This window comes from Marmota flaviventris, chromosome 2, assembly GCF_047511675.1.
Source record: "Marmota flaviventris isolate mMarFla1 chromosome 2, mMarFla1.hap1, whole genome shotgun sequence".
Classification (NCBI taxonomy): Eukaryota; Metazoa; Chordata; class Mammalia; order Rodentia; family Sciuridae; genus Marmota; species Marmota flaviventris.
This window is the reverse complement of record NC_092499.1, coordinates 72,736,298-72,985,944: the sequence shown is the minus strand read 5'-3', so window position 1 is coordinate 72,985,944 and position 249,647 is coordinate 72,736,298. Positions and strand designations below refer to the sequence as shown.

Here is a 249,647-nt window from a genome sequence, read left to right as displayed (position 1 = left end):
CAAGCCACCCTGTAGTTTGGAGCATGGATCCTGGTGGATTTAAATGAGGTCAGCCACTTACCCGTGGAGGGTCTCTTGAGACCGCCTCTCCTCTAGTTTTGTTCTTACCCAGTTCTGAAAGAGTACAGTTGGTAATAGTAGCTCTTCCTTCATAGAATTTTTGTAAAGGTTAAATTACTTGAGATCTTAATGCTATGCCCAACACATGGGGTGTACAAAATCTCTAATTCAATGGTAAAGTAATAACCTGGTAACTTAAACATAATGGGTAGACTTTACAGGTACATACACACACAGAGACACCTTGTGTAAGAATATATTCATTAGTTTCATTTTAATGATCACTTTATTGGTATTTATATATGTCAGACCTCACCAAATCAGAACTTATCATGTCCAATTTATTGTATGTGTTTCAATTATTCCTCAAAGAAATTCTAAAAAAGAAAAAAAAATGCACGTTATTGTTCACTTATAAGGGCCCTTCTCAGCACAACCTTATGAAAATTCTTCCAAATTCTCATGTGTTAGTCAGCTTTGCATAGTTGTAATAAAATACCCAAGATAATCAACTTAAAAAGAGGAAAGATTTATTTTGGCTCACGGTTTCAATACATGGTCAGTTGACTACTTTTGGAGGGCCTGTGGAGAGACAGACAATCACGCATCAAGCTGGCTATGGAGTGAAACTGCTCACCTCGTGGCAGCTATGAAGCAGAGAGAGGGAAGGCAGGGTCACAGTATCCCCTTCAAAGGCACGGTACCAGTGATTAATTTCCTGCCACTAGGTCTCACATCAGAAAGATCCCACCCCATCTCAGTAGTGCTATGGGCTGGGAACCAAACTTTGAAAACAAGGGACATTTCAGATCCAACCACCTCATAATCTAGCCGCTCCTAAACTCATAATTCAGTGAGCAAGACTTATGGTTTCCAAGAAGCTGTCAAGCTTCATGCCATAAGTTGTGGACAGGGCAGAGGACCTCCTGATGCTTCTGAAGTTGTAAAACAAAGAGAAAATTGCTTTGTTCTCATAAGAACCCACTTTTAATTCATTTTCAATTTCAGTCTTCATCAAAGAAATCCACATGTATGCAAATACATATGAAATAGGAAAAACAAGTAACAAGAGAACAGTGTAATAGTCAATCTTTAAAATACATATATGAGTGTGCATATATATATATATATATATATATATATATATATATATATATATTCCTCTCTTTAAAAACACAACACACACACACACACACACACAGAGAGAGAGAGAGAGAGAGAAAATGGCCTGGGAAGAATTGTTTACTAAAATGTTAAGTGCAGTTTTTCCTGGTTAGTGAAAATTATGTGTAAAGTAGGAAAATAAGGTTATAGATGGCACTACAGTTATTATCTGTGGAGGACTCTGAGATGGGGAAATAGGCTAGGTTACCTATGTGGACCTCATCTAACCTCAGCAGTCCTTAGAAGTGAATTGGGGAGGAAGGAGGGTCAGTGTTCCAGTCATAGAGCTATTTGAAGTGGACCCTGCTGTGTTTGAAGATGGAGGAAAAATATGACAAACCAAGGAATGCAGTGGGCTCTGGGAACGGACAATGCCAAGGAGACAGATTCTCCCGTAGGCCCTCCAGGGGGACACAGCTGACAACATTCTGACTTTAGCCCCATGAGTCCCATTTCAGACTTCCTGCTCCACAACAGTAACATGATAAATTTGTGTTGTTTTAGGCCACCAATTGGTGGCAATTTGTCATAGCAGCCATGAGAAACCAGTAGAACGGGCAATGTGAACTTTATAATATTTCTGTATTTGAATGTTTATTCATAACCATGTTTTCCTTTATATTTGTAAAAAAAAAAGTAGTAAAACTCTTCATTTATAGAATCAGGAAAGTAAACAAAGAAGATACACAAATCTAAAATGGTTGAACATTAAAAAAAAAAAAGCCCTCTGATTTTTCCATACCTAGAGATGATGGTATTGGGCTCAAAGCCATTTCCTTTCCTCTTGTGTATCTGTTTACTTTGTTAACACAGACAGACATAGTCCTCTGCCAATAAAGCTTTCAAGGCAAACATTTGCTAGGAAGCCAGGATGACATATTAGAATTCCCCAACTCCTGCTGATGTTTATTTTTAGTGATCACAAGCAAATTTGTTTCTGTTGGATCCTTGCTGCTGACAGAGCCAGGAGGAGTACCCAGCTGCTTCCTGGAGTTGGACCCCTAACTGGCTCAGGAATGTGGGTGCCCATGCATTCAGGCATGTTTGTAATGCATGTGAGGTCTACAAGGAATCTGATGATGCCCTTGATCTTACAGGTGCTTCTTTGCATAAATCTAGTACCTCTAGGGAGGAAGGAGAGTCAGTGTCCCAGTCTAGGGAAAAACTAAACTTTTTGGATGTGTTTGCAGACCATGGGTTAGACCAGTGTTCTGTTCTTGTTGGACATGTTGGACATCTCACGTGTAGAAAATGGATGTATGTTTTTTAGTGCTTTGTGCTATCAGTATCCATGCTGGTTTAGTATTAGGATTGAAATCCTTCTGGAAGTAGGAATGCTAGAAAACTAAGTCTCTGTCCTTTTCACTCCAGTCCTATGTGTCTGTCACATGGCCCTGCCTCCCCATCAGTGTTTAACCAATAGGATCTTTTATCTTTCTGCTCTACTGTCTTTAGCATGTCCTTGTCTCATCCTTAGGCCTATTGCTTCATGGTGACTGGTGGCTACTGCAGCCCCAGACATCCTGCTGTTACAATGAAACAGGGAAAGTGGAAAGGAGTCACACACGGAAGCCCCTCTTCTCTTTTTATGGAGAAGGAAATCTGCCCAAAGTCCCATATGTTTCCTTTCTGTCTCAATAGCCAGAGTGTGATCACAAGGCTGACCAGAAAGGGAGGTCAGGATATTTGAGTGTCTGGATTCTAGCTTTGCTGTGGGGTTGGTAGGAGACAAGAGTTGGAGGATTTCCCACAGAATGCCAGCCGTATGTACTTTCCATAGACTAATCCTTTTCAACCTCAATATCAGCCCCAAACCAGCAGGCTTTGCAGGTCTTTCCTAGGGACCGTGAAGGAATCAGTGAAGCTTCTAGCATGGAGTAGAAAGGGTCTCTTGGTCCTTTCTTATTGCTTACTAGGAGGATCTCCCCAGTTAAAGCCTTCAAGTTGGCTTGACTGTCCACACATTAAAGATCCTTCACTAGTTGGGCTTCGAACAACATCTAAAGTACCTGTTTTGTGGTTAAATTATAGTTCTCCACTACAGTGACTCTAGCACAAGGTTATTTGTGGTAAACTGGCAGGAAGATCATGTCCTGTAGGTAGTGCCAGATTGTGAGGGGAGCAAACAGATGAGTTAGTGCCCCTGATGGAGTTAACACCAAACAAGGAAAGCAAAACATCTCTGAGGAAGGGCAGAGCATGTCAGTGTTTGTACTGCATCCAATTAAGAGGCCTTCTTTCAACTTTCTCTCTTGACAACCTATTTTATTCATCATCAGACATTTCTTGGGGCTAAACAGATTTGGAATAAAAAAGTGTTCCATCAATTGCAGGTAGTTTTAGCCTGTCTTTGGTAGTTAACCTCTTAGTCCTCATTCTTCATCTATGTGGTGGGATCTTACATTCTGGGATAAAGACTAAGCAGGATGAAGAAGTGCTTACCCTAGAGCACGTGCCAAATATATATGATCTTTTCCTTCCACTCATGGAAAATTAGCATAAATTAGCATTTCCTCTAAGACAAATGCTACTGTCCTTTCTGCCATCCTTAGCTTTCCTAAACTTCTCTGTCATTAACCCTTAGTGAAAATTCCTGTAGTGAAATCAACAGTTGCCATCCCAGCATGGGGAATGGGTTTTATTTTCATGCCATTCCTATAGATGACAGTGAATGCTAAGGAAGTTTCCAAAGCACAGAAGGAAAGAAAGCTCCCAGGACACCAGAGAAAGTCACAGTCACATGAGTGGGCACCAGACTCCCTGGCTCAAGTATTTGTTGTGTGCCTACTAGGTGCTGGGCATTGTGCTAATACAAATGACTTATAGGTGTTACAAGGAAATAGCTCTCCTAGGAAGAGAGCAGAGTGTTGAGGAGCTAGGACACTTCTGTTGTACTCTTAGAGAAAAAAAAAAGAGTAAGAGAGAGGCAAGGCAAAAAAAGAAAGTAGAAGCCACCTGTGGGATCCTCCATTCACAGAGGACTGTCTCCCCTTCCCCCCATTCCAGGGACTAAGGGCTCTGGCAGTTTGATTTTTCCCTAAAATGTCACTTTTTCTAATTCAGTCAACATGTGTTTGGCTTTATTATATACCAAATACTCTAATCAGCCCTTCTCCTAAACACATGGATGAGATTTGTTCCGTGTTCTCAAGAACAGGCCTTAAAGGTGGGGAAAGAAAGGAGAGTTTTGAAACACAGCTTACAGCCAGGTGTACTTCCCTGTGAGGGGCATGGTACCCTAACCACTGTACATGCCTCCAAGACATCATCACAACTTTTTGAGGTGATTAATATTATTATCTTATTTTTCAGAAAATCATTCCAAAATGAAAGATTCAATGGCCTTTGGTTAACCTTTGGCCTCAGAGTTGGAGAGTGACACTCTAGAACTTCTGGGGCACAGCCTACTCTGCCTTTTGTGGAGCAAGCAGAGCAGGAAGTTGGCTGGGTGACCTGGGGAAACTCCAGCAGGGTGTCAGCAGAGCTAGTGGGGTGTGGCCAATGAGCGCGAGGTGCAGAGAGGTAAAGCTGGAACTCAGGCAGAATTCTGGGTCATCACTTCATTGTCAAGGACCTTGAATTCCAAACCAAGGATCTGGATTTGTGTTGCAGGCAATGGGGCAGTGAGAAGGTTAATAGAGAGCAGATCAACCTGCTTCCTGCTGTCAGCTGTTTACTTCTGACTGAGCTAATATTTTATGATAGGATGGAAGATCAATTACAGGCATTATGATGGTTTTAAATGAGCATTTGCACAGCAATCAAAAACTAAACTGGGCCAGAAATAACCAATGCCATAGTTAGCAAAAATCTCTCTTTTCATTTGATTATAATTATTTTAAATCACTCGTGTTCCAGGTAGCATCCTCATTTAGATAGGTAGCAATGATGATGTTTTAAATGCTCACTTAGCATCTTAATAGACATTTCCAATACTCCTGATCCTTAAGTAGCAATATTTTTAAATCACCTTATTTTTTTTTCTTACTTTAATTCTTATTTGTACAAAGTATATTAGATTATATGATTCATCTGAAGATAACTCAGTAAAGATTTCTGGAGTAGGTAAACTTCCCACTTGATTTTAAAAAATCTTCCCTTTCTTTGTCTTCTTTTAATTTACAGAATGTCAGAAAACACCAGATAATGTCCAAATAGAGGTGTAGCTGAACATATCTGAAGCTCTTAGGGAAAGTAAAAACACAAATTATTGCAGCACTGGCTCCTCTATTCCTTCCCACTCCTCAGGGACCTCTCTCAATCAGCTCCCTGCTCCCTGTGTCTTCCATGTATCCCTTGGACTTTATCTCCCATTTTCTCTTACTAAATCTATGTCTTGCCTAAACCCTTCTGCCACGGTACCTCTGTTTCCTCTTGTTACCAAATGCTATGGTTTGAATGTGTTTTTTTTCCTCCAGGGGTTCATATGTCAGACTCGGTCCTTTGTGTGGTGGTGTAGAGGTGGTGGGTCTTCAAGAACAAGGGCCTCTGTGAAGGTTGCAAGACCGGCCCCTCCCCTATCTCTGGCTTCCTGGTGATATGATCTCTCCCAGTTTCATTGTGGTTACCTCTGTCATATGGATGCACCTAAGGGGACCTTCCAAAGAACTAGCTGTTTGTATTCTTAGTCTCCAAGACTGTGGGCTAAATAGGCCTTATGTGTGTGTGTGGGGGGGGGGGGGGGGCGGGGCAGGGATGCTGGGGATTGAACCCAGGGCCTTGTGCATGCAAGACATGCACTCTACCAACTGAGCTATATCCCCTTTTGATCATAAATGTTCAGGCTCAGTTATTTCATCATAGTAATGAAAAATGGCCTAATACAGTACACTTCTTAAAAGCATGATCTACACCTTGGCTATAACACATTCTTTTACCCTGAACACTAAATTGCCTCTTCCTCATCTTCTAGTGGCCTTTTTTCAAGTCCCATTCCCCCATCCCCTTTCTTGAAGAATTTGGCACCATTGCCCAGAAACCCCAAACCTTGTTTTAGAAATGCCCTCATTGGTTCCCAAGATACTTACATCATTCTATTTTTCTCTCTTTGGTTCTTCCTTCTTTACATCCATCACGGGTTCCCTTGTCTTCTTCCTCCTGTTTGCTAAAAGGGGGCATCCGTCCTAGGTCTCATGCTCTTTATGTTCTCCAAACTCTTCCCTTACACAGATAACTCCCATGTTATCTCTCCTTCCCACTTCCCTAATCTTGTAGACCAGATGAACTCAACATTCTCACTTGGTATTATGATTTAGATATGAGGTATCCCCCAAAGCTCATGTGAAAGACAATTCAAGAAAGTTTAGGGGTGAAATGATTGGGTTATGACAGCCTTAAACTCACAGTGAATTAATCCACTTGAATGAATTGACTGGGTGATATCTGTAGGCAGACAGGGTGTGGCTGAAGGAGGTGGGTCTCTGGGGGGTGAGCCTTCTAGGTACATATTTTGTCCCTGGTGAGCTGAGCTTAGTCTCTCTCTGCTTCCTGGCAGCCATGTCCTGAGCCACTTTCCTCCTCCACATCATTCTGCCCTTATGTTCTGCCTCACATGGGCTCAGAGCAATGGAGTCAGCCAACTATGGACTGAGACCTCTGAAACTGTGAGCCTCAAATAAACTTGTCCTCTTCTAAAATTGTTTTTGTCAAGTCTTTTGATCACAGCAGTGAAAAAGCTGACCAAAACACTTGGCCATGCACATCAAATTTCAACCAAACTTCTTTCAAAACCAGAGTCTACACTGCAGGTGGTTTCATGGCAGATTGAAATTAGGCTGGTACTGTCAGCCCATCTCAAAAACTGACTCATCCATAATATTTGTTTTCTTTATCCCACTAATCTCTGAGCCTCCAAAGCGCTTTGTTCAAACTTTCATTGGATGGCAGTTACCATAGGCTGAGAGGCTCATAGTGTTTTGTGTCATAATCTTATTACTTAATAACTTTGTAACCTTTGTGCCTTACTCATCTGTAAAATTGAAACTTCATTTTAGGATGATCATGAGAATTAAATCAATTTATATAGTTAAAGTGTTTAAAACAGTGTCTGGAACAAAATAACCAATTCCATAAATGTGGTGGTATCTCTATACTGTGAAACCCCTAAAAGTGAAGACAGCATTTCACTCCTCTTGGAATCTCCTGCAGCACCTACCATGGCAATTTCCATGTAATAGATGCTTAAGTTATTGTTGAAAAGGATAACAGAAAAGATGCATGTGTTCAGAATTTTTTCTAAAAAGTCTTCTGCAGTTTAGGCTTTATTAGGGGAACACACTCACACACATACACACACACACACACACACACACACACACATATTCCAGGGAAAAATTTACCTTCTTCAGGATCTGCTGCACAACTTTTATATCTAAGCTAGTGTGACAAGAGTCAATCCACCCCATTTTTTAAAATCCTGAAGGACACTTTGAATCATCAGATTAAATTATACATAATGTTTGGTTTAAGTGTGAATTTTATTACACCAGAATTATTGTTTAATTACTATTTTTAAAAGGGTAACTCTTGATTAACTGTGATTTCCATTCATGAGAGCTCCTGATCCTCAGCTCTGCTGGTAAATGAACTTCTGGAGTAAAGGAATGAATTGGCACATGGATTCACTGTTAGGGTTTCTTTTCTGTTGCAGTGTGGATATGTGTTCTGGGTCAGGAGGAATGTCTATATAAAAGTAAGCCATTACATAAAGCTCTTTAAGATTTATGCATTTTCTTTTATGCCTCTATCATAGCAGGATTGTTATGTAATGCCTGGATTTAAGCACTTCTGCCTCTAACCACAAAGGTCAAAGCAACAAAATTGTGTTTAGAAAGATACTTCATCCCCTGTAGTTAAGCCCTTGGACTTCTTTGTGTTCTTTCAATAAATGTTCACTGGCAGTTAATATGCTTTAGTGGGTTTCTATTACCAGTAATCAAATAGTCTTGTTGAGGTAGCATTGTTCTTGAGCTACAGAGACTACAGCGGAGGGGCAAAGAAACACTGGAAAGGCAGTGTTGCTCAGTGGAAAGAGCCCAGGCTTCGAAATCAAACAGGGATCCAAGTCCTTGTTTTATCATTTACTAGCTGTGTAAACATGTTGAGATTGAGACTTTTCATGTGGACAACAAAAGTATTAATCCCGTAGGATTTTGAAATTCTGATTAGAAATAATGTTTATAAAAAGAACACAGTACTTTCTGTTTGGCTCAAAGATGCTATATTATTCCTAAGAGTTCTCATTTCAATAGCCTAAAAATAACCTTATTGATTAATAAATCCAGTCGCTGAATCAAGAATTAATCAATTGGTTGGATGCATCTCATATATCACCTAATTTAGGATTTAAAGAACAATATTTAAAAACAAGACAATTTTTTGTAAACATGGGGGGAAAGTAGGTACATTTTATCCACAAAAAGCTTTAAGAGGCCTGGAGAAAATTCCTCTAGTATAGTGTCATTCTTACCCATGGAGTTTAAAGATTCAACCATAAATGGAAAGCTCAGATGGATTCATGCAGATAACCTAACAGAATGTAATAGAATCTGGGGAGAAAGCTCTATCTATTCTATTGGGAATGCATTTTGTGGTATCAAGCATTTGATGTTCTTTTTTAACTACAGGAAGCAAAGAAAAAAACACAAGTTATATTCTATCAAGCAAAAAGTAAGACAGGATCTGCTACTGAGAGATTATAGTGTGGTAAATTCTCTTGTAATTTTAGAGCATTTTAAACATATTTATTGAACAGAATGAGTACAGCAGAATTTCTAAGTATTTTGATGAATTCCACATAAAACAAAAATTATAATACTACCTATCTGATAGTGACCTCAGTCTAGGTGCATCATATTCATTGGACAATTTGTCCTTCTATGACACTGAGTTACGTGCTGAGGTGCTATATTTGCCCTGTGTATCAGAAAGAAAATATAGATCAATTAGTAGTTTCTAAATATATGCCCTGGTGGAGAAAAAAAATAACCATATTAATTTCAATGGAAACATTTCATTTTTAGTGTTGTAAGTGACCTTTTGAATATGGTGCCTGCAACAATTTTCTGTGATAGTTGAGAGGACATGAAGAAGCTATTTATTACCTGGGATTTCTCCCCTCCCTCACACAGTGCTGTCTGCCTCCTTTCTCTGGGAAGGAATTACCATTGGGTACCAGTGGGAAAAAAATCACAGGAGGCCCCCCTACACAATGCTCCCTCCTCTATCAAACAGGGATCTATACACACTCCTTCCTCTTGTCCCCTTACCATCTCTAGCGAGGGTAGAGATTCCTATTCTTGATAGGTCATAGGCATTGGGTCATTTCTGGTTAGTTTTCCTAAACACTGCTACACTTTAAAATTAAACTCTCCTTAATTACCCTTTTGAGGCTGCTGTTTCCTGCTGGGCTCTGATTGAGAGAATGCGTTCACAAAATTATTAATGGAAAAAAAAATTTTGTTGCTTTTTAAGGATAGTACCTAAAACAAACTCTATTTTAAAAGTGTAGTCTAATAGAATTATTATAGGTGGTAGGTTTTGATGAATAAACAGGTCTTATCACTGTTTGCTGCTGTAAATAAGGTCCATTGGCTTTAGAATTTAAAAGAACTGAATTGAAATTCACTCCTCATCACTCTCCTGTCCTGCATGGAACAGAGGGTTATTTGGTCCAAACCAGATGACAGCAAAACGTGGATCTTCTCTGTGCTCTTTCTTAAGTTTTCTTTAGGGAAGAAGAATGTGTTAGGACAGGGGACTGAGAAGGCCTGTCCTAACCCCAGACCACCACTACTCTGATTCCTGTGTTGAAAGCTATGTCCAGTGCAGGGATAAGGTGGGTAACATCTTTGGGTGCCAGTTGGGTAGAAATCATAGGAAACCTCTTTTAATCTAGTTAGCATTGACACACAGCCATCATCCCTCTACCCCAAAACCAAGATGGGAATTCATTGGTGTAACCTTCACACTACTTTGTGTGAAAGATTAACTCCATAAATGCTGATTAAGCCCAAGTATTCAATTGGTACAGAGACAGCTTTTTACAAGGGATTATTACTTTTTTTCTTCCAATACTTTTCCCCTTCCTATGTCTACTGCCTTCATTCACTTCTACCTCTTTGTCTTTGACTTTCATTTTTTACACTGAGACAAAATACACAACCAGACTTTTACAAAAAGCAGAGAACAACCATTAGAAGACTTAGCATGATGAGGGTAGGAACTGTCATCTCTTGACTCACAGCCCTATTCTTAGTGGTTGGTACACAGTAGGTGCTCAATCACTAATTACCAAAAGAGTGAGTTTTTAACAATTATCATTGTTTTATGCCAGTGTTGGGCTGCATACAATTATAAAGAGTTCAAGTAAGGATTTATATCATTTTCAAGTTTTGAAAAACGAAACTATCTTTACCAACCTCACAGATTTCTAATGCAAGATGAAGAGTGTTCCTTGCTACTCCTTATATATTAATAACCTAAGAGGCACATAAACTAGGCTAGGGTTGGATCCTGTAGCCCTGGGGGAAGGAGCAAGGTGAGTACTTGATCTCAGTCCTCCTGGCACATTTTCAGGTAACCCCATCTCTTACCACTTTTGCATTTCCTGGTAAAATCATGACAAGACAGGGAACGTTTTCTACATTTAGTAACATTTATTTATGCATTCAGTATCAAGTACATAAGTGCAAATATCCAGAGTCCATAATTAAGTCCATTAGGAACTACAGAGAAAGTAATACAAATTGTAATAAATTTAACATGCTGGTACTTTTAGTTACCATACATGTAAATCAGCCCATCAATCCCAGACAACAAAAGTACTGCATGTTCATTTTGGATTTATTCATTTATTTAATTATTTTAAGTTATACAAAACTGATTACCATAAGTACAGTCAACTGTTTTTTTTTTTATTTTTATGTAGTGTGTGTGTGTGTGTTGGAAAAATGCTAAAACATCAGTCTACAATTCTATATAATGTTATTAAAGATTAATCCAACCAGCAACCCAAGGACATATAAGCAATTTCCACTATTGCGTCAATGCACTCGGCAGGAAAGGCCTAGCCACAGGGGGACTTTAGAAGCTACAGAAGCATGGCAGAGAAGAGGAGAACACTGAAGAAGGAAGGAGAACGTGGGCTCTCACCATCATGCACTTTTTTTTTTTTTTTAGCAACACAAAATTAAAAACCACATCTAATACACTTTTTTTCTATACTTTAGTGCTTGACACAAGTGACTCAAATATCCTAAGAGTAAAGGAACAGCCTAAAAACAGCTGTTTTAAAGTTTGCCTCTAAGAGTATGGTATTGGGTGGGGGGAACAATCAATTTGCAGTAACGAGTAAGAAGAGAGCTGTCGCCTCTCCAGACATCCCTGTTTGTGTCCAGTCCCTGCTGGGATACCTGTCTACTCAGCATGTCTTTTGGCGCCGGGGATTTTAGCTTGAATCCTAAAAACAAAACAAAACAAAAACTAAAGGGTTAAATTGTAAATGTTATTCATGAAATCATTTTATGTATCCATTCTGTTCCTTTAATTAGCATAATATTAATTAGTATAAGATGCTGGAAGATATTATGGTTTGTATGTGTGTGTCTATAAACACTCTTCTTTATAAAAAGCAATAAGAAGGAAATAAAAATTGGATACTGAGTGACCCAAGGAAGCTACCTTCTTTACAGTATACATTTTTAGGTGGATGAACATGTCGACTTATTTCAGGACTATAGAAATGGAGCTGTGAAACAATGACAATAGCCATTGATCCCCTAATTGGGGGCACTTCCGAAAGAGAAAGGATGGTGCAGTTACTACCTGTGCCAGGAGGATGATAAACAGAGATGGTTCCAGGTGAAGGAACCTGTATGTCTCTTCAGTGTGGCCAAACTACTCAGAACTGGATTTCAGAAACCTGGATCCCCACCGAAGCTGGCCCTAGAGATTCATCTTTAATATGTGGAGTACCGAGCAGACCGTCACCAAGGCTCCCATGATTCTGTGATGCTCACAGTGTGGTTGTGTCATTTTAAGATAGGTTTACACCAGAAGAGTTTTGTTTCATAAATTGAAGCTTAATGAGTTTACCATGCAGAGTTTAATTGAGACCTTCCTCTCTAACCCTTCCACATTCTGGAATTCAGTGGTCAACAAAAAGAAGAAGGTACCTGCTCTCATGGAGTTTTCATTCTTGTAGGGGTTGAGAAGAGAGAAACAAGTAGACAAGAGAAAGTGACAAACGCTATAAAACAAAACAAGGTGGTATGAAAGGAAGTGAGAGGGCAAAGTAGGTGGTGCCCATCTTCAACCCACAGAGTTGAGAAATAGATGCCCAGATGATAGGAAGGAGTCAACACAGTCACGCAAAGATCTGGAAGTTTCTGGTAGAAGCAGCAGCAACTGCGGGTCCCTAAAGGAAGGATAAGCTTAGGGATCAAGAAAGGTACAGCCCAGTGAACTGAGGCGTGGAGTAGGGAAATCTGAGAGGCAGGCAGTACCCAGATGGTGTTGGAACTTGTGGGCCACGTTAGGGGATTTCTGTGTGATGAGAGGCTGTTGACAAATTTTATGAAGGGGAGTGATATGATAGGATTTATAATATAATTTATGATGTGATTTATATGTTATGGCCATATAAATGTGAAATGTCTATTGGACACAGAATAGAAAATATCAGATAAGCAGGTGAGTAGACCTGATGGTGGCTATGTGCAAAAACTGGGGAAATTAGAGTAGAAGCAATAATGGAGGAAGGGAAACCTATAGAAGTCCAGGTGCCAGAAGGCAATGTCCAGAGTTTTATGGCAGATGTGGAAACAGGCAGGTGACCAGCCTGGGGATCTAGTTTGGAAATGAAGCTGACAGGACCCACCTAACCTGTTGATGGGTTGAATGCATGGGCAAGGGGGGGAAGAAGGAAAATGAAGGAAGATTCTTTAGTTCTGGGCCTGAGAACTAAATGATAATTTAGGTGAATGATAACGCAATCTAATTACCAAGATGGAAAGGACTGAAAGAAAAATGGGTTCTGATGTGGAATTGCAAGATGTTTGGCCATATAAATATAAAATGTCTATTGAACACAGAATAGAAAATATCAGATAAGCAGGGGAGTAGACCTGATGCTCAGCAGAGAAAGTCTGACTGGAAACACAAGTATGAACCCTTGACATTTGAAGCTATAGGACCAGAAGAGAGGTGGATGAGAGGAGGAGAAGTCAGGAAAGATAGGACATAGTGACAGTGGCCACCTAGTTTCTACATAGATACTTGAATAAATGTCCAGGTTCACAGCTCCATGAGGCAAAGGCTTGCATTGTTGAAAAACTCCAAATTTTACTGTTTTATCACATATTTCATTCAAATCTCAGAACTTCTGAAATTTCTGCTCTAAAGAGGAAAAGAGAAAGCCTACTACTTCTTTGACAATGTCAGACCTCCAAATATTTGAGGACAGTCATTGTGTTCATTTAAAGTTGTCTCTTTTCCAGGGTCATTTAGTGAAATTTGATCTTTACTAGTCATTACTATGAGATTTCTAGTCCCTCAGTACTGGAATTACTGCAGTGGCATTACTTTAGTATATTAATGTATCTTTTTAAATGCCCAACCCTGAAATAAACTGAACACACATGTGAGATGACCAAAATGGAATATAGTGACTGTGCCCTCTTTTTTTTTCTTAAAGCATTTTTATATTTATTTTTTAGGTATAGATGGACATAACACAATGCCTTTATTTTTATGTGGTGCTGAGGATGGAACCCGGGTCCTGCCCATGCTAGGCGAGCACTCTACCGCTGAGCCACAATCCCAGCCCTGACTGTGCCTTCTTTTGATTTAGACTTTATACTTCCATTTGTAACTTCTAAACTTGCATTGATTTTTAAAATTTCTTCTAATTAGTTATACATGACAGCAGAATGCATTTTGACTCATTGCACACAAATGGAGCATAACTTTTCATTTCTCTGGCTGTTTACGATGCAGAGTCACACCATTTGTGTGGTCATACATGCACTGATTTTTTTAAAAAGATGCCTCAGCATACCATGAATCATAATTGGCTGTGACCAATTAATCAATTCAAAAATCTTAGGTATTTTTTATACCCACTACTGTTATAGGTTATCCACTCTCCTTCATTCTTTTTTTAAATATTTTTTATATTGTTGATGGACTTTTATTTTCACTTATTTGTATGTGGTGCTGAGAATTGAACCAGTGTCTCACGCATGCTAGGCAAGCACGCTACCACTGAGCCACAACCCCAGCCCTCCTTTATTCTTTTGCCAAGTTGACTTTTTAAAAATCTAAATATAGAAATTGCTCTATTAATTTCATTTTCTTGATTCCAATTCAGCATTCTAGATTCCTCAAAATCCTTTGATTCATCTTGAATCTTGCCCTCTTTGAATTTGCTTTTGCTCCACCTAACATTTTGGAAATTATATTTGATTTTTCTTCATGTTGCCACGAGAAGTAATGGTGTTGAAAGGGATAGGCTCAAAGGCAGGATGTTGTAGCACATTACTATGCCTTGCCCCAGACAGATACCTGGCGGATTAAGGAACATCTTTTGGGTCTACTAGAACTCTACAGACTGTGCTATCATCTCTGGTTTTCTACTCAAGGACAACAGGAGGATTTGTTGAGTACTTCACTAAAATGAGAATACTCACTGGCTAGAACAGTATAGAATCTCTCTTTTTGGTGAACACACAGCTGTCTATTCTGAGTACTGATTTTTAGTTTTACTAATTCATTCTAGAATTTTTCTTGAAATTAGGCATTCAGCTCACCCAAACATAAGTTCTAGAATCGATGCTTTCTTCCTATTTGAAAATTGGAACAGTTCCAGTTCAATTTCAGGGAAGTCTTTCATTCTCTGAGATTTATTGGCGATCACCAAGAAGGCTTCTACATAAAATTGCAGGCAATTTCACCATCCCAGACTAGAACTCACCTAGATATAGGCAGCTGTAGTCACTTATGGCAGATTTCTTTCTTTTGTTCTTACTTATAGCTTTAATTCCCTCTACAATACTTATTTTGCCTTTTCTAATTTGAGGCCCTTTTACAAAACTCTAAGAAATGTTATTAAGTATCACCCCCATCTTACAGCTGGAAAACTGATACAAAGAAAGGTTAAATGACCTGGACAGGGTAGCTCAGTATGCAGAGGGTGGCAAGAGGAGTCCCTGACTCAGTCTGGAACTGTCCTTAAGATCCTTAGAATGATCTCTACCCAGCAATACGATGATGAGGAGGAGGAAGTGAAGGAGAAAGATATATAATAGTTCTTGTTTCCTATGTCCAAGTAAGAATACTTTCTAGGTGCTATCTTATTTAATACCCAACAACCCTGTGAGGTAAGTACTGACATTTCCAACTTACCGATAAGGAAACAGGTTCACAGAGACAACATTTATGATGAACTCATATTGCATAAATGCCAGAAATGGACTCAAACAAGTCTCTCTGATTAACCATCAAGTTCTTAACTAAAATGGTATAAATTCTTTTGTTAGAATTATTCTAGCACTAAATCAAAATTTTAGAAGTCAAAGAGATCTGAGAGATAAGAGCTCATCAAGAATTTTCTTTTAGACTTTAATGTCAGACAAAAACAGATTACCTACCTAGTTTCTCTTTTTTGGTCTAACTACCAGGAAGCTCAGAGCCAAGTCAGAGTGAAAGTCAACCACAGAAGCCCTATCATTCCTCATGGATGACATGTTTTCTCTCTGTTCCTTTATATAATCCTGATTTCCAAGTGTAATTTAACAACTACATTTTGTGTGTGTGAGTTTGTGTGTTTGTGTGTGCGATTTTCTTTGCCATCTGCTTTCCCTTCATTTTAACAGCCTATGCCCTTACCACTTTGGTTGGAATTATGATAGCTCCTAGCTGATTGCCACATCTCCTCCTGTCTCTCTCCTCCTCAGTTGTTCTCTCACTAGATTATTGTGGCTGATCTTCACAAGATACAGTTCTGACTACACCAATCTCCTCGTTAGAAACATCAAGAGCTGGCCATTTCCTATTGAGTCAGGGTCAAAACTGCTCAGAGCAGTCAGGACCTGGTCTCAGCCTCTCCTCCTACATTTCTTCTAACTGATCTTTCCACATATTAAGCTTTGGACACACTGTCTGATTCACTGCTTCCCCACCCACATTTTTCAGGCTCCTCTGTTTTTGTTTACATGGCTTCTTCTTCTTGCAGTCTTTTATCCTATCAACCTTGGGGCGGGGGTGGGGGGTGGTGTTTACCCATTCTTCAGTGCCCAGGCCAAATGCCACTTTCTCTTAGTGACTTTCCATTATTCACTCTAGGAAGGATCAATTGTATTCTCAGTACTCTGACTTTAGTATTTTATGCAACTTTACTGGTATTTCTTAAATTGACTTACAGTTGTTTCTTTATAATTTTGACTACACCGATAGGCTGAGATGGATTTGTTTCATTATCTTTATACCCTCTGTGCTTATTATATGAAGTACCCAGAACAAAATAGGTACTCCTCTTTTAGAACCAATCAACCAGCACCACCTACTCCCTATTCATTAATAGATGTGATTTTCCTGAGATCCCCAAACTGAGGATTGTACAAGTTAGGTCTAGAACATCTGTCTTCCAGTATCCAAACTCCTATCCTGATGTTCTGTACCATAGTGCCCATAGCACTAACTGCCAAAAAGTTATCTGGGGAAGTCACTGAAATATACATTTCAGGTCACCAACCCTAGAAATTCTAATTCTATAGGTCCATGATTTTATTTTATTTGATTTTATTAAATCAAAATAATGACTTTTGTCCTTCATTTGTTTATTAGCATTAGATGTTGGTTACACTGGGGTTCAAGCTGATAATTTCAGACATTTTGAAATGTGCTGAAGATCTGTTACAGATCCATATTCACCATACACCTGAGTTTCTTAAGAGTATAAGAGGATGAATGTAAATGATACAGAGTAAAAATAATTTTTTATATACTTCAGGAGGGAACTATTGTTGATGATATGTAACCTAATAGCAGAAGAACTTTAAAGTTGTTACATTTCAATTTGTTTATTTTGCTTTTATACATCTTTGCCTAAAATGCTGCCCTCTAAATCTGATCATCACCTAGGTCCAACTACATAGTTTCAATTACTAGAGGGAGTCCATGTTGACAAAGACTCATTCTCTGGTGACATTGACTTGTAGCTAATGATTAGTTTAACTTTCCATTAAAATCTTGACTAGTAATGACAACACAAAAACTATCTTTGTAGATGGCAACAAACCTATAAATATTAATGTAAGAATTAGGAAAAGCTACTCAGTTAAATGGTCATGTTAGCTTCCAATATGTAAAATTGAAATCTTTATCCCCCAATAGAGTAGGTAGCCTATAAAGTAGGGTCTGACCAAGACTCCAGTTTAAAAAAGGAATGGTGTTAATCAAACACACTTATAAAGTAAAGTAATTAAAATATTTAGGTGACAAAAACTTTACCCATTTTAAAGTTTAAAAGATAACTTTAGTAGTTTAAAAATTAGTGCTGTTCATTGTTTAAAAGATTGAAAATATTTGTTAACTTAAGTGTTTCTATTTCACTTTAACCATTAATTTTCTGAATCAGGATTCCTTCCTTTCTCCATATTGCTCTTGAACATGGGCCAGCCCTTAGTTATACCTTTAAATCATTCATTATTAAAACTCATTCATTATGACACTTAAAATAAATCCCTGGAAATTTTATTTAATTGTAAGTTTTGAAATTTATACTTATTTTCTGAAATAATGTAATTGAGAAGGGAATGAACATATGACTTGAACAAGTCAAAGATCATACCTTCACCTATTATTTTACTATCATTTTATTACACCTATCTAATCCATTCAAAGGCCTGCTTAAGACAGTGACTCCTCTTTATGAATCTTGCTGGACAACTTACTTTGCCACGACAGCATTTATGTGAGTCCTCACAAGTCCCAGATATTGGTCAATCTGTGCCTACAAAGAGAGAAATAATGAGCATACCCAAAGACCCCATGTAGTCAAAATTTAACATGAATGTCTGACACCACAGAGAACTTACCTGGTGTTTGACATACACTACAGGTAGAGTAAACATTGAAACCACAGCTGGGATGAAAAACAAATGCAGTGTTAAAATTCTGAGAGTTATCAATAGTAATAAGTTCATAGATACATATTACATAGTCATGTGATATTGCAAAATTATTTGGAATAACTAGGATAACAGGGCAGTTATAAGGAAAGCAAAAGGATGCTGAGCCCTTCACACAGATGTGAAGGGCTGAATGAGGGTAGGCTGTGCCCTCTGAAGATGAAAATGCATCTCTATCCATAACTAGAACTTTAGAAATCAAATATAACCCATTATGGATGAAAGGGGGGAAAGCCCTTCAGACTTAGAAATTCACTGCTGATATATAATATGTAATAGATTCTTTAATTGCACTGTGATAGTAAGGAAAATGCTCTGTACTCAGGGATCTGGAATTTGTCTCTGGGGACTTATCAGAACAAGTTAAATGCTAACAGCCTAGGAAGCCCCCTATTCTCAGGGGGTGTGAAGGAAGTCACGATGCCCTCTTGTCCATCCTTACCCATGAGTAGCAGGGTCAGGCCATTGAAGAGGGCGCCAACGTAAGTCAGGAGCCACATCAGGACAGCAAACTGAAGAAAGAAAGGATGATCAGAGCTCCCGAAGCTGTCCCTGACAGACTGGAACCTCATATTGTTAATGTTTAGATTAGCATCAATTTTTCTAATTAGCATTTCAATTTTTTCTCCTAATTAGGATTTCTGATTAAAATTTTTGGGATTACAGTTATAGGTAATGGGAAATGAATGTCAATAGAATGATTTCAATAGGAAATGAGAGAGCGATAGGGGTTTTAAAGTCCGTCATGGGATCACCAAAAGAAGGTTGTCATTAGCTTCTTTGGAGACCTTTGGATAACGCTGTTATAACATTTGAGGGAAATGGTCTAACACCTGCTTCTGTATGGACCCATGATTTAAAAATGGTTTTTATATTTCTCAATGGTTAAATAAAATCAAAAAAAGAGAAAAAAATGATATGTTAAATGATATTAAATTCAATTTTAAGTGTCCATCAGTACAGTTTTACTGGTGCACAGTCACAATCTTCCACTGCTGTATTGTCTTTTCCTACTTTTGTGCCACAATGACAAAACTGGGTGGCAGAGCATTGCCTGCAAAGCCCCAAATATTTACTATCTAGTTCTTTGGAGAGAAGGATTGCTGACCCCTGCTGTAGCCCCATTTTTACATAGCAAATGGGAATATTACCTGAGAAGCTCTAGGACAGGTAATTATCATCTCCTGGTTTCTGCCTTTAGTAACTCCTAAAAGTCACCATTCCTTTCAATTACCTCAAGGATCAAGAACACATCTCTCACTTTTCCTCTGCCCTTCCTTGAGCAGTTACCAGGCCACCCCTAGTGCAAGACCCCTGCCAGGGTGTGTACAGAGTGCACATGGAGGACAGAGAACTCAGAGACCTTGTCCTGGCTACCTTGACTCTGCTCACAGCCTTGCTGAATCATGATGAGTTATCACCAGAGTATAAAGCCCAGGACCCAGGTCCTCACACACACTATTTAGAGCCTACTTCTGCCCTTCAGATGGCTCTGCCTCAGGACACTCAGAGATCTATCATTAGTAGAGTCCAGAGTTTTTTTCAATGAAGAAGTATGTGTGTATTTTTACATTCCCGAAACTAGATTTTTATTTTAAAATTAATTTTAGAAAAATGGGAGAGGAGTCAAAAATGGTTTAAGGACAGACATTCTGATATACTAAAAAGAACAGAATTAGTTGTATGATCTTGAGTTCATCCTAGCTCTGCCAGACGAGTGGGCCACCTTGGATAAGTGTCTTAACCTCTCAGAGACAGTTATGTTTTCTGTAAAATGAAGGGATGGAGTCCATGATTCCATGGATTAGGAGATTTTCTGACTCTAGAACTACGTAATCTTCCCCATAATGTGGCAGTTTTAATATTTCACTTCTAGAGGAAAACAAAAACTTAAGATCATAAAGCAAAGGGCTTAAGGCAACATACTTTTAAGGAATCCACCAGGTCCTGGACCAGGAAGAGCCTCCGGAGCTCTTTCAGTGTGCTGTTCACATAGAGTTGCAGGCAGTCCGTGTACTTCTGAATCTGTTCCTGGGACAGGGTGATCTCAAGCTCCAGGTAGGCCCTGTCAACAGACCATAGCATCAGAGAACCCCATCAGAGGGACGGCACACAGGCAGGTACATCCCGGGGCCAGGTGAGTGTTCCTTCTCTCATCTGAGGCAGTGGGTCGCCAACTCTAAGGGTCATGTCAGTGGCTAAAGGGCACCATACTCTCTGGCTTCCTGTGCATAGGGAACACACGAACAGGGGTGGGAGAGCATTATGACTGTTTCTGTCACTGAAGATAGCATTACAGCCTGAGCTGATAATTCACAGAAACTGGCTGGGACTGGAGGGAAAAAACCAATGCAAAACAGCTCATTTGCTAAATTCTACATGACTGCATGGAAAGCATAGTCTTCTTTAAATAATTGAGCTATTTGAAAATCCTAGCTGCCAATTATTTTTCCTCATTAAAACTCTGAAGAATGCATGTTTAAATTCTGTAATTTATTTCCAAGTTTATCTAGGGAGCACTGGAAACTGAAGAGACCTGGATCATATTAAAATGCTCATTGGTTCTAGTGAATGGTACTTTTAGAAATGGGATTTTTAATTTGTTAAATTTAACTCATGGGTTGCTAAAATATATCAAATGCAATATATTTACTTATAAAATAAAAATATATTAAAAACTCAACCTAAGGTTCCTCTGCTTGGCCATGCTTCTGTGCAGAGGTCCAGCTGCCCTCTCATTTCCTGCCTCTGCTCTTTCAAGAGGGCACTTTGCCTTCTTAGAGGGAAACTGTTGGAGTTCTTAAAGGCCTGCTTAACTCTGGGACTGGAGAAGAAAAGGGCAAAGCAACACTTGGCCTGAGATGTAAGGAATGTTGTGGACTGAATGCTGTGTCCCCTCAAAATTCATATGCTGAAATTCTCACCTCCAGTGATGGATGGAATTATGATGTGGGGTCTTTGGTAGGTGCTTAGGTTAAGAGGAAGAAGCTCTCATCAAAGGGACCCCTGAGAGCTCTTTTACCCTCTTTCTGCCTTGTGAGGACGCAATCAGAAGACAGCAGTCTGCAACCCAACCATGTGGGCTTCTGGTTTTGGACTTCACAGCCTCCACAACTGTGAGAAATAAATTTCTGTGTTTAAGCCACCCAATTTATAGTAGCCTGAACTAATTCAGGGAGTTTACATTTAAATGCGATGGCTCTTCTTTCCTTTAGAAAAAAGAAAGAAGGAAAATGAAAAATAGTGATCTGTATAGCTACTGTGTTCTGATTCAAAATATTCTGAGTCAGATGTAACCTTTTAATGATCAAAATAACTCATCCAAAGGAAATTTTAATATTTTAAATCTGTCCTCTGAAGGAAGCATAACCAGGTATGAGAGGAAATAAGTCAAATGAGAGCTAAACCCCCCCATGTGATAGCCTGGGGGCCAAGAATGTGGTGGGAACAGCGTGGTTGAACACACTGAATGTTGGATGATGAAGGGAGAGACTGGGACAGAGAGAAGGATGAAGTTGTGGATTGGTCATCAGTGAGGTCCACTCAAGTAGGTGTTGTGTATGCCAATTGTGTGGCCAGGCTATAGCCCCAAAGACCCTCTAACTCAGCATTAGAAGGACAATAACGCTGTAACCCACGTGGTAACACTGTCTGACACTGAGTCAGGAGAGGCTGGGAAGAAATGTCTGAGAGCAGCCTTTTCCCTTTGTCCACAGCACCTGCAAACAGGCATCGTTTTCCCTGTGAAGACCCCAGTGCCACTGAAGCCTTGGTGAGGGAGAGCCAGGACAGATACAGAGATGACATCAGTGAATACCCAGGGCCATTCAGAAGCCATTCTGCAGTAGCAGCTACACATCTCATTTAGGACTCAGAACTGTCCCTTGGTTGGTTACAGAGGTGAGGACAACCTTGGTGAACTTGCATTCTGGGGCCAGCCAGCAGGTAAGGGGGTGGTACTGATGGCCAATGCTCTGAGTGTCCTGGTTTACAAGTCGGAGGACAAACTTTGGTGGAGCTTGGTGGATGCTGCTGGCCGGGCTAACACTGCCCTCTGCCCCCTTGCATGTGTCCTCTTTCTTAATAGATCGCCTCCCTTTAAAAAAATTTCCTTCTTTTTGATATTCATTCCAATTATATTTCCCCAGTAGAAAAATTCAGAGGAGGACATATGATAAGATGTTCGTGAGCCTTGGACCCCTCAGATGGTTGGCCCTTTGGTCTTAAATTTCCGGAGACAGCATGGAAATAAAAACCAAACACCCTAGCTCTGGTTCTGTGATATTTACTGGACATGTGACCTTGAGAGTGTCATTTTGCTTCTTAGAACTTCAGTTTTTCCACCTGTAAATAGAGATTATAATGTCTGCCCAGCCTTCTTTATAGAGTGGGGAGAATTAGTAATTGATGGAGTACTCTTTCAATGATAAATTATTATACACATATAATGGATTATGATTACTATTGGTAATTAAAGTATAAAAACTCAACAGCCACAAGTATTAGAATAAGAATAAGGAAGTTTGTTTCAGAAATCCACCAACAGTGTTAGATAGTAAAGCCAGGGTATTAGGTGAAACTCTAGAAGGTCTGTTGGGTCTCAGAGAAACATGCCCCAGTGCACCTGTGGGTTGGAGTGGGGGCAGAGAAGGAGCCTGGGAAGGCAGGGTTTGCTGGGCAGGTGGGGACACTCACTTGAAAGGGTGGCCCTCGTCGGTTTTCTGCACAGCTTGTAAGACAGACTTGTAGATGCGGAAACTGATGGTGGCTGAGAGCGCAGCCAAGGCCAGGTAGGCCACAACGCTCACCACGCTGAACTGGGTCAGGGAGAAGAGCAGCAGCAGGAAGCTCCCAAACACGATCCCAGTCTGCTTGATGTCCCGCCAGTACAGCAGGTCGATAGCTGTGGGGAGGGGACACAAACACACACACACCACTGAACTCTAGCAGTGCCAGAAGTAAGCTGCTGGTTCTGTCTACCCAGCTGCCAGTACAGCAGGTTCCCAATGGGCATTTGGATTCCTAAATGCAAGCCAGTGGACAGATGGCTGCACCAAAGGGCACTTACTGACACTCCATTATTTCAGTTTGGAATACTCTTTTCTATTGCTGGGAATAGTTCACAAATTCACAGAGAAGACTCCAGTCACCATCTCTCTATGGGTATATTTCTGTGGGCTACAGCATCTATTCAGAGGCTTGAATTATCTGGCTTTCAAATAGAGGATTCTGTGAAGTACCTGACATCCTGTGGACGTCATTGATTATGTGCACATCTTCATGACCTGCTGACAATTTTATGTCTCAGTGACAGCCTGTAGATATATGCATCAGTCATACAAAAAGGTCAATGCTGATCATAAAGGGCAGCAATTATGAAAATAGAGGTTTGGAGGGAGTGGTATTTTTGGAACACAGAGAGAGGTGTGCAAGACCTTGGCCTCTAAACACAGGCAAAACTGCAGGGCTAGTGGCTGTCTTGACAAACCCTGGAGCTGATATTTGGATTGAGCTTTTGCACATGATTTGTTTGCTTACATTCTATGATTTGAAAAGCCAGGAATGCAAGCTTTAAAATCTATATCATATCTATCATTCAGTTATCATTATCTTTCAATGTATAAACAAAAAACTAAGTTCAAAAGGATAGAGCTAACCAGGTGTGGCGGCACATGCCTCTAATCTCAGCAACTCGGTGGGCTGAGGCAGGAAGATTGCAAGTTCAAAGCCAGCCTCAGCAATTAGTGAGTTCTTAAGCAACTTGGCAGGATCCTGTCTCCAAATAAAAAAGGAAAAAACAAGGTCTGGGGATGTGACTTAGTAGTAAAGAACCCCTGGGTTCAATTCCAGTACCAAAAATAAATAAATAAATCCATGCTTCAAATTTGTAATACAAATGGAAATATTTTGAATATTTGAGTTACCAGGATATGAAAAAAGCATGCAAGCCTTACTGAAGAATCTCTGCAAGTTCATTATCCTATTAGGCAAGTAGCAAATGGTCTTTATAGAATGTCATATCAATTCTCCAGATGAGAAAATAAGACACAATTTTCCCATATGACAGTCAGATGTAAGCTGTAGTGGCTTAGACTGTCAGCTTCCCATGCACTGTACCTGGAAATACCTGGTTTGGATTTAGATTCCAGTCATTTGCTCAAAGGAAAACAGAGAGATAACCATGTTGAAGAAAGCAGGGAGCACAGTGGCACATACCTGTCCCATTATTCATGAGTGTGCAGTTAGCTGAAAGAGCCATACAGGTTGAATATTCTTTGTCCAAAATGCCTGGGACCAGAAGTATTTTGGATAATTTTTGGATTTGGAAACAGTTGAATATACATGATGAGATATCTTGGGGATGTGATCCAAGTCTAAACATGAAATTCATTTATGTTTTATGTACCCCTTATACCCATAGTCTTGAAGGATAACATTAGATGCTATTTTTAATATTCTGTGCATGAAATAGTGTCATGGTGTGGAATTTTTCACTTGTGTGGTTGCATTGACACTCAAAAAGTTTTGGATTTTGTATTTTTCATTTAGGGTTGTTCAATCTGTATTGTTGTCACAAGGCTTAGTGACAGTCCAAGGCTAAAGACATACCCTTCACATAGAAACCCCTTGCTCACAGCAGTCTTGCCTCTGGCTGGTTGGGTGCAGAAATGAGAGGCTGTTTATAATAGGCTGAGGACATCTCTGGCAGTATGAAGCTGGGAAGAGAATTTATTCCCTATCCACCACCAACTGTGTTCCACCAAAGACATTAACTCAAAGATTCTAGTAGGCAGCCATTGTTGGGCAAAAACATGGTTTCTTTTCTCCTATAGCACTTCTGCAATGTATAACATAGAGGAGAGGACAGGCTTGCAAGCATGTTTTGGAGTGGGAAAAAAATATATATATACACATAAATATATATAATATATGTAAATATATTAATATAAATATATATGTAAATATATAAATATAAATATATATATATATATATTTATAATTTTTTTCTCTTTTGAGGAAGACCAGTCTTACATATAGGTTTCCAGAGACCAAGGAGAGTATTGCTTCTCTAAAGCTTCTCTCTTCTGCCTGCCCCAATTACCAGTCACACTGACTACTAGAAATTCATTCCTTTGAATAACCCCTTTTCTATCTTCAAAGTGGCTGTCATCATCATGATCTTTATTTAATGCAAAAGATGCAGGAATAAGACAATATTAAAGATTTGCTTGTCAACAATACAGTTCAAATGAGTTCACCAAAATAATTCTCCTTTTAAAAGAGTTTATGAGGACAAAACATCAAAATATAATCGTTTTGGCTGGGTGCGGTAGCACACGCCTGTAATCCCAGCGCTCTGGAGGCTGAGGCAGGAGGATCACGAGTTCAAAGCCAGCCTCAGCAATGGTGAGGTGCTAAGCAACTCAGGGAGACCCTGTTTTTAAATAAAATAGAAAATAGGGCAGGGGATGTGGCTTAGTGGTTGAGTGCCCCTGGATTCAATCCCCAGTACCAAATAATAATAATAATTTTCAGGCAGATGAGAGGATCTTTTGGAAGATATACCTGCAGTAAACTGCCGCAGTCTGGCTGGGCAAAATTCAGGAGCCACTTGTCAAAAAAAACGAACTTTATTTTTAGAACCACACGCCAAACAAAACAGCTCCTCAGGAAAAACCTTCAGAGCCCAACTGCCACCACCGGCTTCCCACAAGTCTCTCCACCTACCCCACTCCTCCTGCTCTTGAGGCCGATTGGCTGGGTCGCGTGGGCGGAGCCAAAAAAAAGTCCCCCAATGAGCAGCTCTGTAGTGTGAAAGGGTGGGGAAACAGCCCAATGAGCATCACCGCAGAGGAGCCAATCAGCTAGAAGTTGCTGGGGCCGCTGTTAGCCAATCATCAGCTGGCAGTCTGAAAGTTTGCTGGGGCCCCTTGGCTGTGGCTCTCAACAGTAAACCTCTGGACCCCTGAGGAGAAAGGATAGAAGGGAAGAAGAGGGATTTCCACAGAAGCCTGGGGTTGAGTAGGTCCAGAGGCAGAGGTGAAAATGGGCCTCGGCCTAGGTTTAGACCAGCAACGCTAAAGGACTTTGGGAACCTGGAGTCTCTAGTATTTACTCTGTTTGGTGCAAGAGGAGAGGCAAATGGGAATAAATAAGAGAATGAAACACCACTGTTTAGAGGTATCACTGAACTGTGTCTTCCTATACACTTACTTACTGAACCAGTATTCACTGATCAAGAACTAAGTGCCTGGTTTTGTGCCAGTGTTAAGGACATAAAAATAAATGAATTCCAAAAAGCAAAACAATACATGCAAATAAATAAGAAATAAATTGTAATCTGTTTTACAATGCCCACAGACTCAGATGGCAAGCATATCTGGAAGTCAATGCATGAGAAGGCAGCATGATTTTTGCTGAAGGGGGTACTCTTAGTGCTGGGGGAGGTGGCTTACCCACCTGTGATACATGTAGGGGGATAGGAAACCATACAAATAGTTTTCAGACAAAGAGGAGACAGAATTAGCTGTTTTCAAGCTAATTCCCACTGAATGGATTGCCTAACACCTGCCAACAATGGCATAACTTCTAGAAAAGCCTTCTACAACTCTAGTCACCTGTTCAAAGAGCTGAGAAGGTGGGCACCCAGTTTGGGCTCTCCTGGAAGACTCTGTGGGCAGAGAGGTTAGCCAAATCACATTAGTTTGGTGAAGAGTCATCATCTATCTCCCAGCGAGGCTTCCAAACAATTTGTGAAGTTCAAAGAGTCTTTTACTTAGGAGCTTAACAGAAGAATTACCTTAAGGCAATGGGCAGTGGATTCTGGGTACTCTGTGACAAGATTATCTATTTACACAAACTCTGAAATGTTCAAAGCATTTGCATATATGGCCTCATTTAAACTCCATGATGAACTTCATTAGACTGGTAATCTATCAAGCCAGGAAGTTAAAAGTTAAAAAACTTGTATACTGACTAGGTAATACAAGAAGCCCAACCAACTCCTAAATTTTATGCTTCTCTCCTACTGTATGTTAAATGTCCCCAAAAGTTATGCAAAATTGATTTTGGACAACTTGATTATATTTAAAACTGCCTTCGGAACTAGCTATTTAAAGGGAAATTCTTTTAAGTGAAAACTAGTCATTACCCATAGTTATTGATCATCCATGATCTAGGAAGCATAAGAATCAAGCAATCATAAAATGATGCTCCTTTTTAAGGGAACTTAAGGTAAAAACTGGAATCATCGAACACTTATTCAAAGAAAGCTTGACTTGAGGCCAATATGTTTTGTCTTGTCAATGGTGGCAAAAGTTGAATTTGGATGGAGTGTGCTGAAATTGATGAGGGAAGAGGGCATGGGATGGTTTATAAACATGAGGAATAATTGGTAAAGGAGATGGGGTGGATAAAAGGAAATATTATAAAGGATTAGTTGACAAGAATGGTGACTAATTAGCTGGGGAAAAAAGGAATCAGATCTCATTAAGGGTGAAAGCAGCATTTCAAAGCCTGGTGACTGAGAGATTAGCATCACCGGAAAAATTAGGGAATTTGAGAGTGAACTGATTTGGAGGAAAGATGACACTTGTTTTTAAACCAGATTCTGACATGATGACGTGGAAGCCAGGCATTTTTACACAACCTGGGGCAGAGATGAGATAGCAATTACGGATGCATTAAGGCTGATAATTACACACCATGCTAACTAATTTTTTAAAAGCCTGGAACTTAAATGATGTTTTTTTTTTTTGGCTTTATCACAGTATCCCAGAGTTAAGATGGTCCTTAATGTCACAAATCTATTAAAATTCAGATGAATTTGTACACTAGGCAACTGGAAATGTAGGACTGAGATTTGGTAAATGGGGTAGAATGTTTCCATTTGGATGTATTTGGGGTAGAAATGATTGCAGCCACAAGTGTGGAGGAAATCTCCAATGGGAGGCTACAGATGCAATTTAGGATGAAACCATAGAAAGTCCTTAGTGTTAGAAAGGGCAACCACAGTAAGTAGGTTAGAGCAGCCAGGAAGAAGAAATTTTCTAAAGGGTTAGCAAGGAACACTGAATTTAGAGCCAGCAGAGAGCAGTGTTAGGAGGAGTGGGCGTGGGAGCCCACTGTAAGGGGTTGCGAAAGTGGTGGGAGTTAATTCACAATAATAAAGAAGATCTGGTGAGTAGCAGCAACAGGTAATCCTTCAGTTTGAGCAAAATCTGGGAATGTTGGTGCAAAGGGAGGGGTGAGGATTCTGGAAAGAGAAGATATTTGATTAAAGCAAAGTCTCAGAGGGCAGGAAAGGATGGAATTAATTAGTCACAACTCTTTTCAAAGAAGGGAGAAGAAAGAAGGGATGGGAGAGACATTCAGGGAAGGGATGGGTGTGGCTACATTGTGTTAAGAAGGACAGGAAGTAAACTTTACCTAAAGTGGCTTCAGGTAAATTAACTCAAATTCTCCCTGGAAAATGAGTCATAAGGCTTTCCTGAGACTGAGGAGGTTAGGTAGTATGGCTTCACAAGGGTAAGATCTGTGTTGAACAGTACAATTGGGTAAAGCACTTGACTCTGGCTGGTCCCAAAGGAGGTGTTCTGAAAATATAGACTACATACTGGGTTTCATACTAATTACATATTGAAAGGATAACACTTTTGAACATGTTGGACTAAACAAAATATATCAGCAAAGTTAACTTTACTTATTTAATTTTTTATGTGGCTACTAGAAAGTTTAAAGTTATCTATGTGTCTCACATTATATTTCCATTGGATGATGCTGCTACAAAGAGATATAGTAAGGATATAAAAGAAAGAAATAGAAAGACTACCCAAAAGCAGAGAGAGTGTAGTTAAAATAAAGGATTTCTAGTGGATAAGGTCTACAGGTTAGATGCTGGGAGCTCTGATCAGTGAGTGGTGGGGCTGACTCAGGTTAGTTGACCTAAGGCACAGGGTTGGAGAAGACTAAAAATCCAAGAGGACAGAATTGATACAAACAACCCTGGACTCAGGCTAGCACAGTGGCAATAGCTATGTGTGATCAGGTGGCAGGCAAATGGCTCGAAGCTCTGATGTTGGAGTGAGAAGAGTAGGAGGCGACTAAGTTGTGATCAGAGAGGTTCTATGCACTGAATCTGCTGTGTAAATGCCGGTTTTTCACATTTTATTTTTGCTTAGAATGATGTAAATTTGTGTAGGAAGCTTTATTGTACCTGCTATGGCTTGAATACAGTCTGTCCCAGCTGAAATTCACTTTGAATTTTAATGTTTATTGTGAAGAATTACAAAGGTGGAAACTTAATCTGACCATGGTATTTTTAGAATGGGGGCTTTTGGGAGGGGATTAGAATTATATAAGGTCATTAGACTGAAGCTCCCATGATTGAAAACTGGTGCCTTTAGAAGAAGAGAGGGAGAGACCAGGATACACAGACACAAATGTGTGTGCTCCTGTCTCTTGCCATGGGATACCCTGCACTGCCTGGGGACTTTGTCAGCAAAAAGGTCATCACCAGATGCAGGCCCTCAACCTTGGACCTCTAGAACCATGTGCCCAAATAAACCTCTTTTCTTTAAATCTTACCCATTTTGTTGTGATATTAGCAACAGAAAATGGACTAAGACACTACCTGATGTAGGAGAGTAGGTATTTCAATAAAGTTTACTTAGAACTCAAGAAAGAAAAATGCAAGCAATTCTGTAACTGCAACAAATTATTCTCAAGTGGTCTTTGAGTACAATGAAATATAAATAGGTTTTCTTTTCTTTTAAAAAATGTCCTCCTAACACAGAAAATCCAGGTGAGAATTTAAACATCTGAGCACACAGTCACTAAGCCCACTCACTAGGACAGGTATATTACTGTATGTTACTTTGACAATTATAAAAAAATCAAAGCTACTTTGCCAAAAACCGAGAGGCAACACTTTGGCTTTGAAATGATGCATCATTGAGTCCTGTGAACTTGATAAATGGACTCTAGAAATGTCATTTTGCTCCCCAAACACAGATAAGAGCATATATGGAAGCCAACTTGGGACAATCTTAGAACAAATGCAGTGAAGGCTGAACTGACAGATTTGAAGAATCCCAATACCAAAAACCCAAAATACCAAAACCAGTTCTCCCCTCATTTTCCAGAATCTAGTTAACAACAAAAAAGAAAAAATAAGAGAAGCAATCCAAGATTAGAATTAATAGCTAAATAGAAATTAACTCCTATGTCAAATTTCTAGGAAGTCCTTTAGTGCAGTCTGAAGTTTTGGTTTGGGAAACTATTTTAGACACATTCAATTACATGACCCAATAGTGGCTGCAGTATTCATAAATTTATTAAAAATGCAAGAACTGAAAAGACAGTGTTGCAGCTATTCATAAATTATTTACAAGACAAAATGTGCTATAAGTAGATAATATGAAATGGCAATAAATTGTGCACAATAGTCCGCATTATGGCATTAGATTGTATATTTATATTACATCTTGGTCCAGAAAAGATCAAGAAAATGACAAGTTAACTTGTCATTTTAAAAAGGCTACTTTTAAAAAGGCAAAGTGAGAACTGTAAGAAATTCCTGCTTGTAGAAATATCAGCATTCCAACAAAAGAATTATTGACACATCATGTGCTATTGACTTTTATTTACTTTTTAGCAAACTTTAAATTATCTGACTATGATATCTGACTACCCTATGAACAGAATGAGGAGACTCACAAACCTCATCTCTCTCCAACCCAGTGTTGGAAGCCAGTTTCTGAGTGACTTTCATGAAGCAAACAAAATATGTGAACAAGAAGAAACAGAAGTAACTTTCCCTACTTTAATCTTCCCTTATTTTACATGAAAAGAGAAATATAATGGAAGTAAATGTAATAAAGTACTTGAAACGTACACAGAGACCTTCAAAGTTGACATTTTCTACTCAAGTAATGTATGAATTTCATTTATCAAGATTCTTACACAAAAATTGAAAATTTAAAGGCTAATTTAGGAGCACTAAACCAGAGGGGAAGCTGCTGGCAAGGACTTTTGCTAGGAAGACAGCTACATGGATTCCATTTTCCCAGCCCTTCCCTCACACCTCTTAAATACAGCCAATATGACTGTGGAGAGAAAAATGCCAACACTATTTCTAGATGTTTCAATAACTCTGTGGATGTTTTGAAAGAGAAGACACACAAAGGCTGTATTTCCTATCCACAATAAAAGAGCATAGCATTCAATTCACTACCCTAAATGGAGCTTTGGTGGAACTAAAAGGAAATGAAGAATTTGATTGTCAAAGGCTCAGCCAACAGCAATCTCTAGTACTTTTGTCTCATGACAGACAAAAGCCAGTGCACTGTTTTCCAATGGCTATTCCTCAGGTTAGACCAAAGGCAAGACCTTATTCACATAGGCCTTACCTGTGTGAAAGCGAATAGGATTTCTGTTTGCTAGTTCTCATGGTTAGGATGGTATCATTCCCAGTATCTCCCTGCTGTGATATTAACATAATGATACCTAGGCCCCAGGGTTGCCATGCTGGAGGGTCTGATCAAGAGGTGAAATGGGCAGGGCCACATATTTCAGACAGTTGACCAGCGTGGTCTGCAAAAGCTCTAGCAAAGCTAGGAGGTTCATTTACAGTTTGCCCTGAGATCTAAGGAAGAAATAACCATACAGAGGGAAGAAGAGGCTTTGTAAACAAGGTGGATGAGACATAAAGAAAGAGTGTCTTGATTTATTTTTCCTTTCTTCAAGCTTTCTGACCAGATCAAAATATAAAACTGTTCATTTGGTCTTTTGGTCAGCAGTTCTAATTACCAAAGTATTTTAAGTCTGTGTCCACTTTCTGAAAATCTATCATAGTAGTGGAAGAGAAAAGAACCATGAAGGAAGACAGCAATTTTTTTCAAAAAAGAATATATTTAATTTTTTGATCAAGATTGTAATGGTAAAAATTTTTTAAACTATAGATATAAGAAAAGCAATGATCTCTCATCATACCTCTGTCCCAATTATTAAAATGCTCTTCCTGATGTTGGTTATTACTAGAGTTAAGGTTTGCTCATCTGCAATTTGGTGAACAGTCTCTTGAAGGAAGGAGATAAAATATGACCACATTTGAAACCTGTCCACTCTGAAATGGATTTAATTGTGATAAAGTCACAATTGGGATAAAGAGTAGAATCTGTCACATTTGCACTTTTCATTTGTTCAAAATTAATACTAGTTTTGGCAAAGAACTTGTAAGTAATGTTAGAATTTCCTCCTCCCCTTTGGCAATATAGGAAATAAGGAAGAGTTCTATTTCATGAAACAACAATACAACCTGTCTCAGATTCAACTTAAAAGATACAGCTCAAACATATTTTGGGAAATTAGAACTATATACTTCTAAGTTTTAAAACTAACAATTTTCTTATTTGAAATATATGTTATAAATTTAGAATATAATTATCAAGCCTTTAAAGTCATTTTTATAGCTGTTGCCCAGGCAGAAGATGATTTTTCAAGACTCATGTCAAATTCTTAGCTTTCATATTGTGAACTTAATTACAAAGCAGCCATGTTTCTTCAAATGGCTGAGTATACTTCCATAAAACTGGAAAAGTGAAATTTGTAAATAATATATGGGGTCAAATATGCACACAATTTAGAGATCAGGTTGAGAAAGATGGGAAATTTGGTTGTGAGATATACTTAATTATTTTCAGAAATAAAAGTTAGATATCCTGAAGACTGTACCTCCAACAGACAGGTCCATTGTGGATTCTGCCACTGCTTGGCTCTTTAATGTTTCAAATGAGTACCTTTCAGAACAGATTGCCCTCAAGTGTTCCCACAAGGCATTGTAAGCCAGCATTGAATTTCTACAAGATTTGATTATCTTCTCCAGAAAGAATTTCATCCTCCTCAGTAACCCACATGCTAGAGTGGCTGTGACAAACTGCCACACACAGTCCACTAGGAGGTGAGGCCCACCCTTAGCCCCAAGCACAACAGGTATCAGCCTCCATTCCTAAGCATCCTACTAGGTGAATCTGTTAGCATAGGGAAATCTGGGAGGAAAATTATCTTTAGAGTACAGATGGAACCACATGGATGGATAGTTCTGATGAAATTTTGCTCCCTGGCATAGTATCATTTGTGTAGAAAAAAAAAATGTAGGCTTTAGGATCAGAGGGCCCTGTTTAGGACCCAGTTATGTCCTGGGGTGAATCACTGATCCTCTCAGCCTTAAAACCCTCCATTTCCTCCTCTATACAGAAGAGTGATGTCATGGAAGCCAAGAGAAGAGAAGGCATGCCACAGGAGCTTAGGACAGCAACTGAATTCAGGATGATGAAGTGAGGACCAAAACAACCATGGTGGAAACTGGGCAAGATCCCTGCCCCATGCTGCTAAGGTTTGTTTTATTTAAACAAAAAAGAACCTACGTGAAAATGTCTCAGAGGAGGTAGAGAGGAGTTCATTATCTGTAACGCAGCATTAGTAACACAGGTGGCCTGTGTTGGTATGGGGCGCATGCTGGATTGGAAGCCAAAGGAGTCAGCTTTTACTACTTCATTTGCTACTTATCACAAAATACTGGGCAAGTCACTCAACTCCTCCAACCCTCATGATGTCCAAGAGTAAACTGGAAACATCAAGTGACATGTTTGATAAAATGAAAACTGAGTTTTTCATTTGGCAACAATGAAAACAAGGAGTTGTTAAGCCCGCACAATTGCCATTGCACAGAAACTTCATATCTCTAGAAAGGCATTAGGGGAAAAGCCATCTATTTCAGGGGCAGATGGCAGAACAGTGAGAAGTGAAGGCCTCTGGCATCACTAGCTGTGTCCCTGAGAGAGGCCTGTCATCACCTGTGAATGAGGATAATGAAACCTACATGTCAGGATCTGAGAGGATTAAGCACAACAATTTAAGTAAAGCAAGTGGCAAATGTACCCTATAAATATTAGTATTGTTGGGCCCTGTAAGATATTATCTATCTATCTATCTATTGCATTAGATTATTGTTTTAGCTCATTTTGTTTTCACGGAGTAGAATATGCTTTGATTTATTAACCCCTTTTTGGTCAATAAATCTTAAGCTAGAAGTGGAATCTGTAACAATATAATGTAGACTTTTAGCATTTAAACAGTTTTGTCCATAGATGAAAAGATTTTATCAAGATTATATAAACAGATACATAGAGAGACCCTTTGCACCTGTATTTTAGTTTTTATGATACATTGTAATTAATTTCAGTGGAATCTTCATGGAATATTCAATCTGCTGCAATTTTCCCCTGAAATCAGATATCTAAAGTTCATATTATGTATTTCCTCTCCAAAAAAAAAAAAAAAAAAGCTCACTTCCTAATACTTCCTGAGGACATTTTCAATGATGTTACACCGATTTTTTTTTTAACTGTATTCTCAGCTTTTCCTAGATCACACCCTTGCCATCATTGGTACCCTGGACCTCTGCTGTCCCATGGATTATTACCCACCAGTGGCTGCAACCCTCGTTGCATATTAAACTCACTTGAGGACTGTTTAAAAAATACTGCCAATGCTTGGCTCAAATAAATGAGGATCTCTAGGGTGGGACCCAGGCATCCTTTGGCTTTTAAAGCTCCCTAGGTGATTCTAATGTGTAGCAGGCGTTAAGAACAACTGTTTTTGATGAGGAGGAAATTAAAGTGAAGAAGATACATTGAAATTGTTAAAGAAAAACATCTTGTAGGTTTAGTTTAGATAAAAGTTTTCACATTGGGGATAAAAAAAGTCATAATTAATTTCTTACTATTTCTTTTTTGTGCCAATAAACCCACCCACCCAGTCAGTTATTATATCTAGATAATGGCTTTGTTCTATCTGACACAAGGAAATCAATGATACTAAAGATGACCAAAGGTCACTGAGTGTAAAAGATCCTAAAGGATCTTGAATTAATCTTCATAAACAGCTACACATCGGAAATGAACATGAATGCCTTCAATGTATGAATTATGGCATTTGATGTGAATTTCTGATTATAAATGTCCATGTTTTTTTTTTTTTTAATATTCCCCCAACCCCCAGAGAAAGTCAACACAAAACACATAGGACTGTGATGAAATAATGTCCTATATCTTGTACACATAAAACAGAAAGCTGCCATCTTTTGGTATCTACTTTTGTTAAGAATAGAAGAAACTCATAGTCTAATAACCAGTCTTTATGTCCAACGAAACTTGATATTCTATGGAGCCCAGATTGTCAAGTGTGTATATGAAATAAACTGATGGGTCTAAACATGTAGGGAGGAAATGTTACAAGGAATTTTCACGGCTGCCTTCTCTATTAAACATATGCTATTCTATGTAGTTGTCATCATTTTCCAAATATATGACCCTTGATTGCTGTACATTTCTTATTTATTGGCTTTTAAATTTATGGTCCATCTATTTACTTTTGACAATTTTATTTCCAACAGACACACACAATGTGAAGTAAACTACTATATTTTATGTCGATGCCGCCCAATCCAACAAACAAGAGGCTGAGCAAGCATGCTTTCAATTCTGAAATATCTTTACTTTTTCTTAAAAAATATACTAAAGAAAAACTCCCCAAAGGTATTAAAGATGAAAAGGAAACCTATTCTTTCAGTGATATAAAATTACTAGGGGAAGATGCGAAGTTTAAAAAAAAAAAATCAGCTGCTGCTCCAGAGTATTCTTGGTCCCCTGAGGGCTGCTGCAAAACCCTGCAGGTTACATCCAAACGCCTTATTCAGAACCATATTTGTTAAACATCAAAAAACACTTCACCTTATAGACACCCAAGTTTGCGACACACAATTCATTCTTGCAAATTATCTTTCTCCTTATCATCTTTCATTGAGCTAAGTGAGGGGCAGAATTTTAATGTAACAAAGGAGAGATGGATGTGTGAAGTATGAGGCTGAATAAAAATGGCTGAAAAGCAATCCAAGCGAGGCTGGAGGGTGGCCACACCCAGTGCTAATATGGACTGTTTCAAAATAAATCTGTTATACCAGAGGGCAGCCGCCACTGTTTTGTTATTTCCCTCCATTTATTCTATAGAATCCAATTATTAATAAATGGTAGTTAAGGGTTACTCGGATGACAGACAAAAACACCGAAATATTTCAAAGTGAGCCTTTCTAATATGTGGCTACGCCATCATATTTTCAGGATTTGGAGAACTAGTCTACATTTCCGGTCTCCTTTGTGTGACCACAAATAAGACCCTGAAATGGGTGTGTCCCTCTTAAAAGGATGTACTAAAGCCCTCAGTTAATGGTTCTGCTAGGAGATTGCAACCTTTAGGCAGAAATAAATGCACTGGGATGCACGAAACAATAAGAAGCACTTTAACTCCTGGGGTCAGAAAAGATTAAACAAGTACTGAATGATAACGCCAAAGGAGCTCCCTAAGGAGGCAAATGATGCATTATTTAAAATATCAGCATTGCCACAAGACAACAAAAGGTAAAGGTTAAAAAAAAAAAAAAAAAGGAAGAAGAAGAAAAAGAAAAAAAAAAAACAAACACCATTCATTTTGATTTTTGAAATAACAGGTTTACTCCCCCCAACAGAAAGCTCTTGAGTGTAAAGCATGCATAAGTCCCACAGGTGAAATGATGCACAATGGACGAGTCCGGATCCCGGGATTCGCGTGCGCCGCAGGCATGCACTACTGAAATAAAGAGAATACCCTGACTTTTCCAGTTGCTCCACACACAGTCCATCTTGGTGGAATCGGCAGTGGCCTGCATCGTGCGGGCTTTGGGGGCTCGCAGTTCCTCTCCTCGGGGGCACTGAGCTTGCACTCAGGCGTGGTGCCCCGGCTGCAGCAGCTGGGCTCGCGGCGGCCGCGCGGCTGCAGACAGACTGAGGCTGCACCAGGCGCGCGCGGCTAGGGGCGGGCGGGCGCGGCGCGGCGCCGCAGTCTGAGCGGTAGCGAATCAGCCAGGCGCGGCCCCGGAGCCGCCTGCGCGCGCGGGGATGCGGCCGCCGCTCGACGCCAACGGGTAGGCTGGGCGGTCTTTGAAGGGGGAGCTGCCCCCGGAGAGTGTTAAGCCGCTTATGAACGCAAGGACACGTAGGCTGGCTGGATGTAGGAGAATTGAGAGAAGGGGACTGAAAAAGGGCCAAGGATGAGGGTGGTTGTTAGGAGAACCTGGGCTCTTCTGACTGGTGTAGGGCATGTTCTGGAAATTTCTAAGACACCAGTCGGCAAGTACATTTGTAGTACAAATGCCAGGCTTGCAATAGAATGCCCCCTAATCATCCTACCGTTCACTCACCTCTCCCTAATTCTAATAGTGGGGCCATGATAAATTTTAATTGCCTGGACTCTTCCAAAGAAGTACCAAAATCTCTCCCTCTTTTGGAATATTGCACAAAACCTTTGTTGTCAAGCTGCAGTCATTGGAGTGAAAGCCCAGTTGCTCAGGGCTGTGTATTTCTCGCGTTGCTCCTCTACTCTTGATGTGTTTAGGCATTGGATAAATAAATATCAGAATGTTTTAACTTTAGGCTCAAGGTCAGAGTCCTTGGTCACTGCAGTGACAATCCAGGGGTGTCCCAGGGACATTCAGAAAAACTCAGGGAAGCAAAGGACATTTTGTGTAAACAGTGTCATCTTTGGGATTGGACACTCACTAGGGATGATGGAGGTGGGTGGTGCGCATTTGGGAGATAAGGTTGGTTACCAAGAGTAGTTAAAGATTTCAGGAATCCCTAATTAAAATGCAAATGTCAAAGGAAGGATTAATGACCTGTATTCAAATCTTAGCCTAAAATATCAGAATACACACCAAGACCTTGGGAGACTGGATGGGGGGGGGGTGTTTTCATGGGGGAAGGGTAGATTCAGCAAACAGAAAAGGCCTGGCATGTGGGCATTTTCTGGAAGAGGGTCTTTTCAGTAGATAAGACACAGCGAGATGGCCTTGGGGACCACGGGAAATTTCAAAGAGTTCCTTGGCACTAAAACAAACTTCCTGTGTTTTGTTGTGGCACAGGATCTCTCTGCCTGGTGGAGATGTGGAACCTTCATGATTCCTCCCTAGTTCGCAGAAGGGTTCTTTTTCAGACCCAAATCTACATTTACATATTCTATGCCAGCAAAGGCCTAGGGACGGTAATCTCAAATTATACTTGTAGACATGACTTATCTTTCATTTTTATGAAGCATACAGACTTTAAAATATGATCTTGGGAATCATGCATATTTTATTCAAAAAGCTTCCGGAGAAACCAGCTGGACCCCTCTGCATATCTTTGTAACATATCTGAAATTATTTTTGAGGAAGCTTCATAAGTATGACTGCAGGAAGATTATAGGACTATTGGGCAGCTGATGTCTCCTATGTGGTGTGGGGTGTGTGTTGGAGCACTGACAGAACTGATGAGGTAGAAAAACAGTGACCACATTATTACAAAGCACTTTTCAAAATAGCCACCTCTAGAGACATTAGTGACTTTCAAAATTTGTGTTTCCTGGCCCCAGTCCAATTGTTTTTTTGTCGTTGTTGTCATTGTCATTTTGGGGAATTTAGTTGGCCAATTTCTCAAAAAGACTGGTAGATAATGATGAACTAACTGATCAGCAGCGAATTCTTACTGCATTATGCAGGACAAGACTCAAAAGGAAGGAGAAGGAAGCACAGGAGTTTGTCAGGTGAGCTGTTATTGCCAAGGCTACTTTTCAGTTATGAATCTTTGGACCCTTAGCCACTAGGAGGCACTGCCAGTTCATTGATATCACCAGTCTTCAGTCCTAAGTTCAGAAGGTGCCAGTAGGTAGAGGGGCAACAGTGAAATGCACAAGCCCTTAGCCAGGCATGGTGGACATGGCTGCAATCTCAGCAACTTGAGAGGCTGAGATAGGAGGATTTCTAATTTGAGGCCATACTGGACATTTTAGTGAGATCCTAAGCAACTTAGCGAGTAACTGTCTAAAATAAAAAGGGCTGGGGTTGTGATTCAGTGATAGAATGTCCCTGGGTTAAATCCTTAGTAACCCACCCATCCACACACACAACACACAGAGAGCTACACACACCCTAGGAGTCTACTCTATTACCATGCATTGCTAATCGGACAGTCTGCACAGTGTGCATTGCTTATCTCAGCAGCAAGCTGACTGTTACACATCCCTAAAAAGAACCACAGGCAGAGGTAAGTTCTCCTTCAAGTAGAGGATAGATTATGTCAGACCTCTTGGGCTATGCATTTTCATTGACCACAAAGTCGACCTTGGAATGTCAGCCTAGCTTTGAAAGGCCAGATTATTTTCAATCATGGAGAAAAATCTTGACAGCACATGAAAAACCAATAGAGTAGCCTGATAGAAGGTTGAGGAATAAGACAACAGACAGCACAAACAAGATTCCCACTAGTGGGACACAAATTGAGGGGCTTTTGGTTAATGCACAGGTAGCAAGTGAAACATTAATGAACTTATTAAGGCAAAGGTATCAGTGAACGAAGATCACTTGACTGGAAATCACTGAATGTGTGTGTGGCAGAAGTTAGTTATATGGCCTTCAGCAAGTCATTTGTCATCCCTCTCTCATAATGTACAAATAAGTTATAGCTTTGGGTGTTTGTTTCTATGTAATAATAAGAATTTATTTCCCATAAACGTTATAAATAGGTGCTTTCTTTGCACAAATGCCCACTCTGTTAATTGAGAGCTCTTGCCAAGGTCAAAATGATCAAATGGGTAGAAAAGATATGTAAATTTTCCTAAAGCAGTGAAAGAAAACAAAAAGCAAAAGAAAGCTTACTAAAAGCAGGCAGGAACTGTCACTATCTTTAAACCAGTGGAGAACAGACGGGCTTTGTATACAGCCACCTCCGAACTTGGTTTAGGTGCCTGCCAGGAAAGGAAGTGATTTCTTTAGTTTTCAGGATGAAATCATGCATTAGGCAGTCTGTTTGAAGGAAAAGCAAAACAGTCAAGTTTTATTATCTCATCCCACATCAAGATGAGTGTAGAAGGCTGGCATGCCCAGAGTGACTGTATGGTGTCTGTCTGCTGTAGCCTCAGGATTTTATTGTTGAGAAGCAGTGGCACCTCCACAGATACATTTAGTCAACAGATATTTATTGAACACCTAGTATGTGCTATACACTGTTGCAGGCATGGAGCAAAGTTCCTTGGTTTAAGAAGTTTATTTGCTAGAGTGTGTGGGGGGGAGCAAATAATAAAAGTGTTAAATACTATTTCCTTGGAGACAAATATGGAAAAATAAAGCAGGTAAAAGGGAATAGAGAGTGGAAGTAGGTGGAAATTTTGTTATTTGTTATTTTATTATTTTATAAAAATGTTTAGTAAAAGCTCATGAGGAAAAATTGGAGTAGACACCTAAAGAAAGACCAGAACATCATTAAGAGGTAGGGAAGAAGAGCATCCAGAAATGAACTTTTTTGTGATAGACTGTAATAACTGTCAGACTACATCAAGCTTTCTCATAGAATGTCTTGATTTTTTTGAATGCTCTGAGAAGTGTAGCAATTGGAAGTAAAGGCACAGAGCTAAAAATATACTTCATTATGATCAAAGAACACTAAGAACTCTTTTTATGCCATATGGAATAAGGAAATTTAAAGAGACAACCAATTTGGTACATAACCTGCTGTGTACCAAGATAATGGATGAATTGTAGAGATTAAGACAATGGATTAGCACTTGTCATTTGCAAAGTGCTTTTCACATATGGTATACAGTTAGTGTTTATAAGATCCTTATCAAGTAGATAGTATTTATCCTTAGTTCTGGACCCATTCAGTCATGCCACCTCAAAACGTCTATACAACCCATACCAAGTGTTTGTCTCTGTAAATACATAGAGAGCTACTGACTGGGAACTTTAGTGTGGAGAGATTTACATATAAATAGATATAAGCAAGCAACTGATACCTGAATGAACAGGAAACACTGTACACAAAACAGCAATGGTTAGGGAGAAGAGGCTTCAGGTAAGGCATCGGAGTAGGTGATAATTAAACTGAGTTATGAACAAGAAATGGCATCACCAGTTTCAGTGACAGAGCTTTCGTGGCAGACAATTATGGAATGGGAAACTTAATTACAGACAATAGCAGGGGCCAGATTGTGACAGGCCTAAATAGTAATATTGTCAATGAATGAGGGAGGCACTGACAAGTTTCAGGGAGTGGACTAACATGAGAAGTTGAACAATTTATCCAAATTTGAAGTTTTCCAGAATTGATAAAGGGACATAAATTATAGGGTTTATGGCAGTCCGCCAGCCCTTAACAAGATGAATAAGAAATCAATACCCCAATCCATAGCACAGTGAAACTGTAAGGTTTCAAAGACAAGAAGAAAATCTTAGAAGTGAACATAAACAAAAGACAGATAAACACCAGACAAACTGCTAGACCAATAGCAGTCTTTAACAGAAGGAGAAGAGAAAAGAAAATTTCAGACAGCTAGAATTCTGTATCCAGCAAGACGGATACAGACATCTTCAGATTCGTGAGGAATGAGAGAATTTACTAACTGCATAACCTGAAGAAAAATTCAGTGAAGGTGAAAAAAGAAAGAAGAAAAATGAACCTAGAAGGAAAAAGTGATATGCATGAAAGAATGCTGAGCATAAAAATTGTTTCATTTGGAGTTGTTAAAAAAGAAAGAACTACAACAGGAGACAAAAGATACCATAGGTAGGGGGAGTGATAGGAGAAACAGCATTACAGTTAATATAATCATTTATGGAGCTGGATACAGCACCATCATCTTATTTCCTTCCTATTCATTAAATCTAGTTTTGTGCCTTTACTCCTCCTTTTTTAACATTTTAAAATTGATCAAGCATGTTTTTTTATTAATCAATCCATTTATTTCCTCTAATAGTTATATAGCTGTACCTTTTCAACATTTTAGTGATCATTCTGAAAGCTACAATGTTCATCCTTAATTTATTCCAACCAGACTCCACTTTATCTTAAATTAGTAAGTTTATAATTTCCTGTACAATACAAGAATTTTATAACAGTAAACTCCCTTTATTCCCTGCCCTGTTTGTTGTGGGGTTGTTCTATATGTTACAAACACCAAAGGACATAATTTTTGTTGTTTTAAAGTCAATAGTATTTCATATTACTCTTTCCCAGGGTTTTTCACCTCCCTTTACACTATCATATCTCCATCTGGGATTCTTTTCTTTCAAGTCAAAGAATTTTCTTTACTATTTTATAATTGAGGTCATAGCATTCAATTATATCAGCTTTTGTCTCTCTGACAAAACCTTTATTTATCTTTCATATATGGTAGTTTCATGGGCAAAGAACTCTAATTTGGCAGGTTTTTCTTCCAGCAATTTAAAGATTTCATTCCACCAATTCCTGGTGTTTATAGTTTCAGCTGAAAAATTAAAAAAAAAAACTCATTTTCTTGTATCTTCTTGCAAAGGAATTTTTATATTTTTAAAAAATCTTTTGCTTTTAGCTCTGATTTTATGAGGTTTGATTATAATAGTCTGATGTTTGCTTTGGGATCTGTTGAGCTTCTTGAATCTGTTGATGATTCCTTTTAGTGAGTTTGAATAAAAGTATTTCTGTTTTCTTCAAATATTCCTTCTGACCCATTTTCTCCTTTTCTTCTGGGAATGCAATTATTCATATGTTAGGCCTTCTAAAGATGGCTCAGATGTCTCTTGTGCTCTGCTTTGTTCTTTCCATGTTTCATCTACCATTTTGGATATTTGCTGTTGATCTCTGGGTTCACTAGTTTTGATTTTTTTGTGTGTGTTTAAACCTCTATAAAATGCAGCCAAATAAGTCTTATATTCAGAAATTTTACTTCTTTACTTCTAGGAATTTCACTTAAAAATAGATTCAACTTATCTGTTGAAGTTCTCTATTTTCTTTAACATATTTATGAGTTATTTTAAAATCATTTATATGCTATGCATATCTGTGAGTTTACTTCTATTATTTTGTATGTGTTTGCTTCTATTGTTTCCTGTTTCACTTGATTATTGGCTGCCTCTTACTTGTCTAATTATATTTGTGCTATAATAGATATCATATACAAAAACCATAAAGACTGACATTTGATGCTATTTTCTTTCAAAAAGGCTTCCCCCCATCCTCTATTAACTAAGATAAAGGGTTGATTAGTTGATTAGAAACTGAGTCACAGTAGGTTTCAGTTTTAGTTAGACTCAGTCCACCTCTGGTTTCCATTTTCTTGTGACATTTATAATGTAATTGTTTTATGTCCTTTTTCCAGTAGATTTACAATCAACACAACCCCTCAGTCTCAGCACATAGTCATATATTTGGTGCTCCTCAAGATTCCTGTGCATCATGTCAAGCCATACAACTGTCAAAAGTTTCATAGGTTTTCTGTCACCCAGTAGAATTCCTCTACCTAGGCCACATCTGATATTCAGCTAGTGCCTAATTTTGGTAAATGCTCCTGCAGAAGAAAATGATCAGTGATGTCTGCTTACCTAAAGTAGCTCTCTTCTCATTTCTTGAATTTTAGTTTATCTCATCTTTATTACTCCCCAAATTATCTAATGTCTTTGCAAATGAAATTATGATTTCTATAATTTGTTCATATTTTTCTAGTGGTTGCAATAGGGATAGTGGCTTACAACTATTTACTCCATTCTACTTTGAATTAGGATATTTGCATTTAGAAATTTTAAATTTTAATTAATAAATACTCTAATTAATGGATCAAAGAGAAAACATATTGGAAAGTAAAAACTCTTAGAAACACTGAAAATGTCACATATCCATTGTGTAGAATAAGCTAAAGTTGTATTTACTGGGATATTATACTTTTAAATGTATAAATATATAAAAGAAAAACAGAAAAGTAATGAGCTAGATGCTCAACATAAGAAGTCAGAAAAAAATGAATACACAATACACACAAAGAATATGTAAAGAAATAATAAATATAACATCAGAAATTAATGAAATAAAAACATGACAAAATGACTTCTGATTTCTCGTCTAGCATGTAGGAAGTTTGGAAGTCGACACTCTGTCCTAACAAATAGCAAAAAGCTGAAGGCACTGAAAAAGCAACAGTTCTTCTTAGGTTGGTAATAAGAGTGAGGCAGATGCTGTTCCCTAAATGGGAGAGGCTGACAGGCGAATAGAGAATCACCTTACTGGAGTGGACACTCATGATTTGAAAATCCCATGGGGACCAGTGCCTGGATAGAAAAACCTAAGCTGTAATAGACAAATTTCTGAAGAGAACAAGTGAGACAGATGGAAACTCTAAGAAGACCCCATCAGTGGGAGTGGGTGAGCATAATTTTGTTTTATCTCCAAAAGCTCTGCCAGGTTTTCACAGTAATTACTGGAGGAAAAAATCCCTTCCTTATTCTACCAAGGAAAAGGGAAAATGTAGAATAATTTTATAGCAGTTTGATTCATAACTGCCAACACTTAGTACAAACCAAGATATCACTTACTAGATGAATGGAAAAATGAACTGTGGTACATCTATACTGTGGAGTATTAGCACTAAAAAGAAATGAGTTACCAAGCCACTATAATGGCACAGAGATTTAGATGCATATTACCAAGTGAAAGGAGTCAATCTGGAAAATTCATACATTGTATTACTCCAAATAATACAATGAATAAGGCAAAACTGTGGGGACAGTAAAAAGATCCGAAGTTGACAGAGGTTAGGAGAGGAGGGAGGAATGAATAGTTGGTGCACAGAGGATTTTTAGGTAGTAAAAGTACTCTGCATGGGTACTTTAATGATAGGCACATGTTACTCTTGATTTGTCCAAAACCATAGAATGAACACCACCAAGAGTGAACCCCAATGTAAATTGTAGACTCTGGGCAATAAAAATTTGTCAATGCACATTCATCAATTATAACAAATATATCACTCTGGTGGGTGATGCTGATAATGGGTAAGCCTATGTATCTGTCAGGCAGGAGGAATATGTGAAGTTTCTGTACTTTATTCTCAATTTTGTTGTGGACTTAAAACTACTTTGAAAAAATAAAGCCTAGTAATAAAAAATAACAAAACATAATGAATCAATTAAATCATTTACTAGTTCTTGAAAAGGCAATAAAATATGCAAACCTTTGATATCTGGCCATAAAAAATGGACAGAAATAAACACTTTTAGGATAAAAAGGGTAATATGGTTACATATTTTTTAATTAGAGGAGAATATCATTATATACTTACGACAATATTAAACATCTGCACAAATAGATGTTTTGATAAAAATATAACTTATCAAAACTGACTCAGGAAGAAGTATAAAAATATGACCATTGCTATAACTATTAAAGGAAAGGATGTCACTGTTAAAAGTCTATTTCTCCATTTCCACTCTTTCCTCCCTTGCTCATCACTGAAGTTCAATGGCTTTACAAGCATATTTTAAATGGCCTTCATAGTGTTATAAACATATTCTAAATGACTTTCAAACAGATACTCCTTATTTTATACAAGTTATTCCATAGAAGAAAAGACAGGAAAGACACCCCAACTTATTTGAAAGGTGAGATTATCTTTTATTCCTGAATCAGGCAATGAGACTACCTCACTTAGGGACAAAATAAAAATCCTTAAAGATATATAAGCAAAGTATTTCAACAATGAATCAATTAAACACAACTTTATCACAGAAGTTCAACACGATTTTTTAAGATTCTATTTGTATGATTTACTGTGACCACAGATATAAAGGAAAAAAGTCTAAGTGATCAATTTGGTATGCTAAAAAAATATAAAATTCAACACCCATTAATAAAAATTCTATCTAGAAATACATAAAAACTACTAAAATCTCTCAAAAGAGCTCTACCAAAACGTAGTACAAACATGACAGAAAAAAATATAGCAAAACCTTTAGAAGCATTCTCTTGAAAATCAGTATTGAGACAAGGTAGCTCACTCATAACAACTCACATTTTACTGAAGATATTAACTGGTACACAAGAAAAATAAATCAAAAGTTAACAAAATTTCAACAAAAGTAAACTGTAATATTATCTACACAGAAAATTGATTTGGTGGACAGACTTCTAGAACTAAGAAGTATTTAAGAGTGTCCCTGAACACAGTTCAATGGTTAAAAAAAAAAAAGACATTCCTATAGAACAGTGAAGTCTTTTGGAAAATATTAATATTTAAGCTACCTATGGTAAGGGTAATAAATCTATGATGTTAATAGGAATAAACATAGACAAGATTATTCAGAAACTTAAGGGAAGATTATAAAACTTTTTAAAGATATACAAGAAATCTTGAGAAGACATCCCATGCTAGATGACCATTGTAGTAGAGATGGAAATGCTCTCAGATATGCGTCATTCTGTAAATTCATGGCAATATCAATAGACTTACAATATGCTTTTTCATGGTGTTAGACAGACTTATCCTAAAATTCATATGGAGATATGAAATGCTGAAAATATTCAGTAAAATTTTGAAAGAGAAAAAGAAGCAAGGAGGAAGAAAAAAAGGAATAAGTTTCTTGTTGTTCTTATTTTTATTTATTTATTTATTTTTTTGAGACAACTCCTGATCCTCCTTCCTTAGCCTCCTGAGTACCTGGGATTACAGATTACAGTCACCCGCCACCATGCCCTGTGAAGAAGGTTCTTATCTTCTAGTTGTAAATGCTTATAGCATAATATTGCTGCATCAATAGATAAATATACCTATGGAACCAACTAAATAATCTAGAAATGGATCCATGCATATATAGGATTTGGGTACTACTACTAATGTCATAGTTTGTTTTAAATGTTTCATATATGTTAATGTGAATGGCATGACATTAATCAGTGAGAAAGGAAGGGCTAGTCAATCAAAAGTGCTGAAATAATTGGCTAGTCATCTGGGAAAAGAAAAATTAAATCTCACACTATATCTATAATCATCGATAATAAATTGTTTAAGACTAAGTATAAAAAACTTTAAGAAAAAACATAAGAGCATAGCTTTATGATAGCAAGGTAGAAAAAGATTTAGTAATAAAATTTAAAAGGAAAATTATGATAATTTTGATTAACAAAAGAAAGTATAGAAAAATCAAGGCCTAGGAAAACTCTACAAATTAATAACAAAAAGAAATTTTGACAGAAAAATGAGGAGACATGCAGTAGGCAATTTATACAACTGGAAATACTTCGAGCCAATAAACAGAGTGAAGGTATGGGTTTTTTCCATTCTAGGGAAGTGAAAATGAGAACCAGAAAAAAAAAAAAAAAAAAAAAACATTTGATGTTATCAAGTGAGAATGCAAAAGCAGCAACCTATACATTGCTAGTTCTGTGCAGTAGTTTGGCAATTTCTATGAAAGTTTAAATGCATGCTTTGTGACCCAGAAACTCCAGAGAATTACCTACCCTAGAGGAACTCTTAAACTTGTGCATAAGAAGTTATGAAAATAATTGTCCACTGCAGCCATGTCTATAACACTTTCAGTAGGGAAATGGATAGATCATGGTTTATTCATGTAATGGAAGCCAATATAGCAGTTAAAAGAAACGAATGAAGGTTTCAACATAACTAAATCTGAAAACATGATGTTTAGTTAAAAAAAAAAACACAACATGAAAAAGATTCGTACAGCACAAAATCTGGAGATGGTGGAGTAAACGGGATGGCAAATAGTCTTCCTCAAACCAAGTATGAAATTGGATAAACTTTTTCAAAATAGCTACTTCCCAGTTCTGGGAACCAACTAATCACTATTAACTAGTTTAGAGGCATTTATTCATACAATTTTGAAAAATGTGTGATCCTGTTGGTTTTGACTAAGGCTTCTCCTATTCTTATTGCTAGCTGAGTTGCTGCAACAATATTACCAGGATGAGGGACTCTCTGGACGCTGTGCAGCTTCACTCTTCCAGAGAAGTGACTTGATTAGGACTGGGAGTTCAAAAACCCAAACCTGGTGGTGTAGTCGACAAAGAGAACAAACTCGGTAGAGAATCGGAAATAGCTCAATTTCTGGAACCCTACAGTTGTGAGCTTGAGGATGAGCAGCAGACCAGTGGATTAGCCAGAAATGTAAAAGGAGTTCTGGGACATTAGAAAAGGATGGAGGGGCTGCATGTCCTTCACAAATTCTTTGGTATCTGGGAGATTATGAGCATGTGCAAGGAAGAACCAGGAAGAACCAAGCTCTCCATAATCTCTGGTTGACTGGGAGGCCATGAGCATTCACAGGGAAGACGCCAGAGGGGCCAAGATCTCCCATATCTATGGTTTCTGGTAGTCTGGGTGCACATGGTAGGCAGGATTGGGATGGCCCAGGGGGGAGTAAAAGCTAGAAAAGACTCAAAAACTTCCTAAACTTATAATGTGTTCCAAAGTCCATATGCAGATGTACTGGTTGAATCTTTGTAGATTTGAGATGTTTGAGTGCAGCTATCATTAGCTGTCCACTAAACTTTGCAGACAAGGAGGATGCTTGGGAAGTCATAATAAAACACAAAACAATACTAAGCAGAGACATTAGTGTCCATATACCACGGAGATTCACTCTGATTAAGTCCAGGAAAGTTACTAAAACCAAAAGCAAAACAAAAAAAAATCTAAACAAAGCAAACACTCTCAGTAAAAAATATGTCAGAATCAGCTGGTCACAGTGGTGAATGCCTGAAATCTCAGCTACTCAGGAAACTGAGGAAGAAAGATCACTAACTTGAAGCCAACGTGCACAATTTAGCAAGACCTTTCTCAAAATAGAAAATAAAAAGGGCTGGTGATATAGCTTGGTAGTAGAACATTCCTGGGTTCTGTCCCCAGTACCAAAAAAAGAAAAGAAAAGAATCTAGAGTAGTTACAATGTATAAACCAAGTTTCAATTGTCCTCAAAAAATTTATTAGATGTAAAGAAACAGGAAATTGTGACCCAAACTCAGGGAAAAAAAAAAAAGCTCAATAAAAACAAGCTCTGAATAGGTTCAGATATTGATTAAACAGAGAAAGTCTTCAAAGTAGTCATTATGAATATGTTCAAGTAATGAAAGCAAACCATGTTTAAAGAATTTGTGGAAGATGGGATGAAAATGACTGAACAAATAGGACATACTGATGCAGACACAGAAGCTAAAAAAGGAAGCAATTGGAAATTTAAGCAATGAAAGCACAATAAATAGAAAGTAAAATTCACTGGATAGTGTCAACATCAGATTTAATAAATACAGTATTGTTGAATTTAAAAGTAGATGAATAGAAATGATCTAACATGATGTACACAAGAAAAAATGGTTGAAGACACATGTACTCAGACACAAAGACTTGTGGTGCAACATCAAGTCCACCAATATAGGTGTAAAAGGAGTTCCAGAAAGAGAGAAGAGAAAGGGATAGAAAAAAATGTTTTTAAGAAATGATCCTGTAAAAATCCCAATTAAAATTGATTAATAACAGATATAAGAAACTCAAGTAACTTAAGTACAAGGAGATTCACATCTAGATACACCTTTATTAAAAAATTGAAATAAAAGACAAGTGGAAAACTTAATATACTGCCAAACAAAAATGGGTCAAAGAATAAATCACAAGGCCAAGTAGAAAAAGCTTTGAGGGCACAGTAAAGCATATCTTAGAACTGTAATGCTGTAAAAACCTATGTCAAACAAGAAGACATAAGTAACTTGATCTTGTCTCAAGAAACTGGAAGAACAATTTAAACCCAAAGCACACAGACTGAAATAATAAAGATTAGAGTGGAAGTTGATAAAACAGAGAAAACAAAACAGAAAAAAAAAAATCAGCGATACCAAAAGATGACTCTTTGAAAGAATCCATAAAATTGACAAACCTTTATTTAGCTAGAATTGCCAAGAAAAACAAACAGGATTCAAATTACTAACATTAGGAATGAGGGGAAATTGCTACTGATCCTGAAGAAATTAAAAGAATTTTTGGGAAATACTACAAATAACTGCAGATCAACAAATTAGATAACTGAAATGAAATGGACAAGTTTTTAGAAAAACAATTAAAACTGACTCAAAAAAATGTGAATTGATTGAGATTAAAAGAGAATTAATCATTTAAAAAATTCCCACCAAGAAAGTCTCAGTTTCAGATGCCTTCACTGATGAATTCTATCAAAGAAAAGTCAGCATCAATGCTTCACAAACTCTTCCAAAAGGAGGAAGAGAGGGCAAGGACTTCCCATCTCATTTTATAATGTCAGTAATACCCTGATGCCCAAACTAGACAAAGGCATTTGAGCAAAGAAAATTATAGACAAATATCCCTTATGGACACAGATACAGAAATCCTCCAGAAAATTCTAGCAAGTTAAATGCAACAATATACAAAAAAAACCCCCAAAAACATCATGACTCAGTGAGACTTATCCCAGGGTAGAACAGTCAATGTAATAAACCACATCAATAGAATAAAGGAAAAAATCCATATAATTATTTTAATTAATGAAGAGAGGCCATTTGAAAACTGTAACATGCCATCATGATAAAAAAAGGAAAGAAAACCTCCCAAAACTGGAAATGGATGGGGGATAGTAGAGGATAGGAAAGGCAGCAGAATACAACAGACACTAGTATAGCAATATGTAAAACAGTGGATGTGTAACCGTTGTGATGCCGCAATCTGTATACGGGGTAAAAATGGGAGTTCATAACCCACTTGAATCAAAGTGTGAAATATGATTTGTCAAGAACTATCTAATGTTTTGAACAATCAACAATAAAAATTAAAGAAAAAAAAGAAACTTTTTTAACCTGATAAAGGGAATCTCATAAAACCTTATGGCTAGCTTGGTATGTAATGGTGAAAGGTTGAGAGCTTTTTCCCACAGATATGGAGCAAGATGAGGATTGTCAGTTCTTCTAACTTCTGTACTGTACTGGAGAATCTAGCTAGGGCAGTGAAATAATACAAAGAAATAGAAGCCGTTCACACTGAAAATGAAGAAGTCAGCCATCTCTACCTGCTGACAAAACAATCTTTTATATAAAAAAATTTTAGGAAATTCACACACTATAATTGAGGTAATAAGTCCAGCAATTTGTACGATACAAGAGCACCACACAAAAATCAACTCTATCTCTATATACTAGCAGTGAACAATCCAAAAATTAAGAAAAAAAAATTGCACTTGCTATAGCATAAGAAAGAAAAAAAAATTAGGAATCAATTTAACAAATGATGTGTAAAATTTATCTCTGGAAAATTACAAAACACTAAAAGAAATTAAGGATCAAATAAAATGGAAGGACATTTTTAGTTATAGATTGCAAGATTTAATACTGTTAAGATGTCAGTATCTCTCAAATTAAAATATAGGCTCAACACAATCCCTGCTAAAATTCCATCCAGTTTTTGTTCTCTTGTTTGATTTTATTTTCAGAAGTTGACCACCTGATCCTAAAATATGGGGACCCAAGGGGCCCAGAATAGACAAAACAATCTTGAAAAAAAAAGAACAAAGTTATTCTGGTATAAAAATTTACTGCAAAGCTATAATGATTAGGACAGTGAGATACTGGATAAGGCTATACTATAGATGATTAATGGAATAGAACTAACATCCAGAATTGAACACTTTCATGTGTGGTCAGTTGATTTTTGACAAGTGCACCAAGAGCATTCAATGGGGGAAAGAATAGTATTTTTAACTTTGGTGCTGGAACAATTGGATATGCAAGAGAACAAAGTTGGAATACTACATTATGCTGTACACAAACATGAACTGAAAATAAGTAAAATATCAATGAGAATAAAAACAAGAAAAATATTAAAAGAAAATACAGACATAAATCTTTACAACCTTGAATTAGACGAAGATTTCTTAGATGATACATCAAATGCAAAGGAACAAAAGAAAAAAATAGACAAATTGGACCTCATCAAAATTAAAAAGTTTTGTGCACCAAAGGACATTATCAAGAAAGTGCAAAGATAATCCTTGAAATGTGAGAAAATATATAAACTATGTATATGAAAAGGGACATGTATCCAAATAAACAAATAATTCTTACAAGTCATCAACTAAAACAATCCAATTAAAAAATGGACAATGGATTTGAAGTGACATTTCTCCAAGGAAGATATACAAGTGACTAATCATCACATGAAAAGATGCTATCATTAGGAAAATGCAGAACTGCAATGATATAGCCCTGCACATTCATTTCAATGCACATAATAAAAAGATGGAAAGTAACAAGTGTTGGCCAGGATATGGAGCGATTGGAACCCTCATACATTACTGGTGGGAACATAGTGATACAGACACTTTAGAAAACAGTTTGGCAGTTCCTCAAAAAGTTAAGTTACAGTGTGACCCAGAATTTTCACTGCTAGATTTACACCCAAGGGAACTGAAAACATTCCCACACAAAAGACTTGTACATAAATATTCATAGCAGTATTAATATTCATGACAGTGGAAACAAAATATCCATCCATCAATGAAAGGACAAACAAAACAGTACTATAATTCACCATATCATCCTTGCCACCAGGAACATTGCACCCTGTTTTTTCAGCCCTCAAATTGGTTTATAACCTTTCATCACTAATTGTCACATGCTATAATTCTGTTCATCACACTCTTTAACAGGTAAACAGAGCAACAATATATTCACCAGTGTACATGGATTCCCATGGAACTGATTGGCAAAGTCCCATGATGGAAAAAAAGACATAGAGTGGCGCCAAAGGGCCTCAAGGTCATAGGACCCATAACAATTACAGCGGTAGTGTAGATGAACACAATTGGTGGTCTCCAAATACTCTGCTTCTATTAGAGGTAAAATATGGTATTGGCCTTTGTTCACTTGAATACTTGATCTCTGTGTTGGAAATGCATGGATTAAGGATCTCATAGATTTATTGAATTTCAAAAGAGACATTGCTTAGCACATCTAAAATGATGCAACAAGTAGCCATGAGGAGAAAAGAGCACAATACTCCTGGAGCTACTACTGTCCAAGGTAGTATCAGATCTAACATGAGAACATTATTCTCAAATAGTAAGAACAATACTGATGTCAAGACAAGCTGTCCTGTGAAACTGACAACATTGTCAAAAATGTAATTAACTCTTAGAAGTGTTTTGAAGTGTTTTACACTAAAAATAATTGTGGAACAGATGATGAAAGTCACTCCTTTGTATATTGTTTAATGTATGAAAGGATATGATGTTTATCTATCATCCTAGTATATACAAAAAATACTATATATGTAAAAGATACAATATTGTTCTGTTGTATTATTTATAGGACAATCTGTATTTTCTGTGTAAAAGATACTATATTGTTCCAGTGTCCTATTTATAGGACACTCTGTATTTACATTCTTAATGTAAAAACAGTATCTGATAAGAAAGGACTTCTAAGATCTAGACTGATTTCCAACCTATTTTAATGCACCTATGTCAATTTCATTGAAATATTCACAGAATTGAAAACTTGAGAGTTAAAAAATAAGCGATATTGTTAGTATAAGATCCCTCTGGCAGGTGGCCGTAATGTGGCATCTCTGAGTGAGGCTCGGGAACAGAGTGGGAGCTGCGATCAAGCTTCACTTGCCATCTTGGCCAGCCACTCTTGCAAAGGGCACAACGGGGCAACCTTACATGGCAACTTGGATTGCTTCTCAGCCTACCCTTGTTTTCAGGCCAGGCTTGCTTTCCATCTCAGCCTCTGACAACAGCACAACTCCTTGGCTCAGGCCCAGATTCCTCTCTGGAACCCCTTGGCAACCTGAGTTTATTGTCGTCCCCCTCCTGGTCCTCTCTTCCCATGTAGCTCTCAGAATTTCCCTGGCCGGGCTTCCTAAGCTCATCATTTGGATGGTTTCTGCAGTCAGCAGTTCCCATCAAACATAAGAATGATTGCATTATTTGTTTATTTTTTACTTGCTAGGGATTTGATTCTTCGGATATTTGCTTGTCACACATCTCTGCTTTCTACCCAGGGGTATCTCTAGATTTTCTGCTTCTTGTCTTGCCATCTGTCAGTCAAAGCCTGATTGACAGGAATTAGCATGATCCCCACATGCTAATTTTATAAGCACACACAAAGCATTTCACATTTACAGAAGAAAGAAGCAAAGAAAAACAGAAGGAAAGGTACCTAATCCACAAATTGATGGAAAGAGGGAAGATTGAGAGTAGTTTACTAAATAGTAAGAAATATGTGAAAAGTCATAAAACAATCATGATATAATAAAATTAAATGCATCTGAGGCTAACATTAATTTTGATGTTGATTGAGACTTGAGAAATAATGATCTGATAAAGAAATCAGTAATAAAGAATATCAAGACCTATGTACCATGTTTTTTATTTTACCTTATGATGTTTGAAATCTTTTCATACTGTAAATTTTCTTCATATGTCTATTAGACATTTGTTATTTCTTCCAACAATCATATCTATTTATATCTCTACTCACTTTTAAAAATTTTATGTTTTTATTAACATTTATTAATTGTACACTATAATGGGATTTGGTATGATATTTCAATATAAGCATACAGATTTTCAGGGATCAAATCTAACCTCTCCCTCCCACCCCAGCCTTTAGTAATCACTATTCTTCATTCAGGTTGACTTTTTGTTTGTTGTTTAAATTCCACATGTGAGGAGAAAACCTGTGGTCTCGTCTTTCTCTATCTGGCTTTTTTATAAAATGTTCTCTAGTTCTATCCATTTTGCTGCAAATGTCAGGATTTCATTCTTCTTTAGGGCTGAATAGTATACCATTGTGTAAGTATTCCACATTTTTTTAAAAAAATCTGTTCATCCATTGATGGATACCCAGGTTGATTCCATATCTTAACTACTGTGGATGGTACAGCAACAAACACAGGTGTGCAGTATCTGTTTGGTATGCTGAGTTCAATTCCCTTGTATATATACTCATAAGTGGTAAGCTACTTTTAATTCTTTAACATTTACATTTCCACCAATAGTGTAGGATAGTTTGTTTTTCTCCCCATCCTCTTCAGCATTTGTTATTTTTTGTTCTTTTATTAATAGTCATTCTAACTGGTGAGATGACCCAGGGAGAAACTGTCCCTTCTGATGGCTTTCTAAGTCCTCAAGATAGTAAACTACTTTCTTGGGAGAAAACCTATTAAATGTTACCAGCTACCATGCTATGTATCTCTCACACGCCAAGCCAATATTCCCTCTGCCTTAAACTGCCCCCAAAGTTAGGTAACCGGCAACTAGATAATGCTTCTATTGCCCAGAGCCCCTCAGAATTATCTAAACCAGTCAGTCCCAAACTGTTTACTCTGCCTTGTCTCACCTTTCCTGTAGAAACCCCTCCAAAAAGCTCTGACCTATGCTTTTTCCTTCTGTCTCCTGACCAAAACATAATCCTTTTCCTGTGGCCCTACATGGCAAGGCATGACCCCTTCTCTTGGGAAATTTAATAAAACTCTTCTTTCAATGGCATTGACCTCTGTGTGTCAGCACTCAGTCACCTCTGTAATTGAAATCCTCAGGCACAAATGGGACATCATGCTTGCAGAGTTTCCAAAGCCATACATGTGACAAAACAACCTATGTCAATTACTGTTCAATCAACTCCATCTGCATATTAGAATCAATAAGAGATTTTAAAAAATACCCTTAGCTAATTTATTGTTAAGCTCTTGCAATTTGTAATGTTTAATTTTTTCAAGATGAAAAAAGTTAATATGAAAAGTCCTGGGCTGAGAGTTCCAGTGACAGAATGTGCTATATCTGGACCATGGGTGGGGTTGCTCAGGGGTATTCACTTACATTCACCAAGCCGAGTGCTTAAAATTGGCATATGTCACTATAAGGATGTCACACTTTTTGATAAGCACTTATTAATAAAAAATAAGAATATATGCATACTTTATGGGAGTACAAGTAAATCTAAATCAGATAAATCTAAAGCATCAGCAGGGGTGTCAGAAGGAAGCAGCCTGGTGGGAAGGGTGGAGATAAGTTGGCAGAAAGTCTTGCCCAACTTTTTTTAAATAAAGTGCAATATTATTAAATGAAGTGCAATATTATTTTAATTGAAATTCCAAAAATTTAATTATTCCATCAAAATGAAGAATGAAGCATATCAGAAGACACAAAAGAAACCAAAAACAATGAATTACTCATAATCTCATTAATAATAAAGACCACTAAAATTTGCTGTATTTTTCATTCATTGCTTTTATTAATTAAAATATTTCTTGAGATGACTGTAGATTCACATGAATTTGTAAGAGATAATATAGAGTGATCCTTTGTATACCTAGCTCGGTTCCTCCAGTGGGAAACAATTTATAAAACTGTAGTATAAAAACAACAGTCAAGATATTAATATTGGTTCAATAAGATTAGTGAAGCTTCTTCAAATTTCTTCAGTTTTACCTGTATTTACTTTTATGTGATCTTTATCACCTGTGGTTCCACAGTCATGCTACTGACTAGTTCTTATCATAAACACCTCTTATTGCCCTTGGGTAATAATGCCCGCCTCCCTCCACCAACACTCTCATCGGACCTAATCTCTGGGACAATTAACATGTCCTCTACTTCTAGAAACCTGTCATTTCAAAATGTTGTGTTATGAATCTAATAGTTTGTTATCTTTTGTGATTTTTTTTCCTTTGACAAAAATATTCCTGGGAATTCATTCAAGTTGTTACATGTATCAATAGGTGTTTTTTTTTCCTTTTTATTTATTTATTTTTTTCTGACTAACATTCCATGGTATGGATGGATTATAAATTGTTCTATCAGTCACTTGTTGAAGGAAGTTTCTGACTATTAAAAATAAAACTTCTAGGGCTGGGATTGTGGCTCCGTGGTAAAGTGGGTTGCCTAGCAAGCAGGAGGCACTGGGTTCTATCCTCAGCACCACATACAAAAATAAATAAAGTTATTATGTCCATCTACAACTAAAAATATTCTTAAAAAAATAAAAATAAAAAAAATAAAACTTCTATGACTTTGGGTACAAAGTTTTTGAGTAAGCACAAGTTTTTATATAGAACAAATGTCAAAGAGTGAAACTACTGGGTCATATGATAACCGTATGTCTAATTTTATAGAAATTATGATTTTTTTTTTTTTTTGCAGAGTGGCTGTGCAATTTTACATTCTGCTAGCAGTGTCTCAGTGATCCAGTGCCTCTACATTCTTTTTTTTTTTTTTTTTTTTTTTTTTTTTGTGTGTGTGTGTGTGGTACTGGGGATTGAACCCAGGGCCTTTGCATGCTAGGCAAGCACTTTACCAACTGAGCTGTATCTCCAGCGCTACCCCTGTGCCTCTAGATTCTTGCTAGCATTTGGTGTTGCCACACTTATTATTTTAGCTATTCTATGGATAGAGTACTATCTTACTGTGGTTTTCATTTACATTTCCCTAAAGGTTAGGGTTGTTATTTTATGTGCTAATTGAACATCTGTATCCTCTTTGATGAAATGTCTGCTCATGTCTTCTGCTCATTTTCTAATTGCATTATTTTTGATTTTCACTATTGAGTTTTGAAAGTTCTTTATAGATTCTAGACACTAAATCTTCATCAGCTACATGGTTTACAAATATTTTCTTCCAGCCTGTAATTTGTGTTTTCATGGGCTCTCATAAAGTAAAAGTCTTTAATTATTCCAGGTGTTCAAGGCTAGTTCAACATTCAGAAATCCATGATAATCTACCCTATCAATAAACTAAAAGAGAAAAATCATAATATCAATTGATGTATGAAAAGTATTTGACAAAATCCAATACTCATTTGTGACAAAAAAAATCTTTAAGAATACTAGGAATAGAGGGTAATTTCCTAAACATAATAAAGAATACATGAAAATTCCTAGAGCTGACATTATGGATATTGGTAAAAGATTGCATGCTTTCCTGAATGTTTGCTTCTAAGGTCAGAAAGCAAGGTCACAAAGCAAGGATGACTGCTTTCACCACCCTTACTCAGCAGAGCACTGGCAGTGCTGGCTTAGCCATGCCACATAATTCCTTCATTTTGGTATGAATTGTTACATTTATTCAGAATGAGAATAGAAATAGTGATGGGCACCAGTATTGTGTATAATTATAATGCACCCAATAAAATAATTAATCCCTCAAGAATAAAATATAAATATAAATATAAATAGTATCTAAAAATGGTAATTCTTTAAGAAGGCAAAATGCATGCCCTACAATGTGGCTGGCCCATTTAGCAGATGCTATGGTCATTGCAAGTCCTCTTCTCTTCATGGCCAAATCACTATGGACCCTGTAAGAAATATGTAGTTGCTTTTCCAAAATACTGTGCAGGTAGGAGCAGTAATAGAGCCAGGTTTTAGCTAGTAAAAAATAAAAGAAAGTATACTAGAAAGCTTCTGGGATATTGTTTTCTTTTTCCCCCAGGTAGAAACAGGGAGAACACTTCACTCCCTGGTGACCCCAGCCTTGTATGAGGAAATGATGCTTGGAACTGTTACAGTCGTCTCATGATCCTGAAGAGAAGGTCATGATAGCTATGTGAGGCTAATGCCCTAACACCGTGGGTCTGGTGAGTCACCTGTGTTTCTGGAATTTCTTACCTCTAAACTTAGTAAGTAAGCAGTGAATGATGTTATGGTTCACACTGATATTGGTTGGGTTTTCTGTTACTTGCAGCTAAAGCACTCCTACTGATAAACTCACTGACCAGGTTAGCACTGCTGTACATTTTTTCTTGTCCCTTCTTTATTATACAAACTCCTTGTTTCAGTGAAGAGCAAAAACACTTTCTGTTTTCCTGCTAATCTTCTTACCATTAATGAGGTAGACATTTTCATTGAAGGTCAGTGTTGACCACTTAGACAGAATGCAATAGCAAATAGAATAATTGAAAGAATGGGTTGCTATTGCAAAAATTCGCCTTGTACAGCCACGTAAAATAAGTATTCTCAATAAATTGCCATAGAAGAGATTTTGCAACAGTACCTCGTTAGTATAAAGTCACCAGTTTCTTTTGCTGAATGTGCATTAACGAACAAAGACCAGAAACTAGATTTGAAATAATGGATCTCATTAAATGTTTACAGCACAACAGTACATTTTTGCAAACAGTTGCAATTTTGGAAACCACTCCTAATATATCTAGGAGGAAAAATTTTAAAATACTAATCTGAATGCCCAGGAAGCTGCTGAAGCAGCACAATTTTTTTTTTCTTTCTCAGCAAGAGGCAACCCAAATCCACAAAATCAGTCTCACCATTTAAGGTTTGGAATTTCAGAGGAGCGCTTTTGTGTTAGGAAAGAAGTAAGCAGATAAAGCAAAGAATAGTCGATTATTGTGGGGGAAATGCTCTAGGGCAAACCCGCTCTAAAATTCTGTAGCAAATAACTTCAGGAACAAAAACACTAAGATTGAATCAAAGTGCTTCCTAGAATATGAACATCTCTCCACCCTTAGTTAGCAATCATCAAACATCTTCTTTTTTAAAAAAAATATGCAGGGTGACATCTTTTTTATAGTGAATCTAGAAGGTTCAGGGACCAGAAAGTTATCTGTTCTTTCATGATAATATTTATAGCAAGTCCCAGGCTAAAACTCAAGTGAGACGAATCCAAAATGATGCTTATAATGACTCTACTGTTGCCCACTGATCCCGTAGGAATGCTTTTGAAGTTGTTAGCTGAAGAACTAGACAGATTACTCAATTGTTGTGTCTGCTGCTCTCTGTAACAATAGAGTTAGGTTCACTCTTTGATTCAGCCTCAGTGTTCTTAGCACAGATCTGTTCTGTTAAGCTCAAAATATAGAGATCTGCTCCAAATATATTCTGATTGCTTTTTAAATCTAATTCTAGATTTTTTTTAAGTCTTAAAGGTTAGAGACACTGATCTAGCAATATTCAGTGAAATTCACATCTGATATTAAACTTGAAGTGAAAAAGAACTTTGGCTCATCTTTGATCAATCTTCCACTTTCATTATCTCTGCAGAATATAGCAGGTTTTCATTTGCTTGATATGAAAACTATGTGCTGGTATAGTCTAAATTAGTATTTATTTGCCAAAGTATTATGCTCCAAGAAGTATGTGAATCCAATTGTCATAATGCATGTTATATTTTTGCTTATGTATTATAAGCCATTTCAGAAGGTGTTTACTCTAACCATGAAGTGGTCTTCTTGGAATGCTTCTACAATATCAACATGGGTGGTTTTGTAACCAACTCTTCTTATGTAATTCCCATGTAAATATAGGCAAACTGGGAAAGTTATACACGTTCAATATCCCTTTGAGAATTTTCTAATCTGAGGTATGTACCACACAAGACTGACCCCAGTGCCCTTACTGACACCACCAGCAGTATACATCACCCCATCTTCTCACTTTCTAAGTAATTCAAGACTCTACACAGATATGTACTGGCCCAGTTGATGTGTGGGTACATATAGAGGTGTACTGAAAGGAGAGGGTTACTATTCAAGGTTTTAAAAGAAATTTTTATCTTGCAAAGACACATATCAAAATGCTACACTTCTGAAAAGAAAAGTAGAAAACATCAAGAGTCAACATCTTCCTTCTCTAAAAACCTTTCTTTATTACAGTTTTACCATGTGAAGGATTCTTACTTCCTATTTCTAACCACAGTTAGGGACCAACCATCAGGAGTTCATGGAAAAAGTCCTCCTCATTCTTTGCAACTGTCAGATAATATGAAATGACAATTATTTATTTAAAAGTCATATATAAATCTAAGAGCAGAGAAAACCATTCCACACTTGAAAAAAATATATGAGTAATGCCTATAATAGCACACACTTGTCAACATGTCTCAAGTGACAGATACTGGGCTCAGTAGTTCACAGGATTATCTTGTTTAGTCCTTGTGAGTCTGTCACAAGGTTTGCTAGTATTCCCACATTACAGAAAGGGCAACTGAGGTTCAGACTGAGTGATTGACTGCTCCCAGAGCCCTGGTGGTAGAGTCAGGTTTCAAAGCTTCAGCTGTGACCCAGGCCACTTTAAGCCTATCTACACTTCCTAAAAGCCATCTATAGTCTCTAGCAGAAAAGCCAGGGCCTGGACAGCAAGGGTCTCAAGTTCTGACCTGGAAAGGCCAGGCTGAGGGTTTCCCTGGTGTGTCTACTCCATGGAGCTGGGCCTGGGCTCTGAATTCAATGCAAAGACAGGATTAGTATGCATTTAATCATTGACTGCTGCCTACAAAATGAAAATGAGAACGCTTCCATGTTGTATTGCTAACATTGGTTCCTGCTTTTCCGTTTCTCGAAATGGACACTGTATAATCCACTGCCACAGTGACTGGGAAGTGATTATTTCAAAAGCATAAATATTGGAAGTTTCTGGCGTCAGCCTCATTCTTTCTCTGGGCTTTGGGAGGCAAATCTAGACTGGAAAAACTATACCAACAGGTAGGAAAAACCATCCTGGCTCTGCCATTTACTGGCATGACTATTTTAGATGCTGTTCAACTTCTCTAAGATCAGGTTCATCAACTCGAAAAAGGAGATGCCACTCACCACACTGGTGAAAACAGGCCAGCACTCATGGTATTCAGCAAGTAGCAGCTGTGTCAGTTCAGCAGAGTGCAACCTAAGAGGGCATTCCATAGCTGCCAGTAAGGCACTATCACTGTAGCTCAGCCTGAGCTAAACCAGTTTGGGACCTCCACTATCTTTCTGTATGGTGTTTGAACTTCATATCATCCACATAAAGGGCACACCATGTGGGAATTATAATTAATATTCAAGGAAGGTATTGCCTCTTTCAAATAAATAATGTTTTATTAGATGATGGTGTTTATTGTATTGATTATTTATTGAATGAATGAATTATTTGTTGAATAAATTAATTCAAAACATTTCTTTTTGCCTAGACTTCTTGCCCAAGCAGGGAGTCAAAGCCAAATTTAATATAAAACCAGATGAACTATACTAACTAGTTGTAGCACATTTTCTATACCCCTTTTTCTTTATGGCTTTGATTTTCTTTCTCTTTCTCTTTTTTTCTCTCTCTGTCTCTTAATTTTCTTTTTAAATTGAAACTTTTATTGAGATACTTATAGATTCACTTGTAGGAGTAAGAAAAGCACAGACAGATCCTATATACTTTGAGCAACTTCCTTCAATGGTAACATTTTGTAAAACTAGTAAAATACAACCAGCCTATGGACCAGCCTTCAATCCCTAATCTTATTCAGATTTCCTTAGTTGTGTGTGTGTGTGTGTGTGTGTGTGTGTGTGCAAGCTCACGTGTGCACATGTGTGTGTATTAGGTTCCTTACAATTTTATCATCTGTGTAGGTTCCCGCATCCACCACCACAGTAAAGTTTCTGAATGTGGTTCCAACACCACAAAAATCCCTGTGTTGCCCATTGGTAACCACACCCATCTCTTCCTAGTTCTCCTCCTTCTCATTCTACTTCCAAGACCTATTTTCTACATTTCTTTTAAGTCTACAGGAGCTAAACAGAAATAAATACTTAAAAACCAAAGTCATAACTCCATCATGGCCTTATTGGCTACGTCAACTAAACCAGCTAGAGAACTACCAACATAAGACTTTCCCCAGCAATGGAAAAACATTTGCATTATTTTCATTTCCAAATTTAATTTAAGCAAGAGAAACTGAGTGTCCAGTGCTCCAGGCTTGTGCCAGGTACCGGAAAAACAAAGATGAATAAATACAGGTGTTCGTCAACAATTGGGAGCCAGAAAGGCAAAGAAGCAATGCAATTTGTTTTAAATACGTGCATGCTAGTACAGATTAAGGAGCAGGGTTGGAGGGAGGAAGACATGTTTTAGAAACAGCTAAACATTGACAATTTCTAAAAATGCCTTGTACAATGGCTTTACCTAAAGTTAGGGAGGGGTTACTGCCAAGGGCAATATTTAACAAATTCTATCAAAAGAAACATAAAAATAAAGGCTGTGTGTGAAAGAGAAAGAGAGGGAGGGTGGGAGGAAGGAAAGGAGAGAGGAAGAGAGATTCAACCTACTGAAAGATCATCCAGGAGTTCAGAGCTTCGTATTATATAAAGAAAGACAGTGCACATGAATAATTCTGAACTGAAAGATATAAACAACAAGGGAAAAGGCAAAGAGAGGTAAATAAGTACTTTAAAAATTGCTAGGTGAAAAGATGAGTGAGTGATCTGTAAAATATCACAATGGGGAGTCTCCTAAGGCTAGTATATATGAATTGCACACATTCCTGACCTGAAATTAGGGAGAAGTTGATATATTCATTCATTCATTCATTTATCCAAAAATGCTTATTGAAAACACAATATGGGGCCAAACCTCTCTTCTAGGCACCGGGCAAAGAAAGGAAACCAAGTCATACATGAAGACCATATATAGCCCAGTGGGTATTCAGATAAGCACACACACAGTTATCACAGGGTGTGGGAGGCACCATGATGGAGGAAGCTCAGTGAGTTATGGAAACATATTTATGCTGGCTCTTCAAGATCTGGTGGAGAGGATCACAGAAGATTTCTTGGAGAAGTGGTATCTAAGCTGAGTCTTGGTGGATGAGTAATGAGTGGGGGGTGGGGTGGGAAAGAGAGAAAGAAGAAAATGGAAGCAACACATGGAGAATCTTTGAGGCCAGGGAGTCTGGAGAAAAAAGAGTGCTGAGCAGGAGAACAGAATGCTAATTCGGGGGACAAGAAACTAATTAAATGAAAAATTTAATTATTTGATACTTACAGTAGTGAGGAGGCACTTAGTATATTCCAGATAGTGAACTAGATGTTTTTCATATTTTTGCATTTAATTCTCACAGCAACTTTGTGATTTAGGGATTATTATTTCCGTTGTACAGATGAGGAGCCCAAGATTTGGAAAGATTAAGTAACTTGTCCAAAGTCATAATGTATATAAGTGACAAGAGCTCAGATTTAATTCAGAGGGGTCTCGTTTTAATAACCAAGGAGACTGTAAAGATTCTTTAATCTTTAAATGTTAAACTTAACCAGGTTACTTTTGTTATCTATTTTCTAATTTTATTATTAAGATACAAACTACAAAAAATTCTGATATGGCTAGAATTTTGTTTTAAAGGAAACCAACCATCAAGTACAAGATCTGGGTTCAACATATTCAGCCAGTTGGTCCTATTCAACTTTCAGCTTCAACCCTGATATCCACCCCTATATCCATGCAATACTGGACCAGGTGACACTATACATATTCTGTTTTCTTTATTTTTCCAACTAGACTATATGATTCATGAGGACATAATCATCAGTGTATCATGAGAACCTAGCTCAGTGACCAACATATAGAAGATAGTATATAAATATTCATTTAAGGAACCTTCTAGATTAGTTATCAGGAAAAAAAACCCCACTAAAGTTGAAATGTGCACTTAGTCCATTTGCCTTCAGCTGGAAAGTGAAGGGGTTATTCTAGCTCATTTTAGCAGAGACTGTAAAGATTCCTTAATATTTAAATGTTAATTCTTCTTCATATACCAGGTATTCAGAAGGTACTATGTATGTAGACCATGCCCCTGTTTATTTCCTGTGGTGTATAGATGACCTTGAGAATACCATCACCGTCATTTGCAATGCAATGCAGCAACCGAGGAAAAGATTCAATTAATTATCAATAGTTTTATGGCCTGAGAGATAAGTCAGAGTCTGAAGCGAAGAAGCATTAATGGGATTCTGCAAGAAGCCCAAGAGGGACATCAAAGCTGAAGTGATGCCTACCTAATTGATACTTAGAAAAGACTTTTGAAGGCAAAGGGCACATGCACAAACACACTGTGTACTGGGAGAGCATCAAAGAGGAAGCAGGACAGTATGAAGAGTAGAGGTCAAAAAGAAGCCAAGAGCAGAGGGCAATGTAGCCTTGTTAACTCTCTGCTTTAAAATCACTGGGTGCACTGATTAAAAATAAATTATTCTGCGTCCATCCTTCATTCCCCAAATCCGAATTGCTAGGGGTGAAGCCAGTGATTTTGCATTTTAACAGGTTTCTTAGGTCATTCTCAGGCACTGAAAAAGTAAACCACTAGTTATTAAATCCATGAAACATGATAAATAACCACAGCATTGCAAATGATGAGACTTGGATATACTTTTTCTCTAAAAGGTAAGATGGTAGCTCAACCCAGTTTGGGGAGAAAGTATTGCAAATTCAGGTGATGAGAACAGATTTGTCATATTCATTGTGCCACACTAGGAGAGCAGAATGTATGGTATGAGTGGACATGTGTGCCCTTGCTCTGATGCTGTCCATTGGGTGCCCCACTCTACCTTTCCTGGGCAGCCAGCTGGCCCCTACCACAGAGTTGTCCACAGGTTTTGCTATTTCTTCCTTCTGATGGGCTACTGCCTTCCTCCAGAATCTGAGACTTTGAGTTCTTCTGTACTCCTAGGTGCTGATATTTGTGTTATATTAATTTGCTATATGTATGATTGTTTTATCTTTCAACTTTTCCCCCTTTTTTTCCTCTTTGCAATACTGGGGATTAAACCCAGTGTCTCATGTGTGCATAGCTCTACCAATGAGCCACACCCTCAGCTCACATCTCTGAATTTAAAAAGCAGTCAATTAGATTTTTCAGATTTGGAGCTTGTAATAGGCAGAGCTCTCTCCACCTGGTTTTCATTGTAGGTTATATAAGGCATCTTTTCCCAGGGATGATGGCACAACTTTACTTGGGTCAGTGAGGAAATAGTGCTTACAATTTGGGGAGAACAACAATAAGTAGGACACAAGAAAAAATCGTGTTTTTTTTCCTTCAGAAATGATGAGGAAAGATTTGTGATTTGAAATGTAACACAGGGAGTCAAATACTGAGTTAAGTAGGCAGAATATGAGCAAAAAGAAAGCAAAACAACAACAACAAAAGTATTGATACCAATACTGGGGATTTTTAATCACTAAACAAAGCTGGCAAACAAAAACCTGGCCCTGAGGAAGAAGATAATGAAACACCAGTCATAGTCCCTCTGGCAAAGGAAGTCATGGACCTGGACTCTCCTGGAAAATGCAAAAGGTGAAATCTATGTTGGCTTTCTCTTGACCACTTCAAAGCCCTTAGCTGAATTCACTTATCTTTCTGGCTTTGAGAGGTGGTCGAAACTCAGAAATCGTGACCCCATTTAAGAGAAAGTGAAAAAAATGACCAACTACCCTGCTTGGGATGGGCAATAACATGGATTTCATCTTTGCAAGGAAATTTCCTAGCAACCCGTATGGCCCATTTCTGTCTTTCAATGTTAGAAATACCCCCTAAAATAGTATTTCTTACAAAAATAACATTCTTTTCCCACTCCAAGTTTCTTGGCATCTAAATGCTATTCTAAGCATTTTAGAAAGATAAATTAGTCCATGCTATTTACAACAATGAATACCATGCTGTGGACTGAGATAGTCTCCTTTGAATTGCCAAGAAAGGAACAAGGGTGTCACATAAACCCTGGAAAACAAGCTCAGGGAACAAGTCCTGCTTTGGACTCTGGGAGGATTTGGAAGACTGCCAATACTGAAGCAGTAGTGGGGGGAGTGTATGGGGCATGTGAAAGGGGTCTTTTCTCCAAAGTTTTATTTGAGGACTGAATGCTAATGACAAAGTGGCCCAGCTCACTTATTTTAGCTACTCTGCTCTGGTCTTCCTAATAGTAAGCAAGAAGTTATCAGCTACTTTGGAAACTTCTCATTTCTCATAAAAGCTTGGGACTGCTCTTTGTTTAATGTGTGTTTTGATTTCTACTATCTGGGAGAAGAGAATTGATTTAAACACTTAGGTAATTACAGATAACTCCCACTGACTCAGAGGCCAATTTACTTTAAGGCAGATTTCAGATTTCTGCATCCCTGTTTTTCTACCTTGTGCCTCATCAATACTGAAGTCCTGTTGCTTTTCCCCACACAGACAATTCTGGTGGTGGCGATAGCCCATGCTAGGACCTCAAGAGATTTCTTGCTGGGCTCCCAGGCCCAGAGGAAGAGGCCTCCCCTCTCACCTCAGTCCTCCTCCATAGCACTGTCCCTACTATGTGCAGGGTCACAGGTGTGGAAGAGATTCAGACTGACATGCAGCTCTTGCGTTTCTTAGAGTGTAACCTACAGACTACCTGCTTCAGGAGCAAAAGAGGACCTTGTTAAAAATGCTGTAGAATAGGGAGATGGGATCTATAATTCCGATAGGCTTTGCAGATAGTTCTTTGCACACATACGTTTCAGAACTACATAGATAGACTTCAGGTCTCATTATCTAGATGTATTTTCTTCTTGTGTTCAATAGTGAATTCCAGAATCAAGGGACGGCATCTGAAACTTGTTTGCTCCTGGAATTTGGAAAGCATGAAAGGGAGAATGGTATTTGAAAAAGATGGAACAGGTAGAAAAAGGCCAACATGATCCATAACTTCGCTATTAGTAAAGAGAATTAACATGTTTTAGTGAAACATTAGGGTAGTTTGAGTAGGATCTGGAGAAGTATTCTGGGTTTTCCATAAGTTGTGGAGGTGCTTCATAATGAAGCAATAGTATGGCCCTCTCTGGTCACTTGCATCATCTATTAAACAGTGCCATGGATAATAAATCATATACCCTTTGATTTAGGTTTCATTTTTTGCTATTTTATCAACGTTTATAAAATAAGGCTGTGGGCTTGGGCTCTGTTACCAATTCAAACTCTAATCCTCCCCAACTGAGAACAAGAGGTCTCTTTCTTAATTTCCTCTGCTGTGAAATGTGCATGCTTATGGTGCCAGTCACATGTACCTTCAGGGTTATTAAGGAGAGTTAAGCAATGAAAAAGCAGGGCACACGATAAGTATTAATATGAGTAATCACTGTTAATAATTTCTCATTATCCTATAAAATGTAACACTGGTTTGACCAATGAAGATAAGCTGAGCTGCTTAGTCTGAAGTCTGGGGATTACTTATGGATTTAAATTATTCACACTCTTGCCTATCACCTATTGCCATAGACATTTCCAGGTTCACAGTTCTCTGTAATACCATGTAATTTTTTGAAGCTTCTTCACAGACCTGCTTAAAATGACTGTGAGATTTAAAATTTTTTTCTCATTTTTTTCCTTAGGTTCAATAGGTTGAGATAGGTAGACAGACATAAATACAGATTTTTAAATAGAATGTTTCCTTTTAATCTAGGTCCACAGGTTCTAAATAAGATTTGGTATGTTATACAATCTCTACAACTGTAACAACAATGAATTCTCGCTGCAACTGCTGCATACTCACAAGTATTTACAATACATGTGACAAAGTGTGTCTATTTCCATGGTACCTGTCACCATGGTAGCAGAGCAGCACTCCTACTGGAACAAACAAGTCAGTAATATAGCCCTTGGTTACTGCCTCCTAAAAGCTTTGCTCTTGAATAATGGGGACACTTTCTGTTTGTTTTAGAGAAGTCATAAAATTTCTCCAAAATAGATAATTGTTGCTAAATACTGTTTAATTGTACTAAAAACCAAATAACCAACTCTTTTAACCCTTCATATCAACTCAAGAAGCATTCCTCTTTTCTTTCTTTTTAGAGAAGTATTTCCAAGGGAAACCATGCAAAACATGCAGAAATACACTGTACTTTGAATTTTATTTGAAGGTTTTTTTGGCATAAAGATTAAATAAGAAATCAGACAGTAGTGACTGTTTATAGCAAGGCCACATTTACACTAATTTCAACTAATTCATCTATTCATTGGACAATAAAATATAGAGTTAGTTCCAATTCCCAGTGAGTCCAAATTCAGGCTTCATAACATGCTTTGCACTGGGTGTTGAAAATATGGACAGAAAAAGTAAGGGAAAATGTATTGAAATTTGGGTGGTGATTGGCCCAGGTGATTGCATTGTGGATGACAGTTTTTCTGTCCTTTGTACATTTCTGTATTCATAGTATGTGTATGCCTAACTTTCTCTTCCTCTCTTTCCTTTCATCCTATGTATTCATAACTAAGACTGGAATATATTTATTTTCTGTAAGTTTATTAAAATTTAGAATTCTACATGCATCCATCCATCAAATACTTATTAAGCATTATGTGCTAGGGACAATTCTTAATTTGGACATATGAACAGATATATAGCCTCTAAATAAAACTCAAGTACTTTGATTTTAATTTATGTGGTTCTTTATAATGACTTTTTTCTCTCCATGCATTACTATTCCTTAATAGAATAAAAATTCTAAAACTAAAAACTGGTAATTTAGCCAGACACGGTGGCGCACATCTGTAATCCCAGTGGCTCAAGAGGCTAAGGCAGGAATCGTAAGTTCAAAGCCAGCCTCAGCAATTTAGCAAGGCCCAAAGCAATTTAGCAAAGACCCTGTATCAAAATAAAAAAATAAAATCAGCTGGGGATGTGGCTCAGTGACTCAGCACCTCCGGATCAATCCTTGGTGCCAAAAAAAAAAAAAAAAAAAAAAAAAGTGGTAATTTGATAAAATCAACATTTCTTTCATCCTACATTTTTCTAGCTCCAATTACAGTATACTTTCCTAAAAGTATACTTTCCAATATCAATTCCAATCTCAAAGGATGACTATTCCCTGCAATAAGCACTGGGAAGTAATGAATCTGGGTCACTCTATGTTCTCCTCCCACACTCCCACTGATGCTCCTGGTTACCATTAGACATGGGTCCCATTAACCCTATCTCCAACCTGGATCTAGCTCTAGTTCCAGATGTACAGTTTCCTAAACATCTCACAGGCATCTATGAACTCATCTTTCCTGTATCATCTTCTCCTTGGATTGTGTTCCACTAAGGAGCCCTCCCTTTTATACAGCCAATCAAATTAAAACAAAAGGATCATCCTAGATTCTTTGTTCTCTCCCAAGATCATCTTCATGCCCACCCTCACAACTGGATTTGTACTTCCCAAATCGTGCAAACTCATCCTCTCAGGTGCTACTAACTACTGCTTTAGTTTAGACTTCAGATGCTCATCACCACTCACCAGATTTTTGTGATGATAAATTTTAACTATTCTGTTGGTTGCCAATATATCCTTCACATGGAGAATTCCTTAAAAAAAAAAAAGTCAATCTGATTGGAATTCTCTCCTTTAAGAAGCTAGACTTAACATGCTGTACCTGATCTGGTTCCTTCCCATATCCTCAGCTTCATCTCCCAAGGCTTTACCGCAGGCACCTTATTTTCCAGGATAAGAAAATATCCTAGTTCCTTGAACCCACATGCTATTTCACCCTTCAACCCCTTGCACGAATTTTCCTCTTCAGCTGGAATCCTCTCACCTGTTCCACTTTCAGCAAACCACACAGTTTCAGACTTGGCTTAAGGTTCGTCTCCACTTGCCTCTCCTCATTTGTGGCATCACTACTTCTTGTACATATTCTCATGATAGTTTATTTAATCAACCAAAATTTATTCTGCACCCAATAAATGCCATGCACTATGCTGGCTCCTGAGTATGCAGATCTCTGCCCCAACAGAGGGATTCCCATCACCTTTACTGCCCTTTGGCTATGTGTACCTCTGCCTCCTCTCCATTGCTAAATGGCAGGGACTGGTTCATAATCATCTGTGCACTTCTGCACTCCCATCTTCAGGTAAATGTCAGGACTCAATAAATTTGTTAAACCAACTGAAGCAAATGGAACTTATTGGCTAAACCAACAGAGCGATGAGACTGGATGAGTATAAAAGTCACTTAAAATTTCCAATGAGTAGTGTTTGATTCTTGGTAACAAAGAAACACAAGAATCTATGTTTTTCATGGAATCAGATCAAAAGTACTCACACAGCACATGACTCAGCAGTCCTTAAAAATGTTTGGGGGGATATGAATGGATAATTTCTCAGTTCCCTGATAGTCCTATGATTAAAATGACTGAGCAGAGGCAATACTTAGCTCTATTTTAGTCTATTTCAGACACTGATTTTTAACCCACAGTGTAGTTATTTGCGTAACAGAAATCTTACTTGTGGAGGTATTCATCATTGAAGGGCATAGAGGTAGCAACTTGATTTGTAGCTATAGGAGTGATATTTTGGTTCTTAATTAATATTAAAGAGCCAACTGACACAAAATATTTTGTGACACTCTATAGTTGATACATGAATCTGCCAACCTATTCTTCCTGACTAAGGTATTCTTTTGGTTTTATACTGAAGCTTATTTCAAACTTATTCTCTTTCTATAGGAAATCACTAATTGGCATCCACCTTCTGCTTTTTTTTTTCACTGAATAAATACATCACTTAATCAGCTTCAATACGTAGAAGGGTGGCATTAATTTCCATAAATTAACAACCATGCCCTATTTTCTGACTTAAGTATTTTCAAATCATCCTTGGGTAAGTAAAGTGAAAAACATCACATTGGAAATGTGGTTAACATGGAAAATATATTTTGCAGATTTGAAATGATATGGATTCAGTATAAATTGTTATCTTTAAATTTAATAAGTATTTAAAACTAGGATTTTTTTTCTTTTTTTTTAACTTTCTTTTAGAAAATTAAGAGAAGCTTAATTGGAGTGTTTCCAGCCAGTCCCCAAACACTTTACAGTATACTTTTCCCAAGATCCATTCACTGTAGGGATTAAATGCCACAAACGATGGCTTTTAACCACAACTTCTGAAAACTTTCTTTGTTCCTCAACCAGGTGAGCCAAGTTACAAATCTGTTTATTCATTTCTATTTCCTGAAAGATTAGATACCCTAGCTCAATAGCAAGTCCCTTGAAGGGTGCCTTTTTCTTGCTTTAGAAAAAAACTCTCTTAATTCCTTCATCTCTTTGGTTTCAGGTAGTTGCTCTTACTAGTCAGAGAGTGCTTTTGGCTTTTGTCTGCGATGATGGAAAACTGATGACCCATCTAATTTGCTCTTCTCTGGTTTTCTATTCTTGTCAAAGCCAACTCTTCGTTATGAAGAGTAGCCTAGTGTTTTGATAGTCTTTGTGTGGTTCTTGCTACCAAGGATTAGGCTTTGAGTCAATTTCTTACAAGTAACAATTTAGTGGTCAACTTTCAAGAAGCTCCAAAGCCTCTGCACTTAAAGTTTTGCAATTACCAAGCAAATTACATACAGCGCACATTTACTTTGCAATGGAAGATGTGAATTTTAATTAGAACAAGGCTTCTGTTTCTTTTCTTTCTTTTCTTTTCCTTTTCCTCCTCCTCTTCTTTCTCATTCTACTTCTAGTTAAAATCTTCCTTATTTTATCTCACTATTCTTCTTTAGTTTCTGTTTTTAACTTATGGTGGTGCCTGTGGTTTCATTATCCATTTTGCAACTGGTTCTAAACTCATTGATTTTAGATGGCACTTGTTACATTAAAAATAAAAATTTTGTGCACTTTCACCACCACTCATTTTCTTTCCAGTTACTGATTTTTCACAATATTTTTAGTGCCAAGATTTATAAAATTTAAATTTCAAGAGTTATAATAAGGATTGCTCTACTTTATCCATAGGATGATTTAAAAATTTGTGGCATTTATAGAGTTATGGCAAAATATTTAAATAACAATCCATAGAATTACAGTATATTGTATATAGTAGTGCCATAACAAGATCATATAGTACTGGTGTTTAATAAACATTATAGAATTATAGCATCATAGCTATTTAAATAATATTTACAAAATAAGTAATGTTTAGACTCAAAGAAAGAAAGAATAATGTCATGTTATTATATCCCTTGCTGCTCAACAGAAAAAAACTGTAAGCATTCAGATCCAACAAATTATCTACTAATTTCTTTTCCTTTTTTTTTTTTTTTTTTTTTGCTTTTAATGGGTCATATTCAGCTACCACTATTTCTTATATTTAATCTATCCCTTTGCTTTAATTTACTTTTGTTTTGTTAAGGTAACCTTCTTGAAATTATACATATATATGTAGTGCTTGAGTAGTAAACTTTCAGAGTTAGCCTCTCAGAAAATACCTTGATTTTGCCCTTTTACCTAAATGTTTGGGTAGGTTTAGAAGTCTAGGTTCAAGGAACTGGGGTTGTAGCTCAGTGATGGGGCACTTGCCTCTTACATGTGAGGCACTGGGTTCTATCTTCAGCACCACACTAAAATAAATAAATAAATAAAATAATGGTTTCGTGTCCATCTACAACGAAGAGAGAGAGAGAGAGAGAGAGAGAGAGAGAGAGAGAGAGAGAGAGAGAGAGAGAAAGTCTAAGTTCAAAATAATTTCTCCACATGAATCTTAGATTGTTGTTCCCCTGTTTTCTCATGTATAATGCTACTGATAAAAACACATATTATCTGACCAACTCTCATTTCTACATTTTCTCCCCACTCAAGAATCTCTAAACTTAACTTTTTTCTTTTAGTCCTGAAGCTTCACAGATCATGTCTGGCTGTGTATGTCTCCTTACATCTACTTAATATTTAATAGATACATTAAGCCTGGAAATTCACATCTTTCTAAAACTTGAAGAAACGTATTCTGATTATTATTATTTCTTTCCACCCATTGTTCCCGGATTCTGAAGCTCTGGTTCAATGATGAGCCTCCTGGTGCAGCCTTTAATCGTTTTTTTTTTTTTGGCCACTTTTTTTCTTATTTTAACTAATATTTCTTATTTTAACAAAAGTTTTATCCTTCTTGGAGAGTTGCCAAATTTTAAATTCAGTGCACTAGCTTGTCTTCAGCCTTACCTATCAGTCTTTTATTTAGTCTGAACTACTGGATTTTTTTTTTTCAGTCATACTTACAATTTCTAAGAACTAATTCTCCTCTGACCCTCATTCATAGCAGATTGTTTTCATTTTGCAGTTGAAAACACTTTTCTCTAATCAATATGTGGATACCAGTTATAGCTTTTTAAAAAAATTCTCCCTCTAACAATTTTCTCTGATTTATCTGGTTCCTTTTGGCCAATATTGAGTGTCCCTTTTAAAATTAGTTGTTTAAACCCATCTTGGTCTATTTTTTCATTTTTTATTATTTAAATTTAAAAAAACTAACACATAAAACCATAAAAATTGTACATACAGGGCTGGGTTTGTGGCTCTGTGGTAGAGGGCTCGCCTAGTATTCATGAGGCACTGGGTTCGATCCTCAGCAGCACATAAGAATAAATAAATAAAATAAAGGTGTTGTGTCCATCTACAACTAAAAAAACATTTAAATTTTTTTAAAAAATTATACATACATATGGGGTACCATGTAATGTTTCAATACATGTATACATTCTGTGATGTTTAAGTCAGGCAAAACATTTATTTCCTCAAATATTTATCATTCTTTATTGTGAAAACTTTCAAAATATTCTCTTCTAGCTTTTTGAAATATACACTTCGTTATAATTATCTGGCCATCCTACAGTGCAATAGGATAGCACTGCTCCTCTCCATCCATAATCAGACCCCATTGACCTTTCCCCATCCCTCTCCATCCCCCTCACTGCTATCCCCACCCTAGGGTAACATCATTCTACACTCAACTTCTGTGAGACCTGGTTTTATTTTATATGGCTGGTTTACCGAAAAGTGAAGTGTTTTCTTTTTGCTTTCAATCAGCTTTATTGAGGTGATTAATTACATGAAATTAAGTTTATGTAAAATATGGTGACCTTGATTGTTACTCTAAAGAACGAAGGACATCGTTGATAAGATAGATTGGATACTATTAAACAGGTATGTTTTTCTAACAAGCAAGCTTCCCCAGTAAGGAAGTGGTTTTCAACTTTGATTACATCTTAGCATCATTAATATATTTTTTTAACAATGCAACATCCAGGTCCTATCCTAGACCAATTAAATCAGGGGTAGAGCCTTGGAGTTGGCACAGATGCTCCTTGACATAATCTAATAAACCCATTATAAGTTGAAATATAGTGCATCAAAAGTTCATTCAAAACTATTAACCTCCTGAACATTCTAGCTTAGCAACACAGTACAGTGTGGATTAGAGGTTGCTCTCCCATTCGATTGTGTGACCAGGAGCTACAACTCTCTGATATTGCCCAGCATACCCAGAGAGGATAGTATCAAATATTACTGGCCCAGTAAGGGAAACAGATTCAAAATTCAAAGTATGATTTCTAGAAAAATGTGTATTGTCTTTGCACCACCCTGAAGTTGAAAAATTGTTAAGTCAAACCATTGTGAGTCGGGGCCCATCTGTTTTTTTTTAAAGCTCCCCAGGTGGCTAACACACTAGATGAGAGTGTGGCTATGTGTACGTGTGTGGGGAATGTTTCCCCATTGCCAGGGTAAAGCAGGATGTAGGCTGGGGGTGCAAGTGTTTAGAATATTCTCTTCCTGGTGAGAAATGCCTATCCTATTTTTTCTCCTTCCTCCTACATCTGATGTGGAGGTCAGATTCCACTCTCCCTCTCTGGAACCACCACTAGGTGTACTGCTAGGTAGGATACCAACACAAAGATGTTGGTTTCCTTCATTTTAGAAGCAAAGAGTTCTGATCAGAATTTTCTAGATTTCTACCCAGCATTATAGTGAAGGATGCTAAAAAATTTTTTTAGTATCATAAGATTCTGTCACTCTTTGAAAATCATAGTGTCCTGCATAAATTGTTCACCCATCTCTTAAACATGGAACAGCAGGCTGCACATGAATCATCCAGTTAGAACCCTGGTGACTCCCTGCCTTTTTGCTCACACAAAAGTTTTGTGAGGATAAGAAAAACATTAATAAAGTCACAGCCTTTGTAGTTCTTCAGTCACTGAATGTTTATTGATAGGCTTTATCTGAAGCAGAAAAGAGTGCTGCTCTCTCCTGGTCAAGCAATAAGCAGTTTACTTATCTACTTTACAGAAATAACTAAAATAGGGTCACAGAAGACCCCTTTGAGATGATGGAGGGTGAGAAGAGAATAACAAGAGAGGGATAGTTGTAAAAAGATCAGGAAAAGACAGAATGCTGGGCAAAGAGAAGAACTAGAGCAAATGTCCTGGGGCAGGAACAACTTGGTGTGCTAGAGAAACATGGAGAAGGTCAGTGTGATTGGGAAATGCTGTCTGAGGAAGCAAATAGTAAAAAATGAGGTCAGAGAGTGAGGCAAAACTATAGTAAGGGGCTCAAATAATGAGTGATTTTCAAATGGTCACTGATGTCTGATTCATGCTTTTGTAGCCATCATGTGAAGAACATCCTATAAGGGGCAAGACTGGAAGCAGCCTTCAACAATGAGGTGTTTGCTATTGACTGAGTGTTTACTTCTCTGCTCATATGTTGACATCTTAACCCCCAATGTGATGATATTAGGAGGGGGCACTTGGTATGTAATTAAGTCCCAAGGGTAGAGGCCTCATGAATGGGATTTATGTCCTTATAAAAAACACAAGAGAGTGCAGCGCACCTCCTCTTTCTCTACTCCCCACTATGTGAGGATACAACAAGAAGATGGCTATCTTCAAACAAGGAAATGACTCTCACCAGACACCAGATTGCTGGCAACTTGATCTTGGCTTTCCCAGCCTGAAGAGCCGTGAAAAATAAATTTTTGTTGCTTAAGGCACCAGGCCTATGATACTTTATTACAGCAACTCTAAATGACCAAGAGAGTACTGTTAAAGACAAAGGTCCGTTTTTGCACAATTCACCTTTTAAAGCATTGGTTAGTACATTTGTGGATATTCTATGTTTATGTAATTGATTTGGCTCCTGGTTTTTACTTATTTTATATAATATATTCTGTAACTCTGGACTCCAGGTCTAATTTGATATGAGTATGACTATCCACAGCTATTGTTCTCATTATGGCTTACTTTTGCCTATAATCCTTTCAGACAATGCTACCACAGGAAAACGCACACAATAAAAGAATCCTGAGAATTGAATCAAAGCTGTCTCTACCACAGCTGATGAGTTCAGCCATAAAGGAAGTTGGCATGCTCCAAGACAATGCACTCAAAATGGTTTTGCTGGACTCAAGATCTTTTCAGAACCAGGCTGACTTTTTCAGTTGCCTTCACCTTTGCCCAAGCCTCAGTTTGGTTGAAAGGAGGTGCATCTCAAAGGAAAGGGTCCGTTTGAATTCTGAAACCTTTCAGGGTAGGCCCTTCACTGCCTCTCCTTCTTCAGCCAGTCTTGCAACCAAGTTGGTTACTCAGCGCTCATACCTCAGTTGGTCATTTACTGTTTTCTAATTTAAGACTGGATTTTTTTTATGTCAATAAAATATTGATCACAGTCAAATTTTAGTGAAAGTAACAGTGGCATGACAATTAAAAGCAGCAGATCAATTTATCCAGAAAAAAGAAGCATTACAGTTTAGGTGGGAGCAAGGGAGAAATCAATCCCAAAGGGGAAAAACCATTGACAAATACCAGAAGAACGGAAGGAAGAAATAACATATGTAAGTGTGTTTACTTACACATATATAGCACTCTTCTCTTGAACGTCTAAGTCTCATATAACTCATACGACAAAGGATAATTAGATATCTTTTTCAAGAAACTGTAATTGCTAGCTTCTGAAAATAATTCTGAAAATTTGCATGATGCAAAAAAACTTAAAGCACATCAATTAAAACCGAGAAAATGCCATATGGTGTCTTGAGTCTCAAAACTTCAGGTTGCAAAGAAAATTTCTATAATCGTCTTATAGCTTCCATGCCATTTAAAATTGACCACTAAACTTCAAACATGATGGATCAACTTATATTTAGGATGTGCAATTTACTAGCCATGCAGCTCAGAGTAGCCTGACAAGATTGTAAACATCCACCAAGAACTCATTCCCTCATGTAAACCCAACCACGGAGGTGCCACAGAAGGGAAAAGGGGGCGGGCAGATCTCAGAAACCCATGAATAAACTGGGAGACCCATCATGGTAGAGTAGTTGGGTTCCAGTCCAGACTCAGAAAGGGTGGGCATCCATAGACAGAGGAAAGACTGACATGGAGCTTTCTATTTTCTTTTCCCTTTGTTGCCCTGGAGTAGGTCATTAGAGGTGTACCAGCTTCTCAGGATAGCAAAGAGCATCCCCTTCTCCTTTGAGGTGAAGACAGAGAGAGTTCTCAGAAAGGCCAGAATATTTGATGTTTCCACGGTTGAGAGATAAGTGAGGGTGGTAGGTAGTGGGTGGTGGAAGGAGGGAAGGTCAAGTGCAGACCATGAAACTGGAGCCTTTCCTTTCTGAGGAACATTTTCTGTACCACTCCACAGGCATGTCATATTGGGTACAAGTTAGAATCTTAAAATCTGGAAAGCACTAATTAATCAAACAATGGCATGAAGTAGATGAATCAAATATTAAAACTAGAAAGTTTAAAAAAAGAAACCCTGCACAGAAACTCATAGATGAAGCACTACAAAATCAGGAAAGAGATGTAAGATTTAAACATAATTAATAGGTTTAAAGTAAGAGAAAACTTTATGCCCAACAGAAAGTATATATTTTATTTTCTTTGGGCATACATGCAATATTCATGAAGTCAGCTACTTGCTAGAGTACAGTCAAAACCTTAATAAACAAATCCCAGAGAAACCAATATTATACTCAACTAACCAAAACATAATAAAATTAATAACTATAAAGGAAAATTATACAACCTTAGACCTGAATGATAATGAAAATGTCAAATTTTGTGTTTTAAATACATTTGTCAGAAAGTAAGAAAAGATAGAAAATGAACTGCATTTTCAATTCAACAGTTACAAAAGTGGAGTAAATTAAAAAAAAAAAAGAAGGAAATAACACTACAAAGAGAAATCAATGAACTAGAAAAGACAGCTAGAGCAAAATAGGAAAACTAAAAATTAAAAGTTGCTTATTTGAAGATTAAAAAGACAGGACTGATCAAGAAAAGGAGAAGGAACTGGCAAAAAATGCGTCATAAAAAAGGTACATCAGCTACAGATATAAAAGAAATTATGAGCAACTATACATCAATAATCTAAAAACTAGAAAAAATGAATATATTTGAAAAAATACAAAAACCATTAAAATTGGTACAAAAAGGAATCAAAGTCCTACACTAAACGATAATCTTCACAATCATCTGAATGGTAATTAAAGTTTTCCTCCATGAAAGAAACCCATGGACTCCAAGTAGTCTCATGTTTCAGTTCCAACATACTTTCAAAGATCAGATAATGCATACTGTATACAGGCTGTTCCAGAAACAAAGAGGGAAAGCTACTCACATCAGTTTATTCTGTAGGTATAATCTTGATTCCAAAACAAATTGAGATGTGCGTGAAACATAATTATGGTTCCATTTATTTATGAGAGGCAGTAAAGCACCCAGGAACACAGATTCCAGAGCCAGTCCATCTGGGTTAAAATTGCTACATCACCATGTCCTAGCTATGTAACATTGAGAATGTTACTTAACTTCTCAGTGCCTCAGTTTCTTTATCATTAAAATATGCATGATAACTCTTACTCTATGTGTTGTAGGTTGTTAAAAGGTTTAGTAGAGTTGAAGTTCTTGGTCACTATCTGATATGAAGCCAATGTTTTACAAGTATTAGTTCTATAAAAATTGGTAACTAATATCAATATGAATATTAAAGTTAAAAAGAAATATGAACTTACCAACAGACATTGGAATGCTACATAAAATAGCAATTAATGATATCAAGGCTTTATTTTAAAATTACAAGATGGCTTAATGTTGGAAAATTCATCAGTTTCATTCATTACATTAATTAAATATAGTTATCTTAACAGATGCAGATAAAGTGTTTAAAATTAAATATGTATTTATGACTAAAAAATGAGAAGTAGAAATATAAGGAAACTTCTTTGATAAAAGCTATGTATCAAAATCAAATTATAATACCAACTGAAGTTTAAATACATTTCTTTTATTATCAGAAATAAGACAACTATACAACTATAACTACCAGATTTAATATAACACCGAAGATACTAGTCAATGCAGTAAGAGAAAGAAACAAGTTGTACTAAGATTGTAAGGAAAGAGACAAAGCTGTATTATTTTCTATGTTTCTATGTGATGATCATTTCTCTAGAAACTCCAAAAGTTCAAAAGGCAAGTTTATATTTACATATATAAATATATGTATATATATGTATATATACATCTATATATATTTACCTACTAACAGTTTCTCTCCCCCCTCTCTCTTTCTCTCTCTCTTTCCCTTCCCCCACAGCATTATTATAAACACACAGCATTATTCTTTATCAACAGTAACCAACAAGAATATGTTGCTGCATTTACAACAATAATGGAAAGGCACAGGCTTTTAAATAAAGAAATTTTGAACTCCAGTAAATGGCAAAAAATCAGATCAAATCAAAGACTCAAGGGTAGTTATATACTACATATATAAATGAGATACTTAACATTATAACAATGCCAATTCTATTCAGTAATATATACAAATTCAATGCAATTCTAATAAAAATTTCAGGGTTTTTTTTGGGGGGGCGGTCTGAAAATTTATATTCAAGAACAAAGAACTATGTAAAACTAAGCTAATTTTGAATATAAAAAGGTAGACTTTCTCTAGCAAATGTAAAACAAGTATAACAATATCTGACATGGAGACAGAAAAAATAAACAAATGGAAGATAATTTGGAGCTCATAAGTGAGACCAGAGAGCTTGAAACTTGATTGATTATAATGGTGGTACAACAGTTCGATGGAGGAAAGGTTAAATTATTTAATAAGTTAAGAAAACTGACTTAGCGTATGAAGAAAATGCCAGATTCTTAACTTACAGTATATTCAAAGGTAAACTACAAATGGATTAAAAGGTTAAATGCAAAGGGGAATTTTAGATAGTAAAAGAAAAAGAAAGGAAATAACTTTATGATTTTGAAATTTAAAAAAAAAGACCAAAAACTGTGCACGCGCGCGCACACGCGCACGCGTACACACACACATCTGTATATCTAGATCTAGGCAAAGTACAAACTATAAAGTCCTGGGAACTTCCTGATATATATCAGTTCCCAGGACTTTATAGTTTGTACTCTGTAATATCCATGGAAAAATACTCAAATGATTTGTTGACTTTGTCCTAAAATTTTAGTTTTTTAGGGCCCTCACTTTATTCCTTGCTTCCCTGAAGATTCTGACAGGGACTTGGTCAAAGTCAGAACGACTATTCAGCTAGGTTTAAACTTCACTAATGTCAACAGCAATTTAATGCCTCCATTTATCTGCCCAAGAAGACAAGGTCATATACCTTTATGCTGAGGCAGCAGGCAGAAGGACTTTGCTTTGAAAAGCTGCAGGGTCATTGCTAAATGGCGTGGATAGTCCCAACTAAATGAATGACTTGGCCCACAGCAGAATTACCTTGGTGTCTGCAGATGGCTTCCTGCCCAAGGCACTCATCCTTCCCAGGGCTGACACCACTTTAAAGGTCAATAACATAACTTAATAAACGGACAAGTACTTTTATATTCTCAGGTCTTTGTTGGGTCTTTGAGTTTTTTTCTAAAACATAAAATATCTTGCTGAATTGATTGTCCTTGTAGAGATATGAAATGGAAAATGCCATTCACTCCAGCTGCATGAGCTGATCCTGAGGTCAGGACAGGCAGGCCTGGTGACAAATCCATTTGTTGTGAGAAAAAAATTCCTAATCTCTATGAAGATCTGAAGTACCCTGTGATTCTCAGGTCCCAATCAAATCTGGACAAGAGTTGTTCTCTAAGATGGATGAGTCTCTCACAAAGCAGATTTGGGTCAATAAAGATAGGTTATCAAGGAACAAGTTTTCGGGATTTTCAATTTGAACCTGTAAATCTGGGAACATTGGAAAGAGCTTCCTAATCACTCTCAAGAGACAAAGAACAGGAAAATACTAGATATGGAAAAATTTTAAATGGAATTATTATTTCTATAAGAATAAGATAATCATCACATTGTGAAGTATCTACTGAATGCTCCAAGTGTAGATTTGATTGACTAACATTGTTTATAGTGGCAGAGTCTCAATTTTTTATTTATCAACTTGTTCCTTAAAAGAAGAACCATTAGGCAAACAAAACTTTGTTTTCCTACTAATACATGCTGATTAATGAATGGCAGATTCTTTTCCCATTTTTCTTACAAATGCTTACTTCTCTTTCAAGATTCTCTCTGTAGAGTGATGTGTGCTTCAGAGTACAATCCTAGCTTGTTCACCATTGCATTCCCAATTCTGAGTATAGTCCTTTAAAGAGTACATGCTAAATCAATGCCTACAGAGTTGAATTTAAATCTGGGAGAAGTTCCTCATAGCCCATTGCAAGATTTGAGCTCTGAAATCTTTCATCAATGTTAGGTAGTAAGCAAGTAATCACTCCTATAAATAATGCAAAAGTGTCAAAAGGCAGCAAATGCATTAAATGACAGAATCCTCCCAAATCTTTCAAGAACAATGGGGTTAAACTAATAGATAAAGTTTAACAGGGCTAAAATGCAAGGCTTCGTACTTCCATCCAAAATACCAACAATAATAATATGAGATAGAAGAATGTAGCTTATTACTAGCACATATGAATAAGAGCTTACGGGTCTCAAATGTAAGCTTAACAGAAGTTAACAGTGTGATATGGCTAGAAAACAGGTGCTATGCCCACAGGTTGAGTCAGGAGAAATAGGTGTCCTTACGAAGGAAGTCAATGTCTTGCTGTAAAGTCAACTATCCCTCTCACATACTTCTCAGAAAGATTTTCTGTTTGGGATACAATTGTTAGAAAGGGGGTTTGAGGAAATTAGATGACATGAAAAAAGAAGACAAACTGTACATGGACTTGAACCTAGTCTGAAACAGTTGATAGCAATGGTAATGTAGGGTATAGAAAAGTAAAGATTCAAAATTAGTATAATAGTTATATTTTTACTTTATAGACCTATAGGACAAATAAATTTCTTGTAGCCTGAATTGACCAAAGATGGAAAGTCAGTTTAGAAGGCAGTGAATTTCCTATACTGAGTGTTCTTAAGACCAATTAATATTGGTTCCTTCCAAATCTGAAAGCCTCCAATTCTCGGCTCTTTTATCAGTCAGGTAAAAAATAAAAGGACTTTCTTTGACTTCTAAAGACAGGTAACATCATCTCAACACTTGATCTTTTCTAATATTATATCCCACTGGAATCCAATAGCCATAATAACCTGCCATTGTATCAACAGATTGAAATAGATAATTTTTTGGGTAAAGTATTAAGAATCAAGCTTTTAAAAAGTGATTGAAAGATGCCTCTATCTTGCTGTAAGACTAGACTTGAGGTTTGTGTGCCAGATAATCCTGTCATGTGGTTACACTTCCGAAGCATTTCTCAACTTTGTTGTAGGTGGAAGTCTGCATTTTTATTTTATTTTATTTTTTTATTGGTTGTTCAAAACATTACAAAGCTCATGACATATCATCTTTCATACATTTGATTCAAGTGGGTTATGAACTCCCATTTTTACCCCAAATACAAATCTGCTGAGTCATATCTTATTAATTTTGTTCTAGCCGTTGTTCTTCTGGGGTAGATTCAACTATGGAACGAGAGGAAATCCATCTGAATCTGTTCCAGCTGGAAGCCTGCTGTCATCGACATCAACAAAGTAGATGCTGCTGGAGACATGCTTTTGGTGGCAGAAACTGCTGCAGTATAACTATGTCCTGCAAGTTTATGAGTCACTAGGAAATAGAGATTTATTTTTCCTTAAGGGGAAAAGAAAAACCAATAAAAAGAATTTATTCTAGTATCGTTACTATTGAGTAACCAACAGATCTTTCTGCACAATTTAAATGTTCATGAAAAGGAAGCAAACGGCACAACAAAGGCATATCTAGTGAGCTGATTTAAGAACTCCCTGGGATGGATGAGGAAAGAGCAATGTTTGGACTGTGTCTCTTGGCCAGAGAGTTTACTCCTAAGCAGTGGAAGGAGCAATGAATAAAAAGGAAGAATTTTTGAGTTTTCAACTCAATTCTTCCATTAGCTCTTATGTACAACATTAGTTACTTTCTTCCCTCATAAGAAGACGAATGTGTCAAGGAGAGCAAACAGAATTTCAGAGAGATCAATTAGAATGGAATGATCCAGGATTTGGATCTGACTCATTAACTCCAAAACCCATCCTGTCTAATCTTATTTTTATCTCTCAATATCAAATAACATGACTCTTATTTTCTCTTTCATCTTACCACACAGAATCTCTAGATGATAAAAGAAGAGGATTAGCTTTTATACAGATAATGTTCTAGAACAGATATCAGCAAACTCTTTTTGTCAAGGACCAAATACTAAATATTTTTATGCTTTGTTGTCCATACGGTCTCAACTTTGTCCTTCTAGCATAAACCAAACCAGACAATATGTAAATAAGAGAGTGTGGCTACATTCCAATAAAACTATACAGTTTTAAAAATGATGATAGTATAATAACATCAGAAGTAGTAAAATGATCAGGAGTAATAAATTCAGTTTTTAAAAGTATAAGATTTGTACAATGACACCTACAAAACTAAATGGAAAGAAATTCCATGTTCATATATTGGAAGACAAAATTGTTGCTATGGAAATACTCTCAGATTCAATTCAATTCCTATCAAAATTCAAGCTAGTTCTTTTTCAGAAATTAATGAGATTATTTCAAAGTTCACAGGAAAATCCAAGGAACGCAGAATAGACAAAATATATTGAAAAAAGAGAACAAAGTTGGAAAACCCCACTTTTAAATTTCACTTACTACAAATCTATAGTAATCAGATGGAATGATACTAGCATAAGGGGAAAGAATAGACTTTTTAACAAATGTTGCTGAGACAAATGGTTATCCACATACAAAAGAATAAAGTTGGGTTCCTCTCTTGCACCATACATAAAAAATTAACTCAAAATCCTAAATCAAAAAACCTAAGTCAAAAACCTACATGTAAGAGCTAACACTATGAAACATTTAGAATAAAGAATAGGCATGAATCTTTTCTTACTTGGACTAGGCAATATATCTTAGAAATTATACTAAAACATAAGCAGCAAGATAAAAATAGGTAAATTTGGATTTCATAAAAATTAAAAATTTTTGTGTATCAAAGGACACTAGCAAGAAAATGAAAACAATATGTAGTAGATTGAAATTGAACCCCTATAGCTCACCCTGCACAAAACTCAACTCAAAGTGGATCAAGGACCTTGGCATTATACCAGAGGCCCTGCACATACTAGAAGAAATGTCATCATGTCAGCTCAGGAACAGACTTCCTCAGTAAGACTCCAAAAGCACAAGAAGTAAAATCAAGAATCAATAAATGGGATAGCATCAAACCAAAAAGCTTCTTCATAGCAAAGGAAGCAATCAAGAACATGAACAGAGAGCCTATAGAATGGGAGAAAATCTTTACCACCTGCACCTCAGAACATTAATCTCCAGGATATATAAAAAATTCAAAAAACTTAACACACACACACACACCTCAATCAATAAATGGGAAAGGGAGCTGAACAGATACTTCACAGAAGAAGAAATATGAATGGTCAAAAAATATATGAAGATTACTTGGAATGGAACCACCATGTGACCCAGCTATCCCACTTCTCAGTTAATACCCAAATGACTTAAAATCAGCATATTGAAGTGACACAGCCACATCAATGTTTATAGCAGCTCAATTCACAATAGCTAAACTATGTAACCAACCTATATGCCCTTCAACAGATGAATGGATAAAGGAAATGTGGTATTTATACACAATGGAATTATACTCAGCCATAAGGAAGAATAAAATTATGGCATTTGCAGATAAATGAAAGGAGTTGTAGAATGTCATGCTAAGTGAAATAAGCCAATCCTCAAAAAACCAAAGGCCAAATGTTTTCTCTGATATGCATATGCTGATCTATAATTAGGGTGAGGGGTGCTAGGGAAGAATGGAGGAACTTTGGATTGGGCAGAGGGGAAAGGGGGTATGGAGAGGGTGTGGGCGTGGGAAGGATATTGGAATGAGATGGACATTATTACCCTATGTACTTGTATGATTGCACAAATGGTGTGACACTGCTGCATGTGCAGCCAGAGAAATGAGAAGTTGTGCTCCATTTATGTACAATGAGTTGAAATGCATTCTGCTGTCATGTATAACTAATTAGAACAACAACAACAAAAGAAACAAAATATTAATGCATTTATACCTGTCAAAAATACGAAAAAATGTTTAACATCTCCAGCAATTTGAGAAATGCAAATTAAAACTATACTGAGATTCCATCTCATTCCAGTCAGAATGATAATTATCTAGTATCAATAAATGTTGGCAAGGGAAAAAGATACACTCCTACGTTGCTGGTGGGACTGCAAATTGGTGCAACCACTCTGGAAAGCTGTATGGAGATTCCTTAGAAAATTCTGAGTGGAACTACCATGTGACCCAGCTATACCACTCCTCAGTATATACCCAAAGGACTTAAAATCAGCATACTACAGCGACACAGCCACATCAATGTTTATAGCAGCTCAATTCACAATAGCCAAGCTATGGAACCAACCTAGATGCCCTTCAACAGATGAATGGTATTATGGTTTGGATGTGAGGTGTCCCCCAAAAGCTCACATGTGAGATAATTAAAAAAAAAAATATATATATATATATATATATATTTCAAAAAACTTAACACACACACACACACACCTCAATCAATAAATGGGAAAGGGAACTGAACAGATACTCCACAGATTCAGAGGGGAAATGATTGCTTGTGAAAGCCTTAACCCAATCAGTGAATTAATTACCTGATGGGTTTAACTGAATGGTAACTGAAGGCTGGTGGGGTGTGGCTGAAGGAGGTGGGGCATGGCTATGGGGTATACATTTTGTATCTGGAGAATGGAGTCTCTCTCTTTCTGATTCTTGATTACCATGTGAACTGCCTCCCTTTGCCACACTCTTCTACCATGATGTTCTGCCTCACCTCAAGCCCCAGGGAATGGAGCCAGCCTTCTATGGACTATGACCTCCAAAACTGTGAGCCCTCAAATGAAATTTTCCTTCTCTATAAAGTTGTTCTGGTTAGGTACTTTTAGTCACATTAGCAAAAAAGCTGATTAAAACAAATGGATAAAGAAAATGTGGTATATATAGACAATGGAACATTATTCAGCCAAGAAGAAGAATGAAATTATGGCATTTGCCGATAAATGGATGGAACTGAAAATATCATGGTAAGTGAAATAAGCCAGTTCCAAAAGAACAAAGGTTTTGAATGTTCTTTCTGATATGAGGATGCTAACCCATACAAGGGAGGGGAGGGAGGGGAAGTACAGAAATTCATTGGATTAGACAAAGTGGAATGAAGGGAAGGGGAGTTTGAATGGGAAAGTAGAATGAATCAGATATAAATTTCCTATGCTCATATATGAATACACAGTCAGTGTAACTCCACATCATGTTCAATGACAAGAATGGGATCAAAATTGTAGTGGGTTGTAACCCATCTATGTATAATATGTCAAAATACACTCTACTATCATATATAATCTAAAAACAACAAATAATTTTTAAAAAGAGAGTTAAAACATGATCCATAAGAGAATTATTTGCAAACCATCTATCTGGTGAGAAACACACATTCAGAACATAGTAAAAAAAAAAAAAAAAAAACCTCTTACAACTCAGCAGCAAAATGAAAATCAAGCCAATTTTAAAATGCACAAATATTTGAATAAATATTTCTACAGAGGAGATATGTCATGGCTGATAAAGCACATAAAAATATGTTCAACACTATGAGTCATCATCAAAATGCAATTGAAACCTTTAGGATGGCCAAAACTAAAGTGTGTTTGTGAAACACAAAGAAATTGGAATCATACATTGCTGTTGGGATTGTAAACTTGTGCAGCTGGTTTGGAAAATAATTTGGTAGTTACTCAAAATGTTAAATGTAGTTATCTCATGTCTACTTAGTTGCAGACATACCCAAGAGAATTAAAAGCATGTATCCTCACAAAAACATGTACAAGAATGTTCCCAGCACCATTACTTGTAATGGTTAAAAAAAAGTGGAGACAACTCAAATGTCCATCAAATGATGAATGGATAAGTAAAAGTTGGTGTAACTTAAGAATAGAATATTATTTGGCTCTAAAAATGACTGCTGTAGTGATATCTGCTACAACACCAATGATCTTGAATACAACATGCTAAGTGAAAGAAGCCAGGCACAAAATGCCAAACACTTTATGACTCTACTTATATGAAATATAAAATATGTCCGGAGTAGGCAAATATATGGAAATATAAAGTAGATTAGCGGTTGTTAAAGGCTGAAGGAAAGGAGTGAGAGAAATGGAGAATAAACACTAATAGGCATGGGGTTTATTTGGAGGTGATGAAACATTCTGAAGTCAATGGTGATCATGGCACAACTCTATTAAAAATAATAAAAACTACTGAATTATACACTTTAGATGGATGAATTTTATGGTATATGAAATTTATCTCCATAAATCTGTCATAAAAATAAATATCTACTGGTGATTCTTACATATTTATCTATACTTCACTCCATCTATAAAATTATTGAATTAAATCAAATATTTTCTCCAAGATGGCTTTTGAAAAAAAATTATCCTCTTTTAAAAAAAAGTATTATTATATCCAGAATGGAGATCTTGAGGTTCTAGAAGATTTTCTGCCACCAACCATATAATTTAACACTTTTGCTATGATAGATGAAAATATCACCAAATTTTAGGAAATAATTAACAAAGTTATAAAAAATTATTTGTGATAAGACATTATTAATCAATATGCAAAGAAGAGGCTTTCTTTCCCCAAGTGCTGTGCTGTCCTAGAGAGACTGTGTAGGAAGGGGCTCCAAGTCTTACAACATGATGAGGTTGCTTCGGAACTTATCATCTCCAGCTACTGTAAATAGCTGAAGTTAAATGTTCTGAGGCTAAGTTGTTTAACTAAAATTATTTAAGTTCATGTTAACATATCTTATTATTCATAATTCTGTCAAAACTAGTCCATGGTCTCCTTACTTCATCTATACTTATGGTGATTTTAATCAGTCTCAAAGCTTTTCTCTTTTTTTTTAACATTCTTTTTTAAAAAAAAAAAAAACTTTATTTTATTTATTTATTTTTATGTGGTGCTGAGGATCGAACCCAGTGCCTCACACATGCTAGGCAAGTGCTCCACCACTGAGCCACAACCCCAGCTCTCAGTCTCAAAGCTTTAAACATCATTTTCCCTGGAGGCCCTCAAACCAAAATCCAGGGAGTCATTCCCATCTCTTCTCCCAACATACAGTCAATTGGTCAATAAATCTTGTTAGTTCTAACATAAAAAATATTTTTTAAAATCTGGCTTTTTTTTTTTTTTTTAACGATCTCCACCATTAGCACCCTGGACCACCATCATCTCACCAGATTTCTAGAAGTCTCCCTGCTTCTGCCCTGTCCCTCTATAGACTGCTGACTACTGCGAGCTCCTCAAGCATGGTAGACCCAGTCACTCTTCTACTTAAAATCCTGTGGGGGTCCCATTACACTCTCAGGAAGAATTCTCACAATGGTCTAGGAGATCGGTGGTCTGCCTGCCCCTTACTTCACTGGTCTTCTTTCCCATGCATGATTCCTCTCCAGATACCCTGACCTCCTTTCTGCTCTGGGAACACTTAGAACTGCCACAGTGGGGCCACTGCCACAGCTGCTCCTTCTGCTTGGACAGAAAATTCAGGCTGATTACCTATTTGGAGATTATACAAATTGGGGAGTATTTTAACTTGGAATATTAAGACATCCTCATATAATCCTAAATGAAGACATACCATTTATGGGTGTGTCCACCTGGCTAAATGGTTCACCTATTTAAATCTCTGCTCCTCAGTGATACTGTCTCCCCTGAGTACCCTGCTTCATGTTGTGCCCTGGCCCTCCTCCCCCACACTCCCACCCCACTAATCCTGCACTGCTTTGGTCTTTTATCCCAAGACATATCATATCATTTCCTAGCACCCAATAGCACTTACACTATGTTTTTTGTTTTTGTTTTTATTTCATATGTAAGTTCCATGAGGGCAGAAATCTTTGCTTCATTCATGGAAGCATCTCAAGTACCTCACATGATCCTGAACTACGAGAGGCAACAAAAAAAAATGTCTGTCAAATATATAAACCAGCCATCCATCCATATGGAAGGTCTTAACTAAAATTCCTGCTATTTGACGACACTCGCCTGATTATTACCTAAAATATCACACTGCTTGACCAGCTATAGTGCTGTAACAGTGGGCACCCAGTCAAAGATTTGATTCCATAGGGTTTGAAGCTCTTGGAAAAACAGAAATGACCATATCATACTCCTTTTTCTCGTGAGTGGGAAGAGAATAATCCTGCATGAAATCACAGATTCAAATTTGCTTACAGCATGGAGCTACAGGAAGATAATCTAGTCTAGTGTTTTTTCTTTTTTTTTTTAATTTAAACCTTTAAAAAATTTTTTCAGTCATAGATCCCATTGAAAATGTGATGATCTCTGAATCTTTGCCTAACAAAATGGTCCTGTGAATTTTTTTTAAAATTTTAGTTGTAGATGGACACAAGAGCTTTATTTTATTTATTTCTGTGGTGCTGAGAATGGAACCCAGTGCCCCACACATGTGAGGCCAGCACTCTACCACTGAGCCAAAGCCCCAGCCCAGTCCTGTGAATTTTTGTGTGCAATTTCAGGCCCTCCAGGGATTTATGGTCCCAGCCCAAGAATCCTTGAAAGTTAATCCATTTAGGAACATCCCCAAGAAGGGACAAATCTCTGCAAAGTTCAAAGATCTCCTGAACAGATTATGCAAGACTGTTCAAAAATCTCACCCAATATTGAACAAGGCTCCCTCTTGGCAAACTCCTCCCTCTGTCTTTGCGAGGATGGAGTGAAAGAGCAGTAGGTACATATGGTCCACCACCAGGAGAAGGGGAAACAGAAATGCTCAGAGCTTTGGAAAATCCGCTGGCATGGAAAAGAGTGAGCTGTGAAGCTTCAGAGGTCCAGAGTCACTAGAACCTACACACTGGCTCATGTCCCCATTGACAGGCTGTCCCCATTACAGGGAAGTGATGGCCAGTGGCTGGCTTCCTCTTTTTTGAATTCAGTTCTGTCCTGTGAAGACAGAACAGACATTAAGGACATTGAAGAAACAATCAAACTGCCAGTCACAGAGAAAGAGAGGAGAGAAGGCTGTGGAAATGGCTGTGGACGCACATGGGAGAGCCAGTGCTGGCCCTGGAGTCTAACTTGCTGCTGCTGCTGTTGATTTTCCCCAAAACTGTGATCAGTAGGAAAGTCACCCCTGCCCCATGAAGGCTGTGCTACAGACCGCAGACATAGCATTTTGATGCCCACTGAGCATATTGGGTTGGGGGGAAGGGAGAAGTGGGTAGTCAGAAAGCTGGATCATCAATACAAACACCCAGCAACAAGCAGCTTTTACAGCTTTTATTAGCCCAACAAATATTTTTCCTGGTTTAGAAAGTGGTACTCAAATGAATGAAAATGCTACATATAGCCTGGGGAAAATAATGGGCTTAGTTGTTCTCTTCTTTGTGTTCAGAGTTACCTTATTAAATGCACTCCAGAGAGCAGAAGATAAATAGGACATTTAACAGCTTCTCCCTATTCCCAAACTCAATTTCACTGTTGTTTCCATGCAGGCTAGTATAGGCTGCCCAGAAGAGGGACAAGGGAGCCTGCAAGTACCTAGAAGAAAGTACAGTGAGGCTCAGATCTCAATCCAGCTTTGCAGCCACCCATGACCACCAGCCTCTGTGGAGGTGAGCATGTACAATTAATCACAGAGAGGGCTACCATGTCTTTCAGGTCCTGCAGTAACTCCCAAGCACATTGAATAAACAGGGAACAGGGAGAAACTGCATGCTTTCCACTTGTTTCTCTCCTGCTGGTGTACTCAGTACAGCAATGGATAATGGGACTCCAGCTATTAGAACAATGATTCTTTTTACGTGTCTCATGTTCCAGTAAGACAAATTCAGTCATTACTTCAGGACAACCCAGCCTTTCTTCCCAAAGGAAAAAAGGGGTATGAATCATTATGCTGCTAATAATTCTCCCTGCCCCAGATTTTTGGAAGATACAGGAAAATAATCACAGAAAGATCAGAATAATCATGCATCTCAACCCCTGCAACGTGAGTCAGTAACACAGACATGGCTGTGATTGCTTTCATTGCTCCTGACACCTATTGCACTAACTTGTTCATATGTATGTTCCTACAAATGTCTTGTGGGCAGTAGGTGCTTACAACTTGATTCTTGAATACATGAACATGTGCACATGGGAATGGTGCATGCATGTTGGTAAACAGAAAGAGGAATCCACATGGGTTGTTTAGGATTCTAATGACCCGACTTCAGAATCTTCTAATAACAGGCCCATTAGTCATCTCCATGGTGTCCAATGTGCAGCACAAACTGGCCGTTAAAGATAGTAGGACAAGAGAAAGGTGATGGACATCTTAGTACTTTTCCTCTCTCTGAAATCCAATAGTATTTAAGATTGAAAGAATTTATGGGGAGAATATATCATAATGGTACCTGGTGCTATTATTTAAATGTTCTACATACATTTATTCTATCCCCTCGATGTGTTGAGGGTTGGTGAAGCATCCAATTAAAAGCAACTCCAGGAGAACAGGTTCTTTGGTGTTCCTCCCAGAACCCAATAAAGAGCTAGACACATGTGGGTTCCCTGAACGCCTGCTGAATTGAAGAACTGCCAGGCTGAGTGGAGCCCAAGGTCCATCCAGTTCCAGAGGAAAGCAGAACTCTGTTGGCTTTCAAAGACCAGATTTGTTTCTCATCTGTGTAATGTTTCTGGCTCATGTTGAAATATAATTATTTAACTAATAATGAGATGAGTCTATATTTAACAAGAGCCTCAAAGCACAGATTTGGAAAGCACATTCATTGTTTGTTTTAGTAAACTTAGCACATTAGAGGTGCCCATTCCAATATTTAAATTGTATCATCAGGCCGCCATTGACAATCTTGGTTAACATAGCTCCCCTTGGTCTATTTTTTTTTTTTAATTCATAGCACTTATCCTTAACTGGTACCAACCATATTATATGTATTTACTTGTATATTGTTCTCTTCTCCAATGATAGAGCATCATGAAGGCAGGGAGCCTGACTGGTCTCCACTGACCACTCCCCAGTGTCTAGGAAAAAACCCAATATGGATTTGGTTCTCAATAATTATTTATACAGTAGTCTTACTGAACTGGCAAATGTTCACTCACTGGGAGTCTGGTTGTTATTTGAAATAAAGCAGAGAGGCCTAGGAATGAGTTAACTGCTCCATAATTACTACACGTGCACGTGCACACACACACACACACACACACACACACCACTCAGATGACACACAAGTCTTCAGGAAATGAACACGGAGAATGGAGGGAACGTATTCCTTTGACAACAGCCTCATCCAGTGATCAGTAGGAAGAAACAGGGGCAGTCAGTATGAAAAATTTGCACAGATTTGATGCATTCTACTAAGACTAAAAAGCAGCGGGGATAGCTGCAAGTAAGCCAGATGGGGAGAACGCCATGCAACCTACAGCAGATGGCACTAAAATATTAAACTAACATTTCCTTATGCTCCAAGCTGAGCTCTACGTTAACGCTGATTTCAGGATGTCTATTTAAAAACATGCAGATGAAAAATGAATCCTGCATTGTTAAATCCGTCTGCTAAAAATGACTCCAAGCATGAGCACCTAATGTGCTTTCACACAAAGGATATGTTAATATTATTCAGGCAAGGTTATGGCTAACAAAACCACCCAGAATATAAGGGGAGGGGGAAGCCCAGTGTCTCAGGAATTGTTTCAAAAAACAGTCTCAGTGTGATCAAGCCGTGAAAATCTGCTTCTCTGATTTCCATAGCAACGGCAGCAACTCTCAGACACTTTAAAAAACAGATTTGTTTTCCTCCTTTCTAAATACCTTTGCATGATATTTTTAGATAATGTTGAAATACAACTGACATTGCATAAGGTGTAAACACACTGCTTTTTCCAATTGCTTCAGTATCAGGGTGGCTTGTCATTTTCTTACTAAACCTACAATGGTGCTTCCAGTGGAAACAGTGCAGCACCTGGCTCTCCGGGGATATCCCAGAAAAGTACTGTCAACTGAAAGACACGCTTAATAATGTTTATAGGCTGGCAGGGTGTACCTGGTTGGAGGAGAAGATATTCTCAAGATTTCTAAGCCATGTAAAGTATAATTAGTATATTAACCACCCACACTACAAATATTATTTAAGGCTTCTGCCAACAAGAAAACACACAATATTCATTTACTTTCTTCTTAAATGGCAAGTGGAGAGACCATGTCCTGGTCAGCAAGAAGTTGAAGAGAATGAAAAACAGAACCAGGTGAACAGGTGGGCAGTAAAGGATCCTGCCAACTATTCTATATGTTTGAAAACTTTAATAAGAAGATATGTGGAATAAAAGACACATGCTGATCATTGTATGACCTACAAACAGAGAGTTTTCCCTTGTTTCCTGTGCTTTTTATAATTAATAGAGTGGAAAAATAAAATTGAGAGAAATTTGGTCATTGACTAATTAAAACCAAACATCTGGAGAAAAAACTATTTGAAGGGATTTTAGGGGCATTAGATGACATTAAGTTATCTATTAAATGAAATAATGGTGCCATGGTTATGTAAGATAAACATTTCTATTTTTAGAGATGTACACTGAAACCTTGAGGGGTGAAGTATCTCAATGGTTCTGACTTAAATTTAAAATGCTTCCCCCAAAAGTAGACAAAACAAATATGACAAAGTGATAATTGTTAAATTTTGATGATGTATATTTGGAAGTTCATTATACTATTCTCTAATCCAAGAATATAGTTTTGTATAATGATCTACTTTAAATATCTTGAAAAAAAAATAAAATCATGAGGACTCATTTCAAATCATAGGTTAAGTATAGATATGAAAGGCCAATCTTTATCTCAGCTTCTTTCAAGAATGATTAAAACACATATTATTTCATGGATGACAATTCCTTGACAATGCTTAGTGAGATATCTTGTGTGGGCTTTTGGAGTGAGCTGATACACAATTATTTTTGAAAACAAATAAACAGTAGACAAAGTCAATGAAGCAAAAGGCACCAAACCCACAAGTCATTACAAGAAACCTCTCTAGATGGAGATAGAAATTCTGTATAAATCCGACCCCCTTCCTGGTACCAGTCTGCCTGCCCTTATAGGGGCCTGGGGAGAAAAGACCTGAATCAGAGGCACACTAAAGCTCATTTTCCACTTGGGTAACTGAACTTGTAACAAGATGGGAATTTTTTGAGTGAAAAGGCAGTCATCTGAGGCATTTTGTGTAAGAAACAAACCCTCAAGGATGGGCCTATGTACTCCAAGGGGTGATCCTGGGTTTATCACTGTGAAAACACAACTAAACCTTGCTCCCAATATTAATTCAAATGTTCCCAAATAATCTGGTTGTTCAGCAGGTAGTTTTCCATAAAAAGAATCACAGAGATGAAATTTCTTTGGAAGTAATATTTCACTTTGGGAAATGATTCTCTCTTTAACATTTCCAGTTTGCCCAAAATTCAGTCCCTTCCCAAAGGAAGGGACCTTATTGTTTGTTACTGCCTGAGCAGTCTTCTGGGTTGAGAGAAATCCATCCTACCAGCCTTGCCACAACTGAAAGGACCAGAGTTGGGGCTTGAGCTCAGCGTTAGGCATGAGGAAGAATGATGTCCTTGAGGTGGGCTGTGACAGGTAAGCTCCATACCAGATGGTGAGGAGGCAGCCCACTCAGCTTCTCTGCATCCTGGGGAACATGAATGTTGAAGTATCAAAGGCGGGTGGGCTGCTGATGGAGCTCAGGTGCAGGGCACGGCTGCTTTGGCTGTGCTCCACAGCCCACCCATTGAGCCAGCCTTGGAAGCCTCAGGCCAGGGGTCTGAGCCATCCTTGTTGTCTACCAACCAAAGCACCTAAAAGCCTTACTGAACCTCACTACATTTCTAGGAAGTAAAAATCATTAGCCACATTTCACAGATGATGCTTGAGAAGTTTTAGAACAGGAAGTGGTGGACCAAATCTTTCTTATTCCAGGACTCATGCCTTAATCACTATGTAAGTACTGCCTGCCTCTGTGCCAACCTTAAAAACAAAGCTTGTTTTTAATCTGGTTGTGTGTATTCAAAATAACAAGAAGCATTCACTGAGAAAATTTTCCATTTTATAGGGGTTATAATGTTTCAAGGGACTAGTCTTGTGTGAATTTGATAGGCTTGGCTCAGCAAAGAAAAGGCTGAACACAGGCCTACAGTGATGTCACCTTCTGCTTGGTCAACTCACATCCATTCTGGACTATGTCAGCGGAACCTCAGAAAGCATTTGCCTCTGCTGACTACATTTGCCCTTTCCTGGGTCATCACTCCAGGAGTGCCCAAACTCGAGGTAAATGCTCTTTGTGAGTAACAGTAGGTGATCCACACACAATGTTCTCTTCTTAATTGGTCCATTATTCTTTAAATCTGTCATTGGATTTAATAACATTTAAATGAGCTTTTGGAAAAGAGCACAAGCTGTAAAACACAGACAAACAATAAAAGTCCATAATATACTTCAGCAACTTCACCTGCAACTGGAGTCACTGTTCATTTACTTATCAAGTGTTTATTAAGTCTCTACTATTTATTATGCATCATGGTAGGCAGTAGAGACACAAAAATGAATAAAAATCTGTAATCTGCCGAGCTTAAAATCTAGCTGGAAGACACAAGCAATAAACAGACAAATGCACATATCACATATTGGGTGACGATAAGTGCTAGGTCAAACAAGAGATCACTGTGCAAGAATAAGGACTTTATGCACATTGAATTTCCAGTGTGCCCATGTGTCAGGATGGGTAGAGTTATGTTATTAATTTCAGTCAACAGACCATAAGCAAAAGCAATGTGTGTCATTTCTGGGAGATGTTTTAAAGACTAGTGTGTACCTCCAACTGTCTGTTCTCCTGGCATGGCAATCCAAGAAGCCATATGCTGCTATTCAGTGGCATGAGGGCATGGAGCTTATAACTGGATGAAGGGAAGCCCCCACCACAAGCATCAGATTTTTAAAAATGTTTTTATTAGTGCATTATAGTTACATGCAATAGTGAGGTTCACTTTGACATAATCATACATGCATGAAATATTCTTTGCTTCATTTCAGTCCCTAGTACTTCCTCTTTTCCTCCCTTCCTTTACTGTACTGGTTTTCCTTCTGTCCCATAATATGCTTGGGAAAGAACATATTGGTAAGATCAAATAAACTCCATATAAATTTCCAGAAAACAACCTAACTGTGACATATGAAAAAAAAAACCTAAAATTTTTATTTAAAATAAAATAAAATTTTTATTTAAAATTTTATGAAAAAAAAGGTTGCAGAAAGCAGACATATATGTATTTAGACAGAAACTGTGTTAGATTCTTCCAAAGCCCCATCTCAATGTAAAACTATGATTGTCATAAACATTTAAGTAGTGATCAAATGAGAGAGTTAGCACTTAACCTAAATTATCTCAGTTAACCCTTATAAGAAACCTGTGATGTAGATAAATTACCCCCTTTGACCAGATTTAAAATATTAAAACTCAGACAGGTTAACTTATCTAAGGTTGGAGAAATAGCAGTAAGTGGTAAAGGTCAGACCCAGATCCAGGTGGCTGTGCTTCTTTGCACCAGTGAGAAGGGGGATGGGCAACCAAAAGGACAGTCTAGAGAAAGGGAATCTAGACAGGGGGCACTGGTGGAGGGGAAGAAACAGAGCAGCTATTCTGCATGGAGTTGAGGATCCTAGTCCTTTGAGAACAAAACAGTTCACAGGCCACCAAAGCACAATGGAAATTTCCAACAGTTTCACACTTCTTGCTCCAATTCATGCTCACCAGGCAACAATGAGCTCATCTCCCCCACTAGAATGCAGTCTGCATAGACATCTCCAGTGTAAATTTATAACTGGGCATTCTGGGTTAGACCAGATTCAGGTAAATCTACAGCTGAAAAGGAGTTTTGGATGAGGAAGTACTACTTCAGAGCTCTCTGGAGATCTGGGCACCCTCCAAGTTTAGAGTCTGTTGTAGGAGCAAGTATATACTAGCAAACTAATGCATTAAATCAAATTGACTTATTAAATGAAACCTGTGTACCACACTCTAAAAAATGAAATGCATGAAGAACTTTGGAGGAAATAAGACACAGGGAATGCATATTTTGAAAAAATAAATAAATAAATAACCAGGAAGAGCTTGGGCGTATTGGATTCCAAAGTGGGTGCTTTGAGTAGCTGAGGGATAACATGGAGGCTGGGGACCACCCTGGTGTGGAAAGGAGGAGGCCCTAAGATACTGTGCTTATTTCCCAATTTTGTCTGGGGCTGGCCTTAGACAGGGACTTTCCCAGTTCTCTTGGAAGTCTCTCAGAAGCTTTTTGTGCTTCTGCTCTCCAGAGGGCACTAGTTACTCACTGTGGTTATTAAAGATTGGTACAGTTATTATAGCAACATTTCAGGAAGTAGCAATAAAATGCCCTGAGGCTGTATTTTTAAAAATATGCTTAGAATGACCATACCAGTAATTCTAGCAGTGGGGTTGGTTAGCACCAGCAAAGGAAAGTACAAAGGAGAAAGGTATAGGGAAAGAGAAGGAAGACTTGTAAAATTATGCAACTATGGGACATATGCTCCAACATATTTTCTAACTATAGATCTTCTTCCTCAACTTCACATTATATCATAGGTTATCCTATGAGTCAGGAAGATGCTGGCTACAGTAACAAATAACATAGGAGGGAATTATTTTTGGCTAACTTAATAGATTTTCATGAGTGTTCATTAGAAGGCAGATTTCCAGCTGGTACTCACTCAGGGACCCAGGTTCCTTCCTCTCTGCCATCTCCTTCTACAGCCTTGAAGGAGGATAGGGCACAACTACATCTCAGATGTGGCCTAATCCCCAGTGTGAACCACCTCACTACCACTTACCTTCTGTGGATAAGTATTAGGTTCATAGCTTCATCCAGTGCAAGGAAGGCTGGTAAATGGGCTGTTACTGAGAAGCCACTTCCCAGCCATAACCCTATCCTGTGGAAGAGCAAGTATCAATCTGGTGGAGAATTACTCATCTTTTACCAGTTACAGAATGGGCATCATATAAATTACAAGGACAAACAGTATATAAAGCAGGAGAGAGAAAACTTATAGTTCAGGTGAATGACCTTACATCTCATCCCAGAGGCAAGCCAGTCAAGATTCAACAGACTAACTCCTGAAAGGTGATTTTCAGAACTTTGCCCTCAGGATCTAGAGTTTAGCTCTATGACTTCCTTATCAAAGAGTCCATTTCAGTTTTTAGCCATGTTACTAGGCTCTGAGGAAAAGATGTGGCCTCCACAGAAACTAGAATATAAATCATGAGAGGCTTTCTAAATCGGAGTTAAAGCAAATAATTTTGGCTTTGGAGTGACATGACATTTTGGTAGAATATATAAAATCTACCCCAAATGTCAGGATTTTGTTTTCAGAGGAGTAAGAAAGGGCATAAAAATGTAGACTTCATCAGCGAGAAAGAAAAGTAACAACAGACACTGAGAATATTTTACTTATATCAAAACTATCTAGAATCAATTTATTTATAGTTTTGTTTCCAGTATTCAAGAAAAATATGATTCTATGTAAAACTGATTCAATTGCCTAGGCTAAATTTTTTTTTTTAAACTAGATGCTTTTCAGGTGATTGGACTGAATTTCCAGCCAACTGGCCATGCCAACACTTGAACTAGTTGTACATAATGTATACCATTATAAAAATCTGATTTGCATTAATATAGTTTCATGATATTAAATCTTAAATTTCTAAATTCTAAAGCAACTTGTCATAGAAAAGCACTTAGGTTTTCTTGAAGACATGTCTACTACTTGGAAATCAACTTAGTTGGAAAAAAAACACTGGATGAGAATTGGGAGATCTTTTTTCAAATTATGGTTCTTCTACTATAATATTACCCAAAGCAAATGACTACACCTCAACCTTTGAATTCAATCTGAGATGAGATGTTGATCCAAAAACTTCAATTAGTAGGAACCTGGCCACATATATTCTTTGTAGCATTATGTTTTATGTTTTAATAGGGGCCAAATGATGTAATTTAAAATTAATTCTGATAAAAACTAAGTTAGTCACTTAGGAATAGTTTTCAAAACTCTGCCTTTAGACTTGTTTTAGGGAAAATACAGATGATTGGTAAATAAACAGTCCAATCACAAGGTCATGGTGAAAATAATTCAAAGACCTTCTCTTAAATCATAATCCAAGATATCTGATTACAAATTTCAAATCATGGTGGTCTGAAATGAGGATAAAAATCATAGGCTAGATATTTTCAACACAACCACTGGATGGCAATAGACATTATCAGTGAGTGGAAATATCAGTTCAAAACATACTTTTTGCTTTAGTTGCTTTCCTCTGAATTTTTAGATGAAGAATCAAATAAATCTCCTTGAGAAATTAGGGAGAGGTAAACAAGCATGGGTTTGGAAGTCAAAGGGTTAGGTTTTGAAACATATATTCCTCTTTTGCAAATGATTTGTAATCAGATGAACTCAAGATTTCGGTACTTGGCTCAGAGTACCAAAAATGAAGTGCCTACCACAAGGAAAATGTTTAGCCAGAACGCTATATTTACCAGTATCTGAACTCAAGTATTTACTAATGGTGTGAAACTTTTCATTTTGTATAACAAAATCACACCTGCTGCTTTCCATTTGTGACTGGGAGCTATAGCTCAATCCCACTCTCAAGCCTTCTCCCTGTACCATGACTTTTCTAAGCCAAGGACAGAGGCCAATAGCAAGATTCCTCTAAATCAGAAGACCTCAAACCCCCTGGACAGTGAATGATTAGCTCCTCCATGTCTCCACCATACAGTTTTGGAGTGTTTGTTCTGGAGGTATTGATGGGTGGGGAGATATTAGGAAGCACCCTCCAGAGGGGGCCACCAAGGCCAGGGTATGCTTTACATGATATCCCCACCACTCTCCCATGAGGAGGTGCCAGTCTCAGAATAAACAGTATACCTCTCCTTCTAAATCTCATTTACCCACAAGCACCATTATTAACCAACACAAAGTTCAAACAGAAAACCCAACTTTCACGAACCTGGTGTAGGCCCTGAAGAAAGGTGGGGCACTAGAGCGAAAATCTGGCCAAAGATTACTCTTAGGACCTTGAGAGATCAACCTCCACACAGTCCCTAGAAGAGTAATTCTCAAATGGTGGTGAGCCTACAATTCACAGGAACTACTTAATGAAGCAGATTCCTCAGTCCTCCTAGGAGATCCTGGGGCATGGCTATGAAGTTGTATCTTAACAAAGTGCTTCTGACACAAATGGCTCACAATCACTCTTTGAGGAATGCTACAAATGGTCCTAATCCACTCTTGCTACCACTCACCCCAAATTTCCACAAGAAAAAAAGAAAAGTCCTACATCCATGGTTCACTTGACAGAAGAGGACCATTCTGTAGAGCCCAGATCACTTAAAACCCAGAGGGGACATTACAGTGACAGAGTGGACCCAGGAAGCACTGAATAAAACCAAGGTCAACTGCAAGCAAGAGCTGTAGAAGCAGATCCTGTGTTGTGCCTGTGGCCCCTTCACACCCAGTTTGAGGGTCTGCTTTTTGTTTTGTTTTTAAATTGTTTTTAGTTATTGATGGACCTTTATTTAATTTATTTATATGCAGTGCTGAAAATCAAACCCAGTGCATGGCACATGCTAGGCAAGCACTCTACCACTGAGCTGCAGTCCCAGCCCTGAGGCTCTGCTTTAAAGCTACCACTGATTTAACCTCTGCTCTCTGGAAGGCTGCTGACCCTTCTTTGTCTGTTAGTATAATTTTGATTCCTACCTGGAATTCCTACCTGTACTTAAGACATTCTGAAGCTTTTGTGATTTCCTGCCCCTAGCCAAGTTTATAACTCATTTGCTTGTCCATCATGTCTGCCTATTTCATAAGTCTGATTTAACCTCCTCAGGTATCACAACTGAACCTAATTCCAGCTCCAGTTTTAGCCATCCAGATATCACTTGTCACCTAAACACAGGAAAGCCCCAGATGTTCAGCTATAAGAAGTTGTGCTCCAATGGAGAAGGCACTTAGGTGCCATCATAACCTTCATGGATGATTCTACCACACAGACACACACAAGAAATGGGTTCAATGACTAATGAAGCAGCATCAAACTTTGGGGCACCCCCCATTATGAATACTTTTAAAAAATCTATTTGTAACACCATGTTGATAAAAACTGCAATATAATTTAAGAGGTGTTGGAGAAAATGTCTGCCACTCCCACCATCAAAGAAAAGCAGAAGTCTTATTAAATCAATCTCTAAAATATATCTCAAATCTATCCGTTCCTCTCTATCTCCATTCCTGCAATAGCTTCCTAATCAGTCTTCCTGTTTCCAAGCTTTTTCTCCTCCAAACCTTTCTCTCTACAGCAGCTAATATGACTTTTAAAATGCAAAGAAAGTCACGTTACTTCCTAGTTTAAAAATCTTTCAGTGGCTTCTTAAGAGGTTCAGACAAGATCAAACACAGCACCAAGGTCTTACCACTTTACCCTTTGCCTGCCACATTCTGGCTACCATCATTGTTTTCTCCATTTCTATAATATGTCCAGAACTTTCCTGTCTCTGGCCTTTGCATTGTCTGTCCACTGTCTGGAACTTCTTTTAATGAGCTCCTGACAGAGGTGACTCCTCAATTTCTTCCTTCTCAGAAATCTCCTCCAACCTTCGTATCTAAATATCATCCTCCACCAGGTACTCTCTCATATGTCACTCTATTGATGCCCTTTTGTAATGCCTGACCCCCCCTGCTACCTGAATATAAGCCACAACGGTGGACTCATGTCTGCCTTGGTCTCCAAAATATTGCTTGGGTTAAGGACATTATATTCCATATTGATTGAATCAAAGGAAGGACAAATGGCTAACGGTCTTGCTGTGACCAGAATGGCATAAACATACATAAAATTTATGCTGTAGTTCAGGAGTGTTTGAACATGAGTTCCCCATCTAAATTTTAGAGGAAAGTGAGGCTAGCATTTTAAGGGGTAAAGAATAACCTGGTACCCATTTTGGCTCTGAAAATTAGAAATATGTGAATTATATTCTCTAACCCGTTATTGTAAGTGATGATGATTTATATGACAAAGGTTCTGGGTAGGGAGTCAGGATCACTACCTAAGTATGAGCATTATTTCTTAGAGGCACCAAAATGTTTGCCATCTGTAAAATTTTACTCTACAAGCAAGTTCAAGGTTGACTTCAATACATTTTAGGAGTTAATCTATGCCCTATTCTGTGCCCAGGCCAGATTTACTAAGGGATTGGGGTTTATTATATCCCAAGATTTGGCAAGAACCACTTCTCCTAGAGAAGAAATGTCAGGAGTACCTGTCCCCAGCAATAACCTGCTGGGGGGGGGCATCAAGATGGATGCCCAATATTTAGAGTTAACTCCAATATTTGGAGTAACTCTAAATAGGTGGAGAAGGAAACCCCCATAATGTCCTGAAGCCATTATTTTAAAACCAGAGCAATATGCCACTGGAACAATGCTAACCTGTGACTGCTTCAGAAGAGCCAGTGAATTAAGCTGGTTATTGGCAACCTCATTCCAGGGATGCCGAGATCCTAAAAGCACCTTCTATCACTGGATAAAAAATGCCAAGAGTAGCTTAAATGCTTTGACATGTCTAAGGTAGGAAATTCAATATCTTCATCTAGGCCATACATGGCCTATGCTGGCACAGGAGCCCAGACTTTATCCAGCAATTGCTGGTCCATCTTGCTGGGAGCTGACATGGGGCAGCAACTATAACAGAAGAGCCTAAGTCCTCTGGGTGATTTAGGAATCTGTACCATGCAAGGAAAAGGCTTTCCAAGAATATTTACAGCCTGGCTTATAAATCCAATCTCATGGATGCATATAAATATAAGATTAGGGAATAATAATTATTTTTAGAATTATAGGAAGAAAAATAAATGGGTGGCACTTATTTCAGTACTCTCACAAAAATTTTAGGACAGAAGCAATACTTAGTATCATAATGAAAAGTCATAATAAACATTATTGATGTGAAGCAGCTGAAATTTACCCTATGTGAGAAGGCCCACCTGGTAGCCTTCTTACAAATCACACCCATAAAAAGAGATTTTTCCCTGCACAAGGCTGAGCCCTCGGAGCTCAGGCTGCCGCAGCTGGTACCCAAAAGAGAGGAGGCCATGGGGGAGAAAGCTGCAGATGTCTTCCCCACATAGCACAGGACAGGCACCTGTCTATCCAGAAGAGACGTACATTGCTGAATCCCCTCAGTACCTGGAATTTAAAAGCAGGCTATACCTTGGTCATCCTCATTAAGGTGCATTGTTGTTGTTTTATTGCAGATCTGATTTGCTTAACTTGTCTTCTCACAAAATAAATTCTTGGGCTTCAGTGTGCTTACAAAAGGTTCAGATTTAAGTTCTGCCTCTTATATTGTAGTTTGGGGCTGGAGGTAGAACAGGAACCTGAATTTCTACTGGGTATCCAGGCAACACTAAGGGAACAAGCAGCTTAAAGCAAATTTCTTAAACTGGGTCACTGGGTGCATTCTTAAAGAATTTTCCACAAAGAAAATGTTTACATTTTGTATTCTTATTTTGATAAAATTCCAAACATTAAGAACATTCTGGATTACTGGCGTGAAAATTTTAAAACCAAATACTATAGCAGGACACCTATCAAAATGTTTATAATCACGTCAGCACTGAGCACTTTTGACTTTATCTCAGGCTGACGAGTCTTTACTCAGATCCAGACCTAATTCTTTTAAATGACTTCCTTGCACGCCACTGGGTGGATGAACCCAAATCATCATCCGCTCAACTCCCCGTTGACGGAATGTTGTTTCCATTTTTTGTTGTTGTTGTTGTTGTTACTACAAAGAATGCTACTGGGAGAACACTTATTTGTATCTTTATAAATTTTTTTACAAGATATATGCACATATATTATAAATAATTATGTATTGTATACATATAATTTACAAATGTAAGTGTTTATAGTATATAAACCATAAGCATATAATGTATGTATTTTTTGCCTACCTGTTGTAGCATTTCTGTGGGATAAATTTCACAGTTTTTAAAGGGTATGAGTATTTAGAACTATAAATAGCTATTACCAGATTACCCTCCTACAACAGCATTTGGGTTCTGAAGGTTACAATTATGTAAGTGGAATAATGCTCTAAGACATTGCTTCATTTGCTTTAGAGGGGGACAGAGGAAGGAGAGGAACAGATTTTGACAAAATCTTTCTGACCTTTGGGGGGTCTATGGGATGTCCAACAAACAGTGGGGAAATGGGCTTGGAGCTCAGAAGAGAGGGCTTCTCCAAAGCAAGATGTGGGAGGTGCCATACAAAGGGCAGTGGCTGAAGGCCTGAGAGCAGGGATGCAAAGAGGGAAGAAAGATAAGCCAGGGTAACCTGAAGGGAGGCAGCGAGAGATGGGAAAAGAGGTGAGGGAGGAAGGGGAGAGCAGGGAATGGAAAACATTACTGCAATAGGGGAAGACAAAGCTCTGAGAAGGAGTGAATTATCTCCAGGTGAGTTGATATTATCCCCAATTTTAATGTTAAATGAAATGCTACCAAACAGGATGTTTGATATGATATCACTTGTGCATTTAAAAATTTCTATATCCTGATTAAAGAAAATGTTTGAAAGGAACAATGATAAAAACAAAACAAAGCAAGACTATGGTTACTGAGAATTAGAAAACGAAGGGTAGATAGGGCAACTTTTTTTTTTGTACAGTTTGAGTTAATAATTATGAACATTACTTCTTTTTTTAAACTAATGTTTTAAATTGATCAGCAGTATGACCATAAAGGACAAAAAAAAAAAAAAAAAAGAGGCCATTTGGCAAATAGGAAGTCATTGGTGACTTAGTAGAATGACTTTAGGTAGGAATGTGACAGCTAACTTCTATACCTAAAACACTGCTTCTCAATCTTTCATGAGCATAGGAATCAGCAAGGGATCTTATTAAAACACAGATTCCAATTCAGCAGGTCCTGGAAGGAGCCGAAGATTCCCCATTTCTTTTCTTTTTCTTTCTTTCTTTCTTTTTTTGTAAATGGACACAAAACCTTTATTTTGTTTATTTAGGTGTTTTGTTGTTGTTGTTGTTTAATGAGATTCTAGGGATCAAACCCAGTGCCTCACGCATGCTAGGCAAGCTCTCTACCACTGAGCCACAACTCCAGCCCCAAATTCCCCATTTCTAACAGGCTCCCACATGGTGTCTATAGGGCTGGCCCAAGCACCATACATTTGAGATGCATAGTAAAGTAATCAGAAAACAGAGACTGGACTTCAAGGCAAAAATGATAACATTTCCCAAAGTGCTTCTACTAGAAGATGAACTCATAGGCATATCCTAATAACAAAGATTCTACAATTAAATAGTTTCAGTAAATGCCACATACCTATCCTGATGAGTCATATTTGTGTTTTATTGAGAATTTTTATATTGGCTTTTCACTCAGACATTTCTAACAGTGCTACCCTTGAAGAATGACTCTTCAGAGTCTGACGTTCATAACAGGCTGTCCTACAAGGTACAGGGAAGCACAAATTGGAAACTAAAACATGAACAAAGAACTGTGTTTTGTTTCCAGTGCAGAAATAGCAGAGGTTTCTGAAAGGTGAGAAAGTTCTGAAAATAGACGTGGTTAGGGAATGTGCACCCATAAGCCTGCTGCTCCATAATGGTGAAAGCTATGATGCCATTAAATATCTGCTTAATCTTATTCTAAATATTTCTAGATGCTTCTGAAATTAAGCCCTGCAGAATTGAGATAGCTCCAAAGACAGGGGAACTGGTAAGTATTCTTGGTAAATGTATAAACTTGAATGCACTGAGATTGCCAGACACTTCAGTGGACAAGAGCAGGAAATCCAAAGGTTGACATGACCTCACTGCTGAGGGCAGTCACACTTGGCACGAACACACTACTGCCTAGTGACAGTGATTAAGAACAGCCTGGGGAAGGCTGGGTAGCACTCATTCTTCCTTACCTGCTGAGATGGAGCAGGTGAGACCAGAAGGAACCTCAGGGCTCAAATAACCTGCTAAAGGCACTGACTCATCTGTCCAGGGCCTCCGGTGCTTAGCTGTTCCAGAATGGCCTTTTAGAGTCTTTTCATAGATAGTGCAGCTGAGCAGTGAGTTTCAGTAGGAGACTAGATTTCAAAGGACCCCTTGGTGCACAGGAGAGCATAGGTTACTTACCTGGCATGCTTTAGTCTTTTGAAAAGACTGCTACTCTCTCCTAACTTTGAATCTTAGCAGGGAAGGGTCCAAGCCATACGGGAAAACTTGCACAGAGATTTAAATGGCACTGGATTGGCCATAAAAGATTCTGTGAAGCCCTTTCATTCACAGCTGCAGCTTTTCCATTCCCTCAGCTCTTCATCAGATGTCTGGTCAGTCAGTCCCAGCTGTTGTACTCATCCCTCCAAATTTACTAGGGAGGGAAATGGAACTGCAAAATTCCCTTTGCTCTTCAGACTTATTTGCCTTTGAGAATACACATATTTGAACAGCACTGGGTGCATGGTGATTATTTCAGGAACATTAGGGGAGAAAATGGAGATGCAGGCCTGTCACTGTATAGTGATATGAACACATACCCACCATGCCACAAGTTCAACAGTTCCAGTCCCAGGAGACCGAAGGTTGTTCTTGCTAATGTTCTTGCTTGTGGCTCCCTGAAAACTGCAGAGTTCTTCCCCACCACAGAGTGGTGGCAAAAGAATCCAAATGAGTTTTAATATTCAACTAACAAATACACATTTCTACTATTAAATTTGTCATCAAATATCCTCCTACTGTATATACTAAATATACTTTACACACCTAGGAGGATTTAGGAAATTAAAAGTCAATCATGTCACCTCATCAACACTGCACCACCATGATGCCCTTGGCTAAGCCAGCAGCAACCAAACAGCAAGTTATCTTTTTGTTTCATTCCTTTACATTATCACATTCTAATGTGTCCATGTTAAAGAATTTAGATGGTAGCTTCCAATCTATAATGAGAAAGATTGTGCCCTCCAAGTTGTTAGAAATCACTTTTAATTGCTAATCACTGAAGGTAGTAGATACGCAGGAAGGAGAGTATACCCTTCCTGTGAGTATACATTTATTCCCCAAATGCTAAATACTTCCAAAGAAATAAAAAGTAGAAGAGATGGTTGCCGGGGGACCTACAGTGAAGTTGTACTTTTAGGGTGTGTTTTGAAGTTCTACCTGGGAGTTCTCTACCCAGTGCAGTGCATTAACAAAAACAAAATCAGCAGAGCCTCATTTGTTCATATGACTCTTTGATTCCTGAATACTGAGATACAACTGCACTCAGGTGTGTTGGATGAGTTAGCAGCAAGGGAAAGAACTTCCTCTGTATATATATGCTTGGTAAATACAAAATTTCTACTTTATCTTTATTTGAAGATATTCAGGAGTTCTCAGAGAACACAATGACCAAATTAAAACCACCTTAGGTCTTGTTCAGAGACAGGAGAAATTCTGGAACCCACTGCTCCCTCTCTTTCCTGACTATCTAGGACAAAACCTGTATCAAGATCCAAATATCTTGCTCCTTAGGTAAGAGAAAAAATGGAGCTGAGCTCCTCTTGGTCTGTTTAAGAAATACCTTTGGCTGGTCCCTGCTACTGGTGGGTTTGAATATGGAGGGACAAAGCTAGTCCACATCACAGAAGAGGCCAGAAACTAAACAGGAGCTAGGACAATAACAAGAAAAGCATCCCTTTCCAAGGGACTGGGAAACCCAGCCCTGGAATGAAAGGAAAGGCACATTCACTCCATTCAAGACCTCCTGGAGTGTACACAAAATTGCTCATTATTCGGAGTGCTTGGGTTCACTCGGCCACTGATGCTGGGAGCACGTGGCTTTGACACCATGGTCTGTCCCAGCTGCAAATCTGAATTCTCTCCTTCCTTCCCCAAAAGGGAATTGTTCTCCAGTCTAGTGTCTGACCAGCAATGATGATGACCACAGGGACAAACCAGACCACCTCCCGCCTCCCTGATGAATCCTTCAAAGAGCACCCAGGGGGAGAACACAAACCAGACAAGCCTACTCCCATCAGAATAGCTGTCACTTTACCTTTCTGCTTATTGAGAAATGGCAAAGGGGGTATGGTGTCAGGGCCTCGCGGTCCAGGGCCCTCTGTGGCCGACGGACTTTGGTTGGACATCGTTGCTTCTTCCCCAGGTTTTCGCTGCGGTGGGGACCCCTCGGGGGCTGAGGCTCGGTCTCCAGAGGGCAGCTCGGGGCCGGGCTGGGGGACAGCCGAGGGGTACGTGAAGGGGCCCTGCTCCACCAGGCCCCGCCGGCTGGGCGCGCGCTCCTCCGCCCGGGCGCCAGTCTCCTCCCGGATGGCGTCCAGGGCGCTGGGCTTCATTGGAGGCGAGTCCTGCTCCCGTTTAGGGCTCTCCTCCGAGGCCGAGGAGGCGTCACAGGACTCGATGATGAGCTCGCTGTCCAGCTCGGCCTCTCGCTCCTCTCTCAGGATGCTATACTGGATGGATGGGGAGGCAGGTGAAGGCGGAGGGCCACCCACAGGGCCGAAGGTCACGTAGCCCGAGGGCAGCGCATCCTCAGAAGCCATCGGATCCTCAGACACCAGCTCAATTTCCGAGTCCCCGGATTCTGCACTGCTAGCCTCAGGGTCCAGGGGACTGGGGATGGTTGGCAACCCGGACCTAGCCTTGGCCTCGGGTCTGTCGGCCACCTGGCCAACCGGCCGTGGACTCTCCGTGGTTTCATATGATAACCCTTTTGCTTCTTTAATGGCAGTAATCAGCTCATCCTCCGAGATGCTGCATTTTCCCTGGGACTCCGCAGCAGATGGTTCTGTCATCCCACAGAATGAAGAAGAGCCAGAGAGGCGCACACACGGACGGACAGATGGACAGAAAGAGAAAAAAATAAAACAAAATTTCATTAGACGATATGTTTTGTTGTTGCTTGAGAAACACATATCTCATTAGCACAAAAATAGTCTGTTTCCAGGGTTATGCTGGAAAGACAGACCACCTGAACTTTTAGCTAATTATTATTGTGACCCAATTAATCAGTGTTTTATATTCCTATCCATCTTAATTCAGCCATTTTTTAAGATGGCCCAGCAATTTCTTAGTATCAGAACCTTGGTTGGTTTTTGGTTTGTTGGTTTCAAAAATGAAGCAAAGATTTTACAAGTCTTTTTTTTTTCTTTTTCTTTTATTTTTTTCTTTTTCATTTCTGACTCTCTCAGGAGAATTTTTAAATTTCACACATTTCATCAGATAATCTGATGTGTATGTATATCTCTAATTGGGCCCCTGGATATGAACAAATCTAAAAATCATCCATTATCCAATGCCCATGGCTATTCATGTTTTCTTCTTTTATAAGACAAAGATAGATATTATGGAGCCTTGGATAGAACTTGACTTCTGAGCTTTACATTTTTCTTAAGAATCAATGTTTTTACTCCTTTTAAATAGCAAGTATTAGTAGATGAAGCAAGAAAGAGAGAGTGTTTTTTCCATTCCATCAAGCATCGATCCATTCCATAATCTGCCCCCTCCTGCAGAGCTTCCCACAGGGGCAGCCCTCTGCTGTTCTTCACCTCTTTTCACCTTCTCTTGAGAAGAACAAAATCTGAGAGTCACCCTGTCTCCTGGGTGAATGCCTGTCTTCTGCCTGATGTTTATCCAGATGGCATGAAGGCCACACTGGCAATCTCGCTGAGCTCTCTGTCCCTTGGATGAGTTGACCTAGGATCACCATGACAACAGTGTCCAGGAGCTTGGTTTTTTCCCCTGCCAGTAAACAGGGACTTATTTCAGAATTCTTTAGACAGTGGTCTCTGGTTCTTTCATGACTAGTTGTTCAAAATGTTCTTCAAAGTGTTGAGGTCACTGGGGGGTGTGGGGAATAGATTATCTACAGCTAGACCACCATTGCTTTAGGATTGTGGGGAAATCCCAATGGCTACATCATTTTAGATGTTTCTAATTCTTTCAAAAGTAGAATTGACCTTATGCATCCATCTCTTATCTATTATTGATGGAGAATCTATGCTTTGTTAGGTCCTCTTCTAGGCATTTGGGGTGTATTACAGAATGAGACAGATAACTACTTCTATTCTAGTCACATAATGCATATATATAGATATATAGATATATAGATATATGAAATGTTATATGGTTAGTGCTGTGGGGAAAGGGAGAGTAGAGTAAAGGAATCAGGAGTAAAGGAATCAGGACTGTGGGATGAGTTTACAATTTTAAAAAGGAAGGTCAGAATAGGCCTTATTAAGAAATGGAACTATCTTTAACACTTGAAGAAGGTGAAAGAGTGACTCATGAAAATATCCAGAAAAAAAAGCATGCCAAGAGGAGAGTGCAGACACTGCAAAGGCCTGGAGGTGGGAGCTGCAGTGATTTCTAGATATTGAAAAAAAAAGCTGTTATGTCTGGGGGAATTGAACAAGGGTGTAATAGAATAAGAGGTCAGAGTCATGGAGGGTGGGGTTTTTACTCTGGGTAAAAAAAAAAAAAAGAAGTAATTGGATGGTTTGGGGTAGAGAAATGATATGATTTATTTTATTAAGTGACTTAAAGCAGCTGTCTTTGTGAGCAATTCATTATTCTCTTCCCAGGTTTTAAACAACAGCCTTCCCAACTCATTCCATCCAAGGGGATTTCCCTGTTCCCACCATTCTGAATTACTATCACTACTCACAACTTTCTCTCTCTCTCTCGCTCTCCTACAGAACAAGAAGAAACCAGGACAGAATGACCTGACTGGCACAAAAATTCCAGAGGAATGGAGAGGAGGTAATTGAGGGAGTTGTATTTGAACTGTCTTCAGATATAAATCCAGCCTTGAAAAGCAGAGATTGTGGGAGGGAAAGGGAGAGAAAAGGGAAATTGCATGGAAATGGAAGGAGACCCTCATTGTTATACAAAATTCATATAAGAGGTTGTGAGGGGAAAGGGGAAAAAAAAACAAGGGAGAGAATTAAATTACAGCAGATGGGATAGAGAGAGAAGATGGGAGGGGAGGGGAGGGGGGATAGTAGAGGATAGGAAAGGTAGCAGAATACAACAGTTACTAATATGGCATTATGTAAAAATGTGGATGTGTAACCGATGTGATTCTGCAATCTGTATACGGGGTAAAAATGGGAGTTCATAACCCACTTGAATCTAAAGTATGAAATATGATATGTCAAGAGCTATGTAATGTTTTGAACAACCAATAAAAAAAAAAGTTTAAAAGAAAGAAAGAAAAGCAAAGATTGTCCAAGAAGAGGGAGCTCTGGAGCAAAGAGGAATGTGGAAAAGTAAGGGGTATGTTCAAAGAATGGCTGTTTCAAAAGTTTAACTGGGGTATTGAGGAAATGTTACCAGATGATGTGACTGAAAAGGTGAACAGACCCCTGGTCATAGAAGGCCCTGGAAACTTTTAGTTTAAAAGTCAATAGGTAGGCAACAGGAGGTCCACTTCATGCTTTAAATATAAATCTTGCTGCTTAACCACTAATAGCTTATTTCAAAACCGACATTCTCTTTCCTCCCTCTTCTCCCTCTGTCCCTCCCTAACTGTGGGGGAAGTAAAATCAACATTCTCCCTGTCCTAAGGCAAGTAAGTTATCTCTTCTTCAGCTCACTCCCCACAACGTAAAGAACCTTCAGACCTGGAGACTGTCTGACAACTGTAACATTTACTTTATCTACTTAACGATACTTCATGAAAATGTTACTTGGAAAACAGGCCTTGTATCCCCCCTTTTATAAGCCCTTGCTCTCCCTGGAAACTAGAATCACAGCCTCTGAGACTAGACTCCACTGCCTTTCTCATTTGCTAGTAAAGCAATAAAACTTTTTCCTTTTTCTCAAAACCTTGTCCTGATTATTACATCAGCACTGGGGACAAAGACCAAGCTTTTGGTATCAAATACTTTATCAGATAGGCATTAGTGGGTCCTGGAAGAGTTAGAATAAACTAAGGAATAAACTAAATCAGTAGAGTTAGAATAAATTAAATCAGTAGAGGGAAGAGGATCCATCAAAAGGATGCTACTATAAGAGCTGAGGACAGACATTATGACAACCTAATAAGTGTGGATGGCCCAGGATGAAAGGGGAAGAAAATTCAAGCCCTGTGACCTTAAAGGGAATCTGTCCTTACTATGAGTCAAAAGGGAGCCAAGAACTCTTATAGACATTGCCCTTCATTTTATCCCCCTGGTACCAGAAATTGAACCCAGGGGCACTTAATGACTGAACCACATCCCCATCCCTGTTTATTTTTTATTTTGAGATAGGGCCTTGCTAAGTTGCTGAGATGGGCTTTGAACTTGAAATCCTCCTGCCTCCCTCCCAAGTTTCTGAGATTACAGGTGTGAGCCACTGTGGCTGGCCCTTCCTTCTTAATACAAACTTAAAGTGCTTTTTTAAAATGCTAGGAGGAATCAGAGAAATTTTTAGTACAAAGTAGAAATATTTCTATCTCTATTTAAAGCCTTTTGGACCTCCAGTTAAGATTTTGGTTATTATATATGAAGACTGACACAGCAAAAGTAGAAACTGTCAATTAAAAGAAATCAAATAGAATATGAAAACTGGGAAAGTTAGAATTACCCTGTCTAGGGTGATGTGTTGCTGCTGATAATCAAAATGCCAAGAAAGAAAAACAAAGGCAAAGGCTAGTGACTGACTGTGAATGGTGCTGTCATTTAGGTCCTCCCTTTGTTCCAAGCTTGTCTCAACATCCAAAGGGATCATTTGAAAACCCTAATCTGAACCTGCTGCCATTCCCCCATTCCTCCCATTCTGGCCACCCTGGACATCCTCAGGACAGGACCTGTGTACTGACCATTCCTGCAGCCTGCCACCTTTACCTCAGATATCTGTGTGGCCTGATCTTTCACTCCGTTCAGGTCTTTGCTCAGAGCCACCAGTTTAGAGAAGCCTTTCCTTAGCACCCCACCACTCTCTGCCCTATCCTTTACCCACTGTTACTCTATTGCATGACCATTGTAACTGCCTGATGTTAAATGAAATCTTTATTTGTGTATGTCTTCTTTTTTTTTTTTAAATTTTTATTGTTGGCTGTTCAAAACATTACATAGTTCTTGATATATCATATTTCACAATTTGATTCAAGTGTGTGTATGTCTTCTTAACTGGGATGCTAGCTCCACGCAAGGGGGACTTTGTTGTCAGTCACCATTGTATCCTTAGCAGAAATGGATGAAGTAAATGGTGGACAAATGTTTGCTCAATGAATAGATGAATGGATAAATAATGATGCCACTTCCCAGCTTAAAGCTCTCCAATGATTTCCCATCATATTTGAAAAGAAGCTCAAATTCCATATCTACAGTCTAGACTCTGCCTCACTCTCCAACCATATTCTGTGCCACAGAACAGTTGTGTTCTCCCTTGCTCCTTTACACCATGGCCTTATTTCAACTCTTAAATAACACAGCCTCAGGTCTGCACATTGGCTGTCCTCTCTACCTCGGAGCCCCTGTCTTTGAATTGCGGGCTCCTTATTCTCATTCAGATCTCAGATCTCATTCAGATCCCTTCCTCAGAAGGGTCAGGCCATTCCTGACCCTTCTTACTCCCAACTCTCTATCACTCTTTACAAATACTCACACTTTGTGAAATTACTCTATGACAAGTTTGATTTTTATTGTCCATCTCCTCTGACTAGCTGGTAAGATCCACAAGGGCAGGGACCTTGTACATCTTATTTGCAATGACTCTGGTGCCTAGCACATTTCTGACACATAGAAGTCAGTCAATAAGTATTTTTTGAAAAAAGAATGGATTTTTCAAAAGGGGTGGGAGAATTATAGACCTCATTTATGTAAGGAAATATAAACAGTAGTTTTGAAAGAGTTTGAATTAATTTATGTCTGAAGCGACTAATGAATCATTGCTTTGAATTGCATAGCCTCAGATAGCTAGATTGCCCTTTTAGGTTTCTCTCAGTATAAGGGTGCTGAAAGACATGCCCATTTGCAGGTGGCTGCTGTTGATGGGGCAGATTCCATTCATGGCGAGGGATTTATGGGTTTGATAGCTTTGAATTCAGATGTCTGCTGCCCTGGGGTGATAGAAATATGGGCGTACTCAACAGCCTTGAGACACCAGCTGTCCTAAGAATGAAAAAGATATTTCGCAAATAGATAAGCCCTAATTATCCTGTTCCTACTGACTTTGTTTACCTTGAAGAACACTTCCTGACAATAGATCCTTTGATGCCTTCCCCTTAAATAAAGAATTTGTAGGCCTTTTTTCCTTTGTTCAAGAACAGACCCAACAGGTCCAATCTGCCCACCAGCCCCCGCCCCCCCCCATAAACTATTTTTCATGTCTTTTTTCTTTTATTTCTTATTAATCATTTCCAACTTTTAGTTTCTCAGCTGGCTCATACCTCCGTGCATTTATCTAATCCATTAAATAGGACACAGTGACAAATTTACTTTTGACTGCTTATTTTTTATTATTGTGCTTTCTGAAGCTAGCACATCAAGCAACACTCAAGACTCAGGACTGCCATACTGAGCTTGTTTTGTGTTTGTGGTGGAAACAATGTGAGGTTGACATATCAGTGGTCTGGTGCATCACATTTACTACATTTTTCTAAAATGCTTCAGTTTTTTTTTTTAATGACTGTCCTTTGCTGAAAAGAAACTTCTAATATCTGTTTTCCACCTCAGGGTATATTATTTAACAAGATGGAAATATTTAAATATGCTGGGGAATGTTACAAAATGGTATCATCTATTGGAATTCAGGGAAATATATTAGACTCCTTGCTTAAATGTCAGAGTCTATAGCTAAAACTATTCAACATTAGAATTCTTCTCCAATTATTTTCCAGATTTGATGATTTCCTTACTTAGTAAGCATTGATAAACTGAACTCCTTTTGCATAGAATGCTTTTCTTTCCCTCAATTTCTACATAGGATTAAATGTAATTCTTGGTATGTTTTCTGGGAGCACTAGAAATGGTAAAGCAATCCGAGACCCAGGAGGTGTCTTATCTTCCCATTATCCCTGGGCAGAGTCCCATGATGCCAGGGTTCACAAGAAGAAGATTAGTGAGTACTGTAATCTCTTGTAATAAAAAGAACAAGGAGAGAGACCTCAGTAACAAGCTGGTCCTCCCATCATTCCTGTAATACCATTTTTATCTATTGTTATTTGACTTGGATATTTTGATGTGGGATGGGTATGGAAAGAGGAGTTGAACATGGGAGAGAACTGTGTCATGGGTCAGGAGACTTTCTCTTTCTTGAATAAATCTTGCTTAGAATGCATAGTTGGTGCAACTACAGAGAAAACTATTGCTCTGACCCCAGGTAGGCAATCCAAGACCAGGAAACTTCAAGATCACATAAGCCAAATCTGTCTTTGTTTTCCCTTGAAGTTGCTCCAAACTCCAGTGAGCTTTGGCTACTGAATACCTAATAACAATGGACCCCATATCAAGTTTTTGTCACCTGCTTTGTAAGCTATAATTTTTACATGATTTGCAAGTGCTATGTAAATGCACTGGGGCATTTCACTCTTCCTGAGGAACATCCAGTGTTCTTCAGGACTGACCACAGAAAAGTCTAGAGTTCTGGAAAACACATGTGATTATATAGCTTACATCTTCAGAGCATCAGGTATTTTCACATCATGGAAGAAGGGTTTTCTTTGCATTGCCAGAAAGAGTACAAAGAGGCTTTGAGTCCCAGGTATGTCCCTATCTCATGCTGTAGGCGGGGACGAGTCACATCTAATCCACTTGGAGCCACCAATATCCAAATCTCAATTAACGCCTTGTGTTTTGTTCACTATGTCCTCATACCTCCATGTATTTGCATCTCCTTGGATTGGGAAAACCCACCCCCTTTCACCTATTTGGTTCCTCCTGCTCTTTTGAGAGCCAATCTCAGTCTTAGTTCACCTAGGGAGGCTTTGGACTCCAGTGTCCATCAGCCCTCTGTGTTTCCCTGTCTCAAAACACAAATCACACCAAAGCAGGACTTTTTACTTTGTTGTCTGTCCCACTTAAGGATGGGAACAAGGGTTTTTTTTGTTTGTTTGTTTGTTTTAATTACCTCTTCACTTGTGCCCCCTAGAATACATGACCTGAAGAAAATGTGTACAAAGTGTTTGCTGAGTGAATAAATGAATTAGAAAGTCAGAGACTTGGTGCAGGAGATGTTGTTATATGGGTCACAGGAGCTTTACAGTTGAACAAGTCTGAGGTGACACTGGGAAAGAGGAGGGAATGCATGCTGAAGTTTTCAGGGAAATAGGAGAGGAAGGTCCTTCTTTAAACCTACTCTGTTCTAATACTTGGATTTGGGCTTCGCCAGGCTGTGGGGGCACTCACTTCTCTCCTTGAGGCTGTGGTTCCATTTGGAGCTTCATTGGAAGCTTTTTCCCCTGAGAGGCTTAACAAGGTTCTTTTGGGTACTGTTAGAACACCAGCCAACTGAGGCATGGGAAGATTCAAGGACCTCTCAGAGTCCTTTCCTCCTGATGCCTCATGGGCACTGGTGAGCGGTAGAGATACAAGAGGCTAGAGAGAGGCTGAGTGGTATTACAGAGAGCAGGGATGAGTGGGACAGGGCAGGCTGAGGAAGCTCCTGCTACCACCCTGGCCTTTCACCCTGGCACATGAGGTCTCCTTTGTGATTGAGAGAACAAGTCTGTGTGTGGTCTAACACCTGCTTTGAGTCAGAGTAGGAGAGTGTTCAAATTGAAAAGATCAAGAGCCTAGTGAATTCTAAACTTTTTGTTCTAACAAAATAATATTATTTAGTTAAAAAAAGAAACTGTTGAGCAGAACTTCAATACACTAAAGAAATTAAAATGGTTCAGGTGAGATCGAAGGAGAGGGAAGAAATGCTCTTTGTTCAGGTTTCCTCTCATTACCTGTAACAACCTTGTTAGATCCTGAAGCCACTACGCCCCCCTCCATCATGGTACAGACTTAGAGCTAGGGCCAGGCATGTCCAAGTATCTGAGGGAGGAAGCCCAACCAGGAAGTGCGCCCCATGATGCCTTCAGGAGACCCGGGTGTCCTGGAGGAATGGTAACCTAGAAGTAGGCAGCACCCGGCTCTCTGCTCTGAACACTAGGACCACATGAGGACATTGATGTTCCAGTGTCATCCTGACCTATCCCCTCAATTGAAGAAAGAAGAATTTTACCCAGAAAATCTGATAGGACTGAAAGGAAAATCCCAGATCTCAACTTTATATGGACACAGGCCTGGAAAAAGTTGCATGCTAATTAAATCAGTTAAATTAAATGAGATTTAAGGGGACCAGGTAGCCCAGTATCTTGAATGTAATTCTTCATTCCTTAGTCAGTTTTTTTTTTTTTTTAGGAATTTAGATCTCCATATGCTGAGATTTCCCAAGACAGGGAAGCTCAGCACGTTTACCTGTTCCAGAAGATGGAGGAGTGACAGATCCTGGGCTGTCATCTTCAGGCTCTGAGACAGTGACAGTGGGGACTGTGTCAGGACTTGGCTTCAGACAGATATCTTGCTTCTCTGGAGAGTTCTCTTGAGTAACAGCTGCGAAAGAAGTTTCAATCTCCGTCAGCGTGATTTTGACTGGGGCAGTGATCAAAGGAGCACTGTGCTGCCCCTCTGAGAGATCATCTGTGTAAGGAGCAAAGGTAGATTCTTCAAATAAGTGGTCCTTGATGACTTTTCCCTCCACAGGAGCTGGTTTGTCAGGTCCACGAACCCCTTCTGGTTCTGTTGAGATTTCAGTGTCTTTGTTCTTAAAATCCAAGTCTTTTTCTTCTAACTCGGGGTGATGCTGCTCCTGACCTTTCCCCTCCTCTGGCCTGGTTATGTCCATGTATTTATAGGCTTCTGCTTTCATCTGGTCCAGGGGGTCGACTAGGATCTTGTTCACTTCAGTGGACTCTGCAGGCGTCATTTCTATTCCAGAATCCGAACTGAATAAGCCACGAGACTCCATCCCAGGCACATCTGGTAAGGAGGCGCCAGGAGTCCCCAACTCCTCAGGGTTCTCAGAAGTGGAGATGTGGCCATTTTCCTTCTGAAGAATTCCAGTGAAATATGTAGAATCCTCCTGGGGTGCGTAAGAGATGTCAGAAATCAGAGACGTATAACATGCTCCTTCCCCATCTTGCCGTGTTGTTGAGGACCAATCCAGGGCACTGGAGACAGCAGCCATGCCTGTCAATCAAAACAGCAACAGACTGTGAGTGGGGTACCTGAGTTCAGATCTCACTCCTGCCTAACCCTCCAGCCAGCCCTGCCTCACAGAGGAACAGCATCCATTCTTCTCAAGAATGTGCCCTTGGATCACTGGCGGCAAACTAATTTTCTTTGTCTCCCTGATAGGCCACATCTCTGGTGTTTTCTAAGGGGCAGAGCCCAATGACTCATATAAGCTTCCAGGTCCAGAAACAGATTCCAGAGGACTAGAAAAGTGATTTTTAACATCTACTACTTCAACACACAGTAACAATTTAATAAAAAATAAACCCTCTTCCCAGCTAAAGTCTTAATGGCTCTTTAAGTAGAGGTGGAAATGTAGGTAAATTGGAAATACAATAGTGTAGTTGGCTACTCGGGATTTGGGCTTCACCAGGCTGTGGGGGTACTCACTCCTCTCCTTGAGGACTAGTCTTGGAGACTTGAAGAGCTGGGAGGGGCCACAGGAGACCCTTGGCTCTGCCCTGCCTCTCGGGGACTTCTGCTCCTTTTGGATGGGCTCCATCCATTTTATTTTTTAAGGTCCTCAGGGGTCTCCTAGTTCTGGGCCTCACCCCAAAGTTGTTATCACCTCAATGCTGTATTTCCTTATTTCTTCGGGTTCCTCCCTCATTTAGTTTTCCTCTTTCTTCACTCCTCTACTACCAAATGCTTCCTTTCCAGTTAAATCAAATGCTCTCCTTCCTTCCACCGGTGGTGCTAAGGGCAAAACAAATTTCCAAGTTTGAGTCTAGAGAATGTTTTAACCTTGCCATCATTTTAGAAAAAAAAAAAAAGTATTAATATTGAACAGAAAAAGAAACCCCTCTATTGTTTACCCTCTATCTCCGTCTAATGTAACCCGGCAAATAGAACAAGTCCTGGCACATAGTAGGTACTCAGTAAATATTTGTAAAATGAAGAAAATAATTATGAAGTTTAGAATTGTCATAAAATTCTGCCAGAGTATAAAACTAACATTTTTTAAGGATTTACTGTGTGGTAAGCAGTAGAATTTTTACCTACTTCTTTTTAAAAACAATTTAGTGATAATTTATAGCAATTATGTAAATTAGATTTCACACTCTGAACACCTGTGTACAAACACATCACACATATGCATAAACACATACAACGCACACACAGGATCCACAGTATAAAAGCCCTTGAAACACACTCGAGAATAAACCAGACTAAGGCACCAACTCCTACAAAAATAATCAAAGTAGTATTAGTAACATAATAAGACCAATAGATGTGAGTGCTTGCTACAGCAGTTGTAATTTCAAGCTTTTCATTTATTTTGACTCATCTATTCATTGACTCAATCCTTGAAAGTTGGCAACATTGTTAGTTTCATCTTCTAGATGAGAAAGCTAAGAAACAAAGGGTTAAAGAACTCAGCTGTCCTGGGCAGTAAGTGGTGGAATCAGGATTCAAACCCAACCAATAAGCCAGGAAATCTCTAGGAATGCTTTGCACCTCCTTAAATAAGTTTGTAAAGTTGTTTTTCCCTAAGTAATTTTGCTTTAGCATTAAGAACAATAAATGTAACTTTTGTCTTTCCCTAGCTTCTTGCAATAACATTTTTTTTTTTTTTTTTTTTTTTTTTTTTGGTCCATGGGGAATGGAATAACACAAAACCTCTTCCCCTGCTTGCACTCTTCTGTCTCAGCATTTTGGCATTAGCTGTTTTCCTTTCTTGGAACTATCTTCCTCCAGATACTCGAATACCTGATTCCTTTATCTCTAAATCTTGGCTCCAATGTCACCTCCTTAAGGAAGAGGAATTAGATCCTGTACCTCAAATCACAACCTGCTCTGCACTCCTTACTCCCTGGGAATCCTGTTCCCTTCTACCCTTCTCTCCTTTTTTTCCCCTTTTATCACTTATCTCCTTCTCATATATTGTATAACCAACTCTTTTATCTACTATTTATCAATTTTCCCTTCTTGCTAGGCATGCTCCATAAAGACAGGAATATTTGACTATTTTGCTCACTAATGTAACCCGGCAAATAGAACAAGTCCTGGCACATAGTAGGAACTCAGTAAATATTTGTAAAATGAAGAAAATAATTATGAAGTTTAGAATTAAACATGAACATCAGAGTTATGTGAGAAGACGTGTTAGAAGTTCCCCCAAGTTGCTAATAACACTCACTTCATTCACCAAATGGCCAGATTTGTGAACAACAGACCAGTTCAAATCTGTTCATTTCAGTTAGGCTTCTAATAGCACTTTCTCAAAAAAAGACTGCCTCAAAACAAACAAACAAAAAAATCACTCAATCGTAAAAGGAATAATAGCAATGATTGGCCATATTACCCAAACATACATTGACCACCAAAAGAAAAGTGATGAAATTTACATCCATGAGTGTACACACACCTTTACCCTATAGAATTCTTAAAATTTATTTCATTATATCACTCAGCCTACAGGTAGACCTCACTGGAGGCAGGGAAATTAATCTGAGATATTTCACTGCAGATATTTGCATCCTGAGATTCTCTGCCACAATTATTTGCAAGTAAGGAGTTTGTCCAAGGGTATTATTAGTCTGGAGGTGTGGTAAGTGAGAAGGGAATGCTCCACTGTCATCATCAAACTGTCCCATTGCATTCCATCAAAAGCTTCCATTGCAGGGGCCACCATAGGGCTCCTGAACACTATCGCCTGTACCAGGCATGCTGAATATCCCTCCAGCCCATTGTCTCCTGACCCCAGAGTTATTACACTCAACACAAAGGTCTCTTGTTCAGCACCCAGACTAGGACTCTGCCCTGTCTGACTGGGTAATCCTTCAACTTTATAGCCTGGTGTTGAAGAGCAGCCTCCCCTGCTCCTCTTACTTACTCTCCACTCCAGGCATACAAAGCCCTTCACAGTCTCACACTTGTTTGACTAGATTTTCTAGCCTTTTTTCACTCTCCAGTTCAAACATTAAGCTCCAGTTATAAACAAGTCACCACTTCTCTGACACTTCATCCTTCCAGTGTCTACATACAAATCTCCCTTTAACTTCAAGCCATTAAAAATGGCACCTGCCTATAATCCCAGCAGTTCAGGAGGCTGAGGCAGGAGGATCCCAAGTTCAAAGACAGCCTCAGCAAAAGCGAGGCACTAAGTAACCCAGTGAGACCCTATCTCTAAATAAAATACAAAATAGGGCTGGGGATGAGGCTCAGTGGTCAAGTGTCCCTGAGTTCAATCCCCAGTACCCCCAAAAAATAAAAAGAAAAGGAAAAAACAGATAATAATCTTTAAATGCCACCTCCTCCATGAGGAAATTACTTCATCCATTTGGGCTGCTTATAACAAAATTACCATAAACTAGATAATTTATAAACAACAGAAATTTATTCTGGAGACTGGGAAATCCAAGATTGAGGTACTGGTAGATTCATTGTCTGGTTTTGCTGTAACCTCTCATGGTGGAAGAAGTGAGGGATCTCTGAATGATCTCTTATATAAGCACAAACCTTATGACCTAATCACCACACCAATGTCTTCTCTTTCAAATACCATCACATTGAGGATGAAGATTTCAACACATAAATTTTGGAGGGGGTACAAATACCCAGATCATAGCACTGACCATACCTCTAGGGACAGACTCTTATTTTTCTCTTTCCTCACTCTTATAGCACTGAATTTATACTGCTTATGTGGCCTATATGACATATGACATATATGTCCGTGTTATCTTCTAAATTTTTCAGCTCCTGGAGTTTGAGGCTTATGTCGGCATACTATATTATACACAGTAGAGGTCCAATACCAGATGAATAAATGAATGAATGGCCAATCAATCAACCAATCAATCACTAGACTTATTGTAAGCAGCTACTGAGTACAAAGTAGGACTAATTAATGCAAGTTACAAAGAGCACATTTTAACGTGGCATGTGAGAAGTAGGGTAAGAATTGAGTTATTGGCAACAGAGAGGGGCTCCATCTGAGAACAAGAGTGTTCTGATCCTGGATGACCCTCAGACAGAGGTCAGAATCTGTCCAGGCAGGACCTAGTGTATTGTGGAAAGTTAGATGTAAGAACCACAGAGGTTCTTTTCAACTTGCCATGATGTTTGTATTGATTGGATGTCGCTGTCTGACACAGCTTCCTTACTTCTTCCTTTCCTCTAAAACATAATCAATATAATTTTCCCTGAGATGATGCCTCAGAGAATAACTGAGAGACCAGAATCTTGATTGCATCTATATTTTTTAAGAGACTATAACTAGAACCAACAATTGGGAAGAACTGCTAACCCTGAAATGTTTATATTGCCAGCTTTGTCTCACTCAGAAAGCCCACTACGAAATTCGAAGGACCCCTTTCACCCTCTACAAATACTGCCAGCTAGAGGAAGAGGAACAGTCATTTGAGCAAAGCTAGTGCCAATCACAATCCCAAAAGACACAATCCTAAACACCATAGTCCCAAGTGTTGAAAACTCAAAAGATCAAAATCCCTGCAGTCTAAAGTTACATATATATAAAAAATCACAATCTCAAAAGACTAGAATCCCAAATGTTGAAATCCTGAAAGTCCAAATCCCCCAAATCACAATTCTCATGGAATAAAAGAGGCAATGTAGAAAGTTTTGACTGAGTTCTGGGGAAGGGGCTGGCATCTTTTTAGATGTACACAGAATAGCTGTATCCTATGAGATGCCCTGATACCAAAAGATGATGAAGCATGATTTGGGGTATATCTGTGAGAGAGTTTTAGAGATTAGTGTCTGAGTCTCAGTGGACTAGGTGGGGCAAGGTCTACCATGTAGAAAATGGATGTGAATGCATTGTCTGATAAGAGTCATGGCCCTAAAAGAAAGAAAGCAGCTATTCATCATGATGTAATACTTCAAAATATAGCTAATGGTTGTAAAAGTAGGCCAAGCTATGGACTACCGCCAGACAACTGCTTATAATCTATGCCTATAATATAGTTTTTCATTCTCTTTCGTTATTCTTTTCTCCCCATTATTTTACATTGTTGGCATGCTTTTTGCAATTTATAATCCTATGTATTTCAGATTTACATCACTTCCTATACTAAAGGATAAATTTGTATTTCTTGAAAATTTTATTTCTTGAAAGCACGTTATCACAATGCTGACTTTGTGTTAAGCATTGTGCATGTACATAAAAATGTTGAAACTTCTCAATAACTGAAGGAAGGTCATTTCTGTTCACTTGCATTTGTGAACAATTAAATTTCTCCAGATCTCATCTCTTTGGGCAGCTGTATGGTGATAGTGGCCTATTGTAGTTTTTGATCAATCTCTTCAAAAAGACTTGGTTGTCTTGTCAAGTTTCTCAGATAACCACAGTTATAAAGCTGAGCGCACACAATCACCAACCATAGTGACATGCATTTATATATTTTGCTTTTTGACTTATTTCTTTATGTGTAGAACTTTGTCTGCTCATAGATATTATACTCTTATGCTGTCACTGGTATACCTGAGTGTTTTGACTTGCAAAAAACATGAGTTATTATTGTCTATTTTATTGTACAAAGTGGACTATGCAATGTTCTGTCATGTTTTTATTTACTTTTCAAGTCAATCTCTTTTAAAATGTAAATACATACATTTTCACTAATCTTTATTATAGTTTTCAGAATTTTCTTTTTGGGATTTTTGATCCTTCTGGATTTCAGACTTCAGAGATTTGATCTTTTGGAATTTTAATTCTTGGGATTATGGTATTCAGAATTGTCTCTTTCAGGTTTATGGCCTAAGCCTGTGTAAATCACACATATAATTCTTTTAATATTTTTCACATATTTTAGATGTGCCCATGTTAGAATCACCATAGAAACAATGAATAATCCAAATGCTTTGAATGTGGCCATGTCCTATATTCTTAAACTGAGCTAAATATCCTAAACAATTCTCAAGATTCTAATTTCTAAATTTGAAAAAATATATACATGTATGTGAATTATAATGGTGCCTAGCAGATAGAACCCTTATAAACAGAAAGTCCTTCTGGACAGTAAATTACACGAGAGCAGAATCCTGTGGGGATTGTTGGCACTGAGAAGCAGAGCTGAGCCTGGAGGCTCAGGAAAGCCAATTAATTCTTGTCAGTGCTTCCTGTGGAGCTGGCAGATGTGGGAACTGAGGCAGAGAGCATAAGCCAATTGCCCCAGGTAGGAACCAATATTGTATATTGTTAAATACAAAGTCACAAAATAAATGTGCATTCTTTATCTAGACTAGAAATTACTACTCTATGTATATAACCAAGGATTACTTTGCATATCTGATTTCCTCATTCTCTCTGGTAGCCTCCCGGGCCATCTAGAAGTCTGGTTCATGTGGAAGCATCAAGAATCAACACGGGGACCCACAGATGCCCTCTCAGGGGGTGGCTAGACAGGAAGGGCAGAGCAAATTCAGCTATCTGAATGCATTTACAGTGACTCTAATCCTCTGAGTTTCAATTTTTTAGTAACTTTCAGGGAAGTACTTACAATAAAAATTGAAGGATTCATGGGTCACTATTTCTGGTCAAAAGCTAAACAGAAGAGGATGAAAATAAACAGAAACTATTGCATTAAATCACATGTGCTGATAAAATCAGGTTTTGTATCTACCAGTGTCATAGATCAGAAAAATGGATGGCAAATTCAGTAATGTTATAAAGAGTAGGTATTGTATTCTATTCTACTCTATTTTTAATTCTCTGGCAGTACTGAGGAACAGGATGACAAACATGACTTGCTTCAATCCTAAAATCCTGGTTCTTATCACTGATTCTCTCACATGAATGGAATCTATTCAAATTCGCAGCCTACTTAGGTAGCTTGTATTCTGGGTCTACTACAGTCAATTGTGACATTCTGGGTAAAAGCCACATCTTAGAGCCTTAATTTATCCATCTTTACCGTGGGGAGAATAATAGTTCCCACATTATTGGATCATTATGAGGATTACATGAGATAATATGCTTTAATCTCTGCCTGACACATGCTCAATAAATGAAAGTTGTTGATTTTATTATTATCTCTATTTTGAAGGAAGGACACATCATTTGCAACATATTGCCATCTGTCCATTAGTTTGTTTCTTCATCTTTAATGACATACTATCAGGCGAGTTTGGGCCAAAGGAGTTGACGATAGCTGACCCACACTCACATTGCTCTCTGGAGTTTGCCTTAGATTCGGAGGTCCCCAGAGTGCGAGAACACGGCTGTCTGCCTAATGCCACAGGCAGGTGTATGTTCATTAAGTACTTTTGAGTGATGCAACTGACATAGATCCTGTCATAAACTTGATAATGACTGCCTTGAGCATGAAAAGTTGAAATTTATCAAGACAATAGAAAAGGAGTGGCAGTGTCCAGTGCCCAGGGATGAGCTTCCTCTCTCTCTCGTGGATGCAGCCCATTCTCACTCACTAGGGTCGACACGAGGGGCCTGTGGCTTACCACCATACTTCCATAACTCAGTGAATCCTCTCTTACTGCTCTGAAATAGAAACAGAGAATGCCAGAAAACAGACTGATCATACCAAAAGGTTTTCTGGATACAGTGGTTGAATTGTTTCTACCTCTGCTTTCTAAAATTATAAAAGTAAAAAGTTCCATATACTGTATAGAGTATATGTGGCATAGAGGACACTATTCTTGTCATATTGAGGACATTATTCTTGTTATATTGAGAAATGTTTTAAAAATGGGGTGAACATATTTAAAAAAAAAAACTATAATAACAGTAAGAAGAGAGGTAAATGCAAAATTCAAAATTGAAAGCTGGAATCGGTGACCAGAATTGTGTCTGCATTCACCTTCCTCGATCCTTTGCCCTCAGGCTGCCCATGTGATGGATGGTGGTAGCCTGCACAGAAGTGAGGCTGAAGGCTTGTTCCCTGAGCACTCCTACTCATCTTTCCTGAGTGCTACACAATTAGCAGGCTCAGAGTACGGAGGCTGCGACACACTTGTCAACAGACTCTGCTGTGAGGGATGGATACGCCAGCAAGGTTCCAAGGGCCTCTATGTCATCTAAGGAACATTCTCTTTCTGAAATTAAGTGTCCTGTGGTTTAGCATGACAAATGGGCACTGAGAAATCCAGGTACATCCATTATTTACCAGTTTCATCTCTGTGATCAGTGAACAGAATAACATTTTAAAAAATGAGTCTGCATTCTCTAGCAAAAGACTCAAGCACAAGACATGCTTGGGGGTTTAAGAACACGAATGACCACTCTTCTTTCCCTGACTCTGCCTTATTTAAAGGTTGACTGTCAAAATAGTAGATTTTGCTTTGGGGATTGCGAAATTCATGTTTCATAAAAATGATTCATCAAAATGTTTTGGTTGTTTTGTTTTTCTCCTACAAAGATCCAGGGTTTGTGTTGCCTAGGAAGATATCCGTTCAGCAAAAAAAAAAAAAAAAAATTCTGTAAGGGGATTAACCAGCCCTAGCAGAAGGACTGCGGTTGAGGTCTATAGAGTTCCCAGAAGCACCTTGGAAAGCAGGAAGCCACAGAGGTTGAGAGGAGATGAGAGTGGAAGTTCTGCTGGGCCTGGGAGGGTAGCTGTTTTGATGTCAGTTTTTGTTTCACTATTTTGTTGTTGTTTTCCTGCTGTCTAAACATGGAAATGTGATTCTATGCCTTTCTTTAGGGAATAATCTTTGTTGTGAGGAAGAATGAAGGTGAATATTTATTTATAATTTACTTAGATCTTACGAAAAGTTCCTTGAAGCCCTACATAGATTTTCCATTGCTTTTTTAAATAACAGCTTTGGTGATATATGATTCATATAGCATAAATTTACTCTTTTAAAGTATACAATTTGGCAGTTTTTATATATTCAGAGTTATGTAACCTTCACCACTATCTTCTAACTCACCCACCTAATTGAGATGCATTCTACTCTTCATGTTTTCTATATAGAAAGACCACTAAGTTGCCTGTACCGTGCAAAGAGTTACATTTGGAACAAAAAGAAGGTTGTCCCTGAACATCTTTCTATTGGTCATTTGGTGACAGAATTTTGGTTTTTGATTTCAAAAGAGAAAAATAACTTTCTTATTCACATTTCCTCAATATTACAAATAAGATGAATAGTAGCAAAAAAATGCATTATAAATTTGCCCAATAATAGTGCTTTTTTTCCATTCCCCACATAGAATTATCTAGCTATTCCCCATAATTCCTCTTTATTTATAGACCTAAAATTTTTAGAGTAGATTTAGGTTCACAGCAAAATTTAAAGGAAGGTACAGATCTCATATGCTCCTTGCCGTATGCAAGTCTGACTGTTTGTATCCCCCATCCCCCACCCCAATTAATATGTCAAAATTATAACTCCCAAGGTAATAGTACTAGGAGGTGGGGCCTTTGGGAGGTGATTAAATCATGAGGAAGAAGCCCTCAGGAGTGGGATTCATGTCCTTACAAAAATGATCCAAGGGAGTTTGTTCACCTCTTCTCCCTTGTAAAGACAGAGAAGAGATGCCATCTATGAACCAGAAAGTGGGCTCTCACCAGAAACCAGATCTGCCAATGCCTTGATTGTTGGACTTACCAGCTTCTGCAGCTGTGAGAAAGAATGTTCACTGCTTATAAGCCGCCTGCTTATAGTCTCTTGTTAGAGAACCCTGGGCTGAACAAGACACAGCACAGCTGCCCCCACCCCAACTCTCAATGTCCAGAGTGGTACATTGGTTACAACTGATTAATACTACATTGACACATCATTAGCACCCCATATCTATAGTTTACATTAGGATTATCTCTTGGTATTGTACATTCTAGGGTTAGGACAAATGTGGAAGGATATGCAGCCAACATTATGGTATCATACAAGTATTTTTACTGCCCTAAAAGTTTTCTGGGCTTCACCTATTCATCACTGCCTTTACTGAAACCCCTGGGGATCTTTGTATTTTTACTGTGTCCACAGTTTTGCATTTTTCAAAATGTCTTGTAGTTATGATCACCCATAATTCTTTTCATATGACCTTTCTCCTTACTCTCCCATCCCATCGCTACCTCTGCAGCTAGACCCTTGCCACCTTCCACTGGGATTGTTTGGATAGCTTCCTAAGTGTCTCTGGCTTTCAGCCTCACCTCTTCCCACTCTGCATGGCCCTGTACATGGCCGACATATTCATCTTTCTAAAACACAACTGTCACCATGTCACTTCTCCACTCTAAACTTTTGATGGCCATCTTTGCTCACCATCAGGATTAGAATTCAGGATCTCCTTTCACAGGGTCCTAGCCTGCCTTGATGGCTTTATTTCTGAGACTTCTCAAGAAAGGCAACAAGTACACTAGGAGATTTCCAACTCCTGTGCCTTTGCTCGAGCCCTTCCCTCAGCTGAAAGGCTCTTTGGCTTCTCCTCAGTGAACTCCTACCTCCCCTAGTTTGCCCCTGTTATCCCATTTCTAATGCTTCCTTTCTTGTCTCTATCCCAAAGGCTGTGGGCATTAATTGGCCATTGGGTCACTGGCTTTTTGGCCTTTGCTGTCAGTTATCTTCTTCCATATACTTGTTGAGAACCATCGTCTTCTATGTCTTCATATCCTGGCATTTCTAGCACCGTGCACTGTGCTTTGTACCCTGCACAAGCTCAGCAATTACTGACTGAGTGATCACTTCCATGTAACCAACTGATTTGGTCACATTCAAGAACTTTAGAATAAATTTCACTGCCAGTCGTGTATTTATTTAAGAAGAAAAATTTGCTGAATGCTTGCTTATGCAAAGCACCAAAATAAAGGCTATGTCTACAATATACAAAGGTTTCCTAACCTAGTGTGGTACAAAAGTTACTACAAAGCCATTATTTATAACTGGTAGTTTGGGACCCCTAGCTGCCCTGGCAGTGACACTGGGTGGGTAACAGTAACCGTTGGAAGGTCATAGTAGAATCAGTGAAACCCTATGTGACACAACATATTTCCTGTTTCACCTTTCTGGTCAGGTCTGGTATTATCAGAACAAAATACAAAAGGACTCGAAGGGTTCTTTGAGGTCATGTAACATAACCCTCTGGCATCCCTAGGATCATATCCACAGATTTGGGACCAGTCATCTGCCAACCTCAGTTTGGGTACTTTCATTAACATTATCTCTCAACTTGCTCTGAATACCCACTTCTATGTGTTGTGGTTAACAGTCTATGCCTTGGAAAAAAATGCATGGCTTTGAATACTGACTCTACCAATTCCTAACTATGTGACCTCAGGCAGATTACCTAATGTCTTTATGCTGCACTTTCACCTGTTAATAATCAAGCTATCTGCAAGAGTGAAAGCTTCAAAGCTTCTAGGCTTCCATCCCAGATTTGTCTTTAAAATCTATTAGTAGAAGCAGATATTCAACAAATAATTAGAAGCAATACAGCACATAAGGACTAATCTTTCCAATATACAAGGAGCACTTGGAAATCAAGAAGAAAAAACTTTTTTAATCCATGTTTTTTTTTAAAAAAAATGGATGGAAGATGTAAATCAGCATGTTGTATAGAAAAAGCAATATAAAGGCCTTGTGATACAAGATTCAAATTAAAAAGATCCTGAAATAGCATTTCTCCTTTATCACATTGGGAAAAAAATTTAAGTTTGGCAATACATTCTTTGATGAGGCTAAGGAGAGACAGACATTTTCAAACTGGGAAGAGGATAGGAGGAATGTAATTGGTATAACCACTATGGAAGGCATTTTGGCAATTCCTTCCAGGAATATATATTTACAAATATATATTTACAAAAATATTTACTCTTGAATCAGCAACCTCACTTATAGGAATTATTCTATAGACATACCTGTGCATGTACAAAATGAATATGAAAAAGGTTATTTGGTGCAGCATAGTTTGAAATAACAAAATTTGGAATCAACTCAAATATACATCATCAAGTCTTGGCTAAATAACTACGTATTTCTACACACAGACTACTGCGTAACTGTAAAAAAGAATGAAGACAGTCTTCATGCACTGATATGGGAAGGGTCTAGATAGATATTAAGTGAAAAAGTAAGATTCTGAACATAGAGATATAAACCTATGTAAGTATATAAATAATATATGAATATATTAATATATTAATATGTGACTATAATGTATAAATATAAAGAATGCTAATTCTCACGTAAGAAAAGGGAGAATGAGAATATATGTTCAGATGCATTTATATCTGCATAAAGAAACACTGAGAGAATACACAAGAAGCTAATTATTAACCATAGAGAGTGGGGCAGGGTAGAGAATAACAAATAGAGGGAAGGTAAGAAGCGGGGACCAAGTGGGTAGGAAGGGAGACAAAGGGGAAGAATGTATGAATATATCACAATGCAGTCCAATATTACATATAACTATAGAGTACCAATTTAAAAAATAAATAGAAAGAAGACCAATAGAGTAGAGGAAGGGATCAGCAGGGAAGGAGGAGGTAAGGGAAAGAGGAAGGACTGGGGATTAAAATGGAGCAAGCTGTTCTACGCATTTGTGAATGGGTCAAAATGAATCCCACTATTATGTGTAACTGTTATGCACCACAAAAATAGAAGGGAGATTTTTATTGGGTATTTGTTTAAAATGCCCCCCGCCTTTTTTAACCAAAATGAATGTATTACTCTTTAAAATTTAACTTCACTTAAAAGAAAAAGAAAACAATATGGGGGGCTGGGGATGTGGCTCAAGCGGTAGCGCGCTCACCTGGCATGCGTGTGGCCCGGGTTCGATCCTCAGCACCACATACAAACAAAGATGTTGTGCCCGCCGAAAACTAAAAAATAAATATTAAAAAAAAAATTCTCTCTCACTATCTCTCTCTCTCTCTGTCTCTCACTCTCTCTTAAAAAAAAAAAAAAGAAAAAGAAAACAATATGGGATGACAACACCAGTGTTGCATAAGCTACAGGGAACCCCTAGCTCAGCATTCTTCTTCCACATGGCAGAGCTTCCAGGATCTAAAGATGGGTATGCCCCTCCTAGGTTCTCATGACTCAGGTTCAACCTTCTTCATCCTCTTTTTCATGTGTTGTTTTCCTCACCCTGTGAACAAACAGAAAACTGAACTGTACCTGTGCTTCACTCCTTACCTGGTGCTAAGCACTCTACCTGGCACATAGGATTTTGCTAGATGCATGGAATAAATCTATAAATGTGCTTCTAGGTACATCATATTAGCAACATCCAGGAGATGTGCTCCAGTTTGTCATTGTCTCTTAAATCTCACCTGGACCTGAGTATACTCTGAGAATGATATGGAAAGGCAGTCAGACTATTTTTTCTCTAGTTTTGATTCCTTTGATTTGAATTTCCTATTTTTCTTCTCACCACCCTACACTGATAGTTCATGTTGCATTTGTGACCAAATAAAATATATAGGTACACAAGTTGTTTTGTTGTTTTAAATAACTGTGTAATTAAAAAAATGTTCTCTTATGTACTGCATAAGTTTGAAAGATATTAAAGTCAGAAGCAAAGAATTTTCATGATATTATCTAAGACCTGCATCTATAATTTAGAACAGATTGAAGAAGTCCCTACAAAGTGTATTTACCTCAGTCTGGAATAGTCCACAAGAACAAGCTGTAGCTGGAGTTGCAGTCTCTCACTAGAATGAGAGGAAACATGTAGCACAGGGACATCCCCTATGGCACTGCTACCAGTCCACATCATGTCTTGACACCCCCCTCCAAAGTGCCTTCATTTCAGTGGACACAGACCTGTGCTGGAGGCCTGCATCCTCTACTGAAAGTCTTGCATTTTGTGCCAGTGTTGAGAATTCAAGATAGGTCTCTGGGATCTAAAATAATGTAATATTAATTTGCATGTTTGGAGAGGCACATAGAAGACAAATGAGAATGATGAGGGACAATGCTGTCAGGATGATGACATGACAGGTGACAGGGTGGGATGTGGGATGTGGTGTGGTATGGCATGCCATGTTGTGGCATGAAGAGCATGTACCACGGTACAGAAGGATGTGGCATGGTGTGAGGTATGGTCTGTTTGGGGTTATAGCATCCTGTTGTAGAAAAGTCACAGGTGTCAGAAAACTTGGATTGAGGTCCATCACCATCAAATTAATCATCTTCAATAAATCATTAAACTCTCAGGAAACCCCAGTTTTCTTACTCAAAAAGGGAAGATAACAGTAGCCAACACCTAAAACACATGTGTAGTATGTGCTCAATGAGATCATTAAATGAATTATCTCATTTCACCTATCACCTGTTTATGAGGCATGGTCTTAAAAATCATTTCCATCCATTGATGAAGAAACTGGAGTTTAGAGAGGTTAAGGAACTTGCCATCAGGAACACAGACAGACATGGCAGAAAAATCATCTTGGTACAAAGTTGACTCAGGAAGTAGTATATGTTCTTAAAAATTAAGTGGTTGTGACAAGAAAGTGTGTGCACAGGACTTGTATTTTTCTGAGAGTATTTCACAATGAATTTCAAAAACTCTTAGGCTGACCACCTTTTTGAGGTACCTGTGCACAGGAGATAAATTTATTTTTAAATATAATTATTATTAATTAACATTTTGCTTTTATACAGTATGTGCCTTCTTCCTCCAGTTTTCTAAATCTAACTCACATGTTCTGCTAGTCATGAGATATTTCCAAATTTAATTTTGGATTTTGAATATTTCTCAGTTTCAAACATGGAATATTTCATATTGGAAAAAAAAGGTCATAAAAGAAGAAACAGGCAAATGACGTCTTGGGACAACTTAGCATAAATCTAGAATTCAATAATCTTTGGTAGACTCCAAGACAAACTCTTTGACTTTGACAAACATACACACACTCATTTACATGCACTCAAAATCAAAATATATATAGAAAATTCATTCTATGAAGTGTACAGAAAATGGGTCCTAGAGGTAGCTATCCTAATCAAGGAAAGTGACAAGAAAGATTAATGTCCTTTACCAACAACATCATTCATTTTGTTCCTCTGAGCTATCTCATCTCTGAGTCAAGATAAACCATGTGTCTCCAGCAGGGCAATAACTCATCTGTTGTTGTGTCAGAGTTTGGAAATATTGATCCAAGTGACTCTGAGTGCTTAGTCAAGAGACTACATCAAGATTTCTTTTCTTCCCATTTCTTTTCTTTTATCCATAAGAATAAAAAAGTGCAATAAATAATAAGCAACAAGTTTAAAACACACACAATTTCTGACATTAATGCAAACTTTCAATTAACTGCATATTTTTAAGCATGTGATTACAAAATTGCATTCTCATAGTGTAACCTACATGACGATCAATAAAAATACCATGTGTTTTTAGGAATTTGGAGAAGGGTTACTATTGTGAGGAAAGTTAAGATTTACACTGTAGCTTTGAAAACATGTATGATTGTAGATAGGCAGAGATGAGTGGCAGGATGTCATTCGAAGGGCAGAATTAATAGCAAAGTTAAAGGTGAAACTGTAACAGGTATGAAGGAATCTGGACTCCAAGGAGAGATCTTGGGAAGTAATGGGAACCCAAAAAGTTGTCAGGATTATGGAGTCAGTGTGAGAGTATTAGAAAAGTGGTAGGAAACAAGGATCCAATGATTATTTTAGAGTTTAAAAGTGATTCAAATAATTAATCTAATAATTCCATCTAATGGTATATTCGGGTTTGGGGATTGTGTCAAATAAATTTGCAGATTTTTTTTTTAAATTACAGTGATTGCTATAAACTTATAAAAATAAAAGTACATAAGTTAAAAAGCATCCCTAACCTCATTCCTCATAAATAACAACACAATATTTGGGGAGCTATAAACATTGTATTATTTTCTATGTGAAAGCGATCATTGTCTTCAAATTTTGCTTCTTACTTGCTACATTATCTAGGATCATACTTCCATTTAGATATTTAGAGGTTTACCTTATATTTGTAAAAGTCAGCTTTTTACAAAAATAATGCTTTAAAATTTATTTAAGCATTCCCCTTCTGTTGGACATCTATGTTGCAGCCAGTTTTTCTGTCAGTATAAATAACCATATAATGAACATTCTTGGAGTATGTGACTTTCTGATGAGATTACTGAGGCTCAGAGATGTAAATATTTTTTAAAATATCTTTTTACTTTACTAGGCAGTATTTTTAAATGGCTTAGTAAAATGTTCTTCTTTGTGTTGAGCCTATATGTCAAACTGGAAGAACTAGGAAAAAATATAGCAAAGGAGGAGCAGGATTTAACAATGCAGAGATTCAGAGAAATAGTGGTTCCAGAAAATGCTATGAGCAAATAGAGGCCATCCATCATGACTTGCATTAAATATAGCTTGGAGCTCCAAGCTCCACAGATGGGTTAACTCTCAAAGAGGCTGGAGAAGGGTTCAACAGAAAGTCCTTTTACTACTGAAGTGCCTGGTTAGGAAGGTTTTGCAGAATTGAAGAGATCTGGGCTCAATCTTGAAGGATGTGAAAGATTTATATAGACGGAAGTATAGGGAATGAATTTGCAAGGACAGGGTGTTGATGTTGTGATGTTCAGGAAAACACATGCAGATAGTGATTTGAATTTCTCTGTATTCCATCTAAACTTGCACATCATCTTACAGTCACTCTTTCTGAAGAATCTAAAATGAACCTTTCACATTTAGGGCAAGATAGAAGTTGTTAAATAAGCCAGGTGAGAATAGTTAAAATAGCCTGGGTAAAACCATGAAAAAAAACAAGATCTTGCAAAGGATACTCTATTCCTTTGTTCTTAAGATTTCATAAAATGCAAGGAGAAGCAAAAACAAAATGTGTCCTGGAAAGAAACCAGCAACCAATTACTATGTCAATAATTCAGTATGAGCATTAAATTCTCATAGTTTTAAAAACTCCTAAAAATAATCTGCAGGACATTATTTCCTCTGATGTTCTATAATCCTGTTCTCTAGTCTGTAAGTCCTATAATAATGGCTGCTAAAGATTGTACTTTGTCCTAGTCAAGGACTGAATGAACAGGCAGGGCCACAAGCAAGTATTTTTTTTTTTAATTCGGTTAACAATCAGCTGAAATTTAATCTATTCCTCAACACACAGTGGTTTTCAAAATAAATCTTTCTTGAAAAGAGCAATTAGAAAGAAGAGAATCAATTTTTCTTTTCCTAAGTATGTGCAGTGAGGCTAGAGTCAATGTATATCTACTGTTTTATCTTTGTTTTTATTATTTTTGTCCCAAACTCACATATATTATTTAACACATTATTTTCTCTCTCTGGAAGTTGGTAAGATGGATGTTTTTATATTTTGGGGAAGAAAGAATTAAAACAGAGTGATCCAGTTGCCTGGTTTCTACTGGTTTTTATGTCAGATGACCACAGAGAGACCTGATTTTTTTTTAATGAATTTAAATTTTGTTTTAGAGAATTCTTTAACTAAAAATGCTCCAGTCTTCAGTTTTATTTTCTGAATGGTATTATCAAATTCCTATATTAGAATTTCTATTTATTTATTTATGTATTTTTATATCCTATGTATGAATCTTTTCTGCCCAACCAGAAGAAATAAAAGGCAATAGTACTTTTTGAACACTTGCTATGGGCAAGTCATTCTGCTATGTACTTGAATTCTCTGTCATGCCAACACATAAATAAATAGAAATTCTAATATAGGAATTTGATAATACCATGAAAACATGAAGATAGGCCTAGACTTAATAATGAGATGAAACACTTGATAATTTTCAGTATTTAGTTATTTCATTTTATTCATCTATCATCTTGATAGGCACTGAGTACCTGCTATGTTCTAGGTATCCATTCCAGTTTCTGGGGGATATAACAGTGAATGAGATAGTCTCTGAATCATGGGAGACAAAATCAAATAAGAAACAAACAGAAACACAACTATGCAGGCATGGTAGAGACTGCTAACTTTAATTTCCTTTTGCAACATCTCCTTCCCCAACCCCTGCCAAGGAATTTGAGCTTATGGCCACCCAGCTAAAGGCTATACTTCTAAACCTTCCCCTAGGAGTGGACACATACCTGAGATGTGAACAGAGGATCTGTGTTGCTTCTGGATCACATCCTTAAAGAAGAAACTAGTTGCTCTCCCTTCTTTCTTTGCCCTTCTGATGAGCTACACCATGAAGATGGTCTTGTTGAGTGAGCTTTAACAACATGGATGAAGGCAATAGGGATCTGGGGCTTTGGATGACTTCATGGGACAGACACTTCCTGACCACACACTACTTATGTACTGATAAATAAAGGAGACACTTCTAACTTTCCTGAGTCACTCTAATTTCATATCTCCTTATTATAGCAGTTTAGCCTATATTCTAACCAACCCAGCAGACAAATAAAATAATTGACAATTATAAGTGTTCGGAAGGAAACAAGTGGATGAGACAAAGAATAAAATGCAGGGCTGGGATTATGGCTCAGCGGTAGAGTGTTCATCTAGCATGTGCAAGGCTCTGGGTTTGATACTCAGCACCACATATAAAAAATAATAATAATAAAGGTATTGTTTCCAACTACTTCTAAAAAAAATAAATGTTTAAAAAAAGAATAACATGTAGTGAGTAGGGAGGAGTAGATTACTTAAGATACTCAGGCCTCTCTACAGAGGTGACATTTAAGTTGAGGCCTAAGAGATAAGAAAAGGCCATAGATAACTTTTTGGTTTCCCTATGGTACCTCTTTTAGGTCTTTCTCCCTCTTCATGCTTTGATTGCTTTGTTCTTCTTACTCTTGCTATGCGCTAGGGTGCAGATGTATCCACCCGGGTGAAAATCCTGGGATAGACTCATTAATGGAATATGTGACCTTTCTCCATGGTTTTGCCTTTATGTGAACAGCTCTATACATCAGTTAACAGCTAGCTTACTGAACAGCTAGCTGTCTGCCTTGCATTATGGTCACTTTATGCTAGGAGATATTTGAGAGCAAGAATGGTCCTATTATCTTTGAATCCCTAGCAGCATGCCTAACATTTAGGAAGAGTTCAATACATTTTATTGAATCACCAAGTTTGCTAGGTCTAACATCAAATGCTCAAAAAACATTTTTTTTTCTCATGAATGACCTTATCTGGATACAGATTTTCCTTTGGCAACATCAGGATAGACCCTCCGAGAATTTGTATATTTTAAAACAACTTTTTCAAAATATAGTTATGGTCCAGTGGCTCAAATCAGAATATATGTCCTCACTTGGGCCAGACGACCAGAGGTAACCAAGTTGTGGCCCTGCCCCTAGAATGTTGGATGCACCACGGCCTTTTACCTGGTCTATTGATACCACAGAGTTCTGGATTATGTTTAGAAGGCTGAACAGCCCTGAACCTTCATTACCTACTCCAATTTCAAACTATCCATGACTTAAAGATGGAATAAGAGGAGGTAGTTATGGGATGACTGTATGAGGGTCCTGAGTGAGCACTGTCACTACATGCTAATATGGTTCTACTCCCTTCACTTAATTTCATGTGTCTCATTCTTTAAAAAAAATTACACCAACCAATAATAAGAATGAAAATAGCGGGACTGATTTAACTTTCCTATGTGCTTAAGCTCTCTGCCAATAGCTGCAATAACTCATTTAAGTTCCATAATAACCCCATGTTGTACATGCTGCTGTCATTCCCGTTTATAGGCAAGAATTAGAGAAAACAAGTGACATGAACAAAGTGTTACCTTTCTAGAATGACCAATAATCTCAGTTCACTCAGGATCAATTATCTCAGTTTTCCAGAATATAGTGTTTTCAGTGCTAAAACTGGGAGTTTGGATCAAACTGAGGTGCATGATTCTTCTTAGAAGTAGGCAAAGAGGAATTTGAAGAATGGTTATTGAATTCTAAAGCAATTACTTTTAAAACTATTATGTTATACTGCTTTTTTGTAAGTGTTCACTACTAAATAGAAGGAAAGTTTTCTCTAGGCTATCTATAAATGTTAAATGAAAATAGTGGTAGCAAGAAAGTCTTTTACGTGAGGTTATGTCATTCTGCACTGCAATCTCTATTTAAGGTGTTTTTCAAAACACTATTATCAAATGCACTTTGAGAAAATGTTTTTTTTTTAATTGGGCACCTGGATAAAGTCAGCATCGATCCACAGCAAGTATTTCTGATGCTTAAAAGCACTTGCCATGTAATACAAACATGAGTATGAAAAAATTCTACTAAGTCTCCATAGAAATGAAACACATTGCATGGAACTTTCCCCCATGCTGAGTGCTTTTGCCTCTAGAATTCTAGAATAATTGATGAGAACTGTGCTGGCAACCTGAAGGAGCAGGACTTGGCTCCTTGCAGAACTGGTCCTATGGTAGAATAATTTGAGATAGAAGAATGCTGAAATGCAGTCTTGTAAGAATTGTCAAGCAGATTTTGTTTTTCATCAAGATTAAACTGAAAAAGAGTTAAGATTAAAAGTGTTATTATTCTTTGACTTTATCAAACAGAAATGTGCACAATCCTTGGCAACACTGAAGGCCTAGGTGCCTTGTGGCTGGTCCAAGGGAAAGAGCCACTTGGATTCTTCGTGTGGTCACAGAATCTGTGATGAACCCTGCATTAACAAGCACATCATGACTCCAAGGTAAAGAAGAAAGTCAGCCCCCTGTCCTCCGGGAGTTTACAGTTATTGGTGACCTCTGTGACAAAAGGTGATGAACAGAAGACACAAGGATAGAGAGAGTGCTGTGGGGATGGAGGGGAAGGTGGTTCCTGTCTGACTTGTGAGATGTGGAGGAGTTTCCCAGGGAAGCTGATGTTTTGGTGCATTGATATATACAACCAGAGATATGAAAAATTGTGCTGTATATGTGTAATAAGAATTGTAATGCACTCCGGTGTCATTTATTTTTTAAAAAATAATAAAAAAGAAAAAGAATGGCAAAAGGAGGTGATAAGGAGCCCTAAATTCCCCAGGAAGAGAATACAAAAGGAGCAAATTCATGAGAAATTCAAAGTCTCAGGAAAAAGAAGTCTGTCTGGGTAGTTGATGCTACATATCACAGCACAATCAAATAAATAAGCCAAAAGATGAAAACAACATAGAATTGGGGATTTCAAAGATTAATACATGATTTTGTTTTGTTTAGAAGTTTGGTCTTTTGGAAATGCATCTGGTTTGTTGTAAGGCCAGTTTAATATTGTCAAACTCTACTCATTTTTATGGTTCTGTCCCAGAATTTATAATTGATCAAAAAGAACCTTTTTGATCAATTCAAATTCAAAAATAAAAATTATTTAAATATTCAGATTCTTTATATTTTCAGGCTTATTTCCTCGAAATAATTTCCCTGACATTTATATAATAAATGTATAATGACTGAGCTTTCCTTCCTATATCAGAGTTAACTATCACCAATACAATCTGTGTTTCAAATTCTTTCTCTAGTAGCTGTGATGTGTTTCTGATGACCATTCCCCAGCTGACATTTGGGTCTCATATGTGCAAAATGGTTGGGTTAAAACAGAGAGCTGCTCATGGTTGTGGAATCAATAGAAACCTCAAGCCTCAGCAGAGGTTCCCAGTGGACTTCTCTCCAGATGGGTTGGCTAAGAATAAGCAAGAATTGCCGGTAAACCCATCAGCCTGAACTTTGTGTGAGAAGCATTACTTTTTGAAGGTGCCAACTTGGCTCCTTAGCTTTTATAAAATCAAGAGCCAAGTGCATCTGTGAGGTATGTGAATCATAAGCATTCACAAAATGTCATGACTAAATTAAGTCTTATCATCAAATAGTATTTATTAAACACCCACATCCTGCATACACATGGCAGGGTATGAGGTGCATTAGCAACAGAGCACTCGATCTTAAGCTGCAAAAATACTTCATAATAAAATACCAAACAGCTGCTGCAGGTCATAAAGATATTCTCCTACTGCAAATATACCCACCATAAATTTTAAATAAACCAAGGAATGGAGTAGCTTCTTCCATATGGTGAAGTTCTTCACTGAAGTGCTTCATGTTCAGTTATCCTTATCAGTAAATAAAAGGCTTATATGCAATTCCAATTATGCTTCTTATGGAAATGACAAGACATTCCCAGAAGAATTACTCATGTATGGATTCACATCATTTTGCACTATGCTTTTAAAATTATGAGACAATTAGATACACAATAAGAAGCAATGTCTACATTTAAGTTATGAAAGAACCATTTTACTTTAGACTCCATTATACTATTCAATATTTATTTCTGTTGCCTTTGGTAATTACTTTTGAGAATATGTGCACAAAAATTTCATAAAAGCTGAACAAATTGAACATTTGAAGACAACCAGCACCAGTATTACTTTTTATATCTAGAGGCTGAAAGCACAGGCATCTAACTGAAAAAACATTGTTTTTTTAGTTGATCAACTGGTGTTTTGTCTACAGAACATTAGAAAAATCTGTTTGTTTTTACACCATGCAATTAACTTTTTAAAAGCTTAGCTGTTGTTTATATCTCTTTTGAAAAGCTCCTGAAGTGATTTTAAATCTGTACAGATTATGTTATACCCTGGTAGAATTTTTTTTAACTCCTTACTCATTTTCAAGTTCATTGTTCAATTTATCTACAAATACATATAAGGTAATTTGAGTGCTATAAATGAAAGTTGAAGAACAGTTTTCATCTTTTTAGAGTAAATTCCATGACACCTGAATTCTTCTCTCTTTCCCCAAGATTAAAAATAAAGGAAGTACAGTAAGAGGAAATCTTTGCTTTGGGCTCATTTCTTAGCTAACATGATGCTAAATCATAGAACTATTACTGTGCATCTTTAAGGTGCTCCTTTTTTATCTTTTTTTTTTTTTTTGTGGCACTAGGGATTAAACACAAGGCCTTGTGCATACAAGGCAAGCAGTTTACCAGCTGAGCTATATCCCCAGCCAGAGGGTGCTCCCTTTTTGCTATGAGAAGAGCCTTTTCTGTGGAAAAAACCACTAATCTCCCAAGATGACAGTCTTTGTCCTTCATTATTTAACATCTCAAGTTCTCAAACAACATGGGCAACTCACTAAGAATATCCTTATTAGCCAACAAAGAACTCTAGTTTGTCAATTTAGAGATGGGAAATTTGAGGGTTAGAAAAAAAAAATAAATGATACAACTTATGTGGCTATGATTCTATGATACCTCTGAGTGAAGCCCAGGTCAATGGCCAGCCTGAGGATGGAGGTCTCATGTGCATCATTCATCATTCTCCCTTAAATGAGGCTCAAGATTTGCCCATCTTATACTGTATTCTGTCTCTAATGGATAATGTGAACATAAAATAGCAGAGCAATTCATTTCTGATGGCTTGACATAAACTTATACAATGGCAAATTTTTTCACTAAGTATAGAATTCCTTACCTTAAAGGAGTCCATAAATTAGTCCTTAACTGTATTATCAGTTCCTTGAACATTTCATTTGAAGTGCCTTCTCGTGCAAAATCCCCAAAGATAGTGAAGCAGAAATCTATGACATATATATTTCAAAGTATTTTATCCCACTAGCTAAAAACTATTACCAATCTTAGTTATACTATTAAAAAACCCTCTCATTTATTCATTGTCATTGTGAAAACACTATCTTATTAAGTCAAAGAAACAAAACTAAAGACAATACTATAATAATTTACTATTGTAACTCCAAGAAATGAGTAACTACTATGCTTATAATGTATCTTCTGGTGTTAAAATCTCATTTCTGATAAATAAATCAGTTCCAAGAAGAGAGAACTCACTTCACTGTAAACTATAACAATGTTATAGTATTTCCATCAAGTTGGTCTCCTAAAGACAGTGTCCCCACCTGAATGACCAACTCATATCTGAATACCTCATGTTCAATAGGTGCACTGCTGTTTCTCATTTATTCAAGGGATGCTTTATCTTGGCTTTTCGCTCAACTGTCTTGCTTCCTGTTTCTAGAAACCCTACTTTAAAAAAAAAATTCAGTTGTAGATGGACACAATATCTTTATTATTTTTTTTTTATTTTTATGTGGTGCTGAGGATCAAACCTAGTGCCTCACATATGAAAGGCAAGCCTCTACCATTGGGCTACAACCCCAACCCTCTACCCTACATTTGACATAAGAGAACATCCTTTAGATTCTAACTTTGGTACTTTCAGGAAGAGGCATCATAGCAGGAGGATGAAATACAGTGGCTGAAACCAGAACTTCAGGTTATCTGAGTGTTTGATTCATATATGTCTCTCTTCCTCTCTTTTGTGTATAGGAGAGAATTACTGTTATTTCTCTGTTATCAAAGGATTAAGATAAACCTACATCTGAGTGTGCCAGACAGAATGTCAGATTTACAAATCTTAGGCAAAACCCCACAATATGGCAAAATACTCTATAGTGAACTACCAATTCCTCTTAACTGAAGAGGCACTTTAAATATCATAATAGAATTAGAATACAGTGTGACTGCTGAGTTAATAAAGTCACAGTTCTTCGTTTTGCTGTGGCAATGAATGTGAGTTTCTTATTAAACTCACTTTAAAAACTGCTGGGATTTTCCCCCAAAACATTCTGTATCCCAGTTGGCATAATGTGGAATCAACTCTGAATAAAAAGTGCATAAAAGTGATGTACAATCCATACAACATTGTACCGATTATTATAATTGGCTCTGAAGTGCTGGCTTCTTTCGACCTCTGCAGTTTTAGTTGTGTCGCCTGCTGTTTTAGCTGTGTCAACATGGGCAAAGTTGAGAGCTGAAGTAATTAGGCCAATAACTCAAGCCAAAAATATAAATAAACTACTTGGCAATCTCACTCCACACTGATCAAAGTCAGTCCATAATAGCCCAATTCTTTGTGTTGTTTTTTCTCCCCAAAGGTCTAAAATAAAAACATGAAGTCAATGAGATTCAAGTAATTTTCATCTGGAATCTCATATGCATACTCTTAATATTCCCCTCTGAATGAAATCCCCCAACATGGATAGATCTGACCACAATAGTTGACCACTATCATGCTTGAGATTGGAGACATGTTGTGATAAAATCAGCCAAGAGCCATTCCATTGATCATCCTCAAGTATCTCTACAAGGAGACCACAGGAATGAAAGTAACTTCTTGGAAAAATTTTCTTGATAATTAAAACACCATCTTTTTCACATTAGTTGAAGAGGCAAAGACAGCCAAGTAACCACTTCTGCGTGACTTTACTGAATTAAATTTCGGGGGGCGGGGAGAATGTTTCAATAACAAATAGAAATCTCCTTCAAGTCTATGGCAGAGATGGGTAGCTCTCTACAGATTCATGTCACACCCCTATAGAATAAGATGTGACAGGGATCCAGTGCCTAACCAGAAACTACATTTCCTGACTGCCTTTCCAGGTGGGGCCAGGTCACTAGTTCTTACAGAAGTGAGATGTCACTTCTTAGCAAGATGGTTAAGAAGTTCTTTCTTGATTTGGTTCACTGACTGAATGTCTCTGTTGCATGCAACTCTGAAGACCCACACATTTAAAGATGGTAGCACCAAGATATGGAAGGAGCCTGGTCCTTACATCACCATTTGAATACAGCTGTCTGCTCATTAGACTTTACCTGAATGAGAAAAGATGCTCTATTGTGTTTGAGCAATTAAACATTCTTCACCATTTTTTTCATTGAAACAACTAGAATTACTCTTAGACAAATTCTATACCAGCATTTCAAACATGATGCATTTCTCTCAGAGACATTCTTCACAAAGCAGTGAAAATGATGGTAGTTAATACTTACAAACTGCTTACAATGTGTCACATACTGTTCTAAATCCTCTACGCACAGATACCAACTTACTCCGTCCTTATTCAATCTTATGAGGTAGGTACTATGCAACATCCCCATTGTATGGATAAGAAAATTAGGCATGGTGAGAATGAAGTGTCAAAGAAACAGTGGCGTTAAGTTGGACTGAAACAACAGGTGACACATTTCCAGACCAAAATGAGATAATTCACACTTCACATTTTACATGACAAATATGAATATCTCTATATTGATGTATATTTTAATATATTCTGCAGATAGCCAATACAAATGTTATACTGGTAGTCTAGTTTATTAAAAAGACCACTCATTCATAAAGCAGCAAGTTCTAATAACTGAAATAAAGAAGAGAAGCCATTTGAAGTCTGAACTCTTTTTGCTCACAACAAAGAATAAGAATGTTTAAACTGGGGGTAGCCAAGATTTATTAATACAAATAATATCCAATTATTGAAAAATGTAAGAAATTTGATTCAATAGGATGTCATATTAGGATAAGCTTAGGTCATTTCTGTCCCATTCTTTTCTATACTGCAGTCAACAGCCTACTGAGTTTTGAGAATAAATACCTTATATCAACACTCTTAAAAAAACATTATGATGTTGCTGAGCTATTGTACTTTTGTCAGGTCCATAGGAGAGAAATAGGAACCAACTTCCTCCTAAAGTGTTGCAGGGCAGGTGGCTACCCTCTCTGGCCACTTACTACTCCCACCCAGGAGATGAGGCTGAGCCTCCCTCTGCTGGGTGGGACTAAGACACTTCTAGCTGCCCTCCCGTGGTCTGCCTTTCACACTCTCTAATCCTCTTTTGGAGTTGCACACTGCTGCTCTCCTTCATTGAGTAGAAGGCTCTACTAGACATCAGATGGAAAATCCATTTCAGAAGGAGAAGAAAGAAGCCCATTTTCCACTCCCAAGTCCAGATTTTTGCCCTCTGACCCAGTTTTACTAGAAATAAAGCAATAATGTAGGCATGTGACTGGATTGGTTTAGAACTCAGACAGAAAAAAAGTGAGATTAATAGGCATTCTGAAACTCTCATAGCTATCCTAACTTATTTGTTGAATTATTGCTCCTAAAGGGAAAGTAATCCACATGCCATCACTGACAGGGTACAATGGGTGAGTTTTCATCATGGGTGACATGCCCCTCAATGAGGAAGATTGAACATGTCAGGATGAGTGAACATGGTCCTTGAGGCATGGGAACCTCTGTAATGGAATTGCTTTTGCAGAAATATGCAGACTTTTCTGCTCTGCACTCTTGTCTGATACCATCTTACTATAGGAGAGCAGATGCTGCTTATCACTGTGATAGGCATGATGATTCCTCATCCTTTCGGCATACTCTAAAGCCCTTGGAACTCTGCTTGAGTTTTGTGTTGACCCTTCACATTGTCCTACAGACTAGACTCTTTATTCTCAATACTTTCCTTGTCTCCAGTAATAGTTACCCTCCACGGGAAAAACTACAATGGAACTATTATACCATTTTAGAAATATTCCTATTAAGTTTGTGCCCATCCTCTGGCTTTGTTGTCTAAATGACCTTCTATTATGACCTGTCAGTACCTATAGCTGCTCTTTCTTCCCTTGGCCATAAACTTGGTAGCACTCTTTCCAAACACTCTCTGGAATGCAACAAAAGTCTATGATGGCTTCTTCAGCTGAAGGAAGTTTCAGTGCTGGCCTCTGAATCAGGCCCTTTTGCCTTCTTTCAAGAGTGCTCTTAGTATCAAAGGGATATCTTCCCTTTAGGGGAAAAAATATGAGCATATGATGAGATTGACACTATGTTTCCAGAAAAACACCTTGACCATTTTTCCTTCTGTTTGGTTTCTAAGTCTTGGGAAATCGAAGATGGGGAGAACTGAAACAAGGAAAACTAATATTTATTTCATGTCTTTCCTGTGTCAAGTTAGGGCTGCAACATGGAGCACCCATATGTCTCTTTAGCTTCTCCTTGCTCCTCATTCACTCTTGCCCTCTGATCCCAGGCACAATGGCTTTCTTTCAGTTCCTTGATTATGTTCCTCTCATAGGAGTTTGCATGCGCCATTCCCTGCCTGGGAAAATGCATTCCTCCCTCTTCATCTAAAAGCTCTTCTTCACCCTTCAACATCACTTCCTCCTGAAAGGCTTCTCCAACTTCTCTGATTAGGTCAACACTTCTATCATAGACTCTCCTGGGCACATGAGGCACTGCCTCAAAGTGACATTTGTGGTTTTTATATTTATTCTTGTGGTTCTTTTATTTTCTCTAAGTAGACTGAATGCTTCATGACTGCAGGGGACCATGTATGTTCTGCCTCATCGTGGTAGTGTAAGCTATGTGTTGGATTAACAAATGGCTTTCTTTAATTTTCAGAAAAATCCTGTGCTATAGATATTTTAAACTCATTTTCTTTTTCAGATAAAGAAGCACTGTACGCTGGATGAAATGATTTGTCCAAGTCACAGTAAGTGGAGACCCTACTTATTCTTAAATCCATCCAATATTTATTAAAAGCTCAATGACAGACACTGGAATAAAATGACAAATAAGTCACAGCTCTTTCAGAAATTCCTCATCTATTTAGAGTGAGAGATTTGTAAACAAATAAATCAAGCAAAACAGTGCACTGATTAGGATGCACTGCAGGGGACATACAAAGGAGAGGGTTGGCAGGTCTATTGACAGGCAGTGAGTCCTGAAATACAGGCAAGCCCTCACCAAACAGACAAAAAATAAAAGCATCAGAGTGGAGGCAGCCCTGGGAGTAAATGCAGGGAATAATCTAGGAGTAAGGCCCTGAGACAGAGCCAAAAGCCCAGACATGTAGGAACAGAGGTAAGGAGGCTGGAGAGAGTGGGTATTGTTAGGTCAGGGAGGGCCTTGTGTGCTAAAGGCAGTGGTCATTCTGTTATAGCAATGAGAAGTCACAGAAGGTCCTTAATAAATGGATATCTGGCCAGATCTCAGAAAAGTCTCTAGAAGTAGAGAATGGTAAACAGATGAGTCAGGAAAGTGGTAGAACAGAGTGGAGGATACCACAGTGGCCCAAGGGAGCGGTAGTAAGGACCAGAACTAGGGTAGTAGTGGTGAAGTGAAGTGAAGGAGTAGATGCAGAAGAGGAAGAGAAATCAACAGAACTTGGTAACAATTGGGAATGAACACTGAGGTGAGGGAGGACTCTGGGTGATCCCTGAATTTCCAACATGGCCAGAGTAATGCTAATATAAACTTCTCTTACACAAAGGGCACAAAGAGGTTTGGGAAGACAGAAAATGAATTCTGCTTGGGATCCATGGAGTTTAAACTGCCTCAGAGACATACCAGTGGAGCTGGGCTAGAGCCATGAATGTGGGAAACCTCAGTGAAATGTTGGTAGGTGGGGCCAGGGCTGTGAATAAGGTCAGGGGAGAGGCTGCAGAGAGGGAAGGCAGAATCCCAAGGAACCATATTTATATTTCAGGTATAGACTGAGGGGCTGCATCCAGCAAAGGAGACAGTGGTTCACAAAAGTTTTATTATCAACTATAGAAAATGGAAAATGATGCCTAAGTGTAAGAAAAAAACATATCCTCCTCCAAATAAATCATGTTATTTTTCCAGGCACCTTTTGAACACATTCTCTCTAGACCAATTGATTAAGATAAGTTGAATGAACTCTTTTTTCAGAACGTGGTCCAGCTCTATGCAGAAACTTTTGAACTGTCTTTGTGTTGCTAAGTTCTTTAATGATTGCTCAGAACTTCATTGCTTTCCTCCCTCCCTCTACTTGCACCCTGCAATCTCACAGGAGAACATTCAGGAAAAGATATTAAATGATTTAACAAGAATTATGTCAATAATCAGTAACAGAGTAGAAATTTAGACCCAGAATCATCAAGTTTCCCTTCCTACACTTAAATTCTAATGGAATTTGAAAGAAAAATCTACACATAAGTCTGCACTAATCGGCATTTCTTGCATATTCTGGCCTTGAACCTTCATTCACCACTCTGTTCCAGGTACCACATAATCACCGAGGATGAAAGATGAAAGGCAAGGAAGGTCCTTGTCCTCGGGGGCCTCCCAGAATGGTTGGATGCTGGAATGGTAGACAGGAGACACTGATTTCCTCAGTGACGGATGTCTTTCAGTGCCACAAAGGGTAGAGAGGGAATGCCAAATTCTATCCTGAAGTCATCTGTGCAGAACATATAGTCCTTGCACTGCCTCCTGTCTTCCTTAGAGTATAAATATAGCCAGGAAGACAACAAATCCAAATTAATATAAGAGAATATATGGAAGATATTAGCAAAACTTAACATCATCTTGGGTTGATAATAGAAGACTGTGAAACTGAGAGGAAGCTGGGGGACGAAAAACCATTTAAGGAAGCATCACCTACTGATGCCAACCATCTGGGGAAATCAAAGCTAGTGGCTATTACACTTGAGGGAAAATATAGGCAGAACCATGCTAAGGGAATAAAGAAGCTATGGAAACAGAGTCATTTTCTAGGGTCAGATCTCATATACTTTACAAGTTTGTCATTTGTTTTTCTTTTCTTACCTATGTTCTTTTTTTTTCCTCCTATTTAAAGGAAACTTCATTTCTATTTGATTTTTCTCATTGCTTCTTATAAATAAAGGAGGCTGAGGAAGCTGGATGCCACAAAACAAGCTCATTTTGGCAGAAGTGAATCCAATTTTATCAGAGAGCAAGGTAAATACTAGAAGTTACTACAATAACCATTTGTTCCACAAGTATTTATTCACTTCACCCCTACCTTGTAGCCCTAGAGTATGATATTTGAGGAGGAGGCACTCATCTTGGAAACAGCAGAGGTCTCTCATATTTTGATTTCCCCTCTGCCCTACCATACCATTATTGGATGCTGCTCCAGGGCAGAGCACCTGTGTGTAAGCCATGTTTATTAGCATATAATAATGTATACTGATTACATCCTAATAATGAGCAGGTCTTTTTCTTCCACTGCCTATGGAGCAGATGCCTTATTCCCATTTTGTACATCAGAAAATGAAGTGTCTGGACCAGGTCATGTGGATGGGACAGGGCTGGGACCTGAACCCTGGTCTCCCTGATGCCAGAGCCCATGCTTCCTGTCTTAGTCTATTTTGTGTTTTTATATAAAAATACTGAATAATGAGTTGTTTATTAAAAAAAAGAAGTTTATTTCCTATAGTTCTGGAGGCTAAAAAGTCAAGGTTGAGGGGCTGCATCTGGTGAGGGCCTCATGCTGCACTGTAACAAGGTAGAGGAATTGAATGGAAAGAGAGTGAGTGTGCAAGTTCTCTAATGATATCATCTAACCCTGAAAACCTCCTGAAGTCTCCACCTCCACCACCCTAATACCATGGACATTTGAGGAAGTAAGCATCCAAAAATTTAGGGGACACGTTCAACCCTAGAGTCTCCTCATCACTGGCTACCTCCCTTTATCAGAACTAATCTCTTGGACTATTTTATCTTTAAATAACTGCCTTGTAGACCTTAATATCTTTATAGAAATAAACATTGCTAATAGGTCAGTCTTCAAGTCCAGGTTCTCATTACTGTTTCTTTGTCCTTGCTGAATACATTAATGTTTTACTCCGTACATAATTTTGAATTTCTCCTTTTTTCTACTCAATACTACTTCAATATTCAGCCTCATGTCCTGACATGATTCACAACGTTTTAACAGCCATAATATATTCTACTCTGGTCATGATTTTGTTTCCTTTAAAATGCCATGGATAATGTTCATGTACCCTTCTTCTTGTATGTTGTCATTATTAATGTTATTTAATGTTGAAGTATTTATAAACTATAAGATTTCTAAAGGAACTGTAATTAAAATTTACCTCCCTTGTATGTTGAATTCCTCAGTTAGAAGATTTAACTAAAATTGCAAAAATATTGAAGTTAGTAGGTTAGATGAGAATTACTTAAAAATACATTTTTTGAAATATTCATATAATGAAAGATAAACCTTTTGTGAAGACATAATGTTATGGTTTGAATGTTTGCATCCTCCCCAAAATTCATATGTTGAAATTCTAACATGCAAACTTATAGTATTAGGAGGTGTGGGCTTGGGAGGTGATTAACTCATGAGGGATGTGCCCTTATAAAAAGAGAACTAATAAAGCTTGCTAGACCTCTACATGCTAGGATGAAGCAAGGTAGCACCATCTATGAAATGTACTCTGTGCTGGACACTGCATTTGCCTTGATCTCTCAGACCTTTTAGTCTCTGGAAATGTGAGAAGTAAATTTCTGTTGTTTATAAACTACACAGGTTATGATATTTTCTTATAGAAACCCAGACTAAGACATATGACACAAGAGTCCATAGATTTGCAAGGGGAAAAAAAAAAGTGGGTCATGAAGGTACTGTTGTTGGAAGATAGTTACCCAGCAACATTATCCAACAAAATCTCAGGGAAAGAGAAAGCATATTTGCATTGTAATCCTCTGCTATTGAACTTTTCTTTCACAATAAAAAGTAACTGGGACCAAGAATTTAAAGTTGAAATAATTAAATAACTTTCTACCCATCTAGACAATGCACTTTTCTCCTGGGTTGCCAAAGCTAGAAACATTTAAAAGCTCCAGTAAAACTTTATTGCACACAGTTGCAGAAATGGAAGGAAAAGTCAGCTTTTTAATCTCAAGTCTCTTACCTAAATTAATTATTAAGATCCAATAAAGAGTCAAAATGTAGCCAAATGGACAAAGTAGAATATTTGATAATGATTTGCTAAGAGGCTTTTTTTTTTTTCCTGGTCTGGGTCCTGATTTATAGCTGCCCTCTTACTGCAAGCAAAGAAATGCCCTCCACCAACATCTCTTCAGGTGGCTGTTACATAATGTTACCGAGTAGCAGTAGTTACATGTCGGTGTAGTGGCAAGTGCCCATTTCTCTAGAGGAGAATGACCCCTTTCACTGATGCATCCAAGGTCAGTGGAGTCATTGGAGCGTAGCCTGCCACGCAGCCTGTGTGCAGTGATCACACTGTGCAGGGCTGTGGGGGGCCCTGGCTGCCATGACTCCCTAAGCACTTGGTGCACTTTGCATTGATCAATAATCCATTTACTCCTCACAACAGGAAACCCATCAATCTGTTTTTACAGTTATTACAAGACAGAAAAAGATGAAGAAAGTTGTCTAAGGGCACACAGTGGCTGAGATGTATGGAATCCAGAGTTCTCTTGATATCTATGCTATGCTACCTCCAGCCTGCGTATTTGGGTTTTCATTCAGTCAATCGTGACTATCTCCAAACCCCCAACATATGTGTGATACAATGGTGGAAAACATGCACCAAAATTTTGGGCAAAGTAAACAGCAGAGAAGAAATACGACAGAAAGCTGCCCTGGTGGGACCACAGCCCATAGAAGTACTTAGAGTGGGGTCTGGATTATATTCCCTGAGAGACTGGGTCTACTAGGGAATAACATCACCTGAATTTTGGAAGATGTGGAGGATGAAATGATTAGAAATGTGGAGAAAGAGGAAAGAGACAGAGTAGGTGAGGTGGTCAAAGCTGTGTGAGGTGGGATGTGATTCCTCCCCTGCAGACCCTCTGATTTCCCACAGACCAAGCTCACTAGATGCTCTGTGTTGAGATTTCTTACTGAGAACATTGAAGCATCAACCTCTGTACTCAGAGATCAGAGTTGTAAGTGAAACAGACGAAATCTTCCTCTTTTCCCTGTAGAAAAACGGGGTGTCAGTGGGGACAGGGAGCCTGAATGAAAGGGGTTTCAGGCTCTGAAGACCATCTCTGTGACTCTCAAGGATATTGTTATTTCCTCCAAATAGGAATAAGAAATATGGCTAGAAAAAATGCACTATAGATTCAAGGAATTAAAAGTGTCGTATAATAGACAAATGAAAAAAACTTAATAGAATCATATGATCTTATGATTTTCCAATCTGCAGTCAAAAAAAAAAAAAAAGATACCTTGTGGTTTGAATGTACATTTTCCTGATTTCCAGGCAGGGGCATGGATCTTTACAAATGTTTATTGGTTGTTTTATCATTCATATCTTTGCACATTTTCTATTAGGTTATTTGTCTTTTTTATATTACTTTGTTGCCACTAAATATATAGTATGATTATTAATTTTTAAATATTTTTAAAGTCTTCATTATCACATTTTTTCAACTTTATGTTATATTTTGCTATACAGAAGTTTTAGTTTGTGTATGGTCAAATACATAGATTTTGCTACGTGTCTTTTGGATTTTGTGTATCACAAGGAAGTATTACTCAATCCAACTGGAGCATAGTTTGGGGGCATATTGTGATATGGGTCTTTTGGGAGCATGTTTTAGCAGTTCTTTCTTTTTCAGAATGAAAATATACTTTATGAGCCATGTTAAAAATTCTTTGTTTGAAGTTTTTGGTAAAAGGGCACTCATATTTGCTGCTATAAATATGTGACTTTCGGTGGCTGGGGAGCAAGTAATGTAATGACACTGTCACTTCTATAACTCTGAAACATCTGTCACAGAAAGGTAGAATGGAAGATAAGAGTGAAAATAGGTAAATGCTGGGGCTTGTGAAGTTGTATAGTCCCATTTTTAATTGATATTAAATGATATTTTGATAACAGAAAGGCTTCCTGAACCTCCTGACATACATACACATATACATATATATGTTGTTTTATCATTCATATCTTTGCACATTTTCTATTAGGTCATTTGTCTTTTTTATATTACTTTGTTGCCACTAAATATATTGAATGAATATTAATTTTTAAATGTTTTTAAAATCTTCATTATAACATATAAATAAAGATATATATAGATATAGATAGATAGATAGATAGATCTTTATTTGCAATTTTACCTATTTCCATAGATCCTATAACCCTGCAAAGATAGAGATTTTACCTCACTTGAAGTAGCAGCACTACTTCAAGTAGAGAGGAATGTGTCGTGCAACTATAAATATTCTGGTTTATGTTCCGAATGGCTGAGTTTTCAGTAATCCTAATGCTACAGGTATTGTCTCAGATGCCTTCTCCATTCACAAAATAATAGGTTTTCCAATCATTTGTGTTAGTCTAATCCACGAAATTCATCAATGCTCAAGTTGTTTCATTTGAATTCTTCCTGCAACATTATTTCATTTTTTCCCTTCTTTAAAAAAGTCTCATTTTGCATGGTGTGAGTTAATTTTAGTGCCTAATGATATAAGCTCATTGCTAAAACCCATAAGAAAAATTATAACAAAGTAAAACTCTTCATATCTGAATGCCAAGATAAATTTTGTCATCTGGTACTTTGTCTCTACCTAAATACATTTGTTTCTTTCCCATCTGTTTGGAAACTTATTTAAGTAAATTAGCATTTTTGTCAGAATTAATCTGGCTTGCGTATCAAATGGCAAATATTTTTATTTGAAGAAACTCTGCATATTTTGCTATTTAATCTCCATCACACCCACTATACTGAAACTATTGTTATTCCCATGATACAGATAAGGAAACTGAGACTGAAAAATGTAAAATAACTTGGTTAAAGTCATACGGTTCCTCGGTAATGTAGCTGAAAACACATTCTCTGAGATGCTGGGTACACTCAGCTTGTCTTTCTCACAACCCTGATCCTTCCAAAACATAGCATTTCTGCCTTTGTGTTCATTTGCAAAGGTCAACATCACTGCTATTATTTGGCTCTGACTCCAAGGTTAGGGCCCTTTATGTTCTCCCTTATGAGGGACTATACCTCAGAGGTTTTACAGGCTGAAACTCCAGCCTCCTCAGGAATCAACTGGGCCATCCATGGAGACAGTTCTTTCCTTTTCTATCCAAAATCTTCCTTGTACTTTCTCTTTTAGGTCACAGAGGCACAGAGATTTCCCCCCGCCCCTCCAATCAGAAAACAGGAGAAAGAGAAAGCAGCTCACCACTTAGAAGTAGGATGGCCCATCCATAGCCCCCAGAAGTCAATGTTCCCAGGAGGACCGCAGGCAGCAAAAAGTAGAAAAAGGGTCCAGCATCTTGCTAGACATTCCCCAACCTTCCTATCTCAGCTAGCCCAGTTGAAATCCTACCGTATGCAGAAGCTGACAGAAAGAACAGAGGTTTTGTAGTCAGACAGGCCTATGTTTGAATTCAACGAACATTATTTACCACTGAGTGATTTGGGGCAACCTTTGAGAGCCTTTATTCATCTATAATATGGAGCAACTATATCATCATAATGCTCAGCAAGTGGCAATGACTACTAGCATCACTGATGACAGAGTGAAGGCCTGTGCTTCTCCACATTTCCTCTATGCAAAGAAATAAAATGATGCTGAACATAAGATACCCATGATGCACACCCAATGAGAAATACTCATAATTACCATCACTGTTAGAAAAGATTTCGACCAAATTTAGATAGGTCTTTTCCAGGTTTTGGATTTGAGGGGAGGGGAGGGAGAACTATGAGGAAGAGTAAATGTAAAGGATAGAGAGGGAGCATAAGGTAGAGGGAAAAGACAAAAAAGGCAAAAATATGAAAAGTTCACTTTTGATTTCTGTTCAGAGTCTGGGAATATGTAAGCTAAGACCTCATCATTGGTATCAATTCTGGTTAATGATTTCACCTTTGCTGCCTGAGCAACATAGCTATTATGAGAGAGAAAATAGCAGTTTGGATGAAACTGTGTTTAGCTGTAAGAGTCACTAAATCAGAACTTAGTAACCAAACTTTGTTAAAATGAGTAATACCCAAAATACACCTTTGAAGTACCAAAAATAGCCCTAATAACTATGAAATTAAGCAATCAGAAATGATTTGGGAAAAGCAATCAAGGGACCAATCAGTACTTAAGGAACCTCTGTTGTATATAAATTATGAAAGAGAAATGAACAGTAATTTCAGATGGCATCAGCTGATACAAGAATATTCCCCAAAGGTCATTTTGAGTTAGTGTTTGTGAATCTGAAATGCTTAGAAAAGAAGTTTAAAATGATGAATTGCATTGGTGCAGAAAACTCTATTTGACTCACCATGGATCTAATGAGAATACTATGGAGGTGGTGACATGATTGACAGAAGTTCTACTATTGGAGTTAGGCACACTAGGATTTGAACCCTTGACTTGTTTCTTACTAGGGACAGGGTCCTGGGCAAGCAACCACATCTCCATCATCCTCAGTCAACTCTTTTATCAAATGGTCATAAAAATAGCACCAGCCTCATGGGTCCATGTGAGAAGTAACAGACTATAGAAATGAAGTATTTAGCACAATGTCCCCCTGACCACTTTGGTGAGTGCTTGGTAGTTGACATTGACTACCAATATTAGTAGCAGAAGTTCAGAACTGACCTCTGTCTTTCTTCTTGCAGCTTTTACCTATCAACAGGAAGTCAAAACTAAAGTAGGAATGTAGTAGAATTGTCTTCCCCTAAGTGAAAGAAAATGGGTGGGTTTTTTTCTTTTTCTTCTTCTTTTCTTTTTCTTTTTTTTGGTACTGAGGATTGAACCCAGGGGTGCTTAACCACTGAGCAACATCCCCAGCCCTTTTTAATATTTTATTTATAGACAAGGTCTTGCTGAGTTGCTAAGTGCCTTGCTAAGTTGCTGAGGCTGGCTTTGAACTCACAATCCTCCTGCCTCAGCCTCTGGAGCTGCTGAGATTACAGGCATGTGCCAACACCCCCGGCTTGGGTGGAGATCTTGTGGTAAAAGTAGCCAGAATTATAGTGCTAATGAGGAAGAGGTTATAGGGTTGGTGAGTCTGAGTTCCAATGTAGACAGGGTGATTTGTGTAACCTTGTACACACATAAGATTAAAAATGCAAACAGGACCAAAGGCACAAGATAAAAAGTGCTTCCTTTTCTTTCTAATCCTTCCATCCTTCATTCTTATGTGTCCAAAACAATTTATGTATAAATTAGCCTACCTCTTTATTTATACAATGTGATTATGATTATCTGTGATCTTTATCACTCTTTCTTCTAAACTAAATAAATCTTAGAGTTCTTTCCACATGTGCAATTGTAGACCTGCCTCATTCTCTGTAATGATTCAGAGGTATTGCTTTGTATAAATGTACTTTAATATTTTAGCCTCATTCCAATAAGCAGACATTCAACTTCTTCTCAAAATTCTTATAATAACACATTGCCAATAAGTATCCTTGTCCATATTAAATTTTCATATTTTTCAACAGGGCAGCCAAACTAAAGAATACTTTTTTTCTTTTCAGAAATACTGTCAGATTTCCCCCTTAGGAAAAACAATGCACCATTTGCACTCTCCCAACAGCAGATAAGTTCCTGTTTCTGTTTACTCTGGCCAACAGTTGGAACCAGAGAACACTGAATATGTCACCATCAAAAAAATCCCATTTAATTTTATTTGGAATTTCTTTTATGATGATTGAGATAATCAAATGTTTGTCTTTCATGTTTGTTTGCCATTTGTATTTATTTTTCTATGAAATTCCTGTTCATATCCTATGTTCAGTTTTCTTTTCTTTTTTGAGATAGAGAGAGAGAGAGAGAGAGAGAGAGAGAGAGAATATCTTTTTTTTTTTAATAGACGGACACAACACAATGCCTTCATTTTTATGTGGTGCTGAGGATCGAACCTGGGTCCCGCCCATGCTAGGCAAGCGCTCTACCACTGAGCCACAATCCCAGCCCCGATTTTTTTAAAATATTATTTTTTAAAAAATAGTTATCTATTTTTAAAAGATTTGGGGTTTTTTTTGTCAGTTAAGTGAATCAGCCATTTATCATCTTTTTAAGTACTGATTTTAAATGCTTTATAGTTTAATTTTTGATTGACATAATAATTGTACATATTTTTAGGGTACACAAGATGTTTCAATACGTGTATACATTGTATTATAATCAAATCAGGATAATTAGCATATCTATCATCTTAAATATTTAGCATTTTATTGCAGTTAAAACAGTCAAAATCCTTTCTGTCATCTACTATATTTTGAAATATGCAGTAATTATTGCTATCTAAATTTCCCCTAACTGCCCAATAGAACAAAAGATTTCATTTCATCTAAGGATAGCATTGTATCTATTGACCTCCTTCTTCCCAATCCCCATCCCCCAACTTTCCTCAGTCTCCAGTAACCACTATTCTGTTCTCAACTTTTATGAGATCAACTAATTCAGCTTCCACATGAGTGAGATCATGTGGTGTTTTTTATTTTTTTCTTTTTGTGCTCAAAGCACAGGGAAAATGTTCTATGACATTGGTCTGTGCAAAAAATTTTTGGATCAGACCTTAAAAGCACAGGCAACAATAGCAAAAATAGACAAATGGGATTACATCAAACTAAAAGATTCTGCACAGCAAAGCAAACAAAAGACTGAAAAGACAGCCTACATAATTCAAGAATGGATTTGCAAGCTCTATGTCTAATATATTAATATCCAAAATATATAAGGAACATAGGTAACTAAACAGTAAAAAATAAATAACCCAATATAAAATTGGGCAAAATAAACACTTTTCAAAAGAAGGCATACAAATAGCCAAGAAGTATGTAAAAAATGCTCAACATAACTAGTCATCAAGGAAATGCAAATCAAAACTACAATAAGATGTGATTTTATTTCCAGTAGTATGACTATTCTGAAAAAGACAAAAGATAGGAAGCATAGAAAAAGGAACCCTCACACACTGTCAGTGGAAATGTACACTAGTACAGCCATTGTGGGGAAAAAGTATAAAAGTTCATCAAAAAAAATTAAAAATAGAATTGCTATAGAATCCAGCAATAACACCACTGGGTATACAACCAAAAGAAATAAAATCAGAATGTCAAAAAATATCTGCACTCTAATGTATATTGTGACATTATTCATAATAGTGAAGAAATGGATTTATCCTACATGTCCATCCATGAATGAATGGGGAGAGGTGTGGTACATATACACAATGCAGTATTAGCCATAAAAAAGGATGAAATACTGAAATGCTTCCTTTTTCAATACCAAATGTTTATGTGAATTTGAGTTTATGAGATCCTTTATTATTTTCTGCTAATCTATTTCTTTTTCCACCCTAAGCCATTTTAGTTATTATACCTCATGATATATTTCATATCTTGCCTGGCTGTCATCCTCCTCTCCCTGTAATCATTTGGCTGTTCATATGGGTTTATTTTTCTGAGTGAACTAAAAGGATACCTTGGACACCTTGATTTTTAGTTGCTGTTTATTAACATCTTTATTTTAGCATTTTTCGGTTCAAGAGTAAGCTACAAAATTTTATGATTTTCTTTCATATGCTTTGGTAGATTTTTAATTTCACAAAGTCCTTTTTTATATCATGTAATATTGTTCCTTTTAACCTATATATTTTTATCATTTGGTTATTATAAATAGGATTTCTTCTTCCTTCATACTTTTATTATTTATGCCTTTAGCCTAATTATGTAACTAGCCGCCTTACCATGATTTTTTAATATTTTGAATTTTAAGTTTAGTTTTAGTCTCTAGGGTTTTCTTTTTTAAAATTTTTAAATTTGTTTTAACTAGTTATACATGACAGTAGGACGCATTTATGCACTTTGATATATCATACATATTGGGTATAATTTCTCATTTTTCTGATTATACAGGTTGTAGAATCACATGGGTCATGCAGTCATATTTGTACATAAGGTAATAATGTCTGTTTAATTCTACTATCCTTCCTATCTCCATATCCTCTCCTCTCCATCCATTCCCCTCTATCTAATCTAACTCTATTCATCCCTAGTACATCTCACCCTTATTGTGAATTAGTATCCACATATCAGAGAAAACATTCAACCTTTGGTTTTGGGGGATTGGCTTATTTTGCTTAGCATGACAATCTCCAACTCCATCCATTTACTGGCAAATGCCATCATTTCATTATTCTTTAAAGCTGAGTAATATTCCACTGGGAAAAAAAAAAAAAATATATATATATATATATATATATATATATATATATATATATATATATAATCACGTTATTCATTCATCTATTGAAGGACACCTAGGTTGGTTTCATAGTTTAGCTATTGTGAATTGAGATGCTATAAACGTTGATGTGGCCTGGTTTTCTTGATACAAAGTATTTTGCATTTTGCCTGCTTTCTTTCTTTCTTTTTTTTTTCTTTCTTTCTTTCTTTCAAGTGCATTCACCAAAACAGGAAAATGCTAAATAATAAAGATAAGTGGCATTTATTCATTATTTTAATGGGACAATAATTCATGTTGTGAAATTCATGTTTACTTTTTAAACTAATGCTAAGAAAATATTCATCAATTTCTATTTTGCTAAAAGTTACCTCTTTTTTTCAGGATTAAATTTTATCAAATACTTATTTGGCATCTTTTTAAATGATTGTAAGATGTTTATCCTTTAAGAATATTTAAGGAAAGCAAAGTGAATTATAAGAGAATACTCTGTACAATTAAAAAAAAAGGAAGTCTGGTTGAAGTTCATTCTTCCCTAAGAAGTGTCTGTTTGGAGACCTTGCATGTTTGAAAGTATTTTGTTGTCTTTGGACCTCAACAATGAATTGGCTAGGTATAAAGTACTTGGAACAAAGTAAAAGAAAAATGCATAAATCTTGTAATTCAGAAATTATACATTAATGTTTAGCTTAGAGAAACATTTTTATTTGTGCACAAGAAAAAAACCTAAGGCCATCCATTGCGGCTTTATTTATAAAACTAACAAAATTGAAAAATCTAAATATCTGCCTGCGTGTATTTGCATAATTAAATATCTAAGTTGAAAAGAATACAGAAGTTGGTAAGTATCATTGAGGACAAATCTGAAAAATTTTGTTAAAAAATAAAGCACCTTGCAAAATGATATTTAAAGCCTGATACTATTTATAAAAAGTACTCAAAAATTGCATATTTTTATAGGTGCTTACTGTATACAGCATAAAAAAGATGAGAACGATATACAGTCATACATTCTAAATATTTTTGTACCAAGGATTGAACTCAGGGGCACTTAACCACTAAGGCACATCCCCAGCCCTTTTTTGTTTTATTTACAGACATGGTCTCATTGAGTTTCTAAGTGCATCACTTAGAAAGTTGCTAAGGATGGCTTTGAATTGGAGATCCTCCTGCCTCAGCCTCCAGAGATGCTGGGATTACAGGCATGTGCCACCACACCCAGCTACATTCTAAATTTATAACCGTCTAAATGTGTGTCTGAAAATTTTAATCATCTCTAATCTCTTTTTTTATATACCTTTATTTTATTTATTTATATGTGATGCTGAGGATTGAACCCAGGGCCTCACATGTGCTAGGCGAGCATTCTACTGCTGAGCCACAACCCCAGCGCCCCCATCTCTAATCTCTTAAATTCTTAATTAGTAACAATGTTGTCACTCATTCTCTCTCATACAGAGAGGCAAAGAAAGAAAGAGAATGAGAAAGAGCACCTAGAAAATTAGTGTTTGGAAATAAGAGAACACATTAATAGCAATTATTTTTTAACAGTAGCAATGGAGGTTTGTGTTCTTTTTTGCTTTCAAATTTTTGAATCATCCTTTCTTCATAATTTTTTTTATATTTTGCCCTATTGCCTTGGCTTTGATTGCTGCTTTAGAAAATTTTGAGGCAAGCTTGAACTTTTTCCTACTTGTAGGTGATTTGTTTTATGAGTGAAAGATGACTAAAGAATTCATTCTCTAGCTTCAAAGCAATACTCTACGTTTGACATTGAAACGTCTAGATCAAATTTTCTTAGAACAAAATGTGTTCTTTTTCTTTTTGCCTTGGAGAATCAAATATTTCAGAATTTTTTCTTGAAATTTCTTTTAATATTTTTTTTCTATTTCAATTATTATATTTTCTAATAGAGATCCCAGTTTTTCTTTGCTGTTCTATGTCTATTATCTTCTCGTATTTAACTCACCATCTTTGCCTTTGCATCCACTGGTTATTTCAAACCTTGCTTCTAATTCATTATTCGAGGTTTCTGCAAGGTTTAGTCTCTTCATCCAATTTCTAACTTATTTATCACTTGAGTAACAAGGTTGTTTTGGCCCTCAATTCTTCTCCTTGGCTTTGCTATCTCTTTGTTTTGTTCTAGAGCTGTATCATCTTTGTTTTCCCAGTTTTATACTCTTTTAAATTTATTTGTAATAACAAACAATCTTTGAGGTAATATACTTATATTCTATAGCTAATTTTCTTCCAGAATTTATTTCTCATCTCTCCTTTTTTTTTTTTTTTTTGGTTGTTGTTGTTGTTTGTTTGGTTGGTTGGTTGGTTGGTTTGGTTTGGTTTCTCTTTCTAGCTCCTTTACTCCTCATTTCTTTGTGGTCTTTCTTAATTTTTTCCTTCCTTGTTCACAATTAACCCAAAGAGTTCTGCAAGACCACATTATTGTTCCTTGGCTCTCCTTCTTATTATTTGACACATTTTCATAATCTTTTCTTCAATTGGAGGGTTGAGAACTTCAGATTTTATCCAGGAGCAAGTTCAGCTGAGACTATGGGCAGCCATGGTTAGCAGAACTGGCCACAGCTCTCCCAGGTGTGCTCCTAAAAAATAAAGATCTTGCATTGGAGTGCACACCTCCAAGTCACCCAATGCCAAGGTTGTTAGTCTCCTTATCCCCAGTCAGGGCAAAGCCAAGGAAGCTTTATTCAGAGAGACCAAGTTGTCTGCTCTCTATATTTCACCTTCCTTTCTCCACCAGTGGGTTCCACTCTCTTCCTAGCCAATAGAGTCCTTTGATACAAAGAGTTGTCTATTTGGCCACATTAACATCCTACTATGATCCACAACTGGACGACACATGTACCTTTTCCCCCAGGTCCTTGTCCCCCTCGTTTACTTTAGTTTTTCTTTGTCCTTCAGTCACTAAGTACTGCTGGAGATAATTAATTCTGAGTAATTATAGTCACTCCCTTTGCACTCTCTGCTTTCTTTCCACCTGGTCGGTTTTATGAAGGTTAGTCTGGATTTTTTTCATTCCTCTGATGAGACACCAAGGGCATAGGGAGAACACTCCATGTCCTTCCCCAGGGCTGTCTGTACCTATAACATCTAATGGGAAGACTTCTTAGGATTTTGTCCACTCACATTTTCCCCGGTGCCCCCACTGCCTCGGGGGAGGGGAACAGGATATGGGGCGATAGAATTAGGAGTATGGGAAATCCCTGATCTCTTGTCCTTTTTTCTTTCCCTGGCTGTTACGCTGCATGAGGTATACCTCTGCCATTATTTGATGGCTGCCAGCAGACTCTGTGCTGGTTTTAAATTTTATCTGTTTGGATGCATGCCATTACCTTTGGGAAGAAGGAGATTCTGTGATTTGGCTTCACCATACTATCTTATCCAGGAAGTAGATTTTAGGTAATATGAGTCAGGGACTATACTCTCACAAGTACTACTCAATAAGTTGTATTCTTTCTTCAATAGTGGAAAACATGAGAGGATACTAATTCAACCTGAGAGAAAAGACACACAAACACAAAGGTTCTGAGGTAGCACCTGGGTTTCGTGCAGGCATACATAGGTAAATGGAAAGCTAAGAAGAAACTTGGCAGATTCAATTGAGTTAACTTTAGTTATTTATAAATATGACAAAATAACAACTGCCTTAGTAGCCACCCGAAATTTAAATCAGGACCAACGATACTCTTTATGACTCAATTCTGAAAAGGGCACCAAAAAGCCTCCATTTCATGCTTTTTCATTCTATAGTTCAATCTTGTCAGAAGTGCCAAGGTGGGGGTCAATATATTTATAATACAACCACACTTAATGGTAACTATCACAATCTCAAAAACCTCAAAAGCAGATTTTAAGAGCAGAATACTTCCAAAAAGCAATGCATGGTTAATAATCTTTTCCAGATTTCCTCAGAGTTCTAATAAATATTTTTCTATCTCTGGAGGGAATTGTTAAAAGATGATTTTCTTTGGGGGCCCTCAGAAGGAACACAAAGGCTTTCTTTTCATTCTGTATCATGCTGGGTTAAAATGATCTGTATTACTTCATGTGTAACAGCAAGGTAATAAAACAATGAAAACTTCCCTGAAATCATGTGACAGACTTAGCCTGATGTTTTTAAAAAGGCTCTAAAAAATACTGCTTCAAGCAACTGATCATTCTGGCCCAAGGTCACACCATAACTACCTTTGGAATAAATTGCTGAAACCGACAAAGTCTGAAGAACACACATCATTGGAATTCTACTGAAAAACAATGGCCTAATATTAAAATAGCTGCTTTTACTAATGAACATAGAGTGCACATTTTAAACCCAACATGTAGTATTTTACTTTGTTCTGGAAAAAAATAAGATTTTTTTTTCTTCTGAAATTAAGTACCCCATGTTATTCATCCTGTCCTATGCGAGGTACAGGCAGAAGATTCAGGAAATGTAAACTCTGGTTTCCACCTTTGTCCTCAGCTGTCCTTAGCAGCAAAGGTGGGGCTAACCTCAAAATGCAGTGAATTTGTCTTACATTCAGAAGCACCGGGGTTCCCTCTCAAGGTAAAATTAGTGCAAGATCTATAACAGCAACAATGCCCAATTCATGGTAATTACTGTATAGAAGTGTATGCGTGTGTGTTGGGGAAGATGCTTTAAATCATATATATTTAGATATATTTAGGTCCCTATGCTCAGGTCCTTTTATCAGATAATTTACAAAAATGCTATTACAGTCTCAGGATGAGAGAGAGAGAGAGAGAGAGAGAAAAATGAGAATACTCTCTTAATGGTTATTATACTAATTTATACTTGCTGCTCTGCTCCAATCACAAATCCCTTTATAGAAGCCTGCTTTCTCAGCCCACATTATGAGATCATATATACAAAATCCTGATCCTAACCTTCAAACCTTTTAGTAGTAGCCCCACACATATTGCCACTACAACACAGATAAGGACCAAATCCTATGCCACATAAGCTCTCGTGTTCTCTCCTTTAGATTACGATTATAATCTAAATGTCCTGCTCACCTTTAGCAGTAGATATTATCCAGATGCCTCCCAGCATTCATTACATGCATCACCCACTAAGTAGCAGTTAGACTGATCCCCTCCTTCAGTCCCAAGAACGCTGATTGGTTTAAGCTATTCAGGATGGTACCATGCCCTGTACCTCAATTACCGATAATCCAAAGATAAGTCAGTAAGTATACAGAATTATCTTGGCCTTAGTGATTAATCCAAGTATGAGTTAATGTGACCTAGAATTGCTCCAATTAAGCCGAAACAATTTCTTTGTTCAATGGTTAAAAGAACAAGAAGCTTTCTGTCCCCCTGGATGTTAATAAAAATGCATGTAACCCTAGGAGCTGCTAGCAATAACTTGTTGACTTAAGAGGAGGGTAAATGCAAATAATTATAGACTTGAAGGATAATAAAACACTGAATCAAATTGCCTCTGAAGCCTGTCTATGTCTAGACTTACCAGTTCAATCAGCCAATATAGTTCTTGACTGTTTTGATCATTTCAAACTGAGTTTGTTATTTGCAACATAGATAATTGACTGACACATCTTCCTCCTGCTTCCCAGTTGCATTGGCATAAAGTTTTAGTTCCTGTAATTAAAATCCAAAATAACAATGATTTCTTCCAGGGCCAGTATGTCAGCTTCATGGTTTTAGGCCCCAGGTTCCTTCTATCCTGTCCTGGAACATACCCAGGATTTGCATATGGTTGAAAGTCATTTTTTACCAAGCATTTGTTCTTGACTGAAGATGAAGAAGGGGAAAGGAAAAGAAAGGACATACTCGTTTCTTTTAAGGGCACCATTTAGATGTAGCACACATAAATTGTAGTCATCTTCTATTGATCAGAGGATGGTTATGCAGTCACATTTAACTGGAAGGGAAGCTGAGATATTTTGTCTTTTTCTGGGCAGCCATATGTCCAGCTAAAAAGTCTTCCACGATGGAAGAAAAAAAAGAATGGATATTGGAAGAAAACTAGAAACTTCTATGCTAACTTTACCTTGATTGTTCCATATTGGGGCACTTGATGGATTATGATCCACCAAATCATTTCCATTTATTCTTATAAACCTACTTAATATCCACCCCAATTTAGCAGAATCTCAATACCATCTGCTGAGTTTTACATGAAAATAACTCCATATTGTGTGTATGTTTGTGTGCATAGCAGCTAAAGTTCAAACTCTGGCTAATTTCAATATTCTGTGACTAATTTTAATCTTTGATAGGACAAACTGAAATTAGCCCCACTTGCTTTCACTTGATGACATTAAAATTTTGTTTTAAAGATAATAGCATAACTGATGTGGGAAATCACTCTAAGCACATTTCAAAACAACTAGTTTTATGTTAATTCATAGTATTAGCCAGAATTCTGATCTTTTTTTTAATAGATAAAAATGTATCTGTATTATCTGGTAGTATTCATCTACATAGTTTATTGTGAACATGTTCCCAGTGCCTAGGAAGGTACATTCACTTCTAGAGTTTTAAACCAAATATCTCATTAAGATGTTCAACTAAAAGACAAAGGGTCAAAACTTGACATCAATATTTGATACTTAAGCAGCAGACAGTTACCTGAACTCAAAGATTTAAATGTATACATATGTAATCATTGCTGATTAATGTCACAGAAGACAAATCTGTTCATATCCCTTTCCCCCAGAGCAAGCTCTGCTCAGGAATGCAATATATTTTAGGGATGAGAAAAAGACTAGAATTGGGAATTATAATAAATATGACCATTAAGATAATTTAAATCAACCACCAAGTTATATATTATTCACCGACTATATCTTAAGTACCGTAGGAGGTACTTGGGCAGATAAAATGACACAAAATCCCTGCCCCTGTGATATCTAATATTATAAGCAATGTTAAATATCAATAGAGGACTGTTCATACCACTTCTGCTTATTTGTTATGTAAAACTTTCAGTGACCCCATTTCCAACAGCAAAATACCCATAGTTCTTGGAAGAGGCATAGGATTTTATATTCTGGCTCTTATCCAGTTAGCATTTCCCTGTGACCCTCCATGCCCTATCACATCAGTAGTTATAGTTGCATGAGTATTCAATGCTGTCTCACACCTACAAGCTTTTACATAAACTTCTAACTTAGTCTGGAATTGTTTGTCTTCTCCTGGTCTAGTGAACTCCTACTCAGTCTTCAGAATTCAGCTCAGGTTGTGAAAAAAGTTTTCCCCAACCTCTGTAAACAGTATCAGATACTTCTTCTAATTCTCTTCAAAGGAATCATTCTCTGATTTTATCCCTTATATTATTTCTACCCATTCATTTGCTGACCTTTTTCACCCCAGGGGCATCTTCCTGTCCATAGTGCATAGAATAGTGTCTTGCACAAAGTAAAGGTTGACTAAAAGTTATTGAATTAACAAATAAAGAATCAGGTGTCTTAAGAGTATACTATGAACCCAATGTAAATTATTGTAATCTATGAATAACTTCTTCAAATTCTAAAGGAATTACTTGGATTCATTGAACCATTACCCCTACTGCTGTTTGAATTAACACAAGCTTTTGGTTTCTACAGATAATTTTTTGGAAGAGTTATTAGTTATTGTCTATGAAGCAGTTTGAACTTCCTCTGCTATGTATATTGCTAAATACAAAACAAATCTTGGTCACTACCACCCTCCATCATTTTCTGAGCAACTTCTTTAAGCATAGAGAGTATGAGATAATGATAGGGGGAAAAAAAAAACCTCATCTAACAACCGTCTTGGGTTCCCTCATCCTTCATGCCATTGAAAAAATCAGCTTTGAAAAGATTCCAAGCAGGAACCAGTAGATTCAGATTCAGAAAAGGCAGAGCAATACCCAACAGGCTTCTGTCCTGTGATGCCCAAAAGAGATCTTTCTCTCTAGACATTCAAAAGTCCATTGTGCAACTAGTAACCAGAACCTACTATTAAGTATAAAAAGAACACTTCAGGGATACTTTTCAGCATAGTCAAAGAGGCGGATACCTACATAGCAGGGCATTGGAGATAGATTGAAGTGTCCAAATCCCACCAAATATATGCCTTAACTTGTGCCCTGACTAAAGGTCTAAGCACTTATTAATAGAGTCATTCCTTTGGTTTAAGACATTAAGCATACTTCTTCTGTATAGAGCAAAATATTTAAATATTAATATAAATATTAATATTTAAAGATAAAATTCTGCCACTTTTTGTCTGGTGCCATCCTTATTAATGCTATATATGAGAAATCCTTTGATGAGGAACAGAGATGTGGAGGCATATGTCTGAATTCAAGAGTAGCTCTCCACTGACTAGGTGCAGCAATTTGGGCAATGACCTCTCTGAGCTTATATCAGTTTTCTGAGCTTCAATTATCTATAAAATAGGGATATGAATAATTGCTTCTAAAGTTATTAAGATTAAATGAGATAAATATAAGTGCCTAGCACATATGGCTCATAGTAAATGAAAAATCATCATTGTTAGTGATATTGTTACTATCAAAAAATAATAAGGTCTGGGCTTTGAGAGAGGCAGTAATTCATCCTGACACAAAGCGTACCATGAAGAGACAATGCACTAAATATTGAGCCAAAAAATAAATAGGAAACATATTCCTCATATAAGGACAGGATGTCATCTATTATTATACATGATAAAAGAGGGTACACAGAATAGCTCTAAAATAAATGGTGCTATATTCATTTGCCCAGGATAAGAGATCAAGAATCATGACTACTTCTCTTACTAAAATGGATAATTTATTATGAATTTGTATCTGCTAAAATCACAGAAGAAAATCCATTAAGCAGCTCAAGTGATATTATAAAGGATCAATGTTAGGATTATCAACTAAATGTTCACTTGACTGAAAATCTTTTAACATAGTGACATTTGCAGGATAATTCCTTTTCTCATGCTATGAAATCAAATCGGATTTTAGTCTTTCAAAGTTTGTATAAAGTCCTGTTGCCTCTGAAACAATGACCACAAACAGTGGCTTAAGCAACACAAATTGATTACTTTTTTAGTATGGAGGTCAGAAATCATGACCTTATTATTAGCAAAGCATTCATACATAACCAACAATACTCGGTGGTTTGCCAAGGTCACTTGACACACGATTACTAGATATTTCAAGCAACTGATATGTCTGAATTCATTTCCCTCCAATGAGGTCAAATAAATTATGACTTGATTGTACAAACAAGTGTGCTATTACTCTAAACCTACTGTTTGCATTATACAGGTTAGGGTATTGCGTCATGATTTGAGATGAAAGAAAAGGATTTAAAATTCTTTCAAAATGGCAACTCGAGAAGAGGCCAAGAATGGTATGGTCTGAACATATACAAAATGTCTTAAGGAATAAGTATCTGCTGGCAAGCAACACTTGTCAAATTTCACACCTCATAATAGCCAGGCAGGAAGGAATTCTTCTTAAGAAGTAGAAAGCTTCAAGAGAACATCATTCCCATTTTAACTCTGAGATAAATTTGGATAATTTGTAAAAGTCACCAACTTTCTCAAGACCATCAGAGATCTAAGGTTATAAATTTCAAGACAAAAAGGCTGCCAGGGAGTGTAGAACACATGAAATCTTTCACTGCCAATACAGCAGGGGAGGAAGAAACAGTTATCATAAAAGAACAAACTTTAATTTTATAATAACTGGGAGCCCCAGGCATATGGTACATTTGTGTTCTTCTCCATGAAACAGAATTACAACTCTTTCAAAAGAAGGCACTAGAATTCAAAGACTGGTCCCTGGCCAGCAGCATCTGCATCACCTTGAGTACAGAATTTCAAGTTAAACCAAAGACCTCCTGAATCATATTCTCTATGGGACTAGAAACACAGGTGGCACTAGGCTTCAGTAGAGTAGAATATGACTTTCTGTCTGTCATGAGACATGGGTCCAGGCATCTATCCTGCAGCTGAATCTAAGCTACAAGAGTATCTCAATTTGCATTTGCTTCAGTGAGTACCAGAAAACAATCCCCAAGCCAAATTTTTGGTTAATATCTGTTCTTCACAATTAATGTTTATGTGCAATTTCATATTAGAATTTAGTGATGCATTTAGAATTTATATACTTAAAAGCCAAGCACAGTTGTACCACACCTTTAATCCCAGTGACTCTGGAGGCTGAGGGGGAAGGATCATGAGTTCAAAGCCAGCCTCAGCAATTTAGTGAGGCTCTGATCAACTCAGCAAGATCCTATCTCAAAATAAAAAATAAAAAGGGCTGGGAATGTGGCTCAATAGTTAAGCTCCCTTGGGTTCAATCAGTTGTACTGCAAAAATAATAATAATAATAATAATAATAATAATAATAAATTTAAAAGTATATATTTGTATAGCATTTAACATTTTCTTTAGTTGTCATTTCCAACATCCAAACAGCTATAGTAAAGAAGGAGGCCTCTGTATTATCTAAGAATTTTAACACTGGAGAAATTTCACAGGTTTTGCCCTCCCAATATCTAACCAATATCAAACCAAAATCTCAGTTGCTAAAATGGAAATTATAATTGTACTAAAAATCTTTTTTCCTTTAACCAAAATGATGCCAACAATCTTGCTAAGCCAGAGCCAAGTCAGGTATCCTTTGCCTGTCTAAAAGTAACAATAAGGATAATTAGCTCTGGATAAAAGATCACTTTTACAAAGAGGAGAAACAGAAGAAGGAACTTACAGGTAACATTTAATTCTCTCAGCTTTCACTGCTCAAGGAAAAAAATAAAAAGGAGCCTCCACAAGACTACAGCCTCCTCTTAGTGAAAGTGATGAAGAAAACATGTCATTTGCTCCCGGATAAACACACAGGCCAAAGAGAAAATAGCTACTATCTAAATGAAATCAGGAGGACAGGATGTCTCCTACTCGCATTTGACTAAACACAGCTGGAGAGAAGACACCTGTAACCAGAGTCTGGGAACTGTGATTGAGGCTGCTCACCGGATCACCTGTGGAAGAGATAGCCAGAATGGCTACTGTGCAAAGCTCTCAACTGTGTGAGACTTGCTGCTGCTTCACGGAGTTCACAATTGAGTAAATGCCTTTACAAACTGACAATCCAATCCAGATGTAAAAAGTTTCCAGACCTTTAAGTATGTTTTCATCCTTTAGGAAGGAAATTAGTATCTCAGGGAATGACTGACTGGCCTACTTCCCTCAAAGGCCAGGTCTCCACAGTCAAAGCAAAGAATTAGGGCAACTATCCAGATAATTCAGGCCACCCACATCCACTCTGGCCTGAATTATTCAAGTTAAAAAGCAATCTTCTTTGCAGGATCCAGTCTCCTGTATAATTCAGGAGGGTCGAGATGCCCCAGCATTTTCTTACTTGGGAAATCAGCTTTATATACCACCTCAGATAAGCCAAGAGGTAAAAGTATTAATGTGACACACTTGTTTCTGTCTTCCGGGGCTTTCTGCCTGGATACATTACACTTTGCTTTTCATTCTAAAGAGCTCTTTCCTTTCCTGAGCTGCACTACCGGTGACCTGAGGCAGAAACCATAGTAAATGGCAAAAGAGGCAGTGAGCAGGTCTGTTTACACCTCTTGATTTGCAGATTGAGAAATCTGAGGCCCAGTATACCATACTTTATTGTTTGTAAGTTATAGAGACTCTTTTTTTTTTAATATGTAGGATTTTTATTTATTTATTTATTTATGTGCCTTTATTTAAACTTTTTATTTTCAGGATAGTTTTGGGTTTACACAAAAGCAGTGTACAGAGTGCAGATAGTTCCTATTACCCCACATCCAGTTTCCTGTATCCTTAACATCTAGCCTTGGTGTGGTACATTGCTACAATTAATAAAGCAGCATTGATGCATTATTATAAACTCTGATGTCCTTTTTCAAGATTTCACCCAGGATACAACAGTACATTTAATTGTCATATCTCTTTAGGCTCCTCTTGGCAATGAGTTTCTCAGACTTCCTTTACTTTTTACCAGCTTGACACTTTTCTTTATTTTGGAACCAGGGACTGAACTCAGGGGCACTCAACCACTGAACCACATCCCCAGCCCTATTTTGTATTTTATTTAGAGTCAGGGTCTCACCAACTTGCTTAGCACCTCGCTTTTGCTGAGGCTGGCTTTGAACTCACAATCCTCCTGCCTCAGCCTCCTGAGTTCTGGGATTATAGGCATGCACCACCATGCCTGGCTTGACACTTTTGAGGTGAATTGATCAGTATATTTTGCAAACTGTCCCTCAATTAGGTTCTGTCTTATGTTTTACTTCTGATTAGACTTGGGTTGTACATTGGGGATGGACAACATGGTGTATAGGGCCAGTCTCATACTGTCAATCAGGAGGCCATGAAATTGACATGACTCAGCACTGGTGACACTAACTTTGACACTGGAGGTTGTGTTTACCAGGTTTCTCTACCGTAAAATTACAGATGGAAACACTGAATGTCATGCTAATTGTAGATCTGGATTCATATCCATATCTATCCATATACTATAGACATTTTTTTAAATGCTAGCTATTTAAAGTAATTTAATTTTAAAAGAATTGTAGAATACTCACCTATCTAGTCTAAAGAATTCACTGAGGGCATGGAAATTCCCTTTGATACTTACACACTCCAACAGTGTCTGTTTATTGTTTCTCTATCTCCACTCTATTGTCTCTCTATCCCATAATAGCAGGGACTTTTCCACTGCTCTGCCCATGAATCCCAAGATGGCTTCTGGAACAGAATTCAAGCTCAGTCTTCAGCAAGGTGTGAAAAAGAAGGCAGTCACCAGTCTGGATAATCTGAGATCTTAGCCACATCTGGCGAGTCTCTGCCTCTGAACATCCTGATGGGACTGAACCACCACCACAGCAGCCCATCTGCCTCCCCCAAGTCTCTAATCTATGTCAAAGAATGAAACATTAGGGATGTGTATCAACTTAAAATTAAAATTACAGATGCTCATGTTACTCATGCACATAAACAGATCTTTTCCTGGAAGGCTTATTATGGGAATATCCTGGATTATTCTGCAGAAGTTAGAACTGAAAATATCAAAAATTTCTTCCATGAAAGTCTTTATTCTTCATCAGTTACATTTTCTAGACAACAATTCTCAATTTTTATAATTAAAGGTGACAATATGAATTCCACATTACTAGGCACTTTTCCAAATTACATCAAAGAAGACTAAAAAAGGAAAGAGCACAAGACAAAGAATGCCTTTCATTCTATTTATCGGATTCAATTCTAGTTGAGTGACTTTCATAAAATTGGGACTAGAGGATATCTGCTATGGATGATGTGAATTATAAACATGATAACTGTATATGTTTGATTTAATAAAGCTATGAATCACTGACCATAAAATTATATTTGTTTCTTATTATCATACATCTTTCTTCCCAACTTTGATCAGTGGAACTATCATTGCTTGTGTGTTTGTTTACTTAAGTCTGGCTAAAATCCAGTGGAGGAAAAATGAATTAAACATAAATTGCAATATATTTTCATATTTTCTCTCTCAATGCTAAATTTTTTAAATGTGATTCTTTATTCAGATTTGGCAGAGGCCACAAAAGACTGAGAACAAGAGAATAGGTAGTGAACACTCTCCTATTCTAATGGAAATAGAAAAACCAATTTTGTTACTCTGCCCCTAACACATTCAATGAGGTAAAAGTATTAAAGTTGAAGAGGATGAGAGAGTGGCTAATTGAGAGAAATTTTTCAATGAAGGAAGATGTCAGTATGACTTCATGGCAAATTAGAGGGCCTTCCAGGAGAGCCTGTCCAAGCTTGGTATATGTTCAGTGCCTGGGAGCTTTGTGCACTGGTGGTTTGTGGCTACCGAGTGAAGAGCTGAGTTTGGAGTGTAAATGCATTCTACCTTTTGTGGCCAAAGGAGGATTGACCCAGGGTCATCTTAGATCCAGGCCCAAACATCACCCTAGAACTGTTAGGAGACTTCAACAAAAATGAAGCCCAGAGTTGGTCAGGAGGATGTAAAAATTCACTAGGGATGCAAAGGAATTGCAGAGATCTTTAGGGAAGGGGGAATCTACAAGGAATCCATAAGGCCTCCTGAAAGCCTTAAACATCTGCTACACTCAGGAAGTCAAGAGCCTTTTATATCAGTGCCATTCAAGTGAAAACTTTCTCTCCCCACCCCAACATCAACTCTAGAAGGTCACAAGCTGCCACTAGCTGCCACAATGGCAGAGTTGACAGAAAAGCCAATTGGCCCCTCTTTTCCACTGTAGTCTCTCCTGAAGTGTAGTCCTGAGTTGTGATAAGGGAAAGCTTTAACTTTAAGTGAAACTAGGATGGAGCTTACAAAGGATATGAGATTTTAGGAAATGTGATTAAGTTTTTTATCACGGAGGCTGTTTTGTTTTCCAAGAATTATGAGACAAGTTATAGAATCCACTCTAGCATTCATCCAAGAGTGGAAAGATCTGAAAGGGCTGAGGATAGGAATAAAATTAGGGATTTTGTTTGTTCATTCATTTGAACCCTATGAGTCCTGCTTCTTTAGTATATTCTAAAGTACATCATTAATTGGTTTTTACTTTTAATAAATAATAATGTGTCTTCAGCTCCAGAAGTACATTGAAATTTCTCAATATTTCATACAAGGGAGTCAGGTTCAACAAATATTTTCTTAAACTAATATACCTGCACTAAAGCAAAAGGCCATAATTACAAAAATTAATAGTTTAGTGGGATATGAAGATAAATAGAAACCTCATTATTGAATCTGCTATTATCCTCCCTTGTAGGAATCAGCATTCAGTATTTAGCTTCAACATACCCACTGGACAGGAAATAGTAGAGTCCCATGGGCTCCCCTGAAGTCTGCGATGAAGTTTTTCCTTATGTACTTCTACCTTGGGCCCCACCCCGCAAAGCAGCTGACCAAAGGCTGAGAGCCTGCTAAGTGCAGAGGGCACAGTACAGGCCCCAGATGTCCTGATAAGGTAGTAAGAGTGTTTCAAGCTGACTTTCATGGCTTTTTAGATAGTAAAAAAAAAAAAATGGGTTCTGTTCAAAGATGTTGGAGGAAAAACTTCAAAAATAAGGATTTTAAGTTTTCCTCTCAAAGTTATCTATATTTTAAAATTTCCAGCTGTTTCCTATCATTTACTGAGTACTCACACTATATTCCTAGTCCCATGCTAGCTGCCAGAGAAGGAAAAGAAAAAAAGATGATGATGGAAGATGATTCTCTGAGTCTCTTACATGTCCCTTGAGTCATGAAGTATTGATGTCTTCGTTCTCAAGGATGTTTTTGTATGGCAAACAGCCTTGGAAGATAGTGTCGACCTCCCAGGAAGAAGCTTCCCATTCTAGATGAGATACTGTCTCCCCAACCCAGGGCAGGGTCTGGTCAGTTCTGCTAGCAGCTTCTTAGAATATTGAAAGATTGTCCTTGGCTGTGACACAAACCTAGTGTGTACATAGCACTAGCCTGGGCTGCTCTCCATGGTCCCCACAGGATTTGGGGGTTAAAGGGCACTGATGCAAATGAGAAGTTCATGCTGCTGCCCTGTGAGTAACAAATGTGCTGACCCTAACCCAGGAGTCCCTTGTCTTCTGCCAAACCCCTTGAGACTTTGGCAGGCTCACTTGTTAACTTGCAAACAGGGTAAAAACCTCAGACCCCTCATAGTATTTGGCATTTGTTTTCGTGCATCAAAGAACCCATGGTATTTTAGGGGAGTAAAGGCAAATTTAAAAAGGAGATGTGTTACCTGGGGTAAACCAGAAATGTGCTTAAGGTGTATGAGAACACTGAAATAAGCAGGGAGGGATACTTCAGAAAGGTTCCCAGGAGGTGATGTGATATGAACAGAACCTTCTAGTCTTCTAAGGAGTCAGCTAGGTGAAGAAGAGGACAAGAACATGCACGGCTATGGCAGCAGAGTCACATGGTATGTGCAGAGAACTGAAGGAGTCACTGGCACAGCAGCAGATGGCATGAGTCCCGAATGACCCCAAGCATGGCTTGACAGCATGCAGAGTCCACTACAGGATCCTGGATTTCAGCTGTAGACCAGTAACCTCTAAAGAGAAACACACAAGGCCATCCTTTGTGGTGCTAGGAGAAACATATTGGAACTTCTATATTTGTGTAAGTTTCATTGAAAAATTAGTTTGATTTTATTAAATCGAATATGTAGATTGGCACAGATTCCATTTGAGCTGTATTTTTGATGCTTGTGTGTCACACAGTTATGTGGGGGTTTTCTGAGGAAGTAGGAGAAAGCTCCTCAGTTGCTGGTGACCTTTCAGCATACAGTGACATTGTAGTCTGTGTGTACTTGGCTAAGCCGTTTACAGATTACATTACCTAGTTTTAATGGTCTAACCCTCAAAAATGGGCAGGTAACTTTTAAAGATCACCACGAAGAAACAACAGATTGACGACAGCATTAATAACGTAGACACAAAACCAATGATGGGGAAATAGGTTGACACCTGGAAGGTGAGCTCCTCCTCAGCTACTTACCAGAGAGAATTAGTGGCAATTTAATCAGATCTGACCAGAGGGATTAGGTTTGTTGTTGTTAATTGAAATACAGATTTATATCTACCACTGACCAACATGAACCACATTGTAAGTATATGTTAATGCTTAAGATATTGGCTAATGTTGGTGTCATTGTCATTCCAGTTTGCAAGACATTTAAAAACTGAACATCCTAAACATGGAGTCAACCATTGCAATGTTTTCGATGTTGCTTAAAGTTATATATGCCTCAGTACAGCAAATATTATTGGAAGATGCATGTAAAAGATTACTGCACATTTGGAAAGAACTCGTATTAGGATAAATTACACAATGTGGGAGATTTGGTACACAGCTGGATACAAGCCTTGGGGTTTCAACATGTCTCAGCTTATGATGTTTGCTGCTATCTGTTTTAGTGATAAAATATACAAAGAGCTACTTTTGGTGAACAACTGACACAGTGATTCTCAACCCTAATTGCACATTAGAATTAACTGGGCATGTTTTAAAAATTCTCACCTCAGGTCCCTTCCCAGACCAATTAAATCAGAATTGCTATAAATAGGTCTTTAGTTAGGATGAAGAAACAGAAGGAAGATTTCAACAGTAGCAATTACAATGAAATCCATTCTCTAATCCTTTACATGTCTGTCATTCACATTCATCATTGCTGCAAAGTCAAAGCCAGGATTGCACAAACTGCTCCCAGAGGTCATAAATATACAGTCTGTTCTGCTACAACATGGCATATGTATTCTTAAAAGTAATCACACCAAACCACAGAGCTTATGGGTAAAATGAGGCAAAGGACTCAGCATCCAAAAACCTTATCAGTGATTTTTTTCCCAAAAGACAGAAATGAAAACAAAAAACACAGTTTTACTTGCACTAAATGGTTAAGAAATACATAAATATTTAATAAATATGTTACTATACCTTGGACTAGGACTAAAAAACGTGTGGAAATTAGTGCTGGGAAGGTTCTGGTCATGAGTTATTGTGAAATGGTGAAGAAGAGTTAGCTGAAATTAGGTTGAAAGTTGAGCAGATGTGAACAAGTGTGGCTTGTAACACAAACAAATATGACCTGGCAAACTGAGGCAGCAGGTAGATGTTTGAGGCATGCTTGAGTGTTTTCTGTATTCTTGTGTAGCTCAAATAAGCTATTTTCTGCATTTACCTAGGTTCATTTAGTGTTTCTCATAGGTGAAATAGTGCACAAGCAAACACAAATTTGTGCTATTCCCAGTGTAATACCTAATATATCAATTGCACTAGAGCAAACTCATATTTTCAAATAAGACAGCAGAACTTGCTATCCTTATAATTATAAATACAATACAAGGAAATATAGATGAACTGTCAATAATTTACAATGAAATGGAGAGCAGATAAAAGCTCTTTTAGATGTCAAGGTTTGTTGGTTATCTCACTGCAAAGAAAATATATGAATTATTGAACTTGCAGTTGAGTTATCTACTTATCTTTTACAAAAAAAAAGACAAGTAATCTAAATTTGCTGGTCTATTCTGGGATGACAAAATGCCTTCTGTAATAAGGTACCAACTGGATATTTTAATCAAAATAAGCACTTCAAACTCTCCCTTCATCACAGAGGTGCAATTTTAACCAAGCAGAAAAAAATAAAAGGGTTTTCAAGAGATGAGCTATGGAAGGAGCATTATGAATATGAAAAATCTGAAATGAGTCCACTGTTTGGTAATTTTTTGCTCAAAATGATGTGTCATACATAAAAACTCCTATATTAGCACACATTAAATTGGAAATTGAATCTTCTAGTGCATTCAGAAAGTCCTCCATACAAGGAGTCTCTGTGGGTCTTGAAACCAATTGTTGAAAGTATAAAAAGCATCACTCCCAATTAGTTTGTTGGAAAGTCTTTGGGGAAGATCGATATTTACTGGACAAATTTAGTCAGAAACCTTTTCATTACCTATGGATGGGATTGAAAAATGACTACCTAGATTTGATAAGTTCAGCCAATGATCTACTTACTACATTTGAATATGTATATCTTTCTGAGATATCTTTTTCAAAATTTTCAAAATCCTCCCAGTGTTAGTTACACTGATTTCCAAAAATTAAAAAATATTTTTGAAGTATATTAAATCACAGTCATATGGCTGTTTCGCTCAATCTTGAGAGTAAGAAAAGATTCCATGTCATTAGTAAATAGAATAAAATCTAAAATTATTTAAAACCTTTTATCTTTATCCATTGTTCTCTAATAGTACATGTGAATATTTTGTAAATGAATAAAATACAAATGTATATATTTATTGATACAGTGTATTCATTTTTTTACTGCTAGATGTTTTAGTCAGCTTTTTTGCTGCTAAAACTAAAAAGATCTGACCAGCACAATTATAGAGGAGGAAAAGTTTATTTGAGGGTTCACAGTTTCAGAGGTCTTATTCCATGGAAGGCTGGCTTCACTCCTCAGGGTTCAAGGTGAGGCTAAACATCATGGTGGAAGAGTGTGGCAGAGGAAGCAGCTCACATCATAATCATAAAGCAGAGAAAGACAAACTTCACCAATTAGATACAAATATATACCCCAAAGCCATGCCCCAATTCCCATCTCCTCCAGCCACACCCTACACTTTAGTTACCAATCAGTTAATCCCAATCAGGGCATTAATTTGCTGATTGGCTAAAGACTATTACAACCCAGTCATTTCTCCTCTGAACCTTGCATTTTCTCACACGAGAGCTTTTGGGGGATACCTCACATCCAACTCATAACAGTAGACATCATGATCAAAAAAGTTTTGGAGCTCACTGCTAGAGTTGATAGGGAAATTACACATCTGGGACTGCATTCAACTGAATGTTATCAAGATAATTTATAGAGAGTCTTATTTTCTCATGTACAAGAAACCTAGGACTCCTGTAAGACCCAGACTATTTCTATGTTTCCACAAAGCCTTATTTAGCAGTTGGATTTGTCCTTATGCACACAAGATGGCTGCTGCACCTGCAGACATCATATCCAAATTCCAGAATGGAATATGGAGAAAAAAGTCAATGGAAAAAAGTATCACACACACACATTGGCTGAAGGATTGTAAATATCCCAGACATCCCAGAGATAGGTACCCAGGGAATAAGATCCTGGGAAGTCAACTAAGGCTCTTATCAAAGCAGAAAAAAGAAGCAAAGGCTAAAACTTTGGTATCAATGTGGTGAAGTGAGAAGAAAGCTTGATTTGAGGCTGGCTGAATATTGCCAGCAAAGGAACTGAGGCAAACCTCATCCTACACAGGGAGCCAGGACAGGTGCCCTGGGGTCCTTGCCTGACAGTTGGAGCCTGCACTACATCTCAAGACACGAGCACAGAAGCTTCTCTGGAAATGGAGATTATGAAAAGGAAAAGCTAAATAGATTTCTTACAAGTCCCACCCGCTCTCACATTTTTTAGCCACTAACTCATTATTTGCAAACAGTAGTATATCTGATCATGTATGGCCAAATCTGATTGGTGCCTTCCTCAAAATATTCTTTAGGAAAGCCCTGCTTGTTAATGCTGAAAATTAATCTCCGGATGAGCTCATTCATTAACTCATGTAAAGCAACCTTAATGATTTTAGGCTACCGCAGGCAACCCAAACAAAGAAATAGAGAATATTCACAGCTTAGAAGGACCGCCAAGTTCTCTCTGGGATAATTTTATCCTGATAAGGAATGGTTACCCTGATTTATGTTCTTCCTGATTTCTTCACATAAGTATTTTTGGGACTTTTGCTCTGTGATAGTTAGAATCAGCTATTTTGTTAAGACAGCAGAAATAGTAAAAACTTAAGGCCAAGATTATATATTGCTCACAACAGCGTGCGTGTTCAGGCTATTTTCTATTGCTCAAGACTCAGCCTTGTGCATTATTCATTTACTCCAAACAGAGCCTGTAATAAATTACTGCTGAGATGCAATCACTTGGGAAAAGACAGCTCATATTTACTCTAAAAAACGATCTCTTCTCAGAGTTTTTTCCATTAAAGTCATTGTCATGGGAACTGACGACCCTCCAAATAATGCATATCCTTTACCCTCCTGCCCACTGCCCTGGGCAAAGATCCATTCTGTAACTCGAAATGGAAATAGAATGTTCCCTCTTGGACTTCACACTCTGAAGGTGACAGCTGTGGAAGAAGTGAAGTAGTGTCCGATGCTGCACAATGCAGGATATAGGTCTCCCCAAAGGCTGTTGACTCTGTTAACTCCTCAAAGATGTTACCCCATTGTTTCTCATTGACTAAAACTTCCCTGCATTGCCCTGGTTGCCCTATCACATTCTCTTCTCACCAAGATACTTAGGTGGGAGTCTATACAGTCTTCACCTCCCCAACTCCAGCTCTCCTGACTATCCTGACTCTCACCACAAGCTCGGTGCCCATCAACAAATGCCTACCGAGCTAGGTACTTCTGCAGAAGGTCTCCATGGAAACCTATCTTATCAGTGCTCTCCCAGGCACAACAAAGTAGCCCCAGGGAGGATCTCCTTCCTCACCCAGTTCTGGATCTTTCAGCCCTTCTCTAGACCCTTAACACTTTCACACTGCTCCCTTGCCCACCCCAATACCCTATCTCCCTTCCTAGAGTTCTCTTTTCTTCTTCATCACTTCCATATTACTGATTCCCAGCCCTTGAAGGACCCTAGTGGATATATCTGCAACTGTCTCCAGTTGCCCCATTAACTTGCTATTTCCTACACAGGGTACTAGCTCCAACCTTCATGCCCTTGCTCAGGGCACTACTGATAGCAGTGCCTCCTGTCCCTTACACTGTTGCAATCACACTTGAACTACCCGTCCTTAGAACAAGATATGCAACATCCCCATCCAACCTTCCCCAATTGATCCTCACACCACTTAGTGTACCCAACATCCCACAATACACAGAAGCATAATTTCTCTCTCCCTGGACACTGAAGTGTGGGAACTTTGTCTCCTATTTCTTTTATGATTATCTCTCATTCTTCATGAATAATTTTATAGACTAAGGTATGCAAATACACAAAACACACATGCAAACAATAGTTACTCAGGTGAATAACTAATGCTGAAATAGACTTTTAGTAAAGAACAAAGAAATTGTTTTCCTAGAAGCCACTGTACACTCTTACCCATCTCTGCCAGCACTTTGTCCCTCTCTCATTGCTATAAATGTGACCTCAGGATAACATGGCTAGCATATTGTCTACCTTCTCCAATCCAAGGAGACAAGAAAGGCATCAGATTTATCTCTGTATTTTCTGCATCTCACCCAGTGCCTGAGACAGAGTAGGAGGTTTTCTGATAAGTATTTACATGTAGAAATGAATTTTGAGATGGAGGATTCAAATCAGGAAACCAAGTTATGATCTAAGAGAAAATTAATATGGGCAGAGAATGGGGAGTTGGATCAAATTGTAAAATATCCAGTATCAATAAGGGCTGTTTTATGTATGTTTGGAAGATCTCAGCATGACGAACAATACATGGCAAACTTACAGGAGAGGGCATCTTATGAAATCTGTCTCTTCTGAAAACAGTAGTCAAACAAGTTTATTCAGAAAATTATAAATAAATGTCTACATACACCCATTTATTCAGAAAATTATAACTAAATGTCTACATGCGACAGGCAGCAAGTTAAGCACTGGAATTACAAGAGCAATGGTTCTCATTCTCACAAGACCTGTTAAAAGTCTCATGGAGAAATTGACTTTCAATAGTGCTAAGTGCAATGGAAGTGCAATTGCAAACTGTGGTAAGTGCCCCGAAGAAGAAACTTAAGGATGCCATGAGCCTACCTATGGGATGATCTAACCAACATGATGCTTGATGGGGTACAAACTCTATTTTTCTATTTAACTCTTTTTAAAGGCAGGAAAAAGAGACATACCAGAATTGGCTCCTTAGCATGTCATCAAGTTGCCCCATCATCTCTTCTAATATCTGCCAAAATGGTCCTGTCAAAGGGGTGTCATGAAGAAGATAATCTTCATGTTTACTGTTTCTGAAGACTTTCATGAATTCCCCTTAATAAATATGCCTGAATGCCCTCTGCCATGCCCTTATTGATGGGAAATTGAGAATATATTAAAACAATAACAACCTTCACATTTATTCTCTCCTTTGATTTTTTTTTCTTTAGGAAGAGTATGCATTTTGGATGAACAGGAGATCATTTCCAGGCCTCTGGCAACACCCTGCCAGCCTCTACCCTGTTACACAGCAGGGGAGTGGGCCTGTTCACCCACAGCTTTGTCAATGGCACGTTTCACGGTCTTCTCTATTTTGACTAGTTGAACACATACACACCAGTACCTAATTCCTGTTTCTTCATTGCAAGGTTAAATAGTTTTCAAAGCTATTTGCTGGTTTCTTTTTCTTTCTTATATGTCATTTGAACAAGTTATTTACCTTCTGTAAACTGAAGTTTCCTGTTATGGTTCGAATATGAAATATCCCCCAAAGACTTGTATGTTGAAGCCTTGGTCCCCAGTGCAGCAGTGTTTAGAGGTAGAACTTTAAGGAAAGATTGGATCATGAGAGCTCTGACCCCATCAGTAAATTAATCCCTTGACAGTTGAATGTACTACTGGGAGGTGGTGGAAACTGTAGAAGGTGGGACCTGGTTGAAGGAAGTAGGTCACTGGGGGTGAGCCCTGGAAGAATATTTCTTATCCCCAGGGCCCCTTTCTCTCTGTCCCTCCCTGCTTCCTGGCTGCCATGAGGAGAGCAGCTGGAGTTAGGATCAGATGCTATAAGTATGCATATTTCTTTGTGCCAGATTTGAACCCAACCAAGAATCAGGAGGCTCCTCAAACGATATAAAGAAGCTCCTGTTTCAGAAAGCAAAGGGCTTTGGATGGTCTTTCCAAATGTCTGGCCTAAATTCTAATCCTTGGCTGGGTTTCTCAAGCTTTGGGGCCTGAATTTTGTCCCTCAGACTACCTAACATACAGGGCATAGCATGCTTGCCTAGTTCCTGATCTCTGGTCTCAGATTTTCTTTGTTCCCTCTGCCTTAGTTTAGGATTTCTCAACCTTGACACTATCAATATTTCAGGCAGATAATTTTTTGCTGTGGCTATTGTATACCTTGCAGGATTTTAGCAACATTTCTAGCCTCTACCCAACTAGACACCAACAGCACCTTTGATCACGTCAATCAATAATATCTAGGTATCACCAAATGTCCTGGGGAGAAAAATTGCTCCCACACCTTCAGTTGAGAACCTTAACTTACTCTTCTGAATCTGACCTCTGGCTTAACTAGGTCTATAGCCCTTGCTTATGGGCCTTGGAGTGTTTTGACAGCCCATGGAATAAATATGATAATTTTCTTAACTCAGAGCAATTTCCTGCAAAAGAATAAAAAAAATAGTTAAAATGTGCTTTCTGGGTTTTTTGTTTGTTTGTTTGTTTTTTGTTGTTGTTGTTTTTAAGTTTTATCAATCTGAGAGGGAGCCACCTGTTATGCAGTGAGCAGTGTGGAAGAATGCAGAGTGTCAATCACATGCTCTTAGAGGTACCCAGGATTTGAGTTTACCTGCTACACTGCCTCATTGTATCCTTTCTTCTCAGTTATAAATAATACAAAACAGAGGCCTGTAGAGAAGTTAAATGGCATTTCTCAGGTCTCAAAGTTATTTAGCAACAGCTCCGACCAGCAGACTGTAACTTCATCACCAGTCATTCATTCCAGGCATGGCAGGAGCAAGCATCTAACAGTTTGTGGTACCCATTCCCAGTATTCCAGGTCACACATTTCATTCTTTAGCATTGACTTTTCTATTTGCACCTGCATGTTTTATATTTAAACATATAATAGAATACTTCTCTTTCCTCAACAGTTGAATAAAAAGAGCAATTCATAGAAAAGCAGGAAACCACAATCTCAGGAACTCAGAAAAGCACCAATAAGAAAAGAGAGAAAGAGAAAGACAACATTTTTATAAGCACTGCTAACTAATTATCTCAGGTAGTTCTCAACAGGATCCTATGAAGCACATCCAAACAACTAGGTAAGATGCTTAAACCCTCTGTGCCTCAGTTTCCTCATCTGTAAAATAGCATAATAATGAACTTTCCTTCAGAATATAGTCTTGGGGATTAAATGACACATGAATAAAAGTGTTCAACACAGGAGTTGGCACATAGTAAGCACCTCAGATCTGATAGTGATTGTTGTTCTGAATTCCAGTTTCACCTTCATATTCCAGCTGCCATATTCCAAATCCCAGCCTAACTATATAACCATCATTTGGGGCAGCTCACTGGAAACCCCATAGTTGCCTCCCATAACTGCTTTGGCTTAATGGCTTCTCTGAACAAGCTGTGAGGAAGACAGAGTTTGCAGGAATAGTCTCCCTGCTTTATCATGGGCCATTTTTGTTCAATAAGTGTTTTTGAGCTGGGCACAGTAGTGCATACCTATAATCCAGCAACTCGAGTGGTTGAGGCAGGAAACTTATCAAGGCTCTAAGTAACTTAGTAGACCCTATCTCAAAATTAAAAATAATTTTTTAAAAAAAAAAGGACTGGGGATGTTGCTCAGTGGTCAAGTGCCCTTGGGTGCTAACTCCCAGTACTCAAAAAAAAGAAGAAGAAAAATTTTTTGAGCCAGAAACAGAAAATTCCAAGATGAATAAAATATAGCATCCACACAGAAGCAGCACACTGTTTATCATCTAACAAATGTTTATTGAACACCTGCTCTGTGTGAGGCTTTATACCATGCTCTGAAGATACCAGGGGAAAAGAATCAGATGCCTCTGCTGTTCTGATTCTAGTGCAGGGAAGACTATAACCAAATGTAAACTGAAACATAGTGTCAGTAGTGATAGAGTAAGGAAAATGAAACAGATATGGCCAACAGCGAGACAGGAAGTTGGGGGTATGGTATTTAGAGTGGGTAGCCAGGGAGGGCCCCTCTGAGGTGGTGTCATTCAAGCTGGTATAGGGATGACAACAATTATCCATCCAGGTAAAGGTTTGGGAGCAACAGAAGAGTCTATAACCAGTAAGGATGTGTGCATGTGTGGTTCTTACTGCATTTTTCTTCTCTGCATCATTTGGCTTATTTTCTTGCTAGACTTGCCCTCCTGTTGGCTGCCATAGCAACCCAGTCAGACCATTTTATTTTGCCCACCCAACCACTCATCAGCACGCACTGGGCACATACCCAATCCTAGCAACCAGTCATGGAAACATTATTTAGAAAACAATAGACTTTATAACTCTTTGCATCAGCTCCAAGGACTATTCAGCTATAATTGAAAATAAATCAGGCAGCCTTGTCCTGAGAGAAAGCTTCAGTTGCTGCCTATCCTTCACAAATAATTAGCTTGGCCTTCTCAAGCCAGTTCCTACTTGCTCTCAACAAAAGCCTTGGTCAGCCAACCTGAGTGACCATAATCGGTCTGTCTGACACCGCATGGGGTTCTTCTCTATTCTCTCTAGGCAAACTTTCCTGATTTCATTCTGGATAGATCTGCCTTCAAGGCAAGTTTTTTTTGTATTAAATGTTTCTATAAGATGTACTTCCAGAAGTTACAGCTTATGTAGAGTTTATTTGTACTTATCTGTTATATTTAACTTAAGTTCTTCCATTAAAAAAAAAGATAAACAGGATATTTCCACGTTTGAGGAGCCATGTAGGAGCAAAAAAGTTACCATTCTATCTCCTAGGCACTGAATTCAGGGGAGGATTGTCTACTTTTGTTCACCTCACATTGGAATATAGCTTAGCAAATGCTATCTTACATCTTAAATGATAATTCAGAATCATCTCTCCCGACATGGACATTCTTTCTGTGTGTCTTTTAAATCATTTCCTAGAAATGTTCAAATATTTATCCCAGTCTTTTATTCTCAAAGGAGAGCTAAAGAATTAAATAAATATGATTATGCCAGCCCCAGGATCTAATCTTTCTCTCACTGTTGAAATATTACGTAAAGTATATATCATTAGATTGACTGACTGTAATACCTAAACAGAAGCCAGGGATTTGTGCAGACTCTGACTCTTACCTAAAGTGCTGTGCTCATTTCTGGGCCAGACAAAGACCACCTTAAGAGGATGTGGAGGGGCTGGGGTTGTGGCTCAGTGGTAGAGTGCTTGCCTAGCATGTGTGAGGCACTGGGCTCGATCCTCAGCACCACATAAAAAAATAAATAAATAAAATAAAGGTATTATGTTTGCCTACAATTAAAAAAGATATATTTTTTTAAAAAAAGAGGATGTGGAGATCACTGGCTGGAGCATAGAGGGAAGATGACACAGAGGCCTAAAAAGAGATTGGGGAGGATGAGCCCATATCATGTGGCCTGGAGGGAAGGCTGCAGAATGTCTCTTTGCATGCCAGCAGCAAGGAATGACAAATAGCCTTAAACCAGATGCCAGATTTTCAATAATTCCCTAATTTTTGTCTCAGGCAATTGTTCACAAGAGATGCAACTACAGAAGGGTCCCCCATCATAAAACATCTGGCTGGTGGCTCACTGCTACTTCCCAGGGGAGGATGCATTGCTGAGCGGAATTTATGGTGTGATTTTTCTCCCCCATAGCCTAATGGTGGAAGGTTACAAAAAACAAATGGTGGGGAGAGAAGCATTATGATTTCAGAGTGACAATCTTGACTCTAAAAAGACACATACTCAGGTAATTTCTCTAAGGCACTGAAAACCTATAGTTGTAAATAGCAAATAAGGAAGCAAGGTGTTCAATAAATGATGCAAGGCAGAATTCTATGTCTAATGTAATAAAACTGTCTAAGTGTCTTACCTCTGCCCACCTCACTTCCGCCAGATATTTTTATTACTCTGTCTCCCAGGCTTTCTCTCAATCCCTGGTTGATCTCTCAGCTCAGCATTGAAGCAGCTAGATAATGATGAACTTTAGGATATCTAATTACTTTAATTTCCAAAATGAGCTTCTTATTTCCTATTTTTCTGACCTTGGAGGCTAGGAAGTATACAGATATCTATCATTCATTCATTAATAAACATTTTATAGGGCCTTCTACAACAATGTGTTGGGAGGGACATAAAGTGTTATGGTTTCGATATGAGGAGTCCCCCAAAAGCTCATATGTGAATACTACAAGAAAGTTTAGAGGTGAAATGATTGGTTATGAGATCTTAACCTTATCAGTGCATTAGTCCACTGATAGGGATTAACTGGGTGATAACTGTAGGCAGGTGGGGTGTAACTGGAGGAGGTGGGTCCCTGGGATGTGCCTTTGGGGCATATATTTGTCCTTCTTGAAAGGAGCTCTATCTCTGCTTCCTGGTGCCATGTTCCCAGATGCTTTCCTTCACCACACTCTTGCACCACATTCTGCCTCACCTCAACCCTCAAGGAATGGAACTGGATGTCTATGGGCAGAGACCTCTCACACTGTGAACCCCAAATAAGTTTTTCTTATTTAAATTGTCAGGGCTTTTGGTCACAGCAATGAAAAAACTGACTAAAACATTTTAAATAAGATGTGTTCTCTTGGGAAGCTCATGAATTGTCAAAGTGAAAGAGAAAGAAAGATAAAATATGCTGTCTACTAAAAGAGGGAGAAATAAAAAATGATGGACATTTGGTTGAAAAAGATTCATGACTCTATAATTAAGTTATACATGTTTTACAAAACACCCCTATTAGTCACAATAGAACAGCTAATTCCAAAATCTCAGTGACTTAAAGAAATATGTTATGGTTATATAAACTTTACTCATGAAAGAAATACTGAAGGATATGTAAGATTTCTTTGTTATTTTTGTACCTTCCTATAAATTGATAGTTACTGAAACATAGAAAGTATAGAAGAGAGAGCGAAAGAGAGAGAGAGAGAGAGAGAGAGAGAGTGTGTGTCAGGAGAGGAGGAACTGATCAAACACTGCATTTCTTGCTATGTTCCTTTCCAGGCAAATTGGTTAGGGAACTCTGCTCTATACAGTCCTTATGCAGGGACCAGGCTAAGGGAGGCTCAACTTACGTTTCTACAAAACAGGAGAAGAGAAATGTGGTAAAACACATAGTCACTCTTAAAACTTCCACCATGAAGAGGTGTATGACACTCATTCATGTTTCATTGACCAAATCTAATCATATAACTATATATAACCTCCTGGGGACAGGCATATACCCAAAGAAAACAAAAATACCTATCAAAAAGCACGAATGACTATGATACCCAAGGCCACAAACTGTATACTCAGGCATTGGGGTTTTGTCTGTTTGTTTTGTTTTGTTTTGGGTACCAGAGATTAAACCCAACCACTGAACCACTGAGCCACATCTCCAAGCCCTTTTTATTTGAGACAGGGTCTTTCTAAGTTACTAATGACCTCATTAAGTTGCTAAGGCTTGAGTTGAATTTGTGATCCTCCTGCCTCAGCCTCCAGAGCCACTAGGATTATGGTGTGTGTCACCAGGCTCAGCGCAGGCATGGGTTTTTGAAAAGATTTTTATGAAAAATAATCACAGGTATTTTTGTAATGTCTTTAGTCTTATGTTATCTTCTTATAACAGCAGAGTTTCCTTTGAAATAGATTTAACTGGAACACAGTCACCCAAACTGCTTTGCTACAGAATAACTGTGTGGCCTTCTCTCTGTTGTTCAACCCTCTGCACACAGGCAGCACAGAGCTATTACAATGCTTTCAGGAAGGCATTACACAGAATATGGATCATTGTGGCTAATGTTAGTTGAAAAGCAATCCCAGCTACATCGGATATGACTCTGAATTTTAAAGTGGCCAAATATCATTAGTGCCAACATTAAAGATGTTTTTTGTTGACTCTCCAAGTGCATGCTGCAATAAGATTGTCAGAGTGAGCAACAATGAAACCAGCCCACACTCTAACCCACAATGTCTGCAACATTGGCGTCTTTAAATTAAGTCTATGAAGATTTAAGGTGTTCTCCATCCTGTGTAGAAATAAGGGAAATTGCTGAAAGAGGTCAGAGTAGCCCAGGAGAAAGGTGAAATAGAGTAGCAGGATATGGTGGAGGTGCCTGAGAACAAATCCCCGCTCTGCATCCCAGAGGTTGTGTGATTCTGACCAAATAATTAACCCTTCCTACATCTCCTTTTCTTTATCTTTAAAATTGAAGAATTGCACTAGATCATTTCTGAACCCCTCCCTAATTAAGAGCCAGATTACCAGATTACTTGTGTTAAATAACATCTCTTTCCCTAATTTGCAATGTGCCCTTCAGCAAGTACTTAACATCTCTGTGCCTTGACTTTCTGATCTGTAAATTAAAGACACTAATGGGCCTATCTCACAGGGTGGCTGTAATAAATAAATGAGTTAACAAATGTAAGGCCTTATGATTATTAACCAAAGTAGAAGACACAGAACCAACCTCAGAACTCTTGGCCTCATGGACTGTACCAGTTCATCCAACCTACAAGTATGCTTTACATCAGTTTCCCAATTGGCATAGGTGTAAAGATAAAAGTTAAAAGTATCAGTTATAAATCAACAGAAAAATTGCTGAAGTATTACTTCACTAGCTTTTGGGCATTAGAAAAGAACCAGTCCTCTTCATTCACATTTGAAAGGAAGACCATAACAACTTCACCACACCTGTAAGGATTAATTTAATGTGTCAGCTTGACTGGACTATAGGATGCCCAGATATTTTCCCAAACATTATTCTATGTATTTCTATAAGGGTGTTTGGGGATGAGATGAACTTTCGAATCTGTTAAGTAGAGCACATTGCCTTCCCTTATGTAGGTAAGACTCCTCCAATAAGTTGAAGGTCTGAACAGAATAGAAAGGATGACTGTCTCTCAAGCAGAAGGAATTTCTCTTGCCTGCCTTTGTTCTGAGACATCAGCTTTCTCCTGCCTGCAGACTTCAACTGAAATCTGTACCTCCAGGGTTTCAAGCCTGCTGACCTGTAGACTGGAACTATACCATCAGCTTTCTGGGTTTCCAACTTGCTGACTCCTTGCAGATCTTGTGATTTGTCAGCCTCCATAACTGTGTGGATAATACTTTATAACAAATCTCTCCCCGCCCCATGTGTGTGTGTATATGTGTGTGTGTGTAGAACCCTAACACAATGGCCAACACTCTGTCTTGTTCTCCTATCACCCTCTGTGGCACAGAAGATAGCCCACTAGATAAAGCCTCTTAAGGCAATACTTCCCTCACAGAATACCAGTGAACTCTCTAGACCCTGGAAAACCTTAGACTCAAGACCATGGGCTTCTGAGAGTCACAGTAGATGCCAAAGACCTGAAGAGCAGAGACAGGAAAAATAACCTGAAAATAAGGTTACCAGGATCTGGGAGTGTGGGGGAACCTCTGGGTTTGACTACAAAGTCCCTGAAATGTTATACAATTGAAATAAATACATATGCGCAAAAAGAAAGAAAGGCCTGTGTAAGAGAGTACCCACTGTCTTCAAATCCTGGTACCTGTGGGAATGAAGTAGGGTATAAAAAAACAATTTGGATACATAACCTTCAAGATTTTAAGAAAAAAGAGATTTTCCTACATCTCTTTTCCATCCTCCCTATTGTCCTCCTGGAAGTCCTAGACACAGCTAAGGCACAGAATCCATAGTTCAAGCTGGAGTGACTCCTCCTTACCCATTATGGGGTGACAGGAGGCCCTCCTCACCCATTATGGGGTGCCAGGAGGCCCTCCTCAGGAAGCAGTGTCCACTTGTACCTACAGCTCTTCTCTCTTGGACCAGGCCAGAGGACTGACGCCTTCAGAGGACAATTTATGTATTTATTTGCTTACTTATTTATCCTCATCCATACCTTTCTATAGCCTAAAGAAAATGGCTTGAGGACTATTGTAGCTGGATATGAGGTATCCCCCCAAAGCTCTTACTAATGCAGGAATATTCAGAGGTAAAATGATTGGATTATGAGAGCTGTGACCTAATCAGTCCATCCTAGTTTGAATGGACTGACTGGGTAGTAACTGTAGGCAGGTGGGGTGTGGCTGGAGGAGGGAGTTACTGGGGGCATACCCTGAAAGAGTGCATCTTTCCTGTGGCCCCTTCCCTCTCCTCTCTCTGCCCTCTGGCCTCTATGAGGGGAGCAGCTGTCCTCTACTATGCCCTTCCGCCATGATGTTCTGCCTCACCTTGGGCCCCAAACAATGGATGGAGTTGGTCATCTATGAACTGATACTATGAGCCAAAATACACTTCTCCTCCTCTAAGTTGTTCTTGCCAGTTATTTTGGTCACAGTGATGCACAACTGACTAAAACAAGGGCATTTCCCAGCTGTCCTTGGTTATGGAGGTGCCTCATAACCACTATAGGCGATAGCAGAATAGCTTTGGAAGGGCATTCCCTACTCTTGCAGCCAGGGTACAGGGATAATTCTCCCATTTGCACTAACCTTCTGTGCAAATTGAAATAAAGATGCCATGTGTCATTAACTTTCACAAACCCTTCCTGTGTCCCTAATCTGTGCAGGCCCTACAATGTTCATTACCTTCAAGATGCTCTTGAGTTTTATGACCTGGATGTTGGTCAAAGGAATTCCCTCCTCACTGCTCTCAGCATGCTGCAAACACCCCTTTCAGCCCTTAGTGTATTGTAATTATTATTTGTCTCCTTTCTACAGAATTCCTGGGCTCTTCCAGGATGAAGATTATACCTTTTTTAATCTATGAATTTTTAGCCCATAAATGGTCATTGAATCTTCTCCTACACTTTTTTCCTCATTTCCATTAGACCACGGAAGTCAAGGGGGAAAAAAAACAACATACATAATAAATAAAGAATGCACTCTAAAATTACCAAACATCAGAAAGTATCTGGAAGAAAATATGACAAAACAGTAAGACACACTAGGTAACTGCCCAACTGAAACTTGAACAAATACTTTCCAAGAAGCAGAATTCACAAACCTGGAGAAACAGATTGAAAGGTAAATCTATCATAATTCAGAGATTTATCTGAAAATGGAACATTTCTATTCACATGGATTCATATGGGAGATAAAAATCTAATAGGAACAGAAAGAGTGAAAAAGAATATAATAAATAATGACTGTCTCCTGGTGGTTGACAAATACCCAAAGTATTGACATAAAAATCTTAATTATAGAAAAATATTAATAATAGTAAAAAAGATGACATGATCTATGCATTAATTTTAGAGAAAATGCATCCTTTAGTAACTGATATCATAACTTCCACTTACTTAGGGCACAAACAATAAGATCAGATAATCAGACATGTTGTTCTCCAAAGAAATTGCAATCTCTGAAACATTGCAAGGTTCTTCCAAACAATAATTCAGAATTTCCCCTTGACTTAAAAATTCTTTATTAAGAAAAACTAAGTTGGAGGTCTAACACTAATCTAATTTCAAAACTTATGAAGCTTATTTTCAAGAGTATATTATTGGCTTAAAAATAGACCAATGGAACAGAATAGAGAATCCATAATTAGACTCACCCATAAATGGACAACTGATTTTCAACATAGACAGTTCAGCAGATAAAAGATAGTCTTTCAACAAATGGTGCTAGGAAAACATGGGTATCCACAAGCACAAAAAAAAAAAAAGAAAGAAAAAGAAAAAGAGATGAACTATTTCTATCTATATCTCAAATGATATAACAAAACTAAATTTAAATTGAATATATATATAAAATCTGAAACTATAAACTTTCCAGGAGAAAAAGCTCTGTTACCTTAGGTTCGGGAAAAATTTTTAAGATAGAACACCAGAATCACAATTTGTAAAAGTGCAAATGATTAAATTTGGACTTGATCAAAATAAATATATTTGCTCTTTAAGAAACTGTATAGAGAATGAAAAAAAAAGCCAGACTGTGAAAAAAATCGCAAATCATATATCTGATACAGGATTTGCATGAGGGATATATAAAATGCTCTTGAAAGTCAATAAGAAAACAAACACCATAATTATATATATAAATATATATATATATATATATATATATACAAATTTTATAAATATATGTATATTTTTTATATTTATTTGTACATATATATAAATGACTGGTATGTAATTTTATATATTTATGTATATATTTATATACATAAATATATACATATATACATATATTTATATGTATAAATATATACGTAAATATAAAAATTTATTTTATATATATATATATATATATATGACTTGTATATAAGCCCAGAAATGACTCAACATCATAAATCATTAGGGAAATTTTCAAGTTAAAACCACAATGAAATGCCACTACATGCCTATTAGAATAGCCAAAATTTAAAAGATAGACAATTGCAAATCTTAGGCTGTGGAAAAATTGAACTCTCATATGCCAAAGAAAGTGTGAAATAGTGCAATAATTTTAGAAAACAGGCAGTATATTGAAAGGTTAAATGTACAACTACCTTGTTATCTAGTCATTCTATTCCTAGGTATGAATCCAAGAAAAAGGAAAGCATATGCCCATAAAATCCTTGTATATAATGCTAGTAGCAGCTTTACTGGAAACAACCCAAATGGCTATCTACAGGTTAATGGATAAATAAATTGTGGTTTATCCACACAATGGAGTACCACTCATCAATAAAGAGGAATGAAATATTGACATGGATGATAAATAAGAAAATAATTGTGCTATGCAAAAGAAACTACACAAAAAAGTAAATACTGTATATTCCATGTATCTGAACTCAAGGAAATTCAAGTTAATAAGTAGTGACATAAAACAGTTGGAGGTGGGGGCCAGGAGGGGTGAATTGCAAATTAACCCAGTGAAATTTTGGGGGTAATGGATATGTTCACTCTTTGATTATAATAATGGTTTTACAATTCTGAACACATGTCAAAAGTTACTGTACCCATCAATTATGTGTAGTTTATTGTACATCAGTTATGCCTCAATAAAATTATTTTTAAGTAATAACTTCATTTATTTATTCAACAAAAATTTGTTGAGTATATACTCTATGCCAGGCACTGTTACTGAGATCAAAATGGACAAAAATCCTTTCTGTAATTATTTTCAAATAAAAATATTGTTGCCACTTTTATGTAAAGTTATTGCTAAAGCCAGAAAAAAAATGAGAAACTGGTTGAGTCAAAAAATCAAGTTTCCCTCTAACATTTGCAGGGCAATGGTACAGAGTCCTTCAGGGCATATCTAACATATAAAAGTGATACATCAAGCTGTGGCCCTGCCCAGCCCAAATTTCCTCTTGAGCTCCAGAAGTTAAGGAACTGCTGTTCCTGAGACAGCACTACCAAACTCTTGAAGAGGTACTTGAAAATACTGGGGTAGGACAGATGCTGGTAGGACAGATGCTTCCCCTAGGCCTCACTTTCCAGAGTCAGGATTTCCATGTCTCCCAAAACTATACCTCCTGAGCAGAGCAGAGGACAGGAGTGCACTTATCTGGTGTCTGGGACAGAAGCTGGAATTTTCTTCTCTTGGTGGACTCCTGCACTCTCACTTCTATATTCTTGCCTGGGCCCACAGGCTCAAATTGTTCTGTATTTTACTCAACTGGTTCCTGAACTTAAAACATTTTTGCTGTTGTTTTTATAAGATGAAAACATTTTTAAAGGTATTTATTTTTCAATGACTACAATATGCACAGCCCTCTTAAAAGGCTCAGATCGGGGTCCCTTTTAGTGTGGGTCTATGGGTGGCATTTGCCAGGAATAGAAATAAGGTTCAGGAGAGGTAAAGATGGGTCAAGAAGAAGCATAGCCAATATCAACATGATCATAGGGATGCTTTAGTAAGTTAATCCAAAAATTTCTGAATGAAAAGGAAACAAATGTACAGAGAGAAATGTAGGAAACATTTGTGAAGAAATCTGCTAAACTTCTCTGAATAAACATAAAATAATACTTGAATAAATGAAAGCATATCGTATGCCTGAAATTTCAATTAAAATTTTCCTTTTTTTAAATTTTTTTTTATTTTTAGTAACCTAAGGAAAAAATGCTAAGGTTCATAGAGAAAAATGAGGGAGTAAGAATGACTGGATATATGTTAAAGAAAACATAAGGAGGAAACAACATTACCTCATAATAAAATATATAACTGACTACACAAATAAAAATAGAATAGGATGAGCAAAATAATGAACAGATTAATGTAACAATAGAAAGCTTAGAAACAGACAAAGCAAAAAGCAGGTATTTAGTAGAATGTAAAGATGGTAGTGTCACCATAAGACAGATTCTCTAGAGGTAGAGGGGACTTCAATTTGGACCTTCCAGGCTCCTGACATATCACAGAAAAGAATTTAAGGACAAATCATGTTTTAGCAAAGGGGAGGAGCTTTATTAATAATAGAAGGTGTAGATACACATTTTCAGAGCAGGATATGTGCTATCTTGAGAGTAAGATGCACTTTGGGATCTTGATCTCTTCTTTTAAAGGAAACCTGGTGAGGCGTGGGCATGAGAAGGTATGTGGAAGGATGTCAGCCTGTGATCTCAGTTCCCTGATCATGGATCACAAGACATTTATGGTAGACTGGTCCTCTCCCGGACCTTCAGGTCAACATTATTCCTGACAAAGTTTGGAATGTGCCTCTATTACAGGTTTCTTAAAATACTTCTCCCTTTGTTATATCTAATTTGAAAATACATTGTATAGATTAACAATGCACATAAGGTTTAGTCAAAATAAAATAATTTTCATAAATGAGTGAATTTATAGATGTCTCAGAAATTTAGGAGTGACAGACACAAAGGAAAAAACAGGTCTAGAGAATAAGTCTGATCGTGGGAGCTTTTAGATGTAAGGTTAGTCTATTTCTTCCTTTTTGTCATCTTTCTATATAGCTTTATTTCTTCTATCCTACCTTAGTAATTCAAATCAGATGATAAGATGTATCTTGAAAGTGATGCTGACATGATTGGTCAACTTGGAAATTAATATGGGTTTCTACACACATTAACCAAAACAAACACAGAATGGATTAAACGATGAAGTATTTAAAAAGCATAAAATGTTAGAAAAGTAGAAAAAATGTGAATTTTTTTAACCTCAAGTTGAGGAACCCTTTTTAAACAATGATTTATTTAAACACAAGTATACACAATAATACTCAAATTCATCAACACCATTAAAAACATCAACTAAAAAACTGACAAACATTAGTATATGTATGCAATGGAAAAAATTACTATAATTAAAATATAAAGAACTTTTATCAAGAGAAATACTCCAATAGAAAACCCAAATGATCTAAACTAAGAATTCATAAGTAAACATAAATGGTAGCAAACAAAAAAGAGACTTCATCAGGAACCAAAAGATTAAATAATAATCATGCCCTTGCCTATCAAATTGATACAATTATTTGAATAATAATACCCAATCTTGTTTTTAAAGAAAAACAGGCAAACTCACACTGTTAGACACACATTTTAGTTTAACCTTTCTGAAAGGAAATTTGATAATTTATATCAAAAGCCTTAAGAACATTTATATCCTTTGACTCAGCATTTCCACAACCAGGAATTCGTCCAAAGGAAACAACTAGAAAAGTACACAAAGATGTGCCCATGGAGTTCACTATCGTGGGGTGTTTTAATAGAAAAGCCATGAGGTCAACCTAAAGTTTCAACAACAAAAGAAGAATGTAGTGCATCTATAGGATGGAACACTAGGCAGACTTTAAGACTATGTTGGTGAAAAATAATTAATGATGTCAGAAGATGCTGAAAATTCTAGTAAAGTGAAAAAATAAGTCACCTTGACAGTATGTAGAAGATGAACCCAAAAGTTTTTGCTATACGTGTATGTATATAAAGACTTAAAGAATATATAACAAAATATTAATTTACTTCATCTAATAAAGTTTTCCAGTGTACATATTTTTGCACACCACAACCATAAATTTAACTCTATGTGAAAATTGACAGGATCCAAAAAGTTATTTGTAACCTTTTGGTTGTTACAGGTATGTATAATTGGGGAGCTTAAATCACCGAAACATACTTGCTCTTCCACCTAGAAAATCTCCCTTGTGTCTGTGTCTGTCTCATGTATTTTGATTTCTTTTAGAATGGCCTAATTTTATTTATTGGCCCTTTCCATGAACTCTGTAGTATGATACACACACACACACACACACACACACACACACACAACGTTTAATAAGAAAATAGTATCAAACCAAAATAAAGAAAAGATTTCTCCAGGTTATTTTACCAGCAAAATCTTCCAGATTTCTCAAATTTAAATTCCTCATAATGAATCACAAAGAAAGACTGAAAATGATCAATAGAATTAGATAATCAAATGAATTCATTTGAATGGATAATCTTTTTTTCCTTTCTACTACTATTTCATATTCCCAACAAAGACATTAAGATATGACTCACGTTACACTAGAAACTAAAGTTCTATGCATCTATTACTACAAAAAGGTTTTATGATTACAAGAACTCTGTTTTTCCTCTAAAAATGTCCAAAACATGTGTTAGCTTGTCTCTAGCTTTAGCTCATAAATGCACTATGATTTTCATGAATATTGCATTATTATTATTACTACAGTTGTTGCATTTCAAAGCAATGACAGCTTACTATAACCTTTCAAGCAATTTCGAGAAATATGAAGATTGATAATCATCTTCTGACCTAAATCTCACTCTCCCAAAGAACTGAAGTTAACTGGCTGTTATCCTTTGGCATACACTGGAAAACTTGTTTTAATTTGGTTTCACAAACTCAAAAAAGCAAAAGTTCAGCCCATTAACAACAGTGTATTGTGGCTTTACAAAATATACATCTACACATCTTTTTTTAAAAAAATCAATGGACTTGGGTAAGGTGGCACATGTCTGTAATGTCAGTGACTTGGGAGACTGAGGCAGGATAAATGCCAGTTTGAGGCCAGCCTCAGCACCTTATCAGACCCTGTTTCAAAATTTAAAAAATAAAAAGGACTAGGATGGGATGTAACTTGGTGTTAGAGTGAACCTGGGTTCAATCCGGTAACAACAACAACAACAAAAAAATGGCAATAGATCAAAAGTGATTCAAAATCTTTACCAATTCCTATTCTGAAACAGGAAATGGTTTTCCAAAATCAAGGCTAAAATTTTTACAAACTTAGAACGACTCACAAGGAAACTCTTTTCTCTCTCTCTAACATAATTAGTTCATTTTGGACAATGAAATCATTTGTATAATTATCATTTATACACTGAGTAATTAAGAATCTGTTTTTGGTATTAAACATGCTGAAAAAAAGACATTTATATTGGTTCTTTTCTGCCTTGTAAACTTAACCTTTCCTCTCTGTTCTAAGATTGATTCTTGGTGTGCTATAATGAAATTTTATTTCTAGATTTTCCTTTTTTTTTTCTTCTAGCTCTAATTTTTTTTAAAAAGGTTTCCAGAATCATTTTCAAATTCTTACACCTTCAGCTATTGGAACCCATTGTCCACTATTCACTTCATTTCACATGATTCTTCTTCTTGTGGTTCTATTTCACTCCACTGGTTGTGGGGAGGAGACAAGGACCCCTGGACCTTTATCTACAGTGATACCAGATGTTGATGAACTCACCTAACCGTTGTCTACATTTTCCCCTTAGTAGAAATGAGAATGTTGTCTATTCACTCAGAAAATTGTTGTGAGGCTCACATACAACGTAATCCAGAAGAGCTGTAAGCTAAAAACAGCCGTCTCCTCTACACCTTTCATTTGCATAAGCTCTCAAGTCAGCCAGACCATTTCCACCATTTCTATCTGTATGATATTGGGCACAATCTTATCCTTCCTGTATCAATTTCCTCTTTTGTAAGGTGGAGACAAAGAAGAATCTACCACATATGGTTGCAGGATTACACATAGAAATATCTGAAAAGCACTTAGTACACAGTACATCATCAATAAATGTTAGCTACCTTAATTTTATAAAACCTGAACCTTTTACTCTTAGAAAAAAAATCCAAAACTAAAACATCCTTCCTTCGTCAATCTTGAAAATATTCACCAGGTAACTCTTCTTTCACGAATTTTCTTTCTTGGAGAAACTTAGCAGTAATATTTCCTCATGATTAAAGAAATGTTTCACCCAATGGCTCAGGAGGCTGAGGCAGGAGGATTGTGAGTTCAAAGCCAGCCTCAGCAACTTAGTGAGGCCCTAAGCAACTCAGTGAGAGCCTGTTTTAAAGTAAAATACAAAAAAGGCTGGGGGTGTGGCTCAGTGGTTAAGTGCCCCTGGGTTCAATCCCCTGTACCAAAAAAAGAAGAGAGAGAAAAAAAAATGTTTTAATGAAAAAGCATCCAAACTTACAGCCTAATAGATACATACAATTGATATTTTAGGACATTGGGGTTTACCTACCTATAGAAGCTCCATTGTAAAGCGCTGATAAAGAAAATATAAAAAACAGTACCTTTCAACTTGACCTAATTTGCATTTACAGAACATTCAAACCTAAAAGTGGATTGGGGTGGTGCTTAGGAGATTTAATCACTTTTGAAAACACAACTGCACTATACACTTAAAATTAGTACATTTTATTAATGGTACAGATCAGCCAGTGGAAAAAAAGAAGACACCACAATGAGAGTTTACTCAATATCTATTGTAATGTCAGAAACTAGAGTCTGATAAATGTTGGTAAGGAAGGGAAACAACTGAAACTTTCATATGTTGTGGATAGGGATGGAAAATGGCATATTACTGCATATCTACTTTGAGAATCTGTAGAGCAGTTTGTAATAAAAATAAATGTTGGCCTACCGTATACTCTCTAAGTTACACCCCTAAAAACATACTCAATATTTCACAATGCTTCCATAAGAAAATATGTTTAAGAATATTCATATAGTGTTAGTCATTATAGCCAAAAATATGCCCCAAATGTCTATCAACAAATGAATAAAGGGGCTGGGGTTGTAGCTCAGTGGTAGAGCACTTGCCTAGCATGTGTGAGGCACTGGGCTGGATCCTCAGCACCACATAAAAATAACAAATAAAATAAATAAAGGTATTGTGTCTGTCTACAATTAAAAATATACATATAAAAAACAAGTGAACGGAAGAACAAATATTGATGTATTGATAATGTTGAATATTACACAGTCACACATGAAAGTAACAAATTCTCAAAACATGCAATAATATGGATGATTCACAAAAATGTCATGTTGAGCAAAAGAAGACAGACATAAAGTTTTTTCCTTCATATGATGTTCAAAGACAAGACTATGTTGTGGCTGGTCCTGGGAAAGAAGGGTTGACTGACTGGTATGATGGAATGTTCTTTCTTGATCATGTTGGTATCCATTGAACCTAACAAATGAGATTTGTTTGCTTTTCTGTATGTACATTTCATCTCACTATTTTTAAATGATTAAATGATGAAATTATAAGTTAAATCACAGAATCATCCTGACAGGCAGATGATGTTTAATAAATTATAACTATTGCTCTTATTCAACTTAAAAATATCTGTTACTAATATTTGCTAAGCAAGTATAACTGCACACACTTGGGGAAAAAAAGAAAAAAGCTAAACCAAACTGAAAGAGGAAGCCACATGTGATTTGAGAAGGGCATTCGTGAAAGCGTGGGAGAAAATGTGAGCGCAATTTCTCTACAGTAAGACACTAGAAAAACATAAAATTCATCCAGTCTGTGTCCTATAAGTGGTTAGCTGCACTTCATAAAATGTTCATAAGATACATAGCCATTGCTATTTTGTCACTAGTGCCATTTGTTTTCATAGCCTTCAGTTGAGAAAGCAATAATTATACCATTGTGCTTTTTTAATAAACATTTTAAAGGCACTAGGAAAAAAAGAGATTTATTTTAAGAAAATAAATGGGTTAAGATTTAGGTCAAAATCCCCAAACGATTTGTGTATGTCCTTAATTCACTCCATGAAAAAAAAAAAAACTGCTTTGAGAAACTCAGCATCCTCTTGGGACTCCCTTGCTCCCTGTCTCTCTGCAAGAATACAGGCTGGCTTAGCAGTGGAGGAGCTAATGCTTTCTGGGCAGAAGAATAAGGAAAGCTTGTAGGTGTTCTGCAAGTATAATTTCACAGGAGATATATATATATATATATATATATATATATATATATATATATATATGACTTTGGGGATAAAAAGGGGATAGAAATAGGATTATCATAGTTGCCTTACTAGTCTTATAAAAAGAAAAAGAAGATTTTAGAAAAAGCATTTTAAAATGGGAAACTACAAAAGTGAATAGGGTAAGGAACAGAGAAAAAGCCTAGTCATGAAGCACTTCTGACTGTGGAATAACTACATGGAGTTCTCGAAAGTTTAAGGGTTTAAAATTTTGCTTCTAAATGTCTCTCTAATACTCCATGAAAAGAAAACTAGCCATTTATTTATCCATTTACTCATCAATCAATATGTTTTGAACACCTTCTTATGCTGAGCATTGATCTAGGTACTGATCTGGGTACTAGAGATGCAAGAGTGAGAATCAGACAAAGCCTTTAGGAACACCAAGTTCCTAAACACACACACACACAAAATGGGTCTTCACAAGTGAGCTGTTTCTAGTTTCACAGAATTGCTGGTATAAACCTGTTTTGCCTTACCATGTCAAGCCAAAAAACACTGGGTGTATGTGAAGGTCAAAAATATCTGGTCTCTGAGCAAGAATAACCCTGTTTTAGTCTGTGAAAACCTAATGAGAAGAAGTCATGAGTGGGTTGGGGGTGGAGGGACTTCTGCATTTTCCACCAGAGCGGAAAGATCCCTACGCAGGTTCCCAGCCTATCCCATTCTGGAGAAACATGGGAAGGATCTGAGCTACCTTGGACCATGTGATGCTTTAATTCACAGATAGTGCATGGAGTAGTGACTCACCATATTTAGGCCACAAGAATTTTCACACTTTATATTTCTATTATCAAAATTAAAGAAATATGTTGGGTTCAGATGAGAACCCCAAAAACTTTACTAACCATGGCCAAATTTTCCAGTTCTGATTTTAGAAAACACTGTGGCAAAGTCTTAAAATAGGCCATAATCATGGTTCAACCATGTTCCCTGGTTAGCTCAGACTGGCATATGAGGTACAAGAAGCAACAATTAATTCAACTGAGACAATAAAAGAAAGTTTAAAGGTGAGAATTAACATTGACTAAATGCTTATGGTGTGCTTTTACAGAGAGCAACTTGAAACTTCACAACAATAAGACAAACTAGATTGAGTTACAGATGAAAAAAATGAGACTCTGCTTGAGCTTGCACAATTAAAAAATAAAATGGGAAGTCAGGATTCAAACTTGGACAAAGCTATCCCCAGACACTATTCCCTCAAACACTACTCTCACTTACTACAACCTGTCAGGAGATGGCTGATTTATCTTTGGATATGAATCTGAACTGGGCAGTATAGAAAGGACTTATTCTAAGTTCACCAGTATGCTACTTTCTCACTACACTCAATGGACTGTGATGCTTAAAAACAGAACCATCAAGAATTTCTAAAGAAACAATATTATTCTCTTTTGCTTAAATAATAATGAGTTCTCCTAGGTAGTCTAGTTCACAGATATAGAAAGTATAATGGTGGTTGGTTGCCAGGGGCTGGGGAGTGGGATGGGGCATTGGTGTTTATTAGTTACAGAATGATCCCTGGGGATAAATGGTGGTGATAGTTGCACAACAGTGTGAATGTACTTAACATCATATAACATACACTTTGTTTATGGTTAGGTATGAGGTGTCCCTCAAAAGCTCATGTGTGAGACAATGCAAGAAAGTTCAGAGGTAAAATGATGGGGTATAACAGTCTTAATCTAATCAGTGCACTAGTTCACTTAAGTGGATTAACTGGGTGGTAACTGTAGACAAGTGTGGCTGGAGGAGGTGGTCATGCAGGGCATGCCTTTGAGGTTTATATTTTGTCTCTGAGGAGTATGACCTCTCTGGCTCCCTGGTAGCCATGCACTGAGCTGCTTTCCTCTTCTACCATGATGTTCTGCCTCCCCTAAGGGCAGAGCAATGGAGCCAGCTGCCTATGGGCTGAGACTTCTGGAAGAGTAAGCACCCAATAGATTTTTCCTGCTCTGAAATTATTCTTGTCAGGTCTTCTGGTCATAGCAGTGAAAAACCTGACTAAAATACACTTAAAAATTATTTAAATGGAAATATTATGTTCATTTTACCATAATTATATTTTAAAGGATAACCACATGGGGAAGATCAATAAATAATGAATCATCCTGTTGTTTTGTTGAATAAATCAATCAAATGAGTAAATATATAATCAGGGGTATTTGTGATTTATCTCATTAGCATTTAGCAAACTTTATTTCCCCTCTTCAGTAAGGCTCAAAATTTTAGTTAATATTTATGGATGGTAAATAATGAGATTGCAAGAATGTAATTGTGCAATCAATTTATAATTAATTGGTAGAACCAGTTAATGTTTCTCCATATCAGAAAGTGCTAATAAAGTAAAATCTACAACCAAAGTGAAATTTAATTACCTTAGAAATGAACCAGACATTGTAGGTACCCTGTGTCAATTAAAAACTTTAAATTGAAAGGGTTCATAGTTTGCATCTTTTGTATGGTGTTATAAAAGTACTATATTTATGTTCCTAATAGTTTCTATATATCTGTACAATCAGCACTATTGATAGCCACTACCTTATAATTCAGTGAAATATGATTTTAATATTAATAGGTTACATTTGCAATGTAGTGCTCTGATCTTTCAAAGTGTTTTACATTGATTTTTTCTCTTCCTGTATCCACATCTTACTTAACAGCATTATCATCCACCCACACGTCTGAGCCAGAAACTTAAATAAATTTTAAGACTTTTTCATCTCCAAGTTCTGTGCACTGTATTTCATAAAAATTCTAACCCCTCTTGCTTGGCTTCACTGTGTCTCATTTGGACCACTGAGGAAGGCTTTTAACTAAGTCCCAGACAAGCAAGCTCCACCCTAGCCTGGTGCACTGTCAGAGTGTTTTTCTAACACACATCCGAGAGCTCCTCAAATACCTCTATGCTATTAACAGAGAATTAAATTTGAAGCTCTTAGTATGGCAGGTCCACCATTCCATTCTCATTTTCCCTTTTCCCATCCCTTTGCCCAGAAAGATGCAGACACATGAATAACTTCTTTCCAACATCTAATCATACCATTTTTACAACCCTACTCATATATTTTCACAGAACCTTCTCTCTAGAGTGCCCACCACCATCTCAGTTTTCCAGCATGTGAAATTATTCAAAGTCCATAAAGAGGAGCTACTTCAAACAGCTTCCATGGACAATCGATAGAGAACAAGCTAGAGTGGGGAAAAAATCTAAGTTCCAGCATCATTCATACCTGCACTGTAGTAGATTAGGAGTGCAGGAGCTGGAACTGAACGCACACAGATGATGAGGTCTCTACTTTTAAAAAACTAAACTTGGAACAATTGCAAAAAACCTGAAAACTGTCTGTAATAACAGCCCTGATGTGTGTAAGCAACAAGACTGGGTGAGTTGTTGTGAAATGTGAATCAGTTTGGGATACAAGAAAAAAGTCCATGATGTTGCAGAAGGAGGATGAAGCAAGAAGAGAACTGGGCTTGGAGGCCCAACTACAAATTTTCTCCCTTCTTCTTTCACTCAAGGCAGACATTGCCCATTAACCCCAGCTTCCTTTACAATATTCTTCTCATCCTAGTTTCCTTCTTATCCCAGTGTCCAGATCTATGCTGCTACATCCATGGACCAGGGTTACCTATACACATATATGTTTACATATATATGTGTATGTGCCACACACACACACACATGCATACACACACTCAACTGTCACCTTGCTCCTGGGGTCTCAATACTCATCCCAGACCACCTACCCAGACACTGGGATAAGAAGGACATTAGGATGAGAAGAATATTGTAAAGGAAGCTGGGGTTAATGGGCAATGTCTGCCATGAGTGAAAGAAGAAGGGAGAAAAGTTGTAGTTGGGCCTCCAAGCCCAGTTCTCTTCTTGCTTCATCCTCCTTCTGCAACATCATGTATCACAGTGTTTCTCAATAGTTTCCCTCTAAGTAAGCATAGTGGGGGTTGGGAGGGGGGAGTATGTATGTCAAGAGCCTAGGCCCATGAAGTAGGATATTTATTTAAGTTTCACATTTAAAAACATATAATTTTCACACCTTCCTGCATCCATTTTTTTCCACTTTTGGTTAATATATATATATATATATATATATATATATATTTTTTTTTTTTTTTTTTTTTTTTTTTTTACTTTGAATAGCTTTCTGCTGGAGAAAATTGACTTTGTCTCTTCTGGCTCTGAATGCCCTTGGTCCTTTAGCCAGGTATCTGCATACCTGTTTGAGGTTCACAGTCTGTGCAATTCTGAAAGACATATACACTCTAAGAGAAGCAACTACTTTGAAGAGAATGATTTTGCTTATGAAGCAGAAATAATCTAGAGGTTTAAAATCAAATATGAAGAAAGAGCTCTATACTTCTGCATTGCCTTTCTAGAAACCCAGAGAATCTGGAAGCTAGGAGGGAAGGAGGGAGGGAAAGATGCCAAGAAGTAAGAGACATGGCTTTAAGTGGTGCTGCTGTCTCCGGGGTTTTTCTCATTCCTTATCTTGCTAATTTCTCATCCATCCATTAAAACTCCATTCCAGAACAATTTCCAGTAAAATGCTTTTCTGACTTTCCATTCTGTTTAGATGCCTACATAGCATTAAGCACATACTTCTATTTATCTCCCTCCTTAGACTATAAGTTCCTTGAGAATTGTTTTAAAATTTTATATCCATAGCACTTACCATATTTCTGGACATGTAAGTATAAAATGATACATAATTAATACCTTTCTAGTATTTTCTCCTATGAACACTCCTTTATTTTGTCTACAAAAGTATTTTAATATACATAATGATTAATCATGTTTACATTCCATTAGTCAAAGACCTTTTGTCTGAGCATGCCCAGAAATAAAACAAATGGTATATGCTTATAAGTTTTAAAATTACTTCTTAATTTAGGTTGTTTCTATTTTGTTCTGCCTATATGTAATGCAAGGTATAAAACTTCAACACAGGTTGGAGTTTTCAAATCCAAAAATCCAAAATCAAATCTGTAACTTTTGGGGTGACAACATGATGCCACAAGTGGAAAATTCCACACCATGAAACTTTATTTAATACACAAAGTTATTTAAAATATCGTACAAAATTACCTCCAGGATATGTGTATAAGATACATATGAAACAAATTTGCTTTTTTAAAAGCCCCCACTTCATCAGAGCCTCACCTGAAGTAACTGACCATATTTCCAAAAGTTGAAAAAACTGTGATGTCTTGCTCTCCACAAACCAAGGAAATAATTCACCATTATTATTCTATTATTAACAGAAAAAGAGGATTTAACTTCTAATGGACCCAAGCTCAATGCAGCATCCCCCTTTGGAGGGCAGAGTTGCCCTGTAAAGCTGACAGGTGCTAAGGAGGAGGCACCGTTAATGGCAATTGTGTCAAACTAATCTCAGCACAAACTACTATATTTTGTTACATGAATTCTCAGGATAATTGCATGCCATATCAAGGACATCCACCCAATTAATTTTAAAAGTGTTAGCAGAACTCATTTATCACCAAATAGTTTTAATTGTATCTGTCAAGATTTTTTTTAAATTATCATGCCATAGGGTTTTTAAGTAAATTCAAAATGGTATGATATGAAACTTTTTGCAGATTATTGTTGTAACTCATATAAATAGGAGCAAGAATTTATACTTTAATTGATTTAAGGTTGGTCATATGAGTTTCACATAAAAGATGCAAAGCCTACTTCTCAAGTCTATGAAAAGCCATTGATTCTGTGGACTTTTAGAGCTTTTAAAAATGTGCTATGATGTCAATATGGTATTAAAACCATTTTGTGTAATCCAAAAAAATAAACGAATAAAACATGAAATTCCAATACTTATATACTTAAACCTCTTCTAAGGACTAAAGGGACTATTGGAGACCTAAACTCTGTGCCTTGAGGACCAGTCTAGACAAGCAGAAACAAACACTAGTTCACTTGACACAATACAAACACATACAGGTACACAAATCACCATTGAAGAAAGTATAGGTAGAACCCCCAAACCTCACCTATTTCAACAGGTTCCCTAGGAAGAATGTGACTTAAGTAAATATTCAAAAAATGCATATTTGTTACCGGCTAAAACTTGAACCTCAGTATCCGGTTCAGGGGATATCCTGATCAGTGTAGTGGGACCTCACTGGAAGACTCCTTCTTTATACTTTATATCCTTGTGGAGGAGGGGGATTAAAATATGCAAATTAGTTGCCACTCCTACTCAGATTAACCAAATAATAGTTTGATACTCTGCTATACAGTCAATGGGCCATTGGACCATATAGCTAATCTAAGAAAATATATGAAGTATTTATCTTAGCACCTGTCTTCCTAGCACTAGGTACCAAATAAATGGTTACTTCTTTAGTGTTTATCTATTTTCTCTCTTTCTTTAACTATTCCCTGTTCCCCAGTCAAGGTAGAGAATATATTTTCAGATTTGAATGTAATAAAATAAAAACCAATTCGTTCCCTGGCATTACCATCCAAACACTGCATTTGGAAATCTCATGGCTAGTAGTGCAGAAGGGGAATGTATATAAATAATCCTTTATATCTGAGGAAAAACTCTGAGCTAAATTCTTCTTTATTTGGATAATTAGTTAATGTGAGTCCTTTGGAAATTCCCCAGGGTGAGGAAGGAACATTTCAGCCCACAGGCCTGACTCAGCCCATTGTTTGATTTCATTCAGCATGAAGGTGAGAAAGCTCTGGGCAGCCCTGTAGAGAACCCCAGGAACAGCTCTTGCCCCTGATCCCAGGGGGCCTCTGGAGTCCCCATTGGAAAAGTCTCTTGTAGCATGTGGATCTAAGCAATTGTCAACATGTGAGTTATACTGTCTGAGGGAAGTGAAGGCAAGAGCTCCCAGTCTCTTACCCCTGATTCTAGAATTTAGCAAAGGCTGTCTGTCTACTTCTCTTTTCCTCTTTTTTACAAATTTCTATTCTTTGCGTTCATTTATTCTGTTTTACCTTCTTCAAAGGGTATCCCTCTCTCCAAATACTTTTCTTGTTTGTAACTCTTTCTTCTTTATTCTGCTTCCCGCCTCCTCTCCCTCTTTGTCTATTTGTGTCTACTGCAGAGATCAAGCCAACATCATCTTTCCCCAACACCATTCCTCCCACTTCCACTGTGTCTGTCTCTTCTCCACCTTCACCTCTCCTTCCTATGTCTTTCCTTCCATTTCTCCAGCTGAGACTCTTCAATTACTTCATTTCTTCCTTGAAAGTGAAGCTGAATCCCATGGCCTGGCTTTGCCGTCTTCTGAGACAGTTTTATTTTTCTTTACATTGTATCTTGAACACAGAAAGGCAGTGAGGTGCATCAGAAAGAGCATGAGTCTTGGGAGTCGGAAACGTGACCTTGGCCTTGCTCAGAGTCCTCATTTTATAAGCATTCAATTTATGATATTAGTGTTATATCTACTCTAAAGCACTTTTAAAAGGTGAGTTATTATTTAGCAAATGGCCAAAAATTGACAGAGAATCAATAACAATAATAAAAATAGCAAACTTTCTATATATAGTTCTTACTGTGTCTCAAGTACTATTCCAAGTACTTCACAAATCCTCACTCATTAAATCCTCAAAGTGCCATATGAGGTTGGCACTGAGAGTTTGCAAAGAGAATGAGAAGGTGGGATTGTGAGTAAGGTTTTTTTCTCCCTTGTGAACATTTCTTTTATTATTCTATTTACAATTTTATACAAGACTGTGGAGTTGAACAATTCTATTTCACTATGTGAACAAAAATTAAGTCCTGTTTTACTTACAGTTTTCCACTGACATTCTTTTTCCTTGCAGTACAGAACCCCTTATTGAGAAAAATCAAACAAACATTCCAGGCTCTTGTGATCAACCTGTATACCAACTTTCCCTTTTATGAACAGAAAATGATGCTAAGTCTTTACAAGACTCATAAAAATTTGATTATATAATGGAGGTTATTATTCACTATCCAAAAGCTGTTTTCACACAAATGATCATAGTGGAAACATAATCATCATGGTTAGGAAATTCTTCCTAATCATTATGTATTAAGAGATGCAATTAAAGGTTAACCTTGATGCTCCCTGTCTGGCAAGAATGGTAGAGCTTTTTGTTTTTAGAAAAGTATTTCTCTTAGGAATTAATGTTCCTGGGAATTATTATTGAAGTTAAATAAAAACTGGGCCCCCAAACAGTGCTACATTTGAAAAATAAATAAAGAACACAAATAACCTCAATGGACCACCCCATTTATTCCCTACTCCAAAGGCCCTACTTTTAAGATAGTATTTCTAGGGCTTATTTCTCCAGAAGAAAATATTTTTGCCTCTCTTCTTCAAAACATATTTTTAGTTCCTTCACATCATGTATAGCAATAAATCAACACTTATTTTATTAGACTCCTTAAACACAAACAATTTAAATTATCAATGAGAAATGTTTGGCTTTAAAAGATTGTACAATTTCAAGGAAATAATATAACTTCATTTATTTTGCATTTCTGTAACAAAATCTCTGAGGCTGAGTAAAATATAAACAAAAAAGTTTTATTTAGCTCATACTTCTGGTGGCTGGAAAGTCCAAACAGCATGGAGCTCCTCCAGTAAGAATCCCCTACATCACAACATGACACAGAAGCAGAAAGGGAACTTGTCGTGTGCAGAAAGGGCCAATTTTATGACAAGCTGTTCTTTTGGGAATGAATCCACTCACAGAAGACCTGGTCTGCTGCCTCAAGACAACAATAATCTATTCATGAGGATCGAGCCCCCCATGACCTAATTAGCTTCTGCTAAGCTCCACATCTTAAAAAGTTCTATCACCTCCACATAACCAACCTTCCAGAACATGAACCCCTTGGGGGACAAACCACGTCTAAACCGCAGTACAATTTAAGTTTTTTTTTTCTTTCTCATACTTCTGAAAATGTAAAATAGAAACGCTTCTCTAATACTATGAAATTAATTTTTAAAAGTTCACATGAGTTCAGATTTGGTCATTCAAAAAACTCGGTTGCAATATACTTTTGTGTTACCTGTCATAAAAGCTTTTGAAACAAACCAATAGTGTGATAAGAAGTGGCAACTCCAAAATTCATATCAGTAATGATAGCTGGGGCCACATTCTGGTTGGAGGAAGAGGTAACATGCTTAGAAGCTATGTGTGCAAAGGAAGCATCCTATATTTATGATTAAAGTATATTTTTAAAAATTTATGAAATTCAGATCTTTCCCCTAATTTAGACTGTCCTCCCTCATAGTCTAACTTATATTTCTATTTTACTGCATTTATTTCAATATTTTTATTATGTGCTTATCAACTTCATATCTTGTGTATGTAAATGCTTAACAAATATTTGTTGAACAAATAAATAGATGACTCAGTGAGATTTTATGAACCATGAAACTACTGCCCTGAAAGTATCTAGAATTATTAAGTTGTAAGAGTGAAAAGTTTTTTCATTCCTCTTTCGACGAAAGGCTTCTGAAAAAAATCCTAGCATCTGTGTGCAAAATGATAAGTTTAAGTGTATTTTCCGAGGCAGTGATTCCAAAGTTTATGTCACATTCCCCAGTGGGGGGTCTACAATCCTGAAAAGTATCTTCTCTATTATGACCCCTTTGTCATGGAAGTGACTCATCCAATTCTGAGTGTATACCGCCAATGACAAGAATCCCACTTCCAGATGGAACAGACAAAGTTATTTTCATATTTTACAATTCTAATGATACTGAACCATAATCCTTTCCCTGCCACTTCTGATTGGCCGCAGCGCCATCCTCTAGAGTCACACAGACATGTCCTGCCGAGTCACTGTATTTGACAGCACTGTGTATTTTTAGACAACTGCCATAACCTATCCTATCTTCTCTTATGCAGGCTACGAATCCTCGGCTCCTCCTACCAGAATCAAGTTCTACTCCCATTTCTACCCTGACATTCAGTGTACCCAGGATTTTGCGCATGATCCAAACCTACCAGAGCTGAGCCCAGTATAAGCTTATTCTGGGCATTCTGAGTTAATGAGACTAACAGTTCACCCTCTCAGGGATAGCTCCACTGTGTTGGTATTAACTTACAGTTAACTAAAGTCTCTGTTTTATTCATTTATTTTTCTTTATTTGTGCTGAAGTTCTGCCATCCATGGCCTTTGTATTCTATCCAAGCAGTAAGTGTAGAGATTCTACTGCAGGATTTTGCCAAATTTTCCTACTTTTTAAATATAATTAATCATTGCTGTTGGCTGAGATTCTTAAGAATTCCCAGATTCTACCAACTCAAGTTTTAGCCACCATTCCCTACCCCTGCCCAGTTTCATACCAATTCTAGTTCAAATAGATTTCATGAAGATTAAAGCCTTAATATGCAAAATTCACTGTCCAGATTATAAAATAGACAATGCACAAGAAAAAGTCTAAAATAGTAAGAATGAGGCTATTAAGGGGACAGACTCTAAATCCAGAATACTGAGGTTCAAATCCTAATGTTGCCACTTACTAGCTATGTAACCTTAGACATATCACATAATTTGTTTCCTCATTAGTAAAATGGGTAAAAAACCACATCTTCTGCATTGTGTGGTAGTAAAGATTAAATGTAAAGAGTCCAGAATACATTTTAAATGCTGTGTAAATGTTACCTACATGTTAATATAATTTAGCTCATGTGTGCACATAATTAATGTACATATAAATACAAGGTTAGAGGGGCTGGGATTGTGGCTCAGTGGTAGAGCACTTGCCCAGCATGTGTGAGTCCCTGGGTTCGATCCTCAGCACTACATAAAAATTAAAAAATAAAGATATTGTGTCCAACTACAACTAAAAAATAAATATAAAAAAACAAAATAAAATAAATAAATACAGGGTTAGAAACCAGAGTTTTGTAAATGTGGAAAATATCTCAAAGACATAAAGCAGTACTATTCAGTTATTTCCCTCAAATCCCATATTTGGACCAACATTTGAGAAAGAAAACAAGTCCTATAAACATTCTTGTGCTGTAGAGTGAAAGAATTTTATAATTTATTTGCTTTTATTTTCAGCCTGATTTTTCTCTCTCGTTCACATTGATCATTTCTATTACTTATCTTCAAGTTGAGAGATACTGTCTTCTATCCTCTCCATTCTATTGTTCAGCCCATTCACTAAGTCATTGTTGTTTACTTCTTCCATATTTATTAGTTATTGTATTTTGTTCTAAAATTTTTCTTTGAATTATTTATAACTTTTATCTCTTTGATGGGACTTTTTGTTTCTTTGCTTGGACTTTCTATATTTTATTATTTATTTCAAGCATACTTTAATTGCTCGTTATAGCATTTTTGTGATAGCTTCTTTAAAATGTTTGTCAGATAATTCTAATGTTTCTTATTTTTGACACTGACTGTTTCTTAGCCTAACAATTGATTTTCAATTAAAACCTGGATATTTGGGCATTATAAGATGGAGAATCTTATTTAAATGTCACATTAGCTGGTGAAGAAGGGTGGTGTCTTGCTTCTGGCAGGTGAAGATGGAAATCAGGTTTTCCACTCAGCCTTCATTACCATCCAGCAGCAATGAATCTCCTGAGCCTGTACTAATTGCCTCTGACTCTACACTGGCTGGCAGACAAGCGACCCTTTCTGCTCCTGAGGGCCTCTTATCGCCTCAGAAGGGCGGAAGTCTCAGCTTTGCAGTGGGAATGGGTCCTATTTATTTTGTGGTGTTTCACTGGATAGAGCAATTATTCTCCTATAAGCTCGCGTCCTTGGTAGGTTGCCCCTTTCCTGGTCCCTTTTCTAGAGAGGACGAGTTTTTCTTTGGTTCTGTTTTGTTTGTGGGTAATTTTGCCTGTGCTCATCAGGATTTTCTGGTTGACGCCTTCTCCAGTATCCAGTCTGAGATAGATGAAGAATAAAAGCTCAGAATTCACTGCTGTGTCCTTCCTCAGGCACTGAGTTCCTCAGGAAGTCTGCCTTCCCTTCACATTGTAGTCTTTTTATATTTATTTTATATTTAACATTCAGGATTTTTACTGTTTATAGCAGGAGGGATGGGAATAATATATCTGCTTCATCTTCCCAGAGCGTTAATGTATTTATGGAAGACTAACCTACTGAACTGTAAGAGTAGGCCACAGATTCCCCAAAGCCCACAGGGCCAGTTGATTTAACCCTGCTGTGGGGATAGCAGGTATGGTCCTTCACTGTATACCCTCTCTGGTAAGAGAGGCAGCCTCTTCCAGACCAGCTCCCATGCATACCTGGGACAGCTTCCTACACGGATTGCCCTTCCACTGAGCAGGAGAATCAGAATAGATCCCATCTGCCATCCTCCCTCACTCCAGCTGGCCCCACGGGCACACCTCAGTCTTAATCCAGTAACAGATCACTCATTAGGATGTGGCAAATGTAGTGGGTTCCCACTTCTACTGCACTCCTCCTCCCCAAAATCTTCCAATGTGGATTGCCAGAACCAGCTTCCCTCTCTTCACATTTGTCTTTGCTCTCCTGCCATTCCCCATGATTATTTGGCTGAGGTCCAGCTAAGCCCAACAAGCATTTTTTTTTTTTTTTTAAAACACCTAGGGCTGAGGTAGCATGACTTTTCTCCATCTTTGTTCTAAATTTCTCCTGCATCTGACATTAATAGCACTTTCACATATGTAGTTACTTGTCATTTGCATGTCCCTCCCTGTGTTATCTCCTATTATCTCTACAGCAGTTCGATAAGATAGCCAGTATTGTGCCCCTGTTATATATTTAGAAACTGAAACCTAAAACAGTCATAGCATCTGCCCACATTGGCATGATATTAAGTGCCAAAGCTGAAACTAGATAAATCTGATTTCTCAGGGCTCATTCTGTACCATAACATCTTGGCTTCTATAAAATTATAATAATGAGAGTAGTTATCATTTGATTGCAAGGCATTCTATAATACCTAATACCATATAAGTATATAAAGAATCTGGGATCACAGAAACTAATCCTGAAGCAACTCTCTAAAAACAGGAAAGGAGTTCTTTCTATGTCTGTGGCCCTCTGTTTTTCCCATTCTACATAAACTCTCTTTCAAAAAACTAATTCATTATATGGCCTTTCTTCTAACTTTCTATCTATATCAACAAAATCCTGTTTTCATCTCCAAAATCTATTTCTTTATCTGCAGTTGCCAAGAAGAGATTTCCACTCAAATGACTTGTCATCATTTCAAGCCCCACAGGACTGAAAGTGAATTCATGATCCTCAAACCCTAACCAGTTTCTGCTCCCACCCTGTCTCCATAGCACCAACATTCCCCCATCCAAAGGGCATAAAATGTTTTTTATTCATTTCTCTCCTCATTCCCCATATCATGTCAGTCCCAAAGCCCTATTGAATGTTCCTGTGAAGCCACTCATCTTTCCTCCCATGTACCTTCTTCTTCATTCCATGGTTACTTATTCAAGTCCTTTTAATTGATGCTTCTGTGTCAGCCTTCTTTCAGAAAAAGTTTCAAGTTCATCCCTGTGTTCATCTTCTATGCCACTGTCAGACCATTCTTCCTTAACACAGCTCTATAACATTGCTTCCCCTGTATATAAATCTGCAAAGATCCCAGAACCCATCATAAAAGAGTCTAGGGTCTTGTGAACAGCTTTCAAACCCTCCTGAATCTCTCTTTTCCCCGCCTGGCTAGGCAGGTGAAATGCCTGCTCATCCCCACGTCCCATCATGCCTCTTTCACTCTATCTGCCTACTTGCTCACTTCTGCCTGTTCCTATTTTGTCATGTAGATGTAAGTTGCACCCTGCTTCTTTCAAGAGACAGGTAGTTTTGGAATCCTTAAAAACTCCTGCTGCACATAGAGCTTGTATCATCCCTCTAAAGCATTTGGCTACAATGACCTGAGTTGTTTACCTCTGTTTAGTGTGAGTCAATCACACCTCCCAACTAGCTCAGGAGGAAGTAGGGTAGAGGACATCACTCATGTTCCTTTGTTCCCCGTGGCTCCTAGCAGAATTCCAAGCATAAGAGGCAGCTCAATAAATCAGTGTATCCTAAAGTTTTAACCTGCATTTGGTAGATTTGCTTCCCTTGGCATAGGACCATGGATGACCCCATATGATCCTAAAGCAGGCAGTTTGCAGACCACATTTTAAGAAGCCCCGATTTTTCAGAGTTGAAAAATTCATGCCAAAGGTAGACACAACATCAGTTTTTTTTCCTTATGCCTGTCAACTAGACCAATAATAACTCAAATTCACACAATTTTCTGTTGATCAAGAATTGTTTATTTAAATGAACACATAAAACAAAGTTCTAGGCATCAGAAAGTACATAAGATGTGCAACAAATTCTCCACATCCAGGAAGCAAGAGTTTGATCTATAACTGGTTTTATAATAATTTCATGCAGTAGATAAATTAGGAAATTCAATTTGTGGATTGGACATGAACTGTAATTCATAAGACAACCAGTAAACATGGTCTTAAAGTGAATAATCCTCCATAAATATATAGATAGGAAGGCAGAGGAGTGGGGGGAAAATCATTGGGTACTTTTAGCATTGCAAAACTGTTTAATAAATTTCCAAAACATTTTCTTTATTTACTTGTTTAATGTTGAGTATTTATGGAACTAGATCCAGTAGTTTAAAAAGGAAGAAGTCCAGAGAAAGAATAAAAAAAAAGAGAAACTTTTAGATAATACGCTTCATATTTAGGTTAATAACCCCACATTAGGTAAAACTGCAACACTCTTAAGAAGTGAGTATTGGGCTGGGGATGTGGCTCAAGCGGTAGCGTCCTCACCTGGCTTGCGTGGGGCACTGGGTTTGATCCTCAGCACCACATAAAAATAAAATAAAAATGTTGTGTCCACCGAAAACTAAACAATAAATATTAAAAAATTCTCTCTCTCCAAGAGAGAGAGAGAGAGAGAGAGAGAGAGAAAGTATTACATTATGGAGTTTTCTTGCCAGTGGAGATTAGAGAAAAACTTTAAATAAAGTTTACAATTTTAAGGAGAACACATTTTAAGTCATCATTTTGAAGTTAACTATGGTTCCTACGATGGACACTCATTTCATAGTGTGCTTTTCACTCCTAAGAAATATGTAATGACATAATAAACACCATGTCATGTAACAACAACAATGTAAAGTTAGTAGCACCATTCTCTTTGAGGAAGGTATAAAGATCTTGACATAACTAATACCTTCCATCCCAAATTTTTCCCATCAAAAGTGATGTCCTCACTTTTGCTTGGACATCAGTAACTGGGAGACAATCTGACTCTTTTCTCGTTCAAATTACAAGAACATTCTCTTTCATTAAGCAGAAATCTGCTCTTCCAAATCATTAATCCCAATTTTATCTTTTAAAGTCACCTGGGTCCAGTTGTCTTCTTCTGCTTCCTGAAATTTTTCTATAGTTGGATTGAAGTACCAGATCTTTAATTCTTTTCTTCTTGATAAAAATTCTTAGTTTCTTTCAGCCATTTCTCAAATAACTTGTTTTCAAAAAGCCTCAATGCTCTAGTTTTCCTTGTCTCACATATTATAACTCATCAATGTCTCTCAAAGCATGGCATCTACACTCTGGTACAAGACTCCAATTTGGCCTGCCTAGATAGAAACCTCTATTATCCTACAGTGGGCACCTGAGATGTTCTATTAATACTACCTGGGATTACAGAAGGTATTTTAGCAATTTCAATAAATTTTACTAACTCATATTTAGTTAATTATCACCCTTGATGTTCCCAACCTCCACCATGAACTATTTTAAGTAGCATCTCCAATATTCTATACAAGTTTTCAGATCCTACAGTCAAGATTTTACATTTTTAATTTTATAAGCCACTGTTCTTCTCTCTCCTTAGAAACCTCTAGAGTTGTTTCCAAAGCTATTTCTTAAAGATATCAGTTGGTGTCTGGTTCACCATCACTCTCCTATATCTGTTATGGTTTTTTGTGGTGTCAGTAATTATATAGATGATCATTTCACTCCTGCCCTCATCATTCTTCTGGACTCTACTCCTCCAATGACCTTGTCCTCTCTGTCTCAGTCTCTCACTTCCCTTCTAATCTCTATCGGAAACACCTTAACTCTAAAATCACCACCTCAGTTCCTTACTCTAATACCCTTATTCCAGCAACCCTGACAGCATATAAAATCCACTATTCATAACCCTTTTCTCTGTGCTTTTCCCTTCCTCCCTAGTTTCCACGACCCATCATGTATGCACTCCCTTGCATACAACCTCAAATCCAATGCCTTTCTCTTTCTGCCATGCTCTCAGGGAAACCAAAACCAAAACCAAACCAACCATCCACCTACTCCAAACCAACACTTGGGCTGAATGTGACTGGGGGAAAAAAAAAAAAAAGATAACATATGTAGTAACTTGTCTCACTTTAAGCTCATGGCCACCAACTCCAACTGAGCCCCAAGGGCTGAACAGAATTTCTGTAATCTTCTTAGTCCTTTCATCCTTCCATTCTCCTAGAGGATAATGTTATACCTTCCTCCTTTGACTCAAGCTTCCAGCATTCACTCTGCTGTTGACCTTGCTTCTTATTTCATTCATAAAAGAGAAGCGGTCAGAAGAGAACTTACACCACATGTCCAGTCATATCCATGAATTGTCCGTGTCTAAAATCCACCTTCCACTGCACCCTAAATCTATTTCCTCTCACCTACTCAGGGGCATATTTGCAGGTAATGTCCCTTCTCTCTCCTGCACCATTAGTCTTTCCCTGCCTATTGAATCACTTGTGTTAGACAGCTTTCTATTGTCATGACAATATATGAGACAACCAACATATAAAGAAAAGGTTTATTTGGACTCATTGTTTTGGACATTGCAGTCCTTGATCAGTTGGCCCTGTTGCTTGGATTTGGGGCAGCACATGGGAGCAAGTTGCAGAGCAAAACTATTCTCCTCATGTCAGGACACAAAAGAGAGGAAGAGGAAGGGACTTAGGTCTCACTATCAAGAGCATTCCTCATGATGACCAGAAAGAAGACCTCTCTGTAAGCCCCATCTCTTAAGGCATCTGTCATTTGCCCATGGCACCAGGCTGGGAACTAAACATTTAACGCATGGGCCTTCAGGGAACCTTGCACATAAAAACTATAGCAGTCAAATGTAAGATTTGTAAGATTACAGATAGGCCTTAATATCCTCCACAGTTTAAAAAAAAAAAAGTGAAACAAAAACTTTCCTTCTCTTCCTCCCATTTTTCTTGCCTTTATTTCTTTATAGCAAAATTTTCAAAAGAATCATGTCTATGGATGCATCTCTTATTTCCTTCTGTCCCAATCTCTGTAATGCCAAACAATGCAAAACAAACCACGTTCCCCCACACACACACTTAAAAAACTAGTCTCTTCAAATTCATGACTTTCTCACCGTAAAATCCAATCACAGTCCTCATCTTACTAACCTACAATCAGCACTTGAGGGAGTGGATCATTCCGTTCCTCTTGATGTACAGTTCTCTTGCCCTTTGGGGTCTCATTCTTTCAGTTCTACTTTGTTAGCCACTTTTAATTGGATTTCTTTGCCAGACCTCTGAATATTTGAGGGTCGAAGGATTTCTTTTTGTTGTTGTTGTTTTAATTAGTTACACATGACAGTACAATGACCTTGACATATCATACATTTGAATCAGATGGGATATAATTTCTCATTTTTCTGAGTGTACAGGTTGCAGAATCATATTGGTCATGAAGTCACGTATATACACACAGTAATCCCTTCACTGTCAATACTGACTATTTTTGTGATTCCCATCTCTATATCAACAAATGCCAAATGTATATTCTTAGACAAGACCATGTTCTAGCCCCATTCCTAGGCTTCCATTTGACCTTTCCACCTGAATATCTATCTCATGAGCATTTCAAAACTAACATTCACAAAACCAAACTTCTGGTTTTCCCTTAAAACCTACTCTTCCTAAAGCCTTTCTAATCCCAACTAATAATAGCGAGTCCATTCTTGTTTTTGCTCAGGTCAAAAATCATGGCATGATCCTTTAGTCCTTTCTGTCATATCTAATTCACAATCGATTAGGATATACTGTTAACTTCAGAATTTATAAATAGAATATGTCTAGAATCCGACCACTTTTCACCTCCTCCAATGCTTACCACCATGCTCTCTTGCTCAGACTATAGCAATGGCCTACTAATTGAACTTTCTTGTTCCACACCTACCACCATCATCCTCACATTAAATTCTCAACACAGCGACCAAAGATCCATTACACTTAACATTAATATTAATTCTAAACATATTCCCTTTCACTAAAAACTTTCCAGTGGTCTCCATTGCATTCAGAGTAATATCCAAAGCTGTTTACAAGGACCTACAGAACCTAATCTGCCTACTAACCTTCACCCTGCACTCGTCTCCTACCATTCTTCCCTTGCTAGCTCCACTTCACTTTCCTTCCTGCTGCTTCCTGAATGTGCCAGGCACACTGACCCCAGGGGTGTTGCCAAGTACATGCTGATCCCAGGTACCTGCACACTTGTCCTGTCACTTTCTTTAAGTCTCTGTTTCAATGTTACCTTAACAAAGAGTCCATCTTTGACTATCCCCCCCCAACTTCTATTACTCTGTTTTAACTTTCTCCATAGTACCTATCAATCCTTGACAAATATTTTCTGTCCTCTATCCCAGCCTCCTCTCCTGCTTCCCCCACACCGTAAACATATACTTTATGGGAAACAGTTTTATCTGTTTCTTTTTTTCTCTCTCTACTATATCCTCAGTGTTAAGAACAATGCCTGGCATATAATAAGGGCTCAATAAGTAACAACATTGTAATCACAAATTAATTAAATTATGCTATCTTGCTAAAATTGATAAAAATGGTTGTTACCTTTGGAGAGAGCAATGGTCACCTAGAAGATAAGGTATGAGCAATATTGTCTTTTCTCTGTATACCCTTCTGTACCTTTTAAATTTTAATACCATAAGCATGTATTTCCTACCCTGAAAAGGATTTTTTTAAATTAGGGTTAAATGATTTTAAGAAAAAGAGTTTATCTTGTTGTTTTGAATAAGCACTAAAATCAAGATTTCTTTCTTACAGCAATGTTATTCTGTAGCATATTTTAAAACTTTGTGCTATTTACAAAATTAAATAGCATGATTTCTACATCTTGTGTAAGTCAAATAACTCAGAATATGAAAAAAAGGAAAATTCTGTTTGGCATTATTTTTTAGTTAATCAATGGGAATTTCTAGTGATTAACATATTCCTTTACTTCTAAGGATTTACAAATATTTGGCATAACAAGGCATTCTTAGATTCTACCAGAAATCAACATCAACAACATTGACTTATAAAGTTTAAGGAACCCATTTCCATCTTTTTAAAAAACATTTACCCATTTTAACTTTTCTGGCATCAGTCTTTTTCTACAAAGATTCTCAACCTGACTTTAAAGCTGCCCAGCAAATGCATCTCATCAAAGAAGAAATACAGAATTTTACCTTCAATTACTTCTGGGCTCCCAGCCTCTCCTTCTATATGTTTTAGCTTATAGCTTTGAAGTCACTGCCGATTTTAAATTATATAGGTGAAACATGAATTAAGATGTTCTTCCCTCTCTTTTCTCCTACATGATCACTGCTGTCACAGACAGTGACTTCTCCTTCATGTCTTTCTCTTCTCTTTGCCCTTAAAAACTGGTTATCTTTTATTTTTTTTTTTTTTTTGACCATGTCCTTTATGTTGGCTTTAGTAGAGAGCATTTGTATGTAGATACATTAATCTCTTAGGGCTGGGGACATAGCTCAGTTGATAGAGTGCTTGCCTCACATGCACAAGGCCCTAGGTTCAATCCTCAGCACCATAAAAAAGAAAAAAATAGATACATTAATCTCTTGAACTGTATCTTTTCTTTCATTGCTCTCCACATTTCCCAGTACCTTTTACAAAGTTCTATTAGTTACTATTGACATGATTTTAAATTGTAAAATCATATCAACACTAATGAAGGCAAAGATCTTGGAATAATATTCTCTAACGAAGCACAGAATGAGAGATAATAGAGGGAAAGAAAGAGAAATAGTTTTATTTTCCACAGTTCAGTCTGAGCAAGCAATGTTCATGTTTATTTATCTGTGTCCACCTTAGAAAACTAACTCATGCTCTTCTGCTCTTGGGGTTTTATAATATAATGACCTTATAGTAAAATTTTCAGTAATGACTTGGGAATGAGGAAGCTGAAAAATGACACAAAAGAAACGGTTTGACTAAACTATAGACTAATGTGAAATAGAAAGGTACACATGTTCTGTAACCTATATTTAGAAAAGATCCTTTTACAAAGGAGGCATTCAATAAATGTTTACTAAGTTGAATTGAACTGCAATGGTTTCTCACTTTACAGATAACAAAAACTCTCTGTAATCCATGCTACCCAGGATAGACAGTATAATGGGCAAGATAATCAACAACTCTGCCAAAAATCTCTCCGAATTAGAAGTTCATGGGGGAAAAGAGATGAAAAGTGATGGGGGCAGGAAAGCATTCAGTGTATCTGAGGAGCAATGATCGGGGTGGGTTCCTGGAATGGTTTGTTCATGAAGAGAAAATTAAGCTGAAAGCCTTGATAAGATCTATTTTTCAATGTATTTTAAGATATATAATGTTTCTAACTTTTAGTTTAACCTAACTTGAATTCCCTATATTAAGGGGAATATACTATATTTATTGCCATAAATGTTACTGATTGTATACAGAGACTATGTCCAGATAAATACATTACATTAGGTTTCCAAGCTTTTTTCTCTTATATTCTTTAATAAATTGCCAAAGAAAAGTATAGTGTTTCTTCCCATTTCAAGATAATAGAAAACAAAGATTGGAATTTACACCTTATAAAGGGGATTATACTGGAAAATATTCCAAATAAAAATGTTTATACATCTATCAAACACATCCAAAAAAAAAAAAAAAGACAGTCAATTCAGTCTCCAAATGAAGATGATGATCAGTAATGCATCATAGTTCTATAGATTTATTATATTAAACTGGGGATACATAAAACATTCTCAATGCTATTGAAAGAATGATAGACTAAGAACAGCTTTTCCAAGAGCACATCACATTTAGCATTTGAAAATTACAAATTTACAAACTCTGAGGTTGAAGTAATGCAAATTTGTTTTGCAATTATCTAGATATTTAAGTCAGATTATCCATAGCCAATATTACTGGAGCAAACTACATTAGACTAATTTCTCCTGACAATTCACCAACCTGTTCTTTATTTTGCCTTCCATGCATGAAGCATGCATGCATGAAGCAATCAATTAGCCAATTTCCAAAGCAGGCAATGAGTTAACTTCTTACCATTTTCATTTTGTTCAAATGTTCTATTTTAAATTCTTTCTTTAAACAAAGAGCCATTCTTCTATCCTTTTTATTATTGTATGCTCCTTTTGAATAGTTTCCAGGAATAAAATAACTTTATGAGAAAACAAAACAGTGGTTTTTAATGTCTTTTGGAGAATTATTAGATGATGGCAGTGTTTTGTGATTAACAAGTTGAACATGTTGTAGCCTACACATGGTATATTAAATATTCCCTTGACTATAGACATCATTTCACAAGTTCACTATCAACTTCATACATAACAAAGTGTAACTTAAGAAGACAGTGTCACTTTTTGTTGAGAAAATTTCCATGCCACAAAGGGACAGAATTGATGAGAATACCTGAAAACACAGTACTGATTGGGTTTTATAATGTAGCTTTAATGATGTTCAATATATATATATATATATATATATATATATATATATATATATACACACACACACACACACACACACACACACACATTTCAGGGTATTACTGAGAAATGTTTGGGGAAATATTTCTTTGTAAACTTTAATTAACATCAATGTATAAAGATAAATAACAGACTTTCTGTCCAGGCAGCAAGACTGGTGATGTTTTTCAGAAAAAAATTTCAAACACCAATATTCTATCTTACATTTTAATATTCCATCTGAAAAAGAAACAAAATATGTTTACAGTATATTACACTCAAAAATCTAAGTTACTTCTTATTTAACTCAGGGTCCCAAAAGGCACCATTCTTAAAAATAATAATAAAGCAGCTACGGCCATGTGAGCATAAAGCTAAAAGACAACTTTTTATGAGCCAGATGTTGAATCTGTTGGCACCTTGATCTTAGACTTCCCAGCCTCCAGCACAGTGAGTTAAGTAATTTATGCTTATAAGCCAAAAATAAGTTTTTAAAATGCACAGTAAATTAGTGTGCATAATAGGCTACTTTTGGATTTTATCTCTGATACAGTTGATGATTCACCTTCTGACTTTGCTTATATCAACAGAACTGTCAAAGTAACAGACACAGAAGCTTGCCTAGATCTTGTTTGGATTTTTCAAGGTGTGGTTATTTATGTGGCTATTATTTCTAGCATACAGTTCTCTTATAGAAGGCTATCCAGTCTAAACAACAATAATAAACTAAAACATTTCTATATAAATAGGCATATATATATATATATATATATATATATATATATATATGCTTCATTCTCCTTCTCCACCCAAACTTAGAATCATATTTGATATTATTAGTCCATTTGTTGCACTTATAATATACTAAGCATTTTCTATGTAATAACACATTTTAATGAATAGTAAGTTACTAAACACAGGACACTTAGCTTCCCTACCTTAGTAACCTAACCTTGCTCAACTAATGAAAGGCAGGCAATGTTGATAAAGAAATAATTTATCTTGCAGTGGATAAAGATTCTGAACTCTAAGCTGCCCTCAGCAAAGAAAAGTAATGACAAAAACTGCCTTCCTTTGTCTATTATCATTTGCCATCTTCTTTAAGAAGTTTTGCTTTCTCTTCATTTCAATAGAAATTGAAGAGAGTCTGGATAGGGATTTTCAGCATTTGAGTCTTTTTCTTTTCCTTTTTACTTTCCACTCCTCCTCCTCCTTTTGCTGGTATATGGTCCCCACTTTTTCTTTTCTGCTGAGAACATTGGCAAATTTTATTAAACCCACTCTCCAAACCTCCTTTCCCCAGCTCAGATCTTTTATACTAGAGCAGTTAAGACAACCTAAGGCACTTCATATAACCCTTGAGAGGGAGTGGTTTAAGAAGGGGGTTTCCCAAAAACAGCTGCCAAGAGCACACACGCCAGTCCCGCCCCCTTTCTCCTCCTTCAGGAGCACCCACCACTCCAGACCTTCTAGAGCTACATTGCCAAAACTACACAACTCCCACTCCACCATAACAAAGCTTTCTCTGAGAACAGAACAACATAACACCCCCCTCCTTCTCTCACTGGAAACAGCGCTAACCAGGCCGGCAGCCCAGGCTCATAGTGCGCGCCTCTCGCCTCTTTTGACTAGAATTCACCAAAGCCCTGGGGTCCTGACAGACACTGGTCTGCTTGGGTTGCGAGGAGGAAGTCAGGCCAAGGGAGATCGAATCCGGGGCAATTTTCAAATGCTGGAGCAGATTCAGACTGCTGGTAAATTGTCGCTGGTCCACTCACCCCCATCCAAACCCTCCAACTCAGCCAGGCCCGCTGCATTTCGGGCTTCCAAGTTTCAATGCTCCCTGCAAGATGGGGACATTAGAGCACCTAGGTTCTGAGTGAGAGCAGACACAACTCCCAACCCACTTACAATGCTGTTCCTCCAGAATGAGGTAAACACTCCTTAGGATTTGTTTTCTGCGCGCGAGTGGTAGGGGGGAGGGTGTGGAGGGGGCGGGTGGAATGGGGGAAGGGAGTGTGGGCGGGAGGACTGGGAGGAGCCGGGTGTGGCGACTCCTGGAGAGAAGGGTAGGGGAGAGTTAAAGCCACAAAGCTGCCCTGCACCGAGCCGCGTCCTGGGGCAGCGGGTGAGCTCGCTGCTTTGTTGTCAGCATCTCCTGTGGCCCGCGCGCACAGTGCGCACAAACACGCCCCAGAAAACCACCACAACCTGTCATAACGGCCCTACAGCCCTGAGCCCCTGACAAGAGGGAGAAACTTGTACCGGGACGCACCAGCAAGTCAGGATGCTGCAGTTTGCCAGTGAGGACAATGTTTTAACCGAAATAAAGATACTGAAATAAAGGGATCAGTAGCATCCGTTCTTTCTCTGAGCCTTCGGGAAAAATTAAAATTGCTGTTTTCAACCAGTCCATTCACATTTGCAGTCGCCCTTGGCGAAACGGGGCTGGGATTGGTGCCTTTAGGCAGAGCGCGCCAGGAAGGTGCAGAGGAGAGCTGTTAAGAAGGGAACCGACTGGGACCGGGGTACCTGACGCCATTTGCGGGGTAGCGGCGCCCTCCCGCCTTACCTGTGGATGCAGTTTCCATGGCAACGGGCGGCGGCCGGGCGGGGCCGGAGCCCAGTTCCCGCGGCACCGCTCCTTCGGTCCCGGAGCCCAACCCCCGGCCGGGCTCCTCGGTCTGCGGCGCCGGCCTGGCCCCTTTCGGCGTCACTGTTTCATTCTCCCCCTCCCCCCGGTCCCCGAACCACTGGGACCCGGGGCTGGCCAGAGGCAGCAGCTCGTCTTGCGGATCCGGCGGCGCGGCCATAGCTGGCGGTCCCCCCGCGTGGCGACGGCGGCTTGGCGGGGCCGAGGTGTGGTAGCTGGGCGGGCGATCGCTCCTTGCTGCTATCCCCGCCGGGACTCTGGGCTCCGGGAGGCTGCGGAGTCTCCGCGCCGCCGCCGCCGCTGCTGCAACTCGGGCCCAGGCGCTGCCTGCTGCTCTTCGCGCTTCAGCTCCTCCTCCTCCCCCCTCCTCTTCCTCCCGGCCCCGCGGCGGCCGCTGCCTGCGCTCCTCCCCTACTCCAGTCACTGATGCTGCTGCTGCTGCTGCTCTGCTACTCCCAAGCCTGCTATTACGCAGGTGAAAATGGCCTGCTTCAGAGCACGTCAGCCCCGGCCTGCTAATGGCAGGCCCTGATTAAAGGATGTGCCAAATCCACTTGAATCTCCCCTTCATCCGGGGAGGAATACAAAGGGAGGATCAGCAGGTAGAAACAGCCCCCAGCTGCTACTGACTAATTAGACAAGCTGCCCTCCCAACTCAAGAAGTTAAGCTCCCACTGATGTTCTGGGACCTAAGGCAAAGAAGGGAAACTGGAGACCTCAGGGCCACAGTTCTGAGGGTTACCAGCATCCGTTGTGAATGGGGACATAGGTCTGAGCAAGAAGGTGGTGGAGGTGGGTGTTGGTGGCAAATGGTGACAAGAGAACCTGCAAGCCTGAGGTTCAATCTTGCAGCTTTAAACTGTTTCCCGAACCGGGTGGAAAATAGCAGAGTACAGGAATATTGGAATGAGCTATAGGAGAAACTTAAAAAATAAGGCAGCTTTCCAGATCTCATCACCACCAGCCCTGAGGGCAAAATATGGTATCAATAGGCAGGACAAAAACAGCTTTATCTCCTTTCAGAAACACTCGGCCAAAAAGCCTTACAAATTGCAAGCTGTCTGTACAGTAATTTTATGTGAGAAATTGGACATTCCAAGAAGCTTGCTGCTGCTTCTTTCATTTTTTCTTTAATTGGTGCCTAAATTGTTTATAAAACGATGTGATCAAAAAACTAAGGTTGCTAAGTCCCACACAAGGTAGAGGATTAGACTCATGTGCTGCTGTTTCTGTAGAAAAGGTGGGTATGGGTGGTACAGCATACTAGAAGGCTTTGTGGAACTCTGAGCCACTACACACATCTTGATGATTTCATGTTTGCCTATTTGTAGATTTAAAGGCTGACTTGAATAAGTGCTCTTCAAATATACTAAAACTAAAAATCCCAGATTCAGACTAATCTTTTGTTTTACTATGATACTACTATTCAAAAGATGATAATAAATTAGAGAAAAAGTATTTACTAAATGCATGATAAATATGGCCTCCTAATGCCAAATGCCTGTGGGGATTTAATGGTCACCAAATTTTACATTATTGGTATATTCAAAAAGTACCTCCTACTAAGAATATGTTCATTATTTTCTTTGTGATGGCAGCTTCACGGGTATATACAAATGTCAAAACTTACCCAATTGTCACTGTAAATATATGCAATTTATTTCATTTCTATTATACCTCCATAAAACTATAAAAAGTATCCCCTCCAACAACAAAATTCTTGGTTACCATGAATCATCATATTTCTTGAAATCTTTCTATAATAAGAAATTGTTCATGTGCCTCCTAATATGCTGTACCACCCATACCCACCTTTTCTACAGAACCAGCAGCACATGAGTACTACTTAAGAAATCGTCTAGATGAAAAGCTTATTTCACTGCTGTCTTTCCATGAAGCTTAATTCAGTTATGTAATCAGGGAACACTTGTGAGATTTCTTCAAATCTATTGTTTAGAATGCCTTAAAGCATCAGAAAAACCAAATGGAAATTTCTCACAGTTTCATTATTAACATCATGTTGATAAGAATACAGAAAACTCTAATATAATATCAAGTGGTTATTAGTGGGTGCTGAATATTTAAGAATTGTTATGGTGAGGGAGTCATATACAGAATAATATGGAGTGTATTATTTTGTTTCTCTAAGAAGCACTAAGGGAAGTTATCATTAAAAACTGGAATACTTTTGCAAGCCTCTTAGCTCCCTTAAGAGTGAAAGCATATGGACTTTGTGGATATGACTCTAATTATTTTCTATATTTCATGAGATACTGATCAATACTCTAATTTGAGTACATGTGGAAGAAATTACCAGTTAGTATATTTAGATTTTATTTATCAGAGGAAACTGATAATTGCATTTTGATAAATTATTCTATTTTGCTCTGCTGAAAAGAGTTATGGTGGGCTAGGGGTATAGCTCAGTAGTATAGCCCTTGCTTAGCATATTATGAATCCCTGGGTTTGATCCCTAGCACAGACAAGGAGGAGGAAGAAGAGGGCAGGGGTGGGGGAGTGGGAGGAGGAGGAAGAAGAAGAAAAAATGTTCACAGTGTTTCAGTATGATCAATTTTCACAACTATCTTTTCTTATTAAGTTCCACCTTTGGATGTATACAAGTTATCTGTTCAGTAAAGAAAGTTTCAGGTTTTTGCTATGATTTGAAGTGATCAATTTTATTAGTATTATTTTACATTTGCACCCCTCTAAACTGACAAAATTTGACAACATTGAAAAGTTAAGGACATAGCACAGAGTTGGTGATGGAGTTCCAGGGTTTATATAGTTGCTCTCAATTATGAATTGCTCTAATATGCTTTTGAGACAAAGAAAATAAGGTTGGCACTTTTAAAGAATTCTTAGCAAGAGGAGTTGAAACCAAAGAACAGGGTTTTGTCTTGAGCATTTTTCCCCATCATGTCAAAAGAAGGAATCTAATGAGGAACACTTATTTAGTACTAGCTTCTTAACTTTAACCAAACCTTGTATTGTGGGGAAAGAGGTGTGGAGGCATGCAGGAAAAGTGACACAAGTAACAAATTTTAACCAAGCCAAAATTCTTTCTAAGTAATTCAATATTAAATTAATTTAATATTGCTGCATATCAGGTTCGTCAACTATAACCTGGATTTTTAAAAATATTTTTTAGTTGTAGTTGGACATAATATCTTTTTTTTATTTTTATTTTTATGTGGTGCTGAGGATCAAACCCAGTGCCTCACATGTGTGAGGCAGGTGCTCTACCAATGAGCTACAATCCCAGCCCTAACCTGGATTTTTTTGAAGGGGGGCACTGGATATTGAACCCAGGGATGTTCTATCACTGACCTATATCCCAGCCCTTTTAATATTTTATTTTCACACAAGGTATTGCCAGGTTGCCCAGGCTGGCCTTGAACTTGCAATTCTCCTGCCTCAGTCTCCTGAGTAGCTAAGGTTACAGCATGTTTCCTGATGTTCAGCTAAACTGGAAATTTTAATAGTACCTCTGCATAGGGTTTGGGGAACATTAAATGGCCAATATATATTATTAATATAATAGAATATACAAATTATTTCCAGGAAATGACTTACAATGCTAAAGCTCTGTCTTGCATTTATATTTGTACAAACTAAAGATGGTAACTACTTCAGGTATTTAAAACAAACTAGATGAGGAATGTCCAGTTATTAATGTAAATCATGATATATATATATATATATGGTATTTCTACTTGTAATTTCTGTATTCTGAAAGGTAAGCTTTGTATAAAGATAAATGGATTTCAAAGATTCTTTGGTTCTATGCCTATAATTTCAGTGGCTCGGGAAGCTGAGGAAGGAGGATCAAGAGTTCAAAGCCAGCCTCAGCAAAAGCAAGGCCCTAAGCAACTCAGTGAGACCCTGTCTCTAAATAAAATACAAAATAGGTCCAGGGGTGTGGCTCAGTGGTGAGTGCCCTGATTTCAAGTGCCAGTATGCCCCCCCCAAAAAAAAAGGATTTGGGTCAAACACACACACACACACACACACACACACACACACACATTTTAACTTAAAATAGTCTATTTTAGAAATGGCAAATAAGTCTCATTGATAAGTAATGACTGCTTGGAGGGTTGTATTGAGAATATGCCATGGCCATATTCAAATTTCATAGGAAAGAGTGTCTTGAAGGACAAACAATAGCATCTTTCAGGTAAGTGAAGAGGACAGGTCATGCATACCACATATTTGCCCAATGTGTCATATACCTAAGCTTATCAGCACTTATTAGCCAAGACCCTAAACCATTTTAGAAGAGAATGTAATGGTAGGAACACTCTCATTGACCTGATTGAGTATTTCAAGATGAGACCCAATTCTGGTGCCTCGAATTCCTCCAAAATCCTGTGGACAGTGATGTTTGGAGGTTTTATGTGTCTATGTCACACCTATATCATGTTGAAACATGGTTTTCACTTTTCTACAATGTGCAAATCTCTTGAATTTGATAAGGAAAAGAGTTCTCCATTTTCTGCTGTAGTGAAAGAATATTTAGAGTGAACTTAATATGTAGAGGCTACAGGATGGTGCCCAGGACAGCAATGGTTTCTCTAGGAGACCACTGCTGCACTCACAAATGCCACACAGCACTTTGGGAACACACTAGGCTCCTTCATAAATTAGTGTGGTTGCTGTTACTTAATCTACCAACCGAAGGGACAAAATAGAGTTGCTTCTATTGTTCTCCCATAGGTGTGGGAATAGGAAAGTTTATCATTTTTTGAATCTAACTTTTTTCTTAATTTGTACATTTGAATAAAACTGCGAGGAGTTTTTATTTCTTTGGGCAAAAATATAAAGTGAGAAATCTGCAACTTGAATTACCCATGTTTTGGACACAATATAAACATTTTAAAGGAATTCTGAGCTTGAGTAGTAATCAGAATATACACAAGAGAGGTAAATTGCCTTTGAATAGTTCTTTGCAGTTTCAAAGTGTATCCCCATACATAATACACATTTCATACAGACAAACACACACACACACACACACACACACACACACACACACAACTTTTAATTCACAGTTTGGTAAGAGATGTTACCTCATAGTAATTTCAATTTATTTTATTTGTGTATTTATTTATTTAGGTACTGGGGATTGAACCCAGGGGTGTTTTACCATGGAGCTACATCCCCTCCCATTTTTCATTTTCTCATTAAGTTGCTTAGGGCTTTGGTAAATTTCTGAGACTGGCCTTGAACTTGAGATCCTCCTGCCTCAGCCTCCCAAGTCACTGAGATTACAGGCATGCAATGCACCTGGCTTTTTATTTATTTGATGATTAATGAATTAAGAGTTTTTAGGAGCTTCTTGGTGATTTTTATCCTTTTTAATAATAATTTTATTGAGATTTAACTCACTATACAAGTGTAGAATTCAAGGGCTCTTAGTATATTCACAGTTGTGCAACCATTACCAAAAGCAATTTGTAACATTTCATCACTCCAGAAAGAAACTTCATATCTATTAGCAGTCATTCCTCATCCCATCCCCAACCCCAAGTCCAGTGCTAAGACAATCACTTATCTACTGTGTATCTCCATAAAATTACTTATCCTGAGCATTTCATGTAAATGGAATCATACAACACTGTTGAGAGCCACAGCTGAAGGGGCCCCAGCAAACTTCCAGCTGATTGGCTCACCATGGCCCCTGCAAACTTCCAGCTGCCAGCTGATTGGCTCCTCTGTGGTGATGCTCACTGGGCTGTTTCCCTGCCCTTTCAGACCACGGAGCTGCTCATTGGGGGACTCTTTTGGCTCCACCCATATGACCCAGCCAATCATCCTCAAGAGGGGGGGGGGGGGTGTTGAGAGGCTTGTGGGAAGGCGGTGGTGCCAGTTGGGCTCTGAGGGAATTCCTGAAGAGCTCCTGTGGTGCGGTGTGTGTTCTAAAAATAAAGTTAGTTTCTGCTTGATAAGTGGCTTGTGAATTGTGCCCAGCCAGACTGCAGCACAACAGGTGGCCTTTTGTGACTAACTTCTTTCACTTATCACATTTAATTTTTTTTTAAGAGAGAGAGACAGAGACAGAGAGAAAACTTTTTAATATTTATTCTTTAGTTTTTCGGTGGACACAACATCTTTATTTTTATATGGTGCTGAGGATCCAACCCAGTGCCCTGCGCATGCCAGGCGAGCGCATTACTGCTTGAGCCACATCCCCAGCCCACACTTATCACATTTTCAAGGCTCATCCTTGTAGTGCATATCCATATCCCATTCCTTTTTGTTAATGAGTAAATACTCCATTACTTTTGTTAATGAGTAATACTTCACTTTGGTCATCCATTCATTCACTGATGGGTATTTAGGTTATTTCCACTTGTTGGTTATTACAAATAGTGCTACTATGAATGTTTATATACACTTTTTGTCATCATTTTTTTATTTCTTTTGATTGTGAAACAAGGATCAAGACTGAGCTGTAGCTCAGTGGTAGAGTGCTTACCTAGCATAGGTAATGCCATAAGTAATGCCCTGGGACTGATCCCCAACATCTCAAAATAATTGCTGAATCATATGGTGGACTCCATGTTTAATTACTTGAGGGTTGTTTGCTAAATCAACTGCACCATTTATAAATCTCAGTGCTAGAAATTTCCTCCACTGGTCTAGCAACTTGGTGTAATGTAGGCTGAAAGCTGCCTGGATATCTGAGCAGTCTGTCAGTAGCAGTGAGGACCTCGATGACAGATTATGGTGAGGAACAGTACGAATGAGCTTTTTGGAGTCCATCTACTCCAGCACTTTCATAGCTTGATTGCACATTAATTCAGTCTCTTAACAAATATTCTTCCAAAATATAAAGTTATTCCCCTTATACCACATTCCCCCTCAGTCAAACTTCACTTGACAAGGTCCTGCTAAGTATTATCCCATAATCCACCTAACCTCACCATCAATGACATATGAGGCTGGAGAAAATAATCAAATTGTTCAGACTACTCTTAAGTTTTTAATACAATGAAAAATAACCAGATGAGTCTCCCTCTTGTGAAATATTCTTAGAAAATCTAGAAGACAATGTAGTCTAAGACATTTTAAAATTAGTAAGATTATAGTTGAAGAAAATCTTGGTATGGTAATAATCTTTAGTGAGAGCTGTGCAAGAAAAACTAAATGAAATAATAGATAAAAAGAATAGAATGAAAAGAAGCGGAAAAGCAATTGTTTCACAGCTCTCCTGCTACAGCGGAAAGTTTCTTAAGTTGGAAGGACAAGTCTGAGGCAGAACTCTTGAAAATTAAAAAGAAATGGAAGAACGAAGAATAAGCAGAGAAAAAATAAATTTAGTGGGAAACAGCTACTTGAAACATTATACTGTCAACACATCTGATATCCAGTTCTTGGAGGATGCTGGAAACAATGGGGAGGTAGATGAGTCTTTGTTTCACAAAAGGGATGATTTGAAGCTGAAGGATAATGAGGACAATCTGGACTACACTCCTGCTGCCCCAGAGAGTGACTCAATAGACTGATGGGCTGTCCCCTTCTGCAAAGAGGCTTGACTGGCACAGCATCTGAGGTTATTTCAAGGAGGATGTGATTGTCCTTTATTTTTTCTAAGAAACAAAACACTTTCAGGAGACTGTTCTCATAGCTTTCATCATTGAATCTAATATCATGAAAATTTCAAAAAAGAAATCCCACTGGTAGTGTATGAGGATTTCAATTTCTCCATACCCTTACCAACACATTAATTATCTGGCTTTTAAAAATTATAACCATCTTAATGGGTGTGAAATATATTGTGGTTTTGATTTTCATTTCCCTGACAATTCACGATATTGAGCATCTTCCCATGTGCTTATTGTCCTTTTGCATATTTTCTTTGGATAAATACTCATTTTTATTACTGAAGTATAAGAGTGTTTATACATTTTGAATACAAATTCCTATCAGACATATGATTTGCAATTTTTTTTTCGTGTTCTGTGGATGGTCTTTTTACTTTCTCAATAGTGTTTTTAACACCATGTGTTGAATTTATTATTAAATCGGTGTATATATTTTCACTTTTGCTGTTTGTAGATTTGGAGTTTTATCTAACCAACCATTACCTAATCCCAGGTCACGAGGATTTACACTTGTGTTTTCTTCTAAGAGTTTTATAGCTTACGGTCTTACATTTAGTTTTTTATTTATTCATTTATTTTGAGTTTATTTGTATATATCATGTGTGTGGTTTTTCTTTCTTATTTTACTTTTTCAACAAGGTTTCTTTTTCTCTCGTGCATTTTTAAGTGCTCTTCATATTGTATTCTTGTCATTTATGTTGCAAATATTTTTAACATTTTATTGTCCAGGTATGATGAGAAAATCAACTTTCTAAAAACTTCCGCGACTTCTCCTAAGTCACACACCTAATGCAGCTGTTACTGAAGTCTAAGTCATTTGACTCTATGCTTCATGATCCTCAATTTAAAAGTCTTGAAAACAGTAAAATTAATTTTTCACTTTGTACACAGTACACCATCAACAGGAGCCTGGCCCAACAAAACTAAAGGTGAACTAAAAACACAGTCAAGATCAGTGATCCCAAACCAAAGTATTTAGAACCAGCATCAAGACCAAGGAGAGGAAAAGTACTGTTTGGTGTATAGGTCAGAACCCTGGACAGCTCAACGGAAGCAATGCACTAGAAAACCAGGATTTCCCTCTAACTTCAAACTGCCATCACTGAGACACCAGGTTGTTGGTTGAAAGCTTGCACATTATGGGGGTTAATTTTAGTGTCAAGGGCTCTGGCTTTTTCATAAGGCCCGGACCTATTCTGAGGAAAATTGTCATACCATCTTCCAAGAGTCTGTAGTCTTCATCAAATGCCATTTCCTTGTCTTTATGCCCGACAAAATCATTAGAGTCTCCCCAGTCCTTGGGGCTTCTTTGTAGTTAGGCTAGGTCAAAATGAAATTGTTTTCTTTCCCCCCTTTCTTGGAGGTTTTTATCCATAAATATGCATTTCCATTCAAATTTAGAGACCAGGCAGGGATCTGAAATTTCAGGTGGGAATCTGAAATAATACTTTGTTAAAGCTTAAGTACAGAGCATCAAAGAAAATTGAGGGAAATATTGATAAAAAAGTGCTCAGGGACAGACTATATTTATACTTTCATAGTATGCAATGTAATACATTTTGATACTGGTGTCACAGAGCAGATAGGACCACACAAACTCTGTGGCTTATATGCACTTATGAATTATACTGAGTAGTTGGTCACCCATCTCACATTGGCCTATTTTGGTTATAAGTCAGCAATGTGTCAGGATAAGCCTTTCACACCTGAGGAAAGACACCTAAGTGAAAGTCTGAAGATTGTAGAAGGTTCTCAACAAACATTGTTAGCCTGGGTTACCTAGCACAGTCAATTAAAAAACACTGTGGATCGATTTCATTTCAAAGAAATAAAAGAAAAAGAGACCCTTGAATTTTATCTCTTTCAAATAGGAATAATATATTAAAACATCCCCCAGGCACCCACTATTTTGAAAGCACTAAGCCAGCTCTCTTATGTAGAGAAACAATTGCTCTACAGAAATGTCTAGATGATCCTCTGGAATAACGTTGCTCTTAAACAATCATAACTTTCCTGTGCAGCTTAATTTGGGGGACTTTAGAAAGATCTTCCTGTCAAATGTTGCTCCTACTCTAGCTTGTCATTAGTCTTGAAAGTGTAACATTTTGATTTTATAAATTTGGCCAGTTTGTACTGCTATAAATGGTAGGATCCACAAGGAAGTCAATTCAGCATTCATAGTATTCATACCTCATAGAAATTATTAGACAGCTTTACTAACTCAAGCCTAGACTTTAATAAGGGGAGTGGACTAGAGTCAAAGCCTTCCACACTGCTTAGGAAGACAGCTTGGGATACTGCAATGACAGGCCTTTGTGAGCCAGGGGGAAATGCTTCAACTTTCCGAGGGCAGAATGCATTTTGTGAAAATGTAAACATGTTCAACAGTCCTTGTGTTATGGACCAGGATATATGGGCAATGACCAAAACAGACTCCATTTAATCCTGAGATTCCATGTAAGAAATGCTTCTCCTATGAAAAAAACTCTGCCTCTGCTATCCTGATCCTGCTTGGCACACCCTGCTTAGAAATGCAAAAGTTTCTGTTCTTCTTATACCTTGTAAAATTGTTCTCTGTTTGGTTCCCATTTTTCTTGGACATGTACCTTGTCAGAGAATGATTGTCTAGACGTTAGTGACCATTCTTTAACTCGTACTCAACTAGGGTCTTTTTAACCCACTTCCCCTTCTGCTTATGATTTTAGATCTCATGATGTTTATTGATGGTTTTGAATCATGGCAACAGCTGCTTATGATCAATGTGGCTTTGGACTATAAAGGTGCACTCTAACCCTTGCAGGGGGTCAAGGGGTATAAACTTGCAGCCTGCCCCTTGGCCCACCAGCTGGTGAATAAAGATAGTTCTGTCTCCTACTTTAAGACAGAATTGGTGATTTATTGCAATCTCAGCAATTGAAGACTAATAGTTTCACAATCTCTAGGATCATGAAAAGTTTTTCTTTAAACTTTTTTATTTTTCTTAATTCCCTAAGAAAACAATGATTTATATTTACGGTATGTTAGATAATCAGCCAGATCATATCTTTAAAATACTAATAAATTTTGTTTATAGAGCCAGGAATGGTACACACCTGTAATCCCAGTGCCTCAAGAGGTTGAGGCAGGAGGATTGTAAGTTCAAAGCCAGCCTTAGCGAGGCACTTAGCAACACAGTGAGACTCTGTCTCTAAATAAAATATAAAAAAGGGCTGGGATTGTAGGTCAGTCATTGAGTACCCCTGGGTTAAATCCTCAATACCAAAAAAAAATGTTTTTCGTTTATAAATTATACCTATAAGGTCATCTTAAACATCAATGATCAGTTCATGACAGAGGCACTACAGGCCCTCAGTAAGCCACAGGAAAACGAGCATGCACTTGGCTACATCAAGAAAACCCCATGTGTCCTTTAATGAGAAATACAGCTCTAACTCTGAAGCTCAAATTCTATACCTGAAAACAGAATAGGAAGCTACATACAGAGTAGATTATCAGATGCATTTTTTTAAGGCATCAGGTGTTTAAGATATTTGGAAGAGTGAAATCCAAAGATAGACTACTTGCAATCTAATGATATTATTCTTTTTGTACATACAGTTATGAAGAAGTAACTTAATGATCAGGCCTTTTGACCAGTTCCAGCAACAAAATTTATTCAATAGGTATCTTCTTCATTGTATCATTCATAAATTTTTTAACATCTCCCTGTTAATCAGGTTAGAAAAGGCTATGCTACACCAACATTAAAATTTCAGTGGCTAAAAACAATGAAGTTTTTAACTTAAATTCACACCTAATACAGTTCAGGGGAGAGCTCCAATCCACATGATAAATCAGGGACTCAGGCTTGTAGAAACTCCACTGACACGTAGCTAGACCATGTCAAACATAGCTTTGTAGATTGCCACAAAAGGGGAAGAAAAAAAAGAAAGAGTGGAAAATTTTCATCTGTTCCAAAATACCTCTTGCTGGAAGTGTTATGTCTCATTTCTTATAGATTACTGACAAGAGCTAGTCTTATGCTTGAGTCTAATGATATAGGACATTGGGGAATATAAAGAAAACATAGGATATCTGTGGAGTCCTATTCACTTCATTAAAATATTTGTACCAAACATCTTGAGAATACAAAGGTGAATCAGATTCTGAACCATTTTTTCAAAATGTTTACAATCAAACACGGAGACAAAATATGCATGTAAACAATCAAAATCCAAATCAGAAAATTATAAGCATTTGGAAAAATGTCACAGATAAAGTGCCATGTAAAATCAGAAAATGTGAAGAATACTGCCATTTGGAAAGATCAAAACCTTCATGGAAAGAGAGGCATCTGAGCTAGACTTAGAATGATGCAGAGTTTGTACATGGGACACTGATGAACAGAGATGGTTCTGGTTTAAAGGAACAGCAAGGGCACGGGAGAGAAAAGTTACAGGGCACTTCTGAGAAGGGTGATTAAGTGACTTTTTCTAGAGAAAAGGGTGAACAAATGGGAAATACAAATAGGGTTGGTTGGGTTCAAATGAAGTACCTAGAACACTAGGATAGAGTGTTTAGATTTTATGTGTGGAAAAGAATTTTAAGGAAACATTTAACAGATGTTATTCAAGAAAAGATAGTAACAATTAAAATTGATTGAAGGAGAAAAAGACTCATGGGAGGGAGGCTTGGTGGCAGGCTGTTAAAAGCGATTTTTTAAATAAGGGCACTAGAAAAGAGAACACAATGATGGGTATTGGAAAACAAATATCAGACATATTTCAACCCAAAGAACTTAATATCTGATTGAATGTGGGAGGAGTAAAACTGACCTACAGGAAGAGAAACTAGTTGTAGAAAAATAATAAGTTTATGTTTGGCGATGCAGAATTTGCTGCACAGGTGAGATGCTTAGGGGAAAGTGGAAGCTAGCCACTGCATATGTGGAGTGGCAGTCAAAGTCAAAATTGATAATTCAAATTTAACAGTTACCTAGATGAAGGAATAATCCAAGTCATAAGATGGGATGAGTCTTTCAGAGAAGATAATACAGAGAGAGCTGAGAGTACATTTTGAAGAAATACATATCTAAGAGTTCAAACAAGAAGACTGGGAAACAAAACACCCAGGAGGTAGGACAAGAGTACAACCAGGGGAGGAGTTTCAAGTGTGGGCATGTTCAACAATGTTTAATGCCATCAAGAGCCACATGAGCATGATAACAGACCTAAATCATTGAATTTGGTCCCTGGGGGGGAACAGCAACACTTGCTTAAATTTAAGGGAATAAGGGAAATTGTGGTCTTTGGAAAGAGAGAAAAAGGCTAAAGGTAAAGATACAGTGGGGAGGGGGGAAAATATAGATTCCAGAAAGAGCAGATAATTAATCCAGGAGGTAAGGATGGAATCAGCACCTAGCTCTCATCCAGAATGCCCACTTCCCAAAAAGAAAGAACTCACAGCTCACTCCATTTGTTCTTGCCTAATCCTAAACCATTTCATCTGGACTCATCGGAATTCTCTTTGGTATGCTCCTGCCCTTTTTGAATCCTGGATCCTGATTGCTTCCCTGTAGACTTGAAGATTCCTTATAGCAAATGCCTAATACTTGCCTTTTAATTTTGCAATCTAAACTAGGAAAACTTCATACTCCACACCTGGAACAGGCTTTTGAGGGCAAGGATTAAATTTAGAATGTAGGAAATTTAATTCTTTTTCAGAGATATTAAAAAGAGAGAGAACACAAGGGAGATGAAGATTGAGAAACAGCTCAAGGTGGAGGTGAGTGAATTTCATATCAGATGGCCTGTAACTTTTCAGTGATGTAGGAGGCAGGGACATCTACAAAGCATGAAGCTAGCAAGGGCAAGATTGCAAATGAGTTTAATATTTATAATTTATATTAATTTCCAGTTGATTTTCATTACAATTCTATAGTGTGTTCATACTCAGATTGATTAGATTCTAATTTTTTCAAATGCAACTTTCCAACATTATCAAAAAGCTTTGTGACTGCTTTTTATCAAAGGCATCTTATGCTCTTTATGGAATAATAGTAAAGTGAATAATGAACTTAACTTTCATACACAACTTCTTTTGCTATATCTATTTCTAAAAATTGTTAATGATTCCATTGAAGTTTAACGTTTAAATGACTGTAGTAGTTATTTTGACTACCTCCAGAGCTTGGTACAAATCATTAACCAAAACAAACAGACAAAAAGAAAAAGAAAGAAAGAGCACCATGTAAGAAGTCAAATAGGATTTGAGAATTTGTGGCACTGCCTACTAGAATACAGTATAGCAGTAAGGAACAGAGGAGGGATCCAAGATGGCGGGCCAGAGGGAGGCAGCATTCTCTGTTGCTCCATGACCCGGTCTCAAGTAGTGGGAATATTCCTTTGCTAAGAGTGATAGAGGATCCTTCCACAGCTAATCCTGTGCAGGAATCATGGCTGCCATGCTGCGCAGGTACCTGGGCCTCAGCATTAGAAAAGGACTCCCAACTCTTACTAGCCCACGCAGGTCTCATGGGTGCCTCAGTGGGACCACCGGTATCAGCACCAGCACAAAATTCCCAGATGCCACTCCCACTCAAGACACTCAGCCACAATCCATAAGCAGAAACTCCCACCGCCACTCCCGTGTGGACTCCCCATCTACTAATGTGAGGCTCCCCACGTGGCCTCCATCTTGGGCCTTGGCAGCTACTGCCAGAGTCCCCTACTCATGGTGGCCTGACTGTGCCTGGGGACATCACAGACTCTGAAAAAAGCCAACAGCGGTAACACTGCATGCCCAGAGCTCATTTCTGAATGCATCGCACAATACCATTGCCCAGCTCCCCCCAACTGACCCAATACCCCATCTTGAAAGCAGCTGCCTCCTTCTTGGGTCACCTCTATCACCATCTTTAGTCGCAGCAACTACCAGTTTAGAACACTGGATAGCCAGTTACCCATAGTTTTCTAATTACCCCCAATCCCCAGCAGATAGAGTGACCAATTCAAAACAGCCCTCTGCAAGACAGGTGCGCAGCCACCAGAGTGCAACGCACAAGAGCCTCTGAGAAAAGGGTTCCTTTTTAGGAAGTAGAAAGGGAGAGGGTGAGGAAGATACACTTAGAGACTGATCTAGAAGGCAAGCTCTATAGGCAAGATGAGTAGATATGACCCAGCGCCCACATCACAGGAGCAGACCCCAAAGGAGATCCTTGAGGTGCGGTCTCCCAACAGGACTGGTGGGTGCCATACCCCACCTCCAGGTGCCCTGCATCCAAGACCAACCCTCACACCCTAGTAACCCCCACCATCCTGAGGGCAGAGATACCAACTAAGAACAGACAACCCCACCTATTGGATGAGAAGGGAAGCAGGAAAGACATTGATCTCCAACCAAAACAATCCTTGTTTCTTCCTTTGAGATTTTTTTTTCTTTCTTCTCCCTTTTTATTCTCCTGCCTTCACATCCCCAGCATATGTGAAACCAAGTACTTTGAATGAATTAGGATATTGAGGACTGAGATGACTGAATCATATATTACAGTTGTGTTGTATATTCTTTTTTCTAATTTTTTAATTTTAATATTTTTTATCTTTCCTAATATATATGTGTGTTTTATGTACTCTACTGTCTTCCTATTTGCTTGCCTATGCAAAATTACTACCTCTATTCTCCTGCTACTAACCTTCTTCTTTAGATTTATCTTTCATACTTCTTAAGATTTAATAACTCTATATCCTCATCTCCTATCTCATCAGCATATCTTCCTACACCTCACCCATGGTTCCTTGTTCACCATCATAAACTATAAACCTTTTTACAAATCTACTGATTATATTGTAGATAATAATTGAATTCACCATTTCTGTACCTTGTGACCAAACTGTAAATGTCTTAATAACAACTATTTGTTTTTAGGTGGCACTTTGTTTATATTAGAATCTGTTAACATTGCCCTTCCCCTCAAAGGTGAGGTATTGGAATCCTAAAGGGGCACTGTAAGCCGATAGGGTAAAAATGGTAATGCCTAGGATCCACAGAGCTAGAAAGAAAGATACACGAGCAATATGAAAAGACAAGGGAAGAAAGTGTCCCAAACAAATCAAGATACCACATTATGAGAGTCCATGGCCAGCATAGCAGATGAAATTACAGAGGAGTTCAGGGTGTACATAATTAAAATGTTCTGTGAATTAAAGGATGATATAAGAGCAAATACAGGCAGCAAAAGATCATTTTGAGCTACATAAGCAAATACAGGAAGCAAAAGATTACTTCAATAGGGAAATAGAGGTTCTAAAGAAAAAAACCAAACAGAAATACTTGAAATGAAAGAAACAATAAACCAAATTAAAAGCTCAATAGAAAGCAACACCAACAGATTAGACCACTTAGAAGACAGGACCTCAGAAAATGAAGACAAAATATATAATCTTGAAAATAATACAGACCACACAGTGAAAATGGTAAGAAATCATGAGCAGAACATTCAAGAAATATGGGATAGCATAAAAAGACCAAATTTAAGATTTATTGGGATAGAGGAAGGTATAGAGGTCCAAACCAAAGGAATGAACAATCTATTTCCAAACATGAAGAATAAATTGGAAAACCAAATTCAAGAGGCTTACAGGACACCAAATGTACAAAATCACAACAGATCCACACTAAGACACATTATAATGAAAATTCCTAGCATACAGTACAAGGAGAGAATATTAATAGCCACAAGAGAAAGGAATCAGATTACATATAGGAGGAAACCAATTAGGTAATATGAATATTTTTCAACCCAGACCCTGAAAGCTATAAGATCCTGGAAAAACATATATCAAGCTCTGAAAGAAAATGGATGCCAACCAAGAAACTTGTATCCAGCAAAATTAAGCTTTAGATTTGATTATGAAATAAAAACCTTCTATGATAAACAAAAGTTAAAGGAATTTACAACTAGAAAACCTGCACTACAGAAAATCCATGGCAAAATATTCTATGAAGAGGAAATGAAAAACAACAATAAAAATCAGCAGAGAGAGGTATTACACTAAAGGAAAAATTAATCAAAGCAGAAACCAAGTCAAGTTAAATAACAAATAAATAAAAATGGGTGGGAATACAAATCATGTCTTAATAAAAATCCTGAATGTTAATGACCTAAACCCACCAATCAAAAGACATAGACTATGGGCTGGGGATATGGCTCAAGCGGTAGCGCACTCGCCTGGCATGCGTGCGACCCGGGTTGGATCCTCAGCACCATATACAAACAAAGATGTTGTGTCCGCCGAGAACTAAAAAATAAATATTAAAAAATTCTCTCTCTCTCTTTCTTTTCTTTTTTTTTTTTAAAGACATAGAGTAGATGATTGGATCAAAAAAGACCCAGCAATATGCTGCCTCCAAGAGACTCATCTCATAGGAAAAGACATACACAGACTGAAGGTGAAAGATTGAAACATCATACCACTCACATGGACTGTGGAAGCAAGCAGGGGTTTCCATCCTCATATCAAATAAACTTTAAGCTAAAGGTAATCAAAAGAGACAAAGAAAGACATTTCATACTGCTCAAGGGAATCATACACCAACAATACATAACAATTATAAATATATATGCCCCAAACAACAGAGCATCTATGTTCATCAAACAAACTCTTCTCAAGTTCAAGAGTCAAATAGACCACAACACAATAATTCTGGATGACTTTAACACATCTCTTCACCACTGGATAGATCTTCCAAACAAAAGCTGAACAAAGTAACCAAAGAACTCAATAATACAATCAATAACTTAGACTTAACTGACATATATAGAATATTTCACCCTTCAACAAGCAAATACACTTTCTTCTCAGAAGCACATGGATCCTTCTCTAAAATAGACCATATATTATGCCACAAAGCAACTCTTAACAAATACAAATGTACAGACACTACCCTGCATTTTATCAGATCATGATGGAATGAAATTAGAACTCAATGATATGATAAAATAAAACACTAGAGACTAAATAATATGCTACTGAATGAACAATGGGTTGCAAAAGACATTAGAAGGAGATTAAAAAATTCTTAGAGTTAAATGAGAAAACTGATACAATATATTGAAATCTCTGGTACACTATGATGGCAGTACTAAGAGGAAAGTACATTGCATGGAGTTCATTCCTTAAAAGAAGAAAAAGCCAATAAATAAATGACCTAACACTACATCTCAAAGCTCTAGAAAGAGAAAAACAAATCAACACCAAAAGCAGTAGAAGACAGGAAATAATTAAAATCAGAGCTGAAATCAATGAAATTGAAATAAAAGGAATATGAAAAAATTGACAAAACAAAAAGTTGGTTCTTTGAAAAATAAATAAAATTATGTGATTCTGCAATCTGTGTATGGGGTGAAGGTGGGAGTTCATAACCCACTTGAATCAAAGTGTGGAATATGATATGTCAAGAAATTTGTAATGTTTTGAACAACCCACAATAAAAAAGTAAAAAAAAAAAAAAAAAAAAAAAAAAAAAAAAAAAAAAAAGAAAAATAAATAAAATTGACAAACCCTTCGCTATGCTAACAAAGAGGAGGAGAGAGAAAACTCAAAATACTAACATACATGATGAAAAAGGAAATATCACAACAGACACTACAGAAATACAGAAGACAATTAGAAATTATTTTGAAAACTTGTACTCTAATAAAATAGAGAATATCAAAGGTATCAACAAATTTCTAGAGGAATATGAGTTGCCCAAATTGAATAAGGATGATATACACAATTTAAACAGATCAATTTCAAGAAAAGAAATAGAAGACGCCATCAGAAGACTACCAAACAAGAAAAGCCCAGGACCAGATGGATACACATCTGAATTCTATAAGACCTATAAAGAAGAACTAAAACCTATACTCTACAAATTATTTCATGAAATAGAAAAAGAGGGAGCACTTCCAATCTCATTCTGTGAGGCCAATATCACCCTGATTCCAAGACCAGGCAAAGGCACATCAAAGAAAGAAAACTTCAGGCCAATATCACTAATGAACATAGATGCAAAAATTCTCTGTAAAATTCTGGCAAATTGAACACAAAAACATATCAAAAAGATAGTGCACCACAATCAAGTGGGGTTCATGCCTGGGACACAAGGTTGGTTCAACATACAAATATCAACAAATATAATTCACCACATCAATAGACTTGAAGATAGGAATCATATGATCATCTCAATTGATGCAAAAATAGCACTTGACCAAATACAGCACCTATACATGTTCAAATCACTAGAAAAACTATGGATAACAGGAACATATCTCAATATCATAAAAGCTATCTATGCTAAGCCCCAGGCCAACTTCATTCTAAATGGAGAAAAATTGAAAGGATTCCCTCTAAAAACTGGCACAAGACAGGGATGCCCTCTTTTACCACTTGTATTTAACATAGTTCTTGAAATACTGGCCAAAGCAATTAGATAGAAAGAAATTAAAGGGATATAGATAAGAAAAAAAAGAACTCAAATTAGCACTATTTGCAGACAATATGATTCTTACCTAGAAGACCCCAAAAATTCCACCAGATAACTTCTAGAACTAGTAAATGAATTCAGCAAAGTAGCAGGATTACAAAATTAACACCCATAAATCAAAGGCATTTCTGTATGTCAGTGACAAATCCTCTGAAAGGGAAACAAAGAAAACTACTCCATTTATAATAGCCTCAAAAAAATAATATACTTGGGAGTCAACCTAACAAAAGAGGTGAAAGATCTCTACAACAAAACTACAGTACACTAAAGAAAGAAATCAAAGAAAACCATAGAAGATGGAAAGATCTCTCTTGTTCTTGGATAGGCAGAATTACTATTGTCATAATGACCATATGACCAAAAGCATTATACAGATTTAATGCAATTCCAATAAAAAAAATCCCAATCACATTCCTCATAGAAATAGAAAAAGCAGTCATGAAATTCATCTGGAAAAATAAGAGACTCAGAATAGCTAAAGCAATCCTTAGCAAGAAGAGTGAAGCAGGGGGCATCACTACACCAGAACTTAAATTATATTACAGAGCCATAGTAACAAAAACAGCATGGTATTGGCATCAAAATAGACTGGTAGACCAATGATACAGAATAGAGGATACAGAGACTAACCCACATAATTACAGTTATCTTATATTAGACAAAGGCACCAAAAACATACATTGGAGAAAAGATAGCATCTTCAATAAATGGTGCTGGGAAAACTGGAAATCTATACACAACAAAATGAAATTAAACCCCTATCTCTCACCATGCACAAACATCAACTCAAAGTGGATCAAAGACCTAGGAATTAAACCAGAGACACTGCACCTATTAGAAGAAAAAGTAGGCTCAAATCTCGATCATGTCAGATTAGGCTCCAACTTCCTTAATAAGACTCCTATAGCACAAGAATTAAAATCAAAAATCAATAAATGGGATGGATGCAAACTAAAAAGCTTCTTTTCAGCAAAAGAAACAATTAGTGATGTGAATAGAGAGCCTACATCTTGGAAGCAAATTTTTACCCTTCGCACATCAGATAGAGCACTAATCTCTAGGGAATATAAAGAATTCAAAAAGCTAAACACCAGAAGAACAAATAGCTCAATCAATAAATGGGCCAAGGAACTGAACAGACACCTCTTAGAAGATGATATACAATCAATCAACAAATATATGAAAAAGTGTTCAACATCTCTAGCAATTAGAGAATTGCAAATCAAAAATCCAGTGAGATTTCATCTCATTCAGTCAGAATGGCAGCCATTAAGAATACAAACAACAAGTGTTGGTGAGGATGTGAGGAAAAAAGCACACTCATACACTGCTGGTGGGACTGCAAATTGGTGCAGCCAATCTGGAAAGCAGTATGGAGATTCCTTGGAAAGCTGGGAATGGAACTACTATTTGACCCAACTATCCCATTCCTCAGTCTACCCAAAGGACTTAAAAACAGCATACTACAGGGCCACAGCCACATCAATGCTTATAACAGCACAATTCACAATAGCTAAACTGTGGAACCAACTTAGATGCCTCTCAGTAGATGAATGGATAAAGAAAATGTGGTATATATACAAAATAGAATATTACTCAGGAATAGAAGAGAATAATATCGTGGCATTTGCAGGTAAATGGATGGAGTTGGAGAATATCATGCTAAGTGAAGTTAGCCAATCCCAGAAAACCAAATGCCATAATGTTTTCTCTGATATAAGGAGGTTGATTCATAGTAGGGTTGGGAGGGGAAGTATGGGAGGATTAGATAGGACAAAGGGGTGGGAAGGGAAGGGAAGGAGCATGGGGGTAAAAAAGATGGTGGAATGAGATGGATATCATTACCCTAAGTACATGTATGAAGACACGAATGGTTTGACTATACTTATATATAAGCAGAGATATGAAAAATTGCTCTATATATGTAATACGAATTGTAACGCATTCTGCTGTCACATATAACAAATTACAATAAAAACATTTAAAAAAACAGGGGAAAAGAATGGCATTGGAAATCCTGTGTTCTGGTCGTGACTATTCAGCCTACTCAATTATTAATGGCATCTTTGACATGAACAAAAATGCAAACTAATTGCAAGGTGAGGAAATGCCATAAGAATCAAGGGGCATACAGCCATAAGCGATGGTGCTCTGGGTTGATACAAATGCTTAAAAAGTGCTGCCAGGAGCACTACTGCAAGAGGTCTGTGAAGACTGATGCAAGGTGATCAAGAGTTATTTTGGTCCTGTAAAATTAATTTCTTCCTGTGTGTTGTGTTAAATAGCATATCATTGAGTTCTTGGTTGTCTTTTTCTCAATAATTTGCAAGTACAGTTTATAGAGGTCACTTGTATAAGTATATGCTAAATATATGAGGCTGAATAAATGAATGAATCATGAGGCGTTCCCCAAGAAAAAGACACATTGGTGGTCCTTTAGACTGAGCAGGATCACATCAGAAGCCTTAGCTCACCTTCTCCAAGGGATGCTGCTCCTGCTTTTGAGTCCTGTGATATTAACCAAGGTTTCCATCAGGCACCTCCAGATCCTCTGATATTCCAGGTCCCAGGTTTGAATCATCCTTTTCTTCTAGACACGGAGTGGCTTAGACTTCAGCTTTCTATCCCTGTTTGCCCTAGTTTCTCCCACAAATATGTTGCCATTTCTAGTAACCTGGTCTTGCCTAGTTCCACTTAAGCCTCTTTTCAATATCACAAGTCTTTCCCCCATTTCCCAGATAAAACTGAGTCACTCTTTCCCTCAATTCCTTGACCGCATTTCCTCTACGTCCATTACCCATGTGGCACCTGCAGTCTCTGAGATTAGCTTCTTGGATTGTCAGTCCATGCTCTCTGCTCATTAACTCCAAATATGCAGTGAGAAGTATGACCTCCAGTCCAAGACCCTACAGAAGGGAGGTTACAGCATTCTTAATGTTTTCAAGACTAAATTCTATCACCTTCTTCTCTTGATTATTTTTTTAATATTATTTTTTGTAGTTGGACACAATAAATTTATTTATTTATTTTTATCTGGTGCTGAGGATCAAATCTAGTGCCTTGCACGTGCGAGGCGAGCACTCTACCACTGAGCCACAACCCCAGCCCCCTCTCTTGATTCTTTTATAATTTTCTCTCTTGGAATTCCAAACAAATCTGAAATTAAAAACAAAACAAAACAAAACATTCTATCCAACTTCTTGGAGTGAATCCAGATTTTAAAATCTTTGGTCTGTGTTTCAAATCACTTCAATATAGGTGACTTCAAGTTTAGGCTTCCTCATAAACCACCTCTCCAGAAGAGTTATAGATGAAAATCTCCAGTAATAAAAATATATCCATATATATAAAATATAAATATGTGTGTGTGTGCGTGCGTGTGTGTGTGTGTGCGTGCGTGTGTGTGTGTGTGTGTGTATCCTCTATGGAAGCTATAGGGGCATACTTTAGATATGTAAGCGATGGTAGCTGGGTCTGGAAGCTTCAGTGGCAGTAGTAGAGCCTTATAACTTGGCCTAGACTCCTCATTTCATTTAACTCACTCAGCTTCGACTGGAAGAAAGCCATGTAGATAATGAGTTTCAGGACATTCTGAATAGTTAGTCCATTTGGGCCACTGCAGTTAAGAAAGTTGCAATTTTGTCCTGATCATTGTGCCTTCTGACTAAAATTGATTCAATGCCCTTTACATGCCAGCTCAGGTTTCCATGTAATTATTCTGACTTTGTGCCTTCCTTAGGGACCATCTGCAACCGATGTAGTGAGCCCAGACTGTCTCCCGCTTTCTCTTCCTTTTTTCATTTGGACAGTCAGTCATTTAATCATTTATAAGCTCCAGGTGGAGAAAGGGAGTGGAAAATAATTGTCTTTGATCAATTTTGAGGGACCTACAGAAGGATAAGTAATGAGGTCCCTTCCAAAGCATGATTGTCATCATAGAGTCACATAATACCTATGATGATCACCACGATGGTCCTAACAGGTTCTACCAACCTAAGCAGCCTTGAGAATTTAAACTGGATCTGGTAACCTGGGACAACATCTATTTCTCTTTACTGTCTCTCAGTGTTATAGGAAAAATATTCCATGAAACTACATGGCCATTGCCTTTTGT

At 37.7% G+C, this 249,647-nt stretch overlaps 1 protein-coding gene and 1 pseudogene across 3 annotated transcripts; one reads left to right on the top strand and one right to left on the bottom strand.

The window, feature by feature from the left end:
• Positions 1 to 11,613: 11,613 nt before the first annotated feature.
• Rtn1 (reticulon 1) lies at positions 11,614 to 226,578 on the bottom strand. 3 transcript variants are annotated; one of them, XM_027929616.2, is made up of 9 exons: positions 226,338 to 226,578; positions 118,977 to 119,747; positions 109,622 to 110,371; positions 23,109 to 23,316; positions 20,340 to 20,478; positions 18,856 to 18,925; positions 18,321 to 18,367; positions 18,177 to 18,235; positions 11,614 to 11,683 (listed from the first exon to the last, which is right to left on the bottom strand). In XM_027929616.2, exons 1-9 carry the CDS (start codon positions 226,576 to 226,578, stop codon positions 11,641 to 11,643), a joined length of 2,328 nt encoding a protein of 775 aa, XP_027785417.2. In that variant the 3' UTR covers positions 11,614 to 11,640. The 3 variants fall into 3 exon arrangements, with proteins under 3 accessions (XP_027785417.2, XP_027785418.1, XP_027785420.1); XM_027929617.2 differs by lacking the exons at positions 109,622 to 110,371; positions 118,977 to 119,747; XM_027929619.2 differs by lacking the exons at positions 109,622 to 110,371; positions 118,977 to 119,747; positions 226,338 to 226,578 and adding an exon at positions 37,116 to 37,176.
• Positions 226,579 to 233,137: 6,559 nt separating this feature from the next.
• LOC114088108 (RWD domain-containing protein 1-like) lies at positions 233,138 to 233,929 on the top strand (annotated as a pseudogene).
• The last annotated feature ends 15,718 nt before the right edge of the window (positions 233,930 to 249,647 follow it).

What these genes read in the sequence shown, in the direction of transcription:
- Rtn1 (XM_027929616.2), bottom strand. Translation starts at nt 226,578, where the DNA reads ATGGCCGCGCCGCCGGATCCGCAAGACGAGCTGCTGCCTCTGGCCAGC. An exon ending in TCCTCCATCTTCTGGAACAG is followed by an intron (nt 110,372 to 118,976) that starts GTAAACGTGCTG and finishes GTGGGATGACAG; the next exon opens with AACCATCTGCTGCGGAGTCC. An exon ending in ATTTCTCAATAAGCAGAAAG is followed by an intron (nt 23,317 to 109,621) that starts GTAAAGTGACAG and finishes CCCTCCCCACAG; the next exon opens with CTATCGACCTGCTGTACTGG.